General features: G+C 43.8%; 7 protein-coding genes across 29 annotated transcripts in view; 3 read left to right on the top strand and 4 right to left on the bottom strand.

Annotated features, from left to right (window-relative positions):
• Tex11 (testis expressed 11) overlaps positions 1-7,065 on the top strand; it is a 387,858-nt gene extending 380,793 nt beyond the window's left edge. Inside the window, 2 exon segments of the mRNA XM_037199204.1 lie at positions 5,624-5,788; positions 6,642-7,065. Coding sequence (XP_037055099.1) covers positions 5,624-5,788; positions 6,642-6,797 — 321 coding nt within the window. The 3' untranslated portion in view covers positions 6,798-7,065.
• A 19,148-nt stretch (positions 7,066-26,213) lies between these two features.
• Dlg3 (discs large MAGUK scaffold protein 3) lies at positions 26,214-79,889 on the bottom strand. Of its 9 annotated transcripts, none has more exons than XM_028883919.2 (21): positions 79,119-79,889; positions 76,124-76,177; positions 75,817-75,867; positions 75,288-75,412; positions 74,919-75,088; positions 74,458-74,594; positions 74,028-74,172; positions 73,268-73,427; positions 71,536-71,692; positions 71,012-71,114; positions 50,328-50,442; positions 38,321-38,497; positions 37,782-37,857; positions 36,909-37,008; positions 33,406-33,447; positions 32,107-32,157; positions 31,481-31,582; positions 30,663-30,835; positions 29,869-29,978; positions 29,487-29,578; positions 26,214-28,443 (listed from the first exon to the last, which is right to left on the bottom strand). In XM_028883919.2, exons 1-21 carry the CDS (start codon positions 79,473-79,475, stop codon positions 28,337-28,339), a joined length of 2,604 nt encoding a protein of 867 aa, XP_028739752.1. In that variant the 5' UTR covers positions 79,476-79,889; the 3' UTR covers positions 26,214-28,336. The 9 variants fall into 9 exon arrangements, with proteins under 9 accessions (XP_028739752.1, XP_028739753.1, XP_028739755.1 ...); XM_028883920.2 differs by lacking the exon at positions 36,909-37,008 and adding an exon at positions 35,089-35,134; XM_028883922.2 differs by lacking the exons at positions 33,406-33,447; positions 36,909-37,008 and adding an exon at positions 35,089-35,134 and having other exon boundaries at positions 79,119-79,888.
• A 32,898-nt stretch (positions 79,890-112,787) lies between these two features.
• Positions 112,788-121,633, bottom strand: Gdpd2 (glycerophosphodiester phosphodiesterase domain containing 2). Of its 5 annotated transcripts, XM_037199051.1 has the most exons (17): positions 121,303-121,605; positions 120,520-120,637; positions 119,466-119,579; positions 119,146-119,249; positions 118,761-118,854; positions 118,503-118,562; positions 118,172-118,270; positions 117,927-118,020; positions 117,630-117,775; positions 117,419-117,501; positions 117,158-117,308; positions 115,137-115,358; positions 114,782-114,930; positions 114,032-114,179; positions 113,814-113,896; positions 113,543-113,568; positions 112,788-113,448 (listed from the first exon to the last, which is right to left on the bottom strand). In XM_037199051.1, the coding sequence occupies exons 3-17, from the start codon at positions 119,568-119,570 to the stop codon at positions 113,396-113,398; spliced, it is 1,617 nt and encodes a 538-aa protein (XP_037054946.1). In that variant the 5' UTR covers positions 119,571-119,579; positions 120,520-120,637; positions 121,303-121,605; the 3' UTR covers positions 112,788-113,395. The 5 variants fall into 5 exon arrangements, 4 of the variants coding, with proteins under 4 accessions (XP_037054946.1, XP_028739751.1, XP_037054947.1 ...); XM_028883918.2 differs by lacking the exon at positions 120,520-120,637 and having other exon boundaries at positions 121,303-121,633; XM_037199052.1 differs by lacking the exon at positions 120,520-120,637 and having other exon boundaries at positions 121,124-121,306.
• A 2,152-nt stretch (positions 121,634-123,785) lies between these two features.
• Positions 123,786-241,623, bottom strand: Kif4a (kinesin family member 4A). Of its 3 annotated transcripts, XM_028883915.2 has the most exons (31): positions 241,518-241,622; positions 241,096-241,414; positions 240,867-240,981; positions 231,320-231,510; positions 228,963-229,055; positions 226,213-226,379; positions 225,658-225,752; positions 184,102-184,218; positions 183,069-183,244; positions 180,152-180,213; positions 171,095-171,227; positions 168,769-168,827; positions 168,550-168,664; positions 162,740-162,796; positions 161,131-161,316; positions 158,521-158,624; positions 157,411-157,555; positions 156,003-156,113; positions 148,070-148,153; positions 147,358-147,471; positions 139,843-139,998; positions 139,628-139,728; positions 138,511-138,640; positions 136,968-137,138; positions 136,368-136,475; positions 135,050-135,127; positions 134,412-134,510; positions 133,762-133,938; positions 126,900-127,016; positions 124,762-124,884; positions 123,786-124,536 (listed from the first exon to the last, which is right to left on the bottom strand). In XM_028883915.2, the coding sequence occupies exons 2-31, from the start codon at positions 241,213-241,215 to the stop codon at positions 124,342-124,344; spliced, it is 3,699 nt and encodes a 1,232-aa protein (XP_028739748.1). In that variant the 5' UTR covers positions 241,216-241,414; positions 241,518-241,622; the 3' UTR covers positions 123,786-124,341. The 3 variants fall into 3 exon arrangements, with proteins under 3 accessions (XP_028739748.1, XP_037054733.1, XP_028739749.1); XM_037198838.1 differs by lacking the exon at positions 134,412-134,510 and having other exon boundaries at positions 241,518-241,623; XM_028883916.2 differs by having other exon boundaries at positions 241,096-241,620.
• An 82-nt stretch (positions 241,624-241,705) lies between these two features.
• Positions 241,706-244,949, top strand: Pdzd11 (PDZ domain containing 11). 3 transcript variants are annotated; one of them, XM_028883911.2, is made up of 7 exons: positions 241,706-241,812; positions 242,318-242,417; positions 242,828-242,911; positions 243,122-243,178; positions 243,873-243,971; positions 244,197-244,257; positions 244,404-244,949. In XM_028883911.2, exons 2-7 carry the CDS (start codon positions 242,331-242,333, stop codon positions 244,436-244,438), a joined length of 423 nt encoding a protein of 140 aa, XP_028739744.1. In that variant the 5' UTR covers positions 241,706-241,812; positions 242,318-242,330; the 3' UTR covers positions 244,439-244,949. The 3 variants fall into 3 exon arrangements, with proteins under 3 accessions (XP_028739744.1, XP_028739747.1, XP_028739745.1); XM_028883914.2 differs by lacking the exon at positions 241,706-241,812 and adding an exon at positions 241,834-241,943; XM_028883912.2 differs by lacking the exon at positions 241,706-241,812 and adding an exon at positions 241,834-241,947.
• Positions 244,950-251,082: 6,133 nt separating this feature from the next.
• Arr3 (arrestin 3) lies at positions 251,083-270,981 on the bottom strand. 7 transcript variants are annotated; one of them, XM_037199062.1, is made up of 18 exons: positions 270,854-270,981; positions 268,085-268,190; positions 265,578-265,697; positions 265,289-265,319; positions 265,080-265,140; positions 264,839-264,883; positions 257,759-257,958; positions 257,600-257,659; positions 256,957-257,024; positions 256,210-256,345; positions 255,942-256,026; positions 255,491-255,563; positions 255,010-255,147; positions 252,730-252,813; positions 252,469-252,492; positions 252,235-252,299; positions 251,984-251,993; positions 251,083-251,249 (listed from the first exon to the last, which is right to left on the bottom strand). In XM_037199062.1, exons 3-18 carry the CDS (start codon positions 265,583-265,585, stop codon positions 251,192-251,194), a joined length of 1,146 nt encoding a protein of 381 aa, XP_037054957.1. In that variant the 5' UTR covers positions 265,586-265,697; positions 268,085-268,190; positions 270,854-270,981; the 3' UTR covers positions 251,083-251,191. The 7 variants fall into 7 exon arrangements, with proteins under 7 accessions (XP_037054957.1, XP_037054952.1, XP_037054954.1 ...); XM_037199057.1 differs by lacking the exon at positions 251,984-251,993; XM_037199059.1 differs by lacking the exons at positions 251,984-251,993; positions 265,289-265,319 and adding an exon at positions 266,604-266,684 and having other exon boundaries at positions 265,578-265,615; positions 270,854-270,980.
• A 5,701-nt stretch (positions 270,982-276,682) lies between these two features.
• Positions 276,683-283,596, top strand: P2ry4 (pyrimidinergic receptor P2Y4). Its single transcript, XM_037199129.1, has 2 exons — positions 276,683-276,786; positions 277,917-283,596. Exon 2 carries the CDS (start codon positions 277,923-277,925, stop codon positions 279,006-279,008), a length of 1,086 nt encoding a protein of 361 aa, XP_037055024.1. The 5' UTR covers positions 276,683-276,786; positions 277,917-277,922; the 3' UTR covers positions 279,009-283,596.
• The last annotated feature ends 4,762 nt before the right edge of the window (positions 283,597-288,358 follow it).

Raw genomic sequence — 288,358 nt, 5'->3', positions numbered from 1 at the left:
ATCAATTTGGTGTTCTGGATGCCTCTTGAACCTTGATATGAATCTCTTTCCTTAGGTTTAGGAAATATTTTTCTATGTTTTTGTTAAAAATATTTTCTGTGCCTCTCACCTGGGTTTCTTTCCCTTGTTCTTTATTATGAAAAAGCTTGGTCTTTTCATAATGCCCCAGATTTCCTGGATGCCTTGTGCTTGGATGGTTTTATATTTAACATTTCTTTGACTGAACTATCCATTTCTTCTACCTTGTCTTCAAGACCTGAAATTCGCTCTTCCATGTTTGTTAATCTTTTGGTGAGGCTTATCTCTGAGGCTTTTGTTTGGCATCCTGAGGCTTTTATTTCCAGTTTTATTTCAGTTTGCATTTTCTTTACTTATTCTATTTCTTTGTTAAATTCTACTTTCACACCTTAAATTATTGTCATTATTTCATTCAACTGTTTGTGTTTTCATGGTCTCCATTAAGGCATTTATCCATATCCTCTTTAAGGTCCTTGAAGATATTCATAATTGTTATTTTGAAGTCTTCGTCTTGAGCTTCAGCTAATTGCTTTCATTGGCACCTATTACGATGGAGTTGTTAGCTTCTGAAAGAGGCGTATTTTCTTGGATTTTCATATTCATGGTTTTGTGCTGGGATCTAGGCATCTGGAGTTAACCATCTGAAGTGCTTCTTGGTGCATGTAGTATGTATCTGGTTTCATCACTGAGTGGGTGTTCCATACTTTAGTTGTTGTTGCCCACCCTGAGTCCCAGTCAAATGCCCTAGCTGTGGAGTCCCTGAGTCCCAGTCAAATGCCCTAGCTGTGGATTCCCTGAGTCCTAGTCCAATGCCCTAGCTGTGGAGTCCACTCTGAGTCCTAGTCAAATGCCCTAGCTGTGGATTCCCTGAGTCCTAGTCCAATGCCCTAGCTGTGGAGTCCACTCTGAGTCCTAGTCCAATGCCCTAGCTGTGGAGTCCACTCTGAGTCCTAGTCAAATGCCCTAGCTGTGGAGTCCCTGAGTCCTAGTCAATGCCTAGCTGTGGATTCTTTTTTTTTTTTTTATCAATGCCCTAGCTGTGGAGTCCCTGAGTCCTAGTCAAATGCCCTAGCTGTGGAGTCCACTCTGAGTCCTAGTCAAATGCCCTAGCTGTGGAGTCCCTGAGTCCCAGTCAAATGCCCTAGCTGTGGATTCCCTGAGTCCTAGTCAAATGCCCTAGCTGTGGAGTCCACTCTGAGTCCTAGTCAATGCCTAGCTGTGGAGTCCCTGAGTCAGTCAATGCCCTAGCTGTGGAGTCCCTCAGTCCTAGTCAAATGCCCTAGCTGTGGAGTCCACTCTGAGTCCTAGTCAAATGCCCTAGCTGTGGAGTCCCTGAGTCCCAGTCTAGCACAGCCGCTGTGGGTCCCTGTTAGGGAATGGTTCTGTGTCTTGGCAGGAGTCACAGAGGAATAGAGATGTGCTAGAAGGAAAAGCTGAAGGGGGTAGCAGGAAAGAACTAGGAGACTCTGGGTCTTCACCAAGAGGCTGAGTCCCTAGGAGATGGATGTAGGAGGCTTTGAGGAGTGAAAACCTGAATTTTCAGAATATTCCTTTATGCACATTACATTAGCATCTGAGAAACTCACTTAGCAATAGTGTCTTCTCTCTTATGATCATCTATTAGTTTGGATCTAAAAGACATGTAAATTTTCATTCTGTGACCAGGAGAATTAATAGTCTTTGAGGTTACCAAATTAAATCTCTGTCATTTTTTTTAGATAGAGTCTCAGTACGTATTTCAAGCTGGTGTTAAACTTATGATCCTCCTACCTCAGCTCCTCAAGTGCTGGGATTATAGGTGTGCATAACTACACTAAGTTGAGTTCACTATTTTGTCAACTGAGGCATGGAAAGGTTAAATATCTTATACAAGGCATGCAAATATATAATGGAAAAGCTGAGAATTGAACCTAGAAGTCTTCACAACACAATGGTCCTTGGGTTTCCCTTCATCTAATCTTATTTCTTCCTAGCCTCATATTTCCCTGGCATTGGAATTGAGGTTTCTGCAAGGCAGCTTTGAGTTAGACTTTGAAAGTCTGTTTTCTCCTTTGTTTCTGTAGTTTGATTCCTAGTTTCTCTTCGGCTCTGTCTTCTTCTGTTTTTCCTTTGTTCCCAAACACAAACTTTATATATCACTTTCTTCCCACTACATCTCTAGAAGCTCTTGTATTTCTAAATCCTTACCCTGAACCTCTTTACATAATTAAACAAATGCAACACACCTTTACATAGTTAAATAAATATTCTGCAACATAAACAAATGCAACATATCTTTGCATGGTTAAACAAATCTTCTGCAATACAAAACCTTTTACACTCCAGCCTTTGGAGTCAGTGAGTGTTCCACATACCCTATATTAACAGTCACATGTTACAACATATTTTAAATATGCATTGGGGTTTTGCCTGCATCTATGTCTGTATGAGGGTGTCAGATCCCCTGGAACTGCAGTTACAGACAGTTGTGAGCTGCCATGTGGGTGCTGGGAATTGAACTCAGGACCTCTGGAAGAGTAGCCAGTGCTCTTAACCACTGAACCATCTCTCCAGCCTCACAACATTTTTTACTATAAAGCTTTCTTAAGTTTTCAATGAATTAATATGTGTTTTAATGCTTCAAGAGAGTGACTTCTTGAATGAAGAATTCCAAAAATGTATTTCACTGAAGAATTGTATTAGACTATCTTCACATTTCTCATGCCAGTAGTATTCTGAGGAAATGCTCAGAAATTCCATCCTGCATTTGCGAACTTGTTCCCCTTTCACTCCTGACAGAAATCAGCTGCTTAGGCCAAACGACTTTTAGTAGCCCTTAGAAATACTCGCTGTCATATACAATCCAAGTCTTCATTTATTCTATTCTGCTTCGAATCCCCTTCTCTTTCTTTGTACAGCTATATTTTTATTCTTTATCAAGATTTAATATATTACAAAATGGGGTCCGAAGAGATAGTTCAGTGGTTAAGAGCACTTGACTGCTCTTCCAGAGGTCCCAGCAACCACACGGTGGCTCACAAACATCTGTAATGGGATTAGATTCCTTCTTCTGGTGCACATGAAAACAGAGCACTCATATACATAAAATGCATGAATAAATAAATCTTTAAAGAAATAAGGCAGTGTTGGCACACTCCTTTAATCCCAGCACTCAGAAGGCAGAGGCAAGTGGATCTCTGTGAGTTCAAGGCTAGCCTGTTCTACACAGTGAGTTCCAAGACAGCCAGGGCTATAAAAAAAAAGTCTTGAAAAACCAATATAATACACACACACACACACACACACACACACACACACACACACACACATAGTGACATATCTACCACAAAATTCACCATTTTAAAATGTATAATTTGGTGAGTTTTAGTATAGTCATAAAATCATGCAAATATCATCATTATCTAATTCTAGAAGATTCCATCAACCTAAAAGGAAACCGTATTCATTAGCAGACACTCCCAATTCCTCCTTCCTCCAGCGTCTAGCAACCACCAATCTGCTTTCTTTCACTATGGGTTTCCCTAGTCTAGATATTTCATGTAATCATTGTAGATCTAGATCTTATTCATATCTCTCTTATGATCATGTTTGTTTAATCACTTTTCCAGTCATGTAGTTAAGGTAACCACGTCCTTACTATGCACCGGATACTGTGCCAGGCTGTGAATACACAAGGAGAATGACATTTTACATTAAAGACACCCTGCCCCCGCTGAGTGAAGGAGAAAGACAATGTATTAGGAATGCTTTACAGTTCTGTGAACAAAATTTCAGGGAACAAACGTTTGTGCAAGAAGTTATGAACAATCAAGGTAAACCTCACCAATGAGGTCACATTTGATTGAGGATTGGGTCATTTCTTCATTCATTAATTCATTCAGCAAACTTGTGTCTCTGTTGTATGTCATGCATAGTGTTGTACTCGAGGATATAAAAATGAAACCAAAAAATCTGTACCACAAAGAATTCAACAGGCTGGAAGAAATAAATATGTAACATTCTTCAAAATGATGTGATATAAATTATATTAGAGACAGCCAACTCATGCACTGAGCACAGGCTTGGCTCGGCCTGGGAGGAGGGGACTGGACCTGCCTGGACTCAGTCTACCAGGTTGATCTCAGTCCTCGGGGGAGGCTTTGCCCTGGAGGAGGTGGGAATGGGGGGTAGGCTGGGGGGAAGGGGAGGGGGGCAGGAGGAGGGAGGACAAGGGAATCTGTGGCTGATATGTAGAAATAAATTATATTGTAAAATAAAATAAAATAAAATTTTTTAAAAAACTAAAAAAATTATATTAGAGAAACATAAAGCTTGCTATAGGAATGGAGAGAAAGAAACGACTGTAAATTTTGAAAAGTAGATGTCTAGGAGGTTAATATTTCAGGCAAACTAAACTGCCTCTGACCAAGCTCTGCTAGTGCTCTTCTCTATCACTGTACCTAATGTCCACGTCACTCCAACAAACCCTTGATCATACCTTGGGAAGTCATTTTCTCTTGTGATATTAGGGATGAAATTCAGGGCATCACATGCTTGACAAGCATTCTGTCACTGAGCTACTCTCAGATCCATGAAGTCATCTTTATATGTAGATGCCTTGTTTCCCCAAAGCTGCCATGCGGCCTTTCAGATGAAAGATTTGTCTTATCCCTTCTAACAACCTCATTATCATAGTGCCTTATGCAGGTATTTTTTATAGATCCAATGGAAGGACAGCTGGACATGGTGGTGTGGGTCTGTAATTACAGCACTTGGCAGGCTGACATGTACAATCACTGGAACTCAGGAGTTAAGAGCAGACTAGTCTACATAGCAAGGTCCCCATCTTAAACAAACCAATAATGAATAAAAGCCCAGGCTTTTATTATCCTTGCCACTCAAGAAGCACCTCCCCAAGTCTTCTATCACATCTCTGCCCTCCAGGGCCTGAGACATACTAGGTATGAAGGGCTTCAACATGAACGCTCTCATTGTTCTCCATCTCCTATACAAGGACAGAGAAAGTCGCTCCTTACACTAATCCTTTTCACTCTTACAAAATACAAGGAAGAGTCGAATCTAATTATGTGATTAGTGGTGTTAAAAACCACTGATAAGACTGGAGGACCATCTCAGAAATGTGCCCTTTGTTCGTAGCTCAATAGATTATCTTAACACTAACGTTAATATTATTACTTTTGCAAGAATAGAAAATCATTCTGGTCAAGAAAATTAAGAGACTCAATAAAGCAGTTTCTTGACCATCTCAGAAAAGGAAATGTAGGGATTGAAGAGATAATTGGCTGAGGACAGCAGCAACAGAAGATCCAAGCAGGACACAGATTGTTCTCGTGCTTCAGAGAGCCCAGGAGCTGGTCTCTTTGATACTTTTTCTTCCAGTAGAAAAGCCTCGTTGCTTGTTTCCATTTTCCTGTCACTTCACGAGACTTCACTGTGGGACAGTCTTCAGCTGCCATACCTTCCAAGTCCTGACCTGTTCTCCAAGAGCCATCTCTCCTTAGCGCTAGCTGAGCACGCCTTGTTTGATAATAATAGGACCTGATGCAGTGTAACAGTCAGTAAAGACAAGGACAGCTTTAAAACAGTCGCTCTTCTTGGGTTTCAGGAGGGCTACCCAGAAGAGGAGATTCTCTGGCTAATGATCAAGTCTTGGAATATTGGAATATTGATGTATAGCAGGAACAAGTATGTGTCTGCACAAAGATGGGCTGGCCTGGCATTGGATTTCCTTGGCCACCTTGGCTCCCTCAAAACAAACTATGAGGCTAAGGTAAGAAGGAGAATCCTGCAGTGGGTACCATGACTTGGGGGCGGGCGGGCAGGCGGGCAGGGCACAGAAGGCAGGACAGGCTCCCATGAGGACATCTCCTACCTTGCTTGACTGGGTAAAAAGCTTCATCCTCGAAGATCTCAGTGCTTTCATACCAGTTCATGAGATAGGAGGCTGTGTAGTAATTTCTTAGAGCGAAAACCAGGAAGGATGGAGACGAGGAAACACAGGGATCGTGAACGGCATCCAATTATGAGGACTGCCAGGAGTGAGCTCTGAGGACTGCCAGGAGTGAGCTCTGGAAAGCTCTATCACTGTCAGTGCCAGTGCGGGGGGGTGGGGTGGGGTGGGGGATGGCCTCTGTGCAAACAGTGCCTGCTCAAACAGGCGTGTCTCCGGGGGTTCTTATTCTCAGTTGCAAGCATCTAGACCATTAGCTGACTAGGGTAGGTTTGATAAGGAAAAGGCCTTGTTACCAAATAAAAACAAAGTCTTTTCTGTTTTGAGTACCTCCTCCCTTCCTAGAGCTGCCTGTTCCTAATTAAACAGACCTACTGCCCTTGGATTCATCTTTCTCAAGAGAGGTCTATGGGGGTTGGGGATTTAGCTCAGTGGTAGAGCGCTTGCCTAGCAAGCGCAAGGCCCTGGGTTCAGTTCTCAGCTCCAGAAAGAGAGAGAGAGAGAGAGAGAGAGAGAGAGAGAGAGAGAGAGAGAGAGAGAGAGAGAGAGAGAGAGAGAGAACACGAACAAACTATGTACACTCCCCAAATAGCAACTCAGACCTCAGACCATGAGGGCCAGACTTCACTTTGTGTCTGGAAAGCTTTCCCACATTATCTTTTTTTCTTCTCAGGTGAATCTTCTGTATGTCAACCTCATGGAAGCATTAGATAAAAGGTGGGAGTTAAGGTCTGCAGAGATGGCTGAACGGTTAAGCACACTGGCTGCTTCTCCAGAGGACCCAGGTTCAGTTCCCAGCACCCAAACAGCAGCTCACAACCACCTGTAACTCCAGTCTCAGAGGTACCAGGTATCTGATGGTACTGGATCCATATGTGATCTCTTCTGGTCTCCAAGGGTACCAGGCATGCACATGGTGCATGCACATAAAATAAAAATAATATATTTAAGAAGGAGTTCACTTTTCAGTGAAGAGGATGCTGATTGGAAGAGGCTGTATAAATAAGCAGGCTGGCTCAGAGCATCTTGAAGGTATATCTTCATGAGCTGTTGAATATTTTAGTTTTTGCCATATGTTTCCTTGAACTTTTTGTTCTCTTAAGCCCTATTTTTATGTTAAATGAAATTTTCTCAAATAAAAGCATTTGACTTTCACCTCAGTGATCAGCTAATTTCTCAGAGGAAAGTGAATGTTCCAAACTGCTAAGGATTATATTGAAACAGCCCATGCTGGAGCAAGATGTGCCACGTGAATAAAATGGAGTGTCCACCCCTTCCCAGAGTGCCCAAACTCCCCAAGATGAAAGATAATACAGAACCATAAACATCATTAGAAGGGCCTAAGTGGTTGCTGGCTCTTGAGTACATCGGAGTCATGAAATCTTTCTTCAGAATCCTTGTGAATTTGTTACTCTATTAAAACCTGTCTTGTGCTGCATAGTCAGAGCCTGTCAGAGTGGGGGAATGGGAATGAATCATATCCTGTGACTGTTCAAACACACCCTTCTTTTGGGCTTGTCTAATTGGTAAAAAGCTTTTCCTCATACTGAACAAAAATCTGTTTCACAGTAATAACTCTGCTATTGCCACTCCAGGTGCCCTTTAGAGAATCAAAGACAGAAATTGTCCCCACTCACCGCCACCACCACCCCATCATCTAACGTTTTCTTCTTCTGGTTCAACATCCTCAGGCCTCTCTGTCATTCCTCCTGTGAGCTGGTCCCCTCTCCTTCCGAGAGCCAAGTGCCACATTCCAGAGAGGCCTGGCCCATGCAGAGTTGGGTATGCTCACTCTGCCTGCACCAGCATTAGTGTGGTGTGGTACCACATCGCTGTCCCTTTCCTGGTCGATTTCTAGTCTATTTATAACATTTTCCACCTTTGGTTTGCAAGTATTGCGGATGTAATCAAAGTCATGGGTAAACACAAACACCTGCTGTGCACCCTCCCTCCACCTCCCTATGGATGAGATTGGCCACATTGCCTTACATCTGCTTGCTTGCCTTCCCAGTCCCTTGAGATCCTGTCACAGACTCTCTGGGGACAGGCAGTCTTCCGCATCAACTTCACAGTGACTCCTCGACTTCTTGGGATCCACGAAACATGTTATGTGTTGACCACTTAGCATTATTGTAAGAACATCACAGATGTGGCAAACACTTCTCTTTGAGAGGGAAGCCTGGAGGCCTACTCTGAAATGCTGGAATCCTGTTAGGCAGGTGACATGAGGACACACCACATGGACATGGGAGGAGCTCCTTTATTGCCCTCTAATGCTGTTTAGAACATGCTTGAGTAAGTTTTGGTCACTTACTTTGCTCCTAGTTCCAAAACATGGGAGGGATTTCGTGATGATAATATTTAAAGTGAATTTTGTAAGATGTGATGTGTTTGGCACTAGAAAGATTTCACAGTTTCTTATACATGTTTCAGGGCTTGATATTTGAGTTTAGTCTTAACTATAAATGCTTGTTATTCATGATATCTTTGCCAGCATGATTTTCTCACATTCTTAATAGGCTTCTGAACTCTTTACTTCAAACTCTTTGCATGCTGATTATTTTTTTTAAATGCTCTTTTAAAATTTCTAAACTAAACAATAAGGACCGTGTACAGAGATGCCAAGTATATAGGACTACTGTTTAGTCTATTTTCCATTGTGACAGACTACCTAAGAAAGTCAACTTAGAGGGGAAAGATTAATTTTGGCTCACACTTTTGGAGGTTTCAGTATGTGGTCACTTGGCTCTGTGTCTCTGGGCATATGGCTAGAATATCATAGGAAGGAGTACACGGTGGGACAAGAGGAGCCAGAAACAGAACAGCCTCACCGCTGTAAGAGCACATGTTGTAAAAACTCTCCTACATACATAACCATGGTCCCCACATCAGAATCAGAAAACTAGCAATGATACAACTCTCCCATCTACTCCACAGGTCATTCACATGCCACTGATTGTCCTAATAGTCCTTCATAAATTCCAGATAACAAGTTGCACTTAGTTGTCATGTTTTTTTAATCTCCTGCAAATGACCTTAACTTTTTTTCTTCAGAGAACAGACTAATGGCTTTGTAGCCTGAACCTCAGTTTCGGTGGGTCAGATGTTTCCTGCTGATTAGATTCTGCTTGCTCACTTTGGACAGGCAGAGCCACAACAGCAGTGTGTTCCCGGGGCGGCCCACCAGCAAGCACTCCGTGTCAGTTTGCCCTTTACTGACTGAAGTTAAGATGGTCTCTGCCAGGTTTTTCTAGTGTGAGGTTAATTGATAAACATTTTGTGCTTAGTAATTAGTAAGTAATTATGAAGTCCTTGGTGGAAGATAATTTGAGACTAAGTAAATATCCTGTTCCTCATTAATGTCCACACACAGGTTTTAACATCAATCGACGATTCTTACCTGAATCCATCTGTATGTGGTGGCTTGCTAGCTGTTGGGTTTTCTGGCTCATGGTTCCCTTTACTAGTTGGCCTTGGTAAGAAAAGGCCTTTTCTGCTCCTCCACCTCTTACTCCCTCTGGGGCCTTGTCCATGCAAATGTTCTGCTGCTGAGCTCATCTCCACTTATTCGTTCATTCATACTTTTAAACTCAGTCTTTGTAAACATTTGCAGAATGTTACTTGTTCAGTGGATAATCATTCACCATTATCATTATTTGTTCTGTGTTCTTTTGGTATGTTCTCATTTTCTGAAAGCATTTCTTTACCTGTGGCACACTGAGATGCCCCAGGCTCATCTCATACCTTTCCTGCTCCAATCTTGGAATCAGTGATTTCTTCAAAGAGACCTGGTTCCTTTGGATAGAGAATGGTAATAGATCCCAAGATCAAGTTCTTAGTTACATTCATTGTTAACTGAGGTGACACTGTTTCTAGGTCTTCAGAGCAAACGGAGCTAGGAAATAAACATATGGGTATGTGTATACACACACTTAGGCCTATACATGATCCCCAGCACACACACACACACACACACACACACACACACACACACACACACACGATTATACTGATGCCTCCGTTTTCAATACAGAACTCAGATGTAGTCTAGCCTTCCCCCTTCCATATTTGTAAGTCTTCTACCCGTGTGATATGCTCCTTTTCTCTGTGTCACCCCAATCTCCAGCCATTCAGCCCTTCTCCTAAGCTAGAGCCCCACCGGCTGCCCCTGACTCCATCCCACTCATCTTCAAGGCTCTCATTCCAGATCCTCCTGCCTGGAATCCTCCAAGTGCTGAGATAACAAGTGTGCACTGCCACAGCCAGTTTACGGGGTACTGGGGACTGAACCCAGGCTTTCATGCATACTAGGAAGCATTCTGCAGCTGAACTACATCCCCAGCCCCATCCTCCAGTATCTATTAAGCTCCAGGAAGACACTGCAATATATTTTCCTTACAACTGTATATTTCAATGACTAGCACAGCACCTGGCACTTTCTAGAAATGTTGTTGAAAGAATGAATGAAATGTCTATGTTTGCTTTTCCATATATGCTGACATTAATACATTTTGTGCCTTTATGTCCAGCTGTAAATAGAAATCTAACATGTGATCTCATTTAATGGCCAAAATAACTCTATCAGATAAGGGATTCCCTCCCTCTCTCTTGTCATTCTGGGGAACATGAAGCTTGGAGAGTTGAAGGAACTTAAAGTATCTTAGTTTCTTTCCTGTTGTGATAAAGTCCCCTGACAAAAGCAAGTTAAGGGAGAAAGGTCCAGATGGATACAGTCTATTGTTACAAGGAAAGCACTGGTAGCGGGCGGGTGGGCAGGGAGGGTGGGCAGCAGGAGCAAGAGTCTCAAGAGTCACATTGAATCCAGTCTTAGGAAACAGAGTGAAGAAGGGGCCAGGCTCTACAGCACTCACTTCCTCCAGGAAGGTTCTGCCAAACCTCCAGGAAGAGTTCCCAAACCTTTCCAAATAGCATCACCACATGGGGATCGAGTTGAAATACCTGAGTCTACAGAGGACATTTCGCATCTAAACCACAACACAGCAGCTGGTCAGTGGCACAGATGTGACTTAAAGTCAGACCTAAGCTGCCCTTAGTGGGATAGTTGGTATCCTCACTACACTGGAGGCTGAAGTAAGAGGATCACATGTTCAAGGCCAGCCTAGACAATTTAGTAAGACCCTGTCTCAAAAAGCAAAAAGGCCTAGGAGCTAGGTCCATGGTACAGCCCTTGCCTAGCATGCACAAGACCCCAGGTCATACAGGGCCTGTACCCCTGCCCCCACATTACCTTTATTCCCTCCCAACTCTTCAGTCTGCTGTCTTAAATGTTAAGACAGAACACTTCAGTGTTTTCTGGCCTTGAACTCTCACAAACTCTAAGACGATATACATGGTCACCCTTCAAGCTTCTACTTCACCTGATCGTTATGGGTGTGTAATTAAGTCATGAATAACAAAGAATCCCTCTTGTTGATTTTGTTGTTCTTTCTGATGTCAGGAAGAAAAGTAAAGAATCTTTAAATGTTCCGAAAATGAATCTTACAGTAACTTTTATTTTTGAGTCAGGCTCTCCTCCAAGTCATCATGCAGCTGAGGATGACCTTGAGTTTCCTGTCTCCGTCACCCAAGTGCTAGGATTATGATGTGTATCACCATGACCAACACAGCAAATCTGGTCCAGGTCTCTCAATTCTGCATTTAGCCGTGTTAACACCTTTGTGTTCTGTACCCATCAGCAATACATGACATCCGTTTATGACTTTCTCCTGGGGGGGGTGTCATGTATTTCACTCTCTGAGTTCTCTTCCTTTCCCCTTGTAACTGTCGCGTCTCTGTAGAGGACTCTGCCTTCACTGTTGCACATTTTTATTTATGTAGCACATTGTCACCTCCTATTCTAGAGAATAACTGCTGACTATTTCTTCTAATGCCAGACTCCTCTTAGAAGTTGCATCCCACCAAAACTTAATGGCACCTAATCTTGTATGCTTTGTCTTGAGCTAACACTTCAAGTTGACTTTTTACTGTTAGGTAGAACTATATGGAGCTGCCATTTGGTAGGTCAAAAGTAGTTGAATATTGTTATTCCATACGGTCCGACTTAATGTATGTGTGCTGTGTATTGAACAGGAACTTCCGAAGTTGTAAGTTCTGTGTGTGTGCTGTTTTCTCGATCCATCCTTCTCTGCCCGCGTGAGTGGCCCCCTGAGAGCTGCTCTTGTCATATCTAAGATCATCTACAGGCAGTTGATCTTAGGATCAGAGCACTTTTCTCTGTTCCCCTCGGCTTCCATTTGAAAGTTTTCTTTATCACATAATCAAAGCTCTTGGAAACATATTTTCCCAGTTATCACAGAGAGCTTTGTCCTTAGCTAAGAGCCCAGTAATCCAGTATTTCAAACCATTGTATTCTCAAATTCCATCTCTAAATAGAGCCATCTCCAGCTGAGAATGTAGCTCGGTGGTATACCACTTGACTAGTGTTTAAGGCCCTAGGCTACATCCCTACTACTTCAAAAAGGCAGCAATTTCATCATCCATGTATTTCCTTCTGTTCCAGAGTAGCAGTGTCCTTTTGTGGGAAAAATCAAATAAGCCAGGTTAGTGGCACATGCTTATAATCTCAACAATTAGGAGGACAAGGAAGGAAGAAGATCTTTAGTTAGGGCCAGCCTGGGCTACATAGTGAGAGACTTGTCTCTAAAACAACAACAAAACCCGAACTGACCTACTCTGGTGATAGGATGGCCAAACACCCTAATTGTCATGCTAGAAACCCCATCCAAGGACTGAGGGATCTGGATGCAGACATCCACGCCAGGCCCCGGGTGGAGCTCCAAGAGTCCAATTGGCAAGAAAGAGGAGGGTTTATGTGAGCGAGAATTGTTGAGACCAAGGTTGGATAAAGCACAGGGACAAATAGCCAAACGAATGGAAACATGAACTATGAACCAAAGGCTGAGGGGCCCCTAACTGGATCAGGCCTTCTGAATAGGTGAGACAATTGATTGGTTTGATCTGTTTGGGAGGCATCCAGGCAGTGGAACTGGGTCCTGTGCTCATTGCATGAGTTGGCTGTTTGAAACCTGGAGCTTGTGCAGGGACGCTTGACTCAATCTGGGAGGAGGGGACTGGACCTGCCTGGACTGAGTCTACCAGGTCGATCCCAGCCAGTCCTCGGGGGAGGCTTTGCCCTGGAGGAGGTGGGAATGGGGGGTGGGCTGGGGGAAGGGGAGGGGGCAGGAGGGGGGAGAACAAGGGAATCCGTGGCTGATATGTAAAATTAAATTATATTGTAAAATAAAATAAAATAAACCAACTGGTTTTCCCAAGTCCTCGAACCATACCCCCCCCCATGCACACACAACTTAGAGACTTTTGTGAAGCTACTCATCCCTACAGGAGGGCCACTGTTAGAGAAAGAGATGGAAGAAAGTGAAGGTGAGCAGCATTTCTTTGACTTGATCGTGGTCCTCAGCTCCCTGGAAATGATGACGGGAGTATACTATCAGTGACAATAGTCGTGTAGCAGCCACATCCCTACAGCCCCTTCCTATCATTAATCAAGAAACCACCAATGATTCTTCATCCATGTGTTCTTTTAGACATGTGTTCATCTGTCCTCCTAGACAATAAATGATTGTGGTTTAGACCAAGATCCTTCCCTCAGCGAGGTTTATGTTCTGATAGCAGAAAGGGCTGGACTTGCATTTTATTAGATTAGATGTAGAAGAGTTATGTGGAACTGTCTAGTCAGGGAAGAACAAGGATTCCAAAGCAGAAGAGCAGGATGCAGGACATGCTTTGGGGAGGATGTCTAAGCAGGCTTTAAAGATAAGATCTGAGCTTGGCATGGTGGGGTATGCCCAGAGTCCCAGCATTCTGGAGGCTAGGCAGAGGATCACAGATCTGTAGCCGTCCTGGGCAACAGATCAAGACAAAAAGAAAGAAAACCAAAAGCCAGAGGAAAAAAACCAAAACTAAAGAAAACCAAAAGAAAAGAAAGAAGAGATCTAGAAGATTTGGATTAAGAAATGAGGGAAGGCTGTTCCCAGAGGAAGAACAGGACCGAGGGAAGGCACAAAGTCTTTCTGGATGAGGCACTGTGAGTGGCCGTGTGCATTTGCAGCCTGGGAGGGGAAGGGTTAAAAAAAGGAGGATGAAGGATTCCCACTATCTTTCTAAGGACTTTGAAGGATTATTTTTATGAAGCTCAAGAACAAGTTTATTAGAGTTTAAAAGAAAAACACACCAGAGCAGGCAAGCTGTAAATCTCAGCAGCTGCCCAGAGGAGACTGTAAGAGGGAAGGAAAACAGCCATAGCATTTGAGTTATGAGCGTGGCAGTCCCCCACATGGTAGTAGGCAGCCACATGGCATGGAGCTGGGGCCATGGTGACTAATCTTGGTTGTCAACTTGACTGCTTCTGGAACCAACGAAAACACAAGCTGCTGGGACTCCTCTGAGGGGTTTTCTTGATCAGATTATTGGAAGCAGGAAAGCACACTCTAAATGTGGGTGGCACTTTCTGGGGGCAGCCCAGAAAAACAGACATGAAAGAAGGAACTGGGCAGTGGTGGTGCAGGCCTTTAATCCCAGCACTCGGGAGGCAGAGGAGGCGGATCAAGGCCAGCCTGGGCTACAGGGTGAGTTCCAAGACAGCCAGCCAGGGCTGTCACACAGAGAAGCCCTGTCTTTAAAAACCAAAAAGAAAAAAGAAAGAAAAGGAAGGAATGGCTTTGGGCCTGTTTCCGCTCACACTCGCCATCATGCTTATCAATTCTACTGCTGCGGGCTTCCTTCACTGACACTGGACAAACTTCTTAGGGCTTCCAACGCACACTGAAGAGCAGCAGCTCTCCAGGAATCCTCCAGGACTCCAGTGCCACAGCGAGACTGCCGAGACCTCCAGCCTAGTGGACAACTACCGGATTCTTGGCCTCTCCACTGGGACACAGCCATTGGTTCTGTTCCTTTAGAGAAATCTGTCTTACAGATTATGGTACCAGAAAGTGAAGAGCCTGATCATGTTGTTTCTTTTTGGTGTTTTCTTGGGTTTTTGTTGTTTTTATTGTTTTGCTTTGAGGAATGTGGAAGATTTGGGACTTTAGACTAAAAAGCTGGTTGAATTCTGTGAGTAGCGCATACCGGGCTTTTCTAATATGAACCTGGAAAACAGTAATGCTGAGAATACACTGGACTGCAGAGGCCTGGCTCAAGATTGAATGTAACAACAACAACAAAAATCCTGAATATATACCTATCATAAAATTGTAATATATCAACATTTATATTAAAGAAAAAATAAAACACACCTTGTTTGGAAATATATGTGGAATTGAAAGAATGTTTTAAATGATAGACAAAATTTTGCCTTGGTATTTCATTACTTTTACTATTAATTATCTATTCCCTAATTTGAATATCTTGAGTAGTGACTTAATCATTATTTAATATTGCAAATACCTTCCAAAATAAAATACCATTGAATTTTTAAAAAAAAAGAGGTTTCAAAAAGAATCTAGGACTTTAAAAGCAACAGGGCTAGAGACCATTTGTTTGCCATTTTGGCAAAAAAAAAAAAAAAAGCTGGCTGCTTCTGCCCATGTTCTGGAAACTTTCCTGCAATCCAATGGAAAGTAATGGACTCATATTTTTGGCAAAGGAAGTGTCAAGGCTGCATAATGTCTTGAATAGGGGCATGACATGCTTGCTAGTTTGATGTCAACTTGACACAAACTAGAGTCATTGTGCAAGAGGGAACCTCAATTGAGAAAATGTCCCCACATAGATTGGCCTGTGGGCCAGCCTGTGTGTGTGAGGGGGCATTTCTTGTTTAATGACTGATGTGGGAGGGCCCAGCCCACTGGGGATGGTGCCAGCCCTGGGCTGGTGGTCCTCAGTGCTCTAATGAGGCAGAGCAAGCCATGAGGAACAGGGCAGTAAGCAGAGAGCCTCGATGCTTTCTGCTTCAGTTCCTGCCTCTAGGATCCTGCCTTGAGTTCTTTCTCTGACTTCCGTCAATGATGGATTCAATGATGGACTGGGATGTGGGAACGTAATCGAAAGACACCCTTCTCAAGTTGCTTGTGGCCATGATATTTTATTGTAGCAATAGAAACCATAACTAAGACAGAAACTGGTGCCAGGTCATGGAGTATTGCTGTGACAGACATGACCATGTTTTTTGGTGAGGATTTTAGTGGCAGTTGACCTTTGGGCTGGAAAAAGCAGTGAGTGCTCAGAGCTCAGTGGAGTTTGGAAGATAAGAATGTTGGGGAAAATGCAGGTGATGGAGGCCTGATTTATTAAGACTGTAAGGGCCATTCTATATTTTTAATTAAGAATTTGTGGTTCTAGTCATGTGGGGCTGAAAAGTCAGCTGTCATTAACAAAAGGCCAGAGCCACTGAAGTGGAAGCTTTGCTTTTCTGCAACAATTGAAATCTTCTGGGAAGTGTTTCCTCAGATCAGCACACAGAAGCTATGGTCCAGAGGTGGCTGAGGCCAAAGCTCCTGCCGACAGCTGAATTTGGTATTATAAGAGTGTTCCAGCAAGTACTGGTTTTAAAAGTATAAAGGGGCCATGGAGAGCAGCTGAGGCTTGACTTACGATATTCGAGGCAGGGCACCGATGAAAGTGAAAACCGAGGTGTGGACGGAGTGATGGAGAAACCGAGGCTTGGCACTGTGGAGCACGTGTGGAATCGCTGCAGAGAAGCCAGGGACGGGCTAGGGGAGGTGCAGCCCCATTGCATACTGGAGATGGCAGTGTCGGGGGACAACAGCAACCAGGGGTGCCGCTGGCCTGGTCCTGCAAGCCAAGCTGTGTGTGCTCTACATGGAGGGCTACACAAGAAGACTGGGAGTGAACCCCACACTTCGGACGCTGCGTTCTCTGCCAGGGTTAGAGTTTGGGTTTACTTTGTTCACAATGTCACTGTGCCCTGGTTCTTCTTTCTTGGAGTAAGAAACTATGAGACTTTTTTTTTTCATTTTACAGGAGCCCACAGTTAAGAGACTGAAATTTTACAGAGACTTGGAATATTTTAGAGAGACTTTGGATATTTTAGAAAAACCTTGGATACTGTAGAGAAACTTTGAGCTTTAAAAGAAACTTTATGTTTTAAATTTTTACAGACTGGGACTTTTAAAGTTATTTATGTTTTGCATTGTGATATTCATATCAATATGCCATCTTGGGGATAAATGAGAAAGAAAAGGTTCTAGTTGAATAGTGATGTGTCTGTGTGTCAAGTTGACAGGGGGTCAATTGGGCTGTCTAGTTTTATGTCAACTTGACACAAGCTAGAGTCATTTTGGAAGAAGGATCCTCAATTGAGGAAATGCCCCACCAGATTGACTTCTAGGGAAGCCTGTGTTATATTTTCTTGGTTGGTGATTGATGTGGGAAGACCTACCCCTGGGCAGGTGGTACTGGGTGCTATATGAAATCAAGCTGAACAAGCCATGAAGAACAAGCCAATAAGCCACACTCCACCATGCTTCTACTTCAGTTCCTGTTTCTGGGATTCTCCCTGGAGTTCCTGCCCAGGCTTCCATGGATGATGGAAGCCTAAGCGAAATAAACCCTTTCCGGGTTACTTATGGTCATGGTGTTCATCACAGTAGCAGACACCCTAATTAAGACACATAGTTATTGATTTTTCTTATTTGGGTGTACAATGTAAAGAGCAAGAAATGTAAAGAGCAGAAAGAAATAAAAAAGGTACAGTTTGGACAGAAAAAGAGCACTAGGAAGCGTCATGTTACAGCATGTGCTGAGAGAGACTGTAATCCTTAAGATTAGTGCCACTAAGCATTGGAACAATGGGGAAAGTGCCAGCAGGTCAAGATCCCCACATAGCTAAGCTTCCAGCTTGTGAAAAGAAAAGGGATAATGAGTTTTCTGCTTCCAGAAAACAGCATACAAAAGTTACTGCAAGGCCGGGCGGTGGTGGCACACGCCTTTAATCCCAGCACTCGGGAGGCAGAAGCAGGTGGATCTCTGTGAGTTCGAGGCCAGCCTGGTCTCCAAAGCGAGTCCCAGGAAAGGCGCAAAGCTACACAGAGAAACCTTGTCTCGAAAAACCAAAAAAAAAAAAAAAAAAAAGTTACTGCAAATATGATTTACGGGACCAGGGTCCATCCCTAGGTCCACTCTGTCTGCTCCATGGTTGCAGTTCTCTCTCTGCTTCCTGTCCTGGCCACCCGCTGCCTCCCCCACTATTATAGACGCCTCCTCTTTCTTTCTTTGGTTGTTTTGGTCATGGAATTTTATCACAGCAACAGAGAAATAACTAATATGGAGACTTCTGAGAAAAAGTGAGGAGGCCCAAAGTATAAGGAAAACGCATCCTTAGGTTCTGGGCAGCATCCAAAAGAAAGAGTGAAAAAACCCTGCGCTTTCCTGATTCAGGACCAACTTCACCACAGAAGCAGTTTCAGCTGGGAGTTGGTAGAGTCAGAAATGGCCCCTACCCAATGCTAACCTCGGCGACAGTGGGTAAACTGGGGAACGGAGAGGCAGGAGGCAGGAAGGCTAATTTGGAGGCCATTGCAGTTACTCGATGAGCCTTCACGAATGGAACTTATCAGTTAGTAAATAAATATTGTGTGATTGTCGTCTGATAACTTTCAAGACTATAACCTATGCCAGGACAGGGACCACTGAGCATAGCAGCCATTATCTTGCTCAGAGCAGCTGTGATCATCTGCGAGCCATCTTGGTTCATGCCTGTTGATGTCTCATCATAGGAGGTGAGGGGAGTCGTTAGAGGCATACCTGAGGTCTCAGCCACGCCCTCCTGCAGCTGGATGCAATCTTGCCCCAGCTGCACATGGGCTTGTGGTCTCAGGAAGTGAGAGTATAAAGTGTGAAAGATAAATTGATGGGGGGAGACTTCACTTATACATTATACAAGATAGTCCTTGGGTCCAACATTTATTACAGAGGAAGGAAAATCCATGACTCAGCATACAGACTGGAGCCTTAAAAATGCCCCAGTGCAAGAAACTATGATAATCCTGGTAATACTCAGCTCTGGGGCTGCCTGGGCTGGAGGAGAAATTCTTTTTTAAAGGAATCGAAAGAGCCTCTCACGGTCTGGCTTATGAGAGCTGTCAGACATGAGATGGGATCAGTCTGAGTCCTTTGAAAGTATCTATAACTATCCATCGAAACCTGCGTAACCCGAGGCAATCCGAGGGAAATCAGTCACTGGGTGACAGGCTCCCGTGGGCCATTAGGGACACTTGGTTATCACAAGCTGAGGTCCCCGTGAATATCAGTGACTGGAGGACAAGAGAGGAGTCAGGAGTTACTGAGGGAATTGGGCATGCCCACGGTGATGTCTAATGCCCAGTTCACTGGGCCAGATAAGACTTTGTTCACCAGAGAGTTAAGAATTTAATTCAAAGCTGGGAGCTGGTGGCGCACACCTTTAATGCCAGCACTTGGGAGGTAGAGGCAGGCATCTCTGTGAGTTCGAGGCCAGTCTGGTCTACAGAGCGAGTTTCAGGGCAGCCAAGGCTACAAAGAGAGACCTTGTATCGAAAACAAAAACAACAATAAAAGAAGAAGAATTTAATGGACCATGGACTTGGGCGTGGCTTTGCAGAGCCCCTTGGTGCGGTATGATTTGGGAAGTAGGAGAGGCTTTGGCTGATCTGAGTGACTTAGACCGACATATAAATTGGCCTGTAAAGTGATAAAACAATCCAGAGATGACAGAGAAAGGTGTCTGTTGGGGTTATTTGAAGGCAAGTATAGCAAGATGTGTGTCAAGCTAGCCTTCCCAAGGGTATCGGGAATGACAGCCAAACGCTGTGCTAGTGAGCTTCTAGAAGACGACAGTTCATAGAAGGCATACATGATTAAAAAAAGATACAGGTGAAGATGGTCTGTCCCGGGGGGGGGGGCAGTTATCCCCCCCCAGTAAGCTGTGTACATTTCTCTCCTCTTAAAAAAGTCTGCTAGAGCAGACTCACCCAGCCCGGGCCCCTCTCAGCAGCCGGGTGCGGTTGATGGGGCGCCAGCAGCCACAGCCACAGCCACAGCCACAGCCACAGCCACAGCCCTAACCCAGAGCCCCCCAGACCCAGGAGGGAGGAAGCCTAAGCAGTGAGCAAGCCAGGAGGGACGATAGCACAGCCTCCCTCCCTCTCGACCTTGGACTAGGCCAAGCAGCTTGGTCCGTCCTAGCGAGCCCATCTGGGCTGGGGAGAGGCATGGGTGCCCACGGCAGCACCACAGGACGAGGTAGCAACATGGCTTGAGCAGAATGATGGTTGCTCGTAGATACGGGTTATAGATGGTCAAGACTGCAGATATGAACACTGCAGATGGTAGAGTTAGTACCACCCGTCCCTGCCACTACGCTCAACTTCGCTCTTTAATGAAAACAACTGATATAAGGGATGAGACCTTTCCAGGTTTTATTGAACTTCTTGAGTGCCTGCCCGGTTAGGTGCTGACTCCTAGAACAACGGATACTTGCTTAGTGGCAAGAACAGCAGTGGGTGTTCGGATCCTGCCTAGTCTCTATAGAAAGGTTCCGTCGTGTAGACGGTATAGTGCTAAGCTCTGGCGATTCCGAAGATGTGAAGATCACCTGAGAGACGAGGCCCAGACATGAGCAAGCATGGGAAATCAGCTGACACCGAGTGGAAAGGCTGGGCACAGATGGGCTGCTGGGGAGCTTTGTGTTTGGGTGAGACCCAGATTATACACCCGGTGACTGAGAAAACATCACAATAGTCTGTACCTGTCAGTGTTAAAACAGTGGTTAAAGAATGAACAAAAGTATTCTGTGTTGGGGGAGGGGGGTGTTCCCAGAAGCCATAAGGTTAGCTGAAAAATCTCAGTGCTGGGGCTGGGCCACCACCCTGATTTGCTGGCCGGGGAAGCCCCGGAATACCTCCAAATGATAAATGCTATTGCTGTTGGTTGTATGCCACAATTTGATGGTAAGTGCCCTTCGCCCATTGCCAAAGACAGTTAGTTCATGCTTTGGTTGCAGGACGTGAAGAAATCAAGCTGAAACCGAGTTGCAAGTTCCCTCCCAGGTGGCTAGCTTTCAGAGTGGTGGAAGGTGCATTATACAGGCTTCCGGGAGAGATCGGTCATCAATACTCCACTCTGCTAACCCAGTATGCTACAGTGGTGACGCTGTAGGCAAAATATAGTAGCATTATGGGTGCAAGCAGCAACTTTCCAATGGCCTTCTCCATTGGAGGGGAATTCATATCTGGTACTGTGAGCCAGACCCAAACCTGTGGCCTAGGAGGTCATAGTGGGAAAGTAACTGTTATTGTTAAATAGATATAGTGTTCCTGCCCATTGCCGTCTAAATATATTTATGCACATAGATTATTGCAACTATCAGCTTAGATGAGGAAGGCTTGTTTTTGCTGTGAATAGTAGCTACTGTAGAGACGTAACTAACTGGCCAAGCTACTCAAGAGTAAGCAGCTTGCTGTAGCAGTGGCCCAGTGCTCAGCCAAGTGGAAGAAAATAGTCCTCTCTATCATCCCCTCCAAGGCTCAGGGGACATGTAAGAGGTGGGGCGGAAAGACTCAAAGATACAGAAGGGGTAGAGAGTTACAGACTGATGTCCTCGGTGCAGAACAGCCATTACCACCTTTATTGGAGCAGCTGACTCATTGCAAAGACCTTCCAGATTGGACGTGTTGACATTCCCTCCTAAAAAGGGCAGTGGGGAGGGCCATCAGAACCTCACCGAAGATTCTAGCCACGCCCTCCATTTCTCTCAAAGCTGTATGAAAGCCTCATGGTCTCTGGAGGCAATAACAATACAGTGGAAATCGATTCCATCTGTGCTCCTATGGAGACGCCATTTGTCTGAGGTGAGGCTTTTGGTGATATGCTGTTTGGGGTCACTCACTCTGTGCCTTACCCTCAGCCATGCTCTCTAAGAAATCTCACCGGGAAGACAACGGAGCCCTCCACTAGCTACAGGACCCCACCGGGAGCAGGCCCCACACCTGGTTAGTATGACCCAAGACTGCTACCCTGTCGCCTTTGCTGCTTCAGTACCCCGATTCAGGCTAAGGACCCCCTCATCGCTCCAAAGGCAGGCAGCTAGGGTTTTTTTTTTTTTCAACCTTCATTCCTGAATTTCCTAGTATATCTTCTTTATAAAATTCAAAGAATCTATTCTAACGCAGAGCTAATTTTTCCAATCTGTTCTGGAGTCTGACCCCTCTGACCAGCCAATAGAAAGTTTCCCCTGGTCTCAGTCCCATTTGTTCCCTTGCTCCTTAGAAGAAAGCCCCTAGCCTAGCAATAAGTAAGTCGGGTTTGGTTGTGTGTTAACAAAGCCTGTTCCTCAACAGCAGTTCTTACACTCTTATCTCACCTGTTTCATTGGTTTTAAGGGCAAGTTCACAAAAACATGAACGTTTTTGTCAAGGATTTAGCAAAGTCACACCCTTTAGAATTCTACGGAATCATTTTCAGTAAGTATTAGAGCTCGGAGAACCTTGAGATCATCTGCCCAAATACCTTATAGTTTCAAGTAAACTGAGGCCCAGAAAGGGAAATTAGCTAGCACCTGTAATGTACAGGGCAGGTGTTAGCTGCTGCAGGGTATGGGAAGCTACACCAGACCACTCCAGGCCTTCTAGAAGCATTCTATCTAGTTTGAGAGGTACATATGGACAGACATCTAACATACAAAAAAGTCAGTCCGTGGAAACCACTAGAAGGATGCAAGGGGGGATTCTTGAGAGGTCAATGATAGTAGCATGGATGGAGACATTTCAGCTGAAGTTCAAGACTTTGAACAGAAGAGATGTGGACTTCAAAGACTTCAGACAGGGTCCTTGCTCCTAGGTCAAAAAGTACGGAGTACACTTTCAAGAGCTATGGGGCCGGAAGACTGCAAGAGCAGACCTCAGCCAGTGTAGTGATGGGGTGCTCAGCAAAACCTGTCCCCTCCCCCCTCTCACAGCTCCTTCCCCGCTGGCTTGTTCCCGCAGATATTGAAGGTCTCAAGCTGAGTATCACCTCCAGAGATGCTGTCCCCATGCCCCTTTTCTAAGCAAATTCCCCATCCTGTATATTTCCTTCCTCCCCTTTGCCCTGATGTAAAATTGTGGTGGTTCCTTGTTCCCGGCTAGATCCCAGGCTCCTTCAGACTGGGACTGTTCTTCTTGGGTCCTTGTCTTTCTATGCCGTCAGTAAGTGCTCTGCAAGCAGCAGCTCTGGACATACAGGGCGGAGCAGGGATAGCCACAAAGAACTATGTGGCAGAGTCATCGTCAACCAGCTTTGGCTGCAAAGTCTATATGATGACCCAAGGATTGATCAGAGCAGCATTGAGCCCAGGGCTAGGAAAATGTGCTGCATTCATAGAGACAGGGCCAGAGCTGCCAGCTGAGAGAGCCCATGGAAGGGGAGGGTTGTGCTCAGGGCTCAATGTAATCCCCTGTCCTGAGTGGGGGCAGGGCCTGTCATGTTTCTAGGGTCTTGGAATTTCCTGCTGGGGACAGTGAAAGCTGGCCTGGGACGGCTCTCAGGTGCCTGCCGTTAGAGGCCAGCCTTAGTCGAGCACCAGTGTTATCGCTTGTACGTGGTGCAGGGCGGGTGGCCAGGTAGCTCTGGGTAGGCCAGCGGAGTGAAAAGGAGAGGCATGAGCTGAGCGAGACGAAGGGGTTAAAGGTGACTAGAAATCAAGCAAATGGAGCAAGATCCCGATGGAAGATGCAAGGTCAGAAAGCAAAGCATCGCCCACAGGCGGGGACCTGGTCAGAGTCCTGTCCCCAGGGCTGAGCAGACTGCGGCTCCTTCACCTGCTTCACCCTCTGGGGCAGCACTTGGGGGTATGTGTGAAGGCAGAGCAGGCAGGCACACGAACAGGGCCAGGACGATGTCCCATGTCCTGAGCAAAGGGACAGGCTGCTGGGGCGCCTAGGAGCCCAGCTGCTGTAGCCACAGGCTCTGTTTGCCTCGTGGTCCTCTCACGTATTAGCCACATGACCACACTGTGCCTCAGTTTCCTTACCCGTTGAAGTGATAGTAAGGCACATCTCCTTCACGGCTGGCTTTGACAGTAGATGAAGGAACCCACATGTGTGAATGGTGACAGATGACAACGCACACAAGAAGAGGTCAATTCTATGTCCCTGTGAGAGGGGGAGGCGCCTGGGAGAGGCAGCATGGAATGATTGAGAGTCTTGGACCACGTCTTGACATACTAAGGGGTCTTCTAGGTAACTGGTGGGGAGTGGGCATTTCCAGGCAGGGGAGGAGCGTGAACAAAGACCCAGGGTGTGTGTGTGTGGGGGGGGAGGTTATTGGTGCCTTCAGGGAAAGCAAATGGCTGGAGGGGGCTGCCATGAAGAAAAAAGCCAAGGTCTGACAGCCAGGCCACGCCGAAGAGCACTGGGCTCAGCCAAGGTGCGTCTCCTGGAGGTGGACAGTGTGGCAAGCGGCACACCTCTTGTCCCTGCCCCTCCGAGTGGCTCATGCAGCCTGACACACATGGAAACCCCACGAGGGGGATCACTGTGCCCCGCCATGAGGGCTCTGCACATACAAAGGAGTTGGGGTGTCATTGGGAAGGTCTAGTTTCTGACATAGCGTGGGAGCCCCACCTCTGGGGAGGAATCAAGACGGGGAGGAGTCAGGTTTGCTTTCTCTTGGAAGCAGAGGCTTTTGAGGAAATTGGAATTGGAGCTTCAGAAGCCATTTGCAATGACAGTACTTGGTCCGAGAGGTGCCAAGGAAAGGACGGAACGGATGAAGAGATCAGTGGAATTGAGGGCCTGGAGGCCCGGCCGGAACCCGGGCTGCCCGACAAACCCCGAGAAGTGGCCAGACTAAGTGCCAGGGCCCAGCCCTGTGGAGAACGAGGCCTCCAGGCCTGTGCCGTGCTCAGCACTACAAAGTGAATGCTGGGAACCCTGTCCATCTCATTGCTCCCTGCCTTCAAGCGCCTAAAAGTGGGCAGGCGTGTTCCCTTCAGGTGGCCTTTAGCCGTGACTGGTCTGCGGGAGGCCACCTTCTGTCAGGCTATCCCAGTCCTCAAGCTCCCATTCTGTGTCCCTGGCCCCTCCCCTCTACACTTGCTTCCGGTAGAGTTGACTTTCTCTAGCTCATGTTTAAAAGCACTTCCGAGTCCGGATAAAGTTGGTCATTGGTGTTTGTTTGAAGAAGTGTTTTATTTAGTTATGGGTATCATCCTGTGGCTATTTTGAGTTCTTCCTGTTAGAGATGGAGAAGAAATTTGGTCGGGCTTGGCTGCAGTCAGCAGCAGACTTGAGAAGACCCCAGCTGACTTTCCACAGACACAGGGTACTGCTGGCAGGCAGGCAGGCAGGCAGGCAGGCAGGCCCCACTCGAGGCCTGTCTCCCTTTGGCATTTCCAAGTTCCTCAGTTGTTCTCTTGGGGTGGGGCTCACTGTTCTCCAGCTGTACTTCCTTTGGCTGGGCCATCAAGTGTGAAGACAGACTCAGCACAGTGCCATTACGGGCCAGCAACTCTGAATTCCCTTTGCACTCGTCAATATGAATTTCCTCAACCCCACAGAGCTCTTCAGGGGCTCCCTTTTTGGGGGGCTACCTTCTAACAAATAAGAGAATGTATAGAGGCAAGCACTGTGCATACCATGAAATCCAACAAACGAGAGAAGGTAATCATTCCTCCTGGGGCTCAGCCCACACACCTTAGGGGTGGCTCAACCATGCAGGTTTTACTCTTGTACCTTAATTATGGCCGCACCACCTCAGCTTTCTTCCCACGAGTTGCCTGCACGGCATTAGCCATGGACGGAAATACCTGCTTCCAGCCCTTCTTGCAGCTTTTGAGGGTCCCAAGGAGGACTGCCACCCTCCCCACCTGGGCACACCCTACTTCCACTGTGGTCAAGAGGTAGCTGGCAGCCAGGCGGCCTTCTCTTCCCATCCCTCTTAGTTCTGCGCTGCCAGCCCGGCTGCTGCATCTGTAGCATGCATCGGTGTTAGGGCGGCACTTCCCACCGCACCTAACTTTTAGAAAAGTGGCAGCATTTTGCCACCGAGGACATGGCCCCTATGCAGCTGGGGGTATTAAGGGCAGCTTCTAGGCCAGGGTAAGGCCCAAGTAGACACTTTTAGCTTGTTTTAGCAAAGGATCCAGCACCGCCCAGGGTCACACTCTTCTCCAGGACTGCCGGGCCAGCCCCTTCCCCATCTCGAGGAAACATTGGTCTGAGTCGCTCTTCCCGCTGCAGGGCCCCAACCACCCTACTCGACTACTTCAAAAAAGGTCTCTGAGCCATGGTTCATTGCAACTATCATTTATTAAAAAATATATGTCTCCTTGGAAGGAACACTGGTAAACCAACTATTATCATGCTTACTTTGAATCTTTGCTTTTCTTCCCTGGGAGGGAGGGCTGAGCATTGTTCAGACATGTCAGTTTCCATCAGAGAATCAGCACTCCCTGCCCGCCCCCTCCCCATAAGAGTCACGGTCATCTGTCACTTTGTCCCTCTTTGCCTTCAATCCAGTGTACTGCCCAAGAGAAAGCTGCTGCCTTTTCTTTCTCCTAAATGTGGGCCCCACGCGTCACAGTTAGCCTCATGATGCTGGTAGGATACCTGTGAGCAGAGAGTTCCTGAATGTGGCTGGTATGCTTTAGAGTGTCGACAACACCATGTCACCTGCAATGGTCCTAACCCAGTTGAGGGCCAAGCAATTCTAGGTTCTCCCCTGCGTCATCCCTCCAGTGTGGAGGTGAGGGAGGCACGTTGGCTTCGGAGGAGCACAGTGGGGTGGGGGAGGGCCTGGACCACACCTGCTGCCTGCCCTGGCGGCGGGAGGAAAACTACCTGGACCAGTCACTGCCATCAGACTCTGGGGAAAAAGCAACAAGATTTCACAGCTCACCAGTAAGCGAGTCTTAGCTCTACAGCTCAAATTTACAGCATTAAAGTCTACTTTCTTCTCGAAGAAACAGTAAGCTACCAGCTGTTGGTGAGGGGGCTGGGCTAGGGCAAATGGAGCAGTTGCAAAAGAAAAGAACCCAAATCCAACTCACTACATGGCTGGCCACGCCCGGTGCTCTTCCACGGTCCCAGCACAGAGCCGGAAGGCAAGCACCTCCCTGTCCCTGCCAGTGGCCCCATGAAGGGACCCGCGGCTAGTCCAGCACGGTAACCTCCAAGCCTGGGCTTCTGCTCCCTGCCCTCACCAGCCCCTGCTTTCCCTCTGTTGACGGGATGGCCAGGCCTAAGTTACGGCTGCACCCCAGGCCTGGCTCCTTCACAACACCTCACAAGCTTTAGAACACTGGCAAATAGGATTCTACGCATTCACTTCAAGAGTAAAAGTAAAATCTGGAAGAATGAAAAGGCTGACACAGGAGCACAACATGGTTTTGGTTTAAGAGCAGCTTAAAAATGAACAAAAAGGAAACCTCTCATGCAGACACGTCAGGCGGCATAAAACGATAGGCAATGTCATCCGGAGCATCATTAGCCATTCATTCTCTCTTTCTGCACAGGAATGGCCGCCCTGCAGGGGCAGCCTCTGCTTTCAGCCAAGTCTCCGACTGCAAGCTCCCAGCCAAAGCCCCTTCTCCCATGCTGCAGGTCGGCCCCCCCTGGAGCGAACCTTAGCTCGGAAGAGAATGACCAAACTCGAGTGAGTGCTTTGGTACAGCACTTAGTACTGTCGTCAACCCCTTCCCAACCAGGTGGGACATGAGATGTCATCTGATTGGAATACGAAAATTAAAGCATTTCTCTAATAACATAGTACCACTGATGGACGTCTCCATAGATTTTCTAGTCCCAATGTATGTGAATATATATATATATATTATAGAAGAGTGTATAATATATATATATAATAATTTCTATATATTTTATATAAATTACATATATATATCTATATATAAATAAGATACTTTCTGTCGCCATTACGTTGCGCCGTTCCGAGCTGCAAGGCAGCCGTCCAGGGTGGAAGTGCCCGGGAGCACCTCCCACGCGGGCTGTCTCGCTCACTTCACAAGCTGTGCAGTTGTCCAGAGTCGTCTTTCCATCAGTCCTCCGGTCCTCTCCTCGCTTCGCTTCGCTTCGCTTCGCTTCGCTTCGCTTCTGCTGGGTGGTTATGAAAAGAACGCTGATGGATCTGCACCTGTGCTAGCGCTTGGGAAAGGTCCATGCAGGAATGGGCACAGTCACATGATGGGTGAGATGGCATCATCCCAAAAAATAAACTAGAACCAAACAAAAAGCTTTTAAAAAAGAACAGGACTAGAAAACTCAATTTTTGACATATCTAAAAAGGGGGACAAGAACAGTAGTCATTTGGTGTCCCCGTGGGGACAGGAAGGAGGAGGAAGGAGGGAAGAGGGACTTGGTTTCTTCTGTTCACAAGAGAATGGCTGGAGGGGAGTCTTCAGAGTTTTTCAGGGGATGGGACCCAAATGTAGTGCCCAGACTGGTCCTCGATGATTTGTTTGATCTTGTTATAAATCTCTTCCAGTGAGTCACCCTGTACAATGGCTGAAGTGGAAAGAGAAGGAAAAATCATCCCTGTGCTCCGGAACCGCCCCCCGCCCCAGGCCCAGCCGTCCCGCGTCTCTTCACAGCCAACCCTCCTGCAATGTCCCTGGGCTGGGCTGGGCGTTCACAGAAGCACGCATCTGACTTCGTGAGTTAACTGTCTAGAGTTCGGACACTAGTGTAGCTGGCTTGGTGAGCCCAGGGCTGGACGTCAACTCCCAGAGACAGGGAGACTAGCAGGGGACAGGAACTGTGTTTATTGTAAAGATGTCGATTGAGTACCCACTGCATGCCAGACACTGAAGTTCCCTTTGCTTTTGTCTGCCATGGGCTGGCAGCCTCAAATTCTAAAGCAGCTTCACCCAAAGATTTGGGAAACCCCAGTTATGCAGGCGAAGAGCAGAAAGCCACAATTTCTGGCAAGAGACAGAGCTCCTAGGGACCATGACAGCTGCTGTGTCAGGGGTCATCCCGACAAACAAGGACAGAGATGTGGATGGCGAAAAGGACCCCAAAGACCCATAGTGTATAAAGGACATCTGAATCCCTTACTTGGGGACCCAATGATACTTACTTGAATTACTCATTACCGCCTGCACTGTACATCCAGTACTGTACTTAGAGGGAACCTTCCCCACCGTTTAAGAACTGGCCTGCTAAAGTACATGTACCTGTGACATGTACACACAGGCAGACTGACAGACAACTTCAATACCACACTAAGAAACCATCAACAAACATTTATTCAGCACCAAAGCATGCAAGGAAAAAAAACTATCAGGAGGAAAAGCAGGGAGGGAGAGAGACAAAGGAACCTGCCACCTCTCAGAGCCAGAAAACAATAAACAAAGCAACAGACAAGCGGTGCTTGGGAGTGGCTTGTGCTAACGTGGTGGCTGACAGGAAACCTCAGTGCCTGGGGAAAGGCCTGTGCTCGGGACGGCAGAGGCCCCAGGCATCTTAGCTCTGCCTAAGTCTGTCTCCCTGAGGGGTGTCTGGCTGACCTCACAGACTCATGACCACTCGGACCCCTGAATTCTCACCTGTAAAGTACTCTCCAAACTCTTGCTCCAGTTTCATGGCTTTGTCAAAGATCTTATTTGCCTGTTCGTATGTCTGCCGTCGGTTCATTTCCCTGCCAGAGACACAGAAGCAATCCATTTCGAAAGGAGATCCTATGTTTTAATTCACACAACAAAATGTTCTACATTTCCTAAAAATCGGCCCAACAGCCCCCTTAGAAGAGCCCGTGGCTAACTCCCTCCTCAAAACCTCCAAGTCCCAAAGCCCAGCTGGGAGGAGCACGGCCAGGCCCCGAACAGGAGGAACAGCAGGCATTCAGTTGGCTTTGTCTGGGTCCCACCCCTGCCCAACCAGTCGACTCTCCTCCCTCTCCAAGGTCACCTGAGCCCCATGGACACTTACATAAGTGCTTCAATGGACTTGGGCTTGATGAAGACGGCAATGGGGTAAAGTTGTGCTTGCTGCAGTCTCTTTATAGCGTTGCCGGACACGTCTAAGATGCAGTGCTTGCCCTGCAAAAGCAGACCCACGTCGGTCATCCCGTCCCCGGCCAGAGGGCCCCACCGAGAAACCCAGGGCATTCGAAACCGCAAGCTGGGGGGAACTCGGAGACGTTCTCAGGGCCTACTTCTTGTTTCTGTGACGGTTCATGATCGTTAAATAGATCGGATTAAGAAGTACCTTCGAGATTAGTGAAGCTCTCTGCTGTGCCTGTGAGGGCCTTCCCAGAAAGGATTAACTCAGGGAGAGAACTGCTGTCCATGGCCTTGGGAACCCCAGATGGAACAGAAAGGGGAAGGAGGAAGTTCCCTGTGCACCAGGATCTCTGTGCTCCCTGCTCGACCTGAGACAAGCACCTCAAAAGCAGCTCGCCTTTACTATGCCCACAGGAGCACAAGTGACAAACCTCGGTCCTCCAAGTTGTTTTGTCCCAGTGACAAGAAGTCTGATGAGCACGGGCTTCATAAACCAGAAAAGGCCACTGCTCCCTAGGGGCCTTTTGCCCGGTGCCTGGCACTCCAGTGAAAGTTGCACAACAGAGGCGTACGCCATGACTGGGGGCTTGGCACGCGGAGGGACACCAAGAGCTTTGTTTGCTCGGCACTGTGGCAGGCACGTGAATGCGCGTGGATGCCAGGCCTCCGCATTTGTCTTCCCCATGGCTCAAGGGCAGTCAGAGCCCCTCCTCTGCTTACCCTCTCTGCAACTGCCCGCACTGACTGGATGCTGGTCCCGTAGAGGTTATCGTTGAACTGGCCCGCCTCGATGAACTTGTTGTCCTGGATGTCCTTCTCCATCTGGTCCCGGGAAACCACGAAGTGGTAATCCTGCCCGTCGACTTCATTGTCACGCCGAGGCCGGGTGGTGTCTGCAGGGGGGAGGGAGGGAGGGAGGGAGGGAGGGAAGAAGAGAGGAAAAAAGAACGGAAATGTAGTGTGCCCCAAAGGCAATGATCTGGGTTATAAAAGCCAACTTCACTCTCTCTCACAGGAGCGGCACAAGGCCACTACAAATTTTTCAGATGAATGAGAATGAGCATTTGGGAAGATTTTTGTCTGGCCTACTTCTCTTCCAAACTCCAGATATTACATACAGGGTGCCTGAGGTTAACATGGGCCAAACAGGTGAGGCTTCCCAAGACATGGCCTGGTGGAGGGCACAAAAGTAGGCGTGGGAGTTCGGGAACCCCAACAAAGCATCCCTCAAACTGCTTTGTGTACAATAGCCTGGGTTTAATCCCCAGCACCACAAAGAAACTACAACCAAAACAAGGATGGGCCTCCCCACTGTAAACTCACTCCTGACCACCAGCACCCAAACTTTCACTCCATAGCATAAGGCAAGCAGCCAGGTTGGATGTCCACCCGACCAGGTCCATCTACTCTGGGGACAACTGGGGCTACTTACTCTCTTACAGGAAGTCCCCAAAGGCCCCGATCCTAGACCCTTTCCTTAAAGTACATACTTCCCAGAGTACCAAACCTCACTCCTCTGGGTCTGCCTGGGCTCTTACGTGGCACACAGGATCCAAATTTATGTGGAAACTCAGAGATCAGGTCATCATTGACTCGGTCCTTCATTGGGCCCAAGATGATCACGGGCCTGGCATAGTGAACTGGGGAGGGAGAGCACAACATAGTGAACAGAGGCCCCACAGGGCAGCCGGCCCCACCTCTGCGTACAGAGGCTGGTGGCCACCACTCAGACAAGGTGAAGCCACTCCAATAGTCTCTGGCTTTTAACTGTCGAGACTTCAAAGAACCTTTAAATTTGACAATCTTAAGTTCAGGCAAGTCTGAAAAATCAGAAGCATTTCCCCTTTCCAACAGATTCAGGAAACATTTCCACACGGGCTCTTGCAAAGCAGACACCCAGGGGAGGATACAGGCCCTCCCCCTTTACAGCAACAGCTGCCTCAAAAATGCTTTCCTCGAAAATCTGCCGCCCTTTGGAAGGCCTCCTAGCAGTGGGCCAAAGTGTCACAAGAGGTGTGTGCGTGGCATCTGCCCAGTGATGCTAGGGAGGAGCCAATGGCTGGACGGGCCAGGCTTCCTCCTCTCCTGGCCCTCAGCTACCCTCTGTCCTGAGCCCCGTGACTGGGAGACTGGCCCACAGGCGAGACTCTCAGAAGGGGCTTACTTTCTTGCCGTGTCACTGGCTCATATGACAAGATAGCATCCTCTTGTCCTTCTGCAACGAGAGAGGGGAACACGTTAGCACTTGATGACGGGACCGTCTGCATGCAGCATTCACCACACCCCACACCCACCACAAAACACTATCACTGTCTGTTGGCAAGAAGGCTAAGAAGCCATTCACCAGCCGTGGGCTGGGTTGTTTTCAGTCAGTGAAGGAGTGCCCAATTATGGGCCAAGACCCAGAAGCCGAGAAGTCTCCAGCAAAGCACCCCAAGCTTGAGGGAACTACTTCTGAGAGGTACTAGTTGGTTATGTCCAGTGGCCCCCTTATTCTGAAGAGAATCGCAGAGAAGCTCCAGCTGGTTGAAGCACATTTACCAGAGTCATTTTACCCGGGTCCAGACTCTCAGCCCGATCCCAAAGCTGCAGCCCAACGTTGCCCCTTTAAGGGTCTATTGATTTGCCCACCTCACACCTCTAAGTAACGTCTAGAAAAGTGGTGCACATCTGAGCTAAGCTCCCAGTGCCCTTTAAGAGCAATGCTGAGCCTGCTCTCTGCTCATGGTGGACGCCCCTCTACAACCTGGCAATGATGAAGTCTTCCTAAAACAGTTGCCAAGACTCGGTGCTGGGTGCCTATGGTCCCCCAAGCTAGCTGCCAGCAGTACTAGGAGAGACAGTGACGTCCGCAGTCCGCATGGAGTCACAGGATACTTGCTACAGGGCTTCTCTGGTGGGGAAGGAGACTTCTGGGTGGAGTTTTTATTTAAGACCTCTAGTCACTGCAGCTCCTCAAAGGCCAATGTTCCCAAAGCTTGGGAGGTTTGAACTGTGGCTTCAATGCTGTAGTCATAGGCACTCCCAAGGCATATTGGGAAATTCCTTCCTGACTATGTAACCCAGCCAGAAGTTAAAGTGGTCCTAGGAGCCCAGAAAAGGCAGATGGAAGTCGGGAGCCATTTTACTTTTGGTCTCTGAACGAATCTGTAACCCTGGCAGTCTCAACAGCCTACATGCCCATGGCAGGGACCTGATCACGGGCAGTTCACCCTTCCCCCAATACCCCAGGGACGGTTTCAAGTCAGGTCCTGGCCAGAGCTAAGGGGCTTAGTCTCTCTCTAATTCACAAACTTCATCCAACCAAGTGAATGAGCCGGCCACAGCATCTCCAGGGCTCCAAGTGTACATGGCTAAAAGGAGCAGCAGCCTCTGAGCGGGGATGGCAGCGGTGCGACACTGGCGTGATGATGGCTGGGAGACATGGGGGAGCTACAAGACAGGGGGCATGACACACACTTACTGGAACTGCTCTCGCTGTCACTGGTGTTGGAGGTCACTCCCTCTGCAAGCCAACAAGAAAGAGACTCCAATTCAGAACACACCGCTGAGAGGTCCCATGCAGCACAACCTCAAATGCGCCAGGAGTGAGACACTGAGCGGCCAAGCAAGTCAGGCAGGCCACAGGAGGCCTGCCACATCCAGGCAACCAACTGGGAAGCACAGCTCCAATCCTGATGTGCTGGCCACCTCCTCCATGTCCCCAGAGCCCACTCAGTTCGCCAAGTCCCTCTATGGGCACGGGGAGCCTTGTTTCCTTTCATCTGAATCAAGCCAGGTCATTTGGATGCTTTCCAAATCCTGTCTCAGAACTCATCTCCCAAGGCCAATGGGCAGGGAAGAAATAGGGACAGTCAAAGACAAAAGCCCAGGCATGCTGCTGCTCACACATTTTCTCCCAAGACAGAGCCACCAAAACTACAGAATTGGGTGACACTCTCCAACTTAGCGGCTCATCACTGGATGATGGAACAGCCACCAGGAACACTACTCTGGCCTTCGGTGGGACCCATAACCTTCTTTCTACCATTGCTGAAGAGAGCCTGGCCTCAGCAGTGAGGGGGGATGCCTCGATCCACCACAAAACACATGTCAAATACAGAGAGACAACAAGGCAGTACGACTGTCTGCAAGACAAGGCAGCCCCCCCCCCCACATCACAGACAGTTGGGACCAGCCCATCTTGGAGTGTGGGCGGAGAAAGCTCAAGCGAAGAGCCGCATTCACAGGAGGCAGACATGGCAGCCCTCTCAAAAGAACAGCAGGCAAATGGAAATGAGACACAGACACACCAAACTATGGAGAGATGCTGCTCGTTTCAGCCAGGACCATGATATGCTGTGCCCACGTCCCCAGCGACTTGCTGAGTTGTCGCACATTGCTCGGCCCTGCATAGCCCCAAGGACAGCTCCTGTGTCTTCCACCTTTATCCTTTACTGAGGGAAAACATATGTGGACAGAACCCACCCAGAAGGCTGTCATGTGGATACCCGCAGTCAGCAAGGATGGCTGCTAAGGAGCCTTCATCTAGGCCTTCCTAGTCCCCAATCTGGCCTAAGTTCCAGAATGGAGATGTCAGGCAGAGCTTTTCTGAGATAAAATCCCTAACTATACACGGCCCTTAAGTGGTGCGGATGGCCCCACCAAGCCATCTTGGCCCCTTAGAGATGCTCTAGGGACAACAGGTGGCCTTGGCCTTATGGTAACACCTGGACCCGTGGGACAGCTCAGATGTGGGGTTCACTCGGTCCCCAGTTAGAAGGACTAGAAAAGCTGCAGTTCCTAACCTTGACTCTTTGCTGTAGGGTTACTTGGAGAAGATGCAACTAGCAGGTTCCCACTGTCGGCAAGAAGCTAAACATCAGCTGAGAACTCACCCTGACCATGCACCTAGAACCACCTCACTTCTACGGGGCCACTAAGCTCACAGGTGTAGAAGGAAAAGACAGACAGGAATGCTGGAATCTGTTAGAATACCAGGGACAATGGTACTGAAGGCACACACATTTCCTCCTACCATAGGAAAGGGTCTCACAAACACTGCCCCCTCCCTCACCCTCTACTCTCACCCAGGTGCCCTACACCCCCACCCCATGATCTCCATTCATGCCACAAATACAGTTAATGGTGTGTAGGTTGGACTTACTCAGGTTCTTTGCTCCATAATAATCGTCACTTAACCCAGGGAAGTCCTGATTTCACAGACAGCAGGGACAGGAAGGGGACAGGAAGGGGAGGGGGGAAGGGAGAGAACCAGGGGAAAGAGAAAACAGAAAAACGAGGGAAGGAAGAATACAGAGGCAGGTGAGCATTAGCGATAGGAGTATATAAAGTCCCATGAAGACTTAGAACTACAGTAAGGTGAAGTCATCTGCTGGAGAAAGAATAGCCCATGTCAGATAAGCTGTCTGGCCCTGGTGATTCAGTTGTGGCCAAAAGGCCTTGGAATAGACCGGCTTTCTGAGGTAGTCTATGTCCTATATCCCCATCGCACGTGACAGGCAACACTCCAAGGCTTAAAGATACCTTCTTTGACCAAATTTACAGTTGTAGCGTCCAGGTCTCTGCTTTGCCCCTGGAACACATCTCCCTGGTGCATGAAGGAAACATGTCTATTTGCCAAGTGTGCAGACAACATTATCATCACCCTGGGAACTTCCCCCACACTACTCCAATCTGTCCAAGCCCTTCAAAGCAAACTTCTCTGTGGTGTGGTGTCCAAAGCTTCCCTAAACTTGGGTTTCTGGAAAACAGGCACCAGAAAATTGCAACCCTAATGGCCAGTGGGCACCCCCAACTGGCTAGGCCATTAAACAGTAACATCTCCCCAGGCTAGGCTCCATGAGGAGGTTCTGGGCTTATGTGGTAAACTGTGGCAACATTACCTCAGATCTTTTTGTTTCAGACTCCCATGCTCACAAGCAGAATCAGCCTCTCTATCCCCTGTCACTGAGCAGTAAGCCCTAGTCTTCATGTGGATGAAAACTTCCTTTGTTCTATCAGGGCTACCCCAGGTAGCCACAACCCACACATATCATGATCACGAACCAGGGGGGCCTACTAGGGGCCATTTTCTACCAGAACTAGTCAGTCTCCTGTCAGACCCCACAGCTCTGGATGACAAGATTGCTCCATGAAAGATGGAGGAGTGATTGGTAAATGAGACACTTACAATTCACAATTTCACAATGACATGAATGAGAAACGACTCTATAAACCTGACATGGTGTTTAAGGTTACTGTCAGAGCAACTAATTTCTGAGGCATGTGGTAGGGTAAGTGATTTAGCAGGATTGAATTGTTTCCTAATGAGGCCTAGTGTTGTAGCCTGTTCTACTAAACCAGCCTTGTGTTTCTCAATAAATCTTTATTTAGATAATGCTGAGCAACACTGTGTCCACATCAACTTATGTGAACAGGAATGTTTTCTTGTGGTAACTGGCTCTGCAAGTACCCTGACATAACATGCTTTGAGTCATGTGGGTGTCCTGTACGCTTGCACACACATGGCATTCCAGAAGCAGCCCCTGACTTTAGGGATCTGGGAAGGGACAGGCTCTTCTCTTAACATACATGAATGAAATTAAGAGAAAGAAAACACAAGAGGTGGAAGCCAGGAGAGCAACACGTAGTTCCTTGATCTTGTTCTCTTGAAAAAACCATTTTCTAACCCTGGCACTAGCTGCAAACCATTCTTTATCACCACAGCACAGCTCTGTCTCACACTTCCAGCACAGGTGCCTGGGCCATCCTCAGAGCCTCCAACACTCAGTCTAAGTGAGAGGCTGTACAAATAAGCCCCACCATCTCCCTGTGCAGGCGAAGTTCTATGCTGATTACAGGTAAGCAGGTGTGTGCGCAGACAAGCACTTGGGCAGCCACCAACTCCTTCTGAGGGGAGGGGCAACTGAGGATGAGAAGACAGGGCTGTGAATGGTCTGCTCTCTGGACTCTGCCGCTACTTACGTTCCTGTATGCTGTTCTCCTGGGCCATGTTTTCTTTGCTCTTGTAAAATGGAAACTTTCGAGAGAGGCGAAAACTCTTTTTACGTTTCGTTTTGACCGACTGTGAAAGAACATGAAGATGGAGGGGAAGGACAGAAGAAAAAAAAAACAACAATGGATTTTAAAGCATGCGAGAAAAACTAAAATGGAGACAATGGTGAACTAAATAAAAGACCATCTTTCACAAATGGAGTCTATGAGATTAAATGAAAGTTGATGTTAAGAGGAAAATCACGTTCACAGGAGAATGTGGCGGGGATGGTAGATGCTCTACCTAGTCCGGGATCACTCCCTGGCCTTCCTACAGAATACAGGTCACTGCTGCCTCCTAGACACGGCCCTAAGGTGCGCTGATGCAGTCATCTACTCCATGCCTTCCTTCCCACTATTGCTTCACAAGTTCTTTGGCCTCCAAAGCTCATCAAAAAATGGTGGAAGAGTGCCCTTGCCCTGTCCTATCTGGAGGCAAGCACAAAGTCTGGAGCTGGTCTTCTTGGCAAGATGACAATGCCAGGTTATGCCCAGGGTCTCCCCAGCTCTGGCAGGGTCTGCTGCCGGGGAGACACCGGAAGTGGTTTCATCTTGCCCACCAAGTCAGCCAGCCCCACCCCTTCCTGAGCCCGTCCCCCGACAGCAGGGCCGCACACTAACTGTGGGCTCTCCGTGCTCCCGCTGCTTGCTGAAGGCAGGCAGTTCCCTAGCAGTGCAGAGCCAGCCCCCTGAGAAAGACAGCCCTTCAGGCTTCCCAGTTCTCCTTCACATCAGGCCACACTCCAAGCCTCTCACCCCTCTTTATACCCTGGCTGACTGCCTTGGATGGGGGTCCCCACTTACCCGGTTAGACTCAATCATCCCTGTCCTGGCATGGAACTTCACAGTTTTCAATCGAGCTCGCTCTTTCTTTTCAACCCTGTTTGGGAGTCAGGAAGTCCAGTTACTGCCAGCACATGGGCTCAGCAATGGGCTGTGGCGGGCACAACAACCATCCTGGCTCATTCAGTGAACACCATGCCCCAAGTACCGACTCCTTTCTAAAAGGCCTAACAAGGCCTGTGCGGTGCTCTCAAGGAACTCACTGTAGGCCAGGCCAACCAAGACAACCAAGCAAGCCTGGTCTGCTGGAGCACGGCTGATTTCTCAGGAGGCAGAGGCAGGAGGACTACAGCAAGTTTGAGGCCAGCCTAGGCTACACAGAAAGTTCCAGGCTAGTCTGTGCTACAGAGTGAGATCATTGTCTCACAAACCAGAGAGAAAGAGAGAGAGGAAAAGAGTGAGAGAGAGGAGAGAGACAGAGACAGAGAGAGAGACAGAGACAGAGACAGAGAGACAACAAGAAGTCAGGAAAAGCCTTGCTAAAAACCTTGACAACTCACCTCTTTTTACTAGGGATCACACCAATCTGCTCACTTTCTCCATGGGGAGTCACCAGCCTGGCTTGCCACCACTCATCATCAGAGGCATTAATGACGTGCAGAATGTCACCATAAGAGAAACTGAGTCCTTGACTTGGCAGGCAGCTGTCCCGAGTCCGATCATAATCAAACAGGGCCCTGAAACACATGACAGGTGAAGAGATCATGCCACTGCTGAGTTCTAGAAGGCTGGTAGTCGGCCAGGACAGAGGAAGAGAGCCAACCCCCAAAAGCACAGTAGTCTCCACGGCCGGGAAGAGACTCTGTGAGACAGTAGCATTCAGGCCCCAGGAAGAAATGTCTCATTCCCCAGGAGCATAAGGGGAAACTCCTTCACAAATCCCATGTCCTGCCAGCTTCTAGACACACAGTGGCAGGCCATAGTAGGGCCTGCTCAGCTGCCTGCCCTCTCCTCTCCAATGCAGCACGATGTGATGGCAGGAGACTTGGAAAGAAATGCAAAACAAAGCTCCGAAGTTCAGGTCTTCCTGGTGAAGCTAGCCTGTCATGTGCACCAGAGCTTCCTGTTCAGGGAACAAGCATGCCTGAATAAAATCTCTTCACCCTCTCCTCTAGTAACTACGTGTGGGGGGCCAGCACAAATAGGGGACTGCAGTAACCAGTTTCATTATTTTTTTCTACCCACAAAGGAGACTATCTTCTTCATGTTCTTTTCTAAAGTTTTATTTTTATTTATGTGCGTGGATGAAAGGGTGTGTAATGTGTGCTGATGCCTGTAGAGGCCAGAATCCCTGGGAGCTGCAGGAACAGGGGGTTGTGAGCTGCCCACCTTAGATGCTCGGAACCAAACCCGGGTCCTCTAGAAGAGCAGCCAGTGCTTTTAACTGCTGAGCCATCTCTCCAGTCGTCCCCCTCTTTTTGAGACAGGATTTGTCTGTGTTTCCCTGGCTGTCCTGGAACTCACTATGTAGACCAGGTAGGCTTTGAACTCAGAGACCCACAGGCCTCTGCCTCCCAAGTGCTCATTCTTCTTTAACCACGTACACAGGCCAGGGGACTGGCCAACAACCAGTGCTAAAACTTTACTTCCACCCCACTTGTCTCACTCAGTTGGAAGCTACAAGTCCAACATACCATAGTTCAATGTTTACAAGCCCAGATGAAAGACAGGATGTAGAAACAGAACCCTTGAGACTTGGTGTCAAGACAACTTGAAGATAAAAACATCCAAGCTCTAACAAAAAGCCCTTTAAGTCTCAATCCATACACTCCAAACAATAAGGGCCGAGGCAGAGGCCAGGAGATAAGGCATTTGGACTATAGGGTCTTTTCCAAGCTCTATGTGACAGGATCAGAGCTCAATGCATTTGAAATGAATTGAGTTCCATGCAACCTAAAGCAAGGCAGGCATCTGTCAGCTGTTCTACAAAGACCAACAAGCTGGAGCAACCTAATTCTAACTGATGAGCAATACACAATGGCGTTATAAGCTTCAAAATTGGGGAAGAACAGAATCTGTATTAAGCACACATTAGTTTGGAAGTTTGGAGAAGGGGGCAGAAAAATATCAAAATGAATCAGGAGTTGAGTGTAGTGGCCACAGGCTGGTGGTTATAGCACTGGAGGGGCTATGGCAAAGGAATCATGAGCATGGCATACACAGCATGATGCTTTGAATGAGGATGACCCCCATAGGCTCATATATTTGAATGCTGGTCCACTTGGTAGACCTGTTTGGGAAGGATTAGGAGGTGTGGTCGGTCTTGTGGGAGGTGGTATGTCAACTGGGGTGGGCTATGAGATTTCAAAGGCCCAAACTACTGCCAGGTAGCTCTCTCTACCTGCTGCTTGTTGATCAGATGTCAGCTCTCGGCTACTGCTCCAGTGCCATGCTTCCCTGCTGCCATGCTCCCCACCATGATGGCCATGGACTAACCCTCTGAAACTGTAAGGAAGCCCCCACTGGTGCTTTATTACTTGCTTGGTCATGGTGTTTTGTCGCAGAAATACAAAAGTAACTAAGACAATAAGGAAGATCCTGTCTCAAAAATGAAAAACAAAACTAATGCCAAACAAAAGAATTAAGGTAGACTAGGGTGTATGTGTAAAATATGAGAAGCCAGGGTTGACTGGGCAGAAATACAAGGTGTATTTTAGCATCCAAAGAACAGGGCTTGACCTTTGCCGACAACAATAGCAAGCTGGGGAACAAGGGAAAGTGAATACGCATGTGTTTTCTAGATGCCAAGAGTCCAATAATTGGTCATTTTCAACTATCTGGAGATCTGACTAAGACTCATAGACATCTACTTCTGAGATAAGTTCAGGCACTGTACAACGTGAACATACACAAGCAGCTGGAACAAGCCCAGACCAAGCCAGCTTTGAGAAAGCCAGTACTTATCAATGCACATTAAGAGCTGTACTGTTCATTTTGTTTTGTAACCACAGCATGTGTTCCTTTTACAATTTCCAAAATGTAAGTCGATTAGAGGAAAAATTGAGAAACAGCTCCACTAAGTACAGGCTTGAGCCTTTTACTTCAGGAGAGGCTCTAAGCTCCCTGGCAGACAAGGTCAAAGTTACATAACTCCAAATCCCCATTAAAAAGTAGCACCTGTTCCATCTGGAGTTTGTTTGACAGCTTCATGAACGATGAGCAAGGCTTTACCGAAGAAAGGGATGGACGATGCTTTTAAGCTACAACTTCGTTAAGGACACAGGAACATGATATCTCAGTTTGGAATTCTAACTAATATGTGCAGTTATGAACCCAAAAGATGAATTAAGAATTTCCTTTTCTATCAATCAGGGCTGCCAACAGGAAAAGAACTAAGTAGAACATTGGGGCCTCAAAGTTCACTTTGTCCACTTTCCTGCCTAAAAGAGGAAATTTCTCCCACATTCTTGAAGCTTCCTTCCAGCTCCAGCACTTACTGAGTCTGGGTCTTTCCTTCAACAGTTCCTTCCTTTGTCCTGATTTTGGTCTGTTTTCCAAACCCATGATACGGTTTTTTCTCTAAGTCTACTCCTCCTCTTTTCCTGCTGAAATTATGTTATGCTAAGTCCTAGATGAAGGTCAGACACAGCAGTATACAGGACAGCAGTCAGCGCTGTGGGATAGGGCAACTATCAGACCAGGACCCTTAAATGTCAAAAAATGTCATGAGGTCTAAGGCATAGCCAGGTATCTTTAAAAATACACACACTAATTTGCCATATGGCTATGTCTAGAAAATACTGTCCCTCCATTATTTAAATACATTTTGGAGTATTATTTCTGCATGCACTGTGTTAAATATGAGAAGCACAAAAGAATGTTATGCTAAGTTTTCTCCATTTGCAGTTTTGATGGATCGAAAAGGAAGTTCTTAATTAATCTCTACTGTTCTTAACTGAATAGCCTAGCGGAACTTGCCCTCTGCCAGAGGGGCACAGTAGGCTGAGTATGATGCAGCAAGAAGCACAGAAAGGGGACGAAGCAAAACCTAGATCATTCCCCGGGAGTGGAAAGCCTCTGGGAAGCAATAAAAAGGTATTGATTTTTGAATAGGGTCTCACTAAAGGTTCACTATTTCCAAGGGTAAAAATAGGGAGAAAATGGTCTTTCTAGCTAGAGTAAGCAAAGGCCTGGAAGGAAGGAATAAAAGGCATTGGCAAGAGTCATCATTGCATCCATATCTGATTGGGCCACAGTGAAAAGCAGCTGGATTGTCCAGCTGAGGGGTGTGACACTCACTTAATCGGCCTGTGGGAACCACTTCATTGCCTTGACTTTTTCATTATCATCATGTTATGCTTTCATGTGGAAAAGAACACAGCAAAGGAGTATTAAATTCAATCTCTCACATAGCATGTTTCATGTAGCCAAAAAAGGAACATAAACTAGACCCTAATAAACACTTAAAAATATGTCAGCGATCCTCTAAGATCTTTGAAAAGCATACTATGGGCTGGAAACATGGCTCAGAGGTTAGGAGCACTTGTTGCTCTTGCAGAGGACCCGGGTTCAGTTCTTAGTACCCACATGGTGGCTCACAACCATTCATAATTCCAGTTCCTGGAGACCGGACCCCATCTTCTGACCTCCACAGGCACCAGGCACACACACTGTGCACATACATACATGCAGGCAAAACACTCGTGTACATTTCTTTAATCTAATTTTTTTAACAAAAAGGATACTAAACTGTGGACATCTAACATGGTTGCTGGGAGAGAAGGGAGTAATTTTTTTTTCTGTGTCACTGATAAGTTCCCCAAGCTCCAGTAAATAACTCGACATTCATGCTTATGCAAGCAACCATAATTAACCTCAGTGGGTCACAAACAAAAGGGACAAGAGAGGGTAATGGGGATGACAACTGACCAAAATTCATCTCTCTCTCTCTCTCTCTCTCTCTCTCTCTCTCTCTCTCTCTCTCTCTCTCTCTCTCTCTCTCTCTCCTTCCCCCTACCCCAACACTCCTGTGAAATTGTCACAGAATGTAAAAGAAAAACTGTCGCCTTCTATCAATGACAGGCGGCCAAGCAGCCTAGAGCTCTAACAAAGAGACAGGCCTTTTACTCTAGCATCTCTTTCCTCCAAGACCCTCAGAGCACCTCCTCTCCACTTTTCTGCTAAGGAAGTTAAGGTAGATACTGGCCCCTTTCCAGCCAGACCGAGTCACTGTCATGGAATTGAAGCTTACCATATGCAAGGCCTCAATGACACAGGACCATCTCAACATCTGATTCAAAGAGACAGCAGGAAAGAAAAAAGAAAGCCAAACCTTTGTCCTCACACACCTAAAGAAGGACATAATAAAATGATCTGCCGCTGTGTGTGTACACAAGTAAGCTTACCTGAGGACAGGTGTGTTGAAAGATTAAAAGCCTGAGAAACGCCCCCTTTTTTCTGAATCCTTCCTTTTTAACTTATGAATTTTGAACTTCTTCCTCAATTATCATTGTTGTTGTTGGCCATGTATGTCACAGCACGTTGTGGAGCTCAGAGAACAACTTTGTGGGGTTGGTTATCTGCTTTAACCTTTAGGTGGGATCCAGCCAATCAAACTCCGGTCACCACGCTTCAGTGGGAAGCACCTTCACCCACTGGGCCCAATAAAAAGAATTTCACCAAGTCGAGGTTAAGTTAAGGATCAGTGAAGTCACTGAGAAACACTGTGTCATGAAAGGGGAAAGCTTTTCCACTTATTACCAAAGACTACCACTCCCAAGTCCACAGCCACAGCGCTCTGTGTACACAGCAGAAGGCGGCTTCCCAGCCTCTGACCATGGCTGTGTACCAAAGAAGCCCCAAGAAGAGGCAGATCCTGGGGACCCCCACAACTTTCCAATCATCAAGGTCAAAGCAGACAAGATAGGGAATTGTTTGGAGAAGAAGCTACACAATAAGGCCTGGGAGAAGAGTGACAGCAGACGACAAAGAGGCTGGACACACAGTGCTGCCTCACCAGCTGGAGCAGGGACAGCTTCAGGAGTGCAGAGGCTCATGGCCGACTGCCCTGCAGCATACCAACATCGAAGGAGGCCGCAGCCTGCTTCTCTCGGGAGACAATGTTTCCAAAGGTCTTGGAAGCTATATTGTTCAAGAGGTGACCTTTGAAATACCCTCAACGGGATCTTGCATACGCCCATTCAAAGGGGCAATGTGTTATGTTCTGAGGAACTCTGCCCATCTTCGTTTCGGCGGACCCTTCTCTAGTGGAGGGGAACGCAAGGATATAATCAGTTTTAAGCAAACCCATTACCTAGCGAAAGTCTTTGTAGTTCTGATCTTAACTTGTGAGGCTTGAGTATAAAAGATCCAGAGAAATCATAAGCACCTTGCACAGCCACTGTGGCACCTTAAACTTAACAAGCCAGAATACAATGAAAACACAACTACCTGGCGGGAACTGGTTAGGCAGGTTTCCCAACACAGAGCAAACAAGAACATTTTAGTACTACTAGCCTCACAGGCAAGGGGCTGCTTCCACAGAACTCAGGATTATGCCCATCTCCTGACCTAGGAAAGGCCATTTGTCTTGCCTGGGTTGTGTCCCCTGCACAAATCCTCCATGACCTAGGCCAAGTTTCTCCTTGTTTTGTGATCCTGCCTTTTAATCCATTCCTTTATAATTTCTATTTATTGCAATTAATTCTCACATGATTCCTTTTGAGTTTTCATAGTATTATCACCAAGGAAGAGCTTCTGAGTGCTTGTGAAGGGTAGATGAGCCCAGCCTATCCCTCAAAGTATTATCACTCAATGCTCTGCTGCATTTCCCTTCTACTGCAGCTGAGGCCTGGCGCATTGCTAAATGCCATATATGCTAGGGAGCATATAATTCAAACACTGAACAGACCATCCATTGCCTGGTTGACCTAACACAAGCACAGAAAACCATAAAGTACACATCAGTTCTTGACCTTGGTACAAAATTAAAGTTTCCAGCAGCTTCTAAGAACATCCTAAAATTCTAAAGCCAAACTTGCATGGGTACACTCATAAGTGTAGCACCAAATGTGGCCAGCAGAGTCATCTTGGTGCACCTTCAAAAAAGGAGGTCAGGAACTTCATCTCTAGTCTGTCTAAAAGGGCCAGGCCCTGAAGGGCAACCAGGAATCTTAAGGGACATTCAAGGACCAACAACTCACAATAAGAGACCACGCGGGGCTCACAGGCCCTGCAGATGATGGAATGAACAGAATGATTACTAGCACTAGCTCTTGGAAGCAGGCACTTCCAGCAACCACTGGTAGCACTGATGCCTTCCATACATTACTGGTGCTTTTAACAATAGCCTGGATGTGCAGTTCAGCAGTCAAGTACTTGCCTAGTACATGTGAGGCCCTATATTTGACCTCTAGCCCTCCAAAAATAAATTAATATTGTCACCACTCCCAAATTCTGTTAGACAGTAAAGCCTGTCAATAGTTTCTGATTAGCATCTTCATCTACTACTGAAACTTATTAATGAATAAGCCAAGCTGGGCTTCAATGAATACCACTGTGCAAAGTGTCCTGCTGTTGATGGAAGAAGCACTCTCTCTGGTCTTTTTTGATGACCAAGCCAATATACTAACCTTACCTCATTGAATGGAAACTACAGATGCCCCAACAGGATTTCCATTTTAGAGTGGGAAGAAGGTTGGGAGATGGCCGGCCAGGAGACCAAGACTCCCAACGAAACTGCCAGAATGGCGTCCTGAGGCTGCAAAGAATGCAGTCAGAGGAGGCCGCACAGACTTTCAAAAGCTATTTCCACAATTGCACAATTAAGCCTCATGGCAACCTTTAGAGGCCAAGGTCATTCATTCATCTATTCATTTATCAATTCAAAGTCACCGCTGGAATTCTAACCTATTCAGCAGCTTTGCCTTGGCTTCACATGCAAATAGCCTAAATTAAACACCTAGCCAAGCCACTGGGAGCCAGTGGCATGAAAGGTGATTTCTGTGGTCTCTACCAGCAAACACTGCAGTAGCCCAGCAAAAGCCCTAGCTGGGCACAGAGAAAGGCTCTGTTCATCACTCACCCAATAAGAGATGATTCGAGTATGGTAAAGAGAGGACAGGCCTTTCTCACTAAGTTCCTGGTGGCTTTAGAGCCAACAACTGGCAGTGCCCAAACACTGTTATCTTTCCTTCTTCCTCCTGCTCCCCTCTTCAAAACTCCCATCACCCCTCTGGTCAGAACAGTTACCACCCCAGTGCAGCCATGAGAGGAACTGCCTCCTCTAAAATAGCTCTGCAAACAAGAGAGAGCTAGAATCTGGGGGGAGGTAGAGAGGAGCAGCGAGGAAAGGGAAAGGAAAGCGTCAAGAGGGGAAAGAGCAGCCAAACTGAACCCCGAACTGCAGAGTCCAGCTGCATCACCCCGAATAGAGGGGAGCCAGGACAAGAACCAGGCCCGCTTCCCTGAATCTACCCCAGCAATCAGGCTCAAGTTATTAGTTCTGCGCGACTGCCTTCCACAGACCAGGAAACAGAATGTTTAGTTGCTGCACTGATGTCAAAATAAGCGTCAATCATGGCATAAAGTGGCCATTCTTGAGCATTCTGACTGTTAAAAACACATTTTGTAGCAGACCTGGTAGCATAGGCCTGTAATCCCAGCTACTTGAGATGCTGGGGTAGGAGGATCACAAGATTGAGGTCAGCCTGGTTCACACAGTGAGACTCTCTCAAAAGAAACAAAAAAGGAAAAAAGAGCGCTGAGGATGTAGCCCAGTGGAAGCATGTGTGAAGCCCTAGGTTCAATCAACCCTGAGTACTAAGAGGGAAATACCAACTGACCAAACAAACAATAGCAACAACAACCAAAAAATCACTATGCACAGTGACCTGAACCTCTCTACAAGAGGTAGCTAGGGATATATTTTCACCAGCACGCCATCCAACTTCCATCAGTCAGTGGGCTGGGGAAACACTGAAAGAATTACACTTCATTAAAGGTCAGTGCAACTCAGTTCACATTCCAACTTGGGAACTTCTTAGCAGTCTGAGGCAAGCCTCAGTTTCCTCATATGCAAAAATGGGATCGTAATATAGTATTATTTTAAAAAACATTTTAAAAACAACAATAAAGGTCATGCTGTATGGTGATGATGGTTCTCTTGAAGCTGAAGGTGCCAGTGTACTATGGAAAGCTTCTAAGCAGAACAGGCACAGAATAATGTCTTAGCTTTAACTCTCTGCAACGCCCAGGGCAAAAGGTCACCCAGGCTCTTGTATAACCCCTTCAGTGACCAAAAAAATCAAGTATCTTCTCTCAAACAGCAGCCAATCCTTCTCAGCCTTTTTATTATGAGCTCTTTCTTCCTCACACTGAACTGAAATATGCCTTGGGTGACAGAACAAATCTAATTCCTTTTCCACATGACAAGGCAAGGCAATTAACTTAAGGAAAGCTGGGAGGAGGGAGGGAGAAGAGTCCAGTTTGTTGGAGGCATGAGGTGAGCAGCTTTATTTTCTGAATATGTCCATCAGGTTGCTGAGATGTAGGCTTGAGGTTTGGTAAAAAATCAAGGCTGCCATTTGTACAACAATACGATGTAAAGCTGTGGGAAGCAAAGGTATTGCCATCTCAGGATGAGAGCCAATGAGGTGTTTAGAGACAGTTAGCAAGGTAGACAGAGCTTTTAAAGCAGAAGGCAAGAACTTTGCAGAGACACAGGTGATAAAGAGGTCGGACTGGGGTTGAAGAACCAGTGAGCCAGTCACTGAATGTGATGGCCACAAGATCACTGCTGATCCCTGACAAATGTCCCTCTGGAGCCTTCTTGGGCTGCTCAGGAGTCCGATCACCAGGCTGCAAAGCTAGTGCTCGCTCGTGTCATGTAAGGTCACTGACAAAAGTGATTGGAAGAAGTGGCAGCAGAGAGGACAGCTAAGTCCCAAATGTCGCAGCCTGAATGTTAGAAGGATAGGCTTCTGCAAATGATATCCCTTTGTTCCTGTTTCACGGGGGCAACACTGCCTAACCAGTGCATTCTGGACACGAAGAACAGTGAAGCAGCCCGTTCTGGGGTCTGGGCTCTGGCTCAGTCAGAAAAGTACCTGCTATGAGGACCTGGGTTCAATCCCAGCACCTGCATAAAAATGCCAGGCAGGACAGCACATGCCTGCAATCCCAGTGCTGGGCAAGCAGAGGCAGGAGGATATTGGGGTCACCGGCAGTCAGCCTGGCCTACACACCAAGAAGAACCCCATTTTCCTCTGTGTCAGCCTGCATTTGTCCAGTTTGACTAAAGGACTTGCTTTTCTACACAGTCATAGTCATCTTTTAAGGAACTAGTGTTTCCTGCCACAGAATTCAGTGAAAGAGAGAGAGGTAATCGTTTAAGGAATTGTTGGTATCAATGGAATTTTTTTTTTTCTTTTTAAGAATGTAAGAAACAAGTTGAAACTAGTTGTGCAGGCCTGTAATCCCAACTACTCAAAAAGCTGAGGCAAGAAGACCATAAATTCAAAGACTGTGTTGGGCTACAAAGTGTTTTACAGGCCAGCCCGAGCAATTTAGTAAGACCATGCACATCTTAAAACAAATAACTTAAAGGAGCTGAGATGTAGCTGAGTGATAGAGTGCTTGCCTAGCATGTGGGAGGCCCTAAGTTCAAGGTCCAACACACTCCCCACTCACCACCACCGCCACACATGAAAGAGACAAGTGTGTTCACATACAGAAGAACCAGAACCAGGAGTACACTATAAAGGCTGCAGCAGGGACAGAGGAGAGCAGGCCACGGGGTTAACCCAGGAAAGGGCTCCCACTCCCAGCTGGAACCATAAGACATTCTCTCTCCCCTGGCTGCATCTAGTGATCACAAGCAGGTTTCCATTCTAAACCACATCTACTGTCCTCAGAGGACACAGTTATCCAGGCAAGGTTAGGAGCAGGTTACATAAAATGGCTTCACTAGAAGGAGAGGCTTCCCCTTCCTTCCCAGAGTCCAGCTGAGTGGCTACCTTGCCCAAGCCACAGAAAGGTGCTCCACATCAAGAGCCAGTGCCCGCTTCCCCTACCCAGGCAGGGGCAGCACTAGCAGAGGCTAGGCGGAGAGGAGAGATCTAAAAATAAAGCTCTCTGAAGGAACTGTCTTGCCTAAAGAGAGCTTCCCACGCACACTGGAGTGCCACATCTGCGGGGGCTGGAAGCACGGAACGGAACAATCCTGACCAAGTCACATAAGTATTACCCACTTTGGGGGTGACAGCCCATGATGGTGCCTCCCCGTCAGAGACCCACTGTCCATGTCGTAGATCCCAAGCCCGGGCTTTAGTGACCACCAACGGGCCTTTCTTCTCCAGGCGGAGACCGGAAAGCTGGCTGGACCTTGCCAAGCCTCTCTACCCTTCTCTGCTGCCAGCAGGAGGCGAATGCAGCAAATGCTCTCCACCCACAAAGAGGAGAGTGCAGGGTTCACTTCAGAAAAGAGCTCAGAGGGTTCTAGTAGGCCTCAGATGCACAAAGTGCTCCCTAGGCTGACTCCCTGCAGCAGGGTCAGTGACAACCAACTGGAAAACGGAAAGCCAGCACGTGAGAACTGCAATTAGCATTGACATCAGCTAGCTCCCGTCATTTCACACCCCAAGGACACAGTAATTGTCATGTTACCAGGCAACTGGCCTCTCCTTCCCGCCTCCAGCAAGTAGCAGAGGCCACCATAAAATGTTCAACCAGTTCACTAAGCATGGAACTACCTCTGGCTCGGGGAAGTAACCCCACCACCTTCCTGTAAGGTGTCTGACCTTGAAGAGATACAAGGTACTGCTGGCCAGACTGGTGGAGTTTTGCTCAAGAGCCGGGCAGGAAGAAGGAAACTACCTCTAATTTTAAGAAAAGCTCAGTGTCCCCTCACTAGTCTACCAACTGAGGCTTTGTACTTGGATCCCCTCAAGGGTAAAAAGCTCAGTCTTTGACAATGCCATCACATAGCTTTTATCAGTTAGTGCAACGTGATCATCTGTCCCTGCCTTTCCCTTCTTAGGGAGCATACACTATCTTGTCCTATGATTCACATGCAGCGGGTGGAGAGAGGGGGATAGAGACATAGCAGAATATCCAGATGACGGCAACCTGCCAGCTCTTTGGTCTCTTAAGAGACCCTGTACTAGAACACTGTGATAACTGATAGGCTCCTTGGTCTATCATATATATATATATATATATATATATATATATATATATATATATATGGAAGTGGAAGGGGATGCTAAGTTTTCCCCTCAAAGCACAGATTGGAAGCAACATGCTTTGAATATTCAAGTGTTATTTGAATGCTGACTAGCAACAATCACCTAATAGTCGTACAATTAGAGCAAACTGAACATTTCCCGTACTGACTCATTCATGAGCGAAGAGGAAGAAACCAGTTCACAAAAGGGAGGAGATACTGACCATAAAATGCACAGCCTGAGCACACAGTGCAAAGTGTAGATTTAGTGCAGGGAGTACACAATCCCCACCCTACCAGTTAGACAAGAAAGGCTGGGCCTGGTGCTCAGAGGGGCGACTTACCTGACATACAAGGACCTCTTCTCGCTGGTTCGGAGAGACCCAGACCCAGAACTCATGCTGCTGTTCATCATTTGTTCTCGCAAGTCATGTATCTTGGATTCAAAGCGACTGTACTCTGTCAGGGAGACAAGGGGAAAGACAGGAAAGAATGAACCAAGGAGCTCCCTGGGCCAGCACACCCGCGGCCAGAAAGCCCGGGGACTTGGCTTCAAAGCAGCAGGGAGCTGGAATCTTTGCTTTGATAAGCAGAGTCCCTCCCCCAAGTTGAGAAAGACAGACCAACCCCCACCCCAGGGGGGAAAAGCACCTAGAAAAAAAAAAAAGAGTTGCATTTGGGCATGTAAAATGGAAACTGCTTTTATCTGCTTCAAAATCTCACTGATCCTTAAAAAATAACAACTGGAAAGAGGTTCCAGGGCAGCCTTTATAAATCTTTAGAGCAGGCACTAAGGCCAAAGGAGAGCAGATGGGCAAGGAGACTTTCCCAAAAAGCGGACTGCGGAGAACAGATGGCCCTGAGACGCAGGGCGGGGGGCTGGAAAGGACCAGAGGCCATTCAATCACTGTTAGGTAAGGAGGACAGTTTTCCCAGGATGACTTTTTTAGTGGGGAGATAGTGGATCCCAGTACAAAGTCTAAAAAGAAACTAACTGCAATCATTTGTCAAGCATTAAATCTAAATGTCTCCTTACACAACATTTTCCAGGTCTATAATTGCTATGTAAAATGGGGTATACTGAGAGGCACAGGCTAGAGAAATGGCAGAAAACAAGGCGTATTTCAGTGACAAGCTGACTTTAAAGGCAGTCAAAATTTCTGCTGGAGGTTGAAGGTTGGACAACTGCTTACAAACACTTTCAGGGAAAAACTTCCACAAAAGCATTTTTATGCCCCACAGAGGGGCTGGCAAGAAGCAACCCCACCTAGTCGGGGTGACTCTGTGGGAGAAAACACAACACCTGCTCCAACACCTGCCCTCCCCCTCCCCTCCCTCCGCTCCCTGGGCAAAGCGACCTGACCTTCAGCTGGGTGAAAAGGGAAATGCTAAGAAGCCAAGGGGAGGAGGGAGTGGAGTTAAAAGTCACGGAAATACCCTCTTCTCAAAGTTGCTTGTTCTTCACTGGGCTTTCAATGAAGCCAACTGGTTAAATTCGTGTGTTCTTTCATTCATCACGCACTGAGTGTTATGGTGATTTGTCCTCATTACTTACTCCGGTCCCTACAATTCTGGAGGAAGCAGTGGAGTCACTGACTCACCTATTAAATGGGGGGGGGTGCAAAGCAGCTGGACATTGTCCCTGTTCTGCGAGTTACAAGGCAGCACATCAATATAAATAAGACGTCCTAATCTAAATGGAGAGGGTGGAGACTGATTTGTCATTGAAGCCTTGGGCTGCTCAGAGAGACAGGATACTGGCCTCACCCCAGGCTTAGCCTCTAACCCTCCCTGATCAGGGATCATTTCTTGCTCCTTCCTTCTAGGCCCTCCCTTCTGGCTCGCTCACTCAGGGAAGAACTATGCAGGCAGGAGATCTGACCAGACAGCAATTCCTTGTTGATGATGAATCAAAGACCTATACACAGAACCCGGAACCAGTCTAGCACAGTGCCTCCAACCTGTAATCGCAGGCCCCAGGAGGCTAGGTAGGGCAGAAGTGTCCTAAGTTCCAGGCTTGCCTGGAGTACAGAATGAGACCCTGCCTCACCAAAACAACACAACCCCCAAACTCCGAACAGGAGCAGCAAAATGGCATCCAATCTATCTGCAAGCATTTTGCTCTTGTCTATGAACTGCCTTCTTTGGAGGTGACCCTGCCCACTGAACTCTAACCGAGCAGCAGCAGGTCACAGCGGTTGCTTAGTAACTGTGTTTCTAAAAAGAAAAAAAGAAAATCCTGTAAAAACAACCACCAAACCACCATTTCCTCAAACCTCATAATCCAAGGTTGATAATTCTGGACCAGGGGACCCAGTTAAAGTAATGGAAGGAAGGGGAGCGATGATGCTGCTTCGAGGAATCTGTTACTGGTTTTCAGGTTCCTTAGACTGAGTTTGTAATCACTCTTATTCAGATGAACCCCTGGAGTTTCACTCCTTAGCAGTTTCTGACTTCTATTTGGACAGGTACCTAATGTCCAGAGGCACCGAGTAGCCTGTGCTAAATGACTGCTGAGTAAATGAGGGACAATTTAGAAAACTGTGTCCATCTGTTATCAAACTAATAAAGCAAATGATTTATTAACTGGTGGGCGCCAGCTCCACAGAGGATTTTCAAAGGTAATAAAGAAGGACTGTGGGGCTGGAGAGCTGGCTCAGTGATGAAGAGCCCCGGTTGCTCTTGCAGAGGACCGGGTTTGGTTCCCAGCACCCACAGTGGCTCACACCTGTCCTGCCCGCAGCTCCACGAGAACCGATGCTTTAGTTCCAGACACAAACTACTGGGAGCCACTGAGGCTGCCCAACACACTTTGGGGGGCATTACTCACCCCCTGTTGGGTACCAGGTTAACCGGTCCACAGGGCTAGGGAGCGAACAGAGGCTTCCTGCATGCTAGGCAAGCCCTTTCCCAATAAGCGACATCCTAGACTGCTCAACAGACTGTGTAGAACAAAGACAGAACGTCATCCCGGCAAAAAAGCATGTGGAATGCACTTAAGACCATGACTCTTAATATTGTTAAATATTTTCCCAGGACAAAAGCGTCACTTAAAAAACAGCTAAATTCTGAGCCTTCGCAACATTTTCCCTTCCCTTCCACTTACCAGAAAAGCAGTCATTATTTGGAGGGTATCTCTTAGGCCCAAGTCACTGCGTAGGAAGCCACTTGACCAGCCTTCCTTCTGAGAGGCCCCACTTCAAACAGGCTACTTTAAAGAAGCACCACCTATTACTAAAATCTCAAGTCTATTAAACTGCACTTTATTCATTTTTCCCATTCAGATAAACCCAACCATTTGTGACCCACAAAGAGATCCACGATGAGTCATACTTTGCTTCCTCCTTCCCCTTTACCAATGCTAATCACAGAGAGAAAAGAAGCCAGAAGGGACACAAGTAGACGCCAGTACAGAAAGAGGGTTCCTCAGGGGCCATAGAATGACTTAAGGTCAGAATTCTGGAAAGCCCCCCTACCCAGCCTCTGATCCACTGTATCAGAGGCCACTGAACAGAGAGCTGAGCCCTGGGATCTGCCTTCAAAAAGCATCAAGGAACTGTGATTCCCCATCAAGTTGGAAAGCACTGCTCTGATAGGGAAGTCAGTTTGGTTTTGACTAATGGCAAGGCAATGATCCTGCAGAAAGTGTCCAAAGGAAGGCATGGCAAGAGGGCTGGAATGCTCCCCCAAATCAATCTGACAGTACAACCTCAAATCCATAAAAAAAGGACAACGCAAAAGAGGCCAGTGCCCAATGCGAGGATTTTTGTTCTTCTGTTTTGGTTTGGTTGGCTTTTGGTTTTTTTCAAGACAGGGTTTCTCTGTGTAGCTCTGGCTGTCCTGGAACTCACTCTGTAGCCCAGGCTGGCCTCGAACTCACAAAGATCCGCCTGCCTCTGCCACCCGAGTGCCGGGATTAAAGGTGTGGGCCTGGGCCGGCTCTGGGAAAGTTTTTAAAGAACTACAATAGCAGGATCTTTTGGCTTTTTGAGCCCCCACTCTCCTTTGTCTGTTGCATGTGTGTGCTTCCTCACCCCCAATAAATGCCTTTTTCCAACTGCAAAAAAAAACCCTACAAAAGTAACACATGATTTATTTTAAAAATTTTGCAGCACTGGGGGTGAAACCCAGGACTTCATGTATGCTAGGCAGCCCTTGACTTAAAAAAAATGTTTCCACTTTCTTCTTTGGAATTTCTGTACGGTTTCCTCCTTCCACTATCCAGAAGCAAACCACTGTTAGGATTTTCCTTATGTGTCCGTCCTTCCAAGCTTACCTCCATACATCTTTATATCCATGGATTCACAGCTCACACAGACTCACACACACACACACACTTTTCCTTTCTCTGATATGTCATAGAAACCCACTCACATCAATACACAAATATAAGACCTTATACAGATTAACGGCCACATAGCATTGCACCTTAAGGAGGCCATAATATATTTTATTCAGTCATATCCTGGTCAATGTACATTTAAACTCTTTGCTCACTGAGACAGGGTCTTGCTATATACCTAGGATAGCCTAGTGTTTCGTTTGCTATATAGCCCAGGCTGGCCTTCAATTCAATGCAATCCTGCCTCAGCCTCTGGAGTGTTGAGAATACCAACACACACAGCCTATAATTTTTAATACTGCAATCAATGCTGCATTATAGAATTGTGTGAACCTTTCTGAAATATACACTTCCAAAAGTGAGGTGCAGAGTCAAATGAACCATCGATACACACCCAAATCACACAGTTCAGGTACAGTACAGCGGTAGAGCATTTGCCTATCATGCATGTGACCCCGAGTTTCATCTCAGCGCTACACAAAAGCAAGTGTTTGATTGTCACCACTAAACCCTAACATTCTGAAGCCCTTCTGACTGAGAATAAAATGATATTTGGCAGCTTCCAGAAGCTTTTTGGTTTCTGCAGAAGTAGAGGCAAAATTTACCTTTGAGGACAAACTGATCTTTTGTTTGGAAAATAGACTTTAATGAGCCTTTCAGTTACGCAAAGTAAAGGCAAGATTTTACTCTGGAACAGACAACCATTTCCTGACCTTTTGGCAAAGACGAAGTATGGAAAGGATCAGACAAAAGGAGATATAATGTTCTCTGCACAGTAATGGAAAGGGCTGCTCTGCTGGTGGGTGTAGCTGCTGGTACTCTAGCATGAGGCCCCGGGCGGGCCCCAGCTCTCCGTCTCCCTTTTCCAAGCACTGTTAATTCCTTGGTTCAGCTACCACCTATAAGATGTTCCACCTGCCTCTATAAGCATCTAAGACTAGACTTGATCACCCAGTGTCTACCTGAAACCCAAGTCTTTCTTTCCTTACACTAAAGTGTCCCAATACTGTAAGTGACACTCCCACTTTTCCTGTGCACAGCCAACATGGTTCCTCAAGGTCTGATCTTTCTTCTTCTTCTTCTTTTTCTTCTTCTTCTTTTTTTTTTTTTTTTTTTGGTTTTTTGAGACAGGGTTTCTCTGTGTAGCTTTGCGCTTTTCCTGGAGCCCAGGCTGGCCTCGAACTCACAGAGATCCACCTGGCTCTGCCTCCCGAGTGCTGGGATTAAAGGCGTGCGCCACCACCGCCCGGCTCTGATCTTTCTTCTTGATCACATCATGTCCACAGTCTACCTCTTGCTTTCATGGCCACTGCCTTTCTATTGATTTAACCTCTTCATTTCCTCTTGACTATTTTCTTTTCTTTAGAGACCGGTCTCACTCTATTGCCCAGGCCTGCTGAAAATCCTGGCCTCAAATGATCCTCCACCCTCGACCTCCTGAATAGCTGGAACTACAAGTATGTGCTACCACACCAATGTCATAATGTTTTATCTCTGACCCAGCCCTGCCCTCTACCTTAACATAGGTCACACTTTTCTCAGGACCACTGCTCTATTGTGCTAACTGGTCTTTATATCCTTATTTGGTCACCATAAAGCTTAAGTTTCTAGACTTCCCTATCCAAGTATCTACAATCACAGCAACTAAAGAATCCTACCTTAATATCTGAACTAATCATTCAGGACTGTTCCACCATCCTCCTGCCTATTACCTACCTGGTTCTCATGACACAAATGCTCTTGAACTCCTTGGTCTGGGACCCTTGAACACAATTCCTTCACATCTGTTATTGCCTCCTCCTGAAATCTTCTCCATTGCCTAAGGCCAAACACTCTTGGTGCCCTTCAACACCATTCTTCTTAGCATGGCACAAGTTTTAGCCATTCATGTAGTTATTCAAGTATCTACTGCATGCCAGCCACTGTGTTAGCTGTTGGGAATATACTAGTAATCAACAGTCTCTATAAATTCCAATCACATCAACAAAGAAGTATTTAATTACAATTTCAACTACAACTGTTAAAATTGCAATAAATAAAAATGTAGAGGGAGATTCATACAGGGCGCCCCAATCTACTTGGGGATGGAGTAATTTCAGCAAAGCTCTCCCTGAGGGAAGTGACATTTAAGACCATAGGAAGGAGAGAGAGAGAGAGAGAGAGAGAGAGAGAGAGAGAGAGAGAGAGAGAGAGAGAGAGAGAGAAGAGAACTTTCTGGCCTTGAGGCCCCATAAAATGCTGAATAGGGAAGACATGGCTGAATCCTACCTGGCTCATGTTCAGAATGAATCAAAAACTACCCAAAAAGCTTATCAGTTCTTATGGAAGTACAGTCATTCAGATATCAAACTCACACAGATCTCATTTACCATTGGTGAGATGCCCAAAGGCTTTAAGGACTCACCAGTTGTGAAAAATTACAGAGCACTGGTGGAAATAAAGTTACAAGCTCCACGGAGAGGCACAGATTTGATGAGTGTAAATTGTTTCAGCCTTCTATAGTTGTCTTTGGAGTACGAACCTTTGGGATGTGTGTGAATTACAAGCACTTGTGGGAACACTACAGTCCTTTATGTCTTCCAAATAAATGTGGAGTTGAAGGTAAAATAAGTTCATCAAGATACCTGTTAGCAAGCCAGGCATGGTGAAGCACATCTGTAATCCCAGCACTCAGAAAGGCAAAGCACAAGATTGCTGCAATGTCAAGGCTAGCCTGAGCTACACAGTGAGTTCCAGGTCAGCCTGGGCTATCATGATACCGTTCTCAACACAACAGCAACAAAAAACATACAGCATACAAGAATTGCCAAAAAGTACACTTCTCAGAATCACAATTATTAAGAAGCCTTGAGTTAATCTCTAATTATGGGCCTACTACTTCAAGAATCCAACACCTCCAAAGCTAAACAATTTTGAAAGTCTCTTCTAATTATAACACTATGATTTTAAGAAAAATCAAGGAGGTTCATAAGGAATCAAACCTAGGATCAGTCTAACTTATTTAACAAAATCAAAAAAATCTACAAATAACTTTAAATTATTTGAATTAAAAAGGCAAAATATATAAATTGCAAAAAAAAAAATTCTTGAGGCTATGTAAGCAAGCACAAGCAACAAACAGCTTCCATCTGGACAAATATTGCTTAAGGGAAAATAATTCCAGCTCTCCCCTTAGAACAATGGCTGAAATTATGACCAACCCTAAACAGAAACCTGTTCTTGTCTGTGCCCTGTCACAATGTACTTCCTCAGCCATACACACACTTAGCCAGGGCTCTGAACAGCATCACGAAGGATGCCGAGACTAAAACAGAAAACAAGATGCACTGTGGAAGCATGCCATTAAAAAATTCCAGTTGTTCCCTGGGGGGTTATTTTTTGTTTTTTTTTGCTGTGTGTATGTGCGTGCATGTGTGTGCATGTGCGTGCGTGCGTGCGTGCGTGCGTGCGTTGTGTGTATGTGTGTGTGTGTGTGTGTGTATGTGTGTGTGTGTGTGTGTGTGCTCGTACACATGCGCACGTGTGTCTTCCAAAGCATCTAGTGAGGATGTAGGAAGAGTTAGCTATTTGGGTGAAAGTGCTATGCTCACTAAAGGTTTTTTTGCACTCAGTCACTGGTCTGAAATGAGTACAAAAGTACCTTGCTTTCACATCTATCAAGCTAAGAACAAGTAAGCATTCACATTGGGTAAAAGCTTCAAATAGGGCCTTCTCCCTACTTCAAAGAAAATTTCACATAGCATGTTCCAATGAAAGATTAACAAAATGCTTGGCTCCCTTACTCCACAAGCCAAAGTATATGGAAAGGTCACTCAAGGCAAAATACCTCTTGCAGAAAACCTGAGAATGAAGGCAAAATTCTACCTTTATCCTGCTCTCAGTACCAAATAGGCGTTTTCAGAACAATCTTTTACTTAATGGTGGTGCTACCTCATAATGACCAAAATACATACAGCTTATGATGAAGCTGGCCAATCTAGGTTGATGTAGCCAATTTCTACATTTTACGAGGTCAACAATCTAGATTCAAACACCCTTCACAGTAACACTCCCACAAAATCACAAACTCTCTGACAATCTTTATTACAGTATCATCTGAATCTCTTTTAGGTCAAGTTTCTGTAGAAGTAGCTCAGAAAAAGGGACCTAGAAAAAGATTCCGCCAGGCAGTGGTGGCGCATGCCTTTAATCCCAGCACTTGGGAGGCAGAGCCAGGTGGATCTCTGTGAGTTCGAGGCCAGCCTGGTCTACAGAGTGAGATCCAGGACAGGCACCAAAACTACACAGAGAAACCCTGTCTCAAAAAACGAAAACAAAAACAAAACAAAACAAAAAAGATTCCTCTAGTTTATAGCTGCTAAAATATCTGTGGTTGCTTTTAAGTATAATCTCTGAGTAAAATAATAGATAGTCTAGGGTAAAACATGACAGAAGAGAATAGGAAACCCCAAAATCCAAATTATGGGTGTATAAAATAAATTTGCTTATACTAAAGATGGGACTTCAAAACAGTGGGGAAATGGAGTGCTTGAGAAATGGGAATGAAGTAATTCATTACAGTTTGGAACAGAAATAGTACCTGCCTCCCTTACAGCCTAAGTAAACTCGAGGCAAGGTAAGGCTTTCAAGATGAAACAAAACCATCAAATAACCAGAAGAAAATACAGCTAGGTATTTATTTTCTCTCAAGATAGGGAAGGACCTCCAAGACCTCCCAATAGAAACCAAATAAATGAAAGGGAAACACTGGATGGGAGCTGATTTTATTTGTAATCCCAGCACATGGGGAGCTGAGGCAGGAAGATAGTTGAGTTCAAAGCCTGCCTAGTCTACACAGCAACATCCTGTCTCAAATAAAAAGGGCCAGGAGTGTGGCTCAGGAGTAAAGAGTTTGCCTAGCTTATGTGAGGCCTTAGGATTTGATTCTCAGTACTGAAATAAACAACAACAAAAACTACAAAAGCCTTTGCTTTGAATGGAGGTATGCTGCAGGGAACTTGCTCCCAGAAGCCACAGGCTATTTCTTCTTTTTTCTTTTTTTTAATTTTTGGAGAAAGGGTCTCACTATTTAGTCGTGCCTGGCATGGAACTCACTATGTAGACAAAGGTGGCCTCGAACTCAGAGATTTGCACACTTCTGCCTCTCAAATGTTATAGAAGCTGTCCTGGTTTTTGTTGTTGATTGTTTGTCAACTTGACACAAGCTAGTCATTTGAGAGGAAGGAACCACAATGGAGAAATTACCTCCCCAAAACTGGCCTGTAGGCAAGCCTATGGGGCATTTTCTTAATGATTGATGTAGGAGGACCCAGCCAATTGTGGATTGTGTTAGCCCTGGGCAGATGGTCCTAGAGTGTAAATGAAAGCAAACTGATGGCTGGAGCAACAGCTCAGAGGTCTGGGCCTAAGAGCATGGATTGCTTTTGCAAAGGATCCAGCACATATACATGACATCTAACAACCATCTAACAACCATCTGTAACCCCAGTACCAGGGGCCTGATGTCCTCTTCTGCCCTCTGGGGACACCATACACACATGTATTTGCAGACATTACATGCAGGCAAAATATTCATACACATAAAATAATATTATAAAATAAAAATTAAAATATGAAAGAAAGCAGGCTGAGCAAACCAGTAAGCAGGTTTCTCTATGAACTCGGATTCAGTTCCTGCTACCAGGTCCCTGACTTCCCTCAGTGATGGATTGTGATCTGTGAGTTGTAAGGTGAAATAAACCCTTTCCTCCTCAAGTTGTGTTTGGGCATGGTCTTTATCACAGAAATAGAAACCTAACAGACAGAAGCCATAGATTATTAAACAAGAATTCCAGTGGCAGATGTGGGATAACACCCTATGAGTTGTTTGGTCAGAGAGGCCCCAGAAGCCCCCAAAGCAATACAGGTTATTGGCCTTGTTGTTGGTTGCCCAACAGAACTCGATGGTCAAGACCCTACAGCTGAAGATACCACACACTTTAGTCACAGGACATGGAGAAATCAAGCTGGAGCCGAGTTGGTGGCTTCCTCCTAGCTGGCTAGCTTTCAGGGTGCTAGAAGGTGCTACCCAGGCTGCTGGAAGAGAAGTCATCAACAGTCCCAATCCAGCTGTGAACCCTGTAAGCTACAATGATGACCAGCTTGTTAAGATGTACCCTTTGGTGCAATAATGGCATGAATACTGTGGGGGAGGTACCACTTTATGAGTGGATTTGAGGCCCACTCCACGGGGATTTCAAGCTTAGTACTGTAAACCTGGTCAAGAGCTGGTGGTTAGAGAGAGCACAGGCCCTGTCATTTTTTCTGGGTAGACATGTGGTCAAATAGCCATCTAAGCACTCATGTTTATATCCATAGATCAGTGCTGTGGTCAGCTTTTATCAGAAAAGCTGCTTGCTGCATTGGATGGTGGTTAGTGAAGAGACTCTTAATTGGTAAAGTACTGAGAATAAGGGATGGTAAAGTGTTCAGCCCTATATGGGACATCACCATCGCCCACTTCCAAGGCTTGGGTATATCAAGATGGGGTGAAAAGAATGGAAGAGCTGGAGGATGAGGAAGTATGCCACAAAAAAGGAAGAGGAGGAGGAAGAGAAGAAGAAGAAGAAAAGAAACGGTCATTTCATTCACAAACTCATTGCAACTCTGCTTATCTACATAAGACCTGCACAAGATTGAGGAGAACCATCAACATTTCATCATGGAAGGGGGAAGGGTTCATGAAGCTCCAGTTCCACAAGGGGCTGTTGCCAATTATTGGTGGCTCGGGAAGGGGTGTCACCTTCCTTACTGCTATAGTGATTGACGATAAGTTGCCCATGCTCCAGTAAATAACTTCCCACCCATGTTCATGCAAGGAACCCTAATTAAACTCAGTGGGGGGCACACAAGCAAAAAGACATGAAAGTAGGTGGGGGACGTGTTGGGAAGAAGGGGTTCAGCAGGAGAGGGAAGGAAATAAAAGAAGGTGAGGGGAGGTGGAAAAGACTGAAATTCATTATATGCATGTATAAAACTGCCAAAAGAATGAAAATAAATAAAATTACTCCACATTAGTGAGAATCTTGGGGGGGGGACGACCTCATACTGCCTGCGGAGGTAAAAGCTAATTTGAAAAAAATGTATCAAAAGCATTAAACATGTTCATATCCTTTAAATGAATAATTTTACTTAAAGGAACATATTCTCAGGAAATAATTATAGATTCATAGAAACCTTGTACAAGGATATTCATCAAAGTATTTTAGAAGAACAAATATTGGGAAAAAACTAAATATCCACAACCACTAACAGAAGAATGGTTACCTGAATTATGGCATACACATGATGGATTATTTCTTAACTACTTCAAATAATTTTTTCAAATAATATATAATGACTTAGGAAAATATTCATGATGTGATTCAAAATAATGAATCGAATATAAAAACTACTTCAATCTAATAATTTCACTTTTAAAAGCTACAGACACATTAAATGATATATAAAATATAAATATATAAAGTTTGAAAAGAAATATACAAAGATGCACATAAGCCAGTGTTTATCCCTGTAGGCAGTTTGACAGGTGATTTGAATTCTTTGACTTTGTATTTTCTATGTTTCCAATTGTCCATAAATGTATATCTAATATTTTTATATCCAGGAATAAAATTTAAGGGATCTGGGTAAGAAGACACACTGAACAGACCAACAGTGTACCAAGGACAAAACCAGGGTATGCTTGTACTAAAAATTTCCATCTACACTGCTCCTAGCTCAGCAAACAGAAGCAAACAAATCCACATGAACATATAACTGTCCTAACCTGGCCATTTTCAACAAAAACAAGGAACTGAGTTAGTGCCTCACTGAAATCTACACACACCACAGCCATACTTTCCTGACCCATAAAGCAGTAACTGAGAGTCCGACCAAACTGGCTTGTCTGCTGGTGCTTACTACTTTTTTTTTTTTCAGGGTAGTTATAAAACACTAGAAAATCCGGTCTGGATTTCTCTCTTTTGAAATCCAAATCCTGACAGTATATATTTATAGAAAACATGTTATCTTCATTTTTTTCATCTAACAAAATATTTCATCACTTAATTTCGTCAAGCAGAAAATTCGAAAACTCTCTGGGGCCTTTGCTTTTGAAGGAACTGTGAATTGAGGGAAAAGTAAACAGAAGCCCTTTTCAAGATGATAAAAGCCTATCACAAGAAAGAGGAAAGGACAGGAGCCTTTATTAAAGCAAGACAGTTATTAGTTCAAGACCGTTTGATTTAATAAGTGGATAGGTACAAACAAGAATTCATAAATTGAATTCAAAACTCACTTCCACTTACCTAAAGACAGAATTTTAGCTAGAAAACATGTCACCAAACATTTAGCATAATCTCCTCTTTTTATACATTAGAAAACTGAGTCTACGAGTCAAGGACTTGTATCCATTTAGAGAAAAACTCCGAAGTAGCAGTCAGGAGCTTGGATTCTCTGATGTAGATATATTATCTCTATATCATACATGGATGAGTCTACTTGTCTACATATTGTGCTAATAGGTATGTGTGGGGGTGGTGTACATGTATGTGTGGACATGTATTCTTACACAAGATTAGCAAAGACAGTAGTTTTAATTTCAGTGGCAGTGGTAGTCCCAATTTATTCTACTTCTATTCCTCTATTTAAAGCAACAGGACATTATTCCTATTGTGGAATATAATTCTAAAGTTTTTTTTAACAACAGTGTCAATATCAGGGTCAAGATTTCAACACATAACACAATGAATTAACAAAAGAAACCCTCAAACTCTATAATTACATTAAGAAATAATCCATTTCCATTACTACATATTATGGTAATCATTCCACCCAGCAGGAAGATCTGATATTTTACAAACAGCAAAGCTCCTAGATTCTGACTCACACCACCTAGCAAGGACAAGAAAGCACCTGCCTAGCTAGGTTCAAAAGGCTGTGCCAAACCTCACTACCATGTCCTTGGGCTACAGAAACACAGAACACGGAAGAGCCCGGCACAAACACATGCAGTGCCAGGGGACAAAACCATAAGGCAAGCTTCACGTTCTCTACTAAGTTTACAAAACCGGGTGGGCCTGAAAAGGCGTAAGCCCTTTGAGAAAAAGTCTGGCAGCTCCTCAAAATGTTCAGTTACCTTATGACCCACAGCAACTTCACTCCCAGGTGTAAATCCAAGAAAGCTGAAAACATCTGTTCACACAAAGACTTCTTCAGGAATGTTTGTAACAGCAGTATTCACAAGAGTGAAAAAGTGAAACGAACCCAAATGCCCATCCCGCCAAGAATGGATAAAGAAAATGCGCTCGAACCATAGACGGGCCCATTCTCCCCCCCCCCCCACAACCAGTGACGAACTGACACATGTCACAACACGGCGGAACCCTGAAAACCAGGTTCCACTAAAAGAAGCTGGACACAAAAGGCCACATGGTGCAAGGTTTCCATGAAGTACCCACAAAAGATTGGAAGGTGCCTAAGGCTGTCGGGAGAAAAGAGAGCTAAGGGGAAATGAGGAGTGACTGGTAATGGGTCAAGGCTTCCGGAGGGACTGTGATAAAAATGCTGAAAACTGTAAAAACAGATGAAATGCATATTTTCAGTGGACATGCTCATATTATGGCATGTGAATTATAACCCAATAACCTGATTCCAAAAAGGTGGACCCTATCTTTTTTTTTAAATCATTTCTACCCAAAGGACCTCTCCTCAAGCCTTAAAGCCCTCCAGCACACTCAGGTGATAAGAGTGAGAACTAGTTACCCTCAGTTCCTTCTAATCACTGGACCAATAGTATGCCTGGCCCTTCCACTTATTTTCAAGTTAATTTATAAGCAGATGAGAATCAAGTCAGAGCAAAACTGAACTGCAAACAATAAGCCTGTGAAATACATTACTATCAGGGAATGCAAATCAAAACCACAAGGAGATACCACTTCACACCCAGCAGGAGGGTGACAACCAAATGGACTGATGCTAACAAGTGTTGAGGATGCAGAAATGGTACAGGCCTGGACAAATGGAAAGTAGCCTGGACAGTCCTCTTAAAGGTGAACATGGAGTGGTAACGTGATTCCATCCAGAGAATATATCCAAGAAATATGTATGCTTATGTCCACTGAAAGATTTGAGTATTGGTGTTTATAAAGTATGATTTATAACCATTCCAAAATGGAAACAACACATGCACACACACACACACACACACACACACACACACACACACACGCAATAGAATATTATTTATCCATAAAAGGAAATGAAATACTGATGCATGCTACAACATAAATTAACCTTGATCTTGTGCTGAGTGAAAGGAGCCAGTCTCAAAAGGCCACGTGCCATATAATTTCACTTCCATGAAAAAATTCAGAAAAAAACAGTGACTCCACAAGCATCAGAAAGGAGATTTGTGGTTGCCTGGGGCTGAGGGAGATAAGAAGTTTGGGGGTGATGGTTAAGCTGTTAAACTCCATTTCTGTGTAGCCTTGAATTAATTGTTAAGGTCATAAAAAATGAATGACAGGGCTGGGGTATCCTCAGTGGTACAGCCCCTGCTTAACCTACATAAGGCCCTGGATATCATCCCCAGCACTCAAAAGAAATGACAACTACAATCGCCTTTTCAGTTTAAGACATGAGAAAAGCCTACTTATGCCATTAATATTCTTAAACCTGTACACATTTTGTTAAATTGAGCAAAGCAACTTTCACCTTTTTGCACCTCCCGGAAACACCCCCCACCCCCAACAAAATCACTCTCTGTGGGAAACTCACTTTGCTTCTGTAGGAGAGTCTCCCACATGCTTCCAGAAATCCCTTGCCCACTACTACTTCTTTGGGGGCAGGATTGTATGATCACCTGGACTGAGAAAGCTGAGATAAACTGGGTGTCGTAACACACACCTTTAATCCCACAGCATTTTGGGGAGGGAGAGGCAAATGCAGGCAGATCTCCATGAAGTTTGACATCAGCCTGATTGATGTACATAGCAAGTTCCAAGCTAGTCAAAGCTACATAATGAAACCTTATCTCAAAAAAACAAAACAAAGGTACAGCATGGTGGTAGTGGTGTATGCCTTTAATCCCAGAACTGGGAGGCAGAGGCAGGAGGATCTCTGAGTTCGAGGCCAGCCTGGTCTACAGAGGGAGTTCCAGGACCAGGACAGCCAGGGCTACACAAAGAAACCCTGTCTTGAAAAACAAAAACAAGGCCGGGTGGTGGTGGTGGTGGCGGTGGCGGGGCGGCGGCGGTGGCGGCGGCGGCGGCGGCGGCGGCGGCGGCGGCGGCGGCGGCGGCGGCGGCGGCGGCGGCGGCGGCGGCGCACGCCTTTAATCCCAGCACTCCGGAGGCAGAGCCAGGCGGATCTCTGTGAGTTCGAGGCCAGCCTGGGCTACCAAGTGAGTTCCAGGAAAGGCGCAAAGCTACACAGAGAAACCCTGTCTCGAAAAAACAAAATAAAAAAAAAAAAAAAACAAAAAAACAAAAAAGGTATCGTCTGATACTAACTGAAGCAATTTAACAGCCTATGTGCCAAGCCCACAGATTAGACGACATCCAACCCCTACTTGTGCAGGGGATATACACTAGGAAGTAAGTATCTTGAACCTATCACCCTCCCAAAGCGCTTGTCTCTCTGTGTATTAAAAGGGGGGGGGGAGAGAGCCCCATACCTCCCCTCACCACAACCCTGTCTTTTTTTTTTTTTTTTTTTTTTTGGTTTTTTTTTTTTTTGGTTTTTTCCAGACAGGGTTTCTCTGTGTAGCTTTGCGCCTTTTTCCTGGAGCTCACTTGGTAGCCCAGGCTGGCCTCGAACTCACAAAGATCCGCCTGCCTCTGCCTCCCAAGTGCTGGGATTAAAGGTGTGCGCCACCACGCCCGGCTCAACCCTGTCTTTTGCTTCCATTAATTTGCTTCTTATGGCCAATTTATGTAAATAAAATCATGCAATATGTGGCCTTTAGTGCCTGGTTTATTTTTTGTTTTTGTTGTTTTGGTTTGGTTTTTGAGACACGGTCTCACTTCGTCGCCCTGGCTGGTCTGGAACTCACTATGTAGACCAGGCTAGCCTGGGACTCATAGATACCTGCCTGCCTCTGCCTCCCAAATGCTGGTAGGATGAAAGGTGTGCCTGGCTTCTTTTACTTAATGTTTTCAAGGTTCAGCAATGTTGTGACAATCAGTTCTTTATTCTGTTTTATGGTGGAATAAAAAAAAAAAACGGTGTATGTTGAGAGTACATTTTGTGTACCCATTCTTGGCTTGATGGCCATTTGGGTCCTTTCCACCTTTTCACTACTGAAGATCCATCTTTGTCCTTGCCTCAACCTTGCCTTAGGAATGCAGTAGGAGTTTCAAAACTTTCTTTGTCTTGATGTAGTTTTATCTCTGCTGTCATGAGAGATCATACTGATAGGGTAGGAATGTTTACATCCTTCATTCCCAAATTGGGGAAATGTTGTAAGAAAAATAACCCTTTGAAACGTCTGAGTTGTTATCAGTCCTGACCCCTTGCTCTTCCAGGCCTTATGTGGAAAAAGTCATTCTCTCACTTAGCATACTTCTGTGTGGATTGACATTCCAGTAGGAAAAAACTGCTCACAAAGGATGGGTTCCCAGTTGGGCTACTTTAAGTGATCAATTTCTGGCACACGTCTTGGTTTGGACATCGGGTTTCTACTCTAAAGACAAAAGATCTTTCCAGAAAAACACTAGCTCAGTTTAAGCAAAGGCTGAAACAGAGTAACTGGAGGGAAAATGTTGGAGATCTCAAAATGTTATGCCAAGCCCACCTTCACCTTGGTGCTACAACTCCATAAGTCAATAGTGTCCATTTTAAAATAGTTTGAAAGAAAGCCTTTGCCAAGTGCCAGTTGTTTATATTTTCCATTTTGATATGTTTAGCTAACAGGTAGGATTTTGGTATCCACTACAGTTTGGAGCAATCAGAAGTGAAACTATTAAATAACATCTTTCACAGTGGTATCTTGTCATTTAACAGTTCTATTACTATTCAATATTCCCAAAACTTCATCATGAAAACACTTTGTAAAACACCCATGCTAGGCACAATATAAAGCTCAAATAGAAAGACCCAGTTCTTATACCTCATTAAACCACACTGAACAGCACATATACACAAAAGTCTCAAGGCATGAGCATTTCTAAGTTGCCACCCAGCCCCCTTCTTGTTCAAGGGAGAGAGATACATTAGGAAGCAACTGCTTATCACATTCCCAAAGCTTGTCCCTCTTTATGTATTAAAAGGAGAGGGGGATCATAAAAATGTAAATTTATCTGTGGCAACACAGGCACAACTCTGTGTCACTGAACTATAGACCTACACGTGGGAAGTGAGTGCTATTATGACTTATATCTCATTTAAAACATTTTAAAAGGCAGGAAAAAGTTCTTATCCTGACTGTTCTAATTAGTCAAAGCTATTTTAAGCTCCTGTGCTAAATATGATGTAGTCAAAGCCTGCACTGGAATGGTGCCTCTGTACAGTCCCCTTCCATTTGCACCTTCCTCCCTCATGCCTTCCCTAGGCCTGTTATTTCTCCAATCCTGTTATTCTTCCACTCGAGTGGAACTAGTCGTAGGTCTCAGCTGTTACAACCACTGTATGTGCCCCCTGGTGGACCTCAAAATTAAATGGTTTGCTGACCCTCAGCAACTTTCCCTGTGTGACCTCTCTAGCTCTCCTGTGGTTGTTCCAGTCTGCACAGTAGGGGTGCAAACTGTGATCTGACCCTTTCCAGTGTTCACATTCTATGTGAAAAATCCAAACAAACAGTTGCTTAGCCAATAGCGTGCAAAGTCTCTGCCACTTTTGCCAACAGACACATATATTTGGATTATTCACTTTGCAAACAGCCACCATGATGCAATCCTCCAAAGAATCACATTTAATGTATTTTTTTCAATTATCAACAAGGAATCTTGACTATTAAATACAAGGATTTGATGTAAGAAAAGTATGGACTCAGTGCAGACTGCCTGACAGTCTAGCTAGACCAGTATAAAGGTACATTTTCAAATGAAGACAACGCTTGGCATATTAGGGCTCTGCTGGACTGAGCAAATCAAAGGAAAAAATACGACTGGAGAGGCATTGCTTAGCAGTGCGTCAACTAATTCCTGAATGGAAGGCCGTGTGCAGCAAGTGGTAGAAAGACCTGACACAAGACAGCACCTCAGTCCACATCATAGACTCTCCAGAGTACACTGGGAGAGCAGCAGCCGCTGCAGGAATCACTTTAACCACTTGCAACCTTTTATGCAGACCAGTTAGTTGCATTCTCCAAACAAAAGTCATAGAAACATTTAGTCACCAGTTTCCAGCACAGCACCACCAGACAAATCCACAGTATTGTTTCCATGTGCCCAGCATCAGAAAGAAAAACCGAAACACCATTTTCTACATACACACACACACACACACACACACACACACACACACACACACACACACACGGGGGGGGGGGACAGGGACAGGGAGGGAGAGAGGGAGAGAGAGAGGGAGGGAGGGAGAGAGAGAGAGAGAGAGAGAGAGAGAGAGAGAGAGAGAGGGGAGGGGGAGGGAGTGGGGAGAGGAGAGAGAGAGAGAGAGAGAGAGAGAGAGAGAAGAGAGAGAGAGAGAGAGAGAGAGAGAGAGAGAGAGAGAGAGAGAGAGAGAGAGAGAGAGAGAGAGAGAGGTGAGGGGGCCAGGCAGGCAATGGGAAGCCATTTCCTTTGCAGAAGCTACTCTTAAACTGAGAGCAAAAAAAAATGATAAATATTAGTTGCTAAGCAAAATCCAATGCCGAATTCTCTCCTGAGAAGCAAACATCACAAGCCTGATTCACAAAAAACAATATCCCTAAGGTGCGTTCCCTGTCAGGAAGCTGAACGCCAGACATGGAGGGGAAAGCGTCGAAGTGTCCATTTGCATCTCTCTTTCCAATTATCTCAGACCAACAAGATCGCCTATGAGTTACCTCCTTGCACTCCTGTCTCCTAGCAAGCCTGGCAGAAAGGATGACAGGGCCCCGCTCTCTTTGGGGCTCAGAAGGCACTGAACTAGCATGGGGGAGGGGCGGGAAGGACAAAGGTGGTCGCTTTTGAGTTTTCCCAGCTTTGTCACAGGGAACCGGCTTCTCCCGTTCTCGCAAAACTGGAGCACCTGCCATGACCAGGTCCCTTCCTCCACATGGGTTACAGGCCTGCAGGGCCTGGGTGGCCAAGGAACCCAGGCGCTGCTGCAGCCCTGAGGGACAAAGGCCAGGCTTACGAGGGGGGGCGGGAGGAGGGACGAAAGATGTCTGGTACAGAATGAAAGCCTTGCGAAGACAGGGGGCACGAGAACCCTAAACTAATTGCCGGCATTCTTAGGGTTAGGGGGAGAAAAACGCATGAGGGAAAGGGATGATTTAGAAAATGCCTGTGAGGAATCGAGGGCAGCTAGGGACGCAGCAGGAAGGAGGCTGTGGGCAGCACTGAGGCTTTGGGGGCAAAAGGGGGGTACAGTTGATGGGTGAGAAGAGGTGATGGCACGGAGGTGAAAGCCAGACAGGGTTCGGTGGACGGAGAGCCCCTCGCGGCCCAGATGCAGGCCGAGGAAGTCCCGGAGGTGAGGAAGGGGTGCGCAGCTCAGGCTTTCGGGGGGAGAGGGCAGAGATGGGGCGCAACGTTGGAAAAAAAAAAAAAGGCTGAGAACAGAACAGTGGAGAGGCTAGGGGGGACTGCGAGGGGGCCTGGCCCCTGTCCGTCCCACCTCACCTGGCGCCCAGTCGGAGTTCAGGTCTAGTGTCGAGAAAGCGCCGGCTCCGGCCGGTCCCTCTGTCCCGCGCGGGAGACCACGGACACAAAGCGGGGCGCGCGGGAGGAGGGCAGGGGGAGGGGATGGAGGAGGAGACGCCAGAGGCGCAAGGGGAGGAGGGGCGCCCGTCGCCCTCCGCCTGGGTCAGGGGGCGGGGCGTGCGGCTGGAGGCCGCGCTCGGCGCGCCAATGGGTGTCCAGCTGGCTCGCAGGCTGGGGCGCGCCTTCCTACGGTTCACCTCCGCACCTGGGCCTCCGCGGGCCCGGCCAATCAAACACCTTGGTGTGCCTAAGCGGCCCCGCCCACTCGCCCCGGCCCGGGACCTGCTAGCTGCGAATACCAAGATCTCCATCTGGGTGTTACCCTGTTCCTGCACCCCCTCCCAACCCAAAGAGTTGAGCATCACCTTCCAAAGCCTAGGTGGGTCTTGCAGTCATTTCCCTTGATGAAGGGAAATAAATGGGATCCACAAATATTTGACCCAAGATCTCTTAGGAGGTCGGATTTCTTACTCTCTGAGGTCCTTCTAACCGGGAGTTACTCTTTTCCAGGGCACACAATTCCAATCACCGCCTCTGAGCCCTCCACTTTTCCTTGGCTTTTCCAGGTGCCCTAAAATCTCTGGTGCTTCTTCCCATAGGCTGCTGCCCGCTACTGGCTTTCTGCAGTACTGCACCCCTCATCAGCAGGCTCTAAGCACCCCTTGTTTGATGCTCCCAAACCACCCAGACCAACCACATTGTCTAGACGGAAAAGGAAATAAGAGGTGACCGCACTAGAATCCCGCAGACCTGGTCACATGGCTTTGTTACCTTTGGTAGGGAAGGTTTGAACTATCATCTCTTCCCACCTGCCCTCTCTTACCTTCAGGTCTGTACTGGGCCACAATGGTGACTGATTGGCCAGCCCGTTTCAGAGCAGCTGCTGCCTGCTCATGAGTAGCATTCCTCAGGTTGACTCCATTTACCTGCCCAAAGAGAGGAGTTGTGAGTCACCCCGAAGGCAAGAACGAGTTAGTCATAGCACTTAGAAAAGGGATGTGCAGCCCATCTCTCAGCCTATTTAGCTTTGTTTTCCCCAAATTCCATACTTGCCCCCCCCCAAATAGGCCTAAAGTATACAATCTCACTGGTATAATAATTATTTTTGTGGAAGTCAAATGCCAATCCAAGTTAAGTAAGATCCAGGGACATTCATTTCTTCCTCAAGCATAAATCTGGTCTTGGTCCCTTTTCCCTCATTAAAGGCACTTACAAAGACAATTTGCATTTTCTTCAGTTCTTAGCCCTGCCCTCATCTCAAGTACCATTTCTTGGCGGACACAAGAACACCCTCCTCCCTTTTAGCTTGGCACACCACCCATCCCCCCACCTTGCCTTTTGTCTTACCGATAAGATCCGGTCTCCCCTTCGCAGCTCCCCACTCAGGTCGGCTGGGCCTCCTGCCAGGATGAAGGAAACAAAAATGCCTTCTCCATCCTCTCCTCCTACGATGTTGAAGCCCAGGCCTGTAGAGCCTTTGTGCAGGATGATTTTGCGGGGCTCTCTGGAGGGACAAGAGTAAAAGATAGGACAAGGAGGAAGGTCAAGGACAAAGGATAACAAGAACTGTCAAGCCTGTGAGGACTGTCACACAACCCATACTCGCTATAGGAAGGAAAGACTTGGACTTCTATGTATCATGCTCTGTTCCTCCCTTTGTCTCTCGAAACCTGCTTGGCTGCTCTTTTATGTCAGGTGCCAAGTTTCAGTTCCTCTTCCTAAAGGCTCCTAGTCAATTTCCCAATGGGCATTCCTCAGCACTCACAGGTCAACAAAAGCTCATCCAGAACTCTAGAGCCCAAATCTCACAGCTCACTCATTCATCTTTCCCCGAGTCTTCTGTTCTGGTAAGCTCTGTGAAAGGCCCTGGGCTGAAAGAGAACCCTGTTAAGGGTAGTGGAGTCACCCTGGGTCGATGGCCCTCGCCATCCAAAAGATACTTTCATTACAACTACTGCTGCAAATTTTTGAAGTTCCATTCTCCAACTATGACCTTTTCTACCTTCTCCCAACAACGAAACAGCTACCACTTGACCAGTGATGTGGAAGAAAGAGATGGAAAAAAAAAAAAAAAAAAAAAACAGGTCCCTATATGATGCTTACAGGCTAAACTGAAGAGAGGAGTCACTATATTTAAAAAACAAAAACACAAACCACTGACTAAAACTGGCCATATTCTCTAAATGGCCACAGTGCCACCAGGTGAGCGGCATGATCTGCACATGTGTGTCTGTACAAGTGGCCCCGACTCCCCAGCACATTGTCCCATCCTGCCATCCTCATGCGTTCCGGAACATCTTTCCTGAGAAGGAGGCCCAGGTTTGAAGCGAGCCTCTTCCTTCTCTTGCTCTGGGGTGCGATGCTCCCTACCTGGCATCCCCTCCGGGCCGCAGGGAGCGGAGCGGCCAGGCCCACCTCTGCGAGGCCCTCCTCCAGGCTGAAGCCGAGGCCGTGCCCAAACCCAGGGCCAAGCTGGAGCCTGAGAACTTGCGAGCCCTCTCCATGGCTCCTCCGCTTCTCCCCGGGGCAGCCTACCCTTCCGTCTCCACTGCAGCCGGCCCAGCAGCCGCCCAGGCCCCACCCCGCAAACCTGTCCCCCTGCAACCCCGGCCGGCCTGACCAGTTCAACGGCCCCAGCCCGCCGCCGTCGCCGCCGCCGCCACCACGGGGCGGAGCCCTTCCCCGCGCGGTCCCGGGCCACCCGGGCCGCCTCGCCGAGTCCCGCCAACCCCGTGGGCTGAAGGACCCTCCTCAGTGACTATGTATGGCTGCCGCAGAGAGGGTTGCCACTGTCGCGGGCCAGGAAACCCCCCCCGTCGCCCCCCACCTCCTCAACCCCCTAAAAGCCTCACCCCACCCCGGATCTGCTTTTTTCCGATCTGGGCCACTCGCTAGGCACTCCCCCTGACGGCAGAATTCGTTCTTGCAGCCACCTCTGCCCCCTTCTAGAGTCCCAAGGCCTCACGGGCCCCAGATCTTACAGCTGGGAATGATGAGGGCCTTAGCCTCCTTCTTGCCATACTACGACGAGACCTGTCCCCGGCCAGAAAATGTATCCTCAGTCCACTCTAGGTCTTACCTGGTGAAGTCTTCCTCAGCCAGCATGTGCCTGGGAATGGGAGAGTAGCGTGTCGGGGGCACCTGAGGAGGAGCAGGGTAGGTGACCTTGCTCTCGACTGCCCCGAGATAACCCAGGCTGGAATTATGGCTTATGTGGTTGTCAGCCAAGGCAGTGAAAGCTGAGGTTGGAAAAAGAGGGAAAAGAAAGGGTCCAGAGGTGTCCTACTATGGAATTTTTCCCAACCCCCTCCAAGGATTTTTCCACCCATCCTACCAAAGGTGCAAAAAAGGCCCAAGGATTCTGATTCCCTAGGCCACTATTCTCCACTTTATCCATTTCCCACCCTCACCCCGGGGTTCCTCCTCCTCCTCGGTCCTTTTCTAAACCCTGGGCTTACTCCTGTGACTCTTAGAAAGAGCTGAGCTGAAGGCAGTCTACAAAGAAAGGCCATGACTAGAGGTGTGACTAATAATAATCCCTCACATCTCTGTAGCCTAATAGTTTTCCAAAGGCTTTCTCATCCATGATCTCATTTGATCCTTGTGCCAGTCCAATGAGGAAGGCAGTATGTATATATATATCATTAGCTCCTTTAGGCTAAAGAGGAAACTAAAGGTGTAAAAAGAACTAATCCAAGGGCACCCCAACTCCCAAGCACAGGGCTGGGACCTGGACTGTTGTGACACTCTCATCTCTTTTGGTTCTCTCTGAACAAAGGGTACAGACACCTTACCCCCTCCCCCACTGAAACTAGGGCAAAAGACCATTGGGTACGTACTGCTGGCGTAGTCAGGGGGAGCATACATGTCGTTGAGATGGAGGCTGCCAGGCTTGGCCACCTTCAGATAGACCATATCTGATGTGTTCTTCAGTGAGGCCACAGCTTCCTCGTGTCTCACATCCTGCAGATTGGTGTTGTTCACCTAGAAGAGGAGACACCCTGGGCTGGGTCTTAGAAGGGAAAACCTCTCCAGACAGCTGAAAGGAATGCTCTTTCAGTATACTAACAGGTCCAAGTAGGGTACGGTTAAAGGGGAATAAAGGTGGCTGGCCCCACCATGGAAAGAACTAGGGTCTTGTTATCTAGGTAAACACAACTCAGGAGATATTCTTGAAATTCTCCAAAATGCCTCGTTCTCTCCTGAGAGGGCACCAGAGCTGCTCCTCCCTGCCCTATCATTTGGGCATCCCCATGAAGGCTGTCTCACCGCAAGCAGCCGGTCCCCAATCTGTAGGCGCCCATCCTTCTGAGCAGCTCCTCCCTCAATGATCTTGGTGATGTAGATGCTGTTGTCTCCTGGGATATGCTGGTTGCCAATGCCTCCAGCAATGCTGAAACCCAGGCCTAGATGGCAGCCAGCAGGAAGTGGGAGAGGGCCACAAGGAGAGGTCAGCGTGGTTCATTCATTGCGAAGCCAATTCCCTCCCAGCTACCCCACTGTCCCCTCCAAAAGCTCCCTTCCCACCAGGAACCCCAAACACCAGCCTAACGTCCCAAGGTCGATAAGGGGTGAAACCTGAGGTCAAGAAAGAAGGCTATGAGCTGGGACTGGACGACTCATGCTAGAAGAAAGGCCACTCCCTTCAGTTCCCCCATGGGGCAGCCATGACCTAGGACGGGGGTGGGGGGGTGTGTGTGGCTAGAGTGTAGGAACCAGGAGGGCCCCACCTTTCGGCCCTTTGAGCAGGTTGACCTCCATGACAGTCTCAGGTGGGGGCTGTCGCCGCCGCACCACCAACCGCACCACAGGGCCCGCCTCCTTCAGGGCCTCCACGGCCCGGCTGTGAACCACTTCCGACACGTCCACCTCATTCACCCGCAGCACACAGTCATTAACCCTGTGGGGAAAACCCAAGAGGCATGCCACTGTGCCACTGTCCCTCTGCCATGCCTCGTGTGCCCTCCCTCTCCTCTTCTCTCCCTTCCTCCTTTCCCTCCCCTCCGATCTAATGGAAGGGTCATCCTGGCAGGCTGGCCCTTGTCCTCTCTCTCCACCCTGTCCCTTCCACCCACGGCCCTGCTTCCAGGCCATCTCACCCCAGCCTCCCATCCATGGCAGCTGCTCCACCAGGAATGATCTTGGTAATAAAGATGCCAGGGTCATCAGGGACATGAGGGTTGTCGATGCCACCTGCGATACTGAAGCCCAAGCCAGAGTTGCCCTGAGAAGGGGTTGGAAGGGCATGGTCATTTCATTCTGAGAGCACAAAGAAGGGTTCTTGGCACGCCATCCCCCTCGATTTCCCAGAGTAGGCTCTCCAGGTCCCATGGTGGGATGGGGCCCATTCGTCAGAAACCTAGCAGTTTCTCAGCCTATGGTGACCATTTTTGGTGGTGAGGCCTCAGCAAACCAACCCCCACCCCACATCTCCAGGCCTCAGTCAGCAAGATCAGTGAATAATTGTGCGTTGATTGATAAATGCAATGCTGTGGCCTCTGAGGGCCCTGTTTCCCTGTGCTCTCAATAAGGCTCCCCTGTGAGTCTTGAAATGCTGCTCAGGGCCCTCCCCTCTCCTGGATGCAACCCGTGCTTCCCACTTTCCACCCCCCCCACTGGAAAACTTACCCGTTCCAGAACTATCTCCTCATACTTGAACATGCCATCACTGCCGTTCACCTAAGGGAAGACAGCAGCACGTCTTTCAGTGCTTCCTGCCCTCTCAGCCATCTGCTCTCTAGTCAGTTTGCTTCTTTCCCCCGCTCCCACAAAGATTTCAAGCACACCACGGGGCTTCTCTAGACCACGGCTGGGGACAGGCTGACCCCAAGCGAGCATACCCCTCCCCTTGCGTCCAACCGTTTAAGTCCAAACCCAGCTGTTTGTTTAGCCCAGATCAATTGTCTGAGACTGAGCCAATCAGTGGTGCACTCACCGACAGGCTGGGCTCCAGGGCCTCGGGGTTCACTAGGAGGGGTGCAGGGCTGGCCTAAGGGGGATGGCAGAGATGGAGCATGGTGGGCAAACCATACCACACCCAACATCAATAGGAAGTGCCCAGAAGCCTGGCCAGGGAACCTTTCCATTTCTGAAGCACAGCTCCCCCTGACTTTGGGATCATAGACTCCCACAATGTCAGATACGGGAAGACAACAGACATATCACCTTATCCAATCACTTTCACATAACAGTTGGGGACACTAAGGCCCAGAGAGGTTGTAAGGTGTGCCTAAGGGAACACTGGGAGTTAGGGTGTAGAACATGTCCTGGTGCTCTTTGGGTTATAGGAAGTTTCAAGGCCAGTGGTATTTTGGCGACTCATCCCTTCTCCATGTTACTCTCATCAGAGTACCTTGGAAGCCCTATTTTTACACCTCCTTCAAAGGTTCCAGAAATCCAAGTTTTCAAATGGACAGGAGTAAAAATCCTAATCCATTTTTTTCCAAGGGACTTTGGACTTGAACCTCTTGTGTGTCCCAGAAGGAAGGGTCAGGGTGGGGATTGGCCAGGAGTCTGAGGACAAACCAGGGGTAGGACGGGACTGGAGTAGACAAAAATCCCCGTGAAGGAGAACCTGATGACCCAGACATTAGGAGCAGAATTTGTGATCTTTAACACACAGTAGCCATGGGTAGACAGGTAAGAGAATGGTCCAAAAACACAGGTCGTTCTCAGCAACACATAGATGTGGCCTTCCTGACAGGACATACTTGTGGCCATTTTTCAAGTGGAAATCGGATTCTGCCCAGACAAGTACACCTGTTTCCACATTCACACAATCATTTTCAAGACTGAAGGAGTCCCATTGTCTCTCCCATCTGTCCCAGCACTGATCCTAATTTCTATGGCTGTGTTGTACCTTGCTTAAGTTTTGGCCCCAGAAGAGAACAGCTGAGGGCCCTTGCACGTATCCTGCTCTGCTTCCCCCTTCCCACCCTCATCCTTTGCAGTACTGGCTTCAAGAGTGCTGACTAGCCATGCCTCCCTTGTTTCCTCCCTCATGTCCTGTAGTCTTAAGGAGTCAATGGTAGGATTCCAGCTGCAGCCTCACCCTGGTCCCAGGAGGAAAAATCTCTGGCTCTTCAGAGACACCCCCCCCCAATCCAAGCCAGCTGACTGAAGTACAATGCAATAGAGACAGAGCAAAAGAAAACCTATTCAGCTCTTTCATGCCCCTGGCACACCATGTGTGCCCACACGTGACAAGCCATGCCTCGAGCCCAGTTTGGGTGGTACCTGGAGGTCTCCATTCCCAGCAGTCCACCTCTAGCCCTGGTCCCACCCCCACCCAGAGACATTGCCCCTAGGATCAGGAGCCATCCCAAGATCAGCCTGGGGAAAGAAACGGTACCCAACGGGCCCAGCCCTGGAATTGGCACCTATTTCCCACTGGGCAGGCCAAGCATGAGCGTGTGTTTGTAAGGGAGGGGCAAAGGAGCGAGGACTCACTGGAGAGGGCAAGGAACCAAGACTAGGGACACCAAAAGAGGTGTAGGCAGACAGACAGACGGTCCATAGGATTCCTGTCTCCAAGAAGCCCTCTCTTTTGCTCCTAGGTGAAAACACCATCCTCTCCTCAGAGATGGTCAGAATGGTCACCAACTTGGGGCAGTCGGCACCTGCCATCGACTGCAAAGCCTCCAGCTCCTCTCTCCACCCTGGGGGCTGCAGAACTGAAGAACTAGACAGGCCCTCCGCCATGCATGCCAGAGACCCGGCTCTGCCGGCCCAGCCTCCATTTTGCTGCTTCTCCCACAGATGCTCCTTCCATTTTCTAAGCTGCCAGTTCAGGCTGGGAGTGGAAGCCGAGTTGTGCCCAGCACCCAGGGGCTCCCAAGCTGTGCCAAATCAGAGCTGGGGAGCTAAGTTCTCCCACATCTCTGGGTATCGACAAGGGCCATGCCCCACTCGGGGCAGACCTTACACTAGGGCAGCTGCCCTCTGCCTGGTTCCAGGCAATATGCCTGCTTTGGAGCAAGGAGGCTTGTTTAACACCCCCCACCCCCCCCCCCCCACCCCCCACAGCACACACACTTCAGAGCAGCTTGGACAAAAGAGTCTGTCCTTCTCAGCAGCCTCTCAGCCTTGCTTGGGACGTGTCGCCTCCTCCCCCTCCCCTCTTTTTCCTGTCAAGCGCTTCTCACCAGGGACAACACACACACATCACACACACACACACACATACACATGTGTGCGCGGGCACACACACGTGTGCACTCTTGAAACCACATGCTTACACATATATACATGGAGACACACACAAGCAAACACAGCTACTCCTGCAGCCTCATCTACAGAGACACCTCCACATTCAGAGAGACATCCTCACACATCCATGTGCACGTTCACACACAAAGGGACTGGGACGGAGAGGGACTCATGGTATTGAGAGATGAAGCTCAGTCAGCCCCGCACATGGGTTCCGCTACATACACTCACACAAGCTCCATTGCTTTCCTCCACACACACCCCAACATACATACAAACACATATGTGCCCCCCCACGCAGAGAAACATGCCCCCTCCTCCCCTCCTGTGGAGACACACACCACATACAACCCCCGCAGAACCTCCCGCCCCCTGCCAGACACAGAGACACTGCCAACCTCCCCCCCTCGCCGCACTGAGACAAACCCAAATCCCCCACACTAGAAAATGTGCCCCTCCGCCATACCATCACCCCCTGATACAAACAGCTCCTCCCAATCCCCTTCAAATGGAGACCCCCCTAAACAGACACACATGGAAGTACATATTTGCAACAGTATCTCTTTGATCGGCTGCAGTGTTAAGGCTCAGGGTCCACAGACTTGGAGCCCCAGCAACCCCTACTGTTCCCCAGACTTCCTAGACCCCAATCCCTAATCCTTTTGGGTTGTCCCACCAGCCTCCCCCGCCCCCCCGCCCCCCGCCCATCCGCTGGTCCTTACCTGCTCATACCAATCTCGGTTGGTACAGGTGCACTCAGGCCACCAGCTGGGGCCACTGCCGTTGAGTTTAGGGGTGCTCTTGCCGGGGACTGGTTTAGGGGGCACTGGCGCCACATCTCTGCCCGTGGGGATGAGCTTGGCCTTGGTGCGAGGGGTGGGGGTAGCTCCTGCCTGTGAAGGCAGGGTCTGCGAGCTGTAGCCTCCATAACTGGAGCTGGCCCCATTGCCCCCACTTGGCCCATAGGGGTCCGGCACCTGCCAGTCCCCATAGCCAGGAGGCTCAAGACGCCGCAGGGCGGCCAGGCGGGTCACCTCATAGCACTCGGGGCACTTACAGCAGTGCTGGTGCTTGTGCATGGCACTGCCCCCCGCGGCTCGGACCCCCCAGCTCACGCCAGTTTCCACACCGCTGCCACCACCGGGCTCCCGAGCACACTCGCACTGCTCAGACCAGGAAGGTGGGGGCACCCGTGGGGGCGCCCGGGCGGAGCGGGGCCTGGGGCCGGGCGGGCGTCCCGGGGCCTCTGCCCCCACGCTGCCCCGCACCCACGGCTCCCCCTCCAGCACTGGCGGCTCCGTGTCGCCCGTTGTGGCTCCTGGGCCAAGGCCCAGTGGCAAAGAAGAAGTGGGAGCCTAGGCAAAGGCTAGGTGCGGTGAGAGCCTCTTCTGCTCAGGTCCCCAGGATGGATCTGAGTGGAGTCAAGAGCATCTCTCCCTGGCTCCCTTCTCAATTGATTCCAGCCAATCAGCGCACAGAGTCAGGCAGCGGCAGCGGCAGCAGCAGGAATGCTAAACAGCGGCTCCTTAAAGGAACAGAAGCAGAGACGCCCCCCGGGCTCAGCCACCGCTCCCCCATTCTCTGGGGTATTAGCTACCCTGGTCTAGGTGACTGGGATTTGGGCCACTGGAGAGCTGAGGAGCACGATCCCCTGTCCCCTGGTCACCAATTTCAGGCTTTCTTCTGCCCACTCCACCCCGCCCCACTTCCAAGAGGGAGTTGCAGTGAGATGCTCAATGGGTCCCTAAGCTTGCTCTAAGCTAGGGCCACCAGGAGTAAAGACAGCAACAGAACAGACCGAAGGGGCATATGGGCTGGGTGCAAGAAGTGCTGCCTCCTGCAGGGGACCAAGGAAGAGGACAGCATCCAGGTCTGTTAAGTATCCTGACCGGGACTATTGTTCTCTCATCCTCTAGGCCCCGAAATGGCTATTTCACAGTCGACCTTCTTACATCACCAGTGAAAGACTTAACCCCAGAACGGGCGGTAGTAGGACACTATTTATCCCTGCCTCCGACACTTCTGCCTCCACTCCACCGTTATGTTAGGGAAAGGACGTTTGGAATGTTAAGAGGAAAGGGAGGCCAGAGTAGAAGGAAGTGATAAGAAAAGCTCGGAAGTGAGAAAAGCCGGTTAGTTTAGAAAAGGATATAGAAATACCTGTTTAGGAGGTCTCCTTGCATTCTCCTGGCTCACCCTGTGGGAAGATGGGAAAAGGATGATGATAAGACAGAATCTTTTTTTTTTTTTTTTTAGAATGATCTAAAAAGACAGAATGATCATCCTGACTCAGCTACCTGATTGGTGGTATTACAGGTGTCACCTGGCCTAACTTTTTGTTGCTGTCCTTGTTTTACCTTTAGCTGGCAATGACTGGATCATAAAAACTCAGAAGTGCAAACAAAAGGCCCTCCCTCTCACGGCAGGACGAAAGTTACCTGCATTCTACCAATAAAAGCCGGAAGGTCAGCAATGTTAACACAGCTAGGTAGCTTAGCTGAAAGATGTAAGTCCTTGCCATTTGACTCAAAACCATGCTCTAAACCACTCATATAACTGATACACTCTTAAGTTTTCCTACAGGTTTTAAGGTCTCAGTTTAATGCAACAAACATGTATTGAGCACCAACCCCGTGTAAGGCCGTTACATTAGTGCAGTGAATAGAGATTCAAGCTTAATTCAACAGCTGCTCATGCCCAACACGGTTCTAGAATTTGGTGACAGAACAGTATGACTGAACAATATAGAACAAACAGAGCGAGGCTCTGTCCTTGAGGAGCTTCCAGTCTGCTGAGGGGACGCAGACAAACACCATCACAACAAAAATAGTTAATCATGTAGTCATGGTGATCAGCCACAATTGTCATCTTGGCTAGAATTAGAGTCACCTAGAAGATATACATCTGGGCATATCTCTGAGGGCGTTTCCAGAGCAGATGAACTCCCCCTCAATGTGAGTGGCATCTTCCAGTGGGTCACCAAGATATAAAGAGGTCTGAGTAAAATGCAGCCAAGTGAGAGAAAAGCCAGAGGAACACAATCCCCTGTCCCCTAGTCACCAATTTCGGGCTGTCTTCTGCCCACCCCGCCCCGCCCCACTTCCAAGAGGGAGCTGCAGTGAGGTGCTCAATATGCCTGCTTTCACTTCCTTTTCAAAAATTATTTGTAGACTTGTTTATTGTTTTCTGTGTACTAGTGTTTCACCTGCATGTACGTATGTGCACCATTTGCATGCAGTACTGGCAGAGGGCAGTAGACGGTGTCACATCCCCTGAAACTAGAGTTACAGGTAGTTGTGCACCACCATGTGGGTGCTGGGAACCAAACTCGGGTCCTCTGCAAGAACTACAAGTCCACCTAACCATTGAGCCGTCTCTTCAGCCCCTCTTCACTTCCTTTTGAGTGAGTGCATCTGTCACTACTATTGCCATCATTGGTTGTCACCAGACTCCAGGTCCTTCAGTCTTCCAAACGAACTCCACACCAATGACTCTTCAGGCATCCTCCAGGCTTTCAGCACTTGATTGAAACTTGATGAATCATAGTTTTTCTTTTCTTTTTTTTTTTTTTTTTTTTTGGACTGAACAGCTACCAGGTTCTGTACCTTTCCAGTGTACAGACAGCTGCTGTTGGACTGCTAGTTTCCCTATCATGTAAGCCAATCCAATAAACCGTCATTATGATATGCATATCGGTTCTATTCCTCTACGGAAACCTGTCTAATGCAGATTTTGGTACCACAAGTAGTTCTAGAGAAAGACAGATGAAAGCTTAATGGTTTCTGGACTAGTGCTCTAGTTTGATTACATATATCTAAAGTTATTAAATATTTTCTTGATACCATGGGGAGCACTGGTTAGAAATCCATGATGTGAGCTGTTTAAAGAAATATGTGAGCCGGGCAGTGGTGGCACACGCCTTTAATCCCAGCACTCGGGAGGCAGAGGCAGGTGGATCTCTGTGAGTTCAAGGCCAGCCTGGTCTCCAAAGCGAGTTCCAGGAAAGGCGCAAAGATACACAGAGAAACCCTGTCTCGGAAAAAAAGAAAAAGAAAAAGAAATATGTGAAATTAATGCATTGGACGCTCCTGATTCAGCATTTGTGAGAGGCACGAAATTTGGTGAGTTTATACATAATACTTTTGAGCTTTTCTGGAAAACAGGGAATATAATAATGTTGGCTGGCTGCTTCTAACATCTCTGGATCAAGTAACAAAGGGAAAATAGAAGCTCAGAGTTGCAGTTTCCCAGCTCCAGGTGTTAATTAAAAATCTAAAGGCTCTAAGTGTGCCCTGAGAGAGAATCCTCTCTCCAGCATCCATAGGGCTGAGGTTGCCGAATACCAAACACAAGCCCTCATTATTAGTTTAGCTGACTTACAACACATATTAAGGTTGGAGCCTCAAACAGTGTCTGTGGTTAAAGTGAGGATACTGGCTGGAAAAGATTGGGATCGTATAACTTAACATAGAGATGTGTAGGAAGACCCAAATGAAGCCAAAACATTAAGCCCTCAGATACTAATGATTTTCTTTAAAAAAAAGATTTGCTTGTATTATGTCAAATTGTGTGTGTGTGTGTGTGTGTGTGTGTGTGTGTGTGTGTGTGTGTGTATGTGCACACGCAGATGTGAATTTGGTGTCTGTGGAGGTCAAAAGAAGGTGTCAGATTCCCTGGTGTTGAACGTGATTGTGAACCACTCCACGTGGGTACTGGGATCTGAATCCAGTCCTCTGGAAGAACAGGAAGCAATCTTAACCATTGAGCCATTTCTCCAGTCCCAAATCTGTTGAGTTTATTTTGCATGAAAAAAATAGTCTCCCATCCTTAGTGATAGGTATATCTCCATCCTGTCCCCTGAAGCATTGGCCTCCCCATCCTTGTCCAAGGGAATTAATCCTGCATCATCTATAGAACTATCAAGTATTGTCTCTGAAGGAGTTACCATGCAAGACAATGCCAATGCCCCGCAGAACCCTCCCTCCTGCCCATCTTCAGTCCTAGACCTATAACCAGACTCTTAGAGGTGAGGAACACAGTGTGACCCTGAGGAGATGTACTATGCTCTAAAAGAACTGCTTGAAGTTTCTAGTTCATACAAAAGACGTCTGGAGAATGTATAGACTAATTGAGTTTAAGGGTATAGCATAGTGGAGAAGAGAACATAAAACTATTCCAGGCTGAATTTATTGATGTGAGCTGAGATTCTGGGTTTAATGTTTCAACTAGCACAGTATCCACATGGAGCAGTCCACAACTTCCTGCAACACCAGCCCCAGGGGATCCAACACCCTCTTCTGGTCTCTGCAGACACTGTATTCACATCTGCACATATGCACCCAGAGATACACCCCCCAACACACACACAATAGCTTATTTGATTGGTTGAATGAAGTATGAGTCTAGACATGGCCTACTGTGAGTGAGCTGGATATGCCTGATATCCTTTGGCTTAATGTTGATGAAGGCATTCAGTGGCTCGGGGTAACTGGGTATCTACTTCTCTACCATAGGAGAGTCCAGAACACATGCCTTCCAATAATACTATAAGAAGTAGGTTTGGGAAAGGAACACCAGCATGCTTGAAGAGCTCTGTAATTGCTCTTTTCTGTGTAGCAGACTTTTAGAGTGGGAGCCATAGCCATTCAATTGGATAACCTAAATGCAATGGTGTAAGAGTGTAAGAGTTACAATACAAGGGCCAAAGGCAAAGTGAGAAGACTGGCCATACCAGACAGTAGAAGGAAAGAAATGATCATGACTGTCTCTCTTGATGCTGGATAATCAATCATGATAATCTGAGAAGTGAAATATATAGGAATTCTACTAAGTTCTTGTTTAATCCATATAGGAAATATATTTCCAGAGCAAATGAACAAAAGCCTATCTTGAATCATAGTTACAAAGAACCATGGCTCCTCAATCAACTTCCAGACTTTAGACAATTTATAAGCCTATGAAAGAAATGGATCCCAGGTCCCTTTGAGGAGGGACTCTACTATACTACCAATTTTTTAAACTATTAATCTTTTTCCAATCTCTCCTGAAATGAATCTACAGTCTTTTACCATGGTAATTGTATGCTGAAGAAAAGGAAATAATCAGATATCTTAGTACCTATACTGGCTCTGAATTGACATTAAGTCCAGGGGATCACAAATAGCATTGTGGCTCTTCAGTTAAAGGAGGAACTTAAGGATACAAGGTAATCAATGGAATTTTATCAAAGGTCTGATTCACAGTGGGTTCAATGAGCCCCTGAACTATAGTTATTTTCCTGTAGCTATTTTCCCACTCTCAGAATGCATAATTGGCTTTGATATACAACTTAGAAGTTGGCAGAATTCTCACATTGGTCCCCTGACCTGTGAGTGAAGATGACATATAAACCATTAGAGCCGCCTCTGCTTAGGAATGGAGTTAACCAAAAACAATAATGCATCTCTAGAGGGATTGCAGAGATTAGTGCCCTCACCGGGACTTGTAAGATGCAGGGTGATGGTCCTCACCACATCCCCCATTACTTCTCATACTTGGCCTGTGCAAAAGATGAAGGGAATGACCATTTATCATCATAAGATCAATCAAGTGTTGACTCAAATTGCAGCTGCTGTGCTAGATTTGATTCTTTGCCTGACCTAGATTAACACATCTCCTGGTACCTAGTATGCAGCTATTGATTTTGCAAATGCTTTGTCTCCATACCTGTCCCAAAGGACCCCCAACAAGTAATTTGCTTTCAGCTGGAAAGGCCAGCAGTACACCTTCCCTATCCTTTCAGGGACAGTGTCAGAGAAACACAACCAATACAACTAATAGCAGCTTAAGGAATTCCCTTCTCCCTTGTGGACTTCTGCTCAGGTAAAGCCAAAATCTTGACTACACCACAGAAAAGAATTTCAGAATGAACCAGAGTGAATCAAAATTAATGAGTTTATGAAGTATTTTGTCAAAGGTTACATAGAACGAGGATGGTACACACCTCCAAGATATGAATGTATCCTTCTTTTTAACATAATAATTTTATTAATCCTATGAGAATTTTTTCTTTCAAAGTATTGTGGTCATATTCACCCTCACTCCTTCTAACTCCTTCCACATCCACCTCCCACCTCCCCACCCCTTCCCACATGACCCTCTTTAAAAAAATAACAGACTGAGTCCAATTTGTGCTGCCCATACACACATGGCTGTGACCAGCCACTGGAGTATGGTCAAACTACAAGGGGGCCATACTTTAAAGAAAATGGACTCTCTCAAAAGCCATCATCCATCAATAGCTCTTCAGTTAGGGGTGGGGGCTCATGAACCCCTCAATCCTCCATGCTAGAATATTGACTGGCTTGATATTGTGCAGACCTTGTGTGGACAAACACAGCTGCTGTAAGGTCATGAGTACAGCAGTCCTGGCACGTCCAGAAGACAATGTTTCATTCTGGTCCTCCCCAACCTCTGGTTCTCAAAATCTTTCTATCCCTGCTTCTGCAGTGGCTCCTGAGCTTATGAGGAAGCACATGATATGGATGTCCATCTGTGGCTGGCTTTCCACTGACACTTTTTCTCTGAACTTGGACCAGTTGTCAGTTCCCTTCATTAATCTGTATCTAGCACAGAAGGAAAAATATACAGACTTAAGAGTCACACTTAGATGTTGTCTTAATTAGGGATTCTATTGCTGTGATGAAACCCTATGACCAAGAAGCAAGTTGGGGAGAGGGCTTATTTGGTTCACACCTCCACACTGCTGTTTGTCACCAAAGGGAAGTCAGGACAGGAACTTAAACAGGGCAGGAACCTGGAGGCAGGCGCTGATGGAGAGGCCATGGAGGAGTGCTGCTTTCTGGCTTGCTCCTTTTCACTATAGATCTGCATAAGACTGGCCACTAATAACCATGTGGCAGAGTCAGCCGGAGGCTGTTTTGAAATCTCCTCTGTCAATACTGTTACTCCGAAACCCTTCACTTTAGCCTCAGGCAGATTTTTTGGATGAGGGCAGAAAGCATCCACATTCTTCACCGAAATGTCACAAGAACAGTCTCTAGGCCACTTACTAATAGTCTTCTCCTGGGAAACCTCTTGAGCCAGGCTGGCATCATCTACGTTGCTCTCAGCACCACTGTCTTCCACGCTATTCCACACTGCTTTCCTAATACAAAGTCCCAGCATTCACATTCCACCAACAAGCAGCATGGTCAGGCCTGTCACAGCAACACCCTGCTCCCTGGTCCAACTTCTGTCTCAGCCAGTGTTCTATTGCTGTGAAGAGAGACACCATGACCAGGGCAACTCTTTTTTTAATTAATTTTTTAATTTATTTTACATACCAACCACAGTTTCCTCTCTCTCGCCTCCTCCCATCCCCTCCCCCACCTCCTTTCTATCACCCTCCCTCCCGCCATCCACTCCTCAGTGGGAGTCAACAAAGCATGGCACATCAAGGCTAAGTGAGGCATCCCACCATAGGGAATAGGTTCCAAAAAGCCAGCTCATGCACCAGGGCCAGGGGCCAGATCCTGGTCCCACTGCCAGGGGCCCCACACCACGTAACTTGTATAAAGAAAAGCATTTAATTGGAGCTGGCTTACAGTTTCAGAGGATTAGTTTATTTTCATCATGGCAGGCAGACATGGTGCTGGAGAAGTAGCTGAGAGCTATACATGCAGATCTGCAGGCAGCAGGAAGAGAGTGACTGTGGGCTTGGCATGGGCTTTTGAGAACTCAAAGCGCACTCCCAGTGACATACTTCTTCCAACGGGACCACACCTCCTAATCCTTACAAATAGTGCCACTCCCTGGTGACTAAGCATTCAAATATATGAGTCTATGGAGCCATTCTTATTCAAACCACCACAGTAAAAAAAGGATGTAGAATGGGAGAGAGGAGTCAGAGGGATTGGGAAGGACAAAATTGGGAAGACAATTTCACCTTTTCCATCCACTCTGGACTTAGCTGTACATTTTCCTCTGTTATTTTAAAAATGATAAGCGGCACTGGTTGCCATGCAGAAAGGCCATGAGGCACGAGCCATGACAAAATCCAGTATCAGAGCTTTATTAGGAGGAGGGGAGGGACAAAAGAACCAGGCCTGAGGAAGAAGCATGTGCAGAAAGCAGAGAGAAAGGGAGATAGAGATAGTGTGTGTGGTGGGGAGAACAGAGAGGAGAGAGGAATCTGTGCCTGGTTTTTTAAGGATTCCCATGTACATGCGCAGGTGGGCTTATGGAGCTACACCATGCATGCACTGATTGTGTGACTTTGCTGTGCACATTTGTGCAATCACACAGCGCACTGATGATGTAAGATGTAAAACCCCTTGCTTAGCTACTGAGCTACACATGCTGGATGAACCGCAGAATCCTAACATCCTCAACCAGAGAAATTCAGAGGGTCCAGACTGTAGGGCGTGGAGGTTTTGTTTGTTTGTTTTTCTGCGCCTTATTTTGAAAATAGAAGAGAGTCTGGCACTGTATTAGCAAGCTGCTAAGCATAGAGAAGACTTTAAGTTACCTGGTTGCTAGTCTAGTCTATACTCAATCATTAAGGAAGGCAGTTGTCCATTAATGAAAAATTTCAACAATAATAATTAACATGAAGTTACTATGTATCAAATTGTGGGTCAAGCATTCTACACCAAACCCTCACAAAATGCTGTGATAATTTCCATCACATAGATAAAGAACTTAAGTCTCAGAGAAATTCAAGGTCACACAGCTGGTGACTGGATGGGTCTGACTGAGCAATCACTGTGTGCCAAGGTCTAAGGATATAGAAAACATGGCAATTTTTTCTCTATCAATGGACACCTAGTGGCTACCCCTCAGGATTGTTCTGGTCAATCTAAAGATGTCATCTACTTTAGAAAACTTTTCTCACATCCTCCCTGTCCAAGTAAAGCAAAAAACTTTCTTCCCTGTACCCTGACTCAGAAATAGCACTGTTCATGGACATTTGAGTGATGTGCTTCCATATTTTCTTTTCTCTGAGCACCATGGTAACAGAGCTTGTGTTCATCTATCTACATTTGGACATTTAGCAGACATCTCAAACTCAGCATATCTGAATGGCTGATCTTCTTCTTAACAATGACCCCTCTTAAAGTTGTCCTTGTCTTATTTAATAGTGATTTCAGGAGCTGCAGAGATTGCTCAGTGATTAAGAGTACTTGCTGATCTTGCAGAGAACCCAGGTTAGACTCCTAGCACTCATATCAGACAGCTTACTACTTGTAATTCCAGTTGCAAGAAGATCTAGTGCCCTCTTCTGGTCTTTGCATGTATCTGCATGCACATGCCACAAATACATTCAGGCACATACACATAGAATAAATAGATAAATATTTTATTTTAAAGAAAGAAGAAACTTAAGGGATCTATGTAACTTAATTAAAAAATAGTAATTTCACATTCCTAGTTTTTCTGGGGGTAAAATCCTTGGAGCAACACTTCATATCCAATCTATCAGTAAATCCCATCAGCTAATCCTTCAAAATAAACCCAGAACTGCACTGATTCTCATCCTATCTAGTGCTATTCCTCTAGTCCATGACACAATTGCTTGTTCAACTAGATCACTTCAGTAGTCTCCTTCCTGATCAGTCTCAAGGCTTCCACCATTTCCCAATGTGGTATTCTATTTACAAAGAAATAAGACTCGTCCTGATGAAACCAAGTCATATTACATCCATTCTCCCCACAAAGCCATCCAGTGAGTCCCCATCTCTCTAAGAACAAAGTTCAAATCCCTGTAGTGGTTCTAAGCAGTGTGATTCCCCCATTACATTTCAATCTTGTCTCCTGGTGTTCTCCTCCCTCACTCTGTTGTAGTCATTTGGGCAACAAGCTGAGTGCACTCTTCGCCATGGCTGCTGTCTTGGTGTGTTTACTATTTGGTGTGGCTCACTACACACTTCCCTGGAGTCTGCTCAAGTGTCTAATTGTCTGCAAGGCTTACTTACTGTCATCAACCTATTTATTAGGTTGGCAAAAAAGGAATTGAAGTTACAGACCACTAATTTTAAACCACTATAACTAGGCTCAAATATAGCTTTACTATTCAAAACAGGAACCATTACAATCAACATATTTTTTTGCCAACAAGAAATCAATGGATTTATTCCTGTATCATAAAAACCCATGCTTCTGGATTACATGAATTCTTGGAAGGCATTTTCTTCATCTCTCTGATTATGAAGCATTTTCCATGCAAAAAGTTGAGATGCTTGATAAAGTGCGGAGAGGTTAGGAAATACATTAGATGAGGCAAAACTTTGTAGCTTAACTCATCCAACTTAAAACTATTGTTTTCCTTTATTTTAAATATTCTAGGAGTGGAGGCAGTTTCCCAGTGTGTATGTCTCTGCACCATATGACCGAGGTGTACTACCATCAGAGGCCTGAAGAGGGCATAAGATTTGCTGGAACTGGAGTTGCAGGCAGTTATGAGCTGCCATGTGGGTGCTGGGAATTGAACCTGGGCCCTCTGGAATAGCAGCCAGTGCTCTTAACCTCTGAGCCATCTCTCCAGCCCCTCATTCAACTTTTGAAGCATTGGTTATACAATATGTGATAGAGCATTGTTGTGGAATATTGAGGCCCCTTTCTGTTGGTCAGTGCCAGCTTCTGGCATTGCAGTTTTCAGTGATTCTTGTGAACTTGCTGAGCATACTTAGAAGTAATGGTTTTGCCAGGATTTAGAAACTGATGGATCAGATCAACAGTAGACCAGCAAACAGTGACCATGACTTGTGTGTGTGTGTGTGTGTGTGTGTGTGTGTGTGTGTGTGTGTGTGTAAGAGAGAGACAGAGAGAGACAGAGAGACAGGGAGACAGAGGGAGAGTTTGGTTGGCTTTGGAAAGTGCTTTGGAGTTTCTCAGCCCAGCCACTGAGCTGGATGTTCACATCTTGCTGCACATCACAATCTGATCTAGAAATGGTTCATTATTGTTGCATAGAATAAATGAATATGGCAGTTCAAAATAATGAATTTTTAAAAAGTCTTTGGTTGTCCTACGAGGCACCCACTTAGTAAGCTTTTTCAGCCTCCCAATTTGCTTCAAATACCAAATGCTTGCTGAATGGAATAGACCTGCTTTTCCCTATTCCTCACACTCCGTACATTCTAAACCATGTGTATTATATATAAAACAAACATATAGCTCTGAAAAGAGAAAGGGACAGATTTACTTGCAACCTAAGTGTCCTGAACTCATGGTGGGTTCCCTGGGTTTTCTTGTTACCTCATATATCCCAGAGCAGGTGCTAAAGAAACCAGCCGCTTAGAAATGCCACCACAAGTAGATGTCAGAGAAAGCCCCAATAATAAGGGGCTCTTCAACAATAACCACTGCAGGCAGCCCTTTCCTGCTCCCCTCCATCCACTGGGAGCTCAGCTTCCTGGTGTAGACCCAGGGTTCTTCTAGCTCTTCCTGATGCCACTCCTCGCTGCTTTCCATTCTAGCCCATCCCCATTGCTTCGTCACAGAGCCACTCTCTACCAGGGATCCCCCATCCACCACCCTCGGCTGAGACCCAAATGAGAGAACCATTCAGCCCTCATCAGAGCAGCTGCTTCTTGCAGTGGATGGGACCTAACACAGAGACCCACAACTGGACAATGTGTAGAGAGTGAGAGGCCTTGGAGCATTCCGTTTTAAATGGGATGTCTCCGTCAAATCCCTCCTCTCAAGGCTCAGGGATCTATGTAGACGAGGAGGTGAAAAGATTCTAAGAGCCAGATGTCTCCAAGGAAACAGCATCTTCCAGATACACATATGAACTCACAGACCTGCACAGGCTCAAACCAGACAAAATCCCAGCACTGAGAAGGGGAAATGGACAGAAAGTCCCACCCCTAAACAAGAAGCAATTTGCAGTTGATAGCTCCTGGGAAAGGGAAAATCAGTTTTCTCTAGTGGAGTGTCCCTGGGTATACAAAACACACTCCAGTGTAGGCCCTATGCCCAGGAATAGTTGGCCAACGGAAAATAGACTCCTTGTTTTTCTGTGTGCTTGTTGTTTGTTTTGGTATTTTTTGTCTTATTGGATTTTTATTTTTTGGTTACTTAGTTTTTATCTTTGGGGTTTGTTCTAGAAAGAGAGTGGGGGAGAGGTAAAGAACATGAATTGAGCAGGTGAGCAGAGAGGTAGGAAGAACTGGGGAGGGGCTGGGGAAGGAGAAAGGCTATGATAAAAAACATATTGTATGAAAAACATTTGTAATAGTTTTCAAATTAAAATAAATTTTAAAAAGGATAACCACTGCATCCACCTCTGCTCAGCAGTAAGGAGGTACCACCCTCTCCTTTCTTCCCTGAGGTCAACAAGGGGGCTGGAACTTGGCATCCTACCCAGTTATAGCCAGGCAGTGACTCTCTGCTCTAACAGCATCACTGTCAGAGGAAGACTATCAAAAACAAAAGACCTAAATAAAACCCAGAGTCTCCTGACAAAATGTTACACAGGATGCAGCAACAATGGCCGCCGGAGGGATTCCAGCACCCAGACGATAAAGAGATTGAAGTCATTTAACAAGGTTAAAAGTGGCTAACACAAATATGTTCCTGAGTGGCTTACAGGGCCTCAGCCATGTGGCTGTAAGTCTGCCCACTTTTCTGAATTACTCAGAAAAGCATAATTCTTCCTCCTTTCATTCTTTTTGTTCTTTTTTTTGTTTTGTTTTGTTTTGTTTTTCCAGACAGGGTTTCTCTGTGTAGCTCTGGCTGTACTGGAACTTACTCTGTAGACCAGGATGGCCTTGAACTCAGAGATCTGCCTGCCTTTGCCTTCTGAATGCTGAGATTAAAGGCGTGCGCCACCGCCACCACCTGGCCCTTTCATTCTTTCTAAGCATGTTTTGCCTAACACTTTAGGCTTCCTTACCATTTCTCTGAAGGTCCCCTGCCAGCCATAAGGCTGCTGGTCCACCATGAAGCTGACTGGCTTAACTCGGAACAGCACACATAGCTTCCCCGCCCGCCCCCACCCCCCTTCTCTTCTCCAAGCTCCTCCTCTGGGCAGCTGCTAAGATTTACAGCTTCCTGCCCTGAGGTTTTTCTTTGAAACTCGAATAAAATTGTCCTCTGGCTTCAAAAATAATACTCCAATGAGCAACTACAAATGACACTGGAACATTTTTTTAATTAGAAATTTGTATCCAGGAGCTAGGAGATAAAATGAGGTAAACATGGAGTTTAGAACAGAAGACTACAATGACCAAACTAGAACACACAGTGGATGGGCTCAACATGAGGCTGATCAGGACAGAAGTGAAATTAAGTACTTCTTAGAATTTAAGAAGTTTAAAAATTTTTAAATTTAATTTTTACTTAAAATTAAGCTAGAACTTAGAATTTCCCCAATCTGAACAACCTTGTTGTCTTAGTCAGTGTTCCATTGCTGTGAAGAGACACCATGACCATGACAGCTCTTATAAAGGAAAATGTTTAATTGCGGCTCGCTTACAGTTTCAGAGGTTCAGTTCATTATCATCATGGTGGGACATGATGGCATGCAGGAGGAGCTGAGAGTGCTATATCTTGCAGGCAACAGGAAATGGTCTCAGTCCAGATCTTAGTTCAAAACGCTCTTCAGATCTCCAACTCCATTCAGCTTTGTTGACTGCAACATACTTCTTTCTCTTGGACTGGTTCCACTCCCTGTTAGCAGCTCTCCTCAGCAGGTTATCTCACGACTCTGGCATCTCCAACATCTTGGGTTTTCCAAGGCAATTCAGGCTTCAACTTCACATCTTTGCACAATGGCATCTCTAGGAGTCCATTCAGGGACACCCTGACACATGCCTGGCCTCAGCAGCTTTCCTTAGTCTCAGGGGCAAATTCTTAGTTCCTTTTTTTCTATCCTTAACTCCAGAACCACAAGGCCGAAGCTGCCAAGTTCTGCTGCTTACTGGGCCTGGAAAATGGCCTCTTTACTCAATTACATCTTCACCATCTTTCTGTTTTTGATGGCTGTCTTCATTGCCTAAGCTTGGCTGTCCTGAGACAGTATGTCTAGACCAGGCTGGCCTCAAACTCAGAGATCTGTCAGGCTTTGACTTCTCAGTGCTGGGATTAAAGGTGTGCCCCACCACACCTGACTCTAAGCTTTTCTTTAGTTCCTTTTCACAAGTTGGAAGGTTAGCTGGGTGGGATCTTGCCCTGAGGTCACCACTCCCTTTATTACAGTTCTTAAAACTTTTATTTCCTTGAACACATAATTTAGCTCTATTCCACTTCCTGGTGCCCCCTATCTCAATCTGTACATTTTGTATTTTTATTTGCTCAGTTTGCTTCTTTTCATTATAAATCTTCATTAGAGTTAACACTAATAACCACACAACAGAGTCTATACTAGGCCATTTTGAGATATCCTCTGCTCACTTTAGCCTCAGGAGACTCTTCAGACAAGGGCAAAAAACAGCCACATTCTTCACCAAAATATCACAAGAACAATCTCTAGGCAACTAAAATTCTTCTCCTCTGAAACCTCTTGATCCAGGCCCCAAAGTTCATCAAATCACCCACAGAACCACTGTCTTCCATGCTCCCACTAGATATCCATTAAGCAGTGCTTAAAGCATTCCACTGTTTCTTAACCCAAAGTATCAAAGTCTAAATTCCTCCAAACAAAAATATAGTCAGGCTTATCCCATCAATACCCCAGTCTCTGGTACCCACTTCTATCTTAGTTAAGGTTTCTGTTGCTATGAAGAGACACCATGACCATGGCAACTCTTATAAAGGAAAACATTTAATTGAGGTGGCAGCTTACAGTTCAGGGGTTTAGTCCATTATCATCATGGTAGGACATGTCAGCATGTAGGCAGACATGGTGCTGGCTATATCTTGATCAGAGGCAGCAGGAAGTGACCCCTATAGTGACACACTTCCTCCAACAAGGCCATACCTCTTAATAGTACCACTCCCTTTGGGGACCATTTTCTTTCAAATCACAATTGTTTCATTTTTTATTTCTGTTTACAGTGTTTTGCCTGCATGTATGACTGTGTATGGGTGTCAGATCTCCTGGAACTGTAGTTACAGACAGTTGTGAGCTGCCATGTGGTTGCTGGGAATTGAACCCAGGTCCTCTGGAAGAGCAACCAGTGCTCTTGACCACTGAACCATGTCCCTAGCTCCAGGAAACACTGTTTTAAAAGTGAGTCTCAGGGTCATGTGGGAATATATAATAAAAAATTAGTATGTATGTTATTGGCAATCCAGAAGAAGAGAAGCTCAGTTGTCTATAGGAGTAAAATTGAGTCAAACGCCAGTTTTTCTTCAGAAACCATGCAGGCCAGAAGCAAGTAGTACAACATATTTCATGCTTGAAGATATGTCAGGTATGATGGTCCATGCCTGTACTCCTTGCACTTGGGAATGTGGACAGAAAGATCAGAAGTTCAAGGTCATTCTTAGACACATACCAAGTTTGAGGCCAGACTAGGCCACATGAGATTCTGTCTCCAAAAATAACCCCCACAAAATTGGGCTCATCAGTATCTTGTCATGCAGTCAATGGTTGATGGGAAAGGAAGCGTGCTGGGGGAATGTTCTGTATGCTAAATGTGTTGCTCTGATTGGTTAACAAATAAAACACAGATTGGCCAGTAGCAAGGCAGGAAGTATAGGCAGGACAAGGAGGGAGGGGAATTCTGGGAAGTGGAAGGCTGAGACAGAGACTCTGCCAGCCGCCTCCATGAAAAGCGAGATGTAAGGTACCAGTAAGCCATGAGCCACGTGGCAACTTATAGACTAATAGATATGGGTTAATTTAAGACAGAAGAACAGCTAGCTAGAAGCCTGAGCCATTAGGCCAAACAGTTTAAATAATATAAATGTCTGTGTGTTTATTTTATAAGTGGGCTGTGGGACTGGAGGAGGCTTGGCAGGACAGGGAGGGAAAGTCTCCAGCTACAAATGGCAAAACAGGAAAGGGGAGGTGCTGTGGGATGTCCTGTATGTTGTGAATAAATAAAACGCTGATTGGCCAGTACCCAGGCAGGAAGGATAGGGTAGGCGGGACAAGGAAGAGAAGAAGGTGGGAGGTGGAAGGTTGAGGCAGAGAGACGCTGCCAGCCGCCACGAAGAGTAGATGTTAAGATACCAGTAAACCATGAGCCACATGGCAACTTATAGATTAATAGAAATGGGTTAATTTAAAATATAAGAACAGTTAGCAAGAAGCCTGCCATGGCCATATAGTTTGTAAATAATATAAGTCTCTGTGTGTTTACTTGGGAGACACTAGTGGGCGAGATTTGTCCTGACCATGGGCCAGGCAGGACCAGGAAAACTTCAGCTACAGAAGAGACATTTTCTTCAGTGATGTAGCCACTGGAAAGGTGGCTGTAAATGAACTTTCACCTGTAAACACCCTAATGTACATACACAAACCCACAAATGAAATAAATTTCTTTATGATTAGAAAAAGAAAGTAAAAGAATTGTCAACCCTGAATGTTTTGTATGATGAAATACCCTTCAGAAATGAGGAAGAGATTAGACAAAGAGACACTGAATTTGTGTTAGAAGGCCCATTCTGAAAGAATGCTGGAGAACATTCTCAAAACAGAAAGGAAATCAAAAAAGAAGAAATCTTAGGCTATCAGGAAGGAAGAAAGAATAGAATGAACAAAAATATGAGTAAATACAATAGACTCTCCTTCCCTCCAATTGTCTAAATTATGTTTGATAGTTGGAGCAAAAATTGTAACATTGTCTTGTGTGGATCTCAATGTGTTTACAGGGAACATTTAACATAACTGTGCTATAAATAGGGCAGGATAAAAGGACTTAGAGGGAAGTAAAGTTTCTATTCTTTCCTCTGTGTGGCTAAATGATGATATCAGGAAGTCTTTCTGGTGACACAGTAGTTCTGTATCCTGATTACACTTGTTATTACAGGACTGTCCGCCAGTGCTAAAATGGCATTGAACTGTGAATGTGTTGTAGCAATGTCAATTTCCTGATTTTGATATTGTACTATAATTTTGAAAATTATAATTATTATGGGATGCTGGGGGAAGGGACACAGGTCCTTCCTGTATTATCTCTGCAACTTATTCGAAATGTATAAATGTTTCAAAAGTAGAAAACCAAAAGTTGGTGCTGAAGAGATGATTCTGTGGTTAAGAACACTGGCTGCTCTTCCAGAGGACCAGGGTTTGATTCCCAGCACCCACGTGGCAGCTCACAACCATTTGTAACTCCAATTCTAGAGTGCCTGACTCCCTCTTCTGGCCTCCAAGGCACTGCATACACATAGTGCCCAGATATACATGCAGGAAAAACATAAATAGTCATAGTCAGAAGTCACTAAAGACACAAATTCTATAAGTACCATAATTGACTAGATTTTGATTTTGATTTTAGAATAGAAAACACAAATTTGTTAAACTTGGATTATAGAATTATAAGCATTGAATGAGAAGTGGTTATTGTTATTTTTAAGATTTATCTTTATTTAGTGTGTGTGTGTGTGTGTGTGTGTGTGTGTGTGTGTGTGTGTGTGTACAGCATGGGTGGGTGCCTCAGGAAGTCAAAAGAGGGTGTCAGATCACTTGAAGCTGGAGTTATAGGCATTTGTGAATGGCCTGATGTGGGTTCAGGACACCAAAGTCAGGTCCTCTGGAAAAGCTGGAATCACTCTTGACTGCTGAGCCATCTCTGCAACTCAACTCTTGTTATTTGTATTAAGTGTCACAACAATGCTGTGGTCATGTGGGAAGATGTCCATCAGTAAGGATTTGTTGGAGCATTTAGAGATGAAATACAGCATGATAAAACAGATTCAAGTAGGTCAGAAAAGAGTGTGGGTAAATATAAGAACAGAGCAAACACAGCAATGCATTACCACTCGTTTACTTTGTAAGAAAGGCACAGGGCAATGTTCATGTAGTATCCTCTGAACACTTCTGTATATTGGTAAATGTTCAGTTTTTGAAATAAAAATCTGCTAGGGCTGGAAAGATGACTCTGTGGTTAAGAGCACTGGCTGCTCTTTCAGAAGACCCGGATTTAGTTCTCAGCACCCATGCAGCTGCTCACAGCTGTCTGTTGTTTCAGTTTCAGGGGATCCCATGCCCTCTTCTGGTCAGCTTGAGCACCAGGCACACGTGTGGTGCACATACATACATGCAGGGAAAATGTTCAGACCCATTGGGTACACCAACTCTTCAAATCCGTGTCTGTGGAGTGGCGCTGCTGCAGCATGCACGCTGAGGTCGGAAGCCTTGTTGTCAGCCCTTGCCTTCCACATTGTTTAAAGCAGGTTCTCGTGTTTGTCACTGTGTACACCAGGCTACCTGGCTCTCGAGCATCCTGGATTGTCCGCTTTGTACCTCTCATCTTGCCATAGGAGTGCTGGGGTTATAGACGCAGACTATCGTGTCTGGCTTTATGTGAGTTCTGGGGATCCGAAGTCACAGGTGTTCATGTGCTTCACGTGGTAAGCCATCACTCCAGCTCCTCATGTTTCTCTTATCTTAAAGGAGCTATGTGGAAGACAGAGATGTGATAAAGCAAGTAAAATTCATGAGGATCCAGGTGGAGGATAATTGTCTGCTTTTTGTAAATTAGGGGTTTGCTTATTTTTTGGAAATTGGCATGTTAAAACGTGGAATAAGAACAGGGGGTGGAACTCAGTGGTAGCAGGATTGCCTAGGCTGCACAAGAGCATGGATTTGAGCCCCAGCATCACAAAATTAAAACAAAACTAAGCTGCAAGGACAATGTTTTCTTTTTTTCTTTTTTGGACAAAATATCACACATTGGTTTTGCTTGCACTGCTAATCCATCTTGCTGCGTTTTCTTTCCTCCCTTTACACAGCGTTCTCTAGCTCAGGGCTTCTGAAACTTCTCCCACTTGCTACTTCTTCTCACCTGAGAAATGTTTATGCCACCCAAGGCATGTGAAACAGATGTAGTAATTACAAAGATGTTTATTTTAAAGCAGTCCTGTAGTATACATATAAGTCTACCACTTATTAAAGAGGAAAACAAATTTGCATACTAAGATGAATGTGCATTTATTTTTATACAAATAAATCTTGGCTGATTTTTTTAACTATTAGTGTATTTGTATGTGTGTATGTATGATAAATATGTTCAACTCATAAACTGTGAGAAAGTCTGCCTTAATATTAATCCAAAATTCATTTAACATTTCTATGTTTTTTGTCTTGGTTTGTGTTTTTGTTTTGTTTTGTTGAGACAAACAGGGTCTCTCTATGTAGCCCTGGCTGTCCTATGCAGGCCAGACTGGCATCAAACTCATATAGATCACCTGCCTCTGCCTCCTGGGTGCCAGGATTAAAGACATGCACTACCATGGCAGGCTTACATTTCATACTTTTTAATGTAACTCAGAACAGTAACTTAAGCAAAAATTTCTTTAAAAAATATTCTAGTGGCTAGGAATTTAGCTTAGTTGGTAGAATGCTTATCTACTACCATGCAAAGCCCTGAGTTTAATCCTTAGTGCCTCCTAAAACTGGGCACGATGGTATATGCCTATAATCCGAGCACTCGGGAGGCAGAAGCAGGCAGATCTCTGTGAGTTCGAGGCCAACCTGGTCTACAGATCAAGTTCCAGGACGCCAGAGCTACACAGAAAAACCCTGTCTCAGAAAAACAAAACAAACAAAAAACCCACAAGAAGTTCCAGGGAATCCTCAGCTATGGAGCAAGTTCAAGCCAGCCTGTGTTATGTGAGACCTCCACCTCAAAATAAACCATAATTTGGCTGTGAGAGTCATCTGGCTGCAACGTGTGTCTCTCCACTGACTGCCAGGACTGACTCAGCTGATCTGGCTGCCTACGCAGGTCTCTCCCTTCCTCCATCACCTCTCCAGGTGCGTCCCTCCCAAAGCTGTGCACTCAACCAAAGAGCAAGACCGCCCTCTCTAGCGGAGGACTATTCTTTGATCAAGAGTATACACGAGGTGCGCTCCCCTGCTAAAATCTCCAAACAAGCTCTCAAGGCACATTCATTTTATATTTACAGGCTGAGGAGTGATGAAAAGAAGTCTATGTTTTCTTTAATCAAACTTTTATATTCCTATGAGGCAGAAAACTTTGCATGCACAGTAAAAAGCACTGTGGTGCATAACATATAACAGTCTCAAACCCACGCCTAGGTGTTCGGGCAGCTTTTGTGATGTAAAGGCATGTGCAGGGCAAGATGCATACGTTATATGCTCAGGAACAAGATTTCAGGGCAACTGCTGTCAGAAATATTTTAAATTCATTCAGCATTTGATTTTAAATTAATTTTTGGCTATTGCGTATACAGGGACTCTTTCTTTGAAGCTTGAGAAACATTTTATTAGGGTTTGAGAGAGGGAAAATACAAAATAGGGTAGGCAAGCTAGGAAGAAGATGGTAAGAGGAGAGAAAGCCACACTTTTTTTTTTTTTTGAGTTAGAGTCAGTAATGGAGGTCTGCAAGCAGCTATAGAAAGAGGGGATGTCTAGACTGTCATAGAAAGCATGCTTAGGATTTGGGCTGGCCGGGCAGTGGTGGCACAGGCCTTTAATCCCAGCACTCGGGAGGCAGAGGCAGGCGGATCTCTGTGAGTTCGAGGCCAGCCTGGGCTACCGAGTGAGTTCCAGGGTAGGCTCCAAAGCTACACAGAGAAACCCTGTCTCAAAAAAAAAAAAAAAAAAAAAAAAAAAGGATTTGGGCAGGTATTCAAAGAAGAGAGAACGGGGAAGGGAAAAGTTACGCTTTTGAGTTGTAACTTAGAGAAGCAGGCAGCAGGCAGTGAAGATCTGTAAGCAAGTGTGGGGGGGGGCTGTGCTTCCAGGGCAGAAGTACATCATCTCATTCTTATCTTCTTAGCATGTCTTCAGGTGAATCATCTTTCCTGAGGGATGGTCCTCAGACAGGCCCAGCTGAATGAACTCTTAAGAGAAGGGACAGTAATATGAACTGCTCTAATCTTTGGGACAAATCAGAATGGCATGTCTCCACCCAGTGACTGAGGTATGACTCAAAGTCCATTCTTTTGACCTGGAGGAAGTAGTTTTCCCTTTGTGGGCCTCAGCAAAGCCCTGACACCTTCACTTTTTATAAGGCGTTTTAAAATCTCAAGGAGGGGTAAGTGTGCTGCTTCCCTTCCTAAGGTTACCAGGGAAACAAGGGGTGGGGTCCAAAGGTGATTATGAGGAAGGGATCCATTCTCAATGGCCTCCAAAACCACTAATGACTATCTAGATACCTAACACTACCCCCCAAGAACTGAGAGCCTAAATAGTTTAGAAGATGAATGTCAAGTCCATTTGGCTACTTCTGGCTGAAGTGGTTGTAGATAGCTTAGGATCTCCAAACTGCTGCCTTTCAGGCCTTGGAGGAGTTGTGACCCACATCCAGAAGCTAGTCCCTAGAGAAACAAAACCAATAGAATATGGTGTGCGGGGCCTCGAGAGATGGCTCAGAGGGTAAAAGCACTGACGGCTCTTCCAGAAGTCCTGAGTTCAATTCCCAGCAACCACATAGTGGCTCACAACCACCTATAATGAGATCTGGTGCCTCTTCTGGCCTGCAGGGACACATGCAAGCAGAACACTGTGTACATAATAAATAAATAAATCTTAAAAAAAAAAAAAAGAAAATGGTGTGTGTGTCTCTGTGTCTGTGTATGTGTCTAAGTCTGTGTCTGTGTGTGTCTGTGTGTTGCCAGAGTCCAGAAGAGGGTATCAGACCCCCTGGAACTGGAGTTACAGAGGGTGGTGAGCTGCTGATACAGGTGCTGGGAACCAAACTCGGGTCTTCTGTAAGCCTTAACTGCTGAGCCACCTTTCCAGAACGTGCATTCCTGCAACCTAATACATCCTTCATGAAACTGAAAATTAAATTTCATGGTCATATAATTCTTTCTCTAACCAGCCGCACAGCCTCAGCTGGTATTTATAACTATTTTTCTCTACGACTCATTCCGAACTTCCTCTATGCTCAGTAAGCACCTTAGTAGGTCTTGGTCCTTCATCTGGAATGATGACCCACACCCTGATTCTGGAAGTGTCTGGGCCATTTCCTATCGTGTCTGGATTGGACTGTTGTAGTTTCCTTAGTTGACCTTACTCACAGGACACTGTGAGATGCTCTAATGGATCGTCTACACTGCAGGCATACCTTTCCTGACCTAGGCCAATATATCTGCAATTGTCTGGACTAGTCGCTCCTGCTGCTACTGTAACTTTTTCTTAGCCTGTTGACTCAAGAGCAAAGGAGCCCAAAGTGGCCCGTTCTTATCTTTGAGTTCAACAGAGTTTGTTGTTTTTCCTGGTAGAAGCCAGTAGAACATTAGGTCTCAGGAAAAGAAAGAAAAATTGTTTTCGAGACAGGGTCTCTCTGTGTAGCTTTGCGCCTTTCCTGGAACTCACTTGGCAGCCCAGGCTGGCCTTGAACTCACAGAGATCCGCCTGCCTCTGCCTCCCGAGTGCTGGGATTAAAGGCGTGCGCCACCACTGCCCGGCTCGAAATAAAAATTTTTACTAGTGGATCACTAGGGGTGATAGTGTCTTGTACCACTCCCATTTCCATCCTTTGATTCCTGGACCCATGAATGCTGGCTGTGGAAGAACTATACCATAGAGTGGATGCTAATTCCGAGAGTATACATACAGCCTTCTGGAGAACCCTACCCAAGCCTTCCAGGCTGCTGCCACATAGTAGGCGCTGTAACTACATGTTTGAAAGGTTTTTCCACTGTTCTATCAAGCCAGTTGCTTCAGAATGGTGGAGAATAGAGTAAGGCAGTGGATTCTATGAGCATGAGTCCACTGACACACTTATTTCACTGAAGTGAGATACGATGCAGATGTCACATTTATGTCTGAGCACTCCACAGACACCAGTTGCTTCTATATTAACTGCCATCTACTGCACAAAGAAACTTCTCTAATGAGGCCTGAGAGCTGCACTGAATATAAGGGTAGAGGGATGAAAATTTGGAGGGCAGCATGATACTATGTTCATTTAGCAAAATAAGTACTGCAGGATCGCCCTTGAAGCCTATGCCCTCCCGATGTGTGGGGTCTTGGCCAGATTTAAAATAGCAGGTATGAGTTTCTACCTGTGGAACAGGACTTAAATCCAATAGTAAAGTTGTTGGTTACTCCTGTGACATCCGTGCCACTATTTCTACCCACAGTTATATCTTATCACACCACTCATTATTGTAGTTCATAGGGTTCACAGTTTGGTAAGACCATTGATGACTTTTCTTCCCTAGCAGCCTGCATAGTAACTTCTAGTACTCTGAAAGCTGTCGACAGGGATGAAGCTTCCTAGTCAGGACCAATTTGATTTCTCCATGTCATGTGACCAGCAATAGAGTTTTAATATCAAGTTCTGGTAGGCAACCAAGAGCAATGGCAATAGCTTGTATTGTTTGAGGAAATCTCTGGAACACCTCTGGCCAACAACTAAAGAAGAGATATCCATGCACTGGGCTTTTTATTTGGCAACCTCTGGCTTCTGGTGGGAGATTTACTTTCTGTGTAGGGTAACTCCAATTGAACTTTTTGTGTGCATGAGTGCGTGTGTGTGTGTGTGTGTGTGTGTGTGTGTGTGTGTGTGTGTGTGTGTGTAGCTCATAAAAGAATAGGTTTCCATGGGGCTTTTTCAAACATCTTTCATGTTAGTTATCCCCCCACCTGTGGATGGTATTTTGACAGGAAATTATGATGTGCAGGAAAGGCGATCCATAACTAGAGTCAGTGTTCCAGTAAGAACAACATACTGCCCTTTTCATCACAATGGAAAGGACTCAATGTAATAAATATGCTACCAGGTCACTGGCTGGTCACACCAGGGACTGGTGTCACATTGGAGGCTCAGTGTTGGCCTCTACTATTGGAAGATTTGTCCCTATGCAACAGCCACACCCAGGTCATCCTTGGTGAGTGAAAGTCCATATTGTTGAGTCTATGCATATCCTCCATCCCTTCCACCATGCCCACTTTTTCATGAGCCTGTTGGACAATGACAAAGATAGCTGGGGAAAGAGATTGACTATTATCCACACAATAAGTCATCTATTTGATTACTGGAGTTCTCCTCTGATGAGGTCACACTTGGTGAGTGTTTACAAGGGAAGCAAATATTCATGGAGCTGTCTATCTGTACACCTCTTCTCAAATGTCTTTCTTACTAATTTTCCAATCACACTTCTTCCAAGTCCCTGACCATCTAGCCAAACCATTGGCTTCAGCCCACAAATCAGTATAGATTTATCCATGTGGACATTTTTTCTTCCAAATAAGATGTACAACACCCAAAGTTCTGCCCACTGTGTTGAATTCTCTTGACCACTGTCTTTTGGGGGTGTAGACCAAAGAGACTGCATCCTGCAGCTATTTACTTTTAGGTAGTGCCTACATAGCACGTAGAACTCTCTGTAAGGCAGGCCTTAGTATTTTCCTCTTTAGTTGATACTGCATGAGCCATAGGTGCATTGCATAGAAAGCATTGCAGTAGGAGTGGCAGCCACAGGTATTTGGGTCACTTACAAGTAAGCTACTTGTGCTTAGCTTACAAGGACTAGCTTGGACCTGATCACCTCTATACCACTTCCATTTAGTAAAAGGTTGCTGCTGTGTACATACAACTTCATAATGTCAAGCTCAATATGAACAGCTCAGGTCACAGAAACATGGTGGCCCGTTGTCAAGTATTTGCTGTGGACGAATTTCTAAACAGTATTATTAAATAAGAAACACAGAGCCAAATATAGGGGTGAAAGCCTTAGAGATCAGTGAAATAATGATAGCCACCAGCTAACCTTACTCACCATGCTGCCATAGCTTCCCTAGAGAGAACCAGCTTCTTCCTGTCTAACCTGTGTCTTTATTGCCTTACTGTTCTGCCTTCTCATTGGCTCTTAGCCCAGCCACCTCACTTCCTCATCACTGCCTGTCTATACAGACCTCCAGGTCTCTATGGTTGGTTGGTACTGGAATTAAAGGAGTGTGTCACCATGCTTGGCTGTGTCCTTGAACACACAGAGACTCTGCCTGCCATGTGATCGGATTAAGGACATGTGCTACCACCGCCTGACTTTTGTTTTTGGCTGTCTATGTCCTCTGATCTCCAGGCAAACTTTATTTATTAACATACAAATAAAATATCACCACAATTTGCTCTCCACTAAGAGCCTGTAGAAAGCTGAAATCTGAGACCTCAAAGAGTTGTCCGCAGATGAAGGCAGGGCCCTGCTCCAAAATCCTAAGGACTTCTACTGAGATTTACCTATGGAGTCCTGCCAAAGGCAAACAACATCCCCATCTGCCACTGATACCATAAGTTTCATTGGGTCTGCAGGATCATATGGCCCAAGTGGTAGAGCAGCTTGCATACCAGCCTGGACCTGTTGAAGAGCCTTCCTATCTTCCGGCTCTGCCACTCCACAAAAACTAGCAGCTTTTTGAGTCAATTTGTATGTGGGCCAGAGTTACATACCCAAATGAGGAATGTGCTATCTCAAAAATCCAAAAAGGCCCACTAAGCATTGTGCTTTTTACTTAGTAGCAAAAGAAGCCAGATGCAACTGGAAGGGATGGATATCTTTGTGTGTTCCACACCACTGGAGTCTTAGCAGTTTTCCTAAGGGAGAATATCCTTGAATTTTGATTGGGTTGATTTTCCATCATCTCATGCACATATGCTTTACCAACAATTCCTCACTTGGTTCAATTAGCATAGTGTCATCAATAAAATGGACCAGTGTTGATACCTTGTGGAAGAGACATGATCAAGATCTCTGTGAATTAAGTTATGGCACAAGGCTGAAGAGTTAATATCCCCTTAAGGGAGTGAGGCAAGCTAGAGAGACAGAGAAAATTAAGGGAACATGAGAAGGGAACGAAGTTCCTCACCTTGAGATCTACTGATGGAGACTCAAGAAATGTCAACAAAACTGACAAAGCCAAAATTGCCTACAGAGAGAATGTGGTGGTGTGGTAGAATATTATTCTAAGGTGTGTTCCTTTTGTTTATGTTGCATTTGTTTAACTCTGTGAAGTTAACTCCGTTACTTTGCCTGTCTGAAACATCTGCTGGTTCTTTAACTGGCCAATAGCAAGGCAGGAGAAAGAATAGGCAGGGCTGGCAGGCTGAGAGAATATATAGAAGGAGAAATCCGGGTAGGAAAGGAAGATCAAGGAAGTAGCCAGAGAAGGAGGAGGACATCAGGAGCCAGCCACCCAGCTACACAACCAGTAACAGAGTAAGAAAGAAAGGGATACAGAAATAGAAAAAGATATAAGCCCAGAGGCAAAATGTAGACAGGTTAATTTAAAGTTAAAGCTGGCAAGCAACAGGCCAAGCTAAGGCCAAACATTGGTAAGTAAGAATAAGCCAGCGTGTGTGATTTATTTGGGAGGTGGGTGGCGGGCCCCCAAAAGAGTAAAGATCAAAATCAAACAACAACATCATGGGGTTTTTTTTTGTTTTTGTTTTTAAAGACACCCCAAATAAGGATGTTAAAAACAATGAGGGGGCTGGAGAAATGGCCAAATGGTTAAGAGCACTTGTTGCTCTTCCAGGGGACCCAATTTCAGTTCCTGGTGACTCACAACTGGCTGTAACTCCAGTCCAAGGAGATATGATGCCCTTTTCTGGCCTCTGTGTGTACCCATATTCTGTGGGTATACATATGGTGTATATACGAGAGAGAGAGAGAGAGAGAGAGAGAGAGAGAGAGAGAGAGAGAGAGAGAGAGAGAACAGAAATCTTAAAAAAAAAACAGGCTGGAGAGATGGTTCAGAGGTTAAGAGCACTTGCTGCTCTTGCAGAGAACCCAGGTTCAGTTATCAGCACCCACATGGGGGCTCACAACAGTATGGGACTCCAGTTTCAGGAGTCCCAATGCCTCTTCTGACCTCTGCAGGTTCCTGCACCCACAAGGTGCACATACATACAGGCAGGCAAAATATTCATCTACATAGAATAAACTAAATATTTTGAAAATGTTGAAAATGAACTTTGCTTACTTAAGTACATAGTTTCAGCCTTGTAGCCTTGAGTTTTGTCATAGTAGCCACTCTTTTCTCTTCTCCAAAACAAACCAATGCATGTCACAAAAATCACCTGACAATTTCATTTACAAAAGTAAATCATTTAAACTAAGTGAACTGACTCATTCATTTTTTTAACTTTCAAAAAATTACATCTGTCGATGGGTGTATTTTGCTTCCACATATGGTTGTGTCATGTGTGTACAGTACCTGCAGAGGGCAGAAGTGGGTGTTGGATCTCTAATTGGCTTTATAGACAATTGTGAGTTATCATGTGGGTGCAATCCAGGTCCTCTAAAAGATCAACCAATGCTCTTAATCACTGAATCATCTCTCCATTTTCTTTTTAGCTTTACTTAAAATGTTAAGCTTTGCTTCACCTTTAAACCTTGTAGAGTACATCCTTTAAATAACATAACTTAGAAAACCACAAGATCATACATATGCAATTACTGCAAAGACATCTGTGGTGGTTTGAATAGGAATGGCCTCCACAGGATCATATATTTGAATGTTTGGTTATTAGGGAGTGGCAATATTTGAGAGGGATTAGGAGGTATGGCATTGTTGGAGTAGATGTAGCCTTGTTGGAGGAAGTGTGTCATTGGGGGTGGGCTTGGTGGTTTCAAGGGTCCAAGCCAGGCCTGATGGCTTTCTTTCTTTCTGCTGTGTGCAGATTCTGATGTAGAACTCTCAGCTCCATGGCTAGCACCCTGTCTGCCTATGTGCTGTCATGCTCCTTACCATGACGACAATGGACTAAATTTCTGGAACTTTAAATAAGCCCTAATTAAATGCATTCCTTTACAAGAGTTGCCATGGTCACAGTGTCTCTTCATAAAAATAGAACAATGACAAGTTGGTACCAGGGAGCAGGGTATTGCTGTGACAGGCTTGACCATGTTGCTTGCTGGTGGAATGTAGACATTGGGACTTTGTATTAGGAAAACACTTGATGTTTTAAGGCTTAATGGGCCATACTAGTAGGATCATGGAAGACAGTGTTGCTGAGAGCAATGTAGACTATGATGACTGAAGAGGTTTCAGAGGAGAAGAATATTAGTAAGTGGCCTAGAGATTGTTCTTGTAAAAATTTGCAAAGAATGTGCCTGCTTTTTGTCCTTGTCCAAAAAAATCTGCCTGAGGCTAAATTGAAGAATTTTTGAACTAGTGGTATTGGCAGAGGAGATTTCTAATCCAGTACTAGGTAGTCTAGTATTGACTGTGTCACATGGCTATTAGTGGTCTCTCTTATGCAGATCTACAATGAAAAGGAACAAATAAGAAAGGAAAAATTCAAAATGTACAGTTTGAGGAGAAAAGGAACACCAGGAAGTGTAATGGAGGTAAGTCCTGTGCTCAAGGAGATAAAAAGATTAAAGAAAAGCTTGATGCTAAATGCAATAAAGGGAGTGGTGACCTCAGGGCAAGACCCCACCTAGCTAACCTTTCAACTCGTGAAAAGGAATTAAAGAAAAGCTTACGCACGGAAGACACACACACACACACACACACACACACACACACACACACACACTGAAAACAGAAAGATGATGCATATGTAGTTGAACAAGAGGGGCAAGCTCCATCCCCAGCAAGCAGCAGAACTTGGCATCTTCGGCTTTAGAGTCAAGAATAGAAGAAAGGGGTTATGGAATCTCCCTCCACGATTAAGGAAAGCCACTGAGGCCAAGTGTGTGTCTGGGATGTCCCTGCCCTGCATGGAGCCCCAGAAAGGCCATTGTGTGAAGCTGTGAAGGTGAAGCCTGGATTGCCTTGAAGACTCCAAGATATTGGAGATGCCAGAGCCATGGGATACCTGCTGAAGAGAGCCGCTCACAGGGAGTGGAGCCAGCTCAAGAGAAAGAACTGTGTTGCAGTCAACAAAGCTGAAAGGAGATCTAAAGATCTCCTTGACATTAGACATGGAGATGCACAGTTTGGAGTTTGCCCTGCTGGATTTCAGTCTTGTTTTGGTCCAGTATTTCCTCACTATGCTCTCTTTCCCCCATTTTGGAATGGGAACATATATTCTGTGTCATTGTATGTTGGAAGTATGTGATCTGCTTTTTGGTTTTGATTTTATAAGGGGTTACAGTTAAGAGATTGCTTGAGTCTCAGAAGAGACTTTGGACTTTTAAATCATGTTGAGAGTGTGCTAGACTATAGGGATTCTTGAAATTGGACTGAGTGCATTTTTTGCATTATGATATGGCTACAGTCCTATGGGGGCCAGGGAGTGGAATGTGGTGGTTTGAATAAGAACGACCTGCATAGGCTCATATATTTGAATGCTTAGTTACCAGGGAGTGGTGCTATTTGAAAAGATTAGGAGGGGTGGTCCTATTGGAAGAAGTGTCACTGGAGATGGACTTTGAGGTTTCAGAAGGCCATGCCAAGCCCAGAGTCACTCTCTTCCTGCTGCCTGTGGGTCCAGATATATAGCTCTCAGCTCCTTCTTTAGCACCATGGCTGCCTACCTGCCACCATACTTCCCTCCATGACAGACAATGGACTAACCCTCTGAAACTGTAAACATGCCCCATTTAAATCCTTTCCTTTATAAGAGTTGCCAAGGTCATGTCATCTCTTCACAGCAATAGAACACTGACGAAGACATTTACTCTTTTAATTAAAAAAAATCACTTTTGCCTATGTGTGTACCCCATGCATAACCTGGTGCCCATATAGTTCAGAAGAAGGCAGTGGATGCCTGGAACTGGATGGGTATGATCCACCATGTCCATGCTGGGAACCAAACCTGGGTTTTCTGCAAGAACAACAAGTATTTTAAACCACTAAGCCATCTCTCTAGCCCTCATGCGTGTGCATGCGTGTGTGTGTGTGTGTGTGTGTGTGTGTGTGTGTGTGTGTGTGTGTGCGTGCGCGCTTAGATTAGAGGCCAACTTTTGGGAATTGGTTCTCTCCTACTGTATGTGTTCCAGGGATTGAACTGGGGTCTTCATGCTTGACAGAAAGTACCTTTACCTGCTTAAGCCATCTTGCCAGTCTCTCTTTTAGAAAAAGGCAGGGGGGGTATTTATGTGTATGTTTGTGCATTTATACAAATATATGCTACATATGTGTGGCTGGCCTCAGGTGTCAGATACCCTAGAGCAGGAGTGACAGGTGGTTGTGAGCCACCCAGTATGGCTTCTGGGAACAAAACTTGAGTCCTTTGGAAGATCATTAAGTGCTGCTGAGCCGTCTTTCCAGCCCCATCCTTCTCTGCATTTTTAATGAATCTGTGTCAAATCCCTTTCGATTCAGTATGTTTCTCCCTACTCCACAGGTTGACGAGCCTGGGAGGAGGTCAGCAATACTTAACAAGGAAATCTGCCAACTGCCTCTGTTCCTGCCGGAGGCCCCAGGGAGACAGGCGCCCCCTACCGGCCTGATGCAGCCCCCAAACACTGGCAGGCGGCTGTGGTTGCTAAGCGACCAGGCAGCCTGAGCTCAGACTCAGAGATTGAGCAGTTGGGGGATTTGTGAGCACAGAGACCATTTCTCTCTCCTTCTACCGCCTCTCCAGCGCCCTCAGCAAATAAGCTGGGATGGGGCGGCACTGTTCACTGCTGTCTCATAATCTGAGCTCATTCTTGAAAATAGAGCTTTAGCAGGTGACCTCAGTCCCCGTGTGTGGAGAGATAATCTCTCTTGGCCCACACACGGTTTCATCTAGGGGCCAGATGAGCAGGTTGCTGAAAACAGACGTTTCCGGTTTGTAAGGGGTGGAGGACGAAGATTGCTGTTCTTAGCCAACGGGAATTCTAGAAAATTGAGAGTGGGTGGGGATAATTTTGGTGATTAGTCCAGTGAAAGTATCAAGATTTGCCCACCATTCTCAATGTGTGCCTCAGGAAACTCCTACTTCAGCCCATTAAAATAAAGACTGCATGGGAATGACAAAATATAAAGGGTTATTCATGCCTCAACGGGGACACGTTTTTCAGTAGCTTTTTGAATTAGGTTTCTCTGCGGAGACCTGAAAGAGAGCTCATGAGGTCTGCAGACCCTTTTGAGTAGGAACAGAGCCCCAAAAGAGGGAAAGAAATACCAAGAATGGGCGGGTGCTAGACTCGGAACTTGGAAGCTTCTTGGCTCTGTGCCAGTACCTTTCCTAGGATCATGCTGAAGCCCCCTTTCATGAGATCTCTGAGGACCAGAAATTGACCGTTCTCCCTTCCAGTAAGCTAGTACCTTGCCTAATCCAGGAGTCGGCCCATGCAGGCCAAGACTCTGCCACAACACCTTCTCCATTGAGACTCACCTCTGCCCTCTCAGCTAGTACAACAGCGTCATTGGGGTAGAGGCCCCCCAATGGCAAGCATGGGGAGAGCTGTACCCAGGAGTGTGCTCACAGGCTACCCCTTGAGCGATACTAGCTTGAGGTACCTTGCAGCCAGAGAGCATTTGTCCCAGTCACCACCTCTGTCCACGGCAGCTCCACAAAGCAGGATGGTAGGGGGAAGCTCCTTGCTCCCCATGTCTCCAAATTGAACTGGGTCGGGGCTGTGCCTCGACTCTATTAATAGCCCCCTAACCCAGCCTGCTAGCCCCAAACCCAGATGCCAGGAGCTGTGAGTCAGCAGCTAAAAATAACAAGCAATTGCACTCAAAACCCAATGAGCAGCTCCGCCTGGCCTTCGGCCCTCAAATTTTGGTCAGTCTTAGTCTCCAGTTCCCGGTCTCATAGAGGTCCAGTGCCTACAGCTGTCTGGTCCTCCTAGGAAGAAGAGTTTGCAGTGGCTGGCTCAGAACTCAGTATGCCAAGTCAGCAGCTAGGAGCACGGTCTGAGTTGGTGCTGGCTCTCTGGGAATCTGGACACTGAGGTTAGAGGAGGATTTCAGCCCAGAGCTGGGGAGTTGTGAGGTTAGAGCTGTGAGGCTGGAGGTTCATGGTATGGAGTCAGGAGGGAAGAGGGGAGGGGAGGGAAGGGGAAGGAAGGGGAGGGGAGGGGAGGGGAGGGGAGGGGATGGGAGGGGAGGGAAGGGAAAGAAGGAAAGGGAAGGAAAGGGAAGGGAAGGGAAGGGAAGGGAAGGGAAGGGAAGGGAAGGGAAGGGAAGGGAAGGGAAGGGAAGGGAAGGGAAGGGGGAAGGGAAGGGAAGAGGAAGGGAGGTGGGGGAGGGAAGAAGAAGCTTCAGGGCTGAGAGCCTGGGAAACTGACAAGGGCAGAAAAAAGCATATGAGTTGGGAAGCAAGTACCTGCCCAAGGGTGGCAACATGCAGTACTTGACAGGCTGAGGGGCTCCAAGAGCTGAGGTCGGTGGTTGGCTAGACTGAGGGCCAGGATCGGGAGGAAGGAAAGAGAAGGGAATGCAGTTTGAAACACAGTGTGATCTGCTGAGTTTAAGGCAACATGGACCTTCTCACGAGTCTGCACTGCTGTCCCCACAACCAATCCAGCCACGACTGCCTGGGGCCAGGCGTGTCGGCGTGGAGGCCTATGAGAGTGAGGGGGGCGGTGAGGAAAGAAAGAATGTGTGTGTGTGTGTGTGTGTGTGTGTGTGTGTGTGTGTGTGTGTGTGTGTGTGTGTCACGCGCCCTACCGCAAATTCAAACTCGCCTCCATCCACGGGAGACAGTGAGTGCCCAGAGGCATACTGGGAATTGTAGTTCCCATGGCTACCGGTAACCAAGGTGTGGAGGACAGGAATGGTGGGGTCTTGGCCCGAGATGCTAGTGCTGCTCCAGGTCCTGATTTGGCAGTAGAGAAGGAATCGAGAACCGTTTCCTGTCCAGACCAAAATCTTAATTTGAGTGGAGACACGAACCAGGACGAATGGCAGTGTCATGGAGGCTTGCAGGGCCAGCCTGACAGAACCCCTACTTGTCCTAGGTTTTGTCTTAGCTTTCCAATTCTTTTTTATCTGACTCACCATCGCCAGGTCAACTCTACACTCAGCTTCTAGCCTTACAAGCAGCAACATATTGAGGAATTTGCTCCTCAAGGGGAAGGCTAGCTAGAACCAGACTCCGTGCGCATCCCAGAAAAAGAAAAAAGAAAAAAGAAAAAAAAAGTGGAAATCAGATCTTGCCCTCAAAGTCTGAAGTCAAGGACACAAGTCCCCGAACACGCAGGGAAAACTGGTGGTATTCATCAAGCACGTCACAGTGGCGAGGGAGCCAGCCCTCTCGGGGCCAGTGACCACAAGGTGGAGCTACAATGCAACCCTGCACAAAGCTCCTGGGCCACCCTGGACAGAGGCCACAGCCTCTCTCTTCAGCCTGCTGGGGAGGTATCAGTCCTTCCCTCTCCCGCCCGCAAATCTCCCGGTGATGATGACCTCTCAATGTCATTTTACATTCAGTTCCAGATGGAATGCACATCCTTTCCAGCCCCAGCACTGAAATGATTAGACTGTGACCAAATGACAATTAAAAATTCATTGAATACCAGATTAACAGGCAAGATACAGGAACCATTCATTGCTCACAACAAAAAGCCACCGTAGGCACAGAATTGCGTTGCTAAATGAGCTTTTTAGCTCCCAACCTGTAGGCAGGAAAGGAGCTAAATTGAGAGGGTGAGGAGAGAAAGGGCATAGAGTGGGGACTGTCTTCCTCATCTTAAAGTACTCCAGGAAAGGCCATTTTGCCATGTTTCCTTCAGTCATCATTCTGAGCTATCTCAGCCTGACACACCCCGCGTCTTCTACCCAAGCACATGTGCACACAGGCCCACGGCATTATCTTGGCAATCTCTCTCACTTCCCTGTTTGAATTTCATTTGGGGAGTAACTTCTTGTCACTCACTGTCTTTCCAACTAATTTTTTTTTGTCAAAATATCAGAGGCAGCGAATTCCATGGCAGCTTGAGACATGCCCACCATCTGGACAGAGGGCCCTCTTAGTTCAAAAGCCACGTTCCCCTCCTGCAAACATTTTCTTCCGGGACATTCCACTTCGGCTCCTTGCTTTCCCCTTGGCCAGTGCACACCGGCATTAGCCTGCAGATGATGGGAGCATGGGTTGGGCATTCACTCCGCCGTGACGTTGTTGATCTTGGTTAGCAGCACGGCTGTTTCTAAGCCTAGGGAAGTGGAGAAGAGGTGGGTCACACAGGGGGTGAAGCAAGGGGTGGGGGCATTAGGAGGAGAAAATGAGAAGGGAAGGGACATTCTTACCAGCTCTGTTTCTCTTAGCACATCTCCTATGGAGAGAAAGTCTTTCTATTGTGAGTGCCACCAACTTGCAGCAAGACCTTCCTTCCAACCCAGGGGGTCTCCAAACTGCTTTTCCCAGGGTCAGAACAATTTATTGGCATAAGGAAAGCTTAAAAATCAATGGGACTGGACCAAATCCCAATCCCGGGCAGCATATGTGAGTCAGAATCGGCCTTTTTACCTGGGGTCTTGGGAAAGTAAAGACCCAGGGGACCACGGCAAAAGCACTCACCCTCGGAGGAGGAAGATACATGAAAGCAGTAGAATGGAGGCACAGTTGGTGATGATCCATATCATTAAGTAAGTTTGAGGGGGCTATGGGAATACAAAAGGCACATCAGTGGCCAGAGCCCCCAAGAGTGGCATATGGGGGTAAATCAGTATGGAAGAGGACAGGTTTAATGAGAACCAGAGATGGGAGACGGACAGTGACAGTTCTAGAGCCCTTACAATAAGCCAGAGGGGGTAACGCATGTGCTGTAGCAGCTGGCAGTCGTTGGTGGTGACTGAGTCTACCCCTGCACACCAGAGCAGGGAAAAGAGCCAGGGCTTGTTCACTACGAATAGGTTCACGGAGACATTGTTGTGGTGCAGTGCCCTGGGGAAGTGGGAAAGAAATGAGGAACATCCAGAATCTGCCCAGCTCATGTCAGACTCTCTGCCCTGGATCCATCCTCTTATACAGATCTCTGTGGTGTCGAGTAATCACGAACATCTTTCTCATGTCCTCCAGAGCCCTATCCAGTTTGGTCTCTGTCTACCTCTTCAGCTTCCTCTTTCCCTTTCTTGCTCTTTATTCTCTCCGGGCTTCTTCTGGTTTTCCCTTGGTTAGCTCCTTGCAGTCATCTGGCACTCAGCTGGAGCATCACCTTTTCAGTGCTTTCCTAATGTGGCTTCCCTGGCTCCTTACCCCAAACCCCCGTCACTACTGCACCATGTGTTATTAATATCACTACCCAACATAAACGTATTTTAGGTGATTTCTTGTCTACATCTTTTGCTAGTTCCTAAGTTCCATGAAAGCCAGGAGCTTTCCCATCTTATTCACATGTCTTTCTTTAAGCCTACAATAAATGCTACATGATATATAGCAATCATCCCCTAGGTATCCATTGTGGGAATGAAGGAATAGCTTTTGCACCCCCTGCATTGGTTCTTTCCTGACAGTCAACCTCGGGGCTCCTCTCCCCTGGCACTCACTTGATATCCAACGCTGGCAGGTCTTGATAGGGTAGGTTGAGAAACTGGAGCCCCTCTGTCCCGTTACCACCCTGATGGCCGTAGATCTGGCGCATTCTGGGCGCCCGTTGCCGCACATAAGCACGATCTTCATCCGGCAGCCAAAGAACCTGTGGTTCAGGGAAGATGAGTCTACAACTGAGCAAGTCCTAGGGATTCCAGGGACAGGTACAGAGATGTTTGGCCACAGAATGGAGTATGTGATCTGGGGTAGGAGGGTGAGGGCAGGAGGCAGCCTTGAAACCATCATGGCCGAAGGAAGGTAGGTTGGGAATGGGGGCAAAAGGGGGACTTTGGGAGCCCTGGACAACATCACCATGGCTTGGGGCACGCTTGCATTCAACACAGCCTCCAGTGTCTGATTCACAAACGTCTCATAGTATGTGTGGTTTCTTGGGGGTCGGCGCAAGTCAAACATGATGGAGAGGTTGAGGGCTGCCGCTTCCTTCAGTAGTTCCTCTAATGCTGGTACTGTCTGATTCTCAGCCTCCTGCCGGTCAGGGCCTGACAGCTCTTTGGCCCCCCAGAACGGCTGTCTCTATAAGAGAGGGAAATGATTTCAACACTACAAGAAGTCTCCAGCTTTCCCCCCAGCACTTGCTATTTGTTTATTGGTTTGTTTATTCATTTAGTCATTTTTGAGACAGGGTCTCACTATGCAGTCCCGGCTGGCCTGGAATTTGTTACGTAGCTATATAAAGCATGCTGGCTTTGCACTCACAGGGAGCTGCCTCTACTTCTCAAGTTCTGGCACGAAAGACGTCAGCCACCATAGCCAGCTAGCGGCTCTCAGTCTCACCAAGTGGGCCCTGATTCTGTCCACCTCTAGCCAAGGTCTTTCTTTCTCCAAAGTGTTGCTTTCTTCCATCTAATCTTACCCTATGGCCTCAGCCTCCTACCCCTCCAGTTTGTACCTTCTTTTCTCCTACTACATCATCTCTTCCGTCTCAGAGAGACCCTGGTGACCTTGAGCCTTTGCTTTCCTCCTGGTCCTTTGGTTCCTTTCTTGTTGCAGCCGCATCCTCATCTATAGAGTCCAGCCTCAGCTTGAATTACTTTCCACAGTGCTCTCAAGAGGCTCCTTTCCACCTTTCGTACACCCTCTACACTCTGGTTCCGTTTTACAGCCGTCTGCCTCCTCCACCTTCAGGACTGGGCGCTGCACACTGTCTCGGGCAGCCCCCAGCCTGGGGACTCTGAGTGTTGTATTTCCTGCTTTTGCTCACTGTAGCTTGACAGAGCTTTCGCTTGCTCTTGATAGGCCTGTTCTCCCTTTCCTCCCGGGGGTTGTTGCAAGCCTTTGCCATTCTGCCTGTCTTCCCTTATTATCAACGAACGGCCTCCAGTCCTGACACAGACAAACCTGGATAACAGTGAGTGTCGGCTATGTGCAGGGGACTTGGTGTCTGAACTGACAATCTGACTGAGAGCCCTAGAAGGGAGGTACCACAATCATTCCTGCAGTACAAATAGGAAACGGAGACACAGATTGGCTAGGGATCATTGGCCAGGGTCACCACTGCTATCGAGTGCCAGAGCCAAAGTTCAAACATAGACATTCTTGGTTCTTAATTACTCTACTATGCCATCAGATTAAACTTAGAAAAGAAAAAGAAAGCTGCAAGTCTGTGTTGCGATCTTATCTTTTTGAAAAAACATATGTACACACAGTGAATATCAGTGAATATTTTAGATGGCTGGATTATGGGAGATTCCAATTCATAAATTATTTTTCTGATATTTTTTACAATGAACAAATATTACTTTTGCAATCAGGAAAAGAGGTAGTGTAAAATTAAAATATCCGTTTAAATACTTTTCACTGCCTAGAGGATCAAAGTCAACACTTCAATGTCCAACCTTCAAAATTCCTTAAGCTCAAGGCCTGCCTCCCACCACTCCCAAGAATTGAATCTACCAGTTCCATTCAGCTACTTTTTGTTTTCTAGAAACCTACTTGTATTTCTGGCCCTTACCCATGCTCTTCCCTCAAACTAGAACTCCACGTCCCAAGCAAGGCTTTGGAGTGTATGTCAGTGGTGGGGTGCTTGCCTAGTCAAGGCTCGGGGGCCTATCCTAACACGGCAGAACTAGTTCCCCGTTCTTGCTTTGCCACACAGTGGAGCTCACTCCAGTCGGCCCAGGAGAAGTATTTTTATTGCTCTATTTCCGATTCCAATTGTCTTTTGCTCAGGCTCTCCTTATTATGTGGGAGTGACGTGAGGGCAGAGAATGTTCTAACTGACCAGCACAGGGTACAGCAAGTCCATATTGCTGGAATGAACTCTGCCCTGAGTGCCACCGAGGTGGTGGCCTCTTCTTGGCTGGAGCCCTCACCTCTAGGAACCAGGCTCCGGCATTGAGTCTCTGCAGTTCAGCCCAGGAAAAGTCACTGCTGTGAGCTGACATTCGCTCTGGAAACACAGAGGCTACATCGGTGGTCCTGCTCAGCCGCTCATCATGCATGAGAAAGGGGACTCCGTCAGAGCTGAGGGTACAATGAGTGCCAGGGCATCAAGCTCTGGGGCTACCATCTTTTTCTGAGAGCCTCCACTGTGTCCCTCAGCCCACCAACCCCCTGGCCCCACCCTCCATCACCTGACCATCACATCTGTCTCAAACACAGCAGCTCCACATTCAGCTGTCTTCCGCAGGGACATCAGGGTATTCTCGGGGGCCAGCTGGGAAAGGGAGTCAGTGAGGATGTAACGGGGAAGGGTGGGGGCCTGGGAACCCACAGGCCTGGTGGCTGAAGCCTAGATGAGCAGAGATTCTCCCTTACTCGCCCAGGTTTCTGCCTGTCACTCACCATGGGGGCCCCTCGGTGTCCCACCAGCCCAGGCTTGGGGGGTAAGTCTCTGAGTTCCATGATGCAGGGGGAGGAGATGAATATGGGGGCCAAGTAGATGACCAGAGTGACTCCAAAAAATAGGAACAGTAGTAGAGCCTTGGGGCCTGTAGAAAGTGGAGGACAGGCTGTGGGGCAAGGCGACAAGAGAGATGGAGCTCTAGGGGCAGAGAGCAGAGCTCAGGTACAAGAAATTGAAGGAGCAGTGGGAGGAGGCACTGGTGACCAGGGAGGGGGAGCACGGGCTGAAGTTGGCACCTCTTGGGTGGATACGGTAGAAGGTATCAGCCACAGGCCAGGCCAGGAAGGTGACTCCAGCAACTGCTCCGATGTGAAGGAACGGGGCTGTGGCCTGTGGGTGACAGCTGATGAGAAAGGCCCTTAGGGATGAACTTCCGGAGTTCAGAGAGACCTGCAGTCTCGTAGGACCAGGGGCAATGTCGTGTTCCAGAACTGGCCATGGGCCACGGCATCCACCTAGACAGTGGAGATCAGCCACTCACCTGCAGGGACAGCCGTAAACTGTACCACTCCTGCCGCCATTGGATATCCAGTCCCACCAGGCCAGCGGCCACCAGAAGCACAACGACGAGCAGTAGCACCTGGGACAAGGGAGGAATGAATGCGCCTTCCTTGTCAACAGAGGCTCATGGTTACTCTGTTGCCATGGGATTCTTCCCCTTCCGGAACACATCCCCTATCCTTCCACTCAGTATGTGCTGGGTTTCAGGTCCTGGCCCGGACCCCAGGGATAGAAAAGTGAACTCCTTAAGCAAATGGCCATCGTAGTGTTGGAGCCGGCATCCCTGCTCCCTCACTTCCACTTCATTGTACCTTGTGGAGACTGTGAAGATGCAGAGGATGGCCACAGAGCTGCAGGAGCAGGCCCAGGAGCTGGGAACAGAGGGGAGGGGCACTTAGGAGGCTCCAGGAGAAAGCAAGTTTGCTGAGTGGGGATTTGCAGGCTGGCATCTCCTTCCCACCCAAGAATTATCGTCCTCCCCTCAGTGGCTAGAATGAGAACTAGACGGTAGACCTGAGCAGGAATGAAGGGGCTTATGTGGGAGTTAGGCCAGATATCCCTGGACCAACCAATAGCAAGGATGCATATGTGACCAGGAGAGAGATGACCAGCAAGAGTACCAGGGACCAGTCCATCCAGTGACCCCAGTGGCGGAAGAGGAATCTGTAGGAGCATAAAGGAAGGTGTTCAAGGGGAGGAGGCGACCTGAAGAGAGTTGAGAGTTGAGGTGGCTAGATCCAGGAAGATAATTAGATGGGAGGAGGGGAAATGCTTCCTTCATAGGGCCAAGGTCTCCAGGGACTGGGAAGGTCTCTTGGAATTTTCTAAGGTGGTTAGGAATGCTGGGATTCAGGGGCCATGTAGAGCTGGGATGACTGATAAGGGAGGCTGAGCACGGGGTAGGAAGTAGGTTGGCTGGTATGCGGAGGAAGGGGTGGGTGGTACGCGACATACTCGTTGAAGTTGTGTAGATCATTGAGAAGGATGAGCCCGATGTACAGCCAGCCCAGGGACAGGAGGAAGGTGAGGAAGAGCAGGCCAAACCAGATGCAGTCGCACTGCGAAGGGGCAGGGGAGAAGCTCTCAGCCGATCCCCATTTCATGCTCAGAGGCATGGCAACTCAGCTTCCTGCCCTGCACTGAGCTGCTCTTCTTGTATTTGAGGCAGCGAAAACCCCTTCCTCCCAGCTGCCTATGAATACAGTCCCTCCAAGCAGCCGTTTTTTTTTTTTTTCTAACTTGAGGCCTGCCCCCCCCCCCCATCCCTAGTCCACCTTGCTGGTTTGCATCCTCTGTTTAGGATATTTCCTCCAGTGGCAGCTATACAGGCACTGGAGGCAGCGGGCCCAGATGGAGCAGCAGCCGGGAGACTCCGTCATGGTGAAGACCTGGGGGCAGGGACACAGCCATCAGGGAAATCTGATAGAGGACAGATCTCAGCCTCCCTTCCCGTGTAAATGAGGAGCCTGGGGCAGGTAGGGAGAAGCCTGGACTGCTACGTAGCAAGAGGGTTTGTTATCACAGGCCAGACCCAGAGCTCTGGATTTGATAAGGTGACTGGCCCCAAGCCTGGGAAACAGGGACCGTTCCTGGATTCTTCCATTGCCCCTGATTTTTGATACCTGGGAAGGCAGTGGCCCAACCTTTTTGCAGGCATACTGTGTACCTAGTCTCTCTAGTTCCTTCTTCTTTAATGATATCCAGATCTGGGGGTGGAGTGCTTGCCCAGAGTAACAGGAGAAATTGCCCCCAGGGTGGGGCAAACTCAGTTCAGCAAGTTAAGGCAGACTTGACTGAGCATGAGGCGGCCCAACGCTGTCTTCCAACCCAGGAAGCAGGAGTAACCTGAAGCAGTGGTTCCAATTCTGACCCCGGGCTAAGGGAGGCACAGCAAGTGGACGAGTTGCTATGGATACGGAGATTGTACAAACCACAAAGCCCTGACTGAAAGATTCTCTGTGTCCACTTCCCAGGGGTTGGGGGCACTGCTAAGAAGAGTGGAGGGGAGCTGGTTGCCTGGATCCCTTACTCCCAGGCTTCTAAAGGAGCCCCTTTCCTGTCTGGACGGTCCAGAAAATCCAAGTCCCCCCACACTAGCCTTGTCCTTTCCTGTGCAGTCGTCACGAACAGTCACCCTCCACCCCAAATAGAAACCCAGCTCTCTCACCTTCCCCCTCCCAGGGGCCCCACCCTCAGAGTTATCCTTAATGAAAGTACAATACACACACAGGGCAAAGGTGCGTGCGCGTGTGCCTGCATGTACGTGTGTGTAGGGTGGTGGTGGTGGTGGTGGCAGGGGACTTGTCTTGGAGCAGAGTATTCCTGTACCTTGTGCTTCTGAGTATGGCTGAGACCAAGCTGATCCACACACTGGGCTGGTCATGGGCCTGTGCTTCTACGCGAGTAGGTGGACGGTTTGAAGCAGGTGAGAAGTCTACTACGGAACCTCCAATGTAAGCAGGTTGACTGTGTGTGATTTGTCACCATATGGACATGTGTGTACACTAGTGAACTAGTGACTGCCAGCACAAATGGGTCTCAAAATGACTGAAAATGTGAAGGAGCCCCTGGATAATCAATCTCTGTCTCTCTCTCTCTCCAGTAACTGTTCTGTACAAAGGGACTGGGCCCCCTTGTTCACGCTGTAGCGTCTTAAGAGGTGCACAGTGGCAGGGTTCCTGCAAGGAGGAAAGGGGTGTCTGTTCTTAAAACTGCCCCCTTACTCAAAGTTCCCCTTGGGAAAGGAGGGTCTGTCTAGGGAGTGGAGGGGTGGGGCCTGGAGAAGGAGGAAATCTTTACCTTGTGGGTCCCTTTCCAGACTGTAGTCAACCCAAAGCGAGGCCCCTGCTTCTTCCCATCTCGGAGCTGGGCTACCGTAGCCTGTCCTGAGCACCACTATATACCCCTGTACCCCAGATTTCCAGAGTCCTACCTTCTTCCAGAGCTGCCTGGAAGATGGGACCAAGATCTGGCCAGTCTGAAAGACCCGGAGCAAGGAATTTGAGAGGGGTGCTGCCTGACCCCCTGGACTCCATCCCTGCCAGCTTGAGCAGGTCCTCGCTTCCCGGCTCCCACCGGTTGCCACACCCAGCCTTCCCGGGCCCTTCACACCTTGTACTCAGGGAGTGCGCAGCTCTGCTTCCCAGCTCCTCTCCGAGTAGTCTGCCTCCTCCCTCTGGCAGTCCCTGGCTCAGCCTCACTGATCAAACAGGTGTCACTGTTGCCACCTACAGGAAGAAGTGTGGGTCCTCTCGGCAGGCCTGAAGAAGCTCTGTGGCCAGAGCCCAGCCAGATGGGTGCGAGGGAGCGGGAAAGGAGGTGGGCTCTTTACTCGCCAGCCGCCGGAGCTGGCGGCCAGGGGGCTTGGTGTGAGGAATTCCTTTGTGCAGCCTTCCCCATTCCTCTGTCCCTCCTCCTGCTTCCCTCCCAGTCACTGCCAGAGGGCTTTGTCCTGGTTCTAGGAGGCGAGGGCTGAGGGCAAAGCACAGGCGGGAGGGGAGCTGGGGGGAGGTGACCACGCAACTTCGCAACTTGGCAGTGAGGAGAAGGGGCCCTGCCAGTCCCCTGGAAACTCTTGAGCATACGAGGAAGTCTCAAGCTTCCTAGGAGTACAACTTCCAATCATTAGCTTCCCTTTCCTCTTGGCTATTCGCACTTCGGCGAGGTCCAGCTGTGAGATGCTCTTAAAGTGACCTTATGAACTCTGGGCAACAAGTGGCCCTATTTCTGGACTAGGGGGTCCCCGTGGATGTATTCAACAGGCCTCACTCCACTGCCCATGAGATGCTCATTCAGGGCATCAGTCTTGCTGCCTTGTTTACCTGAACACTGAATCATTTCAAGAATCGCTTCAGGAGTGTATACGGGGACACCAGGCTTTTGGAAGATGAACATGTACAAAAGAAACAGTTACTCCGGCCGGCATCAAGAGGAGGTGGCCTGGCAAGTTGTGGTCAGCTTAGCATCAAGCGGAGCTGCCTGTGAGCTTGGAGGGGCTGACAGACAGCTCTTGCATTATGGCCGATGCAGTGACTTGGGGTCTGTGCATTAGCACTATCGGGGGTGTTGTCGGGGAAGGATGACTTGTGACAGATAAGCTGGCTTCCCCTCCCCCACCCCCCACTCAATTTCAACCGGCGAGGGAGACCGGCTCTCTTCTGCCAGGAGCTGGTCCCCTCCCTCTCAGCTTTCCCATTGTATCCACAGGCTCTAGTTGGCAATGACAGAGATCCCCTAATTCTCTCAGAATTAAAATGCAAAGAGAAGCAAGGCTGCTTGCTGGCAGGAAGCCAGGGAGGGCCAGCGGGTCACCTCGTCCTCCACCGGGAGTCGTTCTTGGCAGGTTGCTTTTCAATTTCCTTTCTTTGCTTGGGTTGTGTTGGATTCTAGAATCTTGCCTTTCTTGTATGTGGGGATGGTTTGTGAGCTTTTTAGGAGTGGAGGGGGAGGGTGGGGGCAGAGCAGGATTCAATATGCATTGATATGAGTCTCAAGGCTTGCAAACTCCCAAAAGGCTTCAAATCTAGCCTGTATGTGGTACTGCAAGGCTGCACCCCCCCCCCCAAGCTTTTAATTGGAGATGAGAAATCTGGTGTATGGTAAAAAGTAAGCCTTGTCCCTCCTCTCCCTTTTCAAGGGAGAAAGCAAGGGGCCGGTAGTTTTGTTCTGTAACTGAAAAGCAGCGTGGTGCCACACTCATTAATCAGATTGCAGGGCATGAGGAAGAATCATATAGTAAATGTACATTAGGTCCTGTTCCTCACGAATATTGTAACTCTATGTAACTACTTCTCTGTACCTCGTTACTATTGTGTGTTAGATCTTCAGTGTTCCCTCAAAGGCCCATATGTTCAAGGTTTGCTCCCTGGCTTGTGGTACCATTTGGGAGGTTGTGGAAAGAATAAGAGGTAGCTTCTTGTGCAGTGTTTTTAGTATACTTGAGGAGGAGGTATGCTCCTGAAAAGGTGATGGGACGCAGATCCGTCCACTCTATTTTCCACTCTGGCCATGAGCAGCTTTGTACCATAGTATATGTCTGTCATGATCTGATGTGGGCTACTAACCATGGCCTAGGACCTCCGAAACTATGAGCTAAAACAAACCCATTCTCAGGCATTTGCTATAGTATGGTAAAGCTGACATTCTAGTTTCTTATCTGTAAAGTACAGGCTCCTATCGACCTTGGGCTTTTTTTTTTTTTTTTTTTTTTTTTGGTGAGAAGCAAATACAAATATGGCAGGAAGGGGGGGGGTGCTGGGGATGCTCACTAAATGTGGGGACACTGGCTTCACCAGTGTCATTCCCACTTCCTAGAGCAGCAGAGCCGAGACACCATGTTCTGCACCAGTCTCTAGGAGAGGGGACGAAACTGGGTCAGGGTGTGGCTCAGCGACAGAATGTTTGCCCGTGTCAATCCCTATCCCTGTAAACAAAACACCAAACAAACAGAAAACTAGGCAGCCTTCCCCGAAAAAGGAAGTATTTTGGATTTTGGGGGAAATTGTAATAGATCTCCTTAATAGTTTTCCCAGGGTGCTGAGGAAAACACGTTGGAATTTTATTTCTTCTTCTAGCAAAGGATCTTCTCTAAAAAGTAGACGAGCTAAGGTTTATTTATTTTCTTAACATTTAAAAATGTTTCATTCACTTCACTAACATGACAGACAGTTGAAGGTTCTGTTAAAACCCAGAGTTGGAATGGAGCAGGGGAACTCCCAGCCCCGATCCCGAGGTGCGGTGAGGGAGTTGAGCCAGGTTTCCATCCTGTACAAGGCTCCTCCGTTAAGCTGACATGAGCATGAGAGGAACATCTTGGCCTTAGCTCCGTGAGGAAACAACCCAACCGCTCACAAGAAAAGAGCTAGATTGTGCTGGGGCCTGGTGCCTTACGAGTCTTCAGGAAGGTCAGTTGGTTCTCTCCAGATGGCTCAGCACCTTCTGGAGAAGAAAAGTAGTTGTTTGGGGCTGGAGGGCTTAGTCTGTAAAGGCCAACATTCAGCAAAGGTCCTTTTCCTCTCAGTGACACTTTCTCCTTTTCTCAATAGCAAGACCTAAAAGCTACACAAGTCATCAGCGCCCTCTTCCCCTCTGAGCTGCATCCTGAGAATGTGTCCAGGACAGACAGAAGAGAGAGAGACGATGACCATGAGCTCAGTGGGACTCTTCTTGAATAGGAGAGCAGCCAGAGAAGAAGCTGGTATTGCTGGCCAGAGCTCGCTTTTTCTTCTTCCCTGTGGCCTTATTTTCTTGGGATTCTGAAGTTTTCGGTTCTGGGTGCTCAGAGGAAGGAACAGGAGCAGGCCTCCTCACCAGCACCTGATCTGCATCACACATCTCTTTTAAGATCTAGGAAAGAAGACAGAGACAGAAATGAATAGATGGGCCCAGCTGAGCCAGGACAAAGGCTCAGAGTAATCCTAGGCATCCCCTACAAATGCTCTCTATTAGATAAAGCAGTCCAGCCAGTGTCCAGCAATTAGATTCTCTCTCTCCCCACAACTACACCCTCCAGGCTTCTATCACCGCTAACGCCGAGAAGGATGCCAGTACAGTTTTTCATGTCTTTCACACCTTGCTACTGGGAGTTGTACAGACAGGGTGGAAGAAGCTTAATCCTGAGGTCACCTCTGTGGGATCTTCCAGTTTGAAGGAGCTTTCAGAATCCTGAGTTCGCTCAATAGCATCTAAGTTATCCTGAAATCAAGCAGACAGGCTTATTATAATTTATCTCTCTGAGTCACAAAACAGGGAGCCCTAGCTCTGAGGACCTGATCAGCCAATTCCTCAAAGCAAACCTAAGGGAGCTACTGTTTGGAGAAGCCATAGGGTTTAACATGTTCTGTCCCCCAAAGGAATGAATTTGTGTGTAGGAGGTTTGCACACTTATAAAAGAGTGTATAGTACAAGACTCCTTACAGAGAGAAACCCTGACTCAAAAAACAACAACAACAAAAAACCCCAAAAAACAAAACCAAAAAAAAAAAAAAACAAAAAACAAAAGACAAAACAAAAAACAAAACAAAAAAAAAACACCTTCAACTTAAGGCAAATTTTAGGCCGGGCAGTGGTGGCGCACACCTTTAATCCCAGCACTTGGGAGGCAGAGGCAGGTGGATCTCTGTGAGCTCGAGGCCAACCCCGTCTACAGAGCGAGTTCCAGGACAGCTAGAGCTGTTACACAGAGAAACTTTGTCTCAAAAAACAAACAAACAAACAAACAAACAAAAAATAACAACAAAAAGAGGTAGACTCCAAGGACCTCTATATGTCTAGAATGAGACAAATGATGAAGGAAACTTTAAAATTCAGCCAAACTGGGTGTGGTGGTATACACCTGTAATCCCAGAATTTGGGAGGCTGTGGCAGAGGGATGACAAATTTGATCCAACTTGGGGTATTTAGCAAGACCTAGTCTCACAGAAGAGAAACAATAAAAGAAACAAGATGAGGCTAAGCTTATTTCTTTGATTACAGTTCTTCTACCTCAAACCTGCAATGGCACCCCTAAGAGGCTATCTGCATTAGTATTGACTTCAGATAAGGAAATAAAATCCAAAGGACAGAAGTCCCTTAGGCCACAAGGGGACCCTGCATAGGACTGGGTTTAAAACTGGAGCTGTTCATTGTAGAAACAGAAAGCCTGAGGATTCATGTTAGTCTCCAGGACCAGCTGTGAATCAGGCAAGTTAGCTCAGTTTGCCTCTGGACTTCAGTTTCCTCTTCTGTAAAATGGGAACCTTGGCTCAAATGCATGCTGCTTTTCTTCAACTGGACTTCTAAGGGGAGGCCCAATATGAAAGCAAGAGAAGAGCAAACTGTTTTGATGGAAATGGAATTCTAAAGGTTTCGGGCAGAGACCCTTTCATGCAGCAGCTTCGGGGTTCTAGAACCCTAAGTGAAAAATCATGAGAACAGGGAAACCTTATAGGCCTCCATTATGTCTCTGAGTGACCTATACATAGCCTGACCTATACATATACTTTAGTCCTCTGATGCTTCCTTAGCTTAGAAGTCTTTGAGATAAAAGGCCCCAGCTCAAAACTATTCCTGTGCAAATGTTCAGGAAATGCATAAGGAATGTCCGCTACAGTACCCTTGTACGAGTCTCGTACTGTGCACCAAGAACTGTGGCAAAGATTTCTTGCCCTGGGCACAAGCAGGCATAAGGCAAGTAAAGGGGACTGGGACTGGACCTGCGTGTTGCTGCTCTTTTCAGGGCACATTTTGTTTCCCAGTTTGCTCCTCCCAGGAGCAACATAAAAGACAGCTACAGTTTAACTAACTTGGGTCTTTTCCTAGAGCCATGGCATGCTTGGTTCCCATAGCGTCTACTAACTATTGTCTCAAGATGCCAGAAAGATTAACTTCTTTCTGGAAGCTGTCATCTCAGTGCCTGGCTGTCACAGTTCCAGCTAAGCCTCTGGACTAGTTTGATCCTGTGCCTCTATCTACCTGTAAGTTCTTGCTTTCCTGTTCCTTGTTCTGTTTCAGAAATCACAGAGTTTCTCAGACAAGGCTGGGGCTGGGACTGGGGGTGGGGGTGGGGACTGCATACCTGAGGAGTGAAATATGCCTCTTGCTGGGTACAGAGGAAGAAGTGTAGGGATCATGGGGTAGGGACTGCAGGGTTCAGGGTGTAAGGAGAAAAAGGACAGGCACTCTGGAGGCCTGAAGGGAAGGATGGTGAGAGGCCGCAAGACTGATCTCACCTGGCTCTGCTGTCGGTTCCGACACTTTGTGGGGTCACAGCTGCACGCCACATTGCAGTCTGCCCTTTGCTTTCTGCATCCACATTGCTTGTTCCCACACCAGCCTTTGCAGGAGCACTGCAGAACAGGTTTGGGAAAAGACTCATCACTGAAAGGATTACATTCTAAAGGCCCTTTCCTTCATCTGCAGGTCTTTTCAGAAACCTAGGAAAGGGCCACCACCTCTAGGAAAGCAGTCTTCGCGAATCTGTCCTGTCCTTAACCATGATCACCAGGAACCACCACAGGTTAACTAAGAGCAGGTCACAGCAAACAACTAAGTGCTCTATTTTGGGCAGTACAGCTGAAGATAGATAAGAGGGCTGTCCTAACACTCTCACCTGACAAGTACTGGGTAAACACTAGTCACAATTTCATGGGCAGAGCCCCGCAGGCTGCATGATAGGCCAGTTAGGCTTATTTAAGGGCTGAGTCAAGTTGTTCTGCCTTTTTTGATCTACCTAACTGTGTTTTCTTTCCATGCACATTTCGACATTTTGTCAAGTGTCAGCTGGGGCTTTGTCTTGAGCACTAACTCACCTTCAATATCACTAAAGGTAGGAAATAAAATCATTTATACTTGAAACTGCAGTTTTCACAGGACACACACACAGAGTACACACACACACACACACACACACACTCATAGCCAGTTTACAAGGTAGACTTGTTTATCGGCTCTAACAATGGCAGAAAGCTGGAAGGATGATTAATAGGTAAGATAACAAAAATTGCAATCTAAAAATATTTTGACAGGCTAAAATTATAGGCTGAAAGTAGAAAGAAAAGATACAATAGGAATACATTCAAGTTCAGCATCTCGGTTCTCCCAAATCAGCTGTGTAAGTACAATAATGGAGATTTAGCTTTAGAGTAGTCCACGTAGCGGATCAAGGCAGCCCAAACCTTTCATCTCAGCATTGGAGGCAGGCAACCCAATTTACATGGAGGAGAATTCCAGGCCAGCCAGGGCTACACAGTGAGACCCTTTCAGAAAACCAAGACAACCCCCCAAATCCTCCAAATGAGATGAATCCAATCGTCTGGCGCTTAACAAGGCTTGACATCACAGCCGTCAGCAGTTTTCTCCCCCCACCCACCCCGGGGCACATCTGTGGACTCATCCTGGGTTTTATTATAAACTCAAATTCAAGATCTTAAGCACTTTTCATGTAAGAACTATCATCATTGTTCTGTAGCTATATAGGAAACCCACAATAGTATCCTTTTTCTGATCAGGAGGACAATGTGTATCATTCTATAAAATCTTAAAGCCCAAGGCATGATTTCAATAGCTGTATACAATATTCCATCATGTAGACATGTCAATTAATTGAACCAGTGCCCTAATGTTAGATAGTGAGATAGTTCTGAAAGAAAATATTTGCTATTAGAAATCAGTTGCAGTGGCAATCCTTGTACACGAACAGAATCTAAAGCACTCATAGAGACAAGGCCCTCGGAATCTGGCCTGACTCGACCTGCTTTACCTTTCCCGCTTCTCGGCACAAGGTAGTCACTCAGGGATGGAGAGCCCATCCCTGCCCTGAGGTCTTTCCATTTGCTCTTCCCTTTTCTCCTCTCCTTCACTCTCCTTCTGTCCCTTTCTTTTTTGTGACTTAGGCCTTCACTACATAGCCCAGGTTGGTCTTGAACTTGTGATTCTCCTGCCTTGGCCTCTAGAGTGCCAGGATTACAGGTATGTACCACCATGCCTAGTGCCCCTCCTTTTGTTTCGAGCTCATCCCTTCCCCATCATCTCTATGACTTCACTGTTCTTTTTATGAACTTTCCTGTTCTTTTGACCCTGTGAGCATTTCTCTATTTTATCACATGGGATAATACAAATGATATCTGAAGGGCTATCATGAGTGACCGGATTTTTTCATAGCCAAGACCCAGTGAAATGATTTATAGAATAGCACACTTCACACACACAAGGAACATTTTCTAAAACCCAATAGCACCCAACAGCTGGCTGCCTTTGAGCCCATGGACCATGCTTTTGCTGGTCTTCATGCAAGCAGAGACTAGAGACAGGCACTGGTAATGGTGATGGTAGAGCTGACCGACTGCTCAGGAACACTTGACAGGTGCAGCCTCATGAATGTCATGTATATAAGCTATACCTTATCTTATTGTCTCCCACCCCAGGATGCAGAGCAGAATGCCAGAGAAGGGCTTTTTTTTTTTTTTTTTTTTTTTTTTTTTTGGTTTTTTGAGACAGGGTTTCTCTGTGTAGCTTTGCGCCTTTCCTGGAGCTCACTTGGTAGCCCATGCTGGCCTCGAACTCACAGAGATCTGCCTGGCTCTGCCTCCCGAGTGCTGGGATTAAAGGTGGGTGCCACCACCACCGCTGCTCAGAGAAGGGCTTTGACACAGCTATATCAAAACTGCTGGCAACCCACCAGCATATCTTGAGAAAGAGCACAGATGGGAAGACTCATAGGTTTGCTGGTTCTCAGCTCTTACTTACTATATATGAGAAATCTCTGCAGGGGCTAGAGAGGGGTGGCTCAGTAGTTAAGAGTGCTTGCTGCTTTCCCAGAAGACCTGAGTTCAGTTCCCAGCACCCACATTAGGTAGTTTACATCACTTGTAATTCCAGCTCCAAGGGATTCAATGTGCTTGAGAACCTGCACACATGTGGCATTCACCCGCACAGACCCACATGTATACATTAGAAAAAAAAATCTCCACGGAAGTTTTCTAAAGCTTCAAGTCCTGCCTCAGATCAACTCCATCAGAACATCTAGAGGTAGAATCCCAGGTTCTATTTTAAAGAGCTCCCTTGAGAAAAACTAAGGTTGAGAATACTGTTTTGTAGTCTGTAATTCTAGTACTAAGTTCAGCGTGTCTCAGAAGAGTAAGATCTGGTCAAATTTTAAACTCAAAGAGTAAAAAATACCAGAGCAGGACTTAGAAGCATGGGTTTTACTCCTAAGTTTAACACTTGGCATGACCATGGAAAAGTCACTTCCAAGTTCAGCTCTACTCTTTCATCAGCAAAGTAGAGACAAGAGTACCTGTTCCCTTTGAGGCACATGTGGTAGCACACCCCTGTACTGGGAGGATCCTCCCAGGCAGGAGGATCCTGATTTTCAGGCCAGCCTGAGCCATATAAGGAGTTCAAGGCCAAACTAGTTTCACTAAGATCTTGTCTCAGAAAACAGAGCCAAACAAGTATGTGCTCCCTGCACAGGTGACAAATGCAAAATATTTAAATGGGGGTGTAGCTCAGTGGCAGAGCATTTAAAGATGCTGTCAGTGCTTTAATAAAATATACAAACAATGACTTAATTCCTCACAAAGTGCTTTTATATATAGTCTTTTAACCTCTAATATACAATATAACATCATATCAAGGTAGTATTGTTAAATAAAACTTTGACTAGTCCTTGGACTCAAGACAGCAGCACTGAAGTAATCTACTCTGGTTTCAATCTCTTCGTTGTACACGTAAGGGAATGCAGGCTCAGGGAGAGTAAGTGCCTTGCTCAAGGTTACTCAATGAACTGTTGAAACATTCCAGACGAGAACCCACGCCCATTGACCTTTTGAGCTGTTACTCTGTCTACTATGGCATGTGACCTATCATTTAGCATCACCTCAGCGAGGAAGACATTCATTCTGGAAAAGCCATCCTTTTGTGCCTGCTACAGTTCCTTTTTAGTAAGCACAAGAAGGTGATTAGAGCTGCCATCTTCAGCTGGGTTGAAGCAACAATAATAACCATGGCCTTCGTGTACAGCTAATGTGTCTTCTAAGCAGTCTGACCAAGAGTGGACAGAGCATCTACATATTTTGAGGTTGTTAAATAGGAGAATCAACTTGATCTTTTTACAAATCCATGCATAGTCACTTATCAAATTATAAAGAATCACTTGACAGTTTTTTAGAAATAGAATATCATTCATAGTAGGTAGTATTTAATTACAGTATTTGCTATGCTTCAGTACTTTTAAGTTGGAGCAACAATGTTGAGATATTAAGCTTTCCTAAGAACGAGTGTAGCCATAATTTTTTCATATCTGCAAACTCCTTTCCCCAGGTTCTAGGCCCTTTGTCCCTTTGTTTCTGTGTATGCTTCCGAACTCTGGAACTTAAGTGGCCATTTAGTCAATATTCAATCATAATAGTATAAATGTTGGTGGAGGAGATAAACCAAAGACAGACATTGTGGGTAGGGAGATGGTTTTGTAGTTATGAGCATTTGTTGCTGTGGTGATATATTATTTGTAATCTAGGAAATAAAGCTTGCTTGAAGATCAGAGGACAGAGCCAGCCACAGAGTTAGCCATAGAGGTCAGGCAGTGGTGGCACACTCCTTTAATCCTAGCACTCGGGAGGCAGAGGCAGAGGGAGGCAGAGGCAGAGGCAGAGGCAGAGATCGATCTGGATTTCTGTGAGTTCAAGGCCACACTGGGCTACATGAGATTAATCCAGTATAAAAGAGAAACAGAGCTAGGCAGTGGTGGTACACACCTTTAATTCCAGCGCTTGGGATCACATACCTTTAATTCCAGCACTAGGAGGGTTGAGACAGGAAGTAATATGGCTGGGCAGAGAAAGGAATGTAAGGTGGGAGGAGATGGGAACTCTGGCTCTTTCAGGCTGAGGAGTTGGTGAATAAGAGGTGGTAGCTGTGGCTTGCTCTGCTTCTCGGATCTTTCAGCTTTCACCCTGATATCCGGCTCCCAGTTTTTATTAAAACCAATTGGGATTCGTGCAACATGTTGCCTTTGCAGAGGACCTGGATTTGATTGCCAGCACCTAAATAGTGGCTCACAACCATCTGTAACTCCAGTTCTGTGAGATTTGATGTCTCATCTGACTTTTGCAGGCACCAGGCATGCATGTGATGCACATACATATATGCAAGGCAAAACACTACACATAAATACATCTAAAGTGACAAAAAAGACAGCCATGTCCTGCTTCATTTTGTCTAAGTGTCCCAACACTCTGCTTCAAGTCTTTGCACTCTATTCTTTTGTTGTGCCGGAAGTGTTCTCCCTCTTGTCCTCAACACTGTCTTTGCCTTTCTAGCTAGCTATCCTGCAGCAACAGTCACCTCCTTCAATGTCATCTCCTTAATCCGGACCTCTTCTGGTTGGTTCTGAAAACCCAAGCCCTTCCAATTATTCTTCCTGAGATGAACGCACTGAAGTTCTAGATAGGCTTCTTTCTATTCCTTTGTCTTGATTCTTCCATTAAGTTATAAGGTCTCTGGGGGCACAGCTCGGTGCATTCTTGATGATGTTACCTGACTAACAACACCACCGCCCTGCTGTTTGTTTCTTTTTTAAAATACTTTATTTAGCCGGGCGGTGGTGGTGCACGCCTTTAATCCCAGCACTCGGGAGGCAGAGCCAGGCGGATCTCTGTGAGTTCGAGGCCAGCCTGGGCTACCAAGTGAGCTCCAGGAAAGGCGCAAAGCTACACAGAGAAACCCTGTCTCGAAAAACCAAAAAAAAAAAAAACAAAACAAAAAAAACAAAAACAAAAACAACAAAAAAAACCACTTTATTTAAATCTATCTTATGTTGCATTGGTGTGAAGGAGTCAGGTCCCCTGGAACTGGAGGTACAGACAGTTGTGAGCTGCTATGTGGGTGCTGGGAATGGAACCCGGGTCCTCTGGAAGAGCAGCCAGTGCTCTTAACCACTGAGCCATCTCTCCAGCCCCCTGGCTATTTGTGTCTTATGATCTGCTTCACTTTAGCATTTGGCTTTACAAACCTGGCCAAATCAAGTGTGCTTCAAGGAAGCCAGTAAGTTAAATTTGGAGCCATTCTCTAAGAAAGTGGTTACAGAGCACAGGTGGACTAGTGAGGAAGCCCAGTATTTTGGAAATGAATGTTGCAGTATAAAACAGCTGTATTTAGTAATTATGGAGGATTAGCACTGTGGAAGTAAATAAAGTGCCCTTAAAGTCAGAAGGCTTTCAGCTGGGCATGGCATTGCAAGCCCACCTGTAATTTCAGCACTCAGAAGGTAGAGGTAGGAGGACTAGGTGTTGAACATCATCCTAGGTTATAATCGTGAGTTCAAGCCTAGCCTGGATTATATAAGGCACCATCTCCAAAACAAAACAAAACAACAACAAAACAACAACAAAACAACAACACCCCCAAATCAGATTATTCCTAATTAGCCTTGACTTGGCATGTTTGTTCTTAATTATTATCTTTTTCTATGATTCCATTTGCTCCTTAGTCTAGTAAGAAAAAGAAAAACACCATAACAGGTAAGGAAGATAAAGTATGCACTCAGCTTCTAGTCCAAGGTTTTGTTTTGTTTTTAACTGATGTGACCACCATAATATGGTGGAAACAAACTGGATCTGGGAGTCTAAACACTAAATTTCAAGTACTGACTATCACTGGTTTTGGTGACCATGGGACAATTCACTTTCGTCTTATGGGTCTGAAGTCTATCTGAAAGATGCAAACAATAAATACCTCTCTGGATTTTTTAAAATAATTATTAAAAGATGATGTATGAGAATGGTTGGTTAAATTATAAAAACCATGCTACACAACACGGACTGGGATGATTACTTGGGAATCAGCTTCAGTGAAATGGTACAGAACACTATCTATTCAGATCACCTCGATTCTGAAAAGACAGCCAACTTGAATGCTCAGGTGTCCCTGCTGCCCTCAGTCCATACAGAGGTAGTCCGTCCAACAAGTCTCCCTAGAGCTGAGGCCCCTGAAGGAGCTCCAAGGAGTTCAGATGCTGGGCAGGGACCAATTTGAGATTCAGAAGCTAGCCCACTGGAGTTAATTCTAATGAGTGGAATTAGAGTTGGCTCATACCCCTTGGATGTTCTTCTTGGACACCTTGACTAGTTTTGTTGGTATCCACTCCTCATCAGCACAATCATCACTGTCATCATTCTCCTGCTCGGTCATGGAATGCTCTGAATAATACTGTAGATCTTCGATGTCCAAGCTTTCCTCTGGGCATTTCTCTTTAGTTCGGCAAGGTTTGGGCTACAAAAAAAAAATTGAGGCAGTTAATAAGGTTTTTGAATATCACATATGACATGCTATCATCTCAGTAACTATTGCCAACAGTATTTACAGAGATTTCAGACTTCTCAAATATATTCTGTTTGGTTTTGCCAATCACAAAAATTCTGCTTTAGCCTTTGGCCTTGCAGAGTCTTTGAAGAGCTAGAAACTGGAGGCCGACAATCTGAGGGAGGAAGAGAGGACTCATGGTTTAATAAGATAAGCATCTCTGGATGGACAGCTGAACATTGCTCCTTTTCAGCTGTGTTACATAAAAACTGCATGATCAACCACAATTAGCCTTCTGAGGAAGCTGAATGCCTATTCTCCTTAGGATTGTATTCTAGTTTTATTGGGACTCCTTACTCTTATAGCCATTTACAAAGACAGGTTTAGCACACTCACTCAAACTTGGGCTATGTAAAGGTATCATAGACAACTGAACAGTTTACCTTAGGTGGAATATATTCAAAGGAAGAGTCTGGAGACTGAAGGATATTTTTCATAAGATGGGGTTTCTGTTTGCTGGCTACTTGGAGGAGGGTCAGTTTCTGTTTGAACAGGCGAGACAAAGTATATAATGTTAGGGCAGATTTTGGGGGCATTCATGGCTAAACCAAAGATTCCAGACCTAGACTATGTTCCTTGTATATCACAATAAAGCAAAGCCGGGTGACAGTAGGGTAGTTGGGAGGACTCTCACTTTCTAAAATCACTATTAGATTAAGGATCAGTATATTTTATTTTTTGTTTTTATTTCCGTTTGAGTTTTAGAGACAAGGTCTCACTATGTATCCTTGGTTGGCTTAGAGCTTACTATGTAGACCAGGTTGAATTCAAACTCACAGAGATCTGCCTGCCTCTTCCTCCTGAGTGCTGGGATTAAAGGGGTGCACCACCATGCCGGGCAAAAACTTGGGCTTCTAACACTTTGAAATGCATATGACTGAATCACATGAAAACTTGATGGAGACCTCACAAAATCGGGCTAAACAGTCATCAAAATGGAGGACTGCTTCCAAGGGCTAGCTAGCCTTAGTGGCAGCAAGGGTCTCCGGAGGCTTATGAAGCGGGTGGAAAGTCATCTTACCTGCTTGATGGCACTGTTTTCTTGGAGAAGCTGCTGATTTTGCTCACACATTTCTTGCATCTTCCTAAGCTCTTCATCCTATTTCCAGAGAGCATAATTATAGGCGGGGTTATCTGGGGTCCTATCTATGAGTTACCAAACAACTCAGATGCCAACACTGCTTTCAAGTGGCTGGAAGACGATGGCTTGTACACAGCAAGCAGGAGCACAGAAAAATGCCTCATTCCTTCTTTCTAGGTACCCTGAATGCCTTATATTTCAGTATTCCCCAGTATCCCTGAAGATACTTGCAGGAAGTAATCTCTATCCTTCCCATTCTCATAGCCTTTGCACATCAGCATGCTGGTTCAGAAATCCACACAGCATCAGCTCTTCCCTGAAATCTGCAGGGGCTTCTGTGTACCCTTCTCACATGGACTAGCTAGTCTGAATGCTACTCGGACAAGCCTGGTTGAACTTGCTGGCACTGACGACAACTGAATTCATATAACCACTTTAACTTGTCTGGTTACGTCTTAAGGAGTGAAGTGCTAAGGCAACCCTGGACTGACAGTGCAGGAATAAGATTCTAAGTTGGACTAAAATAGTGCTCCATAAAGGGTGTGGTGTTCCCAGACTTCGAAAGAATTTTAGACCCAGGGCATTTTATTAACATGTCAGGTCTCAGCTCAGAACAAGCTTGGAGAGATACATTTGAATGCCCTCAGGATTTTTTCAATGTATTTGTATTATTTTTAAGTGCATATGAATGCAGGTGCCTGCACATGCTGGAGGCCAGGCATGGGCTTCCTCCTGGAGCTAGAGGTACGTGCAGTAGTGAGCTGCCCAGCATGTGTGCTGAGAACTCAATCCTCCGCAAGAGTACTAACTGCTCTTAAGTGCTACATCACCAAGATTTGAAGTAAATACTACATGCTCCTCAGCCCTGGAGCTTAGGGTTAAGGCAAAAGAATCAGGAGGCCCAAGTCTGACATGGAACCTTCTGTGTCAGTACTGAAAATTAGGGTTTTTTTGTTTTTTGCTTGAGACAGGGTTTGTTTGTGTAGCCTTGGCTGTCCTGGAACTCGCTCTGTAGACCAGGCTAGCCTCGAACTCACAGAGATCCACCTGCCTCTGCCTCCTGAGTGCTGTATTAAAGGCGTGCGCCACCGCCTGGCCCGAAAATTAGGCTATTCTTAGAGTAGCTACACTGATTTCCCCTAACCAGATCCAACAGGGCCTCAAAGGAGTAAAGGCTCTGGTGTGTCAGTAGTTAATTACTTTCTGCTGCAAGTCCACGGCTCGAATGAGCTAGGATTCTCCATCATGTTTTGCATACCTGACATTTTAGTGTGCTCAGCAGCTGCTGTTCCTTTCCATTAGCTGATTCCTCCCTCTGCTTCTCTGTCGTCTGGAATTGTTGCAGCTGGCTGAGAAGGTACAGCACCTAGAGACAGACGCAACTGCTGGGTGATAGCAAAGGAGGAAGGGAGAAAGGATGTTCTCCAGTTCGAGCAAAGAGCCATGTAACTTTCTTGTGAGTTAAAGGTAAAGAATGTCTTTTCTTCTCATGGTTCAAAACCATAAGCCTCGCACGTGACCTTGGGATTGGAGCCAGTGGCTAAGAGCCACTTAGACAAGTCACTTGTTTCAGGTTACTTATTTACAAAATGTGAAAATGACCACAGAGCCTTTTGAAGGACGCTTCATGTGTCATTACTGTTTGGTTACTTATTTATTTTTTAGATGGTGATAGATAGGGTCTCAATGTAGTCCAGAGGCTTTGAACTTGAGATGATTCTTCTGCTATGGCCTCCCAGAGGGCTAGGATTCCAGGCATCAGGCCCCCTGTCAGGCATATGCTCCTCCTTTTCCAAACCGAACAAGTAAAGGCAGGGAGCACCCGGCCTCCCCTGCTTCTGGTCTTGCTAAGACTCACCTTTTCTTGGTGCTGTTGCTCTTCCTTGACCAGCTCAGCTTTGAGCTCTGCCTCTATCTCAGTGAAATGGCTTCGCTCCTCCAACAGCATCTTCTGCATGTCAACACAGCTAGCCTTGCTCTGCTTCAGGCTGCTTTCAAGCTTGCTCACCTGGATTTTGGAGGAGACCAGCTGAAAGGATAAGAAGAAGTCATTTTGCTTGAAGACTGATCTATCTTCTCCCATTCACTGAACAAGAAAAGGTCAGCTTTCTTGAAACGGTTTGAGGAAAGTTCGGCCAAGAAAGCCTAAATCCATTCTCTCCTCGTCCCCATGTCATATGGATCCTAAGACTGAACTGAACTCCTACTACTAGCTTTAAAATTTTACTTTGGATGTGCATGGGTGTTTTGCCTGCATGTGTGTCTGCACACTATGTACATGCCAGGTTCCTGTAGAGGCCTGAAGAGGGAGTGTCTGCTCTCCTGGAATCAGAGTTACAGATGGTTATGAGCTACCACACGGGTGCTAGGAATTGAACCTGGGCACTCTGGAAAAGCAGCCAGTGCTCTTGGGTCACTGAATCATCTCTCCAGCCCTTTAAAAGCATTGTTTTATTATTCTTAGGCCATACGTCAATATTGATGCAGAGACAGGCAGTATCTTAGGGGTAGAACCCGCCACTGAAGTCATTCATCTGTTGCTTGCTCTGCATCAAGGCAAGAATAACCCTAAAATGGACAATATCTGACAATTCCAAAACTCTGAAACTTTAAGCAGATCTTAAAGCTTAAAAGGGGACTCACAGGAGTGAGCTTATAGCCAATTCTCTCTCAGAATCTCTGTTCACATGTTAGAACTTGTAGACCTGACTGCTGAAACTGTAGATCTTTCTAGATAAATCTCTTAGGCAAGACTGGTATGCTGTACTGACCTACTTTTGTTTTCAACTACTGGCCCAGACAGTGAGCATCACAAATACCAGTATTCCTAAGATTAGTCAGGTTTCCTTAGTAGAAGAAATCTGTTAGCCCAAGACAAAAATGTACGAAGCATAACTAATGCTCAACTTCTGGATTCAGAAACTATGCTTGTCTTGAGTTGTCAATTTTGATTTTCTTCTGACAGTTTATGATGAAGTTGTACATTTTAGATTAGTGAAGAGGGCTTTTTCTTACAATGAATCTGTATATGTCAAAATGATTAAGTTTTCTCCTTGAGACTATGTCTCAAATTTTTAAACAGACATCTCATAGCTGTTTTTAAAAGTTGTACAATACTTCATGCTTACCAGTAACTTCTTATGGCATCCTGGTCTTTTCTATTAACATCACTAATGCATACTTGCTAGGTTAGGCATGATGAGTGTCAATTTATGATATTTTTCTAAGTAGCTGTCCTGTACTTGCTTCTAACCAACTTTTATCTATTAAGCTCTTCAATATTAGTATCGTTGGAGATTCTACCATGAAAAGTAGCTACAGCACTAAGAAAGTGTTCCTTACACTTCAACCTATCCAGCCAGGTCCTCTGTAACTGTTATTATTAGGAAGAGTAGTTTTACCTCTCCAATTAAAAATTTTATGGCACATTTGGCTTCCAGAATTGTGGCAATATTCTCCCAGCGTTGTTTCGGCCTGTCTTCGCTTTCGGCATCCAGGAGCTTTTGTTGTAGGTCTGCAATCTGAGCACTCCTTCAGGGAGAGAACAGTGAGATTTATTGTCATCAGCCTCAATAGCAAGGAGAAAGGGAGGAGCTCTGAGTAGAAAATTAAAAGAATTTTATGTATGGAGTGATTAGTTAAAAGGTAAAAAGCTACCTTATTCAAATTTTATGTGGTACCTCCAAACCTAAAACAAAAGAAACCCCAAGGAAATAGCTAAGTGGCTCTAATTTTATTAAATACTGTTTAAAATAAGTGGAACACACACACACACACACACACACACACAGAGTTTGAGCGATTGATTTTTTTCTGTCTCATTTATTTCTCTGTGTCTACGTAGGTGTGGAGGTGAGCACATCATGGTGTGTGAACTTTCTGGTAGTTCTTCGTCCCACTCTTTTCTCAAAAATTTTTAGTAGTTCATTATATATTCTAGTTTTTAGCTCTCTGCTAGATGTGTAACTGATAAAGATTTCCCCCCCAATTCTATAGGCTGTCTCTTCACTGGAATGATGGTGTCCTTTGATGTACAGAAGCTTTTGTTTTTAATTTCATGAGGTCCCATTTGTTAACTGCCCAAAGCGGGTGCTTCCTATAAGTTGAAGTGTGTTCACTATTTTCTTCTCTCTGGGGTCATAGTCTCAGGTCTTAATTCAAGGTCTTTGAATTATGTGGAGTTGTCTGTGTACAGAAGGAGAGAAGGATCTTCTAGATGTAGCTAACCATTTGCTGAAGATGCTGTCTTTGTTGCAGTGTGTATTCTTGGCCTCTCTGCCAAAAAGTTTAAGAGCCTCAACGTTGTTTTACATTTGTAAGGTGAATGACACTCACCTCCTAGAGCATCACAGTGACTGAATGACAGAAATGATCTCAAAATACTGGTACTCTCTGTTTGCTACTGGTTTGCCCCATAAAAATCCTTCGAAAAGGAAGCAAGTTCTTGAATGAGTGGATTGATGGCACCTATTTGGATTCCAGGCATAACATTTTAGGCTTCAGATATAGCCCCATTACCTGAGCTCCAGTTCAGTCTCTAGGCTTTCAATCTGCTTTGCAATACAATTCTCTGCTTCTGAATCTTGACCACGCACTTCATCACGTGAGAATGTGCGCCTCTGTAAAGACAGTGGCCCAGAAGGTGAGATTCAAAAGGCAAGAGTCCTGCAAAACAATAAGGATTTGCTAGAAATTCCATGTGGTTATTGATAGCGTTTCCCCCTGACACTTACTCGGAGTTTAGGAGGTGGATTCTCTCCAGATTCTCTTTTTTCTTTGAGTTGTGCCACATCCTGAGCAAGGATCTTTCTATCTTCAAGAAGGTCATTCAGATGCCGTTTGGCTTCTTCAGTACTGACCATGACCTCAATTTCATTTCCAAGCCAATTCTAGAAGAGAAATTGGTAATGTGTGAGTTGGGGATGAGGACTCCATGGGCTAGATAGAGTTGAACTTAATTTCACTTGGACCAGAGTCTATGAAACCAGAAGTGAGATTTTTATTTGTGTCTATATCACTAAAACCATTAACTCTCTAAGAACTTTTATCAACACTATCTCCAAAGTCACGAGAGGCTTTCTATAGCAAACCTTTCTCTAGCTAGCCTCCTACTTCTATTTACTGCTCCCATACTGTTTGTGGGTTGTTTTTTCGCCATTAACTATCATGACACATGTTTAAAGCAGAGGCAGTGAGGGCTGGAGAGATGGCCCTGAAGTTAAGGGCACGCACTGCTCTTCCAGAAGACCCGAGTTTGGCTCCCGGCGCCCATGTCAGGCAGCCCCCCCAACTGCCTGTGACTCCAGCTCCTGGCTTCCCTTAGACACCTGAACTCAGGTGTACACATCCACATGCACACACAAGTAAATATAACGGAGAAATTATAAATAAATGAATGAAGTAGATGGAAAGGATTTTAAAAAGAAAATATAATTAGCTAAATAGACTTTTAGAAACAGTAACCTTGCAGGCTGGTTATAGCTTAGTGGTAGAGTGGGTGCTCACATTCAAAATGCTATAAATTCAATCCCCAACACCAAAAAGAGGAAAAACAAAAACAAAAACAAACAAACAAACAAAAAAAAAAAAGCCACAAAAGGCAGTTGGAGTGAGTTCTCAAAAGAACAAGAACTGTGTAAGCTCAAACCAGACAAGATCCCAGGAGGCGGGATGTGGGCCTGAAGGCCTACCCCTGACTGAAGAGCTACTGAAGCTGCCGCGATGAAAAGTTAGCTTTCTGTAAGAGTGTGACTGACTCCTGGTAGGTAGACCACACTCCAGTGGTTGGACACACACCCAAGAGTATTTGGGCATCACAGATTGGACTGGTGGGTTTAAAAATAAAAATGAGGACATGAAGTTGGTTAGGTAGGGAGGTGGGGGTGGATCTGATGGGAATTGGGGAGAAAAGGTGACTATGATCAAAATACATTATACAAAATTCTCAAAGAATTAATAAAAACATTACTAAAACAACCAACAACAACCACCACCACCACCACCACAAAAATCCCAGTGCTCATTCCTGAGAACATTAAAGATGACAATGAAGCTATACTGTAATAATAGTGATAAAAATTGGCTGTTTATGTGAAACACACTTTAAAAACAATGCACAATACGTTAAAATCAGCTGGGTCTACAATTAGCACACTAAACACTAATCAAAGGACAGCTGGGGGACTACATTAATATTCGAGGGAGACTTTAAAGGCAGGCACGATGGTGCATACCTATAATCCTAACACTCAGAAGGCTGAGCTAGAGGACCCTGAGAGTAAGGTCAATATGAACCTCCAAAATCCTGTCTCAAAAAGCAGAACAAGGGGCTGGAGAGACTGCTTAGCAGAGGACTCAGGTTCAGGTCCCAGCACCCCCAGAGTGGCTTACGTTCCCTTCTGACCTCCTCAAGCATCAGCTACACATGGGGTGCACATAAATAAATGCAGGCAAACACTCATACATATAAAATAAAGACAAGTATTTTAAAAAGCAAAATGAAACAAATAAAAAGAACAGGTATATTTTAGAATAAAAATATTACCAAGAATAAAGAAGTTAATTTCATAAAAATGAAGAAGCCAATTAATTCTATTTTTTTCTTTCTTTCCACTGAGACAAAATTTTGCTATGTAGCCCTGGCTGGCCTGGAACTTGCTATATAGAACAAGTTGGACCCAAACTTAGTATAATTCTTCCACCTCTGTCTCCCAAGTGCTGAGTTTAGTTTACAGGCATGAGCCATCTTGTTTGGTGAAGCCAATAAATTAGAACTGCTTGTGCCGGTAATCCCAGACCTCCCATTCAGCACATGTTCCCAAGAGGCAACAACATTGCTCCATATTGCGAAGCATATGAAGCAGAAGTCAGCATCTTTTGATATTGTGTTATATGCTTTCACATCCCATCATATCTACAAAATACCTATTTTTGTCTCCATACAATCATTTTGTTTTTCATTTTCAGTATTGTATTAAAGAAATTACATTAGATATTGAATACTTCGTAGACTTTTTGTTAGATGATTTTGTCCAACTCTAGGTAATATGTATTAGCATACTTAAAGTAGATAAGGCTGAACTATGATACTCAGCAGATGAGGTGTACTAAATGCATTTTTCAACTTATTATAAGTGCTTTGGGATGGAGCCTCATTATAAGCTGAGAAGCATCCACCTATAAAATAAAATAATAAAAAAAGTACCACTATGTTTGTAAGATATTAGTCTGTAGTTTTCCTGTAATGCCTTTATCTGGTTTTGTTATCAAGGTAATGCTAGCATCCTCATAAGCTGAGCAGCAAAAGTAGTCCTTCCAATTCAGTTGTCTATAAGACTTTGCATAGAACTAATATTTCTTCCCTACAAATTTGGGCTCGGCATGGTGGCATATGCCTTTAAAACCAGCACTTGAGAGGCAGAGGTAGGCAGTTCTCTACACAAGGCTAGCCTAGTGTACTCAGGGAGTTACAGGTCACCCAGAGGGGTGTGTGTGTGTGTGTGTGTGTGTGTGTGTGTGTGTGTGTGTGTGTGTGTATGAGAGAGAGAGAGAGAGGAGATGGATCTGTTGACCTCATGGGAGAGGGAGAGGGAGAGAGAGAGAGAGAGGGGGAGAGGGAGAGGGGGGAGAGAGAGAGAACATGAGTTGGATCTGTTGGCCTACATAGTTCTTTGTTTGCTATTTATCTATTTATTTATTTAGACAGGGTCTCTATATAGTCCTGGAGCTCTCTATGTAGACCAGGCTGTCCTTGAACTCAGAGATCTACCTACATCTGCCTCCTCAGTGTTGGGATTAAAGGTGTGCACCATTACCCCTGGCTCTTTAAATTTTTTTTTTTTTTTATTGATCAAGAATTTCGCCGGGCGGTGATGCACACCTTTAATCCCAGCACTCAGAGGCAGAGGCAGGTGGATCTCTGTGAGTTTGAGGCCAGCCTGGACTACAGAGTGATATCCAGGACAGGCACTAAAACTACACAGAGAAAACCTGTCTCGGAAAAAAAAAAATTCACAGCTGGGCAGTAGTGGCCCACGCCTTTAACTCGGGAGGCAGAGGCAGGTTGATCTCTGTGAGTTCAAGGTCAGCCTGGTCTACATAGCGAGCTCTAGGACAGTCTAACCTACACAGTGAGACACTGTCTTGGGAAAATTTTTTTTTTTCATATATGACTAACTTAAGTCCACTCTCTACTTCCTCCCTTATTCTCACCACCAGAAAGGAAGTTAATAAAATTCAACTTCAACAACTGATCTCAGGGGCTGGGGAGGTGACTCAGTGGTTAAAGCATTTGCCACAGAAATATGAAAGCTGGAGTTTAGATCCCCAGCACCGATTTATCAAAAGCAGGGATGGGGCATGGTAGCCTGCCTTAAGCACCGATTTATCAAAAGCAGGGGATGGGGCATGGTAGCCTGCCTTAAGTCTAGCACTTGGAAGGCAGACAGGGTACCCAGGCCTTCACAAGGGTCACACCCACCCACACACGCACACACCTGTGCACACATGCATATCCGCATACCAAACACACGAAAATTGACCTCAGGTTGTTCAGGTTATAACATGTTTCTTCTTCAGTAAACTTCAGTAGTTTGTGTGTTTCAGGGAAATTGTCCATTTCAGTTAAACTCTCAAATTTAGGCACTTACCACATTCTCTCTTAACCTTCATTATAATATATAAAATATACAGTGATATAATTTATGAAATTTCTGTTAATTACATTTTGTTTTCTACCTTTTCCTGATCAGGAAAGCCAGAGGCCTATGAAAGAACCAACTCTTTCTTACAGAGGTTAACTTGGAAAAATTGATGCTCACGTGTATTTGTTTAACATAATGCTTTCTGAAATAAGGTGCTACTATGTAGCCTAGGCTTACCTTCATTTCGTGATCCTCCTGCCTCAGTCCCCAAAATTCTAGGACCATAGGTATGAACTATCAAAATTAGAAATAATTTTTACAAAGCTCATTAATTTCTACTCTGGTCTTTATTACTTTCTTATTTCTGCTTACTTTGCACTTAATTTTACTTTCTTAGTTTCTTCAAGGAAGAAGTTGAGATTAATGACTTGCATTCTGTCTTTTCTAACATGGGTCCTGTCCATAGGGCTAGAAACTTCCTTTAATAATGTTGTATTTTCATTCAATTCAAGATGCACTCTAATAGTCTGAGTTAATTTCCTCTTTGACAGTGGCTTTTTTAGAAGTGTTATCTCTTAGTTTCTAAGTATCCAGGGAGTTTTTCAAATACAGTTGCATGTAATTCAGGCTGGCTTCAAACTGTAGTGAGGCTAGTCTTGAACTTCTGATCCTCCTGCCTCTACTCACAGAGTGTTGAGATGATAGGCGTGTGCTCTATCATTTTTGTTATTCATTTCTAGTTTAATTCCATCATGGTCAAAACCATACTGCACAAGACTTAAGCCATTCAGAGCACACTGAACCTTATTTTATGGCTCAGCATCTTAGTAGATTTTGTCTATGAACTTATTACGTAACCCATTTCCTAGGTTGTGCCAAATAACAATGCTTTTGCAGAAATATGCATGTGAGCTTTCTAATAGTAGCTTAATTCATGGAATGGCCTAGTTTAGGTGTTGACTGGATTGGCTTAAGGGATACCTAAAGATCAGGTAAAGGCATTGTTTTTCTGGGTTCATCTGTCAGGGTGTTTTCAGGGGAGACTAGCATGTGAGTAGGCGGACCGAGTTGGGAAGACTCATCATCAGTGTGGGTGGCTACCACCCAGAACATGCTGGAGTTGCAGCCAGAACAAAACTGATGGAGGGAGGGCACTTCCTGTCTTTCCTGGAGCCAGGGCACGGGAGCTCCGAGTACTTTGGTCTTTGGACTCCAGGGCTTACATCAACCCCCAGGTTCTCAAGCCTTTGCCCTGTGACTGGGAGTTACACAACCCCTCTCCTGGTTTTGAAGCTATCAGACTTAGACTCAACTGTGGTATGGTATCCTGGATAGGCAGCCTGCAGCTGAACCACTATGGGACATTTAGGCCTCTATAACTATGTGAGCCACGTCTCCTCCTAAATCTCTCATGTCTATTGGTTCTGTCCCTTGTTATTTGGGGTGTGACAGTTCACAGCTGTACTCCCAGCACTCTGGAGGCGGGAGCAAGAGGACTGCTACATGTTAGACTAGCCAGCCTGGGCTGGAGAAGCAATCCAGGCCAGCCTTTGTCTCCAAAAAAAGTCAAAAGCATCTAACAATTGACTGGATAAACAAACCATAGGAAAACCCATACAATGGAATATGACTTAGTGAAATAAATACACAAAAGTGAAAACTACTGAAACAAAACAACACAGATGAATCTTAAATGCATCACATTAAAAGAAGCCATATTTTGTTTGTAATTATAAGAGCAAACACAAAAGAGAGATAACCATAACCATCATAACCATCAGTGTTTTGGAGGTGCTCACCAGTAGAGTACCTGCCTAGCATGCACAAGGTCTTGGGTTTAAATCCTTAGCACTTACTGAAGTACCCAATACAACCCAGATACTTTATGTCAATTATGCCTTAATAAAATAAACTGTGTTTAAAAAAAAGCAATGTCATCTGCCATCCTAATAGCTAAAACAATCAAGTCGTAAGATTATTTTAATAATAAAGGAGAAAACGTCTGAAAAAATAAAATCAATTTAATAAAAAATTATTTAGTTTTAGGTATATGGGTGTTTTACTTGAATATATGTCTGTGTATGTATCTCAGGGCTATGTAGAGACCTTGTCTCAAAAAACAAAGAAAGAAAAAACAAAAACAAAAAAGCAAGTAGACATATGAAAAGATGCTCAGCATCCTTAGTTATTAGGGAAATGAACACTCTAACAAGGTACCATTTTGTATCTACTAGAATCCCTAGAGACTGACCATACTATAGGTATTGTTGAGAACATGCAGCAACAAGGACCTTCAATCACTGCTGGTAGGAATGGTACAACCACTTTGGAAAACAGTTCAGTAGTTGTTTAATAGGAAAACATACACTTAGCAGATGAGAAAGCTATTTGAGTCCAGGCTGTCTACCAAAAAGAAATAAGACACATAGTTCCCACAAAAACTTGGTCCATGAGTGTTCAATACAATATCTGTAATAGCCCAAACTGGAAATAACTCAAATGACCACCAATAGGTGACCAGAGAAGTTATGATACATCCATACAATGAATGGGATGTCACTCAGCAATAAAAGTAACTGATGTATGTAATCATATGGATGAATGTGAAAATAATTATGCTGAATAAAAGGCCAAAAAGTCAGATACCATGCAATTCCATTTTAGTAAAATTATAAAAAATAAAGAAATCTATAGTGACAGAAAACCAATCCTTTCTCTCTCTGGTTTTTCAAGACAGGGTTTCTCTGTGTATCAGTTCTGGCTATCCTGGAACTTGCTCTGTAGACCAGGCATGCCTCTGCTTGAGATCCGCATGCCTCTGCCTTCTGAGAGCTGGGATTAAAGGTGTGTGCCACCACCACCTGGTTATATCTGGGTCTTGAATTTTAGGAAGTTTAAATCTTTAGATTTACTTAATGTGTATGAGTGTTTTGCCTGTATGCATATATATGAACCAGTGGATTCAAACTCTCCATGGATCTCAGACTTGCCTTGACCTCATAATTTTCTTGCCTCAGCTTCAGAAATGCTATGAGGTCACGGGTATCCCACCATGCCTGGCCAGAAAGCATATTTGGGGATTCTATGCGTATTGGTTCCCTTTCTCATTGCTTTGACCAAACAACCGACAAAAGCAGCTTCAGGAACAGTTTCTTGCTTTTCACAGACTAGTGGCACACAGCTCCACACAGCAGGGAAGGCGTGGGGGCAGGCATGTGAGGTGGGTGGTCCCACTGTGCTGGATGTCAGCAAGCAGGAAAGACAGGAATACTCACACTCAGCTTACCTTCCCTTTTTCATTCAGTCTCGGACCCCAGTCCACGGTATAGCACGACCCAGCACTTCACCAAACTGTATACTTTAAATACATACCATTCCTGGTACGTCAATCACACCAGAACAAAATAGTAACTGAGCTATGACAGGCAGGGATACAAAGAATGCTCTACTCTTGTTCTTTGACAACAGTTGAAAGAGATCTTTTAAAATAAGCATTTCAGGCAGAACTTCAAATTCTGTATTTACTTTCAAATCAAAAGCAAGTTATTTCCTATTTCCCCTGTCCCCAGTGCATGTAAAGAAAATGACGGTTCAAGCTGTTCGTACCTTCATTCGAGCTGCAGTGCCTTCCATCCCACGGCTTTGAGTCTCTTTCCGCTTTTCTGCAACTTCCTTTTGCTTTTGGAGAGCATCCTTAAGACGTTTGTTGGCAGCTGCTGCCTAAATACAAACGGGAGATGGGGATGCTGAAGAACATTTTAATTTGCAGCATCTCAGTAAACAAATTCTAGGTTTGAATTCCTATAGGAACCAGGTTTTCAAATCTCCAGGGACATGATAACTAATGACTAGCAGCTACTGCTTCAGTGCTGCAAGAGGGGTACATTTAATGGAAGTTCTGCAGACTGAAAATGTCTGGGAATGTCATGTATTGCTAGTAGTCTGTTCTATTTTATTAAGAAAAAAAAGGCCAAATTAGAATAAAAAAAACCCCCACATTTGAATGGTACAGTTTTCAACACAGGTTTTATTCATTCACAGATCATACTAGATAAAAAGAGATGAAGATTTAGGACTTATTCAGTTTTCATGGTAGTACATGTTCATAATCCCAACACTTAGGAGGTAGCGTCAGGAAGATTAGGAGTTAAAGGCCAGCTTGGACTACAGAAAAAAAAAAACAAAAACTAAACCCCCAAATAAAACAAAATAAACAAGAAGATTTAAACAATGCTGGTCAATATTGACTCCCCCCCCCATTTCCTAAGACACTTTGTGAGCATGCATTCGGCATGGCAGACAGGCCTTTCTTACCTACCTCCTCAGTTTTACGTCTCAGCACAGTAGACTGTTTCTGGAAGTTCCTTTCAAGTTTGAGCAGTTCGTACTGCCTCTTACGATCCTGATAACAAGAAAGTCAGATCTTAATTGATGTTCAGTGAACCAAAATAAAACCTTAACTAAGAAACCTTCCCAGATGTCCTTTATATTTAAGGCTAAGTAAAATACTGTGAGTAGCCTTTATCTTATCAGAATTAAGAACTGGAAGTACTAGAAACTATGTTTGCATATATAATAAAGATCCTTGTCTTCCTCAGCTTATTGCTCTGTGTTCAAATTCTCCATTTGTCAGACTTACATCAATTATAAATATTACCATAGAATGTGAGATCGGGAAGAAACCAAAGATCATTCAATGAACAGCCTTGTCCACATAGTTCACTATTGACAGAGCTAGAACTCAGTTTTACTGATAAAAAGATCAGTACTTTTCAACTTCAGGAGTTGGTCATAAAACCCAGTGGCCAGAAAAAAGGAGAAAGCTACCACAGAGTCAGTCCCCTATAAAAGTAAGATAACTCCAGCTAAGGAAGCTTCACAATTTTGAACACATCTAGCTCACCTGAATCTATCCTCTCTGCTAAGAGATGGAAAATGAGGACCATGAAACATTATGGGATATCAGCCACTTCAAACAACCACACACGTAACTGCTTTGATTTCTTGGCCCCTTCCTTATTTTCCTAATCCATTAAGCTTTCCGGTTCTACTTGTTGCTTACCCAATCTGGACAGCATGGTCAGCCATTTTAGTGATGTCTTGGCCAGCATACATATAAGAACTATTATAAGATGGCTAACACAAATGAACTCAAGGGTGTTTTTGTAGACTTTCTGTCTCATATTATTTTGTTTTGGCATTTTTGCCTTACTGTTGTTTTGTTTGTATATTATATTTTCTAATTCTGTGTATTTTTAGGCGTTTATTGTGTGTTTATTTCTGTGTATTCTTTTTTGTACTTTCAAAAATTATTCTGGTTTGTTTTGCCTATTTATTTTCAAAAGAGAGAAAAAGAAGGCATAGAGTTGGGTAGGAAAGGAGGATCTAGGAAGAGCTGGGGAGGAGAAACTGTGATCAGAATATAAAAAATTTATTTTCAATAAAAAAAGTTGAATATGCTGATTCTAGGAAGCAGGCAATTGTGGGACATGAGGTGTGGCTTTGAGTTGGCCTTTTGAAATTATCTGATTCTGAAAATTATAACTGATTAAAGCTGAAATGAAGTTTTGAAATAATCCTGCATCCACAACAAATTAAAAATTTGATTAAAAAAAAAAGAACTATTAGTTTCACCAGTGGGGATTGTAGCTTAGTGGTAGAGTGCCTTGTCCACCATGCACGAAGTCTTGCCAGGGAAAAGAAGAGGAAGCTACTCATTTTGTGTAACTCATATCATATTTATACAGTAGGTACTGCACTAGGTTCTGGGACGTGGACATGAAGATGATCTGGTTAGTATTCTCACAGAGACTGCAAATGAACGTAAACGACACAGAATTATAACAGAGTGCAATATAACTGTAGGCCTGTAGTTAGGCCTGTTTTACTAGGCTATGCGTTAGTGTGCGGTCAAGGGAACGAAACAGGAGACTAAACTCTCTCATCACAAAGCTTCCTGGAGAAGTTAGTGCCGCCGCCGCCGCCGCCGCCGCCGCCGCCAGTGCCTCTGCTGTCCTGAGATCTCCTCCCGTTTAGTGCAGTGTGCTTTTCTAGTCCCTCCTCCTCCTCGACAACAACCTCAGCCTCATTAGCACTCCCCAACCCTGACTGCAGATCCTCCTTCCTCTGCAGTCTTACAGATCTCATTGTTGTTTCATCCTATGGGAACTAAAGAGACTGTTTTCTTAGCCTTCTTTCTTTTCTCTTCCCTTTCTTTCCTTCTAGAGGCTGCTCTTGAACTAATTACACTTCTTTTTTCTATACATTCCCCATCTCTACAATCATATCATTCCTGTGGTTTCAATTTTCACTTTTCGGCAAGATAATTCCCTAATTATGAACTCCAGCCCATTCTCTCTTCTGAACTCAGTTAATATCATCTCTCTGTCCCAGAGATTATACTCCTGAAACGAGCATCACCACAGCAGACCAGAATTTGCCTCTAATCTTCCCAGCCACTCAAAAGCCTGAAATAACTGTTGATGTTCTCCCTGACTCATTTTTTTTTTTTTTTGTAGTTTTTCAAGACAGGGTTTCTCTGTGTAGCTTTGGTTCCTGCCCTGGATCTCTCTCTGTAGCCCAGGCTGGCCTCAAACTCACAGAGATCTCCTGCCCCTGCCTCCCCAGTGCTGGGAATAAAGGCGTGCGCCACCGCCGCCACCACCTGGCCATTGACTCATCTTTGAAAGGCATATTTTACATTTATGATAATTCAGTCAACATTAACTGAGCGCATACTGTAATATATAATTACTGTTTTAGTCAATGGGAAAATGGAAGTGAACAAAATAAAGATTCTTGGCAATACAGCATACTCAGTGCTGTAAAGTATTACTTAGTGCTTTACACATAAGCCTTCTTTTGCTTTAAGTGGTTTTATAGAGATAATTAACATATGATGGAGTTGAATCACCTAATGTATGAGTCATGGCTTTTGGCAGAGCCATAGAGCTTATGTAAAACCAACACCACAATTCAAGTGTTGCCACATTTTCATCACCACAGAACGAAATTTCAATTCCTTTACCTATCATGCATGCCACAACCCTATCACTGTAAGGACTATTTTCTACCTATAAATCGGCCAATTCTGGACATTTCCCATAATATGTTATTATTTGTGACTAGCACAATGTTTTCAAGGTTCATCCATGTTGCAGCATATGCCAGTGATCATAATATTTCACTGTATACGTATTTTGTATTTATACAGTCACTCACTGATACACTCAGCCCCCCCCCCCCGCCAGTTTTGGCTAATATCGCTTATGTTAAGTTTGGACATGGGTATGCCTTTATACCTTCTCAGTAGACAGAACTAAGAGAGGAATCCCTGGGTCATAGAGTACCTCTAAAGTTTTTGCCTAACCAACTGCCAACGATTTGTCAAAGCAGCCACACCGTTTCCCCATCCTACCAGCAAATGTATGTATCTAATTGTGAACTCTTGCCAAAGCTTATCTTTTTTTCCACAGTAATTGTCTCAGTGGGTGTGAAATGGTATGCCACTGCGGTTTCCATTTGCATTTTCCTGGTGGCTAATGACACCGAGCACCTTCTGTGAACTTTGCTGCTTTGTTCTCCTTACAACTGGGTTAGGATTACTGATACTGGATACAAGGTCCTTGGCAGCTCTGTGACTTAGAAATACTTTCTGCCGCTTTGTCTGCTGACTATTCATGTTCATGCTGGTATTTTTTTTTTTTTTTAAACAGGAGAGCAGCTTTTAAGTTTTTCTAATCTAATTTTTCTTTGACTGTGCTTTAGGTATCCCATTAAAAATAAAAAAAAAAAAATTTTGCCTAATCAAAAGTCACAATACTAACACTTTTGCTTTCTTCTAAGAGATTCTTAAGTTTTAGCTCTTACATATATTTAAATTTTATTGTTTACTGATTTAGGATGTGTGTGTGTGTGTGTGTGTGTGTGTGTGTGTGTGTGTGTGTGTGTGTGTAGGTCAGAGGAGAACTTGTAGGAGTCAGTTCTCTCTTTCTACCATCTGGGGCCCAGTCAATGAGCTCAGGCTTGGTGGCAAGTACCTTTGTTGGATAAGCTACCTCATTGGGTTTGGTTTCATTTTATATACGGTGTGAGGCAGGTTCCAACTCTGATTACCTGGTTGACTTGGCATTGTTTGATGGAAAGACTCTTCTTTGTGTGTGTGCAAATGCATTGGAATGAGGATGTGTGCATATATACATGTGCCCATGCAGGTGGAAGTGAGAGGTGAGTGAGCCTCAAGCGTGATTTCTTTTTTCTTTTTTTTTATATATATATTTTATTTTACATACCATTCAGTTCTACATATCAGCCATGGGTTCCCCTATTCTCCCCCTCCCACACCCTCCCCTTACCCCCAGCCTACCCCCCATTCCCACCTCCTCCAGGACAAGTCCTCCCCCGAGGACTGCGATCAACCTGGTAGACTCAGTCCAGGCAGGTCCAGTCCCCTCCTCCCAGACTAAGCCAAGTGTCCCTGCATAAGCTCCAGGTTTCAAACAGCCAACTCATGCAATGAGCACAGGACTTGGTCCCACTGCCTAGTTGCCTCCCAAACTGATCAAGCCAATGCGTGATTTCTTAAGAGCAATCTATCTTGTTTTTTGAGACACACTCTCCCTAGGACCTATGGCTCATAGAACAGCCCAGGCTGGTTGGGTGTTGAGCATTTCCCCACTGAAAAGACTATTCTTTCTTCAATGAATTGTCTTGGCACCACTACTGAAAATCAACTGTGTCACCAGGTCTAGTGACACATGCTTGTAATTCCACAACTACTCAGGGGCTGGGACAAGGCAAGTATAGCCTAGTCGGTGTAACTCAGTGAGATTGGAGTTGAAAAAAGAAAAAGAAATATATTAAAAAGAAGACATGGAGTAGGGAGAGGGGCATCTGGGAGGAATTAAATGTGGGTAAGGGTAAATAAGATCAAAATATATTGTAGTCATGTATGGAACCACCAAAGATTAAATCTTAAAAACTAGAAACTAAAAAAAAAAGTAAAATCAGGGCCGAGAATGTAGCTCAATGGTAGAATTTCTGCTTAATCCCTGATGTTGGCCCTCCAATAACACAAACTGATTATAAATGCATGATTTGGGGATTTTTAGTTCTAACTCACTGATAATTGTTGTAGCCTTTTCTTTTTGATTGCTCTTACAAGTCCATCTGAATTTTAGGATGGGTTTTGTTTTCTAGGACTAGGAACTAAACCCAGAGTCTCATAAATGCTAGGCAAGCATTTTATCACTGAAATTTTGACTAAGATTGTATTGAATCTACAAAAAAAAATCTGAGGAATAGTTTATCTTTAGAATATCAAATCTTTCCAGCCATGAATATGAACTATCTTTTCTTTTATTTGGTTCTTTAATGTTTTATAGTCTCCAGTGTGAAATTGGAAATTTCTTTTGCTAATTGTTCTTAAGTATTTTTATTGAGGCTATTCCAAATTGAATGGTTTTCCCTATTTTATATGTATAGAAATACAACTTTTCTGCTTTAATTTTTTTTATTTATTTTATTTGTGCATGTGTTTACTTATGTAAATTTATGTGCACTATGTGCATGCATGAGCCTGATAGGGCAAGAAGAGGGCATTGGGTTTCTTGGAACTGGAGTTATAGGCAGTTGTAAGTTATGTGGTTACTGGGAACTGAACCCAGGTCCTCTGCAGGAGCAATAAGTACTCACCACCAAGCCATGTCTCCAACCCCACAACTTATTTTCTTATACTGACTATGTATCCTCCAATCTTGCTGAACTGACATACTAGCAGAAATATTTTGGTGTACCCTCTGGAATTTTCTGTATATTTGATCATGTTATCTGCAAACAATAACCAATGGGAGAATGTTTAATAGAATTGATGAGAGCAGGCAATCCTTGTTCCTGATCTAAGGGAAACTTTTTTTTTATCATTAAGCATAATCTAATGTTGGCAGTGTTCTTTTTTTTTCCATATACAACTTTATCAGATTCAGGAAGTCATCTTTTAACCTTGTTTTTTTTTAATCAAAGTATGTTAGGTTTTGTCAGAAGCTTTTTTCTGTGGACATGTGTTGAAGATTAAATTCAGTGTGTGTGTGTGTGTGTGTGTGTGTGTGTGTGTGTGTGTGTGTGTGTACTGAAGGCAGGCGGGTTCTCATGCCCGCTGAACTTTCCGTTTCTCTGTTTAACAGATGGTCTAGTTAGGCCAGCAGGATGGCTCAGCGGGTGGCAGCACCTGCTGCTAAGCCCAGAGACCCGAGTTTGATTCCTGAGACTCCATGGAGAGAGAATCAACTACAACAACTTGTCCTCTGATCTCTACATGTATACCATGGCACATGTACACCCATTCACATACACATATATGAGATAAATAAATGTTAAAAAATAGTGACTGGTCCATTTTACATTCCACTAGTAATGTGTGAGGATCCTGATTTCATCACATTACCACTGACTTTGTTATTTTCTGTTTTTTTATTTTTGTTTTGGTTTTTTGTTTTTGAGACAGGGTTTCTCTGTAACAGTCCTGGCTGTCCTAGAACTAGATCTGTAAACCAAGTTGACCTTGAACTCAGAGATTCACCTGTCTCTGCCTCCCAAGTGCTGGGATTAAAGGGATGGGCCACCATCCGGCACTATTTTCTGCTTTAATTGCAGCTTTTCCAGTGGATATGAAGTGATATTGCACTGTGGTTTCCATGTGTGCCCTATTAAACAGCTCAATTGTCTTGAGAACTGTTTTCTTATTTTCTATTATAAACCATGCTCTTTCTTCTCATATTTTGCCCAAGTAGCATACATTTAGTTTTGCTTGCTTTTGAACTGCCCATTGTTAAGCCTAAACTAAACTAAACCAAACTAAACAAACACACACAGACACTTTGAAAACCTTTCTGAAAAATGCTATACTAAAAATCTTGCTGGGTTGCCGGGCAGTGGAGGCGCACGCCTTTAATCCCAGCACTCGGGAGGCAGAGCCAGGTGGATCTCTGTGAGTTCAAGGCCATCCTGGGCTACCAAGTGAGCTCCAGGAAAGGCGCAAAGCTACGCAGAGAAACCCTGTCTCGAAAAACCAAAAAAAAAAAAAATCTTGCTGGGCAATGAGATGGCTCAGCAGGAAAAGGTGCTTGCCACCAAGCCTGAGGATCGAAGGTTTGATCCCTTAAATCCATATGGTAGGCGGAGAAAATGACTTCACACAAGCTGTACTCTGACCTCCCAACCCTGGCTGTTCGTGTCCTCCTCCCTCTGTGCAATAAAATAAATATAATTTCTTAAGAGTTTGCTAAATCAAGTGTTTTTATTTTTCTAATTCCTTGAGCTATATATTGCCATGAGTAATCATCAGTAGTATATTTTCCCTGGTGACACTTTGGTTTCTTTAGAATTTTCCTCTGCCAAATCTTTCCTGTATTTAGGATCAGAAGCATCTGGAACTTGCTGAATCGCTCGTAAGATCATTCTGCTTTTAGCACAGCATCACTGGAGGTAAGCAGAAAGTGTCCCTATATACGAGCTGTCCCATAGCAACCTCAAATGCTACTGACGTGGCTCAATGTATACTTTTTGCCTTCTGTATTATATGTCTCATACATTTTGGTCCTGGTTTTCCTTCATTGCTTGTTTTTGCTGAAGTGATTATTTTTCTTGTGTGTTGTTCTTTTTAAAATTATTTTATTTATCACTGTGTGGAGGACAGAGGACAATCAATCTCCTTCCACCTTATGTGTTTCTGGGGCCACTCAGGTTGTGGGGTTTGGCAGCTGAACCATCTCACTGGCCTCTTTTTGTATCATTTTTAAATCCTCTAGTTATTTATTCCTTGTATTCAAGAAATCCATGCTTATATTGCAACTTCCTGTACAAACAAGACATTATTCAAGGAAAGAGCTCATTTATTCCTCAGCTTTCAACTTCTCATAGTACCTCGTCCACAGTGCCTTGCATATGGTAGACACTCAACAGAAACCTGTTCAATTCAGGAATGTCACACTTCTGGAGACAGCAGAGATACGAAAAGAACCTTTTTTTTTTTTCACTGAATGACATTAATGTAATAACTAAGGTTATTATTGTGGTATTTGCTTTTCTTTAGAACACAAACCAAAGCCATTAGCCTAAACTTGAGGTATATACACAATACATATTCAACTTTAAGCAAAATACTTTCCATAATATTACATGAAAAGAATCTTTAGTATTACTAGCTTGGAGAAGGGCTCATTAGCTAGGCCTTTGAGAAGCTTTAATTAACTTACCCGTTCTTTTAACTGGATTACTTCTTTGTCTTTTTGTTGTTTCCAATGTCTAAACTTCTCAGCATCCTCTTTCATTTGACGCATTAACTGTACTCGCTGGTTTTTCATCATCTGTAAAAAACAAAACAAAAGCCGGGCGGTGGTGGCACACGCCTTTAATCCCAGCACTCGGGAGGCAGAGGCAGGCGGATCTCTGTGAGTTCGAGGCCAGCCTGGACTACCAAGTGAGTTCCAGGAAAGGCGCAAAGCTACACAGAGAAACCCTGTCTTGAAAAAACCAAAAAACCAAAAAACCAAAAAAAAAAAAAAAAAAAAAAAAACTAAACTAACCTAAACCAAACCAGTGTATTAGTCATGTGTTCTTTATTCTAGGCTGATGTCCGGATGGATAGAATAACCATAAAGAAGAGAAGAAGGCCAGAGCTAAGCTGAGAAGGTCAACAACAAAAGCTGAGTAGGCTTGCTACCCCTTGCGAGCCTTAAACAGGGTTTCCAAGTATTGATCATAAAATGGAGACTCAAAAAGTAAGAGAAACATTCCAGAAAGCTAAATCCAGCCTTATATTTACTTTAGATAAGTAGTATTTCAAGGAATATTTTCTTTCTTTTTTTAAATTTATTTTTATTTTTTATTTTGTGTATGTGTGTGTGTCTATGAATGTTAGTGAGGTGTTAGATCCCCTGGAGTTAGAGTTCCAGGCGGCTGTGAGCCACCACCTGATGTGGGTGTTGGGAACTGAATTTGGATTGTCTGGAAGAGCAGCAAGGGCTCTTAGTCACTGAGTTATCCTGAAGAAAGTAAGGAAGATATATGGTTGTTTTTTTTTTAAGATAGCATCTCACCAGGCAACTCTGACTGGCCTGAAAATTGCTATGTAGACCAGGTTGACCTTGAACTCAGAAAAATCCACCTGTCTTTGCATCTGGAGAGCTGGGATTAAAGGTGGCGCCAAGGAATTAATTCTCAGATCAGGGACAAATTCACTTATCAACTATTAATATTCTGAAGATTTCAGTGCAAATGAGCTGTAATCACTTTGCTGATGTTCAGTAACTGAAAATATCCTCTAGATGTCTGACATCTTGCTACTACTTTACAAAATTGTGCCACGAGATCATGGAAGATGATCAGAACATCACCATTAAATATTTACATATTTTAATCTTTTGGTCTAACATTAAAATTTCTGTATCCAAAAAAGAAGTCAAAGGTCAAAGCAAAGTTTTGTAATTCGGGTTCCAGCGACTAGCACAATGTCCCAAAATGCCACACTTGTGGCTATTTTTACATCTGAAATGATTGCCCTGTTTCCCCCTGTCTCACCTGAAATCACTTCAGCAGGCTTCTAAATGGAACACCTAGGCTGGCCGTTCCAATGTGGTAAACACAAGGATGAGAGCATATTACCTGTATCTCCTGGTTCAGCTTGGAGACGGTATGCTCAGTGGATTCCTTCAGCTTCAGAAGTTTGGACTGTTCATGTAGTTTCTTTTTCAAATCAGCTATTTGACCCTCTAGCTCTTGGAGACGTTTGCGACGGCGCTCACTCAACCTAAACACAGTTGTAATAGGAGTGAAATGGCTTATTTTAAAATATAACAAAGGACTCCCAGGTTTACAACTTTAGATATAGTCTTCTTTAAAGAAGTCACCTAGTTTTAGCTGTAAGGACAAATCCTGATGATTATTATATAAGTTGGGGGCAGAAAGTAAGCATTTAACATAACTCGAAAGAACACAAGGTTTAATGCAAGAGAAAATGAAAATAATCATAAGGAAGAGCAATTGAGGCTCTGTCTAAGGGACAGTCTAAGGGAAAGGAAGGGGTTCTGATTGTCTGTCTTCGTTTTATTCTTAACTAAAAACTGGATGGTTATACTGATTTTTAATTATTAACTTGGGCGTTAATTTTATTCACAAGCAAGGGCACCAAAATTGTCGAGGAGGTCCTAAGATTTTTTTCAAGTGCCAGCTTACATTTAAGTTTTTATAAATCCTTCCTTGATCACACCAGCCTGAATCAATAGCTCCTGCCTATGAACGCTAATACTGCTTTTTCTTAACAAAGTAACGCATAGTCACTCTAAAGCTCATGGGGCACTAGTTGTTTGCTGTGTTTTAGCATTCTTTTAGTGCCATCCTGAGATGTTAGTTTATTGGGGCGGGGGCGATGACTGAGGAGTTAACTGCACATGCTGCTCTTGCAGATGAGCCAAATGCAGTTTCCAGCATCCACACTGGGTGGTTCACAACCATCTGCAAGTCCATTGTCAGGGATCTTGTACCATTTTCTGTCCTCCATGGGCACCTATATTCATGTACCCATACTACCACCCAATAATCAAATATAAGAAAGGAAAGAAGTCTCAATTATTTAATTTTTCTTCTGTCTAGGTTTCTTTTCCCTACCTACTGTTTCAATCATTTGGGGGCACTGGATGGGTCTTCTACTTCTCTATTCTCTCAAAATCACCTTATACATGGCAGGGACTTGGCATTTATTGACTTTATTCTTACTTGGCTTGGTTGGCATCCTTCTTTGCTGTTTGAAGTTCAAGAATCAAGTCTTCCTTTTCCTTCTGTAGACTGAGAACTTCCAACTCTAGATTTTTAATGTTATCCTAGAAACATTACAGGTCAGAGAGAAAGAAAAAATTATATAGAATAGGAAGACAATTGATTCAACATTCTGTCTCCAGGAACCATAAATTATTTTTTGAGACAGGGTCTCATTTTATAGCTCTAGCTGGCCTGGAACTTGCAAACTGGTCTCAAATTCGTGGAGCTCAGCCTGCTTCTGCTTCCTGACGGTTTGGATTAAAGTTGTATCCGACCTTGCCTGGCCCGTGAACGACTTTTATTATTTTTTCTTCCCTCCCTCCCATTCCTTTGTGTTTTATTTTCTTTGAAACAAACAGGTTCTTATTCTACAGGCCAGTTTGGATTCTTTGCTATCCTCATACCTTACCTTCCCAAGGCCTAAGGTCACAGGGATTCTACACATCTGGATTTATGAATTAAATTTTACTACTTCAATCCCACACTAAAAATACTTCCTTTTCATTTAATGGAGAATAAAGTTGTGTGGTAGCAAAAAAAAATATTACTTGTGAAGTTCAAAGGCCTGGATTTGAATCTTAACTATAACACAAAGCATATCATAGAAAACCCCATGATGGAAGTACCACTGAGGCCATAAATTCAGCACATAGACAGCACCCCCTGCCAAAACTAAAACTTCCTTATAGAGTAGGAACTACCCTGGAGGAATTTGTTTTCCATGTTTTTGGGTAGTATAAGAAAGACTTACTAGTAATCTTTTATTGATTCTGGAAAGTCAAAACACATTTGACCTGAAAAGGGCTGCACTGTATGCCTTGCCATAGACAATTGAACTACATATTTCCTCCTGTAACTCCACTAAAATGAGGCAAAAAGTTGCATAAATTAACAAGCATGCAGAGTAGGGAGTATTCAAGACATAGCAACAGAGTTTGGGAAGAGCAAAAGAGCAACTGACTTCCAGAATGGAAACAGTTAAACTAGGATTCCTCCAGGCTGAAAGCCAACAAGCAGCAAGCTGGTTTGTATCATGGAAACAGAGAGGAGTGGAGACTTCCTTTCGGAGGGACTGAAACTTTCAGGCTGGACTGCCAGCCCAGATACAGCTAAAAGGATACATGAAGAGCTGCGATGCTGACATGTACTGAAGAGAACTGAATGACGAGAGACGGCTACTAACTCCCCCTTTCCACCACTCCCTCACACAAGCAGAGGAAAGGAGATTTCTGTGGGAACCTGACCAGCTCAGAACTTCTGACTGGCTTTTAGTTCCTCACTTGTCTGTTTGTATAGCTAGCCAAAGATCAGCAGTAATTTGAGGAGAGTTCTTAAGTGAAGGCGAGACTAAAACATACAAAAGTAAGGAAATGTGGAGGAAAGAGAGGCTAGGAAAGGAGAATAAAATCTTGATCAATTTTAATTCCTAATCTTAGATAGATACAACATCCATTAAAAAAGGTTTCTATAAACAAGAACAATCCAGAGCTTCAATAAGAGATCTTAGAAAATAGTAGGCAAATAAAAACCTTTACCAGAAGGGAAAGGAAATCTAGAGAGCAGAATAAAATGACAAGGACAAGGACATAGAAAACAGGAGGGAAGAGGGAAGAAGAGCAGCGTGAAATCTCCGAGGTCCGACACCTGACTAAGGGGAGTTGAAGAAAGAAGATGTGGTCAAGTAACTGTATCCAGGAAACGAAGACACACTTTGGGGAGTGAAAGGACCCATGCAGCACTAAGCACAATCAATGAGGAATGAGCTATAGCAAGCTTATCACTGTAAGATTAAGTGATACTTGGGGACAAAAAAAACCCCCGAGTTTCCAGAGGGAAAAACTCAAAATCATATGTACTTCTTAATAGCAACACTGGAAACAGAAGACAAAGGAGCAACACTTTCGAAATTCTATACATAAACAACATACATAGAATTTAAAACCCAGCCAAGTGAACACATATAAGAATGAAAAGATCAACTTTTCAGAGATGTAAAGATTCATAACATTTTCCTTTCATGTATGTTTCCTGGGTGGAGCTGTATTTGACAGTAACAGAAAGGTACACCAAGTGAAAAGACTTCCCAGGACTATAACCCTAAGTTGATGACTAGGCAGTTAGACTAGGAAAGCAAACTAGGACATATCAACTAAAGGCCTGTTTATTAATTAGCAAGAGCCACTTAGACATATCATGAGGAAAACGTTTAGCTATTTCCCCAGTTATGTATTTAAATAATTCATACTACAACCTGGATCATCTGCTAAGAGACGTGCCTATTTCAGAAACCACACATTTCTTAGAACACGATTGTTCTACAAGTAGGGACTACATTTATGGTAACATTGTCAAACTATTACATGCTCATGGTGTACAATGAGACATTATATTAAATGATACAAAATTACAGATTTCCTGTAATGAAAGTATTCTTAAGAGAAGCCAGCAATAGAATAGAATTCCAGGCACACTATGCACATCATCTTGTCTTCTCATTACCCAAAGTGGTGGCTTTTCTTCTTTCCATAAGTTAGACATGACCAACTGCTGACTGAGAAAACACTTTACCTGGTACTGGAACTGGATAGGCCGTAGTTGGCTATCATTCTGAGTCATCTTCTTAGCTAGGGCCTCTTTCAATGCAAGTTCTTTATTCAGCTCAATCAGCTCCTTGGACATCTGAGCTTGACGTAGAGCATGTTGAGTGCTGAAAACATCAGAAGACCTGCTGGTATTGGGACTGGTTTCCACTTGCTGGAAAAGACAATGATTTTGTGATAGCTATTCTTGGTTGTTAATTTGATTACATCAGGAATTAACTAAAACCTAAAAATGTCTGGGCACATCTGTGAGGGATTTTTTTGAAGTGAAAGAACCACCTCTAATCTGGGACACACCTTTTGTTGGAAGCCTATATAAAGGATATCAAGGAGGAAAACTCGCTGTTTGCCTACTTTCTCCTGCACTCACTAGCAAATCCATTCCTTCAATGGCATTAGAGCCTACTCCTTCAGAAATCTGGCATATACTGAAGACCAGTTGAGACATCTAGCCTTCTGGATTCCAACTACTGAATTCTTGGGCTTTCTGCACACTGGCAGCCACTATTGGATTAGCTGGATCATAGCCTGTAAGTCATTCTAATAAATGCCATCTCTCTCTCTCTCTCTCTCTCTCTCTCTCTCTCTCTCTCTCTCTCTCTCTCTCTCCATTCTGTAAGTTCTATTACTGTAGAGAACCCTAATACAGATTTGTAAGAGAAACAAGAAGCTGGAGTTCCTTAGATACTACTTGACTCCCCACAGCCATTTTTCCATCAGCAATACCTGTGTTCTTTCACTCTTGTGACTTATTATATAACATCAGCTTGAAACACTTAGAATTAACTATGGAGCTTATTCCCTTGCTCATATAATACTATGCAATACAGATAAGTTTTCTTGCTCCTCCCTATACTGATCTGACAAACAAGCCTTACTTCTTTCATTTCATCTCAAGAGGCTCCTAAAGAAGAGAAGACACTGGACATAGCACGTTGGAAATGGAAAAAGAGTCATTTATTCTGACACAGCTAACTTTTATTACCGAATTTATCTCCTATCTTGCTTCATTCAGAATAAGAAAACTACTAATAGGTACTTGTTTCAAGAGTAAAAGGCTTCCTCAAGAAAACCACTGACCAAACTTCCATTTTTCACTTTAATGTATAACCTTAGTCAAAGTCAATAACAGATACCTTATCTATTGTTGTGATCTGAACACTCAAAACATTTCCCTTTCTTTGTTTTATCCCATGGTCATCCCATCCATAGAAAAGCATATTCAGAAAACATTCTCCTCCAGTGCTTTTTTTGACACTGTCACAATTTGTTCCTTTCCGTGTTTTAACTTATTGGGTAACTGAAACAGAATACTAGGACCTAATAGAAAATAAGCCAGATTGAAAAATGAAACATGATGTCCCCTGAGAAGTTCTGCTGCTCATTACCAGTTAGATTATTAGAAACAGAGCTTATCCTTGTTGGAGGTATTATGAAACAGATTTACTCTAAAGAGCATTCTATGAAGAAGGATAATAATTACAGGTCCTCTTCCCGAGTCAACTGATCAATTATAGGGAGCTACAGGAGGCAGCAGTGAATGCTCCAGGTTCCACACAAGTGGGTCGATTACTCACAGCGTCTGCTTCCACTGCAGCATCAATGGTTGCAGTCATGCAAGCAACAGCTTCATCCTGTAGCAAAAGACGTTTTGATTTAGGAAAACCAAGTGAAGTCAAATTTACAAAAGATTTTGATGCTGGCTGATTTTTTTAAAATGATATTTTTAAAGTATATGCAGAGGTCATTTATGGTACTGGACTGATTTTGTGGTCACAGAGAACCTAACAGCTATGTGTTTCCATTTCCCACCTCTCAGGGACCTTTCTTTTTTCTAAAGGGTAATTGTGTAGTCTTTGGGGGGGGGAATAAGATCGTGTGATAAGAGAGCAAAGATCACTGAGCCAGTGAAACATTTAACCATTCTAACAAGTCAAAATTTAACCCATTTTATAGACAGTTACACTTTATTTTTATGCTTCTACCACCGAGTCCCTATTAATGTACAAGCCTAGCCACTCCTTGTGGACATACCCTCAGAAACCAAACATAAAATAATGGGAGTGCATCAGGAAAGTAGATAGAATGGAGAGCTGGTTTGGGCTTCTATTTTATGGCCACTCAGGATGGCAAGCTCTGACTGCACAAGGAAATTAATGTCCTAGATTAAGTAGGCCAGGACAAAGGTGTCCTCATAGTCACCCAAATGTCCCGTGGGCTCCGTTACTTGCATCATATGAAGGTGCTGTCTGCAGTTACTAGGAGTAAAAGAATAAGCACCTCAGGAGGTTAAGTTCCCTCGTAGAGAATGGCTAATTCTCTTTGTGGGCACTGGAACAAACACACAGAAAGGTAACTGAAAACTTATTAGGAAGAATTTGTTTATGGACGATCATATGAGCAGTTCTATTCTCATCACTGAAATTTACACTTTCCTTGGCACTGTAACACATAAATTACTGCTTCCGCCTCAGTGAATCTGAAGCCTTAAGAATAAAGTTTGGTTCTCAGGTAGTCATATGGTGAAGGGGTGCATAGGTGAATTGTTGGCTGTGAAGGGGTTCAGGGTTAGAACACGCAGTGTCTGTATCAGCCCTGGGAAACAACACAGAGTTGCAATGTTAGTACCTTCAAGGTCAGGAGATGGGTCTTTAGCAGAGCTGTTTGTAAAGCACTTCCCTTATATTCCTAACCAATGAGGATCAAAGAGAACTCAAAGGAAGCACCAGTGTTTCCACATTCTTTCTCATCCTAATGTACACCGTTGGCAAGACCCCAAGTGTAGGGCACACTAAGTGCCTAATCAAGGATTGTTTAGTGCTTACCCGTTCCCTCCTGTGTTCAAATTTCAGTATATTTATATAACTACAATGGATTATAAGAATTTAGAGTGCTGTCTTCTTTGGGGGCTCCTTTTTGTTTTTAGGAACAGCCACTTGCAATGTAGCTCAGGCAGGCCTGGAATGCAAATTCACTGTCTTCCTGCCCCCATGTCCCAAGTTCTGGGATTACAGTAGTCACCAACATATCCAGCCTAAAGACTTTTCCTGGCACCACCATTAAGAGGATTAGGATCAAACTAGATGGCTTTAGACCCAGTGAAATTTCACAATGCTAACATTTCAGCTCATGGCTATGGTGATATCTTTTGTACAATCATAGAATGATTCTATTCTCACAATTCTAAATGTATAAATATGTAACAATAGGATTTATTTTGGTCTTAAGAAGTCCTTTTCTCCTCTTCTACACTGACTCTAAGGATGCAACTAAGAGCGTCTTTTAAGTAAAAGGTATGATTAGCTCAAGGTGACAGGGGAACTAAGGCAGGGTACTTTGTTTACATTAAACAGTGGAGCATTCCCAAATAAAGTATGTGTTTGGAAAAGACATGCAAAATACATTTTATGGACTCTGTCTTGGAGGTGGGGATATAAAGAAAATAGTACTTGATTCTGCAGGAACTGAAATGACTACCTGAATTTTCTCATAGGCTACTGCAACAACAAAGTTTGCTAGAATTAGATTTTAAGGGTACAGCTTGGTACCTAAAGCACCAGGAGGAAAGTCCAGGAACAATAGTTGCCTTCATAACTGAAAAGGGGGTGTTCACCTGTCACTTAAAATAAAAATAGTTTTAATTCAGAATGAAGGGCACATGAACTTACATCTGAAACACTTTGCTTTCACTGTTTTGAGTCTTAATAAAAGTCATGGGGATACACTGTTGTATATTTAAAAAAAATATGTAACTAGGAGGGTCTGCAGACAATAGAGAAGGAAAAGTCTGATTCAAGAGTCCAGCAGGAGCCTTGGATAAAAGGGTTGACTCTGCTTAACTACGATGGTGGAGGGAAGCCAAGAACTTTATCAGCTTGTGGCAATCTGTAGCACTTGCCTATGTGTGTGCCAAGTGCATTTTAGTGGCAGACAGCAATTCTAGAGTTCTTCTCAGCCAGTCACCACTAACAGAACTGCCTACAGGCAGAGCAGGCAGCCAACATATTGCCAGGTCTTCAGTGAGGATGGTTTATTGTATTAAGTTCATTCCGTGGGCTTGCTTCATCTTTCATGCGGTTCAGATCTCAGAAATGAGAAGTATAAAACCCTCTAAAGTCAATGTGGCCACCAACACTGCTGCCCCGAGCCCTTACTCTCAGAGGTTGTAAATTTTGGCTCTAGTAGGCTTCTGCAACCTACATTATCATAACTCTGAGGTAACTCACAAGATTTTCTTACATAGGATGTTTCAGATATATTTAAGCAGAATTAGAAGTGGTAGCATTTATCTCTGTGCTAGCCATTCTCCAACAAGTATTGAAAAATCTTCCCATTTTCTAAATTGCAATTACTCTTAACTTTTGGAAGTATTTCTTTTGCCTCAAGAAATGTTTATATGCTAATGTAAAAAAGGATAAGACAGATGTTGAGAAGGTTCCCAGTGTCCTTTCTCTTCAGTCCTTGCCTTTCCCAATCCTTTGTTGTCATTTCTGCCAGTGATCATAAATCACAAAGTTTGAGCAAAGTTATTATTATTATTATTATTATTATTTTGGTTTTTCAAGACAGGGTTTCTCTGTGTAGCTTTGTGCCTTTCCTGGATCTCGCTCTGTAGACCAGGCTGGCCTCAAACTCACAGAGATCCACCTGCCTCTGCCTCCCGAGTGCTGGGATTAAAGGCGTGCGCCACCACCGCCCGGCCAGAGTAAAGTTATTTTAAAGATTTATTTATTTTTATTTTTATGTGAGTGTTTGCCTGTATATTATGTATGTGTACCATGGCATTCCTGGCACCAGCAGAAGCCATCAGATCCCCTAAAACTGGGAACCAAACCTGGGTCCTTTGCAAGAGCAATGAGCATTCTTAAATGGTGGCCATCTCTCTAGCTTCTGAATAAAAAGAAATTTGTATTCTCACTATGTAGCCTGGGGTGGCTTGGAACTTGCTATGTAGACCAGGTTGGTCTTGAAGTCATTGAGATCCAATTACCTCTGCCTTCCAAGTGCTGAGATTAACTCAATAAATTTCTTTTCTTTGTGAAATTATTGTAAAATTATACCATTTCTCACTTTCTTTTCTTCCCTCCAAACTCTCCCATATATTCGTTCTTTCTTTCAAATTCAGTCTCCTTTTTCATTGATTATTTACATGCATATATGTATATGTATACACATATATATTCCTATATATAGCCCACTCTTTCGTGGGATATTTGTACACTGTGTAAAGATGTGTTGCTGTGATTGGTGTAAAGCTGAATGGCCAATAACTAGGCAGGACAGGATAGGAGGGATCTCCGGGGACAGAAAGGAAGAAAAGAAGGAATCTGGGCATGCAGCAGATGCCAGGGAGACACTGAAGAGGTTGGACATATGGTAACTGAGGCACATGGCAGAATGTAGGTAGATTAATAAAAACAGGTTAATTGAAGTTATAAGTGTTAGTGGGACAAACCTAAGCTAAAGGCCAAGCTTTCATAATTAATAAGAAGTCTCTGTGTCGTTATTTGTGTGCTGGTGGTCTCGACAAGAAAGTACTATTACACTTCTCACTCTGCATCTTACTTGTATATAGGTTTTCAAGGCTAATCATTTGGTATTGGATAACCAATTGGTGTACTTTTCTCGTGGCAAGACTATTTCTCTCACTACAGCATTCCTTAGTTGCCTATAGTTCTTTGTATAGGTTGAGGCCTCCTAGGCTTTCTTCACCCTCCATCAAGGAAACTTCTCTTTTCAACAGACACAGATCATTACAGAAAATCACGACCAATCAAAATGCAGAGTTGTGGAGCTCAATCTCAATGGCTTCATTTACAAAACAACTCCTGTATATAAGGCTCAGGGAACACTGTGGAAGAGGCCAGGGAAAGCTTGTAAGAGCCAGAAGATTGTGGAGTTTGCTGTGAGACTGTGCCTGCTAGGAATGGAAAAAGCTACACCCACAAAGTCTCAGTAAAGTTAAAAAGAATCAGACAACTTCCGGAAAGGGATTGTATCAACACGTTCCCAAGGAAGGGACATGAAAACTGGAATAACCAAGAGTTTCACAGCAATTAACAAAAACTGCTACCTGAGCCAAAATACAAAGATACCACACACACCCCTTTTTTCTTTTCATCCTATAAAGCTTCAATCTTTGGGAATTTATGTGGTGTTGGAGTCCTCTCCACAAGTGCATAAGCTGAACTACTGTCTCGAACCTCAACCTAAGTCACCTCCAATGAGCTCTTTCTGACAGGAATACGTTTAGTAAGGTTACATAAGTAGTAAGTGGCAGAGTATGGCTGACTCTGGAGCCCAAGTTCTCTATTACTGTGCTCTGTTTCTCAGGTAAGTTAACTACAGTTTTGATCATAACTTCTCTATAACATCTCTCATTCTAAAACATGGTCTAATGGTTTTAGGTTAAGTTTACTTATTTTAGAACTGACGATCATAACCGAATAATAGTGTACTTTTTCATTTACTCTTGAAATCTCTTGGATGATTTTGTCATAACATACTGAAAACTCTAGAAAAAAAAATGAACTAGCAAGACCAGTCATGGGGAATTAATTCACTGTTCTAGGAGAATATAAACCTCTTTCCAAGAGGGAGGAATTCCCATCAAGTACTTATAAATACATTTATGCTACAGAATAATAAATTGAAGAATGGAAATAGAAAAAAACCCTAAACATAGCCTCTTAAAACAGGGCCTCCCTCTATAAAACACATCTACAATAAGAGCAGTTCTTTTGGCTGGGCAGCGGTGGTGGCACACACCTTTAATCCTAGCACTTGGGAGGCAGAGGCAGGCAGATCTCTGTGAGTTCCAGCCCAGCCTGGTCTACAGAGCAGGATCCAGGACAGGCACCAAAATTACACAGAGAAACCCTGACTCAAAAAAACAAAACCCCAAAAAACAAACAAACAAACAAAAAACCCCACCACCACCAACAACAAAAAGAGTAGTTCTTTTGTTTGTTTTCTGAAAGAGTATTATTATATAGTCTAGACTAGCCTTAAAGTTGTGATGTTCCTGCTTCTGCTGAGAGAGAGAGAGAGAGAGAGAGAGAGAGAGAGAGAGAGAGAGAGAGAGAGAGAGAGAAAATGAATCATGTCTTAATCTCATATCTACTGTGATGACAAGATTATAGGTCTACACTGCCACAGTAGTATGTGTATGTGTGTGTGTGTGTGTGTGTGTGTGTGTGTGTGTGTGTGTGTATACCTATGAGTGTTTTAATGTAATGATTTTAATGTTCAGATCATATTCAATGTTTCATAATGACCGCCTTCAAACAGTTCAGTTTAACTATTTCAGCAGAAGTTCACAGAATTAGATATGTGTATATGCCTCAAGAAATGAATGAAAGTGATAGGCCTATTGCAGGGCACCTACTTGGCTTAGAGACAGCTGAGTAATCACTTGTTGTAGGTTGCAAATTATCTCTATGTTTTCTTTTAATTCCTGGTCTTCCAACGTCTCTACTAGCTTTTGAAGATCCACTTTACAGCTAAAAAATCAAGCAAATGAACACAAGGGTTAATCATACCACAAAGGCCAGATTACATATGAAGATGGCTTAAGTTGCTAACAAATATCTCCTTGGAAACTTACGCTGCATGCTGCCTGAGTTCTTCTAGCTTGGCATTCATTTTCTCATTTGCTTGTTCTGTCTGCAACAAAGACCCGGGAGATCATTAGTGGCAGTATCTGACAGCTTCACCTAATTATGTTCTCTCCTCATCCCTGAGGATGAAAACCTAGGTAGAGGCTGTCTCTTTTCCTATAATAGAGGATTTTTGTGGGCTTTGGTTATAGAGTAGGAAATGGTCTTCTTTTAGCATTCATGAAAATTAGCCCTAAGTTAACATGAACTATGGAGTAGAGTGTGAAGCCTTGATTCCAGAAAGAACTTTGCAACTTGAAGAAAAGCAATACTTCCTGGCATGTTCACCCTGTTGTTTCAGCCACCTCCTACACTGTACTTAGAATTTTCAATTTATTTTATTTTTATGCATATGGGTATTTTGCCTGTATGTATGTGTGTACATCATGTGTGTGCAGTGCTTGGAGAGGCCTGAAGAGAGCCTTGCTGGGATTGGAGTTACAGAAGGTTGTGAAGCGCCAGGACCTCTGCAAGAGCAATAAGGCCTCTTAACTGCTGCGCCAACTCTCTGGCTCAGCATTAGAGAAGCAGTTCTCAATCTGTGGGTCACAGCTCTTTTGAGGGTTGAATGATCCATTCACAGAGGTTGCACATCACACATCCTGTACATCAGATATTTACATTACAATTTATAACAGCAGCAAAATTATATTAAAGGCTTGCAACATTAGGAAGGTTGAGAACTACTGATTTAGAGCATTTAAAATATAAAATAACCTCACATCAATTTGAGCTGAGATTTTAAAAATAATTATATTGTCTGATACGGTAGGCTATTTTTTAACAAGAGGAAGAAAGAAAGAAGGTAAGGTGCAAGAATAATGTTAGTGAAAAAATAAATGACAGAAGGCATCTATGTTTTAGGAAGAATGATTATTTCAATCACAGAATTCGTGAGGACCTGGATGCTGCAACAGATTTGGGAGAGCCAGTCCTGACAGGAGAGAAAACAATAGGCTTATCAGGGAGCCTCTGTAACAACCTTATAAAGGTCAGACAGGTATGTGACTAGAATAACAAGCATCATCTACTGTGCAGCCATGCTCGTGCTCACATACATACCAAGACATAAAATGTAGCACTGGAATAGAAAATAAAATTCTCTTAATCTCATGTGCACCTTTTGCTAGTCGAGGACAATACAGTGGCCGCAGGATTTGGCCATTTCTAAAGAAAATTCTCAGGATCTTCCTTCTCCTTAACTAGAGAACAGTCAAGCATGAAGTGTTTACATTACAGAGGTGCAGTTACATTTTGGTAGAAACTGTTTCACTTCTGGCAATAGCTGTACAATCTAGGATTTGAGTTGTACTTAGGGTAGTAGGAACACTGTAGTGAGAGAGCTTGCATGCACTGATCTAAGAGGCTGTAATCAGACAGACAAGTAGGATTTCAAAGTGGTGTAATCAGTCACGTAGCAAACCACTTATTTGGAAATTAACCATATGGAAAATTAATTCAAATGATTTCCCCAGCTGTTATATTTCACCATGGCAGCTGTTAGGATGGGATATGAAATGTGAGAGCATTAGGGGAAGGGAGGGAGAGAATTTGGAGTTTCATGAAGGAACAGTTATTTGACATATGTGGAATATTCCTTTACTACAATTCTTGGGACCAGAAAGTGCTTCAAATTTCAAATGGTTTTCAGATTTGGGGATATTTGCATACATGATGAGCTGTCTCAAGGATAAGACCCATGAACTTCATTATGTCTCTATCCCACACATTTTTATAAACATAGTCTGAGGGTGTCCACATGTCTAAACTCACAATGTAGCTAGCTGTCTATGTGATCCTAAGTGCGGGGAGGACACCAGCACATCTAGTTTCTGCGCACTGGAAAGCAAAGCACTGGACCAGCTGAGCGATCGTCTCCCTGCTCCAGTTTTAGATAGCATTTTCAGTCCAAGTTCTTCAACTTCTTTGTCATTGGACCTATCACACGAGGTAAGATGGAGAACTTGCCATGATGGTGACATCATGTCAATGCTAGACGAGTTCAATTTCGAAGCACTTCTAATAGCAGATTAGGGATGCTCAAGCTGCACTGTGGGTAAAAATTGGGCAGGATTTAAGGTAACACAGGGATTTGTTTCTTTCCTTTGGGGCGTTTTATGACAAATCTATTTTAAAATGGGATCAGCGTAGATTAATTGTGGTGATATGTAAGTATTCATTGCACCATGCTGTATAAAATGGCTTTTACAATAAGAATCATCTTAAATATTTTAGATACCGAAGCTAATAACGTTTGAAGTGTTGGGGCCTCACCAAAATGATCCTCTCTAACATCTGGGCCGTCTGACCAGCTGCCTCACTCAGACCACGACTTAATTTTTCATTCTCTTCTACCAGAGACTGATTCTTCTCCATCAGGGACTGTAGATTTTCTGATGGTTCCACACTAAAACAAAGAAAGTACAATTTTAGAAAAATACATTTGGTGGCCTGATTGGGGCAAAACTACATTACCAAAGGTCAAGGAAAGTGCCCAGGCCCTATTTATCCTCCCAGTCATGTAGTATATGAGGAAAACACTCAAGTACTTAATAATTTGGAAGAAGTAACAATTCAGAACCAGATAAGACTGTAATAAGCATAACTAACTTTTTTTTTTTTTCTGAGACAGGGTTTCTCTGTGTAGCCCTGGCTGTCCTGGAACTTGTTTTGCAGACCAGACCAGCTGCCTCTATCTCCTGAGTGCTGGCATTAAAGGGGTGAGCCACCACTGCCTGGCTTCATGATTAACTTTTCTCATGGCTCATAGTAGGATGTTTCTATTTGTGTCACGTAGTTTAAAAAGGAAGGGCTAACTATCTAAAATACACATTCTCCCATTCTCCCCACCCTTGACCCCTCATGAGCAATTAAAGGGGCCGTGGAGATGACTCAGCGCATAAAATGCTTGCTCTGCATGAGGACCCAGGCTGAAAGGGGCTGGAATTCTAGTGCTGGCAGTGGAGACAGGTAGACTCTGGACCTCAATGGTAGCCAGTCAGTGCTGGGAGTGGAGACAGGTAGACTCTGGATCTCAATGGTAGCCAGTCTAGCCAACCAATAAATTCCAGGTGCAGTGAGAAACCCTGTCACCAAATAAGGTTGCAAGAGGCTGGAGAGATGGCTCAGTGGTTAAGTGAGCTTGCTGCTTTTGCAGAGGACTGCAGTTTAGATCCCAGAATCTACACCAGGTGACTCACAACCAACTACCTGTAACTCCAGTTCCAGGGAAACCAATTCCCTCCTCTGGTGTCCAGGGCACTAGCACTCACATGCGCAAACACATACACACAATTACACATAATTAACATTAATAAAATGAAGCTGGAAAAAAAAAGGTGGAGTGATTATAGAGGAAGGCACCTAATGCCAACCTCTGACCTCCCACACATGCATACATGGGTGTTTGCACTTGTATATGAACACACACAGACATACACACATACACAGAGAGGGAGGGAGGGAGGAGGGGGGAGGGAGATGGAGAGAGAAGAGAGAGAGAGAGAGAGAGAGAGAGAGAGAGAGAGAGAGAGAGAGAGAGAGAAAGTAGTGCTCTAAGGAGCAGCTGTCCACAATCTCAGTAAAGAATATAAAGGATATAAATGATTTCAGGAATACAAAATATGCCCTCTCACCCAGTTTTAGACCTCCATCAATTTTCAGATGTTAACTTTCTTAGCTTGCTGTTTATCAAAAAGTTAATAGCAAAGCCACACGATAAGGTTTCATACCACACTGTTAAGACATTGCCAAGACTCTTAAGAAAGAATGTTTAATTCAAAGAATGGTTTAGAGTGCTGTTTTTATTCCCTTATCATTAAATTGAAAACTTCCATGTCACTCACATAAGCCAAGAAGCTTCAAAGTAATGATACTTTTAACTCAATATTTTTTCCTAAAACATTTCTCTAAGTGGAGAAATCATACTTAAGTGAACTGTTTATTTTTCCAATAAAAATTTAGTACTTATGAGAAGGCTCTTCACTGCAATTTGAGGTTAATGCTAGATTATTTAAACACTACTAAAATATGTGAATACTTCCATAGCACCGTGTGCTAGGCTCTATAGTAAATATTTATGTACATTAAACATTTCGTTCTTACAACCGCCCCATTAAGTAGGTTCTTTTGTGATCCTCATTTCACAGGTGAGGAAACTGATATACAAAGAGGTTAAATAAGCCAAGGTCAATGAACTAGGAGATGGCAGGAAAACTGGGATTTGAAGTCAGCAGTCTATTCAGCGGCCATACCCCAACTACTATGCCAACTGTACACTGTGAAGAACTGACTGGCCTACAGCTGGGCAGGAGAGACTGGGTGGGAGAGCCAGACTAGCAGAATTCTGGGATGAAGAAGCGTAGTCAGGGAGAGTCAGTAGGAGACACAAGGGAGCAAGACATGCAGGAAGACAGGTAAAGTCGCAGGCCATGTGGCAATACGTAGATACACAGACATGCGGAGAATACTGGACAGAAAAGACCGGTGTTTATTTCACATGCTATTTAGTTGTCAATGTCAGGAATTCAAATTTGCTAAGCAAGTACAAGCATACTCAGAAATAAGAACAAAGTTTTTAGCAACATAGATCCTGAATCAAAAAGACACAACCCAAGGGCAAAAGATAAAAATACTCGTATATGTAAAATGTACTTTTTGTAAATAGCCTTATGGCATGTCTAAAAATACAAATATATGTTTTTGAGAAAAGCATTTTTATAAAATATTGAATGATGAATTTATGATTCATTATTTCTTGTAGCTTATTAAAGTTTTATTACATCTATCTACATACCTGTTTATCATCTATCTAACTACCTATCTACCCCTCCACCTACCTATTTGTGTATGGGGTAGGAGGACGACACACATATGTGCTATATATAGTACATATGTGGAGTTTAGAGGACAACCTGCAGGGTAGGTTGTTTCCTTCCATCACACCGGTTTCAGGGAGCAAACTGAGGTGGTCAAGCTCGGCAATAAGCCTCTTTACCAGCTGAGATATCTCAATAGCCTGAGTCTACTACTTTTAAAGCTGAAGTTTTTCTTTGGGGTGTGTGTGTATGTGTGATGTTTGGGGGGAAAGAGGTATGAGACAAGTCCTTGCTATTTGTAGCCTAAGCAGTCCTTGAACTTATGATGCTCCTGCTGTTATCTGCAGGTGTGTACTCACATCCAGTCTCGTATGATTTCTTTTTTTTTTTTTTTTTTTTTTTGTTTTTCGAGACAGGGTTTCTCTGTAGCTGTGGCGTCTGTCCCGGAACTCACTCTGTAGCCCAGGTTGGCCTCACAGAGATCTGCCTGCCTTTGCCTCCCGAGTGCTGGGATTAAAGGTGTGCGCCACCACCGCCCAGCCTCATCTGATTTCTTACAGTATATTCTAAAGAAGTCTGGAATGGTTGCTTTAGTCTCATTTTCATTAGAGTTGGAACAGGTTGGTGCTAAATGGAAATCAAAAGAAGCTAACTCACTTGCTTTAATGGATATGATAAGAATAGGCCTTTAAGGAGTCCTTTCATAAATGCTAATCTACTTTGTCTAACAGTCTTAAAATATTACCATGAAACCCAGACTATAATAACCAAAGAATTTGGAAGAGAAAATTGTAGTAGTTTTCAGGGAGATGAAATATGGCAACTTTAAGTTTTATTCTTCATTCTTTCTTAATGTGCCACAATAAGAAACACATCATTTTTAAAATAAAGAGTAAGAATTTTTAAAAATAAGGATATTAAAAGAAAGTAAGCTCACATCATATAAAAGAACTACAAATACATAATTGAATTGCAAAACATGAGTACTACAAGAAAACATGTTTATGATCTTTTACTTTTTGAATTTATGTGTATGTGTACATCTGCCTATGTGTACAGGAAATCTGGGTGTGGGTGCCTACAGAGGAGCCCAGCAGAGGCTGTTTTATTCTCTAGAGTAACATACAGGTAGTTATGAGCTGCCTAGTAGGGTGCCAGGAATCAAATTGTGATCCTCTGCAGGAACATTATGTGCTCTTAATCAGTGAGCCATCTCTTTTGCCAATGCATATTTCATTTTTAATTTTTTAAAAAGATTATATATAATATTTAATATATTCATATATAAATATATAATAAACATTATATATATACAATGTTCTGTCTACACACACACACACACACACACACACACACACACACACACACACATGTTCTGTCTGCACATATTCCTGTGTGCCAGAAGAGGGCACCAGATCTCATTATAGATGATTGTGAGCCACCATGTGGTTGCTGGGAATTGAACTCAGGACCCCTGGAAGAAACAGCCAGTGCTCTTAACCTCTGAGCCATCTCTCCAGCCCTCATTTTTATTTTGTGATAAGGAAAGGTTTTATAACTATGAATCAAATTCAGAAGTCTGAGGAGAATGTGATGGTATAACCACTTTAGAAAAGAGTTTTTCAGTTTCTTAAGTTAAACAGATAATCTCAGTTGCCAGGAGGCAGAGGTAGGAGGATCTGGTCTACAGAGTGAGTTGCAGCCAGCCAAAACAATAGTGAGAGCCTATCTGAAAAACAAAAAACAAACAAAACATATGACCTAGCAATTCCACTCCTTGCTATCTCCCCAATAAAAATGTCAGTCCACAGAAAGACTTGCAAATAAATATACACAGTGGCATTATTCATAAGCAATTTAAAAGTCTATTAATTTGTCCACAGACAAAGTGCAGTGTATCCAGATATGGCATACTATCTAGAAATGGAATAAAGCACTGATATATGCTTTACTTTGGATGAATCTTAAAAGTAACATGAAAGAAGCCAACAAAAATCAATATACTGTATGATTCCACATATATGAAATGTCTATAGCAGGTAAATATATACAAACAATGAGCAGATTAGTGGTTTCCTTGGGGTGGGAGTCTAAATGTGAGCAATACAAAATGGGCAGAAGATATCTTTCTGGATATGTTCTAAAACTGGATTGTGGTAACAGTTGTATAACTGTGTAAATTTAATAAAAGAAACATTGAGTAGTATGTGTAAAATGAGTGAAATTTGTGGTACATAAAAGATCTTAATATAGCTGCTATAAAAAAATCCACAGGAAGTAAAAAAGACTGACCCATTTTAATACATAAAAGCAAAAAAAAAAAAAAAAAAAAAAAAAGACCCGGTGGCACAGGCCTGTACACTATAAGCTACTCCAGAGCCTCAGGATGATTGCAAGTTCATGGCCTGCCTGGGCAACTTAATCAAGACTCCTTCTTAAAATCAAGAGTATGAAAAAGGTTGTATATAGTTCAGGAGTAGAGCAGTCAGCAAGTAATATGTGAGGACCTAGGTTTATCCCCTAATATTAAAAATACACAGAAAACAAACAAAAATCCCCAAACAAGGGCTGGAGAGATGTCAGAGGTTAAGAGCACTGACTGCTCTTCCAGAGGTCCTGAGTTCAATTCCAGCAACACATGGTCACAACATCTGTAATGAGATCGATGCTCTCTGCTGTAGACATACATGAAGGCAGAATACTGTATACATAATAAATAAATAAACCTTTAAAAAAAAATCCCCAAACAAAAACCAAACAACCACCACCACCACCACCACAACAACAACAACAAAAAACCCATAACCCATGAGAACAAAATAAAAAACTAGTGATAAATTAGAAGAAAATATTTGTAACACATACCACAAGGGGCTAACATAATATGCAAAGAACTGATTAAAAAATGCAGGCCCAAATTAGGGTTTGCTTTCATTTAAGAAGCATCAAAGTAAGTGTTAGTGAAAATATGAAGAAACAGGAAGCTTTGTCTACTACTGGTGAGAACGTAGAATGGTGTAGTACCTATGAACCGTACAGTAGTTCAGTTCTAAAATTAAAAGCAGAATTAACACACGATTTAGCTATTCTAATTCTAGGTGTATACTCAAGGGGACTGAAAGCTGTTTGAGCTTATTAACAGCTGGTCAGAGCTGTAGGAAAGGGGCCAAGGTTAATGGATTAGAAGTGGATGAAACAACTGCTACACCAAGTAGAAACATAGTTGAGACTTGCTTTCCTCGCTAGGCTGGATCTGAGGCTTTGAGATTGGAAAGAGAGCGAATAAGCTCCCAGGAAAGGCAGTGCTAGCATCTGTTTCTTGTCTAACCATTTCTCTCCTGGGTGGGATCTGAGAGTGGACCTTTCAGGCTGATGGGGACAAGGAGTTCTATGTGAGTTCATTGTGACATTTGAGGCTGGCTGGGGTCTTCTCGCTCCCTGGGACAGCAGTCTCTAGAGTAGGGTCTGATGGTAGCCTGGAGGCTGGCCATCTAGAGGTTTGTCAGGTAGCATTTTAGCACTTTCTACTTCTGGGACTGGTGAGCTCATCTTTGCAAGTGAACTATGCTGTTGACTTAGACCTCTGATGGGCCACTACTGCGGGGGGCACATGAATGTGTCCAAATATCCTTGTATCTCCTTGCTTTTCTACCCAAACCATGTCACTGAGCTGTGCAGTTTCCCTATATTCCCTATTCCCTGTGATGTCATGCTTGAGTGGCCTTCCTCAGAAGCAAGTATCTTTGAATGCTAGGAAAGGTAGGTTTCTTTTTCCTCTCTTAGAACCATCAGTCCTGGGAATGCTCCTCTATGTCATTGTGTACAAACTTGGAGAGGTGGTAAAATGGTCAAAAGACTTTCTCCCTTATTCCTATATCCATGCAGATTTTCTTTTGACATAGAAGAGCCTCACTGCACAGTCCTAGCTGGTGTGGAACTCACAGAGCTACATAGCCTACGCTATCCTGGAACCCAACAGATCTCTGTCTGCCTCCATCTCCCAACTGCCGGGATTAAAGGCCTGTTACTACCATGCCTGAACTCCATGCATATTTTGATGTTTTCACTTCCATGGATCATGCCAGGAAACTCGGGCTTATACCTTATGGAGTTTTCATTAACATGCTTTTGTTTGTGGATAGTTGTTAGTTGATTCTTCTGTAGGGAAAACTGAAGTCTAGAGACTTCTATGTGCAATATTGCTGACATCACTAAGCACATTTTGTCAGTTCATCTGTTGATGAACATTTGGTTTGATTCTACTTTTAGCTACTGTGAACAGTGTCACTATGAGCATAGTTGTGAAAATATCTCTTTGAGATTCTGCTTTCAATTCCTATGGACACACACCCAGTAGTGGGATTGTTAGATGATACTATAGGTGAATTTTTAACTTTTTTTGAATTTTCCACACTCTTCTATAGTGGTAATACCATTTTACAATTCACCAATAGTACACAGGGCTCCATTCCATTCCTCTTATTTTTCCCAAACACTGTGTGTGTGTGTGTGTGTGTGTGTGTGTGTGTGTGTGTGTGTGTGTGTGTCTGTGTTAACAGGTCTCATCCTAAAATGTATAATATCCCATTCATATTTTCATATGCATTCTTGGTTCTATTTTTGTGTAAGTCTGACTCTTAGGTCCATTAGAATATTTTATATACCCAAACAAACAAACAAACAATCACAATCAAGATGTAAGGGAATCCCAAATGAAATTCAAACAAAGGTTACTCTAAGGCCCCCCCAAAAAGAAAAAAATGTCATATACATGTTGAGATATAGCTCATGAGAATGTTCCACAGGCACAAGGACTGGTATTTCTGTTCTGGCTAGTTTCATGTCAACTTGACACAAGCTGAAGTCATCTGAGAGGAGGGAGCCTCAATTGAGGAGATGCCTCTATAAGATTGGGCTGTATGCAAGCCTATAGGGCATTTTCATAATTAGTGTTACGTTGGGGGAAAGCCCAGCACCTTGTGAGTGGTGCCAGCCCTGGCCTGGTGGTCTTGGGTTCTATAAGAAAGCAGGCTGAACAAGCCATGGGGAGCAAGCCAGTAGCAGCTCCCCTCCATGGCCTCTGCATCAGTTCCTGCCCCCAGGTTCCTGCCCTGTTTAACTTCCTGGCCTGACTTCCTTCAATTATGGACTGCAATATGGAAGTGTAAGCTGAATAAACTTTTTCCTTCCAAAACTGCTTTGGTCATAGTGTTAGTTTTAGTTAGTAACCCTAAGACAGTTTTTGACACTGCTTTATATGTATACCAGAGTGGAATGTATAGATAAGCAGATAGTAAACAGAGTTGTTTCTTACTGTTGGAGGAAGAAATGATAAACGTCTTCTTTTTGGTGACACCTAACCTAAGCTCCCTTCTTCCTTGTTTATTTATAGCCTGAGCTCTTTGTGTGGAACACACTGAGGTGCAGGAGGTGGGGGTGGGAATCAGGGTAGCCAGCCCAGTATGGGGTAGTTCAGATTCAGAATTTAGCACTTGGGGTGGCTGGCTCTTTTGGGAACTCGGCTTAGAGACAGTAAGTTCAGAGGCCTGTACCATTTCATTGGTGTGGGAAGAGAGGAGTCCAGATCACCACTCCCTGAGAATGTGGCTGCGAGAGGGATTGCATTGAGGGGCTGAAGCCATTGTTCCCTGGCAGGCTCAATGTGTACTGTAAATCTGTCACTAGGAACATCAGTAGCTGGATGGAGGTGGAAGGAATGGGTGGAGTGGAGAAGGAAAGGTCAAGTTAAAGTTAGTCACATAGTTAGCCTTTGTGGACTTAAAAAAATATTTAGGCACACTTAGGGTACAATTAAATTTAAATACACTAAACCTATAGTGGTGTAATGAAATCAAGAATTATCAGTAGAAAGCTGTGTTTTTTAATATACACGCAATACAGACAGATACAAAACTGTAGGTGAGTGCATGTGTAGGTTATTACACACATACAGGTATTTCTGAGTTCTACCCACCAAGAAGGCCCAGGGGCAGTGACACCCCAGCAACAGTGAGCACAGTTAGAGAAAGCACACAGATCTTGGTTTTTAAAACACCATTTTCCAATACAAGAAACCAAAGCTCCTTGGAGATATGGGTAATTCCAGGCCTGGAGCAAAGAGAATCATTTGTAATATCTTATTTAAATGCTCGAACACTTGAGGACTTGTTAAAGAACATAAGAGTCAATCTGAAGGAACTCGGAATGAACAAACAAACCAAATGATGTCAACCCAAGAATAAAATAAATATTCATGCATCTGTGTACATAACTAAATAGTCAAATAAATAAGCAACATTCTAATTAATACATTACTGGATCTAGAATCTATGCTGTCTCTATTATACCAGGTTATTTCAAAGATAACTACTTAAGTCCTAAGTAATCAGCAAGGTTGGCAGGATCACTTCCTGAACATCAAGTGTCCTGAGAAACTATAGGCTAGCAGAAGAAAACAGCTACCAGGCAAAATGTCCTCTAGAAGAATACACGTTCAAATTAATCTATGACTTACTTTATATTTCCAGGCAAGGTACCTCCATGGGCTTGTAGCAGCAAGACCTGCAGTTGTTGGACCTGGGAGAGACAATGAAAATAATTAGCTAGTTACCAATCAAAAGCTACTAATCACCTGGTGTGGTAGCATGCACCTGTAATTTCAACACTTGAGAAGCTAACGAAGGAGGAACAAAATTTTTGAGGCCAGCCCTGGCTACACAGAGAGTTTCTGAGTTCTAGGACAGACCAGGACACATAGTCAAGACTATCAACCTCAACCCACAAAATGCTATTTATCTCTTTGTAATGAAGTCACTACAACTAGCAACGGGGTAATTTGACTCAGTGCCGATGAAACCTTAAGTATATCTTAAGCACTTAAGTACATCTTATGTGGCACCTGTCACATAAGCATTAGATAAACATTTACTGTTGGAATGAATAAACAAATAAGTGAAGAGGAAGATGGGTGTTTTTGCCAATAGAAATAAATATAAAGAGGACAGAATTGAATGTGATGTTTTATAATTCAGAAGACCCAGCAGACAGATTTATTACTTGTATTCACTACAGAGACCCTGAAGAAGAAAAAGGAAGAAAAGAGATTAACTATATAGTCATTATCACTGTGGAGGAAGGCTGGAGTGAGCACTGGCCAGTTGGGAAATACAGTTCCAAGTGGAAATCAAGTCCTTTATTCTCTAGCATGCAGGAAAACTTGATTCTTTTAAACCTGCATCAATAGGGCCAAGAATGGTGACGTGCACCTTTAACCTTAATACTCGAGAGGCAGAGGCAGGCTATCTCTGTGAATTTGAAGCTAGTTTGGTCTACATAGTGAGTCTATGCTAGTCAGGGCCACATAGTGAGACCCTGTTTTAAAACAAAGCAAAACAAAACACAAAAATCCTACATCAATACCTGAGCATAGTGGCGTTTACGTTTAATCCCAGCAAAATAAGGAGACAGAAGAAAGAGGAACTTCAGTTACACAAATGGTCTAAGGCCAGCCTGTGCTACATTGTGCCACATGAGTCTGTCTGAACAAAACCAAACCAACTAACCAACCAACCAACCAACCAACCAACCAGAAGCCCTCAAAACCTCCTGCATCAAAACGATTCTTGCCTTCTCAGTTCCTGTACTAGGGCTGTGAACTGCTCTACAGTCATATTTATATCAGCACAAATTTCCATGGCGTCAGATGCCTTTCCATTTCTGTTGAAGGTGATTTTAAGCTATGTGTGGTCTCTTCAAGCCCTTTCCCTATCCTATTACCCAACTGCTTGCCATTAGAAGATGATCTGTCCTTAGCCCATGTTCTCCTTTTCAGTCTCTCCTCATTAGTTCTTTCATTTACTCAAGGCTCTCCCATATTTAAAAAAAAATAAACATATTTCTTTGCCCTTGATTATCTGACCATTGCCTTTTCTCATTTTGGCTCCTTGAGTGAAAAGCTATTCACTAATCTACTATTCTATCTATTTATCATTCCCTGACTGGCTCTTATCACTCCCCTGACTTCACAGTAGCTGCCAACAGCTTCCCTGTAGATTAAAAAAAAAAAAATCAATGGATACTTTTTCATCTTTATACTTCTTTGTAAATTTGTTCTTATGGCGACACTCCTTGAAATGCTCTTTCCTTGGTTTGGGTGACGTCATTTTCTTCCTGTCTATTCTTATCTGCTTCTCCTTTCTCCATTCATTAAGTGCTGGTATTCTCAACTTGTAGGTCTGGACCTCTTTGTTTGGTCCTTTAGCAAACATTCAGTGAATACTCTTAATGTGACAAGCATTCAGATATCATCTAAATGCTAATGTTCTTAAAGCTGCCTCTTTACTCTTCATCTGAGACTTTCGACATCAAGCCCATGTAGCCAGCTATATTGGAGTATTTGGGTTTTTTTGTGGGGGGAGTTTCGAGACAGGGTTTCTCTGTGTTGTTTTGGTGCCTGTCCTGAATCTGCTGTAGCGCAGGCTGGCCTTGAACTCACAGAGATCGCCTGGCTCTGCCTCCCGTGTGCTGGGATTAAAGGCGTGCGCCACCACTGCCTGGCTGGAGTATTTCTATACACATTTCCCAAACACCTTTCAAATTCAAAATGGCCCAAACTAAATATATCATTTCGGTTCTCATGTGTAACTCTAGTTTTCCATCTGCTTTCTCTGAACAATATGACTTTATTCATAATCCAAGTTAGAAACTTGAAAAATCAAACTTGGCTCCTCCTACCCACTTCTTTTCCTACATTAACTCTGCAATTAAGAAACCCCATATACTTTACTTCTTGTTCTTTGCCCTCTAATCTGTTACCTTTATCTCTATTGCTATCATCTTTAGTTTAGACCATAGTTCTCACCCGGGTTATTACAAAGCCTGGCTTATTTGCTTCTTTCTAGCCATAGCCACCTTTCATCGGTTTACAAGTGTACAGAAAATAGATTTCCTTCAAGCAGATTTCATCATGTTATTCTCATACTTAAAATCTGTAGCTCTTAATACTTTCCAGTTCTAAGTTCCTTAACAGAACATATTAAGGAACTTCAGGATCTGGCCCCTGCAAAGCTTTTTTTGCTTCATCTCCTACTCTTCACTTTCTTTTTATATTTTTTATTTTGGTTTTTACAAGACAGCGTTTCTCTGTGTAATAGTCCTGGCTGTTCTGGAACTCATTTGTATACCAGGTTGGTCTGGAACTCACCAAGATCCACCCTGCCTCTGCCTCCCAAGTGCTAGGATTAAAGGCGTGTATCATCACTGCCCATCTTACTCTTCACTTCTTTATCAGTAAAATCTCCAACGGCACCCCTAATATTAAATGAGTAGCAAACACTCTATTAGGATTTATTTGACAAGTATAAATAGAACAAAGAACTAGACGCTCAATCATTCCATTCATATACTTGTAACTTTCCTATAAAATCTTATACCTGTTGCTTAAGATGATTAAGTTCAGCTGCCTGGGGATCAATATTAATAATAGGTTTGTTCTTGATTTTTCTTGCTCTGTCAGCATAGCGAAGGGTATTTAATGTTTCCTCTAAGTTGGAATCAGCAGGACTCACACAGGCTATCATAAGAGTATGGCTATTGCCTCCTAGAGAATCTGAAAAAGAACAATAACGGATAATGAAAGGAAATGAAATCAAATAAGTAAGGATGCCAAGCGAAAGCAGCCTATTTGGACTGATGACTTCAAATTCATAGATGAAAGAAAAAATTCTTAGTGACATTTGATTTGGTTTTGATTTTATTTTTCAGAACTATTTGGCTTTAATTTTAAAATAATTCTAATTATTGTTTGAGAATTTCACACATGCATACAATATATTTTGATTCTATTCACCCCCTTCCAGATCTCCCCTTTGACCCCTCCTAATTTCATCTCTTTTCTTTATATAGTTCACTGATTACAATTTATGCTGCACATATACTCATGGGTGTGGGATCATCTACTGTGATAGCTACACAGTTTTGATTTGCTTCAATATAAGAATAATAAAATATCAGATGTGTAAAGTGATGGAGATTTAGAATCCTATTTTATATGCCACTACACTCAAGAGAAACCATGAGTTCAGAAATTAACCAGGTTTAAAACAACCAGGCCTGGCCAAGTCCGTTAGGTGCTTCTACTGGGACTAAATATTCCTAGGATGTAGATTTTAACTCTCCAAAGAATTCTTCTTAACATACTATCAATTAAAGAAACAGTAACCAAGTTCATTTTCAGGTGCAAAGTCCGAAGTACAGTTGGCATTCTACAGAATTCTTGGCTCTCAAGGCCATCTGTAGAGACATTTTCCCATTATCTTAGAAATCTGATGGCCAACAGCTATTTCACCTCTTTATCAATTAGCTGTGAGTGTGCCAGCCCATTAGCTTTTTGCCTGGTTCATCTTTGCTTTTCCATACTATCATTCCAAGCTACTCGCTCTCATTTTACAGGCACTTTGGACTTACCTTGAAGCAGACGAGTCAGCTTGGAATCTCTGTAGGGCACAAAGTTACCCTTTTTGTCATCTCCAAGAGCACTGATTACATTTCCCAAGCACAGAAGGCCTCGGTTAATGTTAATACCTATTAGCAGGAAACAAAATTTAAACAGTTGGGAAAACATCTAACAAATATCTACATTTTTTTTCTGAGAAAGGAAAAGACCTCATAGAAATATCACCATTAATACTAATGAAATGCCTTAATTCTACTCATTTTTCTGAGTGGTGCTTCTTAGTCAAGTTCAGGGGATAAAGGTCCAAACGTTAGGTTTGTACAATTGATCCATTGCCTTTATCCTTTCTCATGGAAACAAAGCAGAGACAAATACCAATTGCTATGACAACCACCATATACATAGATAGTAACTTTTTGTAGCCATTATGACAATCCTTAAACTAACACAGTGAAACCAGGTTTACATCTTTTTAAATAATCTCCTTATCATTATTTTACAGGAAAGGAAAGTAGTTCAGATATTAGATGTCTTCCCTACATACAAATAGTAAGTGGTAGGCATGAGATCCCACTTCAGAATTTCAGCCAAATCTTATGCTTTTTATAGCACATTGGAATATCATACTTTTTGTTGCTTTAAAAAGGTAAATATTACTTTTCTACTTTATTATCTACTTTTCTTTTAAAATAGGGCCTCACTCTGTAGGCTGGTCTCCATTCACTGCAATCTCTCCACCTCAGCATCCTGAGCTGGGCTTTTCTACTTCATTCAAACACTGTCAAAATCTTTGAGGTCTCTCTAAAGCATTTGACTTCTCCCACTCTTCCATCTACAGTACAAAGGCTTTATAGGATACTGGTTGAGCCCATGGGCTTTCTAATCCTGGGTATTTTCCTCTGTAAAATGAGGCAACTCTATCTACTTTGTTGGGTTGTGGTAGGAATTATATGAGATGTTATACCTAAAAGAAAATGATACTTTGGTTTAAATGTTTTTGTCTTCTTCAAAATTCATGTTGAAATTTGATCTCCAAAGTAACATTATTAAGAAGTTTGGCCTGGCAGTGATGCACACCTTTAATCCTAGCACTCCAACAGCAGAGGCAGGAGATCTCTGTGAGTTCGAGGCCAGCCTGGTCTACAGAGTGAGCTCCAGGACAGCCAGGGCTACACAGGGAGACTCAGTTCCAAATATTATTATTATTATTATTATTATTATTATTATTATTATTATTATTAAACAAAAAAGGTTAAGGGTGTGATAATGCTGTCTCTACCCTCATGGACAGGACAGAACTAGCTAGACCCTTTAGTCTTTCTGCCATGTGAGGGAATAGAGAAGACAATCTCATAGACACCAATTCTGATGGTGACATCATCCTGACATTCGGAGATTTCAGGTGTAAAAAACTAATTTCTAATGTTTATAGATTACCCATCCTAAAGTAGTGAAAGTAGTACAGATGGACTATGAGAACTTGTATCATTACTGTTAGCTCTACTTAACTTTATACATATTAAGCCATACTTTGGATTCCTTTATAACCTCAAACAAATATATTTACATGATCCTATTATAGTTTGGATATAAAATGTCCTCAAAGGCTGTATGTTGAAGGCTTCTTCCATAGTTGGCAGAGCCACTGAGAAGTGACTGGATCATAAGAGCCCTAGCTGTATCAATGGACTAACCAATTGATGAGTTCACAGTTGAATGTACTATTAGGATACAGGTTCTAGCTGGAGGAAGTAGGTCCTGATAGATGGAAGCATGGTTCTGAAGGGTATATCTTGTCCGTTCCCTAGTCTGCTGATTCTCCTTTCCAGAGATGAAATGAACAGGTTTCTTCCATCAGTCCTACCCACAATGGAGTTCAACCTCACCATAGACTCAATGAAGGGCTAAGAGACATCAGACAGAAACCTTTGAAACTTTGGGCCAAAAGATAGCTTTTGTCCTCTAAGCCAACTTTCTCAGATGTCCTATTCATGATGAAAAGCTCCAAACTCCTCAATGACTCCATCTTTCATGGACCATATTTTCTCCCTTCTTGTGACTACCAATTTGACACTAATATCTCAACATTAGCTTCTTAGGGGCATTAACTGCCTATTCTGAACCCTACGACCAATCATTTCAGTTTTGTGTTTCCAAGCACTCAATGTACCTGACCTGCTGTTCCCACAATAGGCTCATTTTTCTCCCCATACTGAAACAGAACCTCGACTTCTACACATGCTAGGAAAGTGTATCCACCCAGCCCCTCCAACCATAGGGGTGTGTGTGTGTGTGTGTGTGTGCGCGCGCCCATCTGTCTGTCTGTCTCTCTGCAGGATGCAGTGCTGAAGGAATAATATAACCAAATGGGTTGAATCCATTATAACCATGCTATTGATCTTAACTGAACCTGTAGTCAATCTTGCTTGGCTAACTTAACTCATGTGGCAGCTATTCTAAACATCCGTCATTTTCAATATTACAAAGCTACCTTCACTCTCTATTAGTAGCTTTCATCAAAAACTCCATGGAGATAATGTTATACACAAAGGCTCCCTAACCTTTGTCCTCTCTACTTCAGGCTCTTTACTTTGCTGTTACTTATTCCTTTGTCTTTCCCCCTGTTTCAGTGAAAATAACTACCATTATTATGAAGGCTCTGCCCTTTACCTCTGTCCATATTTCCAGTCCTTTTATTTCCTCTGAGACCCAGATGCTTTGATCTATTTCCCCATTCTTAGACCTTCGGTTCATTTTTTCCCACTAATTCCTTCTTTTCAACCTATATACATGCTTAAATTTCCCTCATTTACATCAAAAACAGTATTCTTAAGCAATCAACCCCTTTGTTTTCTTTTTATTCCAGTTGGAAAATGCAGCATTTTGCAGAGCACTTTATTTCACTCAGGAAGAACCTGCTGAGAGTATCAAATCTGCCTATAATACAGGTAACTAATCCCCACATTATCCCTCTGCTTTCTATTTAATTTTGTCATTAAGACATTAAAACGAAGCCTGTGGTAGTGATGTATACCTTTAATCTCGGCACTTGGGAGACAGAGGCAGGTGGAACTTGGAGTTCCAGGACAGCCATAACTACACAGAAAATCCCTGTCCTGAAAACATTTTTTTTAATTTTTTTTAATTTAATTTAATTTTATTTCACAATACCATTCAGTTCTACATAACAGCCACAGATTCCCTTGTTCTCCCCCTTCCTGCCCGCCTCCCCTTCCCCCCAGCCCACCCCCCATTCCTACTTCTTCCAGGGAAAAGCCTCCCCCGAGGACTGAGATCGACCTGGTAGACTCAGTCCAGGCAGGTCCAGTCCCCTCCTCCCAGATTGAGCCAAGTGTCCCTGCATAAGTCCCAGGTTTCAAACAGCTAACTCATGCAATGAGCCCAGGATCTGGTACCACTGCCTGAAAACATTTTTAAAAAGACATTAAGCCGGGTGGCGGCGGCGGCGGCGGCGGCGGCGGCGGCGGCGGCGGCGGCGGCGCACGCCTTTAATCCCAGCACTCGGGAGGCAGAGCCAGGCGGATCTGTGAGTTCGAGGCCAGCCTGGGTTACAGAGTGAGTTCCAGGACACGCTGCAAAGCTACACAGAGAAACCCTGTCTCGAAAAACAAAAACAACAAAAAAAAGACATTAAAAGGGTAAATTCTTGGCAAGGGTGGTTTACAGAGCCTTCAAAGTTCTGGTCAAGGGGGCTGGGGAGCTGACTCAGCAGTTAAATGCACTTGTAGCTCTTGCAGGACCTGGATTTGGTTCCTAGAACCCATATTGTGACTCACAATTATCCATTACTCCAGTTCCAGGGGATCTGACACTCTCTTCTGATCTCCATGAGCACCAGGCATACACACAGTGCACATACATACATGCAGGCAAAACACTCATACACATGAAATAAATCAATCTTTAAAAATGTTGTGAGCGAGGATGGTTACAAAAAATTGTCCAGATAAAGCTATGTGCTGAGAAGTTCCTTTAAAACTCTGTAAGACTGAAAACAGACCAAATAATAGGAGAGTAGAGAATATTATCCAGTACCACTGAGTGCTTATTCATTGTGGCAAGAAATAAATAAAAAGGAGAAGTTTTTAACACTAAAAACAGAAACACAACTTCAAAGCTACCACAGAGGCACATCACAACAACCGAAAGAAAAGGGTGGATTTGTGGTAGGGAAGAGCCTGGGTGGGGGAAAATGAAGCAGTTCCATATGCAGTGGTTCTCAACTAGGTGATCTTACTTGTTACTGGACAGCTGGCAACATCTGGAGATAGTTATTGTCACAACCTGGCTGAGAGCTATACATGTGTTACTTGCTTCTAATAGGTAGAGGCTAAGAATGCTGTTGAGCATTCTACAATGTACAAGATAAGCCCACACACACGCCAAAGTTATTTAATTCAAAATGTCAATAGTACCACAGGTGAGAAATCCTGGTTAACATGAAAGGAAAATTATGTGTGGATATAAGGTGGGTAGACTGGCTAAATAAGTTTCTGCGAAAGACTTGAGTAATAGTATCATATGGTTGCATTCTCCAGCCAAAAAGGAATGGAATAATCTGCCACCAAAACAATTTTAAAACTTACATAGGGATTGGGATGTAGCTCATTTGGTAGAGTGCCTGTCTAGCATGCACTTCAGGAAGCCCTGGGTTCCATATCCAGGACTGCATAAACCCTCATGGTGGTAAACACCTGTAATCTCAGCACTAGAAGGTAGAGGCAGGAGAGTCAAGAGTTGAAAGTAACCTTGGCTATAGAGCAAGTTCAAGGCCAGCCTGAGATATGTGTGGTTTTAAAACAACAACAAACAAGCAAAAAACCATACAGAGGTAACCACTCAAAAGAGATAAAGTGGGAAGAGCCCTTGATTAGGAGACAGAGGACCTTAGCTGAAACTTGGTCTCAGTCATTTACCAACATAATACAAATTTTCTTTTCTCCATAAAACAGGGGCAATCCTTTCCTTAAATCATGAGACTATGATAAAAATAAAATATCATCTGTTGAGAGTCATATACAAGTAATTTTTGTTAAAGGGTAGAAAACCTGAGATAATCTGGCTATGTGCTAAGTCATATGAGGCTGAAATACCTTATCTACTCTGATGACAATTACTTCATCCAGAAGGAACTGTGACTGATTACAGATGTGACTGCTTTTGCTTCAAGTTACTACAGAAGGAATAACTGATTCTAGAAATGGAATGATAGAAATCTGGTTGCAGAAGACCAAGGAACAGAGACAAATGTCAGTACCCGGGACTTCATAAAAATAATCTCTAAGATTCAGGAAAGAATGATACTTACGATGCCAATGCGGTGAAGTGTAATGGGAAATGAATAGGAGGCTTTTCAAACCAGAAAAAAAAATTCAGGCTGGCAAGACAGCTCAGGGGGTAAGAGTGCATGCTGCCAAGGCTGGCAACCTGAATCCCATTCCCTAAACCTACACGACAGAGAGAACAGATACACACCAGCTGTCCTCTGATCACACATGTGTCATGGCATGCACATACATATACATACAAATGAATAAATATAATTTTTAAGTCTCGAGATTAAAAAATTATCATGATCTGCACACAAATTAATAACAAATCATGACTTTAACTAGAAATTCTCTTTAGAGCCATGCAACGACAATAGTCACCCCCCATTCGCAATCATTCCCTAGCTACATTATACAAGCTTTTCTGCATCTGTCTATTAAATGTTGCTATTTCCTTGTAACCACGTTATAATCTTTCTTAGTCTATAGAAAGTCTATTCTTCTGTTTAACCTCCTTCATGCCTAGAGTTCGAAGTATCTACCTATTAGCAGTGCCTGAAAACTGTATCCACAGACAGGGCCTTTCTCCGGATGTCCCCAGACTCTGTCCCGTGAGTCTCGCTGACTGTCTTGGTCAGGTTAGGGCACTGCACGACAATCCTGAACAGAACAGAAGTTGTTTAGCTGCCTCCTCCCCTACTTCTAACACTGCTCCTCTTCGCTGTCACCTTTAGAAGTGCTGCGAGCCGCAGGAACATATCATAAGAACTCAGCTGGTTATGGCAAAGTCACTACCTGGAGGAATCAGGAAATTCCTCCAGAGGAAGCCAACCCCCAAGGAGCTTTTGGAGTTACTTGGCTTGTTATATATATCAGGTGTATTCTGTTATGAAAATCATGTGTGCCTTCATAGTTTTCCCAATTGATTTTTCCCTAAGGGCTCACAACGTGGACTGATCACTCTCTGGACATACACATTCCAGGTATTTGGAAAACAGCCTCAGGAAAGGCTTTCTCTGGAATCAGATATCTCCCTTATAGCCACTTTCAAGGACTAACAGTAATAACAGTTCACATGCAAGTCTGCTGATTTAAGATAAATTCCACAAGGAGACACCGCCTAGGTCAGGTGGATGTTAAGTAATAGCTTTACACAATTTAGCTCAGACCCTCCTTTCTTACAGCCTTACTAACTTTATAGATCTCTAACTCCTTATCTAACCACTTCCAGGAATATTTGGATAACCTTGTGTGCTGACAGCTATGCTCAGCCAGAACCACAGTTCAAGCCTCCCTGTAATTATCATCATTGGCAGCATCTGTCCAGGTCCATCCCCAGATGGAGGAAAGTACCTTATCAGAGATACCTCTGCACTCTCTAAGAACAGACTTAAGCATCCGGGCTACCTGTTTGAGAAGGCCTGGCAGATGTGCCAATTAAGCTTTACTTCCTCCTTTCCCAAATCTGACCTCTAGTTCCAGATCTCCCTTTAACTATCACCAGAGGCATCTAGCTGTACAGGTTGCCTAGCGACCGAGCACACTTTCCCCCACCCTGCAGAAAAATGGCAGATAGCTTGGACATATATGAGTCACAGGAAAAAAGAAGACAGTTTTATTTTCTCCCATTGACCTAGCAACTTACAGATTCTTTTGTTTGTTTGTTTGTTTGTTTGTTTGTTTGTTTTTCGAGACAGGGTTTCTCTGTGTAGCTTTGTGCCTTTCCTGGAGCTCACTCGGTAGCCCAGGCTGGCCTCGAACTCAGAGATCCGCCTGGCTCTGCCTCCCGAGTGCTGGGATTAAAGGCGTGTGCCACCACCGCCTGGCAACTTATAGGTTCTTAACGTTTTCTACCAATTACGTTTAGGACTATAGTGGAGCACATAAGATCCCTCTTCTTAGATATTACCTGAATTTAGCCTTTAGTTAATTCATTTCCCCATTGGTCACTTCCCTTTGGGGTTGCAAATGATAATTAATGGTTACTGCCCCCTATGTGATTCTTATCACCCCTCCGTTTGACCCTGGAAGCCTGGCTTTGCACTGCCAAGGGATTACTGCTTGTAAGTGTATATATGCCGGGACTCCCAGGGCACGAGAGGACAGAGAAGAGAAAAGAGAATGGAAGAACTAGATGGGTAAGAACTTGAGAGGAACAAACTGAGATGGGGAAGAACTAGATTGAAGGGCTAAAAGAGAGTACCAGAGTGACGAGATGGAAGATGAGAAAGAGCCAGATGGGGAAGAATAAGATGAGAGAGAACGAGATGGGAGAGGAGCTGGTATGGAAAGAACTAGATGGGTGAGAACGTAGAAGAAGTTATCTATGAGAGCAGAATATAAGCTTGTAACTGACACAGAATAATAAAGTATATGGACTAAGGAGTTGTGTGTACATAGATTCATTTCTTTTCATCAAAGATTAATTTTCAGCTGGTTGTAGATTCTTCCCGGACCTTGGGAGGGGACTATTGAGTGGCTGGACTCCCTTAGTCCCCCATATAGAAGGTCACCAAATCCATAGCAAACCTGACTCATCCTCGAGCCTCCCTATTGTCACCCCCACCCAAGTCTTTTAGTCACTGTACATTTGGTGGGTATGTACAATCTCTAGGCACTGGGCTAGTTAGCTGTCACATAGATAAAGATGGGTAATGATATTTACTTTATAGGACTATTTATTGTAAGAATTAAATGAGGGGTTGGAGAGATGGTTCAGTAGTTAAGAGCCCTGGTTGATTGTTTCAGAGGACCTGAGTTCAATTCCCAGCACCCACATGGCAGCTCACAACTGTCTGTAACAGCTCATAACTGTTCTAGAGGACCTGGCACTCTCCCACAGACATACCTAGAGGTACAGAAAAATAACTCAATCTTTTATGAAATAATGAAGTGAGTTGATTTTTGAAGGACTTCAGCCTAAAAGGAGAGGCTGAGGAAGAGATGCCAATTAAAACGGGTTGGTCTGCTTAGGAGAGAGGGTCAGCTTTACCTGGGAAAGGAAACAAAGGCTTCGGGAACAGAACTGATGTTAAGCGGATCAGCACGGGCGAGTAGAGCAATGCTGATGAAGAGGAAGGTAGAGAAGAGGAGTAGTGCACATACATCTCGGGCAGAGGAAATGACATACCCCGAGGCGCATGCTTGCGAGAGAAGCTCTCACATATATGGTCTACAGGAGCACAATGGAAGTTATGAGCTTGAGAAGGACAATGAGGCCATAGGACAGCAAGAGATAGAGCAGAAAGGGCCTTGTAGGTCATGGTCAGGCATTTAAATTTATCCTGTAGGCCAGGCATATTCAAACTGTAGTCTCTGGACCTCAAGAATATTACTGGAACCAGATACTACAGATTTCTGCAGTGTAATTTGGGATTTGTTTTAAAATAATTATTTTTATTATGGTAAAATATAAAGGGCTAAATTATTTCTGTTTTAAGTAGTTGCTTCTTAGCTTACCAGGCGGTATGTCATGTTAAACTCAATATAAGTTAAAAATATTACCCCTTCAAGATGCACTTAACACAGCCAACCTACCCAATGTCCTCGCTGAACAACATATGGGCTACAGAATCACAGTTGTTTCCCCTTGGGATTGTGCACCTGAATGGGAGCTGTGACTCAGAGTTATTGCCAAAGATTAAAGGAGAATATTATATTGCATAGTTCTTGTTAACCAGAAAAAAATCAAAATTCTAAATACAAGATGCAGTTTCTATTGAACACATATTGCTTTTATACCAAAAATGAAGCATAAAAATTCAAAGTGGAGCATTTTGTAGGTCTGAATACAGTTCAGTGACATTAATTATATCCACACTGTTATGCATCACCACTCTTCTGTTATTCTAACTGTTTAAAGGAATGCCTCTGGTGTACTACACATTAAAGCTGACCATGTCACCAGTGTGTTAGCATTTCATCAAGTGTGACTCATTTTTCCACTGTCTTTCAGGCCGTCCTTCAACACATGCACTGAACCCTACACAACAGTCAGTTGGACAATAAAACTTAAAGTAAAAAACTTGTTAAAAATGGTCTCATAGTATGTACAATTTGAGATCAGCTTTTTTATGTAGTATGCTAACTCCTCCAGCTTGTTGTACATCGCAGTAATAGAATTCCATGACACTAATGTTCCCACCTGTTGAAGGACAGTTGGGCTCTTTCTAATTTCTGACTACTCTCAATTCAGGAGCGGCCAACATTCCCCTAGTGTTTTACGTGAACAACCTCTTCATTTCCTGATCCTGGGTAACACAATCACTGAGTTGAATGGAAAGCACATTTGTTTCTGTCTTTTTTCCCCTCTAGACAGGGTATCACTAGGTAACCCAGATTAGCCTGGGATGTACTATGTAGCCCATGCTGGCCTTAAACCTTCAGAAACTTCCTGGCTCATCCTCTTCAACAATGGAATTATAAGTCTGTAATTCAATGTCCAGCCTCCTGGTTACTCTTGAGTAACTGTGGACCTATTTTTCAGAGTGGGGTCCAGAATTTAAATTAATACTAACAATGCATAAAATATCAAATTTTCCACATCCTTCCAGAATGTGGTATTGGCATTATTTCTCCTTTTAGTTATTCTGAGAAGTGTTAACTGATAGCTCATTGTAGTTTTAACTTATATTTCCTCAATGACTAAGGGTGTGACGTCTTTTCATTTACTTACAATCTTCTACATATGCTCTTCAATGTGGTATTTGCTTCTTTGCCCACTTTTTACTGGCACTATGAGTTTTTTTAATTTTTAGGATTTTTAAAAAGATTTGCTTTTACTTTCTGCCTGTATGTGTGTGCACCAAACGCACAAGCAAGACTTGTGAAGGCCAGGAGGGGGAGCTGGATGCCCTGGAATTGGAATTACACATGGTTATGTGTTGCCTTATGGGTTCTGGGAACCAAATCAGAGTCCTCCAAAAGAGCAGCAGGTGTTTTTACCTGCTGAGCCATCTCCAGCCCCTTGGGTTTTGTTTGTTTTTAGACAGGATCTCACTCTAGCCAAGGACTGTCTTGAATCCACTGAAATCCTCCTGCCACGGCCTCCCAAGTGCTGAGATTACAGGTGTGAGCTACCATGACCAGCTTTATTTTTGAGTTTTGAAAATTCTTCATACATCTCACATACATTTCCCTTCTTGAACACACAGCATTTTTAACATAGAAAATTTTTTGTGTGTTTTTAAAAATTTATTTTTAATTATATGCATGTATGTCTATGGAAGCACCTGCCATGTGAGTGCAGGTGCCCAAGGAGGCCAGAAGATATTGGAGCTGGAGTTACAGGCAGGTGGATGTTGAAATCTGAGCTCAGGTCCTTTGAGAGAGCAACAAGTGCTCTCAACCACTGAGCCATCATAGATAAAGTCCCATTGAGAAGTACAACCTGGCCGTGAAGATGTACCAATCCCAATGCCTTAGCCTCCCAAGTGCTGGAATTGGAAACACAAGTCATCATGTCCAGATATAATGAGAAATTTTGATATGCAAATTAATATAAAATTTGAAATGATAAAAAATAGCTATAAAATTCTTTTTTTTTTTTTTTTTTTTTTTTTTTTGGTTTTTCGAGACAGGGTTTCTCTGTGTAGCTTTGCGCCTTTCCTGGAGCTCACTTGGTAGCCCAGGCTGGCCTTGAACTCACAGAGATCCGCCTGCCTCTGCCTCCCGAGTGCTGGGATTAAAGGCATGCGCCACCAACGCCCGGCTAAAATTCTTATGGTGGACAAGAAGATGGCTCAATTGTTAAAGAACCTGCTGGGTAATCATGTGTACTTAAGTTTGGAGCCCCTAGAATCCATGTACAAAGCCAAGGGTGGCAACACATTCCTGTGACCCTAGTACTAGGGAGACAGTGGATCCCTGAAGCTCTCGGGGTGAATCAATGAGCTTCAGGCTGGGTGAGAGATTCTGTTTCAAAGCAAACAAACAGAGTAATCAAGGCACACACCAAGTCCATCACAGGTCTCCACACATACACACACCCATATGTACTTACCCTCCCCATATTCACAGATTTGAGGGGGCCTAGAGAGATGGCCGAATGGTTTAGAGTACATTCTGCTCTTACAGAGGACCCAAGTCCAGTCCCCAGCATCCAAGTCCGGTGGCTCACAGATGCCTGTACCTTCAGCATCAGAGGAATCAAAGCCTTTCTCTGGCCTCTGTGGGAAGCTGCACTCATGTGCACATACCCAAAGACAAACAAATAAAATACATTTAAATTTCTTCTGTGCTCTGTGTACATGTGCATATGTGCAGGTACACATGCCTTGGTAGACAAGTGGAGGTCAGAGGGCAGCTCTCTGAAATTGCTTTTCTCTTGCCACCTTGTGGGAGCCAGGAATCAAACTCAGATCTTTAGGCCTGCACATTAGCACTACTGGCCCCCATACAGAGATTCTTAGAGAATTACTCGGTATCATAAATTTGAACTTATAATTTGAGAGGTGGAAACAGGAGGATTGAGAGTTCAAAGCTAGCCTCAGCTACCTGAGTTTGAGGCCAGGCTATGATACGTAAGACTTTTTCTCAAACAAACAAAAATAAATAAATAATACAAATGCATCTAAAATCCATTTTTGCTTTTTAATATTTTGTTATTATTTTTAAATTATGTGTATATGGGGAACCAAGGGTATTGTGCACTCAAGTGCCTTTGGAAGCCAGAAGAAGTTAGTGTAATTTAGTGAGGATGTAGGAGAAGGGAAGCCCTATTTGCTGCTGCTGAAAATGTAAAGAGGTGTGGCCACTATAAAGGTCAGAATGGAGGTTCCTCAAAAAACTAAAAACAAGCAAACAAAACCAAAAATAGAACTACAATATGACCTAAGTATTCTTGAGCATGTAGTTAAAGGACTCCATATTCTTTTTTTTTTTTTTTTTTTTTTTTTTTTTTTTTTTCCTTTTCGAGACAGGGTTTCTCTGTGTAGTTTTGGTGCCTGTCCTGGATCTGCTCTATAGACCACGCTGCCCTTGAACTCACAGATCTGCCTGCCTCTGTCTCTTGAGTGCTAGGATTAAAGGCGTGCCCTGCCCTGTGCCCCCCCCCCACCCCCCAAAGAACAAAATACCCCAACTCTGCCTCAAGGAAAAAAACTTAAAATAAAACACAATCTCTAAGGAGAATGCAGATATAAATTTATTACAGATGATGGGAGACAAGAGGGTTTTTTTGTTTGTTTTGTTGAGACAGGGTTTGGCTGTCCTGGAATTTGCTCTGTAGATCAGGCTGGCCTTGAACTCAAAGAGATCCACCTGCCTCTGAGGGCTGGGATTAAAGGTGTGTACCACCACTGCCTGGCTTGGAAGGAGTAAACATGATTAAAATGGAATTTTAAAGCTGGATGTGAATATTGTACCTCCTGGGAACCGAGCACTCAGGAAGTGAAGCAGGAGGACAAAGAGTTTAAGGCTGGCCAAATCTAAACATCAAAATGGAAGATGTTTTAGAATTTTAAGTGAAAGGTCTTTGAAAGTAAGAGTAGTGGAAAAGAATGAAGAGATGATTTAGATGTATTTAAGACACAAACATAACATGGTTTCCCAACATTTTGGATGTTGAGTGTGAGTGAGGTGAGGAATGCATACAGCATGGACTAGTAGCCTAGGAATAAGACAGCTATTTATCCAGCCAAGAATACAGAACATCTACTGTGTGGCAGGCATAGTTCTGGGTAGAGGTAGCAGAGATAGCCTTGGAACTCAAAGTTTAATGGGGTAAAACAACGACAACAAAATTACAATGAAAAAAATACTATAAAAAGAAATGTCTATCTTACTAATAAGCCTTTGAATTACTGCCATTTGGGCATATTATTGAAAATTCTACTAATACATACTTAAAATGCATATTTTGAGTGGTATGTATTTGACTTAAATATAAACTAAGTGGGTATAGTGGCACAGACCTATAGTTGCAACATTTTAAGAAGCTTGGTCTAGCTATGGCATTTGGAATGGAATGCCTTTTAATGGTCAGTCAGGAAGCTATTTTCCAGATGTACAGGATGATGCCATAAACTTGGCAGAGACAGCAGGGACAGAATGGAAGTGGGTGCATCTCTACAATAGTGCTAAGGAAGAACTAACAGCAGGCAGTCAGTATTCATTCCTAATTGGGGAGATCATGCTGAGTGCAATAATTAACCTAGTGGAACAGCAAGAAGAAAAGGAATCGTGTGAATTAACAGAAGAACTAAGATAGTAAGGGTTTACAAATCAAGAAAATTTCAAAAATGGGGGAGGGGTCAGTTACAGCATTAAAACAACTTTCAACTCTCATCATAGAAACTTTTCTTGCAGTAAATGGCAATTAACACAGAGACACAACTGTCAACATGCAGAGAATACAAGACTGTGGAGTGCTCAGCCCTAAAAATAGGACATCCATATCACACAGCCTCCTCTCAGGGGACCTATGAGAATAAAGATGAGGACGAGGAGTAGAAAGATGGTAAGAGCCAGAGGGGTAGATGATATCAAGAAAAGAGGGCAGATACATAAATAAACTCACAACACTTGTGACACTATGAACAAGACCTGTGCGAGCTCAAGCTAGACAAAGTCCCAGCAGGGAGGGGAGGCAGCTACAAAGTCCTACCCCTAGCTGAGGAGCTTTTGGCACTGGGTTTCTTTATGGTGTGACATTGGCATAGTGACCAGCCTCTAGGGCAGGCCTCACACACTGTATGTAATTCCCAAAGGATAAAAAACATTATTTGAAAAACGTTTAGTTGAAGTGTCAATGCACAGAGAGGTCGGATAAGATAAGTACTAAAAGAACCAATTGGTTCCAACAATTAAAATACTCATGCTGGATCTTCTGCATAGTGCCACTAACAAAAGGTAAGACAGACTCCTGAACCTAGAGCAAATCAGGTTGCTAAATACAAAATCAATATTAATAAGTTTATTTTTGACCCGTTGATCCTAGCACTTGGGAAGCAGAGGCAGGTGGATCTGTGTGTTCAAAGGCAGCATACTGAGTTCTACATATTGAGAACTCTACATATTGAGTTCCAGGACAGCCAGGGCTACGTGGTAAGACCCTGCTCCAATAAAAATAATAAGTGAATTTTGTTTTTATATATACCAAAAGTAAAGTTAGAAAATAAAATTTAGGACTGAGGGGATGGGTCAGTGGATAAAGCACTTACTGTGCAAGCCTGAGGACCTGAGTGCAAACCTCTAACCCTACAAACAAATGTAAAGAAGGTAAACCACCCATGTGTGGAGGTCATATGATTCCAGATACAGAAAAGGATAGAGCATTTCATCAGAAAACCATTAGCATTAATATATGAACTTAGTAAAATCGCAAGATTCAAAATTAACAAAATCTTTCTTATGTGTCAATAATGAATCTGTTTAAAAGTTATTAAAAGTCTCATTTGTGATAGCTACAAAAATAAAATAAAATATACTGGAAGTGAAACATTTATACAATGAAAATGTAAAAAGTCTGGTGAGATAAAATGAAACACACACACACACACACACACACACACACACACACACACACACATTCTCATGTTTGGAGGTTAGAACAATAGATATTGTTAAAATGTCCATACTGTGCCAGGCGGTGGTGGTACACACATTTAATCCCAGCCCTCTGGAAGCAGAGGCAGAAGATCACCAAGTTTGAGGCCAGCCTGGTCTACAGAATGAGTTTCAGGACAGCCAGGACTACACAGAGAAACCCTGTTTGGGGGATGGGGAGGCAAAATGCCCATATCGCATCAAAATACCAATGACATTCCTCACGAAAATAGAAAAAATAACTGTAAAATTCATATTAGAGAACAACAGTCTCCGAAGTAATTAATTTAGTGATGACAGAGACCAAAACCAAGACAAGTACTATATCACTGAGATACACTGTGAATTTCCTTCATTTTTCTGAGACAGTCTTGCTGTGTAATTTAAGCTGGCCTTGAGCGCACTACGGCCAACCCTGAACTGTCTCCATAGGGTTGGGAATGCAGGTTAAGGGCCACCATTCTCAGCTAGCCAGAGCAATCTTAATCCCCCAAATAGCTGGAGGTAACTAAGACAATACCTAATTTCAAGACACACTATAGACAGAGCCATAGCAGTCAGAAGAGCATGGCACTGGCATACAAGCAATGGAGCAAAACCCGGACTCCAGAAACAGACCTAAGCATCCACGGCACACTGATGTGTAACAAAGATGCCACAAACGCATGACAGAGGATGCCTTGGAAAGAAATGGTGGTGGAAACCCTGGGCGTTCACATGTGAAGGGATGATAATTAACCCTTATCTTTTAGTCTGCACAGAAACCAACTCAAAATGGATCAAAGACCTAATCGGAAGATGGTAAACTATCAGAACACAGGGGAATTGTTTCAAGACACTGATAGGCAATAATTTTCTGGGTAGAGCTTCAAAATCACAGAAAGCAAAAGTAAAAATTAATAAAAAAAAATCAAAAAGCTTTAGCAAAGAAAACAATCCAAAAAGTAAAAAGATAACATACAGAATGGAGGAAAATATTTTCTAAATTTCAGCTGCTAGAGGATAAATATCCAGAATATATAAAGAACCTAAAAACCTTAAAAATACATACAATCCCATTAAAAAAATAGATAAATGATTTAAACAAATACTTCCCAAACTAGAAATAACCAATAAACTTGAAAAAAAATGGTCTCTATATTTAGCTATCAGGGAAATGCAAATCAAAGTTATATTGATACTATCTCACTGTATACAAAACAAACAAACAAACAAACGCTGGTAAGGATGTGGAGAGTAAAGAAATCGTATATACTGTTTGTGGAAATTAGTATGGCCCTCCCAGAGAACAGTCTGAACACTAGCTAAACTACAAATAGATCAACTCTACTATCTAGCTCTCTCAGTTTTGACTAAATAGCCACAGGAAATGAAATAAGTATGCCAAAGGGCTATCCATCTGCACTATGTTTACTGTGGCACTAGTCATGATAGATAACTTAACAATCAGCCTAGGTGCCCATCAACAGATAAAGTTAATTTGGTACATATACACACAATTGCATATTATTAGCAATTAAGAATGAAGGCTTGCCTTTTGAAGTAAAATGGACAGAACTGGAGGATACTATTTTAAATGAATTAAGTCAGAACAGAAAGATATAATATGTATTCTTTCATGTGGAAGCTAGAAATTTATTTAAACAAGGAATAGTGATTTATATACATTGGAAAGAGTTGGAGGTATGGATAAAAAGAAGTTGGATTTAATTAGTACAAAATGTGTACATATATGGAAATATGACACTGAAGCCACTAACATGTATAATCAAAGATAAAATATTTTAAAAAAAGACTTCATGTTGAAGACACAGACTTGCTCAGTTTTCTAAAAATTTATAAACATAATACTTAATAGGAGTATAATTTTCTGAGTATTAAAATTCAATACAAGTTTTAAGAGATAAATGAGTGCTCTATCTGCACATATGCCTTTATGTCAGAAGAGGGCATCAGATCCCACTATAGATGTGATCTATAGTAAGCCACCATGTAGTTGCTGGGAATTGAACTTGGGACCTCCAAAAGAGAAGCCATCTCTCCAGCCCCTCAATAAAAGTTCAAAAATATGCGTACAGTAGTGCCAAAAACATATTACCAGCTGGTGATACACATCTGTAATCCCAGTACTTGGGAGGTAGAGGCAGAAGAATCTTGAAATCTGAGGTCAGCCGGAGAATGGAGCTCCAGTGGAGCAATCGGTTAGCGCGTGGTACTTACATGAGGTCAGCCGGAGCTACATAACAAGTTCCAGGCCATCTTGGGTTACTTAACAAAACTGTTGCAAAAACAAGAAGCAGCAATAACAACCAGAAAAAAAAACAAGGCTTGCTGAGTGGCACAGCACTTGCCAAGCATGCACAAGACTCCAAATGCACAGCCCAACATCACACACACACACACACACACACACACACACACACACACACACACAATCCCCTAGGAGTAGGTAAAAAAAATGAGTAACATGTCTACAAGGAAAATACTGAAAAGTACTGAAGCCCCAAATAAGTAGGAAAACGATACATAGATTTAATTTTTTTATTAAAATTTTTATATGTAAGGATGTTTTGCCTGCATGTATGTCTGTGCACCATGTGTTGCATTACCTAAGGTGTCCAGAAGAGGGTGTCGGATGGAGTTACAGATGGCTGTGAGCTGTCATGTGGGTGCTGGGAATCAGACCTGGGTCCTCTGGAAGGGCAGCCCAGTGCTCTTAACTGAGCCATCTCTCCAGCCCATATATACGGATTTAGAAGTTTCAATATTTATTAATTGATTTAAATATTTTATTTGTGTATATGTGTGTGGTCGTGGTGGGGTGTGTGTATGATCCACCTATGCATATATGTGTGGAGACCAGAGGTTGTTAGGTGTCTTCCTCTATTGCTTCCCACCTTATTTTTGAAATAGGGTGCCTCCCTGAAACTCAAACTAGATTGGTTAGACTGGATGGATAGCTAGCTCTTGGGACTCTACCTTCCTAGCCTTCAAATCCAGAATTACAGCTCATGCTGTCATAGCTGATTTTCATATGGGTCTGAGGGAGCCAGACTCAGGTCCTCATACTAGCACTTCAAGCACTTTGACTACTGAGCCATCTTCTCAGCTTTCCTTAGTTATTTATTTTTGAGGTGGAATATCTCTATTGCTCAGAATGAACTCAAACTCCTAGATCAATGTGATCTTTCAACTTTAGTCTTCCAACTATTGGAGCTACAGGTACATGGCACCACACCATCATAATTTTTATTTTATAAAGTACCCAGAGACAAATCAAGGCATATTTGGGCACTTAATTTACATATCCATACATTAGCTGGGTGTGGTGGTGCAAGCCTTTAATCCAAGCTCTCCTGAATTCAGCAAAGGCAGGTGGATCTCATTGAGTTCAAGGCCAGCCTGGTCTACAGAGGGAGTTCCAGGACAGCCAGGGCTACACAGAGAAACCTTGTCTTGAAAAAAACAAACAAAACAAAGAAACAAAAAGCCATATGACCATACACATAAAAAAGTAGCGCTACTTCTCAGAGGAAAAATGAATTTTTTAAAAATAGTATTAGGACAAATGGATATTTATATGGAAAAAACTAGAACAATTTATCATGCCTTGTATAAAACATTTTAGGTAGATGAGAGACTTAACTGTGAAAGAAAAAAAAAAGCTGTGTAGCTTCCACTGATAATATAGAATATCTTCAAGACTATAGAGTGCTGAATTTCTTAAATAGGGCACAAAACAACATATACATGAATGAAGAAAGTGAAGGTTAGCCATGTAGCTAAGTAGTAGAATGTGTAATTATATATGCAAGACCTTGAGCTGCATCCCTGGAATGAGAGTGAGATGGAAAGAAGAGGAAGATATGAGCACACCATACAGGAGTGCAAGAGTTTCAATACATATAACTATATGGATAGTATAAAAAAGATTACTTTTTAAAAAAACTATAAGGAAAGCTGAGCGTGGTGGTTCATGCCAACTCTTGGGAGGCTGAGGCAGGAGGATTGCTGTTAGTTCAAGAAACAGGGTTTCTCTGTGTAGCCCTGGCTGTCCTAGAACTCACTCTGTAAACCAGGCTGGACTTGAACTCACAGAGATCCACCTACCTCTGTCTCCCGAGTGCTGGGATTAAATGTGTGCGCCACCACTGCCCGACTGATAGTGAATATTTTTAAAAGGCATACTTGAACAGATATTTTACAGAAAACAAAATACATATAGCCAGTAAATGTACAAAAGGGTAACGAATCCCATAGCCATCAGAGATGAAAATTAAAACCACAATGAAGTATAATTCCATCCCTACTCAACTGGCAAAAATTAAAAATTCAGATAAGGGGTTGGGGAGATAGCTTAGTCAGTAAAGTGATTGTTTAGCAAGCATGGAAATCTGAGTTGAATCCCCAGCACCATGTAAAAAGGCAGGCATGGTAGTACATGCCTATAATCCCAACTCTGGGAAGGTGAAGGGGCAGGCCAGAAAGCTTAGACTAAATGGCAAGCCGCAGGCCCCAGTGAGAGATTCTGTCTCAAAAATCATGGTGGACAGCACCAAAGGAATGACACCTGAGACTGACCTCTGGCTTCTACACACATGCACCAACATGTGCATCTGCACACATGAACATACAAACACACACACACCAAAAAATTTTCAGACACAAAAGTTGGGCAATGTGGCATGAAAAAGACTCCTACATTGAACATACAGTTTGGAATAGATTGTAGTACATGTACCCAACCAATGACCTAGTAGTTCTACTTGTAGCTATCTACTCTAAAAAAGTTTTGTACACATGCATACAGATATACAAAATTTGTATGGCATTGTTAATAACAGTCACAATCTGAAAACATCTGAAATATCCATCAAATGCTTGGGAATGCTCTGCTCATCACTCTAGGTAATAGTTACATGGGTATTTATGTTATAATTATCTGCTAATCAATACCATGACTTATGTAATTTTCTGCTCTATCTCACCAAAAAAAATAAATAAATAAATAAAAATAAGAGGGAATCATAAGTGTGGTAAAGCAGCGTGAAGGTTTTTGAACTGTGATTACCCTTTAAGGAGAATAGAAGAGAACACAAATGGAACTTCTCATACTGTTTCTTCAACTAGGTTGCTATTTATGTGTGTTTGTTTTACTTTGTGAACATTTACTAAAATGGTACAACCATCATCAGGGCACTTTCATACATGTAGACTAATACTTTGGTAGACTAAAATACTTAATTTCCTATAATGTCTTTGTAATCTATCTGGTGGACACTTAAATATTCCAAATCAAGACAAAAAGAGGGATAAATGTAATAGGAAATGTCAGCATTCACTGACTGAAGGAAGAACAATGCCTGGAAAAGGCAATTCAATAAGAAGAGAAATGGTTGATAAATGTAAAAGTATATTCAACTTATGAGGCAGCATTTTCACTTAGCAAGTCAGTAACAATATTGAGTAGAAAAAGGAATTATCTCATACCATGCCTTTTTTTGCATATTTGAGCCTCAGTGAACAAAATAAAATGATATACTTAAGGGACTAAAAAGCCCCCCCTCCCCACACACACAAAACTTCTGGGTTTTTTTAAAGCTAAAGGATACAGATAACTTGTATTTAAAAAAAAAGTTTCTAAAAGAAAGAACTAAAATAATTAGACACTATTTGCCAAAAAATTACCATTTATCATCCCAAATAATAAAACATTAAAACAGTTACAATTTGGAAACTAAATTACCATGAGGCAAACAACTTCATAAACTCAAAGTATATACTTCAACATCCTTCTTGCTCATAAACAAAAAAAAGCAACAGAAATAATAGCAATAAATATTGACAAAGGTAATTTTCTTCTCACCAATTTCATATCAAGAAAACTTAAGACTCTATTTAATAAAAAAATTCTATTGGAACAGAAGTATATTATCAAATGGATGAGTTTCAAGAACATAATTTTGAGAAAAATAGTTACAGAAGACACATACATAATGAAGTCATTTATGTTAAATTTAGAAATTGGTAGAATATCAGTACATATTGCTAAAAGGCACAAGAAATAGAAATTAATGGAAAAGTGTTGGTAGCCATGTGACAGGCACAACAGGGGGCAATTAAAGTTCTAGGTGTCAGTCCACCAGAAGATAAACACTCTGATGGGTATAACCTCGTTAAGCAAGGCCACAAGGCTACAGACTCTGGAATATCTTTTGCTTCTACTATACCTTTACATGTTTGCTGCTATAATCTTTCCCTGGTATCTGGCATGAGTGAATGGTTGTGGAGAGTCCCCCATTGCCTGTATTGTAGTGTGTTTATCTCATGAGAACATCCTGATCTACTGGACATATCTATGGATTGTCAGGAAGATGATTCCACCTTAAGCTGTATTGTCTAATTGATATTAATTATGAGAGCCTATACAGAGTTTTGATGAATAAAAATAAATACAAGGATATGTTTCATAGCTAAGGCCTATGAGTTCCACAAAGCCCATGAGTTCCATTTAGGAGCTGCATTAGATCACAGCTCAGATTTATGATTTAGGAAAACATTTGAGTCCAGGAGCCAGGCTGGCTCAAATTCCTTTAATCTTAAGGCTGAGAAATGCAATCATAGCTTTCATGTGCACCATCAGCTGATACAAAGCTTCAAAATAGCTTTAGATTAAACCAGATGCCTTACTAATTGTTTTTAAGATAAACAATCCCAAAAAAGCAATCTATAGTTCACAAGGACATGGCAGAGTTGTCTGGTTAGGTCATAAATACAAAACAGCCCAATTATTGCCAGCTGGCGAATGATTAATTCCTTGCACCTACTCCTGACCTCAATTTGTGAAAATAAATTCTGACTAGTCAGGGTTACAGAAAATAATTTTTCTCTGTAGCTCCAAAAAAGGACTACAGGTTTCTTTTGACAGGAGTCACACACAGGGCAAAAAGTACATTTTAAGATGTAAAGTATTATGGTGCCATAGTATCTTGGAAAGTGCAGACTGAGCTGATGCTAAAAGATTTATGGTAGCTCAGGAATGTTGACCTGAGACTGAATGAGAGGATCTATGACACCCCTAGCCTCTCTTTGTAGGGACCCACACTCACCAGGCAACTTTAGGATCTAGAGAGAATTCAAAATTTACAACTCCTGATTGCAGGGTGTTAGTTCAAAAATGTTTACACAGTCGTGAGTCAGTTTAAATTGCCTTTCCCCTGCCTGGGACATGTTTTTACCTATAATCATTCACTTAAGAAATGGAATGTAACCTCTTTATGACTTCTGTATTGCCTGAAAGATTCAGTTGGGGTATTTAAGTGGTGGAGAGAGAGGGAACAAAAGAGAAGAGCATGCTGAGAAGAATAACATAAGAGAATAAAGAAAAGAACCATCAAGAGAGTGTGTGAGTGTCTTCATTTCCCTAACCCCTCCGATAGATAGAAAAGTCTCAGTCGAGCCAATGTTGTGGATTCCTTTTGAGCCTTGTGTGCTGCTGTGGAAGCTAGCCCTCCTAGGCAGCATTAGAAAAGATAAATCTGACATCCTACACTTAGAATAGCAGTGTATCTGTCCCTTAATCCAATATAACCTGACCTAATTCTGTAGACTGTTTTGGTAAAAACAAAACAAAACCCGTAAAAACCTCAGTGGGCAAATTTATCCTTTTCTCAGCTTTCCTTATATAATTACAATGAAGCATTTCCCATAAATGGCAGTCCCATTTGTATAGAAATCCATACCCTGTTTTTTTTAGGTATCACACCATCCTGTCTCTCCTCAATGCCTTTTTTGATTGCTTTACTCTTGGCCTTAAAATGTGAGTGTTCCTCACTAATATGTAGTGTTGCCTCTCTTTTTATCTAGTTGCAGAGTTTTCAAATATTTGTCTCTAGCCCCAGTGTTCTTCTAAGATCTTATTCTGAATTTACTACCCCTTCCTGGACTCTTTCTAATATGTATTCCAAATTTGATATATTCCAAATCAAGTTCAGAAGTTTTCCTTCTGTGGTCTCCTTCCTACCAGTCACTTGACAGGAGGGGACACCGCAGAAGAAGCACATTAAGTAATTTGATTATTGTTGCAAACATCACACTTACACAAACTGAGATGACTACAATGTCACTCACTAGGAGATTTCATCTTCTGTAACTGAGGCTGTGCATGTGACCCACACTTGATAGTTATGGTTATGTGACATGGCTGAGCTTCATTCCTGCCTTTCCTACAGATCTTAGCACCTTCTGCTTTATCTAGGACTCCACTGTGTATTTCTTTGCCTCATAAATCAAATCAGCCACTTGGATACCTGCTTTCCTCACTCTCAGTAATACAACATGCAGCAATATTCTGATGGGCTGTATCCACCCTCTTCAAGTATTATGGAGGAGTTAGCAACTTTCTTATTTCTCAATGGGTAGAAAGTGATTCCTTCTAGAGGAAGCATCTTTGAGAATGGCAACTGACATATTTCTACTGGTAGAAGTTACACCCATAAGACCTTTTTCCACCCTCAAAAACTACTTCCAATGCTAACAAGCACCTATCCAACTCCTAGCAGTCTTAATTCAGCTGACGAAGTACACAAATATTAGTAGCATACTCTGTTCCTTATCACTCAGAACAAATAAAAACACAGAAGGAATTAACAGTTACGATCAGGCTACTAGTTACTAGGATTTCTGCTATTTTCTAACTATGAGAGCTTGTTTAATCAGCATAGCTCTAAGGAGATAGATATCTTTACAAATGAGGTAAGTAAAAGTAGTAGATCAAAGACATGGCAAGAATAAGCCTTCCATGTATATACAATCAGTGAGATTCAGACTGGGCCATTCTGGAAGACTGCCTGAATTCTTCAATGAATAAATTCCCAAGAATGTGATGGGAAAGAACAGGTGAAGGAGATACCTCCAGATTTAAAAAGAGCTAATAATCAGGATGTGGCAACTCACAATGGCAACCCCAGTCTTTTGTGGGCAGGGGCAGTAAGAACATGAGTTTGAGGCCAGCCTGGGCTTAATAGTGAGACTGTCTCAAACCAAAACCAAAACCAAAACCAAGGGCCCATCAAACAATGTCAAGGTGTGGATCTTATTTAGACACAAATTAATCACCATTAAAACTGCTCGACACACCTGAGGGCGTCATCACATCATCCTGACCACTTTTGTACATGCTCGAAAACTTTTTAAAGTGAAAGAGCATACTCAGTTTCAACTTCAGAAGTCTACAAGGAACAAAGTAAAGCTAGTCAACCAATCTGTCAGACTGATAGGAAAAGAAGCAGAGGAGACATACAAATGACTAAAACAAAATTAGAGATAGATTATAATAGAAAGCAAATCTATTTGCAATATTATGCCAACAAATTTGAGAATCTACACAAAATGAGTAATTTTCTGAAAAATATAAATTAGCAAAATTGAGTCAATATACAGATTATCAAATCATCAAATAATTCCCATGTTATACAAACGGTATTAAAGCAAAACTGAAAGAAAGCTTTCTAAATTATTTTACTTTCAAACTTAAAGGGGAAAGCACATATACCAAAAAAGTTGCAACACTCTCTCCCAGAGCCATATCTGCAAAAGTCCTAAGTCACAACAAAGGCAGTAAATCCAGCTGTGGAGAGAGAGAATAACATCTCTTGACCAATTGAGTAAATGATAGAAAATCTATTTTTATAATTCTACCAACAGAGTGTAGAGAAAAGTACACCAACTCCTTTCCAATCAATGATAAAATACAGCACTAATGTATTTCTCTCTTTTCTCCTGTTTTGAGATTGTGTTTCATGTAGTCCAGGCTGGCCTCAAACTCACTATGTGCTGAAGATGACCCTGAACTCCTGGTCCTCCTGTTTCAACCCCCCACACGTTGGGATTATGGTTTATTATGTCCACCTGGTACTCATTTCTTATTTTAAAAATATACAAGTAGTGGCTGCTCTTCCAGAGGACCCAGGTTCCACTCCCAGTACCCGTGGTGATATTTTATTTGTACTGAAATGTGGTGATATTGTGTCCCCCAATATATAGTGCACCCTAATAAACTTATCTGGAGTCAGAGAACAGAACAGCTCCTAGATAGACACAGAGGCCAGAAAATGGTGGCACACACATCTTTAACCCTAGCATTCCAGAGGCAGAGATCCATCCAGATCTGGCATGGTGACACACAACTTAATCCCAGGGAGTGATGGCAGGAAGCAGAAAGGTATATAAGACATGAGGACCAGGAACTAGAGGCTTTTTAAGCTTTTAGGCTTTTAGCAGCAGTTCAGCTGAGATCCATTTGGATGAGGACTCAGAGGCTGTCAGTCTGAGGAAACAGGATCAGCTGAGGAGTTGGTAAGGTGAGGATGGCCGTGGCTTGTTCTGTCTCTGATCTTTTAGTGTTCACCCCAATATCTGGCTCTCATGATTTTATGACCCTTTTATGATTTGTGCTACAAGTACCTAAATGATGGCTCACAACTCTCTCTTCTGGCCTCTGTGGGCATCAGGCACAATTGTGATGCATAATCATACAAGCATAACCCACAAAATAACTTAGAAGTGCAACTACTTACAAATTAGTAATAAAAGACCACTTAATAATGGCCTGTAAATGTACAGGGATAGCCAACAGTAAAACAGTGGCATCTTTCTGGTTAGAGTCTAAAAACAGAAAAAAAGGAAAGAATGCCAACTATCACTGGCACCACCTAGCATAATCCTGACCAAGTTAATGAAAGAAGTGAGGCATAAATATTTGAAATGAAGAGACCAAAGTGTCTAATTGAAAAGGATGAGGCAGGGGCAGAGGCAGGTAGATCTTTGTGAATTCAAGACCAGTCTGGCCTACATAATGAGTTCTAGGCCAGCCACGGAAAATTACCCCCAAAAAAGGAAAAAAAAAAAAAAGAAAAAAGAAAAAAGAAAAAAGAAGGGACAGTAGAAGGTAATTAGGTTCCAGATAAGATCTAAAAAGGAATGCTTTTCTATACAGACATAGAAAACAGAAATACTCAAAATATCAAAAATCTATAATATTCTGTGGAAAGCCTAACAAGACATGCAGTATATAAATTGTATCAAGAGAGCTACAAACCTTACTAAATGACATAAAAGGAAATTTGAATGAGTGTGGAGAGATCCTGCTCCTGGATAAGTAAACCAAAGTCTCCTTAATTTAAGAATTGAATCCCAATTTTTAGTGCTTGACAATCTTATTCTAAAATTCTCAGAAAGCAGTTGTGACAGAAAGAAAAGTGAGGGGAACTTGTCTTTGCAGAGAGTCAAGCATACTATATGCCAGCCTTTTAAAAGGAGCACTCATGAACAAACCAATCCACAGTGCACAATAGTCAAAAACAGATCCTACATGAAATGGATTTTGTTTGTTTGTAGTACTGGAGATTGAACACAGGACCTTGTGCACGCTAGGCAAGCATTCTACCACTGAGCTACATTCCCTGCCCAGGAAACTTTATTTAATAAGCAGTACTTAAACAACAAGATATCCATGTAAAGGAAAAATGACCCTCAGTTCCTACCTCATTTGATAAGCAAAAGCTAATTTAAGACAGGTCACAGAACTAAATGCAAACTAAACCTATGAAACTTCAGATAGAAACACACTTCCTGATTTTGTAGTAGGTAAAGATTTAATGGATAGGACATCAAAAAACAGTTTGCCATTAAATGAAAATGTGATGGTTTGGACCACAACAAAATTAATTTTTTGCTCAAAAGACATCATTAAAAATAGGTGTGATTGTCGGGAGGTAGTGGCGGACACCTTTAATGCTAGCACTTAGGAGGCAGAGGCAGGCGGATCTCTGTGAGTTCGAGGCCAGCCTGGGCTACCAAGTGAGTTCCAGGAAAGGCGCAAAGCTACACAGAGAAACCCTGTCTTGAAAAAAACAAACCAAACCAAACCAAACAAACAAAAAACAAAAAAATAGGTGTGATGGAGTCCCCTGCTCCATCAGAGACCACATCAGCACCCAGATTCCCAGGTAAGCCCCTGCTCATGGACCACCAACACTCCCTAGAACCTACCCAGCCTAATCCCAACAGCTCCCGGTCCCCTCGTCACCCTATCCTGCCCACACCTCTAGCTGAAGCCCCCGCCCCACCAGAGGTCACACCAGTACCCAGATCCTCAGCCTAAGTTATCCTATCCTAGTCCACATCTCCCGTGCAAACTCCTTGCTCCATCAGAGGCCATGGCAGCAACCAGATCCCCAGGCAAACTGCCATCACCAGCAGCACCACTCCTCCAGAACCTACCTAGCCAAACCCCAACAGCCCCTCCTCCCCTGTCACCCTATCCCACCCAAACCTCCCATGGAAGCTCCCTCCTCCACCGGAGGCCACACCAGCAACCAGATCCCCTGGTTGCAGCACAGAACCCCAGAGGATCCCCAACTAGACCAGAGGCCAGTCTGGCTGCCAGAACCCGAGTCCCCAGTTCCAGCAGAAACCCTCTACTCAACCATAGGCCACTCCAGCAAGAAGATCAGAGAGGAGACAGAAACCCAGGAACAAAACACCCATCCAACAAAGATAAACTTAGAAATCAGCACCTAGACCTATAATCACCCCAAACCCAGATGCCTAAACGCCAGCCTAGGAACACAATAGCCAGGACAATATGTCACCACCAGATCCCAGCTATCCTACTACAGCAAACCCTGAATAAACACAGCTGAAGTGTAAAAGAAGACCTTAAAATCAAATCTATGAAGATGATAGAGGTCTTTAAAGAGAAAATAAATGAATCCCTTAAAGAAAGCCAAGAGAAAAAAAAACAGTTGAAGAAAACAAACTGTTCAAGACCTGAAAATGGAAATAGAAACAATAAAGAAAACACAAACTGAGGGAATTCTGGAAATGGAAAATCTAAGTTAATAGGAACCACAGAGGCAAGTATCACCAGCAGAATGCAAGAGATGGAAGAGAATCTCAGGCATTGAAGATGTAATAGAAGAAACAGATACATTGTTCAAAGAAAATGTTAAATCCAGAAAATTCATGACACAAACCATCCAGGAATTCTGGGACACCATGAAAAGATCAAAGCTAAGAATAATGGGAATAGAAGAAGGAGAAGAATCCTAGCTCAAAAGCACTTTTAACCAAATCATAGAAGAAAATTTCCCTAGCCTAAAGAAGGACATGCCTATAAAGGTATAAGAAGCTTACAGAACATCAAATAGATCGGACCAGATAGAAAGTCCCCTTGCCACATATAATCAAAACACTAAACACAGAACAAAGAAAGAATAGTAAAAGCTGCAAAGGAAAATGGCTAAGTAACATATAAAGGCAGACCTAATAGAATTACACCCAACTTCTCAACAGGGACTCTAAAAGCCAGAAGGGCCTGGACAGATGTCTTACAGACTCTAAGAGACCACAGGTGCCAGCCCAGACTACTATACCTAGCAAAAAATTCAATCACCTTAGATGGAGGAAACAAGATGTTCTATGATAAAGTCAAATTTAAACAATATCTATAAATCCACCTGTACAAAAAGTACTAGAAGGAAAACTCGAATCCAAGGAGGTTAACTATACCCACAAAAATACAGACAATAGACAACTTCACACCAGCAAACCCTAAGAAGGAAAACACATGGACACAGGTGCATGTACATGTGCATGCACACACACACACACACACACACACACACACACACACACACACACACACTACCACCACCACCACCAACAACAACATAATAACAGGAATTAACAATCATTGCTCATTGTATCTCTCAATATCAATGGACTCAATTTCCCAATAAAAAGACACAGACTAACAGAATGGATGTGAAAACAGGATCCATTCTTCTGCTGCATACAAGAAACCCACCTCAACATCAAACATAAACATTATTTCAGAGTAAAGGGTTGGAAAAAGATTTTCCAAGTAAATGGACCAGAAACAAGCTGGTGCAGTCATTCTGATATCAACCCAAATAGACTTCAAACCAAGGCCAATCAAAAGAGACGGAGATGCTGCCCGGTGGTGGCACACGCCTTTAATCCCAGCACTCAGGAGGTAGAGTCAGGTGGATCTCTGTGAGTTCGAGGCCAGCATGGAACAGAGTGAGTTCCAGGAAAGGTGCAAAGGTACACAGAGAAACTATGTCTCAAAAAACAAAACAAAACAAAACAAAAAAGAGACGGAGAAGGATGCTTCATACTCAAAGGAAAAATCAACCAAGATGATTTCTCAATTCTTGACATCTATACTCCAAACACAAGGGCACTCATGTTTGTAAAGAAAATATTAGTAAAGCATTGACCCTCACACATTGATAGAGGGAGACTTCAATACCCTACTCAATATCTCACCAAAGGACAGATCATTCAGGCAAAAATAAACAGAGAAATAATGGAGCTAAAAGACATTATAAACCAAAGGACTTAACAGATATCTACAGAACATTTCACCTAAACACAAAAGAATACACTTTCTTATATCAGCATCTAACAAACATTCTCCAAAATTGACCACAAAGCAAGTCTTGACAGATACAAGAAAATTTAAATACGCTCCTGTACCTTATCACACCACTATAGATAAAAGCTTGATTTCAACAACAACAACAACAACAACAACAACAACAGAAACAACAGAAAGCCTACAAACTCATGGAAATCGAACAACTCTCTACTGAATCACCCACCACTGGGTCAAAGAAGAAATAGAAAGAAATTAAAGACTTCCTAGAATTCAATGAAATGAAAGCATAACATACTCAAACTTATGAGACACAATGAAAGCAGTACTAAGAGGAAAGTTCATAGCATTAAGTGCCTTCATAAAGAAATTAGATCTCGGCTGGAGAGATGGCTCAGAGGTTAAGAGCACTAGCTGCTCTTCTAGAGGTCCTGAGTTCAATTCCCGGCAACCATATGGTGGCTCACAACCATCTATAATGAGATCTGGCACCCTCTTCTGACCTACAGTGCAAGCATGCGTGCAGGCAGAACACTATACATAATAAATAAATAAATAAATATTTAAAAAAAGAAATTAGATCTCATACTAAAAGCTTAACAGCACACCAGAAAGCTCTAGAACAAAAAGAAGGAAACATAACCAAGAGGAATAGATGGCAGGAAATAATGAAACAGGGCTGAATTCAATAAAATAGAAACAAAGAGGATACAAAGAATCAATGAAACAAAGAGTTGGTTCTTTGAGAAACATCAACAAGATAGACAAGCCCTTATCCAAACCAACTAAAGGATACAGAGAAAATATGCAAATTAATAAAATCAGAAACAAAAAGGGGAATATAACAACAGACACCTAGGAAATCCAAAGACTCGTTAGGTCATACTTCAAAAACCCATACTCCACAACATTGGAAAATCTAAAATAAATGGACAATTTTAATAGATACCACTTACCAAAGTTAAACCGAGATCAGATAAACAAACTAAATAGACCTATAAAATGTAAGGAAATAAAACAGTCATTAAAAGTCTCCCAAACAAAAAAGCCCAGGCCAGATGGCTTTAGTGCAGAATTCTACCAGACTTTCAAAAAAAGCTAATACCAACACTTCTCAAATTATTCCACAAAACAGAAACAGAAGGAACATTGCCAAATTCATTTTGAGGCCACAGTTACAGTGATATCCAAACCACATACAAAGACTCAACAAAGAAAGAGAATTACAGACCAGTTTCCCTCATGAACATTGATGCAAAAATACTCAATAAACTCAAAAACTGAAACCAAATAACATCAAAAAGATCATCCACCATGATTAAGTAGGCTTCATCCCAGAGATGCAGGGATGGTTCAAAAGACAAAAATCTGTCAATGTAATCTACCATATAAACAAACTGAAAGAAAAAACCCACATGATTATCTCATCAGATGCTGAAAAAGCCTTTGAAAATATCCAGTACCTTCCAAGATAAAAGTCTTGGAGAGATCAGGGATACAAGGGACATAACTAAACATAATAAAAGCAATATACAGCAAACCAATAGACAACATCAAATTAATGGAGAGAAACTCAAAGCAATTCCACTAAAATCAGGAACAAGACAAGGCTGTCCACTCTCTCCATATCTATTCAATATAGTACTTGAAGTTCTAGTTAGAGCAATAAGACAACAAAAGGAGACCAAGGGGATGCAAATTAAAAAGGAAGAAATCAAAGTATCATTATTTGAAGATGATATGATAGTATACGTAAGTGACCCTAAAAATTCTACCAGGGAACTCTTATAGTTGATAAACACCTTCAGCAAACTGGCTAGATACAAGATTAACTCAAAAAAAAAAAATCAGTAGCCCTCCTGTATACAAATGACAAATGAGCTGAGAAAGAAATCAGGGAAACAACACACTTCATAATAGTCACAAATAGTATAAAATATCTTGGGGGTAATTATAACCAAGCAAGTGAAAGGCCTGTATAACAATAACTTCAAGTCTTTGGAGAAAGAAACTGAAGAAGATTATCAGTAAAAATGGCCATCTTACCAAAAGCAATCTACAAGTTCAATGAAAACCCCATCAAGATCTCAACAACATTCTTTAAAGACCTAGAAAGAACAACACTCAACTTCATATGGAAAAACAAAAAACCCAGGACAGCTAAAACAATTTGTACAATAAAAATTTCTGGAAGCATTAGCATCCATGACCAAGCTCTACTATAGAGCTATAGTAATAAAACAGCTTGGTATTAGCATAAAAACAAACACTTAGGTCAATAAAATTTAATTGATGACTCAGACTTGAATCCACACACTTATGGACACTTGATTTTTGACAAAGAAGCCAGAAATATATGACAGAAAAAAGAAACATCTTCAACATATAAATGGTGCTGGTCTAACTGGATGCCTGCATGTACAAAAATGCAAACAGATCCATATCTATCACCCTGTACCAAAAAAACTCAAGTCCGAGTGGATCAAAGACCTCAACATGAAACCAGATACACTGAACCTGACAGAAGAGAAAGTGGCAATAGCCTTGACTGTATCGGCACAGGAGACAGCTTTCTGAATAGAACACCAATAGCACTGGCACTAACATCGACAATTAATAAATGGGACTTCATTCATGGAATGGAAAAGCTTCTGTAAGGCAAAGAACACTGTCAATAGGAGAAAGCAGCAGCCTACAGAACGGAAAAAGATCTTTACCAATCCTACATCTGACAGAAGGCTAATATCCAAAATATATAAATATATATAAAGAACTCAAGAAACTAGACATCAAAAATGCAAACAATTCGATTAAAATGGGGTACAGATCTAAACAGAATTCTCAACAGAGGAATCTCAAAGGACCAAGAAGCATTTGAAGAAATGGTCAATATCCTTAGCCATCAGGGAAATGCTTATACCTGTCTGCTGTGGAATAATCCTTCTGTACACTGTGTAAATTACATTGTGATTGGTTTAATAAAGAAGCTGACTGACCAATAGCTGGACAGGATAAAGTAGGCAGGAAAACCAGACTAAGGACACTGGGAAGAAGAAGGGCAGAGTCAGGAGTCGAGATCCAGATGTAAGGAAGCAGGACATGTACAAAGTGAGGTAACAAGCCATGAGCCACATGGTAGAACTTAGTTAAGAATTATGGGTTAATTTAAGTTGTAAGAGCTAGCTAGTAATAAACCTGAGCTATCTGCATTTATAATTAATATAATCTTCTGTGTGGTTATTTGGAAGCAACTGCTGGGACACAGGAAAAGACGTACACCTGTCAGAATGGCTAAGATCAAAAACACAAGTGACAGCTCATGCTGGCAAGGATGTGGGACAAGGGGAACAAAAACTTGTACAGCCACTATGGAAATCAATATGGGAGTTCCTCAGAAAATTTGGAATCAGTCTACCTTAAGACCCAGCTATTATCACTCTGGGACATATACCCAAAGGACACTCCATCCTACCACAAGGACACTTGCTCAACTATGTTCATAGCAGCTTTGTTTGTAATAGCCAGAACTGGAAACAACCTAGATATTTCTCAACTGAAGAATGGATAAAGAAAATGTGGTACATTTGCACAATGGAGTATTACTCAGCTGTTAAAAATGACATCATAAAATTTGGAGGCAAAAGGATGGAACTAAAAAAAAATCATTCTGAGTGATGTAACCCAGACCCAGAAAGACAAACATGATATGTACTCCTTCATAAGTGGATGTTAGCTGTAAAGTAAAAAGATAACCAGGCTACAGTCCACAGACCCAGAGAGGCTAGGTAACAAGGAGTGCCCAAGTGGGGTGAAGCATGAATCTTCCTAGGATGGGGAAATACAAGAGACATCATGGGTGGAGGGGGATGGGAGGAGTGGGAACAGGAAGACTCAGGTGGAAGGGGAATGGAGGTAGAGTACTGGGAAAGACAACTGGAATTGGAATTGGTGGGTCATCTTGGGGACGAGCTAGAAACCTAGTGCAATGGGAACTCCCAGGAATCTAGGAGGGTGACCCTAGCTAACACGCCTAGCAATGGAGAATACAGAGCCTGAACTGGCCATCTCCTGTAACCAGGCAAGATTTCCAGTGGAGAGACTGACACACCAACCCAACCACATAATCCTCACATACAATTTATTCTGCCTATAAGATGTGCTGTGGTAAAGGTGGTACAGAAATTATGGGAGTGGCCAACCAATGACTGGTACAGCTTGAGACCCATGCCATGAGAGGGAGCCCACCCCTGACAACTGCCTGGAGAGCCAGGACCCAGAGGCTAGACAGCCCAGAGACCTAGGATAGAACCAAACATGACTGACAAAAAAAGTCAATGTAATGATGCCTAATGATACTCTGCTATATTCATAGATTGGTGCCTAGCCCAATTGTCATAAAAAGTCTTCATCCAGCAACTGATGGAAACAGATACAGAAACCCACAGCCAAACATTACGCTGAGATCAGGGAATCCTGTGGAAGAAGGGAAGGAAGGATTGTGGGAGCCAGAGGGGCCAAGAACTCCATAAGAAAACCCACAGAGTCAACTAACCTGGTCTCATAGGGGATCATGGAGACTGAACCAACAACCAGGGAGCCTATATGGGACTGACCTAAGCCCTCTATATATATGTAACAGTTGTACAGCTTGGTCCTCTTGTGGGACTCCTAACAGTGGATCAGGGGCTGTCTCTGACTCTTTTGCTGGCCTTTGGGACCCTACTCCTCATACTGGGCTGCACCATCCAGACTTAATATGACAGGAGGTACCTAGTCTTACCGCAACTTGATATGCCATGTTTGGTTGATATCCATGGGAAGCCTACCCTTTTCTGAAGAGGAAGCGAGGAGGAATGGATAGGGAGATGTGGGCCAGAGGGGAGGTGGGGGTAGGGACTGGGAGGAGAGGAGGGAGGGGAAACTGTAGTCAGTATATAAAAATATAATAATAATAAAATATTTTCTCAATAAAAATGAGTATGATGGGCCGGGCGTTGGTGGCGCACGCCTTTAATCCCAGCACTTGGGAGGCAGAGGCAGGCGGATCTCTGTGAGTTCGAGGCCAGCCTGGGCTACCAAGTGAGCTCCAGGAAAGGCGCAAAGCTACACAGAGAAACCCTGTCTCGAAAAAAACAAAAACAAAAACAAAAAAAAAAATGAGTATGATGGAGCCAGGGCTAGGGTGGGATAGGTAGTGGTGCATACCTTTAATCTCAGCACTTGGGAGGCAGGTGGAGTTCAAGGACAGCCTGGTCTATAGACAGTTCCAGGACAGCCAGAGCTACACACAAAAACCCTGCCTTGAAAAAAAAAAGTTCTGATGGGTCAATAAAATGGCTTGGTAAATAAAGGCACTTGCCACTAAACCTCATGATTTGAGTTTGATTGCCAGAACCCACATAGTAGGAGAGAAACAATTCCTACAAGTTGTCCTCTGACCTCTACATGTCCATTGTGGCATGTGCTTGCCAATATACACAAATACACACACACACACACACACACACACACACACACACACACACACACGTAAATGCAAAACAAAATAGTCAGGAACCAGATGTGATGGTACATATCTATAATCTAGCAGTCAGGGGCAAAGACAAGAGATCCACAGCTCAAGGCTACCTTAGGTTACATCATGAGGTTCAGGCCAGCTTGAGATCCAAAGGAAAACCCTATCTCAAAAACAAAACAAACAAAAAACCCAGGTAAACTGCAATCTTGAAAAGAATATTTGCAATTTATATACTTCCTACTTGAACCCAGAAAATATTAAGAACTATAAATCTCAGCAAAAATATGGTATGAAACAATTTGAATTATGAAGAAGTGAACAAGTGGGAACCCTCACACACTGGAGATGTAAACTGGCACCAGGTATGTTAGAGAACTGTTAGTAATTTTCTTATCAACTTAAGTATGTATTTACCCTCTTGAATTCCTAAGTATATCCTGTAGAAAAATTAAAACATGTTCACAAAAGGGCATGTAAATGTTCTGAACAACATTCATAATGGCTAAAATTTGAAATAATTCAACAACATAACAGAAGTCCAATCATCATATAATCAAAGGCTAGAACATTATTCAGAAATACAAACAATCACTAATCAAACAAGACTATGAGTAAGTCTCAAGAACATTCGTGCTGCCTGAAGAACATAGCTCAGTAGTACAGCACTTGTCTAGCATGTGCACAGGCATGGATGGGTTCAGTCGTCAGCACTGCAAAGCAAACGAAAAATCTCAACAATACATCGAGCGAAATAAGCTGGGTGTGTGTGACACACACACTACATCATCATAGTTATAAGAAGTTTAAGAATGTGCAAAATTAATCTATGGGGCCAGAAAACAGTAATTGGTTGCTTCAAGCAGAATGGGGGAAGGAAATTTGTGGGTGAGATGGAAATGTTGCATATAATGTTTTGGGTAGTTGTGGGATCTCTCTCTGTGGCTAAGAAAAGCCACTGAGGGTAGGTGTGTTTCAGGGTTTTCCCTGCATGGAGGTCTGGAGAGGCCATTGAGTGAAGCTTTGAAGGTGAAGCCTGGATTGCCTTGGAGACCAAGATGTTAGAGATGCCAGAGCTGTGGTTATCTGCTGAGAGGAGATCTGCTAATGGGGTGTGGGATCAGCCCAAGAAAGAGAAGTGAGTTGCAGTCAACACAGCTGAAAGGAGTTGGAGATCTGGAGTGTTCTGACATCAGACAGAAATGTAGAATTGAGTTTGCCCTGATGGTTTTTGGTCTTGCTTTGGTTCAATATTTCCTCACTATGCTCCCTTTCTGCCTTTTTGGAATGGTTATATGCCATTGTATGTGGAAGTATGTGATCTGCTTTTTGAATTTGATTTTATGAGGGGGTTAGTTAAGAGATTGCCATGAGTCTCCGAAGAGACTTTGAACTTTTAAACAGTGTTGAGACTGATAGACTATGGGGACTCTTGAAGTTGGACTGAAGGCATCTTTGCAATATGATGTGGCTACAAGCCTATGGGGTCCAGGGACCAGAATGTGGTGGCTTGAAGAAGAATGGCCGCTTATGGGCTCATATATTGAATAGTTCTAATTTTAACATGAAAGCCCATGCACATACACACACACACACACACACACACACACACACACACACACACACACACACTCACACAAAAGATTTTATGTATCTATGTAAAATCTAGGATCCACAATGAGAGAAAACATGATATTTTTCTTTCTGACTGACTTATTTTGTTACTATAGTCTCCATTTGGTTCTATTTTCCTACATTTTGTATAACTGTGTTCTTCTTTGGCAGAAGTAACTGAAATCAGCCTTATTTTTTAATGACTCATTATTTATATGTGTGCACATGTAAACATGGAGGCCAGAAGAGGACATCAGGTGTCTTCCTCCATCATTTTGTGCCTATTCTTTTGAGGCAGGGTCTTTTCTGAACCTGGGATTCATGTTTTCTCAACTAGACTGGAAGCCTGCAAGTCACAATGATGCTCCTGTCTCCACCCCATTCTGAGCTGTGGGCATTGGCAAGATGTCTGACTTCTTACGGAGTGCTGGGATCCAAACTGTGGTCCTCATGATGGTGCAGCAAATTCTCTAAACTGCTGAGACATCTCTCCAGCCCCAGTCTCAAGGTCTTGCCTAGAACTTATATAATTCTTTTGTTTCAGCCTCATTTTTTACTTTGTTAATATTTTTAATCATCCCTTATATTTGAATGGATTAAAAGTGTTACTTGTTAGAGGAAGTGTGTCACTGGGGAAGGGGTCTTTGAGGGTTCAAAAGCCCAGGCCAGGCCCAGTCTCTGTCTCAGTCTCTCTCTGTCTCTGCTTGCAGATCAAAACATAGCTCTCAGCTACTTCTCTAGCACCATACCTGCCTGCCACCATGCTCTCTGCCATGATGTTAATGGACTAAGCCTTTAAAACTGTAAGCGAGTCCCCAATTAAATGCTTTCTTTTCTAAGAGTTACCATGGTCATGGTGTCTCTCCACAACTAACACTGACAAAAACATCTGTGAAGTAATGGATATATTAATTAGTTTGACTGTGCTAATAATTTCACAATGAACTCATATTATCAAAACATGATACTACCTTGAGCATGCATGATGTTTATTTGTAAAAAAATAAAACTCAATAAACCTAAAAAGTGGAAAAAAACCACTCCAACAGTAGCCAATTCTAAATATCCAAAGAAAGGCCAAATAATTGGGGGAAAGCATATATAAGATTTGAGATTTGCCCAAGCAATGAACACTAAAGCAGAGCTGTAAAGTGCCTGAGTATAGGTGTGCCCCCTACATGCACAAAGCCCTTGGTAAATGACAGAAGATTTGTAAGTGCAAGCATTTAAGGAAATCTGTGACTAATTAGCTAATCACTAAACTAAGTAAGCAGAAACTTCTGTGATGGCAAGCTAGAGAGAAGAGAAACTACACAGAATTAACTCAAGGAGTTACAAAACTGAAAACAACAGCAACAATCAGGAATAAATGAAAGCATGCTTCTCCAACATGTGTGGAGACTTCTATGAAAAATGCATAGCAAACATACACTCATGGGAAAAAAACCCTGCTGTGGGATGATCCTTTTGTGCACTGTGAATATGTATTACTCTCATTGGTTAATAATAAAGCTGTTTCGCCAATAGCAAGGCAGGATAAAGTTAGGCAGGACAATCAAACTGGGAACTGGGGATGAAGAAGGTCGGAGTCGAGAGAGATGAGAGCCAGCCACCCAAGAAGCAAGATGCCAGAGAACCAGTAAAGCCATAGCCACATGGCAATACATAGATAAATAGAAATGGGTTAATAATAAGCCTGAGCTAACGGTCAAGCATTTTGTAATTAATATAAGCTTTTGTGTGTTTATTTGGGACCGGGCAGTCAGGACAGAAAACTCCGCCTCCATTTAAAAAAACCTGTGTGATTTTTCTCTCAAGATCAAGAACATGACAGCCAGGCAGTGGTGGCGCACGCCTTTAATCCCAGCACTCGGGAGGCAGAGGCAGGCGGATCTCTGTGAGTTCAAGGCCAGCCTGGGCTACCAAGTGAGACCCAGGAAAGGCGCAAAGCTACACAGAGAAACCCTGTCTCGAAAAACCAAAAAAAAAAAAAAAAAAAGAAAAGAACATGACAGTATTCACACTTACTATTTCTATCAAATAACGTAATGAAGCTTCAAGCAAGGACATGTACGCAGAAAAGAAAAAGCACTAAAGAATAAAAGCATCCAGGCTGGAAAGAAAGAAGCAAAATTCTCTCTTCACAAATGACACAATCCTGTAGACAGACATCCTGAAAGGTCTAACCAAACTGTTAGAACCAATAAATTGTGCAGGCCAATGGATACATGATCAATTATACTAAACTCAATAAACAACTTTAAAATGAAATTAAGAAAACAACTCCATTTTAATAGTGCTGAAAAAATACTTAGAAATAAAATTAATAGGAGCATTAAAGTAATACTTCAAAAACTGTAAAGCTCATTAAAAGACAGTAAAGAAAAAGAGACACGGTTCACGACTGAGACTGAACACTGCTGAAGTGGCGATGCTCTCCACACAGATCTGCTAATTGGATGCAACACCTATGAAAATTCCTGTTGGTTTCTTCGCAGAAATCAATCAGGCTGATACTCAAATTGCCATGGAAATTTAAGGAACCCTGAATAACCAATACAGTTTTGAAAAAAAAACACCTGTTAGAGGCATCACTTTTCTCAACTTCAAAATTTACTACAAAACTACACTAATCAAATCAGGGAGGCACTGGTAAAAACAGAGAGACACAGATCTGCAGAATAGTCTAATTGCTTCTTTACATGGGGATCAACAAGATTCAGTGGGAAAAGAATAGTCTTCAAACAAATGATACTGGATATCTAGATATTCACATGCAAAAGGTTGGAAATGGGGAAATAATCTTAAATGACATACAAAAATTAACTGAAATGAATTGGGCATAAATATGATAGAAACAGTCATTTTCCCCAAAAAGATATACAATTATGAGTATGTGAAACAATGTTCAACATACTTAGCCCTTAATTAAATATAGATGAAAACTACAATGAGATACTATTTCATGCCTACTAGGAGGGCTAAAATTAAAAAGACATAAATACCTGGCATGGTGGCACATGCCTTTAATCCTAGCACTCAGGGGGCAGAGACAGGTAGCCTGCTGTGTATTCAAGGTCAGCCTGGTATACGTAGCAAGTACCAGGCCAGCAATTCTATTCTTAGATATATACCAAAGAGAAATGAAAACATATATCTTTAAGAAAAACTTGTGTACAAATATTCATTCACTTGGGAGGTGGAGGTGAGAAGATCAAAAGTTCAAGGCCAGCCTGGACTACATGAAAAAAACAAACAAACAAAAAATTCATAGCAGTATTATTCATAGTAACCCAAAACCAAAAAACAAACATCTGTCAAGGAAGACTACGTCAATAAAATGTGTGAAATATTACTTTTCCATAAATTAATGAAGCATTGATACATGCTACAACATGAATGAACTATGAAAACATGCTTTGAGAAAAACAGTCAATGAAGGGCTAAGGCTGTAGCTCAGGATTAGCATGCACAATAACCTAGGTTCAATCCCTAGCGCTGGCTCAAAAAAAAAAAAAATCAGTCCATGAAAACTGGACACATACTACATAATTCCTTCTATAAGAAATGCTCCAAGAGTCAAGTTTGTAGAGGGAGAAAATTGATCAGTAATAGGGAGTGGCTGTGAATGAATATTAGTTTCTTGGGGGAAAAATAAAAATATTCTAAAATTTATTTTGGTGATGGTTAAACAACTTATGAACAACTAAAATTCACCCATTTATGTTTTAAAAAGGATTGAAATGTAGAGCATGGTACTTATAACTTTACAAAAAAGAGAGTTGAAATGGAGTGAACATATAATCCAGTAATTCCATTCCTATGTGTATTATCAAGATATATTTAAAAGTTTTTCTGGGGTCAGGCATAGTGGTGCACACCTTTAATTCCAGCACTTAGGAGGCAGAGGCAGATGGATCCTATGAGATTCTGGCCTGGTCTACACAGTGAATTCCAGGTGAGCCAGAAATAGAGAGATGTTATCTCAAAACAAAAACAAATTGTCTGTGTAAAAATATATTTAGAGAGGATTAGAGAATAATATTTACAACAGCCAACACTGGATAATTGATAAAGGGACAAAATGTGGTATATGCATACAGCTGAATATTATTCAGCAATAAAATAGAATGAAGTATTGCCAGGCGGTGGTAGGGCATGCCTTTAATCCCAGCACTTGGGAGGCAGAGCCAGGCGGATCTCTGTGAGTTCGAGGCCAACCTGGGCTACAGAGCAAGCTCCAGGAAAGGCACCAAAACTACACAGAGAAACCCTGTCTCAAAAAACCAAAAAAAAAAAAAGTATGAAATATTGATTAACATGCTACATGAGCTTACCTTGCAAATAAATCTGACACTAAGAAGTCAGTCACAAAGGTCCTATATTTCATCTAGAGATAGATTGGAATTGTGGTGCTTCTCTTTGAGGTAATAAAACATTCTGAGATGAGGCTGTTGTGATGTCTGCACTACTGTGACTATACTAAATCCACTGACATGTACAATTTTAAATATAATATGCCGAGTTAAATCTCAATTATGTAAATCTCCCAAAGAAAACAACTCAGAACTAAACAGCTAAAAGGAGAACAGGGAGGTATGAGAACCTTCACAATTATATTACAAAGGCTAAAAACCCAAAGTGTGACTATAAAATCAGAGCACATACAAAACTCATTCGGAAATGAAAGACAGATGCCAAAGAAATAGTTCATGCATATCCCTGGGTTACTGTCATACTAGATGGTTTCTAATAGCATCAACTTTCCCACTTCTCTAACCAACAACTTGAACAAAGATATGGAAACCATGCTGATAAGGTTTACACATGGCAACATCTGCAAGGGACAGCAGGTACTCAGAATAACAGAATTGGAAGAGGAATATTTTAATTATATGTGAGTGGAGATAAAACTAAAATTAACTGGACCAGATAAAATCAAACCAAGGGAGAGATTCAAATTTCATACCTGAGTTTGTGAATCGGTACATGGGGAAAAAAATCATTTTTCACTATATGTAAAAGTAATCTCAAATTTGAACTGTAGATATTTAGAAGGAGAACTGAAATAGTCCCTTCAAAATACCAACAAAAGCATGGACGTTTTCATCGAGAGATATGACCTTAATTGTCTCACCCTCTTTCAGACGATCTCCTTCAGCCTTGGTTTTCTTCTGTCTTTCTGATCCAGCAAGGTCTACAAGATGCAGCTTGGAACGAAAACTGCTGTTTCTGTGATAACAGGAAGACATGGTGAAAACAATACAGAAGTTTGAAAGTAGCCTAGCTATCAACGCTGATAGGCTAACTCTCATTTCATTTCTTTCAAGACAGTAAAAGTAGTTACAGCAGTCATTAATACTCATCATTATAAAGTCTGAATGTCGGGCTGGAGAGATGCTCAGCGGTTAAGAGTACTGACTGCTCTTCCAAAGGTCCTGAGTTCAATACCCAGCAACCACATGGTGGCTCACAACCATCTGTAATGAGATCTGGTGCCCTCTTCTGGCCTGCAGCCATATATGCAGGCAGAATACTGTATACATAATGAATAAATAAAAAAACCTTAAAAAAAAAAAAAGAAAACCAGTATTTTAAAAAAAAAAAATAAAGTCTGAATGTCAGGTCAACTGAAACAGCCACCAGGCATTCAGCTTTCACAGCATATGACAACTGCAATGCTCTAACTTACTTGTCATTTTTCTTCCTTTGTTCTATGGAGATTGTAAAGATGGCATGAGACCGAGATGACTGGGAATTCATAGCTGTGGAGGCCACAGTCCTGGAGTTATTACCCTGCTCTAGACAGGAAACAGTGTCCAAGGCAGCTAGCACGGTCTTCTCTGTGAGTCCCACAATCTAATTTCAAAAGAAAAAAAAGCTTCCTTGACTCATTCTTCTAATGCTTGAAGAGAAATACATGGATTAGGGAGTGGAAAATGCCTTCCTGTTCCAGGAGAATATCATCATATTGAGGGGCTGTGAAAATGAGGACTTTTAACAGGGAATTGTTTGATGATGGCTGAGAACCAAGATCTCCAATCTTCCCTATAAAGTTGAGAAAAAAGGGTACAAGATAATTTTGGAGAGTTAGAGAAGGTCTCTAAGTCTTGGAGGGTAGCTGCCTTCTAGGGAGTCCCAAGTGAAAGTCAACCTTTGCTCCAAAGGAGATCAAATACAACATACATTGCTATGGCATTTCTCTTTGCTGTTTTCTCCTCCATATGACTCCATGTTCCTTCCTGTACCTCCAACCCATTTCATACTCCATGTTCTCCTAGAGGAAACAGCATGGCAGTTTTCCCTGGCTTAGGAACCCCCCAAATCAAGTTTGGGGCAGGGCACTTTAACTGCCTGGGGGAACTTACACAAGGCAAAGTCTCTTGGAGCTTTGGGGTGGGGCTGACAGGACTAGATTATTCATGAGGTTCCTGTTAGCCTTAGTAGGCTTAATCTGGATCTGTGACTCTTAATTTTTCCTGTTTCTAGTTGCTGACTACTTATCCTTTGGAATCAGTACATTAGAAATCAAATTCCTCTTGCTTCCTTCCACCAATACCAAGTCTCCTCACTACTGTTCATTTCTATCAACAGCTCTACCCTCACAGTCTCAAAACTTCAAATCACTGTCAGCTCCTCTCACTCCTTCATATCCCATGTATCACCAACTCAGATATTATTGGGAATTGGTTACTTCATTTTTTTAAAAACCACATCCACACCAATATTACCTCATGTGAAAAAACAAGGCAATAATTTCCCCAGTTGCATCTTCATCAGCCTAGTCTTTCTCCCTCTCACTTCATTTTCATTTCCAGTCAGCCTTCCCAAAATGCCAGCAAACTACTAACCCCTATACTAGATGAGGACACAATGACATTTTCAAATCCTCTCTCAAGTTCCAGGAGCAATAAAGTTGGAGAGACACATGCGCACATAAGATGTGTAAGTAGCCAGAGCAATGTTTCCTTCCTTCAGAAGTTTTACATAATTACACGCTGTTAGTGGGGGTTGGGGGTAGGTAGGGAGAAACGAACCTGTTTAGGCTGGCTTTACAATCTTTTCCTAACACAGCTCTTTTCACTTCCCAGTCCAAGTTTTCCGTCCTAGACAGACTGGTCTAGGCTTATTTACTTTCCTGCTATAGTTACTCTTTTTTTTTTTTACAATTCATTTATTGTGTAAGTGTATGTGTCCACACACACACAGCTGCTACAGCAACCCATCTGCTGCCAAAGCACATGGGGAGAGGGCAGATGACAACGTGCAGGAGTCAGGCTTGGTGACAAGCATTTTTACCTGCTGGGCCATCTCAACAGACATCTTGTTTGTTTGTTTCTTAAACGCTATCTGAAAACGTTTATAAACTGTTCTTACACCAATTTGGGTTAGGAACACACATCTTTTTGAATCACGTATCTTGCCTCAAACAATGCCTGGGATTCAATTCCTGCCTTCATGTGGGGCACGGCACATAAAAGATTTTAAGAGATGGTCAAGACGTAGTTCAGCACCCACATTCTTCCTGGTGATAGCAGATATTTTGCCCAGATTTCTTATCTTCATTATGCAAATATTAGATTTCTTATCTTCATTATGCAAATTATCTTCCTGTATATTTCAAACTTACCAGGCCTGATATTTCAAGTCTGGCTTTAATACCTGGATAACAACTTAAGATCCTGAAGGAAAAAAGACTCAGAAGAACAGGCATCTACTCTTTATACCTTAACTGGTCGCTCTGTTCTTTGTGAAGAGTGGGAAGGAAAGGAGAAGACGGACAAGCTACGATTTCCCACACACATTTCCCCAAGCCTGTTCTACTCAGTCTCATCTACCTACACCCTGGTTCTTCTAGTTCTGAATACTCAAGCACTGTGCCTAGATCACGTGACCAAAGTTCTCAGATAAGTGATCATTTCCCTATGGGGCTATGTACTCTAAATTGTTGTATTGAATTTTCTACTTTTTTATATCATTCCAGAGCCCAGTACAGTGTCTGATGGTCATGTCCAGTAGAAATGTCGATGATCAGAAGCAACACAGAAAAGTGACCCTTGACATGTGGCTAGTGTACCTAAGGAACAGATTGTTCTATTTTAATTAATTACAAGCTAAATGCTATCCTGTAGCAAGTGGCTGCCATACTAAAGGGCTCAGTCTCAGAACCCTGTAAACAATTAATATTTTAATTGCTTTTATGTCCTTCAAGAAGAAAGTGATGAAGCTGAATATGAATCTTCCTTGATTTTCTTCCCACAAGAACACTCATCTAGCAATTCCAGATTAACTAAAGGAATTAGAGCCAATAAAACCCCTGAAAGACTGAGATGTTAGCAATCATTCAAAACTACAGTAGCAAAGAAAAGGGATGTAACCTTTAGAACTTACCAACATTTGTAATAACATCAAAAGAAGAAAGAAAAGAGAGGAAAAACACACCTTTATGCCTTCCTTAGGATCCTCCCGGATATTAATTTGAGAAGCTTTCTCACGAGATGGACATAGAAGATCCAAAATTTCTTCATTGTAAATCTGATATTGTTGAAAGAAAGTGGCAAAGTATGTTAACAGTGGCCATCTCTGTGTGGGTTGCAAGATCATAAGTAATTTACACACACACACCTCACTTACAGAAATTTTAAAGACTGTAATGGCTGTGGGTACAGCTCTGTGGTAGAGCTCTTGCCTTGCCTATCATTTCCAAGGCCCTGAGGTTGATACCTAACACTGCAAACAAAAGATAAAAAGGGAAAACAAAGGAGAGGAGAGGAAGGGGAGAGGAGGGAAGAATAGAGACAGGATGAAGACTGGAGGGGAGAAAGAAGAGGAAAAAGGACAGGAAGAGAGAAGAAAAGGAGACGGGGAGGGGAGGAGGGAAGAAGGAAGGGAAGGGGCAGAGGAAAGGATAAAGGGGAGAAGAAAAAGGACTTTATATGTATTAACTTGATATTTTATAGGGATGAATTCACATATTATAACAAAATTAATACTGCTTTTAAGATAAAGTCTCTTGGAAATAGCAGGAACATGAAAAGTTATATGGGTGTTCAAATTCAGTTCTAGTTCAAAGAAGATTTATTTGTATTTTAATTATGTGTGTGTGTGTCTGTATGTATGTATGTGGGTATGTATATGTGAATACAGGTGCCTGTGGAGGCCTGCAGCATCTGGTCCCCTAGAGCTGGAGGAACTGCACCCAGGGTACTCTCCAAGAACAGCATGTGCTTTGAACCACTGAGACATCTCTCCAGCTCCCAAAGTCAGTTCCTTAGTGATGCTGTAACAGTATCACTTTTACCAATTAAAATGTGAACAATGGCTGCTTATGGGGAGGGAGGGTGGTAGGTGGGAGCAAGGGAAGAGAAGAGTTGTAACTAATACGTCAATAAAACAGTAAAACTTAAGAGAATGTTTCATACATGATAAGCACTCCACTTATTTATTGTTATTGCTGATGGCATTATTTAACATGCTAGTTTCTCAAATCATTTGTATATTCAATTACCTTGACCAAGGCTGGATTAATCAAGCTCAAGAAGGCTAATCTGGGTGGGGTTGGAGAGATGGATCAGTGGCTAAAAATGCACTGCTCTTGTAGAGGACCCAAGTTTAGTCCCCAACACCAACAGCAGACAGCTCACAAGTACCTGTAACTGTCGGGAATCTGCACTCATGTGCCCATACCCACATACATACAAATAGACATATACATAATTAAGAAGAAAACAAATAATTGGGCAGTTTCAATCCTAGCACTTGGGATGCAGAGGCAGGAGGATCTCTATGAGTTCGAGGCCAGTCTGATCTACAGAAGTGAGTTCCAGGACAGGCTCCAAAAGCTACACAGAGAAACCCTGTCCCGAAAAACCAAAATAAATAAATAAATAAATCTTTGGAAAATAAAGGGTAATTGTAATAATCTTTAACCTTCTAATTTTACCTCTTATATCTGAAAACATATTAACAACAATGAACTATTTATATACAATTTATAATTACATTGTATCTGAAAACATATTACAACTCAACATCAGGATAAACTGTTTACACACAATTTATAATTACATGCATAAATTTTTTAAGTTTAATTCTTGTTCCTCATAAATATCACTGCACCACTGCAGTAGAACCAATAAACTAGCTCCTCAGAAGCCAATTCTCTACATATGCCTTATACCTTTTGGTGTCGTGAGGTTAGATTCAATTGGCCAATCAATTTTATACTGATATACACTACAGTGCAGGTTCCTATAAGGACAGGGTCTTTAAAATATTAGTTCACTGATATCTCCCATGTACATGATCTATCTGAGTACCCAGATCAGGGTCTGGCACATAGTAGATGCTCAATAAGTACCTGTTGAGTAAATATACATTTTATCACCACTTACACAGTATAATATTTTGCCTAATTTTTAATAACATTCTTCATGAAGCAGCAGCAGCATTATAACTCAAGCTTTAGCAGTAAAGTGAAATGGAGCACTTTTCTGCATATTCCACAGGCAATCAGTGATACAAGCCAAACTAAAATTAAAGAATTCCTATCATAGTTTTGCATGGCAGTGCCAATTCTTATAACAATCAGATTAAGCAGATAATTCTAATTAAGAAAAGAACTGGGTCGGATCCAAATCCAACTGAGCAAGTAAGTTTTTGCTATCAATTTATGAAAATGCAATTTACTAAAAATTCAATTTACTAATTTGAGTCATGCCAGGAAAAATCTCATTTGGATGTATTTGCCTACTCAAAGATAATCCTAAAGTCAGAATAACTGGAGAGAAATCACTTACCTCCAAGTAAGACACTTTCAGAGTAAATTCAAAGTCACTCTTTTTATTAATTTCTTTGAAGAGCAGTTGTATTACCCTGGGAATGACCCCAATAGTTGATTCATGTTCTTGCTCTGCAGTGTAGGCACCTCCCATTGAATAGGTTTTTCCAGAACCAGTCTGCCCATAGGCCAGGACAGTTGCATTGTATCCTGGCAAGACAGAAGCCATATGGATAGTGGTGCTCAAAACAATTCATTCAGTTAACAGTTGCTTTCTTAAGACAGAATCCTTTAATAGCAGCTACAAAGAAAAGGTCTGTGGGTTCCATAAAAGCAAAGAGAAATACTGGCCTCGGACTGCACCACCTTGTGAAAGCGCTTAAAAGCTAGGAAGTCAAATACAGATGTAACTAGGATAACAAAGGTAGCCAAGTAAGTCATGGTAAAAGCCTTTCAAAGATTTATTTGAGGATTTTATACTCCCTATCTCAAACAATTCTAAATGATGGAAAGTAACTAGAAGTCTTAGCAGCCACAGGGGTGGGTGGGCGGGCACATATTTTTTTATGAAAGCACATTCTTGCATTCCAGAATTCAGGTGGCTATGGCAGGAGAATTAAGAGTTGGACTGGGGCTGGAGAGATGGGTCAGTGGTTAAGAGCCCTGGCTGCACTTTCAAAGAACCCAGGTTCGATTCCCAGCACCCACATGGTAGCCACAAGTGTCTGTAACTCCAGGTCCAGGGGATCTGATGCCCTCTCTGAGCAGCAGCTACACATGTGGTGCACAGACACACAAGAAGTCAAAACACCCATACACTTAAAATAAAAAGAAATAAGTCTATAAAGAAAAAAAAGAGTTGGGATGGGGAGAGAATTTGAAAAGCAGTAACTTCCTTTTTCTTTTCTTTTCTTTTTACAACTGATGAAAAGTCCCTATCTGAACTATCTAAACATATACAGACCATATTGTCAGGATCCATGCAGAAACAGCATTTAAGTATGACTCACTGTCATATATATCCTTTGCTTTTATAGAGTATTACTAAAGAATAATCCATTCATAGATGCTCATGAACCAGGCCTGGTAGAGCTTTCCTGTTAATGCCAGTACTTTCAAGAGTTCAAGGCCAAGCTGGGTATGATAGAACACATCTTTAATCCCAGCATGCTGGAGGAAGAGGCAGGAGGATCTCTGAGTATGAGACAAGGCAGAACTACACAGTAATAGTGAGTTCGAGGCCAACCAGGGTAAAACATTGAGACCCTGTTTCAAAAAAAGAAAAAAATTCAACATCAGATTGAGTTACATAAGGATAGGGATACTCTGTCTCCAAAACAGGGCAGAAATTAAAGAAAAAAGTCCATGACACAATTAACTGAGGGAAAAAAGGAAAAAATAGCAGGTTAAAAGTGATTTAAGTGGGGGTTGGGGATTTAGCTCAGTGGTAGAGCACTTGCTTAGCAAGCGCAAGGCCCTGGGTTCAGTCCTCAGCTCCAGAAAAAAAAAAAGAAAAAGAAAAAAGAAAAAAAGGTAATTTAAGTGTAAGTAAAAATAGAGGAAAAGATCAAAAGGCTATGAACTCACATTGTGATGATTATCTGTGACTAATAGGATAGTAAACAACTTTGGGTTTTTTTCTATTTGTATTTTATAAATTATTAAATGGAATGCAGCATGAAATAGTGGCTGTGTTTTCTATTGTTGCCTATCCAATCTGTATTGTTTGCAGAAAGACAGGTAAGATGTATACCTGTTTGAGCTTAATTCAAATAAAAGTATTATTTTCTACATCTATTTTTATTTTTTGTCTTGCCAGAGAATATAGAATACTACTTGTACATTTCCTTTTATACCATAAGTTTTGAGTTTTGACTGAAACTGGAAGCAGGTAATCCTAGCTATAACTATAGCAATTTTTTTAAAAATAAACAATGAGATAATATATGGGTCATTCACACATTCAATTTATTATAACTCACTAACTATAAAGTAGGAGCTAAAGAAACTGTAAATTCAAATTTACTTCAACATCTAATAAATACCCCAGAAAGCCTTCCCTTATGAGAGGATTAGACACAATCTAAAGGCAACTCTGTTAAAACAGCCATTGTATTTTTGCCAAAGCTGTCATCTATTTACCTAGATAATTTTGGAGTTAAAAAGAAAAATCTTGGGACTGGAGAGATGGCTTAGCAGTTATAAACACTGGCTGCTCTTCTAGAAGACCAGGTTTGGTTCCCAGCACACACATGGTGGCTTACAACTACCAGAAACTCCAGTCTCAGGGGATCCAATGCCCTCTTCTGGCCTCCACAGACACTGCATGTACGTGTATACAAACGCAAATCCAGTCAAAATACCCATACATAAAGCAAGCAAGCAAGCAAGCAAGCAAGCAAGCAAACAAACCCACCCCCAAAACCCCACAACTTTTTAAAACCTAAAAATAGAAAACGGAAAAAAAATTAAAATTTTGAAAAAAAAAAACATGCTCATTTAACTGATAACTCTGAAGTTTTAAAAAGAACTTTCTGGCGTGGTAGTTCAACACCTTGAATTTCAGCACTTGGAGGCAAAAGCAGGCAGATTTCTGTGGATTTTAAGCCAGCCTAGTCTACACAGCAAGTTCCAGGCAAGCCAGACCCTGTCAGAAGAGGAGAGGAGAGAAGAGGGGAGGGGAGGAGAGGGGAGAGGAAAAGAGGAGAGGGGAGGAGGGGGGGAAGAGACTTTTCTGCTCTAAGTGAAAGCTCTTAATTGTAAATTGATATATTGCTGCTATAACCTGATATGACTGTGGGACAAGAGAATAACATTCTCTAACTTTCTACAATATCACAGATAGGGACAAGCAGCAACATCTTGGGAAACCAGGTTTTAGTACTGTGTCTAAAACACTCTGGACTCTGGTACCAGGAGTCCAGAGTATAAGGGGATACTATTGAGCTGAATATAAAAAAAACTAGATTTTGCCGGGCGGTGGTGGCGCACGCCTTTAATCCCAGCACTCGGGAGGCAGAGGCAGGCGGATCTCTGTGAGTTGGAGGCCAGCCTGGGCTACCAAGTGAGTTCCAGGGAAAGGCGCAAAGCTACACAGAGAAACCCTGTCTCCAAAAACAAAAACAAAAACAAAACCTAGATTTGTTCTTGCATTTAAGAATGATGTTAAGTCGGGCGGTGGTAGTGCACATGCCTTTAGTCCCAGCACTTGGGAGGCAGAGCCAGGTGGATCTCTGTGAGTTCGAGGCCAGCCTGGGCTACCAAGTGAGTTCCAGGAAAGGCTCAAAGCTACACAGAGAAAATCTGTCTCAAAAAAAACAAAACAAAACAAAACAAAAAAACAAACAAAAAGACTGGTGTTAAACAAACACATGTATATCTGAATCACTTTATACTTGCTGTTGTCTTCAAGTAATAGTTTCATTCCCATAATTCCCAGGTTAAGAATACAAAAGAAGGGGCTGAAGGAATGGCTCTGTGGTTAAGAGAGTGCACCGCTCTTCCAGAGGACCTGAGTTCAACTCCCAAGCACCCACTTCAGGTGGCTCACAACCAGCTCCAGAGGAATCTGACACTTCTGGCCTCTATGGACACCTGGACTCATGTGCACATACTCTCACACAGAGAGAAAGGTAGGCAGGCAGGCAGAAAAGACAGACAGACACACACACACACACACATACACAATAAAAAATAGATAAATAAAAAGTACAACTATTGCACTCTTACAAAACTATGGGAGCACATTTGAGGAAACTGACCAGATAGTGAAGAGTCTAAAAAAATACTTTGTTTCAGAAATGGCTAAAGAAAACAGGGGTGGTAGCTGGGCATGGTGGCTCAGGCCTGTAAGCCCGACATTCAGGAGAATGAGGCAAAAGAATTACAGGTTCTCTACTGCATTACATAATGCATTCAAAGTCTGCTGTTTTCAAAACAATGAGACTCTGTTTTCAAAACAAGTAACAGGATACATGTGATATGAAGGGGAAAAGAGAAAAATGGCAGTGGGGCTTTAATTGCAGAGGAGCTAGAGAGGACAATACGGGAGCGGGAGGGTAGAGGGGCAAATAATACTAAGGATGTTTGAGGATTCCATAAGGAATCATACTATTTTTATTAAAATTACATATAATACATATAAGTGTATGTATATGCATATATAGTTTAAGTGAACTTATGCCACCTGGGTTGACAATGGTCCCCCTCAAGAGTCATAGATTATCTAACAAAAATCCTAGTACTAGAAATGAGAAACCTCCTTTCAAGTTGTTGGTCAGAGGGAACGAGACTCCCAGTACAATACAGGCTACTACTGTTGCATCCCAGAGGCTGAAGGTTAAGTCCCTGTTGCTGAATACACCGTGCACTTTGGACACTGGACTTGGGGATCTACAATGGATCTGACCTGGAAGCTTCCTCCCTGGGGACTAGCTTTCATAGCATATGAAGTTGCTATGCAAACTGCCAAGCGAGGGAAGTAACCAATAGTCCTACCTGGCTGTGAAGCCTATGAATCACAACAGTGACCAGCATAGCATGATAGCCCTAAAGGTTCAATAGTGACACTCAATATCTTGGTGGTAACCAACTGCTTTCTAATTGGACTAAGGCCCCCTTGACAGGAAGGAAATCATGCCTGATACACAGAACCTAGACAATTACCTGAGGTTAGTGAGGTCATGGATCTTGTAGAACCTACTACAGCTGCTTTACTAAACCAGTATAATTCCTAATTGCATTCTAAATACTTATCCTTATACCCACCTAGAAAAGACAGACAGACTTCACTCATGATACCTCAACAGTATAGAGGCCTAAACAAAACCTGAAGAAGGCCAATACCAACAGACACGCTAACATGGAAGGGAGAAACCTTACAGGGCCCCGCTCTTACACAAAGAACTACAGGCAATTAACAGCTGCTGAGAGGGAGAATTAGTCTTCCCTAGGGATGTTCCCCCTTAATTGGTTAAGTGGTCAGTCCTGAAATCATATACATATATGTTGCTTAACACGAAACAGACTCAGCAGGTTCTATTGACATATTATGCACTGGAGAGAGAGAGAGAGACAGAGAGACAGAGACACAGAGAGGAACACAGAGAAAGAGAGTGTGTTAACTATAACAATTAAAAATAGGCCATATACTTAAGGGAAAAAGCGGTGAGACATGTTAGGAGTTGGAGGGGGGAAAGGAAGGGGGAACAATTTAATTATTAAAAATAAATAGGATGAGGAAGAGAGTGGAGGGAAGAAATAGTTAATTAGATGAAAATTAACAAAATCATAGAAAAGAGAAAAGTAATTAGAAGAAAATTAGAACCATATGTTTTTCAAATATGCAAAAAGGCAAGAAAACACTAACTTTACAGTAAGTGGGAAAATTTGGCAGATTTATACCTTAGATTATCAGAATGAACATCAGCAGTAATAGACAAATCAAAGCCGGGCGGTGGTGGCGCACGCCTTTAATCCCAGCACTCGGGAGGCAGAGCCAGGCAGATCTCTGTGAGTTCGAGGCCAGCCTGGGCTACCAAGTGAGCTCCAGGAAAGGCACAAAGTTACGCAGAGAAACCCTGTCTCAAAAAACCAAAAAAAAAAAAAAAAAAAAAAAAAAAAAATTATATATATATATACACACACACACACACACACACACAAATCAAAACCATGTACTGCCTGACAGGAATCAGTGAAAATACAGAAGCAAACCTGTGGTGTTTCTGGCTAAAAAACACACAGCTCAGATTTTATCATAATGTCAGATAAAAGCAAACAGAAACATATAGGTAAGTGCTCTGTAATCTTCAAGTATCAAGACAATGAAAGTTTAAAAGAACACAGTAAACAAACGTTCAAGAGCTACTCTATACTTGGGGACTAAATAACATGATTTTTGAACTAAATCCTTTTGCTATTAAAGGACATTAATAAAACACTTGGCAAAGCGTGACTAGGTCTGGGGGTTAGATGGTAGTAATGTGATAATGCAACTCGTGTCTGACAGCCTTGCCATGTACTGACGACTCTTACAGGAAACAGTGAAGTATTCAGGGATCACTAGGTCAACAACTTATCACAAAGGATTCCGGGAAAAATGGCTTCTTTATGCTGTTCTTGCAATGTTTCTGTAACTACCATGTTTAAGTTCTAAAACAAGGGATTTAGTCTGGGAATAGAGCTCACTTTGTAGAGTACTTTCCTAGCATGCAAAAGCCCTGGTTTGCTTGCCAGCACACAATAAACCAAACCAAGGACGGAGGTACACATCTGGAATCCTGACACTTGGGAGGTCACAGGGAGACCCAAAAGTTCAAGGTCATCCCTAGTTATTTAGTGAGTTCTAGGAAAGCCTGCACTACATTGAGACCTTGTCTCAAAGAAAAACCAGGGCTGGCAAGATGGCCTGGTGAGTAACAACACTTACTGCCAAGCCTGACAACCTGCATTTGGTCCCCAGAACCCGACCAGTGGAAGAACTAACTCCTGCACGTTGTTCTCTGACCTTCACATGTTCATTCTGACACATCAGCACACACAATTCACACTAAACAAATAACATACATCTGTGTAAACCCAACACTGGGAGGGCAGACACAGGTGGATCCTGGGGACTTGCCCGCCAGTCAGTTTAGCTGAAATAGTTCAGTGCGGAACCCTGCCTCACCAAAAAAAAAAAAAAAAAAAAGATGGAGAGCAATGGAGGAAAACACCTGTTGACCTCTGACCTCTAAAAGACATGCATGAGCAAGGACACCTGTACAGACAAGTGCATACATTTAGATATTCACTATACCCTGAGACATAGCATCATTTAAGTTTTGTTGTTTGTTTTTTGACCTTTTCTTTTTGGTTTTACGAGACAGAGTTTCTCTGTGTATCCCTGGCTGTCCTGAAACTCACTTTGTAGACCAGGCTGGCCTTAAACTCAGAGATCCACCTGCCTCTGCCTCCCTGAGTGCTGGGATTAAAGACAAGAGCGACTACTGCCTGGCTTAAGTCTTCTTTTTTAACTCTATTTACAGGGAAAAAACACTGTAGTTCAGCAATAATCCTTTGTGATAAGTTGTTGACCCAGTGATCCCTGAATACTTCACTGTTTCCTGTAAGAGTCGTCAGTACATGGCAAGGCTGTCAGACACGAGTTGCATTATCACATTACTACCATCTAACCCCCAGACCTAGTCACGCTTTGCCAAGTGTTTTAAAGAAAGAACTCATTTTTTTTCCCTGAACGATTTGTGATGAATTTTTTTATGAGTATGTGTACCTGTGTGAGTTTATGTGCACCACACACAGGCAGGTGCCTGTGGAGGCCAGAGGGCATCAGATAACCTGCAACTAGAGTTAGGAGTAGTTTGTGAGCTGCTTGATGTGAGTGTGGGGAGCCAAACCTGGGTCGTCTGCAAGAGCAGTAAGCATTCTTAACCACTGGGCCATGAGTCCAGTACCTATGGTATCACTTTTAAAGGATGAAAACATATTTGAATAGCTGTTGCTTACAAGGCTTGAGCTTATCTAGAATGTTGAACGAAGATCACTGGGTAGAAATTACTGGGTGGTAAATAGCTTTTCAGTATTGAGACCCTTGTTGCATAAATAAAGTTGTATAAAGGCTGATAAGATAGACAGTTCAGCACATGAATTTCAATACCTGGGACACAGACGGTAGGAGACTACCGTCTCCTTCCTGTAAGCTGTCCCCTGACTCCCTTCTCCCACACTGTGACACACACTCACACAAAATAATAACTGTAAAAAAACAAAAAAAATACAAAAAACAAAAAAACAAACAAACAAACAAAAAAAAAAACGGAGTTGTCCAAAAGAAAGCAGCTCTCAAGTGGGCTACTCTATGATTCTATGTCTTCTCTGTCAAAGAAAAAATGTCAACAGACACTGGAGATGGTTGTAGTGGTGCATGTGCATAACTCCAAGACTTTAGGGGGAAAGACAGAAGGATCAGGAGTTAAGGGTCAGCTTCTGCTACATATCTAGTTTGAGGTCATCCTGGGCTAAATGAGACCCTGCCACAAACAAGGCACTGGCAGTTCATCTAATTGCTAGAAAGCATTTTTCTTTAGATGAAAAGTTAAGCTAGATTGTATGGAATGTATTTTATAATTTAAAAGCGCTAATATGATATGGTTCCAATTTTTAAATGAACAGCTGTTAAGATCTGCACAAGATCAAGCCAGGCAAAATCCCAGCAGGGGTACAGGGTGCCACTCACGAAGTCCCACACCTAGCTGAGGAACTACTAGCAATTGATGGTTACTAGAGGAGGGATCGGTTTTCTTCAGGGATCTGGCCTGCAGAAGCTACCCACGCTCCATAAGATGTTTCTACATACTGGCAGCATTAAATAGACTTTGTGTTTAAGAAAAAAGAGAGTGTATGTGCTGGAGACAGGGGAAGAATTGGAGGAGAGGAAATGGGAGAAGATTTGATAAAAACACATTATATGCATGTATGAAATTCTCAAATAATTAGAAAAAATGAATAAGCACTGTACTAAAATAATAATTAGACATCTCTCAGGTTCTACTCTCTTTGGAACCCTGCTATTAAAACCTTAGCTTCTGCAGTAAAGATTATTAACTGGTCATAGTATTCAAGGGCTTTAAAAAAAATATCTAAAAAATTCTACTCATCATTCAATACCTGTCTCAAAAGTTCCCTATGCTTGTAAATTCACCTAAACTCCCCTAAAAGGAGTTAGTGCCAACCTTCTATTTTTCATAACCACTTTGTAGGAAAGTAGTGAAACTCCTACAGTAGGACTCATTGCGTGTATTCACACATGCTACACATTAAACAGGACTCACTATGTAGCCCTGGCTGGCCTGGAACCCTATATGTGTATATCAGACCAGGCTACCCTTGAATTTACAGAGATTCACTTTCCTCTGCCTGCCCCCTGGGTGCTAGGATTAAAAGCATGCACCATCACATCCATTTTTGGCTACATTGTGAGTTTTAAAGCTAGCCTGGACTATAAGAAACTCTAGGAAAAAAAGAAAAGAAAAATCACACAAAAAAATTTAAAATACATGTAACATTTTAAGTTTTGCAATGTCTTCAAACTCACTTATGTAGTCCTCTCCCTGTTCTCTGACCCTCTGGACTTTGAACTCCTTCAGAGGCTATATTACTTATCTGAATACTGTGGCTCGGGACTCCAGCAGGTTGGCACACCATCAGCACCAAAGACCATATAGTCTATATTTTGCTTTGTTTTTTGTGTGTTTGTGTGACAGGGTTTCTTTGTGTAGCCCAGGCTGGCCCGGAACTCAAGAGATCTGCCCGCCTTTGCCTCCCAAACCGTGGGATTAAAGGCGTGTGCCACCATACTCAGAGCTGTGATCCCAAGACAACAAAATATATCTAGGTCAAAGATAAACAGGACAATCTAAAACTGGCTTCAAGGGTAGAAAGATTTTACTAGGCTGTGAGTTTTTTTTAAGGATGGAGTCTGTTTCAGCCATTCCTATTTGTAGTGCCTATATGACCCACACATAATATATGCTCAAAAAAACGGTCAGTGAATTAAACAGCCTCACCTTTAAATATGCCTTTTATGAGTGGAGCTACTGCTGTATTAAAGACCTCTTCCTGTTCAGTAGAGGGGTCAAACACAAAATCGTAGGTAAACGACTTATCAGTACCAACCACCACCTGCAAAAGGCAAGAGACAAGGCTTGGGGCGGGAGCTAAACACCCAGACCACGCCCCTCGCTGCTGCCTAGCCGCCGCGGCAGCTGTGAAAAGCGGCTCTCAACTCTTACCCACCTGAGGCTCTCCGGGCACAAAGGAAAGGCACGTCTGGCAGCCCTCATTAATCTCTTTAGAGACCAGGGGGCGACAACGCAGTGCCACTCTTACAGGAATTCCCTTCACCTCTTCTTTCATGGTAGCAGCTCTGTAGGTGTCCGCGCGGAGTGAAGCCGCTCTCCGCGGGGGCTCCGGAGGAGGCTGGCCGGAGTGGAAAGTCCCGCAGGCAGGAGGAGACCTCGAAACTCGGCGGTGCAGCCTCCCTTCCCAGCGGGATCACTGTCTCGGGTCACTCTCAGACTTGGCCACCGTCTAATCAGTCCCAACACTGTGCTATCTGAAATCAAACGCAAATAAACCCCAGCGGACACAGCAACCACGCCAAAGCCCTAACGTGCTGGAAAGGGCAGGATCTGAGCTCCCGCGGCCCCGTAACTCACCAAGCTACACGTCCTTTTCCCGGATCTTCCCTGGCGCCCTGTTCCAACTGGAGCTTTAACCGCCAAGTTTCAAATTGATCCCAGAGGCGCCAGCCAATCGGAGCGCAGACAAGCCTGTGACAGGAGCACGCGTGTGAGCACGCACAACGTGACGCGGGGGGCGGGGGCGGCGGCTTGGGAGCTGGCTCGCCCAGAGCGAGCTCCGCCCGTGCTCGCTGCTAGCAAGCATCCGCTTCCGGTTCCTGGGCCGAATTGGCCGCGAGCCGAGGCGCCGCGGAGGGAGGCCTGTTTGCTGGTGAGGTGGTGCTGCGTTAAGTGGTCGTGAGCGCGGGATTCGGGCGGGATGCGGGACCCGGATCTGGAAGGCAGTCGGTCCTGACGGAGTCCACCTGTAGACAGCACCCTTACTAAGCACCTCTAGAGAAAGTGGGACGGTGCCTGTCCCCAAGCCCTATGGGATAGTTAAGAGTTGGCTCTCCTTGCTCTTTTAAAGTAGACCTTTGTAGATATGATCCTAATTTCCTCATCCCTAGGTTGAAGGTGGTGACACCTGTATTTATAGAATTGTGAGAAATGAGAACATGCCATTAGAGTGCTTAACAAGCTCCTAGGCATCTAGATATTTAGAAAAATTGATAGATTTTTTTTTTTTTTTGGCCACCTTTCCCCGCTCCAGTCTTAACACCTCCTTGTGGGCTAGGCCCATAAATGGATGGCCTTAGGATGGGATTCCTTCTGAAACTTAAGAGAGCTTGGTCCTTTTTAAATCATTTTTGTTTGCTTTGATTTATCCTTTTCAGGGCTTTGCCTGAAATGGACACCCGGATCCCTTATGATGACTACCCAGTGGTTTTCCTGCCTGCCTATGAGAATCCTCCAGCATGGATTCCTCCTCATGAGGTGGGAACCATCTGCATTCCTGAACTACCCACCTCCAAGTATGAGATATACGAAAGATAAAGTGGCAGGGTTATGCAACTCAATGGAGAGTAAATCTTAGGTGAATTCCAAGCAACAGGGACCCACTGGAAACTGTTTGTAGACTCATCCTACCAGAGCCTTTCATGCAAGTGAATTCTGAAAATTCAGAACCTTAGTTTCCATCTTGTCAATTAAAAAAAAAAAAGGAATAGTGATCTATGGGGCTGCTACTCCTGAGATGGAATATCTCATTTAGACTGTTACTATGTAAACTGAGTCTATGACTTTACCACTTCCTGACTTATAGCTGATTTATTAATGTTCTAAAGGAAGGTAGATGTGACGTCCAAGACTGGGAATAAGATTTCTGAGATTGCTGTGTCTTGCAGAGAGTGTACCACCCAGACTACAACAATGAGCTGACCCAGTTTCTGCCCCGAATTGTCACACTGAAGAAGCCCCCTGGCGCTCAGGTAAACTTACAGAGGTTCCTGTTCTAGTCTACATTTTGTCCATGCCAGAAGTTGGCCGTGGTTGGGGTGTAGATGTGGATTGGGAAGTAGGTGACCAGAAAAGCTGATGTTTCCATAGTGTCTCCTTTTCTTCTGAGTACACTGATGCTCCTGAATGTTCTTGTGTCTGTGGTCTGTACTGAGTCCCCATTCTGTGCCCCTGTCTTTCAGTTGGGATTTAACATCCGAGGAGGAAAGGCCTCCCAGCTAGGCATCTTCATCTCCAAGGTCTGTATATGAATGTGTGTGTGGCAAACTATATTACTAGCTACTTCCCTTTTAACAAAGGGTATTTATTAAAATACACTGGTACCCCAATGGCTGGAAAATGGACGAGCTAGTAGAGTCATAGAGTGGACATAATAGGAACTCACCCTTTCCTTCTCAAATTGCATTTGGGTCAGGTGTGGTGGGGCATGCCAGTAATCTGAGGACTCTAGAGGCAGAAGCAGGAAGATAGGGAGTCAGTAATAAGAATCTATAAAGCAGGCTGGGCGGTGGTGGTGCACACCTTTAATCCCAGCACTCTGGAGGCAGAGGCAGGTGGATCTCTGAGTTTAAGGACAGCCAGGGCTACACAGAGAAACTTTCTTGAAAAAAAAAACAAACAACAACAAAAAAGAATCTATAAAGCCAAGGGCACGCCTTTGATCCCAGCACTCGGGAGGCAGAGGAGATGGATCTCTGAGTTCAAGGCTGCCTGGTGTATGGATCGAGTTCCAGTACTACACAAAGAAACCCTGTCTCAAAAACCAAAAAAGAAAAAAAGGCCAAAAACAAACTGAGAACCAAATTTCATTTGACAAGCCACTATTTCCCTGTGGTGTCCCAGAAAATAACACATTTGAACAGCACTGCATTTCCCCTGCAGTCTCCTGAAACTATTCCGTCTCAATTCCATGTGCTATCCCTTTACTAACAGGTGATTCCAGACTCGGATGCACATCGAGCAGGACTTCAAGAAGGGGACCAAGTTCTAGCTGTGAATGATGTAGATTTCCAGGATATTGAGCACAGCAAAGTAAGCATGGCACCTGGGCTGTAATTGTGTAAGAAGCCATCTCAGGTAGGACAGGTTGGACAGGATTAGCCTAATCTGTAAGAAAGCATCTCTTCAAGGGAAATGTACCAGAAGAGAGCAGCTGTCAGTGACCTAGATGTTTGAAGTGGCACATTACATTCCTTTGTTATGTTTCTGTCCTGGGTAATATCTCTTCATTTGTACAAGCTGCCGTGTTTCTTCCAGGCTGTTGAAATCCTGAAGACAGCCCGAGAAATCAGCATGCGTGTGCGCTTCTTTCCTTACAGTAAGGCACTTTTTTTTTCCTTACATGGCAGGGTTCTAGGTAACTAGAACTCTTTTTAATGTGGATAACAACAAACCCTGGAAGTTGGGAATGGGAAGTTGGGAGTTCAGCCTGAAAATAATGTGCTGTGTTCTTTCCTACCCCAGATTATCATCGGCAAAAGGAGAGGACTGTGCACTAGAGACTTGCAGCCCACAGCCCTCCATGTGGAATCTGCCAGAGCAAGCTGGCTAGCCCTCCGAGAAGCCAGGCAGGAAATTCTACTCTCAGCGCCTTCCTGGCTTAGTGGATGGGGAGGATGGGGAGACAGCTTACCAGCTGCATTCTATATAAACTGTACTGTACTTGGAGTTCCCTAGTTTCCTAGGTGAGTTTTATTCTGGAAAAGGAGAAAGGAGAAAGATGAAGCTGTCTAGATGTCTGTAGCCTATGTAGAAAGCCAGCTGGAAGGCATTTATCAGGTACCACAGATTGGTCACTTAGCATTTTATTTGTAGGAATCAGTAGAAAAAAAGAGTCTGAGGGGCCTTCCATCTGATTTGCCTGGCCATGCCATCCAGTCCGCGTACATATACTTTGGAGTCCCATACACTTGTGAGACTCCAAAGAGACACTGTTTTTGCCCCTTCCTCCTCATCCCCCTCCCCCAAGTAAAAACACAATACTGAATAAATGTGGCTTGAGTGATACTATTTGGATATAAATACCATTGAGTAAAAACAAACCCACAACAAGCAAACACTGGAAGAAACACCACCACCATACCTACTTTACAACTCTCTGTATCTGGCCAGAATACTTGGGACGCTAGAGAACCTTAGCCGTAGAATAACCAAGACATGCCTAGGGTCAAGGGCCCTGCAGGGTAAAACTGCCCCTTCCCCAGGAATGTTAGGCTTTCTGCTACAGGGGATGGTATTAGTTAGTATCTTCTCCTTTCCCCCATTCTCTGATCTGGAACTCAAACCGAGGAAGTAGCATGGGTACATTTCTTCTCACAAGCAGCAGTAGGAGACTGGTTGCTTACAACTTAACAACTTCCTCCTTTTTCTGACCCCACCCCCAAATACCTTTCTGTCATCCTAGATATTTAATGACTGACCATTAGATACTGCACAGATCCCTTCTGGGCCATCTACACGTCAGAATTTAAAGGGTTTTTCTCTGAAGGAGGGAGGTATTGCTACAATGAAAGTACAAATTTGGACTTAAAAGGAGTCCTAGGAAGAGCCATGAAGATGACTCCCTGGGTTGAAAGGATGCCTGCTCCCAAGCTGACCATCTGAGTTTGCTCCCCAGGACCCACATGGCGGAAGGAGAGAACTGCTTCCCAAAGTTGTCTGTTGCCCTCCACCTGCAGGCTTGGCATACAGGCTCGCACAAGAATCCTGGGGAGCTGAGCTGAGTCTCCTAATTCCTTCTGGAGAGTGAGTCTTTGTGGGAGAACTAGAAATGTCCCTTTTTAAATAAACACCACAGAACCTGGCTCTTGCCGTGAATCCTACCCCAGCTATACTAAAGGGATTGCTAGAGGCTCAGTTCTGTTAGGTGGCACTGTACCTTCTGAGCAGAGCTGGAGGTAGAATTAGCTCAAGTCTTCCTGAAAGACTTTTATCCTCTAATTTCCTCTGCTGACCCCCAGTGGCCATCTGAGAAAGAAAAGCTTGGATATTTTCAGCAAAATTATTAGCTGAGTCTACTGAACGTTAAAGTCAAGACTCTTTCCATGCTTAGTCAACTTGTGTTTGTTTATTTTTTTCTGAGACAGGTTCTTGCTATGTAGTCCAAGCTGGCCTTGGACTCATCTTCCCGCTTCAGCCTCTGAAATTCAGAGAATACAGGTGTAGACCACTGCACCCAGCTGTGGTTAACAGGTGTTGTGTGTGTATGTATGTGTGTGAGAGAGAGGGAGTGTGTGTTTGCACATGTGTGTGTGAAGGTCTGAATCAATTCTCTTTGCTTAATCACGACCCACCTTATTTTTGGAGACAGTGTCTCTCACTGAACCTGAATCTCTGTAGCTGGTCTGTTTGGCCTCCTCTCTCTGCCTCCCCAGTGCTGGGATCACAGGCATGTACTACCACATCCAGGATACCTTGTTTTGAGACAGGGTCTCGCTATTATGTAGCTCTGGCTCTCTTGGCACTTGCCTCTGCTGGGATGAAAGGTATGTGCCAACATGACAGACATAGCGTTAAGTGCACTATGGGATTCAAACTCAGGTTCTCATGTTTGTTCAACAAGGACTTTACTGACTGAAACATCGGTATAGCCTCCCGTGGAGATTTTTTTCCTCACCATGGGTTTGCTAATTCAGCACTCAAGCTTTACATCTCATCTAAGGTGCAGAGAACATTGCAGAAAAGGGGAGTGGCGTGGAAATGTGTCAGAGCCAGAGGATAGATGGGAGGGCTCTCTTCTGCCTTCTGGATATGACATAGCCTTGGCGTCACGAACACACCGAACACACCGCAGCGGTGGCTACCTGCACAAGACCTTCGAGATTTGTATGATGAGCGAGGGGAAGCCCATGGAAGTTTCTTGTAAAGGTCTTGCTCTAGGACAGCTGGTCTCAATCTGTGGGTGGCAACCCCTTTACGGGTCGAAGGAGCCTTTCTCAGGGGTCACCTAAGACCATCAGAAAACAGATATTTGCGTTACAGTTCATAAGAGTAACAATTACAGTTAGGAAGTAGCAACGGAAATGATTTTCTGGTTGGAGTCAGCACAGCATGAGGAACTGTGTTAAAGGGTCACAGCATTAGGAAGGCTGAGAACCACTGCTCTAGGATGAGGTTCGCAGGCATTCATTATTTTAACTTTACTAATGTGGTTATTGTTTAAAATAATATTCTTCAAGGCCCAGTAGAGTGACACTGAGTTGGATTTCAGGTTAAACATCATTTATCATACAGGGGGCTTGCAGCCGGGAACCTGGGAGAGGAGACCCAGCACACCCAGCTCATGGGTTTTACAACAATCTGGGCCAGTGAAGTGGCTTAGCAGGTGAATGGCCTGAGTATGATCCCCTTGATCCCCATGATCGAACAGATTTTTGCAAGTTATCCTCTCACCTCCACATGTATGCCATGGCACATATGTGCACACACAGTAAGTAAATAATAAATGCAAAAGGCAACTTATCGGAGAAGTGTGCTCAAATGTTCCAGCCATCGTGGCTGGAGAGATGCCTCATCGGTTACAAGCATTAGTGGCTCGTCCACAGGACCCAGGTTCAGTTCCCAACACCTACATGGTGGCTCCAAACCATCAGTAACTGCCCTTCCAGAGAATCCAATACTCTCTGCCCTCTTCAGCCACTGGGTATGGATGTGGTGCAGAGACAGACAAGCAGGTGCACACATAATTTTTCAAAATTCTTTATATTTTGATATCATAATATAATTACATCATTTGCTCCCCTTTTTTCCTCCTTTTAAACCTTCCCATATATCCTTCCTTGATTTTTTTCAAATTCTTGGCCTCTTGTATATTCTTTGATTAATTTTCTTTCATTGATTGTTATTGTTACAATGGTTACTTCACTCAATATGATCTTTTCTAGTTCCACCCATTTACCTGGAAAGTTGATGATTTTATTTTATTTTTTTACAGCTGCATAATACTCCATAGTGTATGTTTCATTATCCATTCAGGTCATCATCATTCAGGCTGTTCCCATTTCCTAGCTATTGTGAATAGAGCAGCAATGAACATGGCCGAGCAAGTACCTTCAGAGTAAGATGTCAAGTGCTGTAGCTGGGTCCTGTGGTTGGTTTATTTTTAGCCTTTTGAGAATTCTCTCTGCTGATTTCCAGAGTGCTGTATCAGTGTGCCATTCCGCCAACAATGAGTGGGAGTCGTGTCCCCCCCCCCCATCCCCTCCAGCATGTGCTGTAGGTTCTTTTGTTGATCTTTGCCATTCTGACTGGGGTAAGGTGAAATCTCAAAAGTTGTTTTCATTTGCATTTCCCTAATTGTTAGGGACAATGAACATTTTTGAGATATTTCTTATCCATATTTTTTCCTTTTGAGCATTCTTTTCTTCAGGTCCCAGACCCATTTTTTTTTAACTGGGTCATTTGTGTTGTTTTCGTTTCAGTTGATTGTTTTGTTATTTTTGTTGTTGTTTGTTTTTTGAGTTCTTCATATATTCTGGGTATTATTTCTCTGTCAGATGTATAGCTATGAATGATTCTCTCCCATTCTGTGGGCTTCCTCTTCACTCAGTTGATTGTTTTTTTAATTGTACGAAAGCTTTTTAGTTTTACAATGTTCCACTTGAGAGTTGTTAGCCTGGATCTTGAGTAGATGGAGTCTTATTGGGAAGGCCTTTCCTACACCTATATCATGTAGTATACTGTTTCATGTATAGCTCTTGGATCCCTTTGGAGCTAGTTTTTTTGCAAGGTGATAGATGTGGGTCTCATTTCATCCTTCTGCATGTAGACAATCAGTTTTCGCAGCACCATTTGGTGAAGATGCTTTCTTTTGTACCAGGTATGTTTTTAAGCATCATACATGCACAAAGTTTAGTGAAACCAGAGTAAAAAATGTCCTGGCCTTTGAAGTTACCCTGGCTGCTTTAGAACTGCATCCTGTATAGATGTGTTTTAGTCATCAATGAAGATGCTAGGGTGCTCTGTGTCACCCAGTAGCTGTGCAATGTAGTAAAAGAAACTGACAGCTTCTGGGAGCTGTTTATTCTTAAGTACAGGAGTTGGGAGAGAATATTAAAACCATAAAAAAAAAAATCAGGCCAGGCCTTTGATCCCAACACTTAGGAGGCAGAGGCAGGAAGATCTCTGTGAGTTCTAAGCCAAACTAGTCTTCTTAGCCAGCTCCAGGACAGCCAGGACTACATAGAACAATGGTTTTCAACCTTCCTAATGCTTATTTTGACCGTTTAATACATTTTCTCATGCTGTGGTGACTCCCAATCATAACATCATTTCCGTTGCTACTTCATAACTTATTTTGCTACTATTATGAATTGTAATGTAAATATCTGTGTTTTCCCATGGTCTTAGGTGACCCCTGTGAAAGGGTCATTCAACCCCTTCCAAGGGGTCGCAACCTACAGGTTGAGAGCCACTGACAGACCCTGTCTCACAAAACAAACTGCAGCCATGCGGTTATGGCACACGCCTTTAATCCCAGCACTCGGGAGGCAGAGGCAGGCGGATCTCTGTGAGTTCGAGGCCAGCCTGGTCTACAGAGCAAGTTCCAGGACAGGCTCCAAAGCTGCACAGAGGAACCCTGTCTCAAAAAAAACCAAAAAAAAAAAAAAAAAAAGGAATTCTGACCACGTGGTCTTCACTTAAAGTCAAACAAAAGAGCCTGCTTTGGCTAAGGTTAGTTCTGTTTTCCAGTACCACTTAAGCAGAAAAATTGTCCTGGCTTTTAACACTGAGGGAAACTTGCTTCTCTGCTTTCACACTCCCTACCCCCAGAAAAGCTAAGAAAGAAAGATGTGCCCTTTTTCCAGCAGTGGAGGTGAAGCCATTTATGGAAGAAAGGGCAGAAACTGGACTAGAAGAGCTGGCTTAGTCTACCGACAGCGCGAGGACACTGTTTTAGAGGTTCGGTGCTTTCAGGCTGGGATGGGGAATGAACCTTGCCTCCTTGCTATCATGGGGAAATGTAGGGTTATCTAAAAGTAAGCGGTGGTGGGTGAGTAGAGACAGTGCAGAGGATGTGTTGTAAAAAGAAATGGGTGTCCTGTTTTTTACACTGCAGCTGTTTGTGGCTCTGGTCTCAATAAACATCACATTGAGGTCCCCAGATGAGTCTTCACCCTCTTCTGCAGAGACTTGCCTAGCCAAAGGAAGACAGTAAAGGGGCAAGATCGTGGAAACCTGTAATCAGTGAGCTTAAATATCCTTCTTACATACAGTGATGCAGAACACTAGAAGCCTTGAACTCGTGACTCCTCTGATCCAGCACTGATTTCTGCTCCCTCACGTAAACAGCACAGTAGACCTTCCATGTGAGGAATGGATTTAGGTGTTCAGACCAACAAACCTTACCATCTGTTGTTCCGATCAGCCATGTTACTTATACACCACATTCATGACATATCACCTCTTTCTGCCCATACATCTAGTACTTGTCCCTTTGAAAGGCCAACCATTGCCCTTTCTTCAGAGTCTCTGAAACCCCCCTCCCCTGCCAACTCATGCCAACAGGAGGGACTCACTCTAGAAGTAGCTTCTCCAATCCATTCCATAGCATTCATAGCTTCTTATCTCAAAGCCCCTCCCAGACCAGAAATAGGAGCCTGGCTTTGCATAGAGATGGGTATTTGTGTTTCCTATTGCTCTCTAGGCCACAGCTTCTGGCCTCATTCTCGGGCTCTTGGCCTCACCTTAGAAGGACCGAAAACATTCCTTGAGTGGGCAGGCAGAGATGGTGTAGCAATGGTTTTCTGCGCTTGAGTCTGTACCACCTGGTATCACCTCATGCTCCTCTCTGGTGGCAACTGGTAACGGCTGGCCTCATAGCCAGGCCTGGGAGTGGCCATTCCCCTTTGGCTTCCTCTGGGGTTCCTTACTGTGTAAGCACCAGGCACTGCTAGGCCAAAAGGTGATCACAAGAATAAGTGATCAAGTGGAGGCCAGGGTAGCCGAAGCCAGAGAGAAAAGGCAAGTGACTTGTCAGAGGAAAGTCTGGGACCTCATAGGGCCAAGGTACTTAGTACAGGTAATGTAATCAGGCTTGTGAATAAGGGTTGCGGGGGAGGGGTACTGGTGCCTGAAGCAGACAAATCGTTCTCTGTAGTTCCAGTAATCTCCAAGAAGAAGGAAATAGCACAACGATCACCCGCCATGTCTGGACAAAGCAATTTATTAGAGTGTTGCAGTGAAGACTTGCACACAGGATTATCAGAGAGAGGCTACTGGCTTCTCGTAACTCCGTTTGCTGCTGGAGCTGTCTAGTCCTGGGCCTGGCTGGCCTGCTGCATAAACTCCTCGATGACTATGTCCTCCGAGCTTGCAGAAGCAGCAGAGCGGAATGGAGGTTAGCAAACCCTTCCTGGGCTTTCTCCACATTCTTGATTCTGAAGAGGCACTCCCTTTCCTGCTTCCCAGCCTTCCCCTCCACACCCCATGTGAAGGGCGTGTTTCCCTTCTAAATCTGCCTAGACAGTGGTGACCCAGGAGTGTTAGAAGGGTCAGGTAGAGGGAAGGATTAAAAAGACAAAGCCAGACGGAGGTGGTGCACGCCTTTAATCCCAGCACTTGGGAGGAAAAGGCAGGCGGATCTCTGTGAATTCGAAGCCAGCTTGGTCTAGGTCTACAGAGCGAGATCTGGGACAGGCACCAAAACTACACAGAGAAACCCTGTCTCAAAAAGCAAACAAACAAAAAGACAAAGATGCTGTGGATAGAATGGACCCCAAATCAGTAGCTTAAAATAGAGAAGGGGCAACCAAGTCAGTTTTGCTAAGGGGTAAGGGGTCATAAGGACACCTTAACAGCAGAATGGGTTTGGGGAGGGAAGGAAAGAGGAAACATGAAAGGGATGAGGGGGGAAGAACAATTCCAAGAAGAGCAGCAGGAGACAGGAGAGAGGGCTGTAGAAAGCACCAGACTGTGACGTGAAGCTAAACCATGCTTCCGGTTCAGTCTTGAAAACACCACTTTGAGGAAGCTTTAAAATTCCATAACAAAACAGCAGTAGGCAAGGGGGTGGGGTGGGGCTTCCAAGCCTCGTCCTGACTTACCTGGTAGCCACTGTGGCAAGCGTGGAGAGGGATGGAAAATGGAACTGAAGCGCCTAAGTGGCTCTGCAGGTTCCATGAAGAAATCTCTTTGCTCTTCTCCCTCCTTTTTTTTTTTCTGGGCCTCCCCTCCCCTGTATGTCCCCTGAGAACCTAGAAATCCTATCTGCCTATTGTCATTCCACCTCAAGCCACTCTTTTCCAAGAACTGCTTGGTCCCCAACCCTCAGGGTGATTGTTCCTGGGAGCCTCACCTGGTCTCTCACCATGAGATGGCTTTGGATGGATCAAGATCAGGGGCAGCTCCACACCAACATCACTGCAAGTAGCCCAAGGTGGAGTTACTGATGTCCGGAAAGGGCCCACTCACTGACCTTCCTTCGCTTTTTCCAGTGCTGGGAGGCCCTCGTGCTTCTGAGGACTCTTTTGGTCTCCGTATGCCCTCTTCCTCCCCATCTTGCCTCAGTCCTGTCACCCTAGCTTCTCACCTGGCTGGAAGACCTCGGAGGATGCTGAGAATAAAATGGCACATTAGTAGGGGAGGAGTCAGCCCAGTTTTGCTGGGGATGCGGGATCATAAAGCCGATTTAGTAACAGAGTGGACCTTTAGCGGGGGAGTGACTCGTTGAGTTCACGGGTTTCTGAACTTAGTCTGGGAAAAGACTAACCTTGAATGGGTCAGTCCAAAAGAGAGGAAAACAAGTGAGAAAGCCTGCTCAGCCTGCAAACAACTGGAAGCCTCCACTTACCCCCCATAGGACAGCATCAGGTTGACTCTAACTTTGTAGGACACCAGGATCCCCAGAAGCTCCTTGTTCATCCCAGGTCGAAGACTTGACATTGTAGTGCCAATTTGGGGAGTTAGGAATATAAGTGAATTTAGCTCCCCCAGATCCTTTCTGTGTTTCCTATTATCATGCCCCATTGCCTTTGTCTTTTCCCAAAAACTATCCCAGGCTGTAATTGCTTCTGCCCAGTTGGGATGACATTTTCCTTCCTAAAATTCCATTTGACTGTGTTACTGTCTATTCGAGGGCCTATTTTCTTATTGAATATAACTATTCTGCTTGATTTTCAGGAACCAAAGCAATCTTGCCTCATCTACTTCTCTCTTTTCTGCCCTAACTCCTAAACACCTGGAACATAGCCTAGGCAGACCTGACTTCCTTTTGTGCTCCTCAAAATGTCACGTGGGATTCCTATCTTCTAGCTTCTTTTCATGCCATGTTTCCAGTCTGGAATGTTCCTTTCTTCTTCTCTTCTTCTTCTTCTTTTTTTTTCTTCTTTTTTTTTTTTTTTTTTTTTTTTTTTTTTTTTTTTTTTCTTTTTCTCTTCTTTTCTTTCCTTCTCCTTCTTCTTCTTCTTCTTCTCCTTCTTCTTCTCTTCTTCTTTCTTCTTCTTCTCTTCTTCTTCTTCTTCTTCTCCTTCTCCTCTCCTTCTCCTCCTCCTTCTCCTTCTCCTCTCCTCCTCCTCTCCTCCTCTCCTCCTCCTCCTCCTCCTCCTCCTCTCATCATCATCATTATCATCATCATCATTATTGAAGAATGTTTTGTAAAATCTATCTCCTCTGTGCTCATTCTATCTAGCTCCTCTAAGAATCCCTTGTGAGCTGCGTTGGCTTTTCACTTCTATTGGACTCATATATGAACCACGTGCAACTAACACTTAACTATTACATTTGCATTCCTCTGTGTTCCTCATCTGGGCCGTATATTGACTGAAAGCAAAGATTGTCTGAAGTTTCTTGTATATCCTGATTGTATTGCATAGGAACGAGCATTTAATAAGTGCTCAATAAAAACCTGATGATTGAAAAATAAGATACCAAAAGCTGTAAGGATCTGGGGGTAGTCTTTTGGTTGCTTTGGGGTTGCTGATCTCTCTACAAAATAATGCTCTTTGGATAATTTCTAAGGCTGTTTCTACAAATAACAACCTGTAGATAGTTGCTTGATAAGGCGTGGGGAGAATTGGGCATTTATGATTGTAGATGGTAGACAAATGGCTTTAGTAAGAAACACATCTAATGCTAATCCGAAGGCATAGAACCAAATGAATGGCATCAAAGAGTCCTATCAATTCCTGTCATATAATTCTCATTTTATATCCTCCTTTTGCACCATTTCTCATCTCCTAACACTCCACTCTATTCTCTCTTCTCTAGATAGTAACTATTGTTGTGATCACGTGGTCAGAGTCAGATGACATAATAGAATCCCGTCTGCCTCCTAATTATTCAACCTTGAACAAGCCCCTTGTCTTGAAGCCTCAGAGTTATGTGTAAATGAAATAACATACCTGGCCATAGGAATGGAAGGCCCTGAGTTCATCCTCTGCACCTCAGAAACAACTGCAAACCCAACCACCTGGCCAGTGTACGTAAATAGCATTCTTAGGAAGATAATATAGATGTAAAGCTTTTTGTGAAGTGCGTCTTGTTCTTCATTTTTTATTATTATTACGTTTGTATTTATCCATTTTGTGCCCTTGGGTGGATATAGGGGTGCAGGTGCCATGGTAAACAGGTGGAGGTCAGAGGACAACAAGAATTGATTCTCTCCATCACCATGTGGGTCCTGGGGGTTGAACTCAAGCATTAGCTTAGCAGCAGGAGCCTCTACTTGTTGAGGCATCACACCAGTCCTGTCTGTATCATTTTTGTGACAGGATCTTGCTATATAGCCTAGGCAGGCCTCAAACTTGTGGTTCTCCTGCCTCAGTGCTGACCACTACGTGTGCTGGGATTGTAAGCATGCGCCCCTGTGACTGGTTTGGGCTGTAAAATCTTACATAACAGGGATTTTCTGTTCTCTGCATTTTCTTTTCTCATTACCTAAGACCTAAGCTTACTATCGGTCCCATAGGTATTCATTTAGCTTGAGGCTGGCTCTGAGGTCTGTGAGTGGGCTGAGGGGCATTTTAAAAGACAAATAGGCTCAACTGAAGATGAAACCTTAGAGCCATGCGTAATAGCATGTAGGACGGGCTAAGGGTAGGAAATAGAGGTTGCAAATTACCTATAAGCTTACATTGTGCTAGAGGCCAGATTGGTAGCTTCATGCTTGAGTTGGCCATCCAGTGCCAGGCCCTGTTTCTGGTGGGTGGTGGCCAGGAGTGGGGTTACTGCAAAGGTCTGGGAGAAGCTGGAGTTAGCAGCTACTGTCTCCCTTTGAAAGAGAACAAGAGAGGAGCGTAGGCTAGGCTTGTCAACTGAGTAGACCTTGACTCCCAAGAGTATCTTGTAAAGTCTCAAGAACCGGTGGGAAATCTAAAGAGAAGCGGTATATCTATGAACGGGAAGTCTCTGTCCTAGCATTGCAGTGGTCTTCCTGGGAAGCATAGCCCCGCCGACAGTGCTCCTGAGAGTTCAGCCCTCCCTGTGACATTCCTCATTTCTAGATTCTCCCTGCTGTTCCTTCTTTTCCAAAAACCCCGTCTCTGCCTCTTGGCCTTCTTCCCACCATCTCACTCCCCCCGGTGACTTTCTCCCCAGCCCCAGCAGCAGCTCACGTGAACTCCTGAATGAACACAGTCTTCGTGTACTTGTCTAGTGAATACAGGACAACATCTGTGACCTGCACAACTGGAAAAGCCAGGGAAAGGACACGACTAATCAGGCAGTCACCCTCATGCCCCCAGCTTACTGCCCTTTGATGTGATCCTATCCATCTGCAGTAAGATGTTTGTTGGTTGTTTTTTTTTTCCAGACAGGCTTTCTCTGTGTAGCTCTGGCTGTCCTGGAACTCGCTCTGTAGACCAGGCTAGCCTCGAACTCACAGAGATCCTCCTGTCTCTCCTTTCCCAGTACTGAGATTAAAGGTGTGTGCCACCACCACCCAGTAGTGATCACATTTTTTTGATAGGTCTGTTTTGGAAAGAAAACTAAGATAAATGTAAATGGGTAAGAAGTGCAGCTGTGTTTTCGAACTCGTGATTTGGGGGTCAGATGCAGAACACTCACCTGCAATCTTGATTCTTTTGATGACCTTGTTGGTACAGTTGTTGATAGAAACATGGACAGAAATAGCTTCTCCATGGTAGTGAACCTGAACCAGGAGAAGGTTAGAAGGAAGACACCCAGACCTAGATCTAGAATTTTCATTTCCTTAAAACTGTTGTTGCCCTGACTCCCATCTCTGCCTACCCACATTAAGACATCAGTAAAAAGAGATAGCAGAGCGGTTCTAATGTAAGGAACAGGATATGGCGGGGGGGGAGGTGTCACCAACCTCTCTGTCCATCCAGGCCTGGAGGTGTAGGGGCTGAGCTGACAGAAAGAAGCTGCGAATGGTCTGGGAGCAGGGACCAGGGCCTGGTTCCAGGGCTGAAAACTGCACTTTCCGTATAACCAGCTGCACAGAATCGCTGAGGAGAGGCCAAGGGATAAGGTCAAAGTCTCGCTCTGGAACAGCAGACCACCCCATACTACCCTTAAAGCTCTCTGTTTACTTGGGGGTGGGCGGGCGTGGAGAAAGACTTCCCTCAGAGAATGCCTTGAATCCTCAATGTTCTGTAGACCAAGGAATTGCAAACTGGCCCACTGGCTAAATCTGCCCTGATTCTTGTTAATCTACGGCCTGTAGTCTAAGAACCCTGATTACAGCTGTACATAGCTAAAATAAATAAAAAGCCATACTCTGTAACATAGATATTATATAAAATCCAAATTTCAGTGTCCATGAATTCAGTTTTGTTAGAATCCAGCAACATGTTTTCATTTCTATAGTATCTATGACTGCTCCAGTACAACAACAGCAGAGTTATGATAGCCCACAAAAGGTAAATATGTGTCTTTTGGCTTTTCACATGTCTGCCAACCCATGTCCTAGAGTGAAGAGGAGGACTGAAATCAGAGGGACTCAGAACAGGACATCCACGTTGGTGACAAAGACACTATAACTAGGCCCCTTTATGTCCTAAGAGCAGGGTCTGTGATAGAGGCTTAAGGCAAGGATTTGAGGAAGACCAAAGGGTACCTCTTAGGGATTTTCTCATCCAGATTTTCTGCACAGAAACTCTTCACTTCAAAGTCAACCCCACAAGGCTGGAAAGAATCAGGAACAAAGAAAATGCATTTCCAATTCTATCCCCCCTCCCTTGCGGGACTACATGAAAATGTCTTCATCCTTTAGCTGTCCATTTCTCCAATCTTGTCCATCTGTCTCTCTTCCTATGCCCCATTGTAACTACATGTCTATCTGTCCACTGTTGTTTGGATCCAAACTGTACCCGAGATGCCTAGGAATTAAAGGCTTGGCCCCAGCTTGTGTTTCTTTTCTTTTTGTGTAGCCCTGGCTGACCTGGAACCCACTGTATTGACCAGGTTGGTTTCGAATTCAACAGCGTTCTGCCTATCTCTGCCTTCCAAGTGCTGGAATTAAAAATGTACACCACCACAGCCAGCCTAGCTATATTCTTTGTGCTCCCTGGACACTATGAGATGCCCAGACCTCTTCGGCCACATGCTCCCATCAAGATGTACTATGATGCCACAAGCCCAAATCAACTGAGTTTCCATAGACTGAACGATGAAGGGGGAAAAAGACAAGACAATGCCTTCCCTCCTTTGAAGTTGATCATCATTGGTGGAAAGGTGACTAGCTCACTGTCTTCCCTTACCTTTCCTGAATCTTCAGGCCCAGGCTGCAGTGTCACCGAGCAGGGCAGGTTAGCAGCCATCTAAGAAATCAAAAGGAGCTCAGCAAAATAGGGACACCTTTTCCTGTTCTTTTCCTTCTTAATCTTTTCTGAAAACTGCCCGAGACTTGAAGGCAGTACCTGAAGTGTGAAAGGGTAGGCATTGGCCCCGAGTTTGCGCAGAAGCCGCTCCTGTAAAGCTGTGAGGGGGCCCTGGATGCTGGTGGGTTCAGCTGGAGCCACTTGCTTGGCCTGTACGTAGAGATCTTTGCGGAATGTCAGGCCAATCACATCCAAGTCCTCACGGCCGTAGCGAAAGGCACATGTCAACATGACAAACACTGCAGGCGAAGGAGAGTGACTTGTCAGACCAGCGGTGAAGGAAATCATAAATGGGGGACAGGAGGACCCAGAGAGGCAATCTAATATAATCCCCAAAGTATGGCCATAAAGAAAAGGATCAATGCATTTGATTGCGGTAAATTTTTAAACGTCTCACAAAGAAAAAAAGGAAATCGAGAGTTAAAATGTTTGAAGCACATATAACAGTTTAGCATCTGGAATATAAAGAACTCTGGAAGGCTGAGGAGATAGTTCAGTTGGCAAAGAGCTTGCTGCGAAAGCGTGAGGACTTGGATTTGATCCCGTGTGAAAAGTTGGGGCGTGGTAGCGGTACATGCTTTCAATCCCAGTGCTGCTAGGTGGAGACAGGTGGATCCCTGGGACTCAGTGGCCAGCCAGCCTAGCCTAACCAGTGAGCCCCAGGACAGTGAGAGATCTAGTCTTCGAAAACACAGTAGGTGGTGTCTGTTAAGGAATGACACTCAAGGTTGACCTCTGGCCTCCACACATACATGAACAAAATAACTGTTACAAATCAGTAAAAAGTATGCCATTCTAAAAGTTTGCAAAGAATGAGGCTGGATTCTTAGCAGAAGCACAAGTAGTATGAATGGCCAATGACTTGTGTGGTCTCAGCAGTAATCAGATGCATTCAAATTAAAGCCACAGTGGGATAACAGTCTGTACAGATCAGACTGTCAAAAATATTACAGCCAGATAACACTAAGTGTTCATGATGCTGTAGCCCAATGGGATTTCACATGAATGACTGATGGGAGCTACATTAATATAACCACTTTGGAAAACTGGTGCTATCTAGTAAAATTGAATCTTTTCTCATCTTCTCTTATGAATGGGGTTAAAGCCCTTATTAGGGAAGCCTTATGTAGCATCCATCTTTTTTTTTTTTCTGTTTCACCTTCTGCCGCCTAAGGATACAACATTCCTCCCCTCTGGAGGGCCCAGCAATAAGGCACAATTTTAGATGCAAAGAGAAGCCTTTACCAGAGAATTGAACATGCTAATCATTTGAACTTGGATTTGCCAGGCTACTGAATGGTGAGAAAATAAATTTCTTTTCCTTATATATCACCCAATCTTGGGTATTTTGGTATAGCAGCATTAATGGATTAATAAATATATTAACATTATTAAATCTAAAAAATGTGAGTAAAAAACTTCTAACAGCAGAACTAAATGTGCAGTGTGTTATCATTTATATAAAGCTTAAAACTGTATGTAACAATATAAATACTGGCTGTAGATATATAAATGTGAAGTATAAGTATATAAGCATCATGGAACGAATAAACACCAATCTAGGAGAATGGTTAACTGTGTAGGAGAAAAGAGAAGGATAAGGGAGAGAGACACAAAGAAGGACACAGGAAGCTTCAGGTTCTATAGTTCTCTTCAAACCTAGGTAGTAGATATAATTTTTAATGCCTGAAATATTTAATAGTTTAAAAAAGCTAACAAGATTTAGGGGCAGGTACCAGCAAGATAGCCAATAGGTAAAAGTGTTTGTTGCACAGCTGGATGACTTCATTTTAATCCCTGGAACCCACAAAAGCTGGAAGTGGTGGCTTGCATCTGTAACCCCTGCATTCATAAGGTGAGATGGGAGCAGAGGCAGGAGAACTGGCCAGAAATTCATGGGTCAGTTAGACAGAGTAGCAAAAACAAGGCAGATCTCAAGATGAAAGGCGGGAACTGACACACTCTAAAGTTGTTCTCTGACCTCCACTCACACTCCACTCACTTCTACATTGACGTGCATAGATTGTATACATGTGTGCACATACAAACACGTAATAATAACAACAACAATGTTTCGAAAAGGATTTAGGGAGGGTCAGGATACCTAGACTTTAATAGGACTTATCCAAATCCCTTGGTTTCCCTGGCCCCTGTTAGTATAACTGGCAAAAAGAGGGCCGGAGCTGGGGAGATGGCTCAGTGAGTAAGAGCACTTGCTCTACAAGCGTGAGGACTGAGTCACAATCTCCAGAACCCACATAAAAAGCCGGCCATGGCTGCACGTGCTTGTAACCCAGCACTTGTAGGAAGAGACAATCAGATCCCAGGTCACTGGCCATTCCGCCTATCCAAAATGGTGGGCTTAGTTCAGTGAGAGACCCTCATCTCCACTCAATAAGGTGGAGGGAGAGTTATAGAGCAAGACACCTGGAGGGCTCCTCGGACCTCAGCATGTGGGTGAACAGGCATGCATACCTGCACACTCACATGTATGGACTACTGTCATACATACAACACATACATACCCTCAATATATAAATAGTACTGCACTGTGAGCCATAACTCTATTATGTAGACTTCACAACAATCCTTAAGTAAAGAAAAAAATTAGTCAATGGTTCAGGATTCCTTTTCTTCTACTTATTTGTTTATGTATGTATTTATTTCGACACAAGGTATTATGTAGCCTGAGGTGGTCTTGAACTTCTGAGGATATGCCACCATATCTGGTTTTTGTAGTGGTGAGGATTGAACCTAGGACTTCATGCATGCTAGACAAACACTCTGTCAACTAAGCTACATCCCTAGGCAGGTTCAGGACTTCAACTCACAACTCACACAGATCTAGACTCCAGAGCCTAGACTCATTTGTACCAAACTTCACTCAGAGGATGCTTATAATGAGTTAATGTATGAAGAATTCCTTTGAAGCCTAATGTGGTGTTTAGATGCAATGCCAGCACCTGGGAGGTGGCAGCAGAAGGATCAGGACTTCATGACTAGCTTCAGCTACAAGTCAGTTTAAGGCCAGAATGAGCTGCATGAGACACCGTCTTTAACAAAAAAAGAAAAATAATTTTATTTGGAAACATCCATAGATATAAATGATTAATGACTATGATGATGATGATGATAGAAATCTTGGCAAAAACAGAACAGGTATAAGCAAACTATACTTTGGAGCTATTATCTAAGATTAGGGGTAGACAGAAAGCCTCTGAAATATACTAACAGAGTGTGGGATGGGGTAGGCAGGTATACTCCAAAACTAAGGTGACAGGGATGGAATCAAGGAAAGGTGGAGAACAGAGATGAGTAACTTTAAGTCTATCTGGGGCCTATCTCTTTAAAACAGAGAACTCTCAACAGCCATGCATGAATAGAAAGTAACTTATTACATATGTTGTACATGATCCATAACTGCCTCATACACTAAAACAAGAAAGCAGACTAAAGTAGAAGGGGAATAGTTAGGAAGGAGGAGATCCTCAGGAATGGGGAAGGGTAATGGGGGATAAATATGATCACAATATACAAGATATGTATAAAAGTGTCCTAAGTGCTGGCCTCGAACTCACAGAGCACCATCTGCTTCTGCCTCCCAAGAAAATAGCCCTCCTGAAATGCTAGGCTTCACACTACCACCAAGGCAGACCCCTAGCCCCGCAAGCCAACTCTTGCCATCCCCTTGCCTTCTCAGTCTTTTGCTTTCTTTGAGCCCTCCTTTGCAGTCAGAAGAAGGCTATTTCCCAGCAGAGGGAAGAGATGGTGCTAAACCACTGGGGTCAAATCAGAGGTTAGGCAGCCCGCACTGGCCTTGCTGTTTCCATGGCCCATGCTAGGCACTCATAGCAAGGTACTCCAGGAGAGGTTGTCTATCTGGTTGACAACCTCTCCTCCAGGGTCTCTAGACCCTTTCCTATCTAGTTCCTTATCTCTTTCATTTGCTTATTTAATTTTTTTAAATAAAAAAAAATTAAAAAAAAATAATAAATAATTTACTCTGCATGCTCTTTGAGGCTTTTGTTTTTTTTTTTTTTTTTTTTCTTTTTGTCCCCTACTGCTCATCACTCTGTTCCTCATTTTTTTCATATCTGTTCCTGCACCTCTTTCTTCTCAGCCGTCTTCTATGCTTTTTCTGACCAAACTAATTAAATAAAAAAAAAACATAAAATAAAAAAATAGCCCCTCACCCTGCCTTCTTCAGACTGCTGCTTTTGGTGGCAGTGTGCTGATTATAGGGATCAAGGCTATGGCCTTTTTTTTTGAGGCAGTCTCTCTTAAGTAGTTCTAGCTGGCATGGAACTCACTATGTAGACTAGGCTGGCCTCAAACTCACAGGCTCTCTTACAAGCTAGGTAAACACCCTGCCACTTAACTTTCTTTTTACTTTTTATTTTGAAACAAGATCTCATTAAATTGCCCAGTCTTGAACTTGTTTGTGATCCTCCTGCCTATGGACCCCCGTAGCTAGAAGTTTCTCCAGTCCTGCCTGGGCGCTGCAGCCCAATGGCCTGTTTATAAAATAATCATGCAGAGACTTCATATTATTTTTAACTGCTTGCATTAGCTCAGGCTAACTATTGACTAGATCTTGCACTTAAACTCAGCCCATTTCTGTTAATCTATATGTCACCGCCACATGTTCCGTGGCTTTAGCTTGTGCCATTACTTGCTGCTCCCTGGACAGCAGGCTGATGTCTCCTGACTCAGTCTTCCTCTTCCCAGAATTCTTCTTGTCTGCTTATCCCACCTATACTTCCTGCCTGGCCACTGGCCAATCAGCGTTTTATTAAACCAGTGTACAAAAGCATTATCCTACAGCACCCCCATCCCCCCACTCCTGGTTACTGGGATTATAGGCCTATATTACCAGATCTGGTAGTAGCTTGCTTTTATTTTCTTTTAAAAGTCAACATCTACTCTAAATTTATCCATTTTTGTGTTTTAATTATATAAAGCATATACATACAAATTTATGAGTATTCAAAAGTATAATCAAAAAGAGAATTCAAAGCTCTACCACACATCATATTCCAGAGATAACTGCCATGTTATCTGTTGAGATGCGTTCCAAATTGTTTTGTTTCTGTAACTGAACACAAAGTCATCTTAGGTACTTAGAACTTATCTCTCATTTCATTTTTGAAATTAAACTTTTTTAAATTTTGTGAGCACTGTACATTCACATGCAATTGTAAGATATAACACAGAGGCCAGACGGAGTGTGGTTAAACAGTAATGTATTCATATCCTCCCATCTTTTGCCTCACTTGCCTTTAGCACTCAATGGCATAGAATATGCAACTTTACATTAAAACGTACATCTTGAATAGAAAAGGACATGAGAAAATACGAAGAAAGTAAGGGGACATTCATAATGTAACAAAACATACAACTGGGAGTAAATTTCAGAAGTATATATGATTTAAATGAATAATAATATAAAACCCTACTAAAGAGACATAAAAGAAAATTCAAAGAAAAAGAAAAAATATATCTAATTTCAGAGTAAATGTGCATTTTGGGGGGAGCTAAGGTCTGACTATGTAGCTCCATTGGCCTGAAAGTCACTATGCATGCTAGCCCAGCCTAAATTTGTACTTTGCTTCCTGCCTCAGCCTCTTAGGTGTTGGAATAGATGTAGACATCATGCCAAGCAACATGCAATTTTTAAAGTAAATATTTCCTTCCCTACGTTATTCTGGGCATTTTTAGGAATGTGGGGGGTGGGGGGTGGGGGTGGGGGAGAAACATTTAGATTTTAGGAACAGTATTTGCTACTAATTCGTGGCTATACTGCAAAGTTTCTCTGATATTTGAAACTGGCCAGATTGCTTATCCATGGTGCTTAATCTTCGAGATAATGGTGGCTCTTTTATCCCTCAACATCCAAAGGCTGTTTCTAGACCATTCGTCACCAACTGGTTCTGAATCTTTTTTCCAGTTGAACCCAATTTTCAGTCCAGTTGGATCACAGTGGGGTTAATCCATAGTGAGAATTAAAAGGGAAAAATACAGAGGAAAATAATTCGGTGCAATCTTGAAGCAGAGTTCTGCTGCCAGAGTGCTGTCGCCTGCTGTTACTGCCTGTGCTTATTATTCCTTTGGAATTTTGTTAAAGGAATATTCAGGCAGTCTCTCTCTCTCTCTCTCTCTCTCTCTCTCTCTCTCTCTCTCTCTCTCTCTCCCCACATACACACACACACACACACACACACACACACACACACACACACACACAAAACAAAACAACAAACACGTGAAGAAAAACCCAATGGAATGACATATATCAGATCTTGCAAAATGGAAGCCTGAGGGACACTTGGGGTACAAAATATGAATAAACAAACAAACAAATAAATAAATGGAATAGTTAAAGACCTATACAGGTCTTTAAAAAATCTTTTAGTGAGTCGTTAGCATTTGAAAGTCAATAAACTGATGTAAAATATGGATTTTTCTGTGTATTGGTTCACTCCATAAGCAGACTAAGCTTAAATTGAGACCAGGAGTCAAGCAGGACCACCATATCAATAATGGGGAAAACGAGAAATTTTATAAAGACATTATTTTAATTTAATTTCAGCACATATGTTTGTTTTGTATAATTTTGAAGAGTGTTTTATTTGTTCTCTAGAAACATAGTTCTTTTGAATACTCTTTGGGGAAAAAGAAACAGAGAAACAGTCTTTTGAGATTTGGAACCTCTGAGCTTTTTTTTTTTTTTTTTTTTTTGGTTTTTGAGATGGGGTTTCTCTGTATAGCTTTGGAACCTGTCCTGGAAACTCACTGTGTAGCCCAGGCTGGCCTCGAACTCACAGAGATCTGCCTGCCTCTGCCTCCCAAGTGCTGGGATTAAAGGCATGCATCAAAAAAAAAAAAAAAGACAAAATAACAAAAAAGACCAGTTCTTTTTCTAACCGAAAGAATGTGGCTACATTAAGCCGAACTTGCAGGCTGTCAGGACCTGGCAGACCAAACATTAACAGTTCCTGCTGCTTCCTGTTTTTCTGATGCCCTCTGGTCTGGGCCTCTCATTCAGGTAGCCAGCCTATCTAGCATGTGTGGCGTTGGGACTCCTGCAGCTTACAAAAACCAGTAAGGATTTCTACTTACTCTTTCGACCTTTTAAGTACTCCGGGTCCACAAGGATTACTCCATCTGCCGAGAAAGGGAGAGATGGTACCCCATCAGAAAAACTTGGAGTGTGAGTGAAACAGAAGTTGATTCCCAAAATGATCCCTCCCTTTCTCCCCTTCAGTTGGTGTCAATGTTCTGCATGCTCATGCCTGGTCTGTCTTTTACTTCCTGGCTCCCACTCCCGTCTCAGGCTCTTTCCCACTTGGGACTCACTAACCAATGGGCTCCACGGTGTCGGAAGCATCCATGAAGTCTCGTTTCCCCAGGTAGATAGAAAGCTGTCGAGAAACAACTTGCTGTATCAGTCTCACAGCTATCTTTGAATGAACTGTCCCGCGGCCCAGAGCCCAGCCCACCGAGCCCTTGAAGAACGTATCCACTGGTCCTTCGAGCTCTCATCTGCTCAGCGGGACCAGGTTCTCTTACCTTCCCATTGGAGCTGCTCTTCTTAAACACGCTATGGGGGTGAACAAGCAGAAAGAGGAAGGGGGTTGGCAGAGCAGGAAAGAGGAGAGAAAAAAGAAAAGAAAGGGAAGTTTGGGGAACAGAAAAGATTCCTAGGATTAGAAGAGGCTCCAAGAGCACGAGATAGAGCAAGGGTAGAGATAATTGGGGTAGGGCCCAGAACTATAAACCCCTCCGTCCCAAAGGCAGTACTCCGGTTTGGATAAGGAACAATGCACAGATGCAGAGCAAAATTAGAAGGAATTCTTACGTGGACATGCTGGCGTTGGAATTTATGTTGAATCTTGCCTGAGATGAGCGAAGGAGGAAAGCTCAGTTATTTAGCCCCTATTTTCCTCATCACAGTCCAGTCTCCCGCAGTGATGAGCACCTAGTGTAATAGAAATCTACTTCCTTAGCTACCACACCAGCACACAGTGCTTCCTGCCATACTCCCTTCCCAGGGCACCTCTTCAGTTACTCACTTAGCCTACCGGACAAGGGGAAAACACCTCCCTCCCTGTTTTCTCTAAGCCAGTCTCTGTCTCTGTCTGTCTGTCTCTTTTTTCTCTGTGTGTTTGTGTGTGTACACATGCGTGCATGTGTGCATATGTGTGAAAGCCAGAAAGATGTTCGGTGTCTTCCTTGATTGCTCCCTACCTTATATTCTTAATCCTTTCTATGTATCCCACTTGATCCCACTCTGTCTCTTAAAATGTGTTTCTTGGGCGGCACGATACTGAACTTCACCTGGCACACAGTCGTCGGCAAGACATGTTTGTTAACGGTATGAATGAGTAAATGGCTGGATTATATCTCTTTTTGTCCCTGAAATGGATTTGACCCTGAGTGAGCATGTTTTTGGCCTCCAGCTAAGAAAAAAGAAAGGGAAAAAGGAGGAGGAAAGGTGTAGAAGCGACGGAGTTGCTGCTCTTGCTTTCTTGGTGTCGGAGGTAGAAGCTCTGTGGAGGTTGATGGCCCTCCTTGTCCTTATCTATCACCCTCTTACGACTTTCCTCCTGACTTCCCACCCTAGCCCTGCCCATCCCTCCAGGTGCTAGGGAACCCTAGAGAGGGAAATGTCTTTCTGGTACAGATTTCTGACATTTCAGTACAGATTAGGTCTGCTCAGAGGGATGAGTCGGGGGTGGTGGAAGAGCTGGAAGTCTCTTATATCAGCCTGAAAAACCATTGCTTGTAGCAGGAAAGATGCCCCTCTCCTTCTCCTAAAGGAGATGCTAAAGGCAAGGCTGGTAGGCTTAGTGTGGGCTAGAAGCAGGGAGATTTGGAATATTACCTGAGGGAAGAGATGGAGTTTCCTTCAGTCTCTTGCTCTGGTTGCTCAGCTGGCCTCCCAGCCTCTTATATCCACAGTCCTCTGAATGTGGATTGGTGGGAGTCAGAGACCAAGAATAGGGTTGAGGTGGGTGGCATGAAACATTGCTAGAATTAGCTCAGGGGCCAAGAGTTTGGAACACAGATTAGTGAGTACAGATTAGTGGCTATGAGATCAGCTGCTGGTTACTGAGGTTACCCCAGGGCTAGGGGGTTCTGATGATGCTACTGAAAAGAAAAAAGAAAAGAAAAGAAAGAAAAAGGAGGGCCTAACTGCTCCTATGTATGGTGGAAGAGAAGGTTTGTTGTAGATAAGAGGCACCTGGAAGGGTCCAGAGTAACCATGACCATGAACCAGGCCATGTGAGGGAGACTAGGAGACCAAGAAAGGTAAAAGGACGTAAAAAGGCCCATGTAGCCCCAATGGCTGGATTATATTAAGGAAGAGTGGCTGGGAGAAGAGGACCCCAGATCCTGGGCTGGAGAGTTCAGGGTAGGGGGTGGGGTAAGCCAGCCATACCCTGTAACAGGTAGGGACTAAGGGGTGCTGGGAGAACCCAGAGGCTAGGTCTGCTTTGGTATGTAAATAGGCACTTCAGCCATTTGTCTGGGGTTTGAGACCTAACAGCTACAGGTAGGTGTATTTAAGAAGGGAATTAGCGGGGGTCTGGACTTGGGAAGCCTTACACATGAGGGCTGGGATCAAAGACAAGCTGGAATTCTTCGAGGTGAAGCATAGTGAGGGGGTAAAAATAGGAGGGCCTACGGTGTGGACCTGGGTTTGTCTGAGCAGCTTGTGTGACATCCTGGCCTCCGTATCTTTCACCGTCTGCTCCAGGCCACTGTATGGGAAAGCCAAGAGTATGGGAAAGAGTAGCCTTGCCCCAAAGTCTTTGGACTTTGGGTCGATGACACCTGATAACAATCCGAAACCCTGATTATCCTAGCTCCTGTGTAGAGCAGGAATCAGTCTTCTGTAGGTGGTGGAGCAGGAGCAGAGATCCTTGAGTTTCTTTTATCAGAGAGGAAGGCATCCGAGCATTCCTGGCCTGGGGCAGGGGCTCTGCTACACTAGCAGAGCATTACACTTTCAGGCACCGGGCAGCTGACATCTGTTTGGCCCAGACCTAGAATAACTTCCCCACCGCCCGCTGCCAACCTTGAGTCTTTCCAATCCCTAAAACTGGGTCCGTGCTCTAAGCAGCTTCCCTCACCTTGTGTGACCACCCATGGAATTAGAGATATTTCTGTCCCTGCAGCTACCAGGGCCTCCATAACAGCAGCAAACAAGTTATCTCTATTCCTCATTTTTCTCATAGGGCCTTGGCCTCATGTCTGTAGGCATGCAGCATGTAGAAGCAGAAACTTCAAGGTCTGAGGATCCAGGACTCTGATCGCTCTTATCCTCCCCTTAGACCTAGCTGGTCTTTAGTATTTACTTACAGCCGCAGTCTTCAGCCCTTGAGATGGGCTCTCTAGTCCTCAGAGGATAGCTGTGGCTGTGGCTGGCTGAACTGGGCCTTCCTTCTCACCGAGGGCCCCATGTAGGCTAGAGATAGAAGTATCAAGGTTAACATATGGCTGGGTGTGGTGGAGCACGCCTCTAATCCCAGCACTCAGGAGGCAGAGGCAAGGTGGATCTCTGTGAGTTCCAGGACAGCCAAGGCTACATAGAGAGACCCTGTCTCGAAATGAACATATGAAAGAAACTAATCACAGAGAAATAGCCTAGTACTCAAAACGGAAGGCTACATGTATGGGACAGAGTATCTGTGTGAGAAAAGTCCCTGAAATACACATGGTGGAAAAGGTGAGTGCTATATTAATGCCCTGTTAAAAAGTCACAACTGCTGTAGCCCAGTGCCTATGAGGTTCCAGTTCTCTGGTTCACTTCCTTGATTGGAAATGTTCTCTTTCTTAATAAGCAATCTCTGTCACTGCCACTGGTCCATTTCCTATAGCTACAAGAATCTGGAAATGCAGCAGGTGCCCTGCAGATTCCAATATCTGCCTCCAAGACCTAGATAGAGTTTCTGTATTCCCTCGCACAGTTGGCTGAGTCAGCCAGGGCCATCCGTGACCAGGATGCACCCGAGGGAGGGCCTTCTCAGGTAATTGCTCTGCATCTTTCACAAGCCTTTCCAGACAGCTAGAGAAGCTCGGATTCTGCTGGGACTATAATGAGACAGGAACCAAGCTTTGGCACATGGGGAAAAGCCCAAAACTTGCTAAGGTTGGTGACTATGTGGAAGGTAAAAAAAAAAAAAAAAAAAAAACAGAATCAATCCATTTGGGGCCTAACTTTCATCAGACTCACACTCAAAGCCCTGCTCACCCTTTTAGGGGCTTATCCAATCTTTGAAGTCAGGCTGTGATCTGCTCAGTGGGAAGAAAGGAGACCTCTGATATGGGACACAGAAAAACCAATATTTTTATAAATGCAATCTCTTTCTAAAGAAAAAAGGGGATAGTATAGATAATGATAGGATAAAAGAATAGATTGTTGAACCTACTTTTAAAGAGCAATGACTTGCTTGAAATGTTTTACATTGGTATAGATTTTAGTTTATTGCTACAAATTTAAAGTTAATTTTGTTATACTGTGTGTATATTTCTACTCTTGTTTAAGGTATTATGTTGTACAGCTCATTTAAAATTGTAATGGATAAGAAGGTGGTTTTAGTCTCAGCTCTTAGCTACTGCTCTGACCTTTTGGGCTTTTAACTCTGCATTTGGCTCTGTGTTTGTTATTTAATAAGACCGTTACATCTACAGAGACCTGATAGATGTTTAACTCCTTATTATTGAACTTTAATCTTTATCTCTTTTTCTGAGTACTTGCAATTTGGGACTGTGATATAATTTGTAGATGGTAAAATGCATAATTTTTTTTTAGACAAGGTCTCACTGTGTAGCTTAGGCTGGCCTGGAACTTGCAACTCCTGGCTTAATTTCTACAGTGTTGAGATTACAGGCATATGCCACCATGCCCAAAATATTGCACAAATTTTGAGTGCACTTCAATGAATCCTTACTTACCATGATGGGCTGACTATTGACCCTCACACATATCAGGTCAGAATTGTTGAAGCCTATAGATATTACCTGCCTTGGTGAAAGGACTTTGCAGATGTGATTAGGATTCTTCTTCTTCTTCTTCTTCTTCTTCTTCTTCTTCTTCTTCTTCTTCTTCTTCTTCTTCTTCTTCTTCTTCTTCTTCTTCTTCTTCTTCTTCTTCTTCTTCTTCTTTTTCAGAGACAGGGTTTCTCTGTGTAATAGCCCTGGCTGTCCTGGAACTCACTTTGTAGACCAGACCAGCCTCAAACTCACTGAGATCCTCTTGCCTCTGCCCCCCAAGTGTGTGATTAGGATTCTTAAAATAGAGAGATTATTCTGGGTTATCTGACTTAGCCCAAAGGGTGTCACTAGTCTTATTTTGGGAGGCAGAAGCAGATTGATCTCTGTGAGTTCAAGGCCAGTCTGGTTACAGAGTGAGTGCCAGACCAACCAGAGCTACACAGTGAGAGCCTGTCTAAAAAGCAAACAAAAACAAGATTTGACTGAAGAGACAGGCAATAGGAAGGCCAAAACCAGACCTGTCAGTGCTCACATTGAAGACTGAGGAAGAAGCCAGAGCTGCAGAATGCGGCTCTGCAAGCTGGAAGACAAGGAAACAGCCTCTCCCCACAGCCTCTCAGGTTGCAAGGTGAGTCTTGCAGTTTAAGTAAAGCCCTGCTGACACATGAATTTGAGCCCATTGATGCTGATTCCAGACTTCTGACATCCGGATTTATAGAGAACTATTGTGTATTGCCTTAAGTCAAGTCTATGATAATTAGTTATAATATCTGTAGGAAACTCATACCCTGTGTACACCCACATCCCCCCCCCAAATTCCCTTGTTCCTCCATTAGCAATATCCCAAAGAGACCTATCACCATCTTTTCATTTGGCATGGAGTATCTGCATATTCCAAGGGTGCAGGGGTAAGAGGCAAAGGAATCCATCTGATAGACTGTTGGGAGCAATATTTTCAGGTCCTTATCCACTCCCACTCTGCACACCCCACTGATGTCCCAGCTAGACCGTCAGTTAGGGTGTGATACGCACATTTCCCTATAAGGAAGCGGTGAGTTGTTTAGTAAGGCTGGTAGCACACAGGATTGCTCCCCAACCCAGTAGCCCTCTCCCCATCTTTGTAGACAGACTCACCATTTTTAGTCGCATCTGCCCTCCTCCAGAGCCTCTCTCGGCAAATTGGCTAGGGTTGTTTCATCTCTTTGAGAGTGACTGGGTTTTCTAGGCATGATGAAATTCAGGCCACCGAGATGTGAGAGGAAATGTGCTGGGGAGATTCTGAAAAAGGTTTCCTGAATGATAAAAATAAATGCACAGGAAGAGAGGCCTTCCTCTCTTCTCACTGAATAGTGCCGAGTTTGGATGCAATGCCCAAACTGCCACAGTCCCCTTGTGACCATGAGCATTCCTAACAACATGCTGAGGGTTGCAGATCAGAAAGATGGAAAGAATCTAGATTTGTATGACATTACTGAACTGCTGAATCTGCTCCTGGACTTAAGTGCAAGCTAATATACATTTCTTTTTTTTTTTTAAGTTACTGAAATTTTCTGTTGTTGTGACTGAAAGCAAATCAACAGATTTTAAAATATTTTACTAGCATGTGTTAATTATACATAATAATAGGTTTCATTATGACATGTCCAGACATGGACATAATACATTTTGACTGTGTTCACCCTCATTGATCTTTCTTGTCCCTTCCCCCTCTCCCCAGCCAGTCCACTTTTGTTTTCATCCAGTGACATTGGGGTTGTTTATAGGAGCATGAGTTAGACTTTGTTTGCAGGAACAGGGGCACCTTACCAGCAGCAACACCATTGAAGAAAACGTCTCCCTCTACGCCATCAACCATCAGCTACACATAAATCCTCTGGGAGTGGGTGGGGCCTCATGAGCTCCTCCCCCTTCATGTAACAGGAGGGGTAGATGAGCCCAATTCTGTTTAGACCTTGTACAGGTAATTATAGCTGCAGGAAGTCCAGGACTGTAACAGCCATGCCAGGCCTGGAATTCAGTGTTCCATTCTGCTCCCCCACCTTTCTCTGGCTCTTACATTCTTTCCAAATCAACAGATTTGAGTGGGATGTGGACAAAGGCATTGGCTCAGTGGGGGAGGATGGAAAGGTGATAGATAGATCAGCTACTGGGAACTACCTACATGATCACATTTAGAAAGACAAGAAAGTCCCACTAAGCCGGGTGTGGTGTCACATGGCTGTAATCCTAGCACTTCGGAGACTGGGGTAGGAGGACTGCTGAGTTCAAGACCAGCCTGGGCTACTTAGTGAATTATAGGCCAACCTGGGATACAGGGTGAGACCCTTTTTTTAAAAAAGCCTGCCTTCCCCCAAAGGCACACTAGAGAGAAGATACATGAGCAAAACTAACTTGAAGTGAGTATAACTGTATGGAGCCAGTCACTTTCATGTGATTTCATTGGTAAGTTTGGATTATCCAGGGTTCCATTTACTGTTTCTTTCCATCAAGGTTTAACTTTCAGAAGGTGACCTCATTTTTTCATTTCGTAAGGAAAACGCTCTGAATATAGCCTCAAAATACAACTACTGACAATGATACAGATGACAGCAGCCAGCCACTGTGCTGAGTTCTTCTGTGTATTGTCTGATTGTTTCCTCACGACAGTCCAGATCCTAGGATCCTGACAGCACGCTTGAGGAGATGGGGGTCCAGGGAGGCTTCTTCACGGTCACACAGCTGATAGGTTATGAAGCTGGAATTCTGCCTTCGTTTTCAACTGAATTGTTACCTCCTATTCATCTCCTCCCTCTCCTCCCTCCCTTCCCTCCTCCTTCCCTCCCTCCCCCCTCCCCCCCCCTCCCCCCTCCCCTCCTCCTTCCCTCCCTCCCTTCCTTCTCTTCTGCCTTCCTTTTCGCTCTTCCTCTCTCCCTTCCTCCCTTCATCCTAATTTAAAGAGATTAGAAAACGTCTTTCCCCATTTTCTACTCTAGTCCCCAAATAAACAGTGGACATTTCAGAGAAATTACCATCAACACATTTATGAATATCACAGGTGAGGAATCGGGAAGGAGAGGACTGAGAAAAAGTTGGAGTAGTAGAATGGAAGGATTATCACCAATAATGGTGTGGGAACATTTATGTAGGTATTAAGGTAAGTACTGAATTGATATCAAATGCTCGAGTGGAAGTAATCTACAACAAAACCACATATACAGGGGAGGGTTAGAGATGTAGAAACCATTTGACTCAAAACACCGCAATGAACTTTCATTTATTCACTCATTCAACATTCATTTAATACTTTCTATATGCAAGGTACTTATTTTCTTAACTCTTTATTGGAAGGCGTTTTTTTGGACAAGCGCATACCTCATTTGGAAAGCTCTATTTGCTAGATCATAACTTTGTAAGAAGGCTGTAAGGACAGGAGCTCTGGATCAAATTTAGGGGTGAGAGGATCAGAAGAAGATGGGTAAAAACACGAATGAGTGTAATTATAGGAAGGCTACGATGTGTGCTATAATTTCTATGAGAACTAAATTCTGTGAGAACAGGAGAGAGAAGTATTTTTAAGTATTTATTTTTAAGTGTGTGTGTATGTGTGTGTGTGTGTGTGTGTCTGTGTGTGTGCCCACAAAGGTCAGTCAAGATTGTCGTATTCTTTGGAGCTGGAATTACAGATGTGGATGCTGGTAAGTTAAGTACTGAGCTTTCTCTCCAGCTCTGAGACAGAAATTTGAGAGGGGGAGAGGAGAGGAGAAGGGGGGGGGCTCTGGTGGAATCTTTGTTATTAGAGTTCCTGATAACATCTTCCAGGCGTGGTGGTGCATATTGTAATAACAGCACTGAGGAGATGGAGTGGCCCACCAGGAGGTTAAAGCAAACCCGGGCTACAGAGCAGGATTTTATCTCAAAACAAAACCAAAGAAAATTATCAATAACATCTAAATGGTAGTTAAAATCATGAGGGTAATTTTCTGAGGAGAGCGGGAGAGGGGAAAGCGAGAAAGAAGTGGTGGAGAAGGGGAAGAGGACAGAAAGAAGGGGGTGGAAGGGAGGGGAGTCCGCTTTGGGGAAGAGCCACATTTGGTGACGGGGAAAGGGGTCAGGAGTGTCCAGAGGAATGGCAGAAACGGAGCAATGCAAGCCACAGAGAGCCAAGTGCAGACACGCTTGAGAGACAGCTCATCTGCACTGCTTCATTCCCTCTGGGAGGCTGGTAGAAGCTGGGGCTTCTGTTGGGGATGTTGGGGGAGGTCTTTTCCTAAAGTAGACCCTGGGCGGCCGTGGCAACAGCAGCTGCTACTGCAGCGATGTCCAGGGACAAGCAGAAACCTGCTTGGACTTAAGTCAGGTGAAGCCTGGAGGACTTAAGCCAGGGAACCCCTCGAGTTAAGCCAGCTTGAAGCAGTAGAGCAGGAAGTTGGCCCATGCCAGATCTTTTTTAATGTGACACTTCTCCACGACTAGAATCTCGAGTCTCAAGACACACTTCACCTCCCCAAAGAGGTCAAATTCATCCCTTGGAACAGAATTTCCAGTGAAGGAAACTATTACAGACTTGCAGTATGCTATGACTTACAAGGGTTTGCACACCTATTGATCAATTCATATTCTGACACCTGTAGTTGGGCATTACTATCCCCATTTCACTGTTGAGGAAATCGTCAGAAATAGGTGCCCAGGGTTATACAGATAATAAACAGAACAGGGGTTTGAATACAAGCTCACCTAGCTCCGAACACTTGGGCTTTTTATATCACATCCCAGCAGTCAGTAGCCCAGGACTCAGCTTATGCCTGATTCAACCCTGAAACAGGACAGGGTCTCCAGGTTCCCCCAACATCCAGAACTGTAGGCCTTCCAAGAGTTCCAGCTCCTGGATTCTAGAGTCTTCTTTGCCGGCCTACCTCCTCCTCTCTCTTTCAGGATGTGGTTAGGTCACATTCTTGGGACCCGAGGATCAGGTTTTGAATCTTCATTGCTTCCACTTAAAGATTCTGCTCCAGCCTGCTCATCCCTCCCGACAAGTACTGTTCACCTTATGCACAGCATCCTCCAGACCCAATTTACTGGGTATGCCAGAGACAATGGTACTTATGAAGCCTCAGACCCGCAGCTGCTGCCAACTGTTCTCTGGCATTAGGCTTTTAATAATGGAAACTTGCTCTGCATGCCTTCTCTACTGTACTAAGACCAGGTTCTTCTGGAGTGATGGAGAAAGACAAGGTGCTGTGTAGGAAGGGGTGGGATGTGTAAGGGAAGCTTATTGGCTAGCATCCACAGAGAGACATGAACTACTTCCTGGCCATCTGTTCTTACATGTGTCATAGACATCTCAAAACATATATACTGGAAAATGAACTTCCCTTCTTTCCCCAAATGTGCTTTCCTATAGCCTTCCCTGGGCTGTTTAGAGGAGTTCCCTTCTTCTAGTTGGCCAGGCAAGAAACCTGCAATTAATTCTTTTTTTTTTTTTTTTGACAGAGTCTTAGTATGTGACCCAGGCTGGCCTTGCACTTGGAGCAATCCTTCCAATCCCAACTGCTGACATGACAGGCATGGGCCTGTAATTGTAAGCAGGCAGGCCTGGCCTGGAGTCACTCCTGACTCCTCTTTCCCTCTCACAGCCCACATCAGTACATTTTGTCTCTAGGTTCACATCCTACCCAGAACATGATGCCGCTTGTCACCTTTGTCACTCTGGACCACACGACCAGCATCTGACTTATCTGTAACTCTTCCTGTGCCACTTGCCCTGCTGTCTCGTCTCCGCACAGCCCTCTGGAGAGCAGGTCACACCATGCCCCTTCTCTCCAAAACTTCTGTGGCTTGCTTCCACTCAGCAAAGCTTTTACATTGGCTCACAAGAGCCTTCAAGACCTGGTCCCTCCCAAATGCTCTGACCTCATGTTCCGTTTCCCTTCCTCAAAATACCTGGTCTTTATTCAAGTCACTCCAACATTCAAAACAGCAAATTCTTCTTCTTCATGATCTCCTTCATTTTTCTCTATAACAATGATCATACTCTGTATTTTATTGATTTGTATTACCTCCAAAATTATGTAACTCCTATTAATCTGACAGCTTTTATATTTTTTTGTTTATTTTTATTTTATGTGCATTGGTGTTTTGTCTGCATGTATGTCTGGGTGAGGGTGTCAGGTCCCCTGGAACTGGAGTTACAGACAGCTGTGAGCTGCCATGTGGGTGCTGGGAATTGAACCCGGGTCCTCTGGAAGAGCAGCCAGTCCTCTTAACCACTAAGCCACCTCTCCATCCCCAAGCTGACAATTTTTAATCTGTTTTGTTTATTTCTAGTGAACTACCAGGGCCTAGAACTGAAAGCTCCTGGGAAATGTTTGTTGACCCTTTCCCAGATCTGACCCAGTAGCATGGAGGATCAAGTTATCATGCTCATTAAGTCATGGATATTAGAGTTTTGCCCGTGGCAAGCTTGTTTGGGTTCAAATCTTGTTCTTACCATGATTTATCAAAATACTCAAACTATCTATACCCTAATTTTTCCCATCAGTAAAGTAGGGGCAGTAATAGAACCTATTGGATAGAGAGCCTGTGGATTCATCAATAGGTATAAAGTCCTTAGAACAGTGCCTAGCACAGAGTAAGGACTAGATAAACATTTGCTATAATTAAATGCATACAGAGTAAAGATGGTTATCAGTAGTTTACATTTTTCAAAAGTTCTTCAGTATGTTGACTTGCTGTTATTCATGTTAAAATTCATTTCCCATGTTTCTACGCCCATAAACTTATATGATCTTCTGGTAATTTAATTATCTTCAGTGGCCTGGCTCTTTATCTGTAAACTTGGATGTCTCCTTGTGTACACAATCATTTTGAAGCTGTTAAATAGTAATCTCACTGGGTCCCAGTTTCCCAATCTGTATGCTGAGTGGGTTGGACTAGATAACCTCCGAGGGTTTTTCTAGCTCTGACAGTCTGCTGGGATGGGACAGGAGGAGGGATAGGCGCCACCCCGAGTCCCACCCCCAAGAATATGCCCTCTGGCTGCCAAGAGGAAGGGTGACAGAGTCAGCTGGGCTCCGCTTCCAGGGCACTGGGTAGGAGTCTTACTAAGGTTCCTCGGCAAGGGTGGTGGTGGTGCTCCTGGGCTGGAAGCAGGTGTGAAGTGACGCTGCTTCAAAGGGAAATAAGAGTCCAGAGAACTAGGAGCAGGGTGAGAGGAGAGGGAGGGAGGCCCTCATCACCAGGACAGAGCTGTTATGGTGAGCTGGATGACAATTTGAGCCTGGGTGTCTCCCCCTTAGATGGTGCTGATCAGCCTCCACCCTCTTCAGCTAGCCAGGCTCTGCAGGAGAGGAAGCTGCAGAATACCACTGGCTGCCTACCTGAGTCCCAGCGCTGCCTGATGCCCATCAGTCCCTGGGCTGGACTAAGGGAGCTGGGTAGGAGCTGGGCTAAGGGAGCTGGGTAGGGGCTGGGCTAAGGGAGCTGGGTAGGGGCTGGGCTAAGGGAGCTGGGTAGGGGCTGGGCTAAGGGAGCTGGGTAGGGGCTGGGTTAAGGGAGCTGGGTAGGAGCTGGGCTAAGGGAGCTGGGTAGGAGCTGGACTAAGGGAGCTGGGTAGGAGCTGGGTTAAGGGAGCTGGTAGGAGCTGGGTTAAGGAGCTGGGTAGGAGCTGGGCTAAGGGAGCTGGGTAGGAGCTGGTAAGGAGCTGGGTAGGAGCTGGGCTAAGGGAGCTGGGTAGGAGCTGGGCTAAGGGAGCTGGGTAGGAGCTGGGCTAAGGGAGCTGGGTAGGAGCTGGGCTAAGGGAGCTGGGTAGGGCTGGGCTAAGGGAGCTGGGTAGGAGCTGGGCTAAGGGAGCTGGGTAGGAGCTGGGCTAAGGGAGCTGGGTAGGAGCTGGGCTAAGGGAGCTGGGTAGGAGCTGGGCTAAGGAGCTGGGTAGGGCTGGGCTAAGGGAGCTGGGTAGGGGCTGGGTTAAGGGAGCTGGGTAGGAGCTGGGTTAAGGGAGCTGGGCTGGGTAGGGCCTGGACTAAGGGTGCTGGGTAGGGGCTGGACTAAGGTGCTGGGTAGGGGCTGGACTAAGGGTGCTGGGGAGGGGCTGGGCCGGCCTGGGTTGCACTTGGATTTGCTCCTCCTCGCTCTCCCTGGTGCTTTTCTTCTTCTGTTGTAGGTTTGTAGGACTGGGAAACCAGAGAAATCGCTCACTTCTGTCTGTCCTTTCTACCTGTAGGGGGCCATGACCAGTTCAGAATCCTTGCTGTTCACATCTCTAGGCCCCAGCCAAAGCTCTGGAGATGGTGACTGCAGGTTTAACGAGGAGTTCAAGTTCATCCTGTTGCCCGTGAGCTATGCCGTGGTCTTTGTGCTGGGCCTAGCCCTCAACGCCCCGACCCTCTGGCTGTTCCTCTTCCGCCTTCGCCCCTGGGATGCCACAGCCACTTACATGTTCCATTTGGCCTTGTCAGACACCTTGTATGTGCTGTCACTGCCCACCCTCGTCTACTACTACGCTGCCAGAAACCACTGGCCCTTTGGCACTGGCTTCTGCAAGTTTGTCCGCTTTCTCTTCTATTGGAACCTCTACTGCAGCGTCCTTTTCCTCACCTGCATCAGTGTGCACCGCTACCTGGGCATCTGCCACCCACTGCGGGCGCTCCGCTGGGGCCGCCCTCGATTTGCAAGCCTTCTCTGCCTAGCTGTTTGGTTGGTGGTAGCTGGCTGCCTCGTGCCCAACCTGTTCTTTGTGACAACCAGCCCCAGTGGAACCACCACCCTGTGCCATGACACCACCCGGCCCGAGGAGTTTGACCACTATGTGCACTTCAGTTCGGCAGTCATGGTGCTGCTCTTTGGCTTGCCCTTCTTGGTCACCCTGGTCTGCTATGGACTCATGGCCCGACGACTGTATCGACCTTTGCCAGGAGCTGGACAGTCATCGTCTCGGCTCCGTTCTCTCCGCACCATTGCTGTCGTGCTGACGGTCTTCGCTGTCTGCTTCGTACCTTTCCACATCACCCGCACAATTTATTACCTGGCAAGGCTGTTGAAAGCTGACTGCCGCGTGCTGAACATTGTCAACGTGGTCTACAAAGTGACCCGGCCCCTGGCCAGTGCTAATAGCTGTCTGGATCCAGTGCTCTATCTGTTCACTGGGGACAAGTATCGAAGCCAGCTCCAGAGGCTCTGCAGAGGCAGCGGGCCCCAGCCCCGAACAACTGCGTCCTCCCTGGCACTGGTGACCTTACATGAGGAAAGCAGCAGCAGGTGGGCAGACATCCACCAGGACATCATTTTCCCTACCTATGAGGGAGACCGATTATAACCCTGGGCACTGGGTATGAACGGAAGGGGGCTCACTGCAGGACAGAGGGAGGGGAGCCTGCTAGCGACACTTGATAAGGGCGTCCATCAGCTGCCCTCTTTTTAGCCAACGTTTGGAGCCGTTACTCTTCTGCCTCTACTTCTTTCTCTGTTCCTGTCCCTTCCTGGGGCCACTGATCCTGTTTCTAGAGCTTGCAAGACTTCCTCAGTGCTCTTGGCCCTTTCTGCTTCCCCCGGGGTCCTTCCACAGCGTGCCTTTCTCCAGCCAAAGTAGAGATTTCAACTAGACGGGTGAAGGCTGGAGCAGTCTCAAGGGCGGCCTGATGGATATGATGGAGCAAGTCAGAATCAGGAAGCCGGGTGCTAGCATATCACGGATGCCATATATGCCACATGTAACATCCATACCCACTTCCTGGCTCCCTCTCAAAGACAAGCTAGTCTTACCTGCCAAGGTGCCGGAATAGGGCACAGGGTCTCCAACCCTGCCTGCCAGGGGCCCCACAAGCAGCTAGAACCCTGGTGCTGTCTGGACTGCTGGTAGAGTACTGCTCTTGAGTGGAGACTCTGAGAAGCCTCAGGGGGCAGGGTCCAGGTTGATAGCAACCTTGGAAACAAGAATGAGACCAGACACTGTCTCTGACTGTGGAGAACTTAGTTGACAGCTCCCATATGTTTAATGAAAGGAAGGGCGGACAGCTCTGACAGAGGGAAGCTCTCTTAAGTCCATGGCTCCAGGTTCTAGAACTGATGGGCAGAGCAGGTTTGTGCAAAGGATAATAGGGTGGTGGCAGGATAGACGCCCAGAACTGGCTCTTCACTGGTCTCTTCCCGTTCTCTAGCTCTGGTTAGATAAAGGATAAACCTGTCACCAGCCGGTTCTGAATCAGGCTATAGGATTTCAAGGCTAGGGTGGGGCGCTCAGTTTTCCACCTGTTCAACCTCTTCCCCCAGCACTTGGAGGATCTGGTGGGTGTGTGGAGCCGGGGAGACTGAAGAAGTAAGTTTCTGGGCGGGTTTTCTTCAGAAGGGAAATTTATTTTCAGTCTCTTTTCCTATGAAATCACCTTATAGCCTGTTGGTCTCCTGAGTCAGACCCCAGCCTTTGCTGACCTTTCTGATCTCTTACTCATCGACCGATACCAAATTCTTCTTGGCTTCTAAGTGTCCTCTCTGTCTCTGGAGAGAAGGGGAGGGAGGTGCTAGGCTGCAGAGGAAAAGAATTTAATCTTAATGCCCCTCAGCCCCTCCTTTCCATTCTTCAAAGGGAACTCTCGCCCTTGGAACACAAGAGTTCTTCTATTAGGAGTAAATTAACTGGCCTTTCTGATTCTTTCCAGGTCCCCACTCTTATGGCCACAGCCCCCTTGCCTGTCACCCCTCTCCTACCTAGTAGCTCCCCACAGTAAGATTAATTAGTCTCTCCAATATAACTCATTCAGGCCCCCCATTGGCAGGCCCCATAACTCCAAGCTGCTTAGTCACGACTAACCTCCCGGACTTTATAGTCTGCTGCTCCAGGATCTCATTATGTACCTCTCTCTAGCCTAGAACTAGCTACAGAGAGAGACCTGGGTGGCCTTGAACTCAGAGATCCACCTGCCCTTTTTGCCTCTCGAGTGCTGGGATTAAAAACGTATGCCACCAGGCTGGGTCAATACCTCAACTTCTCTACACTTCATTCATAATCTACTTAGATGTCCCATTTTGTCTCTATCCCTGCCTGCCCCCTGGTCCCTGAAGGAAGGACCTTCTTCCTTTCTTTCTTTCCCTTCATCTTTGTCAGGTACTTCCATCGCTGATTTTATATCATTAGAAAGAAGACCTAAGCACTCATGCCTTGGCCTTGCTGTCTCCTCTTGCCACTGTTCTGTTAGTTCCTATTCATTTCCCCACTGCCTTGCCAGAGAGAGCGCTATAAACCCCACCTACTCACAGAATTGCGCCAGACTCCCAAATCGGATCCCTTGCACTCTCCTGCTCTCAGAGCACAGATTATATCTTTGGCAAGAACTTTAGTGATACAGTTTTCACTTTTATCCCTCTTTGACCGCTCATTTCACTTGGCTCTATTGCATGTCTTTTCTAGTTTTTTAAAATATAAAGGTAACATTTAAAAAATCTCACTGGGACAACACTGAAGGAAATGTAGAGAGAAAAGATTCACTTATTTCAAACCCATATTTCCATTTTCTATACTTCATGTTTTCTTGGTTTGTATTCATGTGTTATAGAAGTATTACCACAGTGTATAAAAGTCTGCTTTTTTAGGATATGTAGGGTATGGTGATGTATGTCTATAATCCCAAGAGTTGGTAGTAGAGGCGAGAGGATCATAAGTTTGAAGTCAGCCATGGCTACATAGTGAGACCCTGTCTCAAAACAAATAAGTATAATCCTCGCTTATTGGAAACCTCCTTTCTCCATGTTGATGCAGTCTTTCACATTTATTATCTCAGTAGCTAGAAACAATTACTTCCATTGGTAGGTTATATCTTATTAGACTATTCCCTTATTAGTGAACATTTAGGTAGCTCAGTTTTCCTGTGCTTTGAATCTCTCCCCATTTGTGGCTTTTTTCTTCTTGGTAATTCTATCTCTAGTGCAAGTCCTCAGGAGTAAGATTACCAGACCAAAGAACACGAACATTTTTGTGGATTGTGATTTTTCAAAATGACTGCATAAATTTTTACTGTCACAATGATATATGGCCCTCCTAGTTCCATTGCAGTTCCAGCAGCAGACTTTATAGGAAATCTTTCTGGATGGTAAACATTCAATTTGTTAATTTCACTTCCTTGCTTACTTATGGCACTGAACACTTTCTCTTGTGTTTACTATTTGCATTATTCTTCAACTACTATTTTAGTGGTGTACTGCTATTGAAATATGATATTTATTTAATATGTGTACTATCATTGGTTGTATTTGACATATTTAACCCATTTGTTATGATGCTTTATTTCCTTATTTCATTCCCTAGATTTAGAATCTCTTTCCTCCTGCTTTCCCTGGATCACTTCTCTCTTTGCTGCCATCTTTTTGTCAGACTCTCAACATGTGGGGGTTATTTAATCCTCTCTCTCATCAAATTGTTGGTTTTGTCTTAGAACAAATAGCAGGTGACGACAATTTAATTGACTTCTAGTCCTTAAGAATACCTCAGAGATCATACAGGGCTTGGGTTCCCCTCCATTTTCCAGTTGAAGAAACAGACCCAGTGAGATGTCATGCCTGTGACTTTCTGCATAGTGGCAGGTAGAAACTAGACCCTGGACTGGTTTCCCACGACTCCTTTCATCCTACCAGCCAATTGGTGCTGGGCCAGACCTTTGTCCCTCTAAGCCTCAATCGCCTGCTGGATAGGTTCACTTAGATCTTCCACTGTTGCTTCTAACCCATAATACATAAAAAAGAAACTGCCCGAACCAGTTCTCCTACTCATCTTACTCATTTCTGTTCATGACATCTTTCTTAAATGACCTAGGCTCTAAAGCTTCTGGGAAACTCCACTCTTTTCTCCTCCTGTCTCCCCAAGTTCTGACATTGCTCTTTTTGCCTAGTGTAACCGGCCTTCTTTTATGGTCCCAACATCACCATTCCAATACTGACTCTTCATCTTCTCCCTCACTGAATGTCGTAGGTTTCTGTCTAGTCCTCACCTCCAACCTCCCTCCACACAAATGCACATTGTCAGATCAATCTGTCCAACACTTCTCTCCAAGTTTCACTCCTTTAGAAATCTTCGATGATTTATTTTTATTGTCTACAAGTCAAAATAATTTAGGAAGAAATTCAAAACGATTTTTTCTTTTTGTCAATTTTTGATTCTCCCTCAATACAAATGTCTCTTCTCTAAGGTTTTTGTGTTTGTCTGTTTGGTGTGTGTGTGTGTGGTGCTTGGGAAGAGCCCAAGGTCTTGCATCTGTATTAGTGAGCTACATTTCTAGACTTCTCTGGGTAAGTGTGTGTCTTTCTTCTCTCTCCAGGCAACATTTGCATTTTCTTACCTCTGTACTTTCATTGTCTCTGTCCTCTATACTTAAATGCCACCCCCAAGTTGTCCTTTTTTAAAAACATATTTTCCAAGGGCCAGGCTTAGGTTTCTCATATTTTCTGAGACTTTCTCTGCTGATTCTTACCAACAGTGATCTTTTCTTCTGTGATTTTTAGTCAGTTAGCACCTTTAGCATTTCTTGACATGATGGACACTATTTTGAATTGTCAGTTAATTCTTCATGCATGCTTGCCTTGTGTATCCCACCTATAAGCCTCTCGAGTTAATGTAATATTGAGGGAAGAACACAGAATTGAAGATCAGAACGCCCGGGTTCGAGCCTCGAATCTGAAAATGGGACTCAAGTGTGTCACCTTGGATGAGTCATTCAAATTCTTTGAGCCACAATTTCATCATCTATGAAATGAAGATTGTAATCTCAGCTTTATGTAATTCTTTAGGATACAGTAAGGCTGTGCAAAGCTGAAGTGCTAAGCAAATACAACTCGCTGTTATCATATCATTCTATTTGTTTAATAAATGGTGCTTAATAAATATTTAATGTGTGATTACATATTAGCAATTCAGTTCGTTGTTTCTTTTCCTGGATACTGTCCACTTTGAGATGCTTCCATGAATCTCAAGGAATTAAAGAGCTAAAGGGGCTTCAGGAACTGTTGGATTGAGGCAAGCATTTTAAAAAATGTTTGGAGGGGAAAAAGCCTATCCAGAATCTCTCATATTTCCTTGGCCTGTGTATCAAGCTAACCTGGATGAGAAGAGAGGTGGTAAAGCTGAACTTCCACTTTTCCCACGTTTTCCATCCTTCACCCTATCATTTCTAGCTAACTGGGCCAGGTTAGTTGATCTCTTTGAGCTTCGGTTTCCTCATTGCTAAATTAGGACAGGAGTACGTAGCTGACCGGGCTGTGATGAAGAATCCATGCAGTAATGAATGAAGAGCGTCACTTACAGTTCCTGTTGGTGAGACCCCTTTGCAACAGTTCTCATCTTTAGCAAAACAAGACGAGCAGCCCAAGTTTTGATCTAGCTCTGCCTAGAAGGGATGATTAAGATCATGACCAAAATGAACCCCTGTGAGAGCCAGAGGGCTGCAGGTTGGTCACTGAAGGATGACACTAGTGATGGGTTGGAAGGAAGCAAGTCAAGCTTCTGGCATCAAGGGAGAAAGGAGTTTTAAAAAGAGAGATTTATAACCTATTTTAAAGACATTTGCATTAAAAAAGATTAAGGAAATAAACAGCTGTGTCGAGTGCCCAAGAGAATTTAGCAAGTATAAGACACTCAGAACGAAATGAAAATGAAAACTTACTTTATTACCTGCCAGTTTGGATTTATGGACCCAAAATTAGCCAGTGACATTGATTAAAGAGATCATTCTTAAATAAACATTCTTTAAAAAAATTTAATTATGTGTATATGCCTATCCCCTCGCGCGCGTGCGTATGTGTGTGTGTGTGTGTGTGTGTGTGTGTGTGTGTGTGTGTGTGTGTGTGTGTACCTGTGAATACAGGTGCCCTTAGAGGCAAGAGGCAATGGATTCCCCTGGAGCTGGGGTTCAGGTGGTTTTGAGCCGCTTGATGTAGGCTCTGAGAATTGAACTCAGGTCCTCTGAAAGAGCAGTGCACACTCTTAACCACCAAGCCATCTCTTCAGCTCCAAATTTATCTATTTCTATCTATCTATCTATTTTGAGATGGGATCTCACTATGTAGCCTTGGCTGTTCTGAAACTCGATATGTAGAGCAGGCTGAGTTTGGACTTATGCCTCTTGAATGCTGGGATTAAAGGCAAGCACCACCATGCCTGGCCTTAAACACATTTTCTTTTCTTTTTTCTTTTTCTTTTTTTTTTTTTTTTTTTTTTTGGTTTTTCAAGACAGGGTTTCTCTGTGTAGCCTTAACTGTCCTGGAACTAGCTCTGTAGATCAGGTTGGCCTCGAACTCACAGAAATACACTGGCTTCTGCCTCCTGAGTGCTGGGATTAAAGGCATGTGCCACCACTGTCTGGCTAAATAAAATTTCTAATGAAGATCTTTCTTCATGCTTTTTATAGTCCTCTTTCACCTTGAGTTTCTTAGTTCCCTACTTCTTCGCACAGTCTTCAGAAGAATCCACTGAACAGCAGTGTAATCTATAGGGCTGACATTTCCAGCATGAGCTGAAGTGGAGCTGGTCACCAAAAGAAAGTTTTAAAAAAAAGTATTTGAGTGCAACTAAAGAGCTAGTCTGTCTATGAGGGACCTTTGTGTGTTTGGTTGCCAGAGACAATGTGTTTGGGTTACGAAATGGGACAAAGACAAATGATTCATCCTTGAGCTAAAGTGTAGATTATTAAAAGATAGGGACTCTCTAAGAGAAAGAAGATGAAGTAGTTCTTGGGGCTGACTGATTATCACCATCAATTCTGGACTATCGGAGCCCTAATCATGTCCTTGGATCTACTCAAGAGAAGAAAAAAAATTCAATGTGCTTGGGCAACTCAGGAGAAAAACTAACCGTCTTACCAGGATGACGGCATCCACTCAATTTGTGTTACTCTCAATGATATTTAACTTAGTGCTCATTGTAAATCTCACTCTACTACACAATACCCTTCTACCTCTAACAGCAATAAAATATAACCCACGCTGAATCCAGAGAGATTCCTTTCCAGGGGGTAGTCATTATTTTTGATCTCTGACAATGTAAGTTATTACAGTTTAACTTTTTAAAAAAGTTTTTGTCTTCATCCTTTTCTCTAATGAAACTTCCCAAAGAACATTTTCCAGGATAGTAATTGGTGCTACTCTGCTTTTAAGGGTATGGGTTAAAGAATTGTAAACATGTTTCTTCACTACCAGTTTTTATTAAGAATCATAAATATCATAATGCCTATTGTTGTGCATTCCAATGGAGAAGGAAATATGCAGATATAGGAGACTGGGAAATTGATAAAGAATGAGGTTTGGTTTGGATCACGGTTCTAGAGGCTGGGAAGCCTTAGAGTGACAATGACAAAGAATCTGTGCTGCTTCTACTTATGGTACAAAGTGTGAGTGCAAGCAGAGGCGTAACAAAACACAGCACAACCCAAGCGAACCGAGCTTTATACGGCTATGCTCTCAGTCAGGTTAATAAACCCAGCCCCTTGAGAATTAAGTCATTCCCTTTCAATGACCTAATCAGCCCTTAAAGATACTACCACCTTTCAACACTTTTACATTGGAAATACAATTTAGTGTAAGTTTTGAAGGAGAAAATCACATTAGAACACAGCATACATTTTTCTCTGAACTTGTTGACCAGGGCCATTTTTATTCCCCATGGCACATCCCAAGAAGTTACTATCAAGACGATTTAGTCAATGCCTCTCTAAGAAGGGACACCTACTGAAGCCACTTAACCAGAAGGTACAAGTTGTCCTATGTCTCCAGCTCCTGTAGATTTCTCTCTTTCCATTATGAGCAAGTACAGATCAAAGAAAAAGAAAAAAATAACCTGGTCTAGTGGTGCAGGCCTGGAACCCCAGCCACACAGGAGGCAGGAGGATTACCTGCCTAAGTTACACTGAGTTCCAGGGCAGCCTGGTCCAGTCAGTGAAAGCTTGTCTCAAGACAACAAAATAAAACAAGGGTACAGCTAGAATAGTTAGAATATTTGTTCTGCATGTATGAGGCCCTCCCTATAGTAGTGAGTCTCCAGAACTGGAGAAAGTGGGGAGTGAGTGGAGGGGACAAGAAAGCTATTTCTCACTTTTTTTTTCAGAGGGAATTCATGCTTGCTTCTGTAAAACTGGATCAAGAGTCCTTGGTTGGGGAAGTAAGTCATAGGCTCTAATGGGAAACTTACTACGATTGTTTCACTGAATATTCAGGTTTGCCTTCCAAATACCCAAGTTTATTGTCATAGATTAGTGTGCTGTGTCCAGCCTTCATGGGAGAAGCTTCTTACTGCAGCGGGCCGTGGTTAATGCAGAAACCTGTATCTGGCCAAAGTGCTGAGAATATGTGATGATTGAGTGATTGGCCCTAAATGGGACAGCTCTATCACCCTTATAAGTCTCAGAAAACATTGTGAAGCAGGGGGCAGAAAGAATGTCAGAGTCATATGATGTGCAGAAAAAAAAAGATATCTTTTGGATGTGGCACTGCTGTTGTAGTCATGAACTAACTGTAGTAGTGGTCACCTGCCCAAGATCTATATAAGATGAAGCCTGTCGGCATTCTGCCAGGAATGGGGGAGGGGCTCCTGGTGCTCCATCCCTCCTTGAAGGACCACAGGCAGTTCCTGGTTGGTGACGGAGTTTCTTCATTAGTGCAGCCCCTGCTCCAGTAAATAACCCCTGACCCATGCTTAGAAAAGAAACTCTGGGTTGCACACAAAAAGACATGAGGATAAGCAGTGGATTTGTTGAGATAAAGGGTTCTAGGACAAGATGAAAAGGGGGTAAAATGGCCAAAATTTATTCTATAAATGTATGACACTACCAAACAGTAAAAAAATCCATAAAAACAAGAAAAATGTAGACAATGCTTTCTTATACTTCTCAGGCAATCTCATTGTTCCCCAAATAAGAAGGAAGACACCACCTCCATGCCACTTTCTTAATAATAAATAAAAGTCCTTCCTGGAAATTTTCCTTTTGAAGTATTTTATCAATTTGGACTGTATTTATCTGCATGCAACAGAAACTCTTGTGAAGGCCCAGTAAAACATGTGAATTTTGTTTGTTTATTAACAAAAACTTCCCAGGCTGGCAACACAGGGTAGGCAGAGCTGCTCTGGCGAACCCTTACAGCTGCCCGTTTGCCATCTTTTCAGTTTTGTGTTGATCCTTTTGATTGCAAAATGGCCGCTCATCTTTGAAGAGTTTTCTGTTCTGCACAGGAAGAAAGGAATATCTTAGTCACATTTGTCTGTCTGAAACCAAATTGCCTAAAAGAACAGCCTCAAGGAGCAAAGACTTATTTTAGCTACTGGTCCTTGACTCTGTTGATTTTGGACACAAGATGAGGCAGAAGAGCATAGTAGTGGGAGTATGTGAAGGAAGAGGCCATTCCCCTCGTAGGAAGGAAACGACAAACAAACAAACAACAACAACAAAAACCAGTTGTGCCAGTAGTGATGGATGCTGCCTGTAAGCACAGCCCTCAGGAGTCTAAAGCAAGAGGATGTGCATAGAAGGCTAGCCTTCCTACATAGTGAGTTGGAGGCTAGTCCAGGATACATAGTTAAGACCCTGCGTCAATAGAAAAGAAAGAAAACAAACAACAATTTGGACTTTAGGCTTCTTTCTTTTGCTTTTTAAAATATTTATTTCTTTATTTAGGTTTTTATTTTATTTTTTATGA

The sequence above is a fragment of the Peromyscus leucopus genome, chromosome X, assembly GCF_004664715.2.
Source record: "Peromyscus leucopus breed LL Stock chromosome X, UCI_PerLeu_2.1, whole genome shotgun sequence".
NCBI lineage: Eukaryota > Metazoa > Chordata > Mammalia > Rodentia > Cricetidae > Peromyscus > Peromyscus leucopus.
The sequence above is the reverse complement of the archived record's forward strand: the minus strand, read 5'-3'. Positions and strand labels throughout refer to the sequence as shown.

What these genes read in the sequence shown, in the direction of transcription:
- Gdpd2 (XM_028883918.2), bottom strand. Translation starts at nt 119,570, where the DNA reads ATGACGGAGTCTCCCGGCTGCTGCTCCATCTGGGCCCGCTGCCTCCAG. An exon ending in GATCTACACAACTTCAACGA is followed by an intron (nt 118,855 to 119,145) that starts GTATGTCGCGTA and finishes ATGCTCCTACAG; the next exon opens with ATTCCTCTTCCGCCACTGGG. An exon ending in GTTACCCCCTCTGGCTTATT is followed by an intron (nt 113,897 to 114,031) that starts GTAAGGGCTCTA and finishes GTATTCCCATAG; the next exon opens with CCCCCTCAAACTTACTTAAT.
- Dlg3 (XM_028883919.2), bottom strand. Translation starts at nt 79,475, where the DNA reads ATGCACAAGCACCAGCACTGCTGTAAGTGCCCCGAGTGCTATGAGGTG. An exon ending in GGAGAACAGCATACAGGAAC is followed by an intron (nt 33,448 to 36,908) that starts GTAAGTAGCGGC and finishes GTTGGCTTGCAG; the next exon opens with AGGGAGTGACCTCCAACACC. An exon ending in GCCAGTGACACGGCAAGAAA is followed by an intron (nt 31,583 to 32,106) that starts GTAAGCCCCTTC and finishes CTCCCTCCCCAG; the next exon opens with TTCACTATGCCAGGCCCGTG.
- Kif4a (XM_028883915.2), bottom strand. Translation starts at nt 241,215, where the DNA reads ATGAAAGAAGAGGTGAAGGGAATTCCTGTAAGAGTGGCACTGCGTTGT. An exon ending in GCTGACTCGTCTGCTTCAAG is followed by an intron (nt 183,245 to 184,101) that starts GTAAGTCCAAAG and finishes GTTCTTTTTCAG; the next exon opens with ATTCTCTAGGAGGCAATAGC. An exon ending in TAATCCAGTTAAAAGAACGG is followed by an intron (nt 148,154 to 156,002) that starts GTAAGTTAATTA and finishes TCTTGTTATCAG; the next exon opens with GATCGTAAGAGGCAGTACGA.
- Pdzd11 (XM_028883911.2), top strand. Translation starts at nt 242,331, where the DNA reads ATGGACACCCGGATCCCTTATGATGACTACCCAGTGGTTTTCCTGCCT. An exon ending in CATGGATTCCTCCTCATGAG is followed by an intron (nt 242,418 to 242,827) that starts GTGGGAACCATC and finishes TGTGTCTTGCAG; the next exon opens with AGAGTGTACCACCCAGACTA. An exon ending in AGAAGCCCCCTGGCGCTCAG is followed by an intron (nt 242,912 to 243,121) that starts GTAAACTTACAG and finishes CCTGTCTTTCAG; the next exon opens with TTGGGATTTAACATCCGAGG.
- Arr3 (XM_037199062.1), bottom strand. An exon ending in CAAAAGAATCAAGATTGCAG is followed by an intron (nt 255,564 to 255,941) that starts GTGAGTGTTCTG and finishes TGGCTTTTCCAG; the next exon opens with TTGTGCAGGTCACAGATGTT. An exon ending in CTGATGCTGTCCTATGGGGG is followed by an intron (nt 252,493 to 252,729) that starts GTAAGTGGAGGC and finishes TTTTATTCTCAG; the next exon opens with CATCCTCCGAGGTCTTCCAG.
- P2ry4 (XM_037199129.1), top strand. Translation starts at nt 277,923, where the DNA reads ATGACCAGTTCAGAATCCTTGCTGTTCACATCTCTAGGCCCCAGCCAA.